Source organism: Amblyomma maculatum, chromosome 2, assembly GCF_055883805.1.
Source record: "Amblyomma maculatum isolate TAMU_Amacu chromosome 2, ASM5588380v1, whole genome shotgun sequence".
Taxonomy (NCBI): Eukaryota; Metazoa; Arthropoda; class Arachnida; order Ixodida; family Ixodidae; genus Amblyomma; species Amblyomma maculatum.
In genome coordinates, this window is record NC_139345.1 from 20,114,190 (window position 1) to 20,356,689 (window position 242,500).

The 242,500-nt window shown below is 46.1% G+C and overlaps 7 protein-coding genes across 12 annotated transcripts; 4 read left to right on the forward strand and 3 right to left on the reverse strand.

Annotated features, from left to right (window-relative positions):
- Positions 1-52,168: 52,168 nt before the first annotated feature.
- LOC146198108 (uncharacterized) lies at positions 52,169-62,434 on the forward strand. Its single transcript, XM_084591855.1, has 3 exons — positions 52,169-52,348; positions 55,463-55,545; positions 60,749-62,434. Exons 1-3 carry the CDS (start codon positions 52,169-52,171, stop codon positions 61,173-61,175), a joined length of 690 nt encoding a protein of 229 aa, XP_084447981.1. The 3' UTR covers positions 61,176-62,434.
- Positions 62,435-72,360: 9,926 nt separating this feature from the next.
- Positions 72,361-73,599, forward strand: trk (trunk). Its single transcript, XM_084591856.1, has one exon. The coding sequence runs from the start codon at positions 72,753-72,755 to the stop codon at positions 73,563-73,565; it is 813 nt and encodes a 270-aa protein (XP_084447982.1). The 5' UTR covers positions 72,361-72,752; the 3' UTR covers positions 73,566-73,599.
- A 972-nt stretch (positions 73,600-74,571) lies between these two features.
- Hsc20 (iron-sulfur cluster co-chaperone protein HscB-like protein, mitochondrial) lies at positions 74,572-77,798 on the reverse strand. 2 transcript variants are annotated; one of them, XM_084593433.1, is made up of 3 exons: positions 77,359-77,798; positions 76,597-76,799; positions 74,572-75,710 (listed from the first exon to the last, which is right to left on the reverse strand). In XM_084593433.1, the coding sequence occupies exons 1-3, from the start codon at positions 77,788-77,790 to the stop codon at positions 75,707-75,709; spliced, it is 639 nt and encodes a 212-aa protein (XP_084449559.1). In that variant the 5' UTR covers positions 77,791-77,798; the 3' UTR covers positions 74,572-75,706. The 2 variants fall into 2 exon arrangements, with proteins under 2 accessions (XP_084449559.1, XP_084449558.1); XM_084593432.1 differs by lacking the exon at positions 74,572-75,710 and having other exon boundaries at positions 75,736-76,799.
- A 74-nt stretch (positions 77,799-77,872) lies between these two features.
- LOC146198111 (osteoclast-stimulating factor 1-like) lies at positions 77,873-112,704 on the forward strand. Of its 3 annotated transcripts, none has more exons than XM_084593436.1 (9): positions 77,873-78,201; positions 78,535-78,581; positions 78,659-78,776; positions 82,742-82,833; positions 84,982-85,101; positions 89,564-89,642; positions 89,722-89,820; positions 103,652-103,719; positions 112,528-112,704. In XM_084593436.1, the coding sequence occupies exons 1-8, from the start codon at positions 78,156-78,158 to the stop codon at positions 103,702-103,704; spliced, it is 654 nt and encodes a 217-aa protein (XP_084449562.1). In that variant the 5' UTR covers positions 77,873-78,155; the 3' UTR covers positions 103,705-103,719; positions 112,528-112,704. The 3 variants fall into 3 exon arrangements, with proteins under 3 accessions (XP_084449562.1, XP_084449561.1, XP_084449560.1); XM_084593435.1 differs by lacking the exon at positions 112,528-112,704 and adding an exon at positions 109,372-109,697; XM_084593434.1 differs by lacking the exon at positions 112,528-112,704 and having other exon boundaries at positions 77,877-78,201; positions 103,652-103,829.
- Positions 109,880-117,762, reverse strand: RpS17 (ribosomal protein S17). Of its 2 annotated transcripts, none has more exons than XM_084593437.1 (5): positions 117,609-117,762; positions 117,198-117,349; positions 116,589-116,694; positions 115,042-115,107; positions 109,880-109,979 (listed from the first exon to the last, which is right to left on the reverse strand). In XM_084593437.1, exons 1-5 carry the CDS (start codon positions 117,609-117,611, stop codon positions 109,911-109,913), a joined length of 396 nt encoding a protein of 131 aa, XP_084449563.1. In that variant the 5' UTR covers positions 117,612-117,762; the 3' UTR covers positions 109,880-109,910. The 2 variants fall into 2 exon arrangements, with proteins under 2 accessions (XP_084449563.1, XP_084449564.1); XM_084593438.1 differs by lacking the exon at positions 117,609-117,762 and adding an exon at positions 117,440-117,580.
- A 147-nt stretch (positions 117,763-117,909) lies between these two features.
- LOC146198113 (uncharacterized) lies at positions 117,910-192,356 on the forward strand. 2 transcript variants are annotated; one of them, XM_084593439.1, is made up of 10 exons: positions 117,910-118,612; positions 149,307-149,537; positions 150,819-150,902; positions 153,210-153,251; positions 156,983-157,035; positions 162,868-162,994; positions 163,732-163,907; positions 177,906-178,062; positions 179,632-179,811; positions 189,859-192,356. In XM_084593439.1, the coding sequence occupies exons 1-10, from the start codon at positions 118,465-118,467 to the stop codon at positions 191,736-191,738; spliced, it is 3,078 nt and encodes a 1,025-aa protein (XP_084449565.1). In that variant the 5' UTR covers positions 117,910-118,464; the 3' UTR covers positions 191,739-192,356. The 2 variants fall into 2 exon arrangements, with proteins under 2 accessions (XP_084449565.1, XP_084449566.1); XM_084593440.1 differs by having other exon boundaries at positions 153,216-153,251.
- A 7,559-nt stretch (positions 192,357-199,915) lies between these two features.
- Positions 199,916-201,099, reverse strand: mRpL44 (mitochondrial ribosomal protein L44). The gene has a single exon (XM_084593441.1). It carries the CDS (start codon positions 201,033-201,035, stop codon positions 200,010-200,012), a length of 1,026 nt encoding a protein of 341 aa, XP_084449567.1. The 5' UTR covers positions 201,036-201,099; the 3' UTR covers positions 199,916-200,009.
- Between the last annotated feature and the right edge of the window lie 41,401 nt (positions 201,100-242,500).

Consider the following 242,500-nt stretch of genomic DNA (forward strand, 5'->3'; position numbering starts at 1 on the left):
AGTATACCAGGTCTAAGCAGTATTAGCGCACTTACTAAGAATTTGATTAACTGCCCAAATCGGATGTATTTTTTTTTCTTTTCTTTTAGCCTTAATGTCAAGCATCATGGGAGAAAGGGATTATCTTTTAGAGAGGTAAAACTGCCTATTAGAAAAAATATCGGTTGAAAAAAGGACCTACTGACGTCGACCGTAGTCGTCCGTCATCGCGTCGTTTTTTTTTTTTTTTTTTTTTTCAGCTATATCTCAATAAACCTTAAAACCCAGGCCATGATAGAAGATGGGGGAAAGATAGGTATAATTTTAGGGCGGTTTTCTGAAAACCTCATAACCTCTAATTCTGCAGAGTAAAAGCTCGGCTAGAGGAAAATACTGCTTTCTACAGAAACGGGTCGAGTCGGTCACGAACTCTGCGCTGATTATACAACGCTAAATTGCACCCGACAAAACTTAATGGCAAAGGGTTGACTAAAATGAGTGAGAAACGTTTGATTTTTGTTGTTACACCAACGTTGAATACCGGAAACTCCCTCGGCGTTATTCAATGACTGACGAGCTTTGCCGCTGTATAGTCAACCCAAACCCCCCCCCCCCCCAGCTCATCTTTCGAAAATAACGCCGCCTCCGGATTTCTTTGAAGCGTGCCCACATTCAGATTTATGCCGCAAAAAGATGATGGCAAAACGAATCAGGGTTTCTTCCAAGCACGGCTGGCTGTTCGATAGTAATCAGCATAGCATGGCAGTTAAGAACATGATGAGTTTACTAAAAGCTGAAACGGTTTACTTCGCGATCTTCTTACCTCGTGTAAAGTGCGCGACATTCTTCTCTCGTCTGTAATTATTTTGAGATTTTCCATTCGTTTTCGATTAGAGACTCGACAAATATGTGAAAGGGTGTTTTTAGCCACGCATTCTCACGTTTGTTTTTTACCTGCGACGACGTCTTCCACGTGCTGGGTTGGAAAAACTGAGGCACTTGGCATGAGTACAAGAGCCAGATGACGAACGGACCTTTTCTATACAGACACGCTCGTTTCGCTTAGTTCTTGACCCCATAGCCCAGCCAGGCCTTTTCAAAAAGTACCTCCACGGACCTACTCACGACGTCAACCAGTCATGTAAACACGTCGTTTGGTAACACGCATCAATTACCGCCTATTGCTCACACCTCAGAAATCCCGTCAAAGATAGCGTTAACATTTAATATAGTTAACGTTCTGCGATATTCCCGGTGATCTTTCAAGATGTTTGTCGGATCCTTAGTGTACGACATCACGAAATAATTGCGTGAGTTAGTGCTGTCGTTGGAAGCATATTACTAGGAGACATGAATAAAACAATCATGACTAAGGTTATACACGGAAGCGAATTATGCATTGGTTCTTACAAAGTGGCAAGAAAGAAGTATCATTACAGGTTGTTTCTGCCCAAAAGTTGATGCAAATGCGTGTTTTGACTTTGACCCGAAATATCTCGAAATGCCTTTTTTTGTTTCTTTTGATTCATGTTAGCGAAAAAAATTGATAGAAGGTCGATGTCGATTTCAGTTTGATGCAGACAAAAATTCAAAGCTATGAAACTTGAACGTATACCTACTCAATAGGCGTTTTTACTGAACCTCGAAAAGTTATGGCTTAAAATAGTTACGAAAACGATTACAACAATGTAAATATTCATTAGAAAACAGTACTTTTCGTTTGGTTAAAAAAAAAAAAAAAAAACGAGAGAATGGGAATTAAGATTAAAGGATTCAGAGTGAGTTTGAGCATTAGGTCCTCGATAAAGGGATCTTAAATAGGCATCAAGATACACATGAAATAATGTGCTTTACCCCGCATCGTCATGTAGCACGCTGCAAACTAAGGGCCCACTTATCCATGTGAAACCAGCGTTACGACATTTATGTACCTTGGAGATAACTGTGTCTTAGCACCGGTGAATGAGAATGAAAAGCAAAAGCAAAGCATAGCAACTGCCGTGATCTTTGGTCGGCATCCGCGCGATAAATTGCTGCATATTAGTGATGAATAAACGTAACGTTAATAAAACGATTTGAACTGAACGTGACTTTTTCGCAGAAATAAGAATTCGACCAATAGAAATGGCAGTTTCCCATGTAGGAGAGCCATATTGGACGACAATGTTGCGATTTGGTGTATATGTTTCAGAGGTACAGACAGAGGCAACTTTTTTGATGTAAAACTGTACGGTGTTGTGAGGCTAGGACAGCGTTTACATGTTATCTAAAACTTGCTTGAATGTGGTTAGATATTAGGGCGGTATAATAGAGACAGTGGACGAAGAGGGTTCGCCTATGAAAAATTTCGGAAGGGTTCATCGTCCGGAAACTACTCAGGCTGTGAAAATCATCGTATTGGTGGGCTTCGAATCAATACGTAGACCACCTGGGGATGTTTAACGCGCACTGATACCGCAAAGCCCACGGGCTCCTTAAGCGCTCGTCTTCATCGAAACGCTTCCTCGGTGGCCGAATTCGAAACCAAGTACTTCAGCTCAGTAGCCGAGCGCCTAACTACTGCTCCATCGCAGCTGGTCTTTAGTCATGCTGTCCCGACGCGAAATGGAAAGGCATGGAAAGATGAGAAAAATACCAAAGGCCTCAACAAAGACAAATCATTTATACGGAAATATGGCCACTGTCAGACATCTTCAGACTTCGACAGACCGTACCAGCAGATGGATTCTTCCACTTTTCAAACGTTTAATGCTTTTAACTTTTCCGTATGGAGTTTCAGAGTAGCAGAATACAACCATTGCACTGGAATGAACGGTAGACGTAGCGTACGCTGTAGCAAAAATTGGGGATAGGCATCTCCATAGGTTCAACGGCTGCTGTGGTCGCTGAGGTGCCGTCATGCGTCATGATATATAAACTGCTACCTCCGGCTGCGATATTTGTGCTTTGACAGCGATGTAGGCTGTCGAAATATCTACAGCAAGTGCATTATTATTATGTTTATATTCTTCATATTTCACTTGCAACTGTGTATCATTTAACTGCCTAGCTTTCTTTACCTGATCAAAACTGTTCACTGACACACTTACTGTAGCTTCATACCGTTTGTTGCGCATAAGTCGGAAGAGTAAAGACAGAATAAACGTCGAACAACAATCTGACATGGATATGATCAAGGTGAGGGATCACCTGTACTGTCTATTCCCACATGGTTTTCCCTCGGCTCAAAGCGAGCTAAGGAATCAGGCTGCAGTCTTCATTTCCAGCAGCAAATGCATATGAGCGACAAAAGTGCATGAAGTCCTCTCAGTATATTTTACCGCTTTCCCATCGAGCTCATCTCATATTTCCTTACTTTCGTTCGTGCTGCTTGGTTTGGTGGCCAGCTAAGCTTACAAATTCCTTTACGCTGTATATGATACGTTGTCCAATAATTTGGGCCACTCAGGATGAGTTTTGTTGCAGTTTCCTATTCTTTACTTCATCGCCAACCATAAGTATACCTTCCACATTGATCGAATCAGTGTTAGCACGATTGGTGCCGTGTTGACATTTCACGATGGCTCCGCATGTGAGCAGACAATCCAGTGACACGTGAGATCGCGCCCTCTTTCAAGGAGTTAACGATGCACTTATAACCAAGACACGACAAAACATGGAACGAGCACATGATGATAGTTGGAGGCCCTCGACTTTGCCCTTGCGTAAGGCAAAAAATTGACGTGAGTAGTGATTCGCGGAAACGAGTTCACGTTATCAGGCACGCAGCAGCGCTTTCTGAAGTTAGGCTTACCAAACATGAGCTTACAGACGAGCCTGATTCGAAATAGGATATCAGAAAATCATACCAAGGACATCACCAAATCGTAGTAGCAAATCCGCACTTGTGCGTGCATGCTGCATCATAAAAACATGAAAATTCCGAATCCGCAAGTCGCTCCAACGTCACTGCGGCCTACGCCTCAGCTTTTCTTACTCTCGCTTCACATTGAAGCATACAGCCATGTAGCCATTGAAGTCGTCATTTTTTTCTTTCATTCCTATAGCCTGCAAGCAAACAGCTTGAAGCTGGAAGTATATGCCGCGTATCTCCCAGTTGTCTCCCGGACGCTTCATTCTCTTCGTCGTTACCTGATAGTGGGAGCGTGAAACGTAATCATGGCAAGAGCAACATGGCCGGCGTAATAGAAGGACCGGCCGTAAAAAGAACGCCCAAAAAGAAAACCGGACTACTGGGACAAACAAGGGTGTTGTTGTAGCTGGGTAATATTACGTACGCCTCACTGATAAAGTGCAGCTTCGTATAATCTAGGTGCCGAGGCGCCAGCCAATCAGAACTCGAGTCCCCAAAATTGCTTGCACAAAAAGAAGTTCGTGCTTGCGAGGAGAATGTCCTGCACTGACGAGCTACGCTGAGATGGACAATGATGATAGCTAAAATTATAACATATGCTAGTCGGTGGCCAATCACAAATTGACTTTGGAAGAAGACATCTTAGCGAACTCGACCGTTGGCTCATTGGCCTCACTGCAGCTTGCCTACTGTTGCGATGAGATGAAGCGTATAGGAGAACGCAATGCGAGTGCTAGAGTTCGTTTCCCGAAGCTCTATTACCATCCTATTTTGTCCCGGTAGCCATTCGATACACTGTATACCTGCCCCGGATAAGAGCTGCGTCGGAGGGAAAAACAGCATTGACTGCGCTGAGCGTAACAAGGACAAACAGAGTCCCTTCGCGCGGCGCTCAGGAGTTTTTCCTTTTCCATGCCGTGAAAAGTACACTCATGCCGACGCAGACTATAAGGTGTCCAGACACGACAGCAGCGGCCAGCGAACATGGTGCGATATTTGCCGAGGCTCACTCGACGCCACAGGTATAAACGGCAGTATAGTATACATTGTTTCATTGCAATCGTGGGGCTTATGTCGTAAGCCGTTAGCAGATAGGGACGCCATGGGCCACCTTCTCACTTGTCATCGCTGACAAGTATAGCTCTGCCTTTGTGTAGAAGGTTATAATTTGTGAGAATGAAACAGAATTAGTTTTTTTTTTTTTATGATATGACATCAGGCACATTATCTATAATATATATATATATATATATATATATATATATATATAAAGATATTGTCTAGCACAGCTTTCGCCCTCACTCGTGATAAAGTTCTACGTGACGCTGGCGGTAACACAGGACGTTCCACGTCCACCGCTATAGTTGAGGGTGGCGCTGGTGACCACTCTCAAGGTTCGTATACAGACAACATTAATACCCTAGAAAGTAGCAGGGGGGACAGCGGCCGATGTAGCTCAGTCGGAAGAGCACCGGACGCGATATTCGGAGGTCGTGGGTTCGGTTCCCACCATCGGCACGTTGTTTTTCTTTCTACTTTGTGTTTATTTATCTTTCCCCTAAACACATTACATTACTAATTTACGTAATTATGAAGTAAAAATTAAAAAAAAAGCAAAGTACAATCCCCAATGGTTTCCTTGGCCTCGCCGACTGTCGGCTTCTTTCCTTCACACACACACACACACACACACACACACACACACACACACACACACACACACACACACACACACACACACACACACACACACACACACACACACACACACATATATATATATATATATATATATATATATATATATATATATATATATATATATATATATATATGTGTGTGTGCAGGACAATAAACGGCAGGACCAGCTTTGGTGTAGAAAATTTAATTCAATCATTACCGCAGGCCTACAGCAAGCAAAGCCGGTTGTTTTCAATTTGCAAGTCAACTATGAAATAGAAATTTGCCAATTTAGGTTAAATGAATTCATTTGCGGCCAGGACTCTGCAGATTCGGGAACAAATATTACTTACTGAAAAAAGAAAACGCACTTTAATATGTTACACCATGACAATATTTACAGAGAAGCATTCTGCGAGATTAACGCCAATGGCCTGAGACACCGTAACTATTCAAGCAATAGTTCAAGCATATACAGCATAGTGGTTGTCATCCTGCTGCACAATGATGGCACGAGGTCTATCGTCGAAAGCGATTCGAAGCAGGGTACAGAGATTAGAGGCATTGTAGACATTTAATATACTCAGACCTAAATGCAGCAATTCGCAAGTTCTTATATTTCTGCAAATTCGGTACATTCTAGCTGTTATGAAACAAACGCTTGCCAAACTCTACACAGACATTCCACAAAATGTTTTGTTAATACTGCGACAAGAAAAAGAAAAAAAAAAGGGGGGGGGGGGGGGGGCTCACTGGTTGCCACTTCTGATTCACACAGCTTGAGGGCATAGGATGAACCGTGCAACTATTCCTTGCCCAAACAGACGATCACCAGGGTGACTGTCTCCATCCGCCATATGAGCAGAAATCAGAAGTGATCTGCTTCACCTGTCATTTAGCCTAGCTGTCCACCTGGCTTCTTAATCGCATGCAGCTCGCACGCGCAATACTGCGTTCACTAACTCTTTTTCAATTTGAGACGTAACAGCCTCTTCACGAAAGAACATCTGTTACTTTACCGATGGACCCATTCTTCTGAACATTAACTACGCCGATATTAAGATAGAAAGCAGCTAGGATTCACAATGCTGAATTCGCAGCGACAGCTCTCGAGATGTTTGTATTTCATGACATAATGAAGCGAAGTCGAAAGCAGTACGCGTATATGTACAATTATAGGGTGTTCTTTTCAGTTTAGCACGCATATATCGCTCTCTGACTAGCGTTCCTTCATCTGCAGCCGGGGGCCTGCTCGCTTCATGGTACAACAGCTGCCCGCTGGCTGCGCGCGCAGTCGGATGGCGAGAGCACAGTGGTGGGATGTGCACGTCACCTAAAGCCGTTCGTATGACGTCGATTGACGTCAAATGAAGAGCATAGGAAGAAGGGCTCATGGCTAAACTTCAAATAAATGTATGCTCTATAACGGCATAATCTGTCCTACAGACAAGTTGGCAGCGTAGCACACCAGAAAGTATGAACTCTGTTCACGCTGGATATGTACATTCTGCTGGCCCTTGGGAAACGCAGCACATTGTAAAAAGGATTACTTCGCTTTGAAAGGCGGAGTAGTAGGGGTCTTAGCATCTGTGCAAAGGCACTCACTACTCTACGCACTGATACTCACTTGTATGCATAATTCTTCCACAAAAGGTGTGCCTACTTACCTGTTGCAGGTATGAAACCTTTTGTGTAAGAATTGTGCACTACACGAGGAGAAGTTGGGGCTCTGTCAGACTATTTCATGATTCAGGAGGAGATACCAACATACTTGAAGAGTCTAAGCCTTCAATTCTATACCGAGACCTCGCAACACGCCTACACCTTCGCTAACCAAGCATGCAAGCCCATTGTTAGGAACTCAGGCGGCTCTGTCTGGTCTCCAAAGCTCCAAACCTTGAGTCGTGGAGGAAGCAGGGGCGCACTACACGCGCATGGTTTTGCGACGCTCCCGCTTAAGGTCTTCCGAGCGAAAATAGAAATGAAAATGCAATTAGAAATCAAATCAGAAAAACAGGGACTTGAACCGCATAGGATGCTGGTCTCCCAAGTGAGAGCAGTAAGACAGAAAGCTTGTAGCGTGGGTGAACCCTTCGCCGAGCTGAGCGAGAAATCTTTTGAGGAATCGTGACCGAGACTCGTGTTCTCTGCATGCGAGGTTCGGCGCCGCACTGCCGTGCGTTGCTGCCTTGCGAGGCAGGTAGTGTCAGATCTAACGTCATCGGGACTCATCTGCTTTTTTATATACGAGCTCTGCGTTTGCAAGTAACGAGCCCAATTTACAGGGTACGGCTTCACTATACGTGCGCTTTGGGCGAAGCGCGAGCCATTCTGGGAGGGCGGTAACAAGCGGATCGCTTTTCACTGCACTCCCACCCACTGTGCTGCCTATTCAAGAGCTACGCGATCGCTTCTAGCACAGATCGAGGAGCAAAAATGACGCCGATACATCGGCTTCTTCTTTTTTTTTTTTTTTACTTACAAAAAACAGGGGATAAACCCGCAAATGTCAGAGGAAGCATGTATTTAAAGCACGTTCTGTGTAAAGGAATTTATTTCGGGTGGCGGAGGAAAAAGCGCACGGACACTGATGAAGAAAGCTCAGAACCGAAGACGTCATCCTTCCGGTGTTTTCTTCTCTATCGTCCACGTGTTTATTTCGCCGTTTCCTGCAAATTATTTTATCAGTTAGAAGGACATTTGACTTTCCGCTTTACTCATTTTCTCGCTTCTCTCGCCTTTGGTTTGTGCTGCCGGAAGCTAAAAAAAAAAAAATGAAACAAGCAGTAACACGGAATAGCTTGCACTACCTGTTTTCAGCTTGTCGGCCTGTCACAGGTTCACGAAAATTTTACAGGGCCTGCAGCTTGAGCGCTCACGTGATGTAGATACAGTCGAACGGACCACTGTTTCCTCTCTCAGTGCAGCGTTATCCACACCAAGTTTCACCCTAAGTAATTGAGCCGGGCAAAAGTGAAGCGTTTACCAGATACTAAGAGTCAGCAATGTAAGTTGAATTTTATTAACAAGTCAGCCATGTGTTTTCAGCTGCACAGCTCAGGAATACCAGATACCTCATTCCATGGTGAGATAACATCCTACAGATGGCTGACACCTATCTTGTCACTGCACTAAATATAAAACGCACCAGTGGTCTGTCCGTTACACTTTGTTACTTCGACATGGCGAGAGGATGGTGTCAGAAAGCTTGATCTGCACAGTCGCACTGTTCACAATTCACAGCCTAAGCGGTGCATTTGTACCAAAGTTTGTCCGTAACTAGGCTGCACGGTTTGCCCTATCGTGGAGCGTTTACGGAACCGTTTATGGAACTCCTCGAGCTTTAATTCGCTTATATAGAAATGAAATTCCTTGTCCCTACCTGTTAAGGCATTTTCTGCCTATGGGGGTACGTTAGAGAGCCTGGTTACTATTGGCAAAGACGAATGAATTGTCACATGGGCAACGTTGGACCACACATACTTTTTCCCGAGACATGCAGTTTTTAATGTGCCCAAGGCCACACATATCAGATATAAAGCATTGTAACAGGACTCTGGAGTGGTTCGAGACAGATTTATTAAGTTAGGCACAGGTTGCGCACAATGAGAGTACAGCTGCGAGATTAGCCTGGTATTAAACGGGCGAAAGACTGCGGAGCAAGTGCGCCCAATACGCTCCGCAAGCGATCCACATGAAGAAATGGAAGACAAGATAGCGGGAAGAGATACTGAGAATATAAACATATAAATAAAGAAAATCAGCTAGTATAAAGCGGCAGGGGTATATATTTAAAGTGTCTTCCGAGGCGCGCAACATTAATTTACTTGTTAATCCCATCTAAATAGTCGAAAACACGAACCCTCTTGAATATATCACACGTGTAGTTGCGTATAAGAGGATTAGGGGTACTCGCCAGCCGCCTCCTCAAGTTGCCTCAAAAAGGAGTGCTTGTTTCGATATTATTTGGACGATAGCAAGCGGCAGTGCATTGAAATTACGTCATGATCGTGGAAGCCGCTTTATCAGGCATCGGACTCACCGAATTTCGACACGCATTTATATGCGTCGTTCAGTCAGTATTGCGCACGTGTATGCGGCTCACCGATTCCCAGAAGCCATTCCAACCCGCATACGAGTTTACACAGTGGGCTTAAGGGCTTTGCCAAGAACCCTATTGTAGAGCGACGCAGGAAATCTGCCTAACGTTCTGATGTAACAGGCATAGTTAACCTCATCGCTGCATGGCGCTTCAATTTTGGTACATGAACGGAGGTGTTCGTAGCATCTGAAGCCTAACTCTAAAGATTATGCCTCTGGTAACGTGGGCGCAAAAATATGTCTCTGGTAACTTAGGCGAACAGTAGCGAAAACTGCGAATTCTCGAGTTGACCCATGAGCACGTCGCACTTAGTTTGTTTCAAAGAAAGAAAGAAAGAAAGAAAGAAAGAAAGAAAGAAAGAAAGAAAGAAAGAAAGAAAGAAAGAAAGAAAGAAAGAAAGAAAGAAAGAAAGAAAGAAAGAAAGAAAGAAAGAAAGAAAGAAAGAAAGAAAGAAAGAAAGAAAGAAAGAAAGAAAGAAAGAAAGAAAGAAAGAAAGAAAGAAAGAAAGAAAGAAAGAAAGAAAGAAAACTTGAAACTCGCTACTGAGCGTATCGCCGTAAGTTCGCAAAGAAGTCTGATGACTTGTTTTTTGAAACCTCACTGCCAGAAAAGCGCACGTGTTCTCAACGTAGTCGGTCGTCTTGTATTTCGCCAACTGCTTGTATTATTTATTTTTTAATATAAACTGGGTAAGTTTACAAAACAGCAGTCTTGTCCCTGAATCAGCCGTGTTTGTAATTTATCTTCGAAGCGTTATTACCTGGCTGGGATAGCGTATACTTATAATTAGCCCACGAAGTTTAAAATGAAATAAGCAACACCAGTATGAGGAGTGGTTTGGGACAAATTCACCTTCGACGTTATCTTAACGCGTACTCTCCCTGGGAGCAGCTGTGTTGAAGATATTGTTCGACGTCATACTTCAGTTACATTTTCATTACTTTTATTTTTAATCTTCCAGATATGGCTTGTTTTCTGAGCCTGGTAAAGAGTGATTTTCTCGAACACAATACATAATAACATTACTTGAATTAACATAGTAACATATTGCGCCACTTGCAAACTCTGGAAACAAGAGCAGAACGAACGTCAGCCAACGCTTAGCATATTCAGCCACTGTGGCAGAGCGTGAATGTCATATCATGTAATTTATTTTGTGAGATTTAAAGAAATCTTTGTTCACAGAGGTATGCAGCCTGCTATACATATCTGTGCGTGTAGCAAAGTTAAATTGCGTGCTCTTGCGCACGGCTCGACACATGAAGAAACTCATTCTCCCTCTAAATATACTTGCCTCCAGCTGGCGTTGCATAGAAGCAGTGCTACAATGCTGATTTGGTCTACTTTGCTGATTGCTTTGAACAGCCGTTGAACTTCTCGGTCAGTCTCGCTGAGCACTATCAGTCTCATTACAGAAGGAGAAGTGAACAGGGAATTTCCGCATTGTTCGGTGAACGTGCGCAAAATGCTAGAAGTAATGCGCCAATGTATGCCTTGCGCCGCGCATCTTTCTATAGAACGTACTCTATCATCTATTCAAGCGAGACCAGTGCGCAAGATTGTGTAATTTTCTTATTAGTTCTTTCCTTGTCACTAGTGCAAATCATCACAGCTGCTTCAAAGCACCACGCGGGATCTTTGATGTTTTCTAATAGCACAACGAAATGCTTTGTCGTTTGTCTGCATGTCGGCGTTTCTGAAGCATTACACCACATTCCTATCCCAAGGTGGGAGTCAGGAGCCGAAAGCTTACCGTAAGCCCTTGTCGGCAGTGAGCTTTGCCTTCCGTATGGCGGTGATAGAAATAAACTCTTTATTATTTTTTAATGCCAAATTTCCAAGAGAGCGCTATTTCTCCCTTTGACAGAAATCTTAATCTTACTCTTTCAGCTAGACTTGCAGAGCCAAACAGTTGAGAAAGAAAGAAATCTTGCTCCATCGTTTCGCTGTCGTCCGAGTCAAGTTGGCAGGCAACTTTGCAACAGTATGAAAAGGTGGAATTCACTCTGCGTGAGTATGATTGGAATTTTTTGGACGCTCGGTGCTTTTGAAAGACAGGAATGTGCATTCTATACCAAAAGATGGACACAGTCGATGAATGGAAAGCTGTTCTTCCAGAGGGCAAGCGTCAGGGCAGCGGGGCGTGATTCCCTCAAAGGCTTCGAAAACCTGAAGTAATGCGGGTCTTGTTGTTCTGATGTGTGTCCATGTGCGACGCCATTAAAACGTGCGATATTTCCTTATTTTGTTTTTATTATACAATGATTGCGACATTACAACTTTCTTTTCTGCACCCCCCCCCCCCCCCCCCTTCAAGAAAAAGATACATATTCTAGCTGAGTAGTCGAGATTGTCTTTTTGCACTGTAGCCAATTATTTTATTTTTCTTGATATTTCACTTATGAGCAGAAAATGAAGTCAGGGCAGGCTAGCACATTTTTATCTTGCAGCACATGCAAAAGAAATGTTCTTTAGTATAGTTCAGATGTCCGTCTGTTGACTGCATAAAAGCTAGTGAGTTGGCGGCATATCCCGTACAATAAACGGTAGTATTCTGGATGTTTTGTTGCAGTGTTCGCACTAGTGGGTTTTGCTAAGGGTGAAATAATGAATTTTTTCTTATGCATTCAGTTTCGCCTCATGGTTTTGGTCAACGATTGCTATCATTAAGAGATATATGTCCGACGAGGAATCCTTATGCGACTAACAGTGAAATCTGCGAGAAGTGTTCTTCAAGCGTTAGGTCATCCGCTCCGTCTGAATAAGATGTGTTTCAAGGACGTTTTCTGGTTGAAGTCGCTCCCGCAGCCAATCTATAGCGCTGTGAGATCCGCGATATGCTTTCGAAGGCTGGCAGCACCAGGGATAAAAATGAACCTGATAAAAATCAGTCAGAACATTTCAACAGAGACATCTGTTGAGCGAATTGCATCACAGTTCGCGACCAAGCTACACGGGGAAAAAATATTTGTTGAAAATCAGGGCGGTGCTCCAGACTAGGGACACAACCGAACAAGTTTTTACTGGCGGTAATGTGTACATCGCGGCACCATCTTCAGAAAAGGGATCATATGCGTCGCTTTTCCGCTTTGCAGTGTGCGTCAGGGCGTTTAGTTTCCTCGTTTAGGACTTTCTTGTCCTGTTTAAACTTCATATAAGGCATTAAATCCACCTCTCCGGCTACAAACCGCTTCGCGTTGTAAACTAGCGGTTCAGTGCCATTACGTGTGTTCGCTCTTCAGCGGCACACACCGGGGTGGCTTAAAGCCGAAGAAATGCCTGGGATCACAAAGCGTCAAGACGCAGGATCAGTTCCCTGCTACAGCAGTCAGCTTGAGACGAAGCCAAAACGCAAAATGCAGCCTTGTTCTGTGCGATGTCAGCGCACGGTAAAAAGCTAATATGAAGAAAACTCAGGTGGTCCAAATCAGTTCGGAACGCTCCACTGCGTCATTATTCATAAATCGTTCTGTACATCATAATGTGAGGCGACAAAAGCGACTCGTGCGAAACGCACACACACGCACGCGCGCACGCGCACACACACACACACACACACACACACACACACACACACACACACACACACACACACACACACACACACACACACACACACACACACACACACACACACACACACACACACACACACACACACACACACACACACACACACACACACACACACACACACACACACACACACACACACACACACACACACACACACACACACACACACACACTTACACACACACACGCACACGCACACGCGCACGCACACACACACACACACACGCACACGCACACGCACACGCACGCACGCACACACCGAATATATTCCACCCGTGATACTACTTTCGTCACGTACAGACACGTAGCCGGTCTTAAGTGTGCCTGCCGCATTTTTTTTTTTTTATAATGCGGCCTCTGCCAGGGAATAAATAGCAGGCGCCGCAGCCAAAGTTTTCTTGCGTTCAAACGTTCCGAGGTTCCTGAAAGCAACACCATGGATCACGTACCCGCATGCTTGAAAGCTAACAAAGACGAGAATGACTAATAATGCAATCATACTCTAGAGCGTGTTCATTTCTGCGTACCTTAATTGGATTGTATTGCCAGCACTCAGCCGGGTTCGTTGAACCAAAAGCTTGAAGCCATACTTTATCAAGGTGCGCGGCGCAACCATAAAGCGAATTTCTCGTCGACACGTTTACGTCAATGGCTGCACGCGATAAATAAGGCAGTTTCTTATAGTCATTCATGAACGCACCGGTGTGTTCATGTTGCGCCCACGCCGCAGTTTCAGTCTTTTTATACAGCCTCATACCGGCACACAGGGCCCTGCTGCACCTTCAGACCTGCCGTACTTTTCACCTGAACAGGCGAGTGCATTGTGCATGTTCGAGACATCACTGTTTATCCCGGCCCTGCTCATTACAAGTACCTCCATCGCTTCAGAAGAAACAAAGGCGCCAGCCGGGCGTGTAAAAATTGCGCGCCGAACGAGTGCAGGCAGCTCCCAGCGTCAAACAGTGATTAACTTCACTGTCGCCGTCAGTGTGCGCCTGAGTTCTTTGTGTACGCGCGCACATTTTTCGCACGCGTTACTCAAGGAACACGTTCGCTGTTGCTCCCGCCCACATCGCGTATCAAGTCGCAAGCACTCGGTATAAGAAAGCGCGCTCAAAAAAAAAATAAAAAGAAATGCTCGCGGGCGTGCCGAAGACAGCGCAGGGATGGACGCGGCAACAGAACACTACCTGAGGTTTTTCTTTTCCCATCCGCCTTCTTTATACGACGGCGACGCATCATCCACGGCGACGGGTGGAAGGGCGCACCTTCCCACGCGAAGAAATGGTCAGGCTGCGCTGTGGTATACCTTTTTGTCGCCGGGTGCAACGCACCGCGGGCGATGGCGGCGTTTACGTGTTATTTGGCCGTAGCACAAAGCGTAGCATCGCTGCGGAATCCTCGGAACGTGCACGCTGTGCGCGATGGTATTCCGGCACCGTACATGCGAGTAGCTTCGTGTAGGCACGACCAAAAAAATACCCGGGCAATGACAACGCTCGCCGGTGGCGTGAGGCGACAGAGGTGGCTTGGGTCGTCAACGTCATGATGACGTGTATTGGCTCCCTGCAGATAGCTATTTGCTCCTTCTCTTGGGTAGATTCGTGAGCTTAGCTCGATTTATTCCTTTCCTGCAGGACTAAGGCGAGAGAACTGGCATAGCAAACACGACTACGACAGAGTGAGGAGGCCTTTAGGAGCAACACCGCTTTATAAGGCGCTCGGGCTCAATGGAGCGCCATGCCGCGCGGATTGTTCGGCGCGCTCTCCGGGAACGGTACCTTCGGAATGCTGCAAAGCGGTAGACACCAGAGCGTTGCTCGGTGGTTCACTGTTATTGTGCGCCGAATTCTGCGCCCATAAAGGCACGCGAGTCATGTCGAGAGGACGCGTAAGCTATCTAAAGATTCGAAAGACGGGCTGGGCAAAACGTCGCTAATGCCCTGCTGTATGGCGACAATCAGAAGCGAATTACAATACTGCGGCCGTTCTTTTTTCTGCATTTGGAAACTCATGACAATAACTAGCTATCTGCAAGAACCATGCGTGTGCTGGGCATTCAAAACACCGCACTGTATGGTCATCACGACGTCAGGCGTCTTTGACTGCATGCCACAAACCGGACCCAGACGCCACTCAGGCGAACCACGGTGAGAATTGAACATAACCTACCGCCATTGTCTTTTTTCTCTCTCTCTCTTTGCAGCAATAAAAAGACGCGACTAGCTTTCGTCTATTGTGATGTTACAGACCACTGTTCTCTGCCGAGCTTAGCAGCAAAGAGGCATGCCGTCACGCAGCAGTGCGGGGAGGCTGGCAGCTGCGCCTTTGTTCTCACAAATATCGACTCTGAGGTGGGCTGTCTGAATTCTCATGCATGCGTAGAATGCTCCTGCCATTGCAACTTTTACTCATTTCTTTTTTTTTTTGGCTACTGTAAATAAACCTCGCTTAGCAGGTCTGCATCATCTGCAATAATTGGGAAGTTAAAAATTGGCTCCTGATTTACCTGACTAAGCTGAATGAGGTTCAGTGTACTCGCACGTTTTGCTCTTGTTTAGCTCTGTTTGCCTTGGATTATCTTTATTTAGCTTTAAGAGAGGGTGCGCTGAACACCTTTTTCCACCGGCTGCACCTGGCGCGAAGCCGTTGTCTCCGTTCTCCTACGTCCTCCTGGGTTCCCTACGTCCTCCTCACCCACAGCGCCATATGTGCTGCTCCCAGGCGTCACCCGAACTAGGGGCTTTTTCGCAAGTGACAGATAAGCTTTTATAGGTTCGACTTGGCATAAGAACGCCAACAGCCCCGTTAAGCGACCAAAGAGAAACATATGCCTCTTCAACGGGCATCGCTTCATTGCAACCCAGAGGAAGTCCAGGCGCCGTGGCCCGGAGATAACAATTTTTTCGCAATGAGACATTTGATGTTAGCGCACTAAAAAGAGTTACACATCTTTATTTATTTATTTTTTATTTAGAACATACTGCAGTCAATATAGACCAAGCAGGGATACATAAGGCTTAGGGTAATGCTAAAGAGTTGTGCGGCATTATTAATGACGTCACTACTGCAGATGTGACTGTTCCTTGCAGAGAACAATATGCCTTTAAGGATATTTCCAGGAGGAGGAGAAGGAGGAGAAAAGGAGGGCGGAAGGCAGGGATGTTAACCAGAAAGAATGAATTCCGGTTGGATGCCCTGCACTGGGGAAGGGGAATGGGAGATTAAAGGGGGAGGGTAGGAGAAGAGGGGAGAAAGTTACAGTCTGTCAATCAGGCTAGTCTCTCTTAAAAAGCGAAGTGCTTGTAAGCTTTGAGCGCAGATGACTTTAGTGGCCATGGTCCCAAGATATTCTTTTCCGTTAAGGGGTGAGCGTCCAGACGATCCAATACAGCACGCAGCGTAAGTCGTTCAGTTGCAAAAACAGGGCAATCACAAAGGAGGTGCTCAATCGTTTCATCAACGCCACATCGTTCACAAGCAGGGCTGTCAGCCATCCCGATCAGGAAGGCGTATTTGTTTGCGAAAGCAACGCCAAGCCATAGGCGGCACTGTAACGTTGTTTCACGACGTGGTCCAAATTCTTCTTCTTCTTCTTCTCCCTCGTTGTAATGGCACATACCCACAGTGGGGGATTGGCCAGAATTCGTTGTAGGTGACATAATATTTTTGATAATGTCGATTTGACTGTATGATATAGATAACCTAATAATTAGGAGCTAGTGCTGCTGAAATAACTTGAAATTTTGAGGCGATGTAATAGAAAGCAATGAAAAAAAAAGGAATAAAATTGTATATTACTAAAAATAATAATAAGAAGAAAATGCAATTTAGACAGATCAGCGCTAACACACAAATCTTCCAGTAGCAATATTATAATTATGAAGTAAGTCACACACCGTTTTTAGGACATACCCTTTCAAGGTTGCACCAAAGGAGAGGAGGACAGGAACTGTAAATGGCAATCCTATGAGAGTAAGAGGTATTTCTAGGTAATTTCTTCTCTGAGTAGCATACCTGTGGCAGGAGAGGATGTAATGTTCAATTGTTTCCACGTCATTACATGACGCACAAAGATTCGACGGCGTGAATCCAGAGCGACATAAATAAAGATTGAGGGAAGGAATTCTACAACGCATGAGCGTCATGGAAACCTCACATTGCCTCGAGGTACAACATCGGACATTCCAATGGAAATTTAAATGGTTAAAATCCGTAGTCGCAAGGAGTGGCTCATGGCTCAAGGAGTTTAACGTTTGAAATAGTTCAAAACGGGATATATTTAGCAAGATAATATTGGGTACAACATCGGCAACAGGCCCACTGAGAGCTGAATTTGCTAAATAATCCGCCATTGTATTAGAAGCGATGCCGCAGTGTCCCGCAACCCACTGAAAACGTACTTCCTGTAAATGTATCGGAAGGAAAAACATCAGGGTTTGTTTCAAAAGACACATTTTCGGACTTTCTAATGCTGCTAAGACTGACAGGCAGTCAGAGAGTATGATTACGTGAGTAACATTACCGGGAACTTTTTGAAGGGCCAAACCAATTGCAAGCAATTCAGCAGTAAATATTGGTGTGTAATCAGGGAGCCGTACAGAAAAACTCCAATCAAGTGCTTGGGAGTAAATCCCTATTGCTGCTTTTTCATTTCGTTGTGAGGCATCTGTGAAAATAGCTACGTGTCGTGGATATTGTAATAGATAATCTTCAAGTTTTCCCTTTATTACCGTGGTAGTCAAGTGTTTTGCATTAGATGGCAACGACCGGTCAAAGCACAGTGTGGAAGTAGCTTGAACATTGCCAACACGTCTTACTGACATAAGCGAAACTGCAATTTTGGACAGCAAGGACTGAGTAAATACAAGTTGTGGTTGCTTATATTGCGGCCAATGATAATCTAGAAACTGAGATTGGTGTGTAATAAAAATGGGAGAAGCCACTCCAGACAGAGATTCCAGTGCTCGTAAAAAGGTTCGCACAGTGAGCAGTTCAAATTGAGAGTTCAAGTCACGTACACGGGCCTCTAAATAGAGGACTGCATTTGAAACTGTTCTTGGCAACCCCAAATATAGTCGTAAAGCGCGCCTCTCCAGTAGCAACAAAGGTCGTAGTTTGTATTTAGGACTGCCCGAGAAAAGAACACAGCCGAACTCCAGAATTGGTCTCAAATAAGTTTTATAGAGAAACAAAAGAGTATCTCTACGCATACCGAATTTCTTATGGCTAATTCGAATCAGGCGACCAAGGGCTCGCTCACCTTTCAGGCAATTACTTTTGATATGAGGCCGCCAGTGTAATTGGGATTGGTATAATACACCCAAGTATTTTAAGGATTCAACCTGTGGGATTTGTGAACCGCAATACGCAAGGGAGATATAAAGAGGGTGTGCCGGTGGGAAAACGAGTACTGAGGATTTCTTCACGTTGAGAATTAATTTTACTTTACCGAGCCAAACTTCAAGTGCATTCAAGTAGGCTTGCAATAGCTGATATAAGGAATGAACATCTCGTGCAGAAGAGAAAAAGGCAATATCATCCGCATACACGTACACCTTTATATTTGGATGAACAGGAATATCTCTCATTAATATATTAAATAGCAATGGAGACAGCTCCGATCCCTGAGGCACGCCTCTAGTTTGGTAATAAGTTTCAGAAGTTATAGAACCTCTCGTGCAGAAAAATTTTCTATTACTTAAGAATTCTTTTAACCATGCAAACATGTAAAAAGGTGACCTAATTTCCTTTATCTTATTCAACAGAATAGAGTGTTCTACACTTTCATATGCTTTGGCGATATCCAAAGTGACCAATGCCGACACTTCTTTCCTCTTCATTGCTAACCTATTTCTACTCTCCAAATCTGTATGAGCCGTCCAAATGAAGCACCCTTGACGAAACCCAATTTGTGCATCATTAAATGCATTCAGGTTCATCACATGGTTTGTGAGGCGCCGGTGAACTATGCGTTCAATAAGTTTCACTAGATTTGAAGTTATAGAGATTGGCCGAATATTATCCAAATCAAAGCCTTTTTCCGGATCTTTGAGGCTTAGCATAATTTTTGCAACTTTCCAGTCTTGAGGTAACCAAGCATTTTCCAGAGAAAAATTGACAATATTCAACACTTCCGAGCTGTGGTCTTGCACTAAAGCTTTCAGCATAGCCACTGTAATACCGTCACACCCAGGAGCTGCAGGTTTCAGAGCAGCCGCTATACAATGCAATTCCGGTGTCTCAACTGCAACAAAATCAGCACGTGGCGTAGGTCGAAGTAACGGAGCCACCATTTGCGCTTGAAAGCGAATAGCAAGACCGTTCGCAATTTGTTCAAGCTTCTCTTTTGCTTCATTGGAAGATAACACCTCTGACTCGGATACATGTGGTGGAGAAGAACTTTGATTGCGTTCCATGAACCTATACAATGCCTTCCGATTAATTGGATTAGAGAGATAAATATTCATATTAGCATTATACTCATCCTTTGCTATACGAATAGTTTTTGAAATGAAGCCGCATAACATTTATAATTTATCCAATTTTGGGGACATTGGTTATGGGAAAGGCTCTTCCACGCAGCTTTTCTACGAAGGAATGCTTTCTCACATTCTTCGTTCCACCATCGGCATGACATTTTGTTAGGGACCGACGATTTCACAGTGAACACTGAACGCTCAGTGGCACCTAGCACAGAAGAGAGCGCTTGTTAAGCACGTTCAGAATGCTGAGATGATGCTATGGAGGAAAAAGAGGAGTTCACAACCTTTTTAAAGAGTTTATGGTTGACAAATTTTTGTTCACAAGTAGTTACTCTAAGGGGAGTAGATTCTATATTAAACGTAACTGGAAAGTGGTCGCTAGATGTACCACAATCCACCGCAGCCCATGATGATCCCCTTAATCCATTTGCTGCTAACGTTAAATCAATTACTGATCTAGAAGCTGCTCGCATGTAGGTTATGCCTGGACTATTACAGCAATGCACATCATTTACAGACATCCAGCTCCAAAGTCGCTGCCCACATATATCTGAACGGCAACCCCAAATAACATGGTGTGAATTAAAATCGCCAGCAATAATCAGTCCGTTGGTTGAACTACGGACACCTGTTGGGAAGTAGACATTTGCAATAGTGAGAGGAGCAGACTGTGTAATTGCGATATCAACTGCAAGCAGTTCGCAGTCTTGTCGTAGAATTTTGTGTGACACCTTCGCCCGATGACACCTTCACCCGGCCGCTAGTGCGATCTGATCTAAAAGTTCTATAATACTTTAGAGAAAATGGCCGATCTGGCAAAAGCCAAGTTTCTTGTAATAAAACTATGTCTGGGTTGAAATTTGAGATAAGATTCTGTAAATCGTGAAACGAAGATGCAATTGAACGACAATTCCACTGTAGTACTTTTTAACCCCGCCATGATTATTGTAGAATCCGGGAGGCTTAACAGCCTCCTTTAAGACATCAATGTTATTCTGAAGATTAGGGGAACCTTTTTTACTTTTAGTGTTAGAATGGGCGGATTTTGAGGGAGTGGAAGAAGCGCGACGCTTTTGGGATGAACATGTCATCTCTACATCCAATGGGTAAACGGTGGACACGTGGGTATCCACAGGACCCTGACCCTGTACTTTCATTGACGAGAAAGGAGCAGGCGTCGTCTGGGTAGAATCTCCCTCAACAGAGGCCCTAGCAACCATAGGAGCATGGCATTCAGCTATACCAGGGTTGCCAGCTTGCAAAGTTGCAATTTCGGTCGAACCAATCTTTGTAGCTATGACCTGTGACACAGCTTCTGTAAACGTGCTTAACATACGCTCGAAGAAACCCTCAAGAGATTTCTCTACAGCTGAGACAACCGACTTTGTCATGCCTGTTTCCACATCTGAAGCTACTGTTTTTGCACAAGCTGCATACGAATTCCTCTTATGGTCTAGCTGTGCATAGGCATCTGCTCTAGAACACTTTTTATGCTGGATAATGTTAAGAACAGTTTGTTCATCTGCGCGTTTTGGGCATGTACCATCATCAGCAGGGTGATCTACGTGACATAGTGCGCAAATTACCACAGCAGAAGTGCACATGTCAGATGAATGGTTGTCTCCACAAAGTCTGCAGCGTGATGCGGATTTGCACGCCTTGTTGCTGTGTCCGAATCGCCAGCAGTTTTTGCACTGCAAAGAGCGAGGCTGCAAGGGATCTACACTGTACACAATGGGCCATACTTTAATCTCTGTTGGACAGTTAGCCCCGGCAAACGTCGCTATCATCGATTCTGTCGGCACTATAGAGCCACCAGCATCCCTGCTGCAACGGAATAGTGATAAGATGCCAATGCCAGCCTCATTAAATTCCTCAATCATTTCTTGCGAAGAAGCCGACGAATCCACGCCGCGTATAATACTTTTTGCACATGCCAGCTGTTCAGGTATAAAAGGATTTACTGGCAGTGATGCAAACGATGTGCATCGAAGCAAGTCCGACACACACTGTATATTCGAGAACTTACATAGGATACCTCTCCTGCCAAACGGACGCACCTGAGAGATTTCTAGGTAGTGGGGGGTGACAGTCTTTAGCTGCTCCTGAATTATTTTTGGATTTTTCAACTTCAGGAATCCATCCCCAATTGGTACGAAAGCCACCGGTATTATACTTATTCCATTTCGTCCGAAAGATTCCAAGTCCAAGCTTTGGGCCGGCAGACTGGCAAACCAAGATGCCGAACCCCCACCTGGGGAAGCTAGAGACATTATAGGCCTAATTGTACATGAATCCTAGGTTCGGTTTAAAATAAATACTGGCCAATCCTAAATTATTCCATTGTCCTTCCATATGCCGGCTCTTTCTCTTTTTCTTCTTCCATTCCAATACTCCTCCCTTCCACCGACGTAGTTCAGGTGTCCATCGAGAAATGAAGTCGTTACTGCGCCTTTCCTTTCCTCAAACCCAATTATAAAACCTATTTTCCTAACTGTGTTGATGAGAATGTTTGCACAGCAGATACTCCGGCTAACAATGAAGCAGCAGAGTGGAGAGCTGGGCCAGTTTGTACATATTGGTAAAGATTAAAGCCAGCGGAAAGACGCAGACAAAGAGAGAAGCGATCATATGCGCTGACAGTGACTTCTTTATATAGAGTGCGCTGTAAATTTGCAGAACCGATTCGCGTGTCAATTCTTAGTTTAGCCGAAATAAACTAACACGAAACATAACCAACGCTATTTACATACTGTTTCATTCGAGAAATACCCATGGTAACCTTGCACCTTTGCAAGATTTCCTTAACAGTTGTGCTAGCACATGTAGACACCATTAATATTTGAGCGCTACACTAGACCATAATTTGAACTTCATGCCGTGCATCGGCAACATACGTTCTGAGGCATGCTTCAGCCTGGCATGCTTTATTAAATTTGAAGTCATGTTTCGCCCTTTCCATATTGAAGCCTCTATTAAGGCGAAGACCTTACTGTAAAAGTTATGTCCGCAAAACTTGTTCGCAAAATCTTTCATCCACATGTGTTATTAAAATGTGGCGCCGAATGTGACGTCAATACCTGGTGATGTCATATCGACTTGAACATTAATAGCAGTGATTAATTATAATAAAATATAATGAGGAGGAAAAGGAGGAGGAGGAGGAAGCAACTTTTCTACGCACTGTTAAGCGACGAGAATAATGATAAATTATAATGATTACCAGTGATAGAAATGAATGATAAGCACAGTGATAACATTTTGGTCCTAAAATTATAATTAGTGATAAGCTATTTAGTGATAGATAATTAGTTGTAAGATTGTGTTGCAATAGCTAATGATACGTAGTTAGTGATAAGTCGTTAGCAAAAACGTCGCGGCAGGGCTAATGCTTTCGCATTCTCCAGTACAATTTCTGCAGTAACCTGTAAGGGTTTTTTTTTTTTTCTATATTCTATTGGCTTATCACTTACCGCTCTGAATCAGGATCATTAGCATTAGAGACATATTTAGATACATTTATTACTAAAGAATAGAGGAGAGCGATAATCCCACGTTAAAATCTGTTAAAATCAAGTCGCCTACTCTTCCGCAGATTGAAACTACTTCCTTTCATGTTGTCGTCGAAAATTATAACCCGCTATATCAGTCTGTAATAAACCAGGAACGCTCAATATACATATCTTTGTTTGTGAAGCCTATTTGTAACATACAAAGGTCGTCAACCAAAACTTGAATTTGCGAGTTACCAGTAGCACCTTCGATGTAATACAAATTCAGTACATGAAACAAAAATATAAACTGCCTTACTAATAGGCCTGGCGATGCGCTCCTATCTTTTAGGAGCTGCGAGGACTAGCAAGAGATAACTCGACATTACCGCTTAATGAGAGCCTTCTTTCACCCAGGACATCGGTCCCTACCTAAGTTTCAAAGAAACAGCGTGAAGCTTGGAGGAAATTTCAAACTGTCACTTTTCCTAGGCCGGGGTTGTACGCTCATACATACCCACACCTTGATTCATCTACATGCAAACACTGCGACCAGCAATACGCTACCACATATTCTAAGGACTTGTCCTCAGGGTCCCCTTGTAGAGAGTTTGTGTCAAGCTCAGCAGTGAGAGGCCGCGTTGCTCAGCAGCCTTGCAAGTCGAGAAAGGCCAAGGTTTGACCACTCAATGTGACTGACGACACCACACCTAGAACCCGTTCTTTGCCTACTGACCGAAAGTCCTTCTAGCCACCATAGCTCGGTGGCTTTCGCGGTCGGTTGCTGATCCTAAGGCCACGGGTTCGATCCTGGCCGCGGCGGCCGCATTTTGGGACAGGCACATGTGTGCTATGCGATGTCAACACACGTTAACGAAGTCCACGTAGTCTATATTAATTCATAACCTTCCATAACGACATCCTTCATAGCCCATATGTCGCTTCAGGACATTAAAACTCGCAGTTAACCATTTCTGCTTATATAAGCAAAGACCACCCATAACTTCGTTTTTTCATTAGGCAGTTTTCCTCTTTCGAAGGGCACTTAAATAGGTTGCACTATCACCACGTTGTAGTTGCATTATTTCTGCCGTTCACTGATTAATGCGTAAGTACTGTGTGGCTATGTAGGCGAGTTTCGCGTGAACCTGACATTGTCGGCGCTGTAAACGAGGAACTAGTTGGTATATCGGAAAGAGACTGGTACCATTGCATAGGGGACCTGAAATGCTTAAACGCGAACGAGCAGGAAAAGGCATTATTTTCATGCACGAATAGTTTTGAATGGTTAGAAAGTGTGCGAAAAGAGGGGTAATCAACCAAATGCAGTCTGAAAAATTCCGAGAGCACTTCAAAATCTGCAGTGCAGAAATGCGAAAGCCTGAGTATTGCTGCTGCACACGATACATTGCTCGCTCCTTGTCAAACGCAACACGCGTTCCGTTGAACGCATCAAATTTCACCGGCGTAATAAAATAATAATAATAATAATAATATAATTGTAAGGCGAGCTCGTTTGCTAGGGCTAGGTCGAGGCTTGCAGGTATATGCGCTGGCTCGAACAGCTGGTGCTCGCGTCTCGTGCCGGCGCGCTGGCGCCAGGTCATCCTCTTCTTTACAATCACCCCCCAAGAGGAGGGGGAGCTATCCTGTCGACTTAAGGGGACAACATTAAGTCTGGGTCGTAGTAGGGTTTTAGCCGAGAAACATGGACGGTCTCACGCCCACGTCGTCGAAGGGCTGGAGAAGGCGTGACGGGCTCAACGATGTAATTGACGGGTGAGGTGCGTTCAAGGACGCGGTAGGGTCCTTGGTATCTCGGCAGTAGCTATGAAAGAAAATCGTCAGCTGTCTCAATAAGTTTACCGGCTGCAAACTTTCTTGATACGAAAGTGTAGCAATACAATTATTCTCCATAAAGCACGCGCACTTTTTTCATATCTGAAGCTTTGATTAGCCAATCCTTATCAGAGCGATGTCGCGGCTTTGATCGAGCCAATCACCACAGGAGAAAATAGTAAAACTAGAACATAACTGAAACATACTGCAATGGCATAGTTTTTCGAGGTCGTCACTAGGGCTAGCGCATATATTCATAGCAGTAACGAAATATAAAAGAACTACAGAGAGAAAATAACAAAAGCGCTTTGTTACAATGAATTTCTTTTTTCATTTCGAACTGAACTGATGCATTGCTAACAGCAAGTTCCAAAAAATTCAGAAATGAAATACCAGGGGCACTCAAGTATGGTACGAACAATAACAATAACATACAACAATGACATATTTCAGAAGTGGGAAAAACAAGTTCAGTTTTTCTTGGTTTGGTAAGAGGACTAGTCAACCAACTTCAACGCTCTTCAGAAGTAGCTGGACACCTTATGAAGGTGCGGTTAGTCTGCATTCCGCAACCTTTTAATAAGGAGTGTAATCTACACGTCAAAAAGATTGTTTGCATATTTATGTCTTAACGGTTTCCCATAACCTCTCAAGCAAAAATCTGAGAAGCATTAAGAGCGCAAGAAGCGAATATAAACGGCTATGTATATAAAACATTGAGAGCCTATATAACTCATAATTCGACGCGTGCGATGACATTTCGCCGTCCGTCATAATCGAATGATCTGTGACAAATGCAAGTTGCTAGAGCGCAAGGCAACTTTCGATATTCATACACCTCGCACTAAATTTGCTTCTGTGATCTGCGTTGGTGTAGGCATTCTCGAGATCTTTACCGTGTTCTAGTGCTCACGAGCTCTATTTCCCATCTGCGAACGCGTGAAGAATAGCAGTGACGGTAATCGACGGTCTCCGTCGTGTCGTCGATCGCTATCTGTTAAAACAACTGCCCCTATTTTCCAAACGAAGGGAGAAAATTGCGCCTTGTTGACAGGGCAAAGAAATTTTTTTGAGACATTTTGATGGAAGCGCAAAGAACAAAAGGGAAACAAATGTGTCCAAACTGTCCGACCATAAAATACACCAGGAGCAAGGAAACCTGTGCGACTGGAAAATAAAGTGAGTCCTCACAGTGAAAGAGCTCGGGTCCTATGAAACTCTCAGCCGCATCAGTTCGAAATAACCCACTTCTCCCTGCCGCGCTCGGTGTCTATGCAACTGTTTTCTTGAAATTTCCTCGGGTCTTCGTTTAATGCTCAGATCTTCAACATTATTAAAATGGCGCCCTGATTCCAAATGGCACTGGAGATGGAATTCATTACAGCTCCAGAATCTCCAATAAAGCAGCACTTGTATTTATTTGTTTATTTATTTGTCATTGGTTACCGAATGCAGCGAAAGGTTCAGCGATGCCAAGAGCGCTCAAAAAAAAATAAATAAATAAACTGCGTCTGGGATGATGAGAAGCAATGAACCACAGTTAATCGTGTTATGTCCATCCCTGGCGTACGGAGTGCAGCTCCACGAAACAGCCTGCTTTCGTCCGCGCTCACCCGTGTCTATCATCTTCATCCAGCAAGTTGGTATCCTCCTGAAGAAAAAAAAAAAAAGAAAGAAAGAGCGCATAAAAATGGAAGGGAAGGTCACTGACTGCAAAAGGAAGCACCTTTGAGGAAACGAGGACAAGGAGGAGAAGGGTAACAGGCGACCACGGGGCTCTACGAGGCGCCACTATTACGACCCACTTATTCTGTGCACTGCTGCTGAGGCTGCAGAGGTCACGAAGGTGTTTACCTGCACAGTCTGCAACACAGTCCGTCTGCTCGCTTAACATCTTGAGAGGTTGAACCCTTCGACGTACGGGAAATAAAGAGCGAGATGATTGAAGCAAAATGATGGAAACAGCTTATAAGCAAAAAAGAAAGAAAAAAAAGATGCGTTTTGATCACTGTATTAATCAGAAGCAAAAGAAAGTTATCGACGATGAGTAGAATTCATGCGGCGGACGAAGCCTTAGGTCATGCCTAGAAAGTTTGGACAAATTTTGAAAAAATGTTTTTGGAGGCAGTTTTTTCACCTATCTTGCAACTGCACCACAGCAATCAACATATCTGCTGATCCGTCCCCAGCAGGCTTGTAGTTTATTGCCATTTATTCTCACCCCCCTCCCCTCACTTTCTTCACTGACCGTCTTAACTATTTGTTGTACGAGCGACTGGCCCGGAAAAGCGGTGATCCCATGTTCGATCCCCGGTCTGTAGCTTTCCTTTGTAGGCTGGCTTTGGGTGGATATCAATGAGTAATCACTTCCTTATTACAAATCCACTCCACCTTGAGGGATTCCCTTAAATATTCGACCAATAGTTAATATTTCCACTTCGAATTATTGGTCAATTCACTCTCTCCCTACGATCTAGTCTGCTGGTCGTCCTGGTTAGCTCAGTTGGTAGAGCGACTGCCACGGAAAGCGGTGGTTCCGGGTTCGATCTCTGGACGAGGACGCATATTTCTTTAACTGCGAAGTTTCTCAGAAAGCTGTGTAGCTTTTCTTTGTAGCCGTATGACTCCGCTTTGGTGGATGTCGATGAGTAATTACTCCCTTAATACAAATCCACTCCACCTTAGGGGATCCCCCTAAATATTCGACCAAAGACAAAAGGAGCGGGTCCTGCCCATGACGTGTTGCATATCACGTAGACTATGCTGTCCTCCTATCCTCTGTATTACAATGACTGGCCGCCATGTTGCCTCCTCTCCACATCCCACTAAGACGCAACACTTACCAGGAGCGGGCGCTACCATTGACATTTTGCGCTCTTTTATTTTCCCTTTCGTTCGCCACATATTTCTGTAATTGGAAGTCGCATATCATCCCTTCCACATTCGACTCAGCGTCATCGCACGAACGAGACGGACAGATATTAGGAAAGTGAGGATAGTAATGGGGCAACGCATTATAAAACTGTCTCAACTAAGCTGCGGCTTAGGGCACTCGCCCAGAGCCGTGATGGCCATCCTTCTCTCTTTCGGCTTGACTTCTACCTTTTACTTGTTTTTCCTCTTTGTTCTCATTCATTCTCTTCTCTTCATTAGATTACCTTGCGCAGTTGAACGGCAAGTAGAACTAGTAGAAGAGGATTAGGTCATGCGACCACTCGAGGTGGGGTCGCACGCAGTAACAGCTCCCGCTATATAAGTGAAGGCTTCTCCATTTCTTAGTTTTTGCAGCGCGTAGCCGGACAAGGAGAAAGACGAAGGAACATGTAAGATGCACAGGCGCTGGACTGCAACTTTATTTTGGTAATCAGCCAGCCATGTCATATGGTTGGCTGATTACCAAAATAAAGTTGCAGTTCAGCGCCTGTGCGTCTTACATGTTCCTCCGTCTATGTCCTTGTCCGGCATGGTTGGCTGATTACCAAAATAAAGTTGCAGTTCAGCGCCTGTGCGCCTTACATGTTCCTTCGTCTTTGTCCTTGTCCGGCTATGCATGCAAAAACTATGGAAAACCAACTAGCCCGACAGCTTGTCCTCTTCTCCATTTCTTTACTGGAGGCAAGTATGCACTGGACTCTTCGTAGTTATGCGAAAACAAAATGCCGTCACTGGCCTACGTCACGAATGACGTATCAGAGTAGCCGGCCACGTTGCTTGGCCTCGTGGGCGAAACATTCCGCTTTAGGTGACGTGGTGCCGATGATTCTGTATAGGCATGGTGAAATTGTATGCGCTTTTTTCAATGACATGAAGCTCTCGAGTAGTGGTGGAATGCAATAATCGATTGAAGGTGACCAACGGCATGTCTTCCTTCAGCTCCGGAATGTGTTTTTGAGCTGTGCAAAAGGCGCAGCGGCAGACGTCATATCTCGATATTGTACCTGACAGTATTCGGGTATTTTTTTTTTTCTGGTGTACTCCTGTGTTCACGTATTTTTGGGGGAACGAACAAGCAGTTATTAGTTTGCATTATTGCTCTTCCAAACGGATCGTGCTCGAATTGAGCTCACGAAGGTCCGGATGACATGCGATCAAGAATTTTAGAGATCCTTGTTCGGCATTGAAATTATTCAACTCAACAGACCATGCTCAAGGAGCTAGCAGCCTCTGTTATGAGACGGTTCCCAAGGGCACGCCACTGGCACGGTCGCTCAAGTACAGCCGCATCCCAAGAAGGAATGGCAATATTGCGCGTTCAAAGGTCGTCGTGTCCAAATGGAAAGTGGTTTTAATGGCATCATTTAAGTGCACATTCAGTATTTGTAGCCCTGCATGAATATTATTACGTGGTACAAAACGCGCTTTGCTACTTTCCACACCGCGGAGGCCGCAGCGCGAAAAATTTATCCTTCCTCGTAACGCAGTTAGGTGACTGAATTACACAACTGGGCGGAAATCATTATTCCCGCACACTCACCAAATATAAAGTATAATATATTTTGTTTGCCTTGCCGACCAAAACACGTACAAACTAAAAATGTATGTACTTGAGGGAGAAATTACCCAGCCAAGCACGGAGCTCGCGCGTACGCTGCTGTTTTCGCTCACAACTACGCACGCTTCGTGAGGCTCAGCATTCGCTTTTGTGTATACATGATGAAACAAAGAGTACCCGGTGTCTGTAATAGGCCTACATTGAACCCCCTTTTACCATGTTTATGTGCTATACATTTCAATCGTTTGATAGGATTTCAGGTCCTCCTCAGCGGGTCATGCCTGTTCTTGTAACAGAAAAATAAGTGCTTGCAGAGACTGTGTGGTCATTTTTCGAATGGGTACGTGTAATCAGGAGTTGCTGCATACTTGTGCCCATTCTGAATAAGGCTAACGCGATCTGAATGGGGTCGACGCTCCTTACATCAGCGACCTGGCCGGAAAGAATGAATAGTGGCTTGATGGGAAAGGCTCATCTTCTACTTTCATCTTGTGTTAGCACTTCTTGAAGCCGTTGGGGTAAGGGCGGATGATGTAGGAAGAAGTACTGCAGTTGAGGGACAGTTCTGCGGGCACCAAACAGACCGCCTAGTATGATATCGCAGGAAGGAAACGCAACGGGGCAGGGGCTCGCACACGGGCTTACATTCGAGGGCAGGATGTGAGCAAGGTCAGCTGCTCAGGTGACGGAGGGCTTGCCAGCGGCAAGCAGGCAGGCAGAAGCTAGCGAGAATGCCAGGCATAGCCTGGAATTGGGCTCCGGTGGTGGGTTGGGAGGCAGGAAGGAGCTCCATAGGGGGCTACAGAAGAGAGGCCAGGCAAGTGGTCTTCAAGAAGTCGACCAGGAGGTTAAATGCCGACAGTAGAAGCAGTCTCAGGAAGAGGAAGTCAGCTTCGGTGTCGGCTTGGAGTCCGAGGCGCAGGTATTCACCCTTCAGCTGACTGCGGGCGGTGGCCAAAGAGGGACACGTGCACAGCAGGCGTGCTAGTGCTACAATTTCGTCCTGCCCGCAGGAGGCTGAAGGGGGCCCGCCCATGCTGCATAACCTGGGGGCAGGCCATGAGCAGCCGGTACCTGCGGCCATTCTTTGCGACCACCGAGCAGACATGCCGATCCATAACCTCCTCTTAAATGAGGCTATGGCTGATCATAAAGAATGGAGGGGATCTCCTTCGGGCACGTCTCTTGGCTCTTAGGGACTCGGGGCTCGAGATGTGCTTCTACTGGCTGAAATCGCATATCGATGTCCCAGGCTACAAGGAGGCGGACAGACTAGCAAAGACAGCCCCTGAGGAGGCACACACCTCCTCCCATGTCACCCCCTTCGACTTCTCTTGGAGAATGCTGAATCAGGCTGTCTCCACACTTCACCCCAACGTAATGCTGGCGTCGGGACCGGACAAGATCCCATGACCTGACCGGATCCGGCTGGAAAGGACGCTTTTGCCCACCAAGCCGGTTTTCCTTCAGCGCGCCTCTCTCCTCACCTGCTTCTCTGAAGTCACACTCCTTTCATTCCTATTTGCAAACAGGAAGAGGTCCATTGTATGCCGTTCATTATAAATGCAGGTATTCATCGAGAAGTGAAACAGAATATGAGCCTTCCTTTCCCCAAAAGTCAAAGATGTATAACACTTTGCGAAACTCTGCAAGTGTCAAAAAAAAAAAAAAAAAAAGCAAGAAGGCGGTGTTAAAAACGCTAGGAAGTTTTAGAATAGTGGGGTGGATAGGGTAATAGCGGGACGACAATGCGCACGCGTGGAGTGCTGCGATAAATAGGCGAGGGGTGCAGTAATTACTCTGGACATGCGCACTCGCGCCTCGCTATTCTCTATTTCCCAAGCCGATAGAGTCCCCCTATCGGTTAGGGGGACGAATTTGATTTTGCAACTCAGCCGAAACTTGTAAGGGGAGGTGTGCATTGTTAGGCGCGGCAATAGGTTGAATGATATCAATCTAAACGTGTCCCGTCCGAGAAAGTCGCTGGACGGCTTTTTTTTTCTTCCTTTATTTTTTATTTTTTTTTTTTTTTTTACAGAACGCCATTTAGGTCTCTCAGGGTGAGAAAGCATTTTGAGCTGCATTATTGAGAAGAAGGCTGCCTTGGCTAGCGTTCTGAACCATCATTAATCAATTATACTTCGTCTCACAAGATATCTGAAGCACTGCGAAAGGCAGAAGAGCCCATGCAATTGTGCTCTTAGTGCCTCTCGCCCCTGTGCACTATAATAGAGAATTGTGCTCCTACTGCTCCCCCGCAAATTGGGGGGGGGGGGGGGGGTGTCCCAGAGGGTCTGCTTTTAAGCAATACCATGTGGCTAATAATGCATTCCCAGGCTTACAAACTTGCTGAATTCAAAATTTTTCGTCCTACCCTCTCCAATGACTAGGACTTCCACGATTGTTAAATAAGCCATGATATATGGTGTAAAAGCAAGCCGTCTGGGCTCTGATCTTTTGACAAAGGCTGTACAAGTAAATTGTAGAGATCAGTGGGACAGAGAAGCGCGCCATCTGTATTAATCGCACAAGAAGTAGTAATGACCTATAATTGTTAATTATGAGAACGTCTCCTGATGGAATTGAAGAAGCAAGAAAATAAAGGAGGAAAGAAATAAAATAAGTTTGTTATAAACACTTAGGTAGGCGACTGTACTAGACATCTACATGTATGCACTTGTGTTCACAATTTTTCTTTTTTAATTGAAGTTGAGAGGTGCGCTCTGCCTTTTTTAGACTTTCTCAATCGGGAAAAGTTCAAGCTTTATTTACTTCAAACCAGGAATAACAACGCACGATAAAGGAAACGTGCTGGACGAACGCTAGCAAACTACTCTAAAATCTTGCTGCAGCTGAATATAGGCAGAAGAAAATGTATTATTATACGAATATGTTTTCTCGTGCAGTGGGTACAGAAACTACAACACTTTGTTTGATAACCTGCAGATATTACGAATTGTTTACTCTTATTTTGTTCTATAGCTGCTTGTTTTGACTGGCGTACCTTGCGAAATTTAAGTCTATTGCCTCCATTTTATGAACGTCTTGTTCTAGTCTGTGCGCCTGACGGCTGTGGTGCACTTTAGACGAAGTATCCTCCGCTTTCGAACGCAACCAAAAAAGCAGCACTCGAAGGTCTGCCAACATTTGCTTCCAATATATCTTCATACTTATTCTTCGCGCCAACGACGGTAACAAGACCCAATGCGGCGGCCAATGGATGAAACGGGGTACCACCACTGTGTATCCAAAATTACTTCGTACCTTTGTTGCCTTCCGCGCAGCTTCAAATCATCCCTCGCAATAACCCTTCAGGGTTACGTCGTTCCGCGAGACCCTTGATTTGCCTCCTGGGCAAGTGACACGTGTATCGGTGGTTCTACCGCCGCTCCCTCACTGGCAAGCTGTAGGATTTTTTTTATTTCCTGGACACTAACAGCGGTCCTCCGCCCTAATGTCGTGTACTCGTCCATACTACAGTGTCATAGGATTGTGCATCCCACACAACGCTTTCGCTGGGTCTACACTCATTCCAAGATCAGATTTAACCAAAATCCGCATCGTCCACGTTAGCCAGCAGGGCGTGTGTACATAACATGATCTTGAGGCTGATTTTCGATCCACTTACAGCCCGATAGCTGTAGTATACGTTTTATGGTGTCAGCTGGAACAAGACAGGAATATGCGAAATTAATGCTGTCACGTTGAAAGCCAGGCTTTCTTTTTTGTTATTGTTGCTGTCTTACTGTCTTGACGTCACTCTTATGAGCAAAGCTTCCTACAGAGTTTCATGTCTGTTCAGCCAAAGCTTTATGAAGAACGATGCCTCATTGATGGCTGAAACAAGAAATATCGTGTGCCATCGAGTGTTGCAAACAAGAGCCTTTTTTTTTTTTTCTCGCATATTTTGAGTTTGAGTGTTTCGTGTCTGCCGAGAAACCACTTGTCAAGTACGTGTGGAGTGACACGCACCTACTGTCAGGAACAGTGTATATCATATTTAAAACATCTTATATGGCAATGCGCATCTTTTTCACAAGGAAGAAACAAAATTACGCATATTCCGCATGACGACATGCTCGCCGTACCACATCAGATACTGCTAAGCACCGCAATACATGTATGCCGTTTTGCCGACTTCCCTTACCTACATTGGTCTAGAGACTAGAGGCTGTTCACCTTGGAGACCTGCTGCGGATATGGGTACGGTCCGGCACAAAAAAAGGGCCACATAATGGGCTGTTGCCGCGCAAGGCGGACTTATTGTTGTCCGATGGCGGAACGAATCACTGCCACATCGGCGCAACTATTTGGGCCATGACCCCTTTTCCCAAGCATTTCACCCCAGAAGAGCCGAGCACCAGGCCGGGGGAAAGCTTGTACCCATTTAAAAACCGGTGGGTAACCGGCGGCACCAGGGATCGAACCCGGTACCTCCCGAATGCGAGGCGGATGCTCTACCACAAGGCCACCGCGCCTAGTGGTTAGGGCGTCCGTCTCGGCTGCGGGAGGTGGTTCGTTCGAAACCCGCCGCCGGACACCCACCGGTAAAAATGGGTACAAGCGTCCCCCGGCCTGGCGCCCGGCTCTCACAGGGGTGTGCGCTTCGAAGAGGCTCCGCAAACCCCGCTGCGCTCCTTCTGGGGCAAAATAGTTTCGAACACTTCAGCCTGCAAAGGTGGTTCGAGTTACCGTGTTTCACGGGGTTCAAAACTGAAAACGAGTCGTGTCCTGCACACGCGAAAACTCAGAAAATGCCTTGTTTCAAGTGCGAAACGCTTTAAGCCAGCGTGTCGAAAGACGTAAAGGTTCACTGTCACTGATGAAGTTCACTTCTCAGAGATCACTGCAGTCCCACGGCAAGTCCGGATTTCCGGCCTGTCTGACTTTGCGAGAAAAAAGGGCCACATAATGGGCTGTTGCCGCGCAAGGCGGACTTATTGTTGTCCGATGGCGGAACGAATCACTGCCACATCGGCACAACTATTTGGATGACCCAGGATGACCCAACACAGGATGACGCAACAGAAGGATGACCCAAATAGTTGCGCCGATGTGGCAGTGATTCGTTCCGCCATCGGACAACAATAAGCCCGCCTTGCGCGGCAACAGCCCATTATGTGGCCCTTTTTTCTTCTTGAACCAACATTTTGGTTCATGGCCCCTTTTCCCAAGCATTTCACCCCAGAAGAGCCGAGCACCAGGCCGGGGGAAATCTTGTACCCATTGGAAACCGGTGGGTACCCGGCGGCACTGGGGATCGAACCCCGTACCTTCCGAATGCGAGGCGGATGCCGTTGCCACCTATGGCAGTGAGAGCGGCCTGCTTCTAGTAGTGTGAGAGAGGTCGACTTACAACGCGCAGATCGGCAGCATATGGCATGCAACGATAAACAACTTGAAGAACCGTGAAGAAGCGAGAAGGTACACTCCCATTCCTTCTAATTCCCTGGTTACCAAAACAGCGGCCGGAAGTCATCCTTTCGGTAAATTCATTCATTCATTCATTCATTCATTCATTCATTCATTCATTCATTCATTCATTCATTCATTCATTCATTCATTGCCGCTTAAATAGTAAATCCGTATTAAAATTATGCAAATTTTATTCTCTATTTCAGGCCAATGCGCCTTTAATTATGTTGAAGTATTGCGAGCTCCGGATCTACAGTTCTCTTATGAGCTTTTTAACTGCCGTTAGCTGCTTTTCTGATTTCTACAAATTTAGTTGTTTTTATCTGCTTGCTTCTTTTTAATCGTGTTTACTTTTGTTAATATTTATTGCTATTGTTGTTTCTTTCATTTTCGTTTTCACTATGGTAATTTTATATTTTAACGTTTTCTTACTGTCTGTGTTGTCCTTTCCCTCAGCGCCCTCCGGTGTCCTTACACGCTAAGTCCGCAGATCCTGTACACGCCCTTCGTTAGGCAAGAAACGCCTTCGAATTGAGAACAGTCCTTTTAATTTACTGTGGCAAAGTACATCCGGCGAGCCCTTTTCTTTACCGGCGTTCAAATAACCGCGGTGAAACTCGATAAAGGAAAATTGACTGCACTTTTGCTCTAACGTAATATTGACACATGCCATCCATAGACGACGAAGATTTCAACGGGCGATTCGGAGAAGACGACGAAGCGAAACGGTGCTCCGCTTTTGTGCTGCCCTGACTGACTGTTGGTGTTCTTCGGTGCCAGAGTGCCAGAGCGCCTTCTGTGTAACGTTACGTTACAAATCTGGTGGAATTGCCGGGTAACGATCCAGTCCTGCATAATCAACCTGCCAATACGGAGCTTACCCCCGTACATCAACGCCTCGGCCGCCGCCTACGTGGAGAGCCTCCTGAATTCGGACCACTTCCGGCCGCTACCAGGACGACGCACCCTCAGACGGCCATAGAACCTGCTGCAATGACATCTGAGAGCAGGCTTCCCACCAACATCCTGTGTCATCAGCCGCGAACACCCCCCTCTTTTCATGGCGACGTGTTCGAGGACGCCGAGGACTGGCTTGAGAACTACGAGCGAGTTGCGCGTTACAACGGGTGGACTGATGAGCGCAAGCTCCACAACGTGTACTTCGCTCTTGAAGAGTCTGCATGGACATGGTTTGAAAACCATGAGGCTTCCTTTCCATCCTGGGCAGCCTTCTGTCGTGATTTGAAAGCCACCTTTCCTAGCGCCGACCGCCGGGAGCGAGCAGAGGTTGCGCTACACTCGCGCAATCAGCGCCAGAACGAGAGTGTGCGTATGTTCTTTAAGGACATGACTCGCCTTTTCAAGCGTGCGGACCCGCAAATGCCTGAAGATAAGAAACTGCGTCACCTGATGCGCGGCGTTAAACAAGAACTTTTCGCGGGACTGGTGCGCAGTCCACCGCGCACTGTGGCGGAGTTTCTCAGCGAGGCAGCTACCATGGAGACAACGCTGCAACACCGAGCCCGTCAGTACAACCGTAACGTGAACGTCATTGGGTCCGACGCACCCCCTGTGCATGTCGGCAGCGACATGGACGCACTAAGAAATCTCATCCGTTCTGTCGTGCGGGAGGAACTGCAAGCGCTCCGGATGCCTTGCAACACAACAGCTTTTCCTTCACTGGCTGAAGTCGTCCGGGACGAGGTGCGTATGGCAGCTCAGCAAGTTGCTGACGTTCCCCAGCAACGCGTTCCCCACCAGACGTTTGACGCGAGGCCCACCTACGCGTCCGTCTTGCGTAGGGCTCCCCCGCCGGACCATAGTATCAACGCCGCAGCTCCAGCAATGGAGCCGCAGGGTCATCGCATGGAGGGACTCGCATGGAGCCGCATGGAGCCTAACTACTCCCCTCCGCCAATCTACCAGCGACCCCGTAAAAGTCAAGTATGGCGGCCCCGGTACCGTCGGCCCCTGTGCTATCATTGCGGGGAAGCCAGTCACCTTTACCGGGCGTGCCCGTACCGCCGCGTCAACATGAGGGGTTTCGCCTCGGAGGAACTCTACCATCGGAATGACGAACGGCCTACTGAGGTTGCAAGTGACCTTGCAGCGCGACAGTATCCCGTCACGTCCGGGTACCAAGAGCGTCGATCGACGTCCCCGACGAGCTACCGTTCGACAAGTCCCCACTCTTCCCGACGCCGCTCCTCTCCCAGCCCTAGCCGGGAAAACTAATACCAGCGGCCTTCGGAGGCAGGGTCGCTGATGTCGGGAAATGTCAAGATCCTCCGTCATCGTCAGGCCGACCCGACGAGATTTCGCTTGTGCCAGGTAGCGACAGCATCCGGCATACTACCTCCGATTTATGTGTAACGATTGATGGAGTGGATGTCACCGCGTTACTCGACACTGGTGCCGATTATTCAGTAATGAGCCGTGGTCTCGCCAGAGAACTGAAGAAAGTTTTGACACATTAGTCCGGCCCGAAAATTCACACGGCGGGAAGTCACTTGATCGAACCTGCAGGCAAGTGCACAGCGCGGGTCGGCATCCGTGGTTTTGTGTATGTCGGAGAATTTATCGTGCTTCCTGAATGTTCGAAAGACTTGATCCTTGGTCTGGACTTCCTGCAGACCAACGGCGCTGTCATTGACCTGAAAGAAGCGCGTGTTTCCTTTTCGACGAAACGAGCCGTGGCGCGCATTGAAAACGAAGATTCGGGTCTGAACGTTTTGCGTATAGTCGGCGATGACGTGAGGGTTCCGGCACGTTCTAGTGTGTTGGTTCTTGTAAAGCATGACTTATTCCACGATTACGAGGGCATCGCGGATGGGCACCTTCCGCTACTACTCGAGAAGGAATTAGCCGTTGCTCGAGGACTCGTACAACTCCAGAACAGCTGTGCTACTGTCCTCCTGACAAATTTTGCTAAGGAGATGCGGCATCTCGGCAAGGACACAGCTGTTGCCGTCCTTCACGATGTTGCTGCCTTGCCTCATTTATGCACCGCCGGAGCGAACCCTAAAGAAGAGGCCGCACCTTGTCATGCTCTGCAAACCGTTAAAATTAACCCCGACTTGAGGCCCGATCAGAGGAATCTTCTCTCGGCTCTTCTGAGCGATTTCGCAGACTGCTTCGCCACAGGCTCTAAGGTCGGTCGTACTCCAGTCGCCAAGCACCGCATCATCACCGATGAGACCACGTTACCGGTATGCCAGCGCCCGTACCGGGTTTCTCCTAAGGAACGTGACGCCATTAAGGCACAAGTGGATGAAATGCTTGCGGACGACGTGATCCAGCCTTCGACGAGCCCATGGGCGTCGCCAGTGGTCCTTGTCAAAAAGAAAGATGGCAGCTTGAGATTCTGTGTCGATTACCGAAAGTTAAATAACGTGACTAAAAAGGACGTCTATCCGCTGCCCAGGATTGATGATGCCCTCGACCGACTACGCGACGCCAGGTACTTTTCCTCATTAGACCTCAAAAGCGGATACTGGCAAATCGAGGTGGATCAGAGAGACCGAGAGAAGACTGCATTTGTGACGCCCGACGGCCTATACGAGTTTAAGGTGCTTCCGTTTGGTCTTTGCTCTGCACCGGCCACGTTCCAACGTATGATGGACACGGTTTTATCAGGTCTGAAGTGGCAGTCGTGCTTGGTGTACTTAGATGATGTCGTTATTTTCTCGCCTACTTTCGAGCAACACTTGGACCGGTTGCGCGTCGTGCTTCAAGCACTCAAAGGCGCGCAACTAACGATCAAGCCTGAGAAATGCCACTTTGCTTTCAAGGAACTACGCTTTCTCGGCCATGTTGTCAGTATACAGGGCGTTCTTCCTGATCCCGAGAAGACTATCGCAGTGTCAAATTTTCCACGCCCCACCGACAAAAAGGCACTTCGACGATTTCTAGGTCTTTGTTCATACTACCGACGCTTCGTCCAAGATTTTTCTAAGATAGCTGAACCACTGACAGCACTAACCAGAGAAGACATACCCTTCCTGTGGGGAGACGATCAAGAACAAGCCTTCCAGGAGCTTAGAAGCCGCCTACAAAGACCCCCAACACTCGCCCATTTCGATGAAGACGCCGCAACCGACGTACATACTGATGCCAGCAACGTTGGCCTCGGCGCGGTACTCATTCAGTGGCAAGGCGGAGTAGAACGGGTTATCGCCTACGCGAGCCGAACACTCTCACGATCGGAGGCGAACTATTCGACAACGGAGAAGGAGTGCCTTGCGGTAATCTGGGCCATCAGCAAGTTTCGACCATATTTGTATGGACGACCCTTCCGTATTGTCAGCGACCATCATTCCTTGTGCTGGCTGGCAAGCCTTAAAGACCCGTCTGGACGCTTAGCTCGTTGGAGCCTCCGTCTTCAAGAGTATGACGTCACTGTTGTCTATAAGTCGGGACATAAACACCAAGATGCGGATTGCCTGTCACGCGCGCCATTGGACTCCACTGCAGTGGAAAACGCCGATGATTTTCCCTTTATTGGGGCCATTACCCAATCCCATATGGCTGACCTTCAACGCAAGGACCCGGAGCTGGCGCCGCTCATCGATTATCTGGAAGGACGCGGTGGTAGAGTACCGCTTGTTTTTCGTCGTGGCTTGCAGTCATACGCTTTACGAAGTGGAGTTCTCTACAAGCGCAATTTTGAAAGATCAAAAGAGACATTTCTACTCGTAGTGCCTACGCACCTGCGGCCCGACATCTTAAGCGCTTGTCACGACGAACCGTCCGCCGGCCACTTGGGAGTTAGTCGTACGCTTGCAAGAATTCGGGAGAAATACTATTGGCCGAAATTATTACCTTCAGTACGGTCTTACGTTAAAACCTGCCGCGATTGTCAACGCCGAAAGACTCCACCCGTGAAACCAGCTGGATTTCTTCAGCCTATCGCTCCACCGAAAACTCCTTTCCAACAAGTGGGGATGGATCTTCTTGGTCCTTTCCCGAAGTCAAGTAATGGAAAGCGTTGGATTGTTGTCGCGACAGACTACTTGACCCGATATGCTGAGACCGCGTCGCTCAGAAATGGAACTGCCACCGAAGTCGCAGAGTTTTTTGTCCACGACATCGTATTGCGTCACGGCGCTCCGGCTGTTATCATTACCGATCGCGGGGCAGCTTTTACGGCCCGCCTGACTAAGGCTGTACTGAACCTTACACACACTAGCCATAGACGGGCCACGGCATACCACCCGCAAACTAATGGCTTGGTGGAACGGCTAAACAGAACTCTGGCCGACATGCTGTCTATGTACGTGGATATACAGCATAAGACCTGGGATCAAATCCTCCCATATGCCACGTTCGCATATAACACGGCACTTCAGGAGACGACGCGGCTGACACCCTTCGAGCTTGTCTTCGGCCGTCGAGTGACCACTCCACTGGATACAATGCTGCCCGTATACACCGACGACGAAGATGAGCTTGACCTGGACATCGCCAGTTTTACCCAGCGTGCGGAAGAAGCGCGGCAGCTAGCAAGGCAGCGCATATACCTACAACAGAAACTAGACGCTGACCGTTACAACAGGGGACGGCGCTTCGCTGCCTACGAGCCTGGAGACTATGTCTGGATTTGGACGCCCGTTCGTCATCGTGGGCTCTCTGAAAAATTGCTGCGCCGGTACTTCGGCCCATATCGTGTCCTCCGCCGCCTCAGCGACGTTACTTACGAAGTTGAATCCGCGACCCAAGATCCCTCAAGCCGCAGACGACGCAAGTTCACTGATGTTGTACACGTCGTCCGGATGAAACCCTATTACGATCGCCCCGCTGACTATTCTTGAGACTGATGGTGCCCCGTTTTGTGTTGTGGTATCCCACACCAACCTAGCATAATATCTGTCAGCTCATCGCATCAAGCAGCATTTGCAGCATCGAGGCGATGCCGCCAGGAAGGGGGGCAATGACACATGCCATCCATAGACGACGAAGATTTCAACGGGCGATTCGGAGAAGACGACGAAGCGAAACGGTGCTCCGCTTTTGTGCTGCCCTGACTGACTGTTGGTGTTCTTCGGTGCCAGAGTGCCAGAGCGCCTTCTGTGTAACGTTACGTTACAATATAGCGCTCTTAATCCTATTTCGGATCAAGGAAGAGTGCGCGATCTGAGCCAAACGGCCGACGCCGCTGCCAGTAACAGCTTGAGAGTGCGCTGGCAGCTTAGTTCCGAACATGGAAAGCAAGCATCGTCGTCTCTGGTAAGTGATGGGCAGGTCATCGAAAGGTGCGAAGCGGTCGATCACTTCGGCGCGGTCAGCGTACACGCTTCGTTCATTCGGAATGCGGCCGGTACCGCCGCGGTACGGTAGCGCAAGACCGCCCCGATTGTCGCGCTGTTTAGTGTGTTTTTTTTTTTTTTCATATTTCGTGGGCTTTGCTTCGATGATGCATTAAGTGAAAAACGCAGGAGGTACGCCGCTGCAGTAGGCAGAATCAGTTGCTTCTGATTGATCCTTTCTACATCTTGATTAAACGAGTTTGGGCCAAGAGAAAATATCACACATTTGTTTTAATCTCTGAATTAACTAGGCAGAGTTATGTGTCACATGACAGTAAAGAAGACTTTGGTTTCACTCACACACGCTGCAACAATTTCTTTTAAAGGGACACTGAGTACGGATACAACTCGGGCTGCATCGACAAGGGTATACCGCATGCATATCGCAAAGGGACCACACTGACCGAGAACAGTTTTCATAATCTAGAACAACCAGAAGCAAGCGTAATGCCTGTGCCGCTATCAAGTAAATGCTGCGCGTCCACACCGATTTTGGCCGTGGTTCCCATTTGCTTGTAAACGGGGAAAATGCGTAATTTTCCGTAAGAGCGTCACAAGTTTTGATCGACAGGCGGGCAGATATTCAAATATAACTTTATCGCCGATAACCACATTCTTTGCTGCAGGATAACAAGCAGCATAGCCAGAAACACAGTCGAATAAATTTTACTGGGAACAATATCTAGATAGCGTCATTCTCAGTGCCCGTTAAAGCCTTGTATGTGCATGATGAACGCTTCTCACAATTCACATTCCTTTTCTGAATGGGGCTGGGGTTCCGCAAGTTATTCCTGTCGCCCCGAGAGAAGTCGAAATGTCTGGAGAATTACAATGTACAATCCAGTCCACAGTGAATTGGCTTTTTTTTTTTTTTCAGCGCCTCCAACCTGAAATTCTTATTTTTTTTTTCTACTGTTATATGTTGGTGATCTGCTAAAAAACGCTCATTAATTCCGGATTTGACGCTGCAATTCACGTTGCAAAACTATAAGTACAGCCGCCCGTCAATCCAGATGCAAATAAATTAGGCTCGTACCGACATCAAGAACCTCCTATGACGAACAATATTTGTCCTGTACACGCTACCTTCCCTACTAAATTTATTAAACAGGTAAAACCTTGATCCTTCTTGCAGCCGAAGCCATCTGATCAAACATGTTTGCCAGCTAGGTGATTTAAAGTACGTACTATAAGCCCCCCATTTCCTTGCCCTTCTTAGTGGTCACTGCTGTTCACGATGTTCATTAATTGTTCTGCCGTTTTACTTACTAGTTTACTGTTTTTGTCACTTCGATATTATATTACTCAATGCTAAGTAGTGCTTGCCCATTAATTCGCACTCGTCATATATTCATTATCTTGCTGTTCTTCTAACTAGTAATAGGTCGAGACCTCTCAAGCAGCTTCTGCTTTTTGTCCCATACACCTTTCTTTCACATGGAACAAATACGGATGGATTGGTTATTGGTCAAGTAGGTTGATTGATTGATTGATTGATTGATTGATTGATTGATTGATTGATTGATTGATTGATTGATTGATTGATTGATTGATTGATTGATTGATTGATTGATTGATTGATTGATTGATTGACACGCCAGTGGTTCTGAAGACAGAGATCGCATGAACTAAAAAAAAAGCATAAAAGGTCCTAGTCAAGTCCTGAATGTGGCGGAGTTAGTCTGACCGTGGCATCATTGCCGCCAACATCATCTATCTTGATATTCTTTTCCAGTTCTCAAGGCGGTGCTTTGTTGTCTCTACAGTCCCTTGTTTCCGCTGTCGCGTTTCAGTGGTTAACCGCACCGCCTCCTTGCGGTTGCCTCAAAGCGAAAACTAGAAAGCAAAAGCGACGACACTGGTGATAGCAATGAACGCCCGCATGTTAGGTATGATTGCTAAGCTAGTTAAAAACTTTATGCAGTCGAAATAAATCGAACCGCCATAGAGCCAACAACGTTCCTCAGGCACGTAATATTATTGACTGTTAACCATTTTCCCACCAGATTATTTTGTTTAAGAAGTCGAAGCCTGAAAGGCCTGCTGCAGACAGTTGTAATCTCTGTTGACGAATCAGGCTTGCTCAACGGTCGCAGAGCAGCGCACGACTCCGAAACATTCTCCGAGACACAATGCGAAGAGGCCGCAGCTTCTGAGCGTCGACAGTGTTTGCTCTTCAGCGGCTCCGTGCGGGCCTAGAATTCGCTCAATGACCGACCAACTACTCGATGTGCACTCGACGTCAGCGTTGCGCAATCACTCCCAGCTGGGCGCCGTGGGAAGGTCGCCTCCAAGGTCGGGACAAACACGGCGCGCCCACGCGCAACGCTTCCCTTGCCCTTCCCTCTGTTTTCAAAACTTACCATGCCATCCTCCCCACCCCTCCCACCGAGCCCACTTTCTATTTCTTTTTTTTTTTTGCTCTTCCCTACGGGGCCTCAGTCATCAACAGTGTATCGGCGCCAGGCCGGTAGCTGTGACCGCTACTCACGCATCCGATCTACAATTATAGCATGCAGCGTCGAAGTATAGCCGCACATGCACTAGTGAGAAATAGCAAGTTCGGGATACTGATAACAATATCGATAACGGTGAAAATCAAAGATATCAGTTGTGGGGTGTAGCTTGCTGCTTTCCGCCCGTAGGTAGAGCAAGAAAACAAAGGCAAGCTTAACGAAAGAAAAACAAGTTTACTGGAACAGTGAAGAGCGAGAACGCATGCCACTGACCGCACTCAGGCTCGCAGGCACAACTCCCCCATCGCGTAATTGCCGTGCCTTTTTATTATGGCATGCTGTGCACTGCGCACCCCTCGTGTGCATCACACAAACAAAGTGTCATCGCGGTTGTGACAAGTGTGTGGGTTGCTACACAGTCCATAGCCGAGTGAAGAGAGATGGAATAGACGTTTTCGGATTCGTGTGGGTTCCTTGGCCACACAGAGGAAGGAACTTAAGAGCTCAATATGTGGCGAAGTGGATGAATGACGTACTTGCTCTAAGAGTGGAGGTATCTGGAGTCGATCGGATTAGTAGAGCGTCTAAAGGAAAGGCTATTGATCAGGTCCTTGTTAATTGCTAGGCGTCGACCAAGAAACCGCAGAGGCTGAAATGATGGCTTTGGTCTTCAAGCGCTTTTGACGACCAATAATGGAATTCCACTCGTCGCTTGACAAATAATGTAATAATGTAAAATTCTGTATTTGTAGCTATTCTGGTTGCCGAATTCAAAAAGAAATGCCCACAAGTATCCTAGTCGATCTGCTTAACAGGCTTTCGAAAGTGATCGTGAAATATTCGTAAATCTGAAACTTTATATATGTATGTATGTGTGTATGTATGTATGTATGTATGTATGTATGTATGTATGTATGTATGTATGTATGTATGTATGTATGTATGTATGTATGTATGTATGTATGTATGTATGTATGTATGTATGTATGTATGTATGTATGTATGTATGTATGTATGTATGTATGTATGTGTGTGTGTGTGCGTGTGCGTGCGTGCGTGCGTGTGCGTGTGCGTGTGTGTGTGTGTGTGTGCGTGCGTGTGCGTGTGCGTGTGTGCGTGTGCATGTGTGTGTGTGTGTGTGCGTGTGTGTGTGCGTGTGTGTGTGTGTGTGTGCGTGTGCGTGTGTGTGTGTGTGCGTGCGCGTGTGTGTGCGCGTGCGTGTGTGCGTGTGTGTGCGCGTGTGTGTGTGTGTGTGTGTGTGTGTGTGCGCGTGTGTGTGCGCGTGTGTGTGTGTGTGTGTGTGTGTGTGTGTGTGTGTGTGTGTGTGTGTGTGTGTGTGTGTGTGTGTGTGTGTGTGTGTGTGTGTGTGTGTGTGTGTGTGTGTGTGTGTGTGTGTGTGTGTGTGTGTGTGTGTGTGTGTGTGTGTGTGTGTGTGTGTGTGTGTGTGTGTGTGTGTGTGTGTGTGTGTGTGTGTGTGTGTGTGTGTGTGTGTGTGTGTGTGTGTGTGTGTGTGTGTGTGTGTGTGTGTGTGTGTGTGTGTGTGTGTGTGTGTGTGTGTGTGTGTGTGTGTGTGTGTGTGTGTGTGTGTGTGTGTGTGTGTGTGTGTGTGTGTGTGTGTGTGTGTGTGTGTGTGTGTGTGTGTGTGTGTGTGTGTGTGTGTGTGTGTGTGTGTGTGTGTGTGTGTGTGTGTGTGTGTGTGTGTGTGTGTGTGTGTGTGTGTGTGTGTGTGTGTGTGTGTGTGTGTGTGTGTGTGTGTGTGTGTGTGTGTGTGTGTGTGTGTGTGTGTGTGTGTGTGTGTGTGTGTGTGTGTGTGTGTGTGTGTGTGTGTGTGTGTGTGTGTGTGTGTGTGTGTGTGTGTGTGTGTGTGTGTGTGTGTGTGTGTGTGTGTGTGTGTGTGTGTGTGTGTGTGTGTGTGTGTGTGTGTGTGTGTGTGTGTGTGTGTGTGTGTGTGTGTGTGTGTGTGTGTGTGTGTGTGTGTGTGTGTGTGTGTGTGTGTGTTCAACGTTTGTTACTCACTTTCCCCAGCAACAAAACACTTAAATGAGTAACTCGTACCAAGCACCCAAGACAAAGGTCCTCGAAATATCTGCTTCTCCTCAAGGCATTTTATCCGAAACACACCCGACTGCTGTTAGCTTGAAGGGGTCGTTACAAGGCGATTAACTCAGGCGCACTTAGATAACCTGATTCGCATATCTCCTTTTTTTTTCCCTGTAGCCGTTTGTAGCATCATGTTGCGAGCCAGTAGCCCTGGGCCCAATCAGGCCTCGTATCTAGTCCTATTTCACCGACGCATTACCAGCACGAGAATTCCAAGTACAAGCAATGCGCCTACAATGCCTTGGGCAGCAGAAGGAAACATGATTCAGCATTCATAGTTTCATTCTGACAACTGGGCAGGGAAGCACTTAACATTAGGAGACAGGTAAAGTATAACAGTGCGGTTCACATGTATACGGAAAACGTGGTAGGTCATGCAACCGCAATTCAACCCCCCGCGGAGAATTCACTAGCCGAAAAAGAAAAAAACATTTGTACAGACTGTTAAGACTGCTTATGTGATAGAATGCGAAAGTGTCACCCTTTGTGTGGCCGCAATCTCGTTGAAAATTTCTCTAAATCCATTGCAGCTATTTCGTATAATCTGAATGCCTGTTTGTTGCACACCGGACCGCCGATATTCGGACCTTGCAGCTACAAAGCAGCGATAGATTCTGAGCTTCAGCGGCCTGGTAGCAAGACATAGTCGAAGCGCAGCCGGACAGAATGGTGGCTAAAGTACTGACCCAATCATGAGCTGGCCTTGGACACGAAGCTGTGCGATATGATGCTGATGTCTACTGCTTGTCTAAGCAGTATAGTTTCGATTTTTGAGTATGCTTCCGACCAGCTAGCGGTCACTGAGAAACGGCTCGATCAGCCAGCCAGTACACTGGCTCGTAGGAATCGCACAACATGGGGACTCAGATATACTCCGCTGCACCGAATTACCGACTCAAGCGCCGAGCAGTCAGCGATTCAGTCGAAGGGGCCATCCTCGAATGAGCTGCACTCGGTCGAGGCTGCGCGGTGGTAACCGTGATGGTTTTGACAGCTCGTGGGAAGTCTCGCGCTGCTTGCGCGCACATTGCTCGCCTTTGTATACTCTGCAAGTCGGCCGGCCTTTCTGTCTGCCAAAGCACGCAGTCAGTGGGTCGCGGCCATTGGGCGTCCACTGATTGAACAACGACATAACTGCGCCACCGCATTGCGGTAGCACAGGTGTGGTCTGCACTTGATTGTCTCCTGCCGACGAGTTCATATACCATCAATACAGAAGAGTTCGTGAAAAGTGGCCACTGAAGTTGCTTGACAAGAAGACTGTTCAATTTGTGAACGGGGGTAGTCAACTTATAAATGACAGCCTTATGAATGACAATTATAACTGCTTACCAAGAAATGAGATTCATGATATTGTTACGTGGCGGCAAGCAAAGAAGACGGCACAACATGGCGACAGGATGAACGATGATTTAATGTCTGGCCTAGTGCGCGGGCCCCTCTCGCGTCACTGCCGATCTTCTTCTTCGCAACACTTCTCGGGGCCACCGAGCGATCGTCCCGATCTGTTCGTTGAAGTCGACGGTGACGTGATAGTGTAGGTGTTCGCCTGTTCTCCTTGTTTTCAGATCCGGGCTGGGGACTGGGCGGCGGTAGTTGGTCGGGTATGGGCAGGAAGGGCTGAGGTGAAGCTGCTTGGCGATGTCCCAAGGCCCTCGGTCGATGGTCCCGGCTTACAGATGGCCTCGATGCTCCAAGGTGACGATGGGGATGACGTACGCCGTACCTCCAACCAAAATGTTACGTGGCGGTAAGCGAAGACGGCACAACATGGCGACAGGATGAACGATAATTTAATGCCTGGCCTAGGGCGATGACTCCTCTCGCGCCACTGCCGATCTTCTTCGCAGCAATATATCCACTGCATCTTATATACGTAGTCGTTAAAGCCCTCCCCCCCCCTCTCGCACGCACGCACGCACGCACGCACGCACGCACGCACGCACGCACGCACGCACGCACGCACACACACACACACACACACACACACACACACACACACACACACACACACACACACACACACACACACACACACACACACACACACACACACACACACACACACACACACACACACACACACACACACACACACACACACACACACACACACACACACACACACACACACACACACACACACACACACACACACACACACACACACACACACACACACACACACACACACACACACACACACACACACACACACACACACACACACACACACACACACACACACACACACACACACACACACACACACACACACACACACACACACACACACACACACACACACACACACACACACACACACACACACACACACACACACACACACACACACACACACACACACACACACACACACACACACACACACACACACACACACACACACACACACACACACACACACACACACACACACACACACACACACACACACACACAGAGAGAGAGACACAAATAGCACTTAGAAAAGTGGACGCAAATGCATTTTTGATTGCTGGCCGCCTCACTTGCCAAAATGAACGAAAACCAACGTTGGTTAACGAATGGTTGGTCTTCATGCAGCTGACACCATCAGCCTTTGCCAAAGAAGCAAACTAAACGTGTGGCTTCATACTCAGGGAAAAAATTAGGTGCCTTTAATTACACCCAAACGATATGTCAACTATGCCCAGACCACAGTAGCAATTGAAACATATAAAGCTGACCATCCGCTATTGGCCACAGTTTTGCTACCGAAATGAAGATAAATTACTTTTTTTAGTAAAGCATTGATTATATAACTTTTCGCTAGAAGCGGCACCACACTGCACGTGCATAGCTTATTATTCTACAACACTGTCACGAGAGCCCTAACAACATCCACCACCAAAGTATTATAGTTTATACTGGCGTTTGCCGAACTTCTGCGTATATCGAAACCTTTAGCTGCCTTGTTGATTTTGTTGCAACTACAAGGTATCGCTATTTCCTGGATTTAATTTTGGCAAAGTGAATAACCAGCATGACTATGATGGTCAAGATATGTGACGTAAATCCCAAAAAAGTTGTACCGATAACACAAGAGAGGTCAACGTGGTTTTCTTTAACACTGCAGTGTGTTGTGTGTGCGGTTGCTGACCTGGTGTGCGTCATCCGCCAAAACCGGTCTTCGTCGCATACTTCTGGCGAGAATGGAAGCCTAGAAAAGCCTTCAAGGAACACGGCACACAGCGTGCTTCCAAATTTGCTTCCCCTCACAATCTTTCACTCTTCCGGCATCGAAATGGCAAGGAGGAAACGTTTAAACAGTGACATTCCTCCTCACATTTTTATCTCAGCAGATCTAACTGCTGAGGCCAAACATCGAAGGCTCAGAACAGCTCGGAGAAAAATAAAAAGCGTTAGAGACAACTCTATCCATCTCTAAACTAACCCAGAAAGAAAACACGATCGATGCATGCACTCTATAGATATCACCTCAAGGCTTGAGCGTAGCGGTAAAGCCTTCAGGCCTCGCCAACATGAGTCGCCTGAAACACGGCTGTAAATCCCCGCGAACACAAACACTGCTGCGATATTTAAAGACGCGCTCTCGCTCTAACTGCCTGAAATGGACGCGGACTTTGCTGCACATCGTACACATTGTTTGCAGAACCATAGGTCGACTGTGTTTCCGTCTTGTTTACAACATGCGCTCTCAACTGTTACTTTTGCGAACGCATTCGATGGAGGCGGTCTCCGAGCAGTGCATACGACGCGGGTGAAAGACCGCGTCCACATTTGTGCGCTGCTCAGCGGTCATGAATATGCATCCAGTAATTCGTCTCGACGCTCGATGATCTTCCTTTAGACTCTCGCTCGAGGGTGGAAACAATGCCGCTGGCGTCAAAAGCCAATGAGTTATACGTTCCTAATATCGCAATTGTGTTCGTCTATATTGATCTAAGAGCTCGCCGTTGCTTTCAAAATTTGGGAGGCTGTTTGACTTGGCCGGGCTTCTTGTTCTTTATAATATACGTCCGCTCCAACCATCATGGCTTAGGTTAAAGCCGAAACTACAAATCATCCAGCACTTGTACTTTCTTTTCGCTGCTGCATGCGCCTAATCGCGCTGCCTCCATCACCGTCTTCCAGAGACTTCGTGTGACAACATCGGGGCGTTTAATTTATTATTTACGCAAGGCTCAGACTTAGACGCTGTAAAACTGTTGCTAGACATCTGCTGCATGCCTCCGAGCCATGTTGGAACCAAAAATACATGACAAATATAGAGTTCAGCAGCAATTCACCGCTATTAGAACTGTGGGCACGATTAAAGTCGCCCGGCTCAGGCTGTATTGAAATTAATAAAGTTGCGTAGTCTTCCTCAAGTGGATAACTGCAAGACACTCTTCAAAGCTGAATATCTTGTGGGCGCTGGTGATCGTACATAAACAAGCTCTGGCGATCCTACAATAAGCTCACAATATCAGTAAAATGACGAGGAAAAAGAGAACATATGACAAATTTATGCAGTCATCCACAGCGCAAGAAATAATAATAATAAAACAAAGTACGTGGCTCCGTGCTTCGCTTGCATGGTTCGTTACGCAAGGAAGGCAGGTAGCACGTCGGCGGCACGTGTCTTCAGCCCCTGTATTTGCATTGACGAAAGGCTGCCAGAAGCCTGAGCTAGCACAGTGGGACTGGAGACTCAGCACGGATCTAACGAACTGGAATTGTCATGTTCCCTCTTGCTCAGTTGACATTTATCGTGGGAAGACCTCATGTTCGGTAAGGCCGACTCTGACTTGGTCATTTTTGTCTCCCTCCATATGCGCAAGCAGAGCACAAACGTTCGCCTGAATGTAAAGCGCGGTCTGTCCAAGAAGCTAGAGCCGTAAAAAAAAAAAAAATGTTTCTGCTAAACTTGATCTCCCACTCCAACATTCCAGTTGTACATGCCAAAAAAAGCGCTCGAACAATTTACGACTTTCGACATTTTGCTGGCGGACTGGAAACTACACGCGCTCAGGTGGCTTTGATGTTTTTTAATTTTTCAGTGCACATAAGACTGCAATGTGTGATGGACGCCTGTGCACTTAAAAGTATCCGATTCATCTAATTCATCTAATGATTCGTCTACGCAGAAGAAAAGTCAACCCATTTGTACGCACAGGTAGTCACAAGTCACCGTATACGTGAATTGGGTATGTGGCGTTGTGTGTGAAGTTCCACTTTGATGTAAAAAAGTGTACATAGGCCAAACAGGGCACTTCCTGAAAGTTCTCCGCATACAAAAAAAAAAAAAAAAAAAAAATACAGGGCACTTCCTGACAGTTCTCCACAACAGCCCTAAAAAGACTAAGACGGAACAAGCACAACACGAGCGTTGACTTTCGGCTGACGATTTACTACGCACGCACGAATTTATACATTTTCCTGCAAATTGAAACGCACAGAAAAAAAAAAACATACAAAGCAAAACTGTGTCATCACAGTCTGTCTGCGTGTGTGTGTGTGTGGACTCCGGAAATTTCCACCACCCGGGGTTCTTTAACGTGCACTGACATCGCACAGCACACGGTCGCCTTGCTTTTGGCCTCCATTGAAAAACGGCCGCCGAGGCCGGGATTCGATCCCGCATCCTCGGGAACAGTAGTCGAGCGCCGTAACCACTGCGCCACCCCGGCGGTTACCTTGTTCGAAAAGGCTAAAGGTCTGTAACAGCATCGCGATCAGTGAACGCGAGAGATCAAGGAAGCGTATTGTATTACAAAAAAAAAAAAAAAAAAATATTTTAACATATTAGCACACCTTCGAACGCGCTATGCGATAAGTTTTTATGTTACTCGTGAGTGTTGCAGAGAGCGGTTTTAGCGTGGCTGTGTTGGTTCCGGGCTTTTGCTTTGCGTGACCTTGTTATGTTCGGGCCCTGTATGTCTTCTGTGTTTCTCGCTCACGCGCCGATCTTTCATATATGTATGTGCTTTCCTTCAAAATAAAGGCCAGTTGCGCGGAAACACTTTTATGTCCACTAATTTTAGTAGTCCTCGTCCGTGTGCGCTGTTTTTTGTTTTGTTTTTTTTAGGCGAAAACATGTCCGCAAAACGTGAAAGCAAATATAGAAGCAAGATTGGAAGCAAACTGTAACGCGCGATATGACGTCACATTAAGATGAAATTGGTAGTCATGAATGCATATGTAATGACAAGTAATATATAAATGCCATGTCATGCCTATAGTCATGTCATGGGAGTCATTACAGTTGTCATAAGTCAGTGAGATCGGAGATCCAGTGTACATGACAATGGAGTCCATGACTTGTGTAAGTCAAAGTCATGGCCATGACTATATAGTGTTGAGAATATACTCTACCGGTTAGTTCGTGTCTGTTTCCACATGGCGTCACCATGCCGACGTGTGCCATAATCGGATGCGGGCAGCAAGCAGAATCAAGTGTTTTGCGCAAGCGGCTAACACCGAGCCGGGCGTTGGATGTCATTTTCTGCCACAGGCTGATCAACCGGCAGTGCGAGCGCACGAAGGAGGAGCTCTCCGAGAAGCACAGAAGCGCTTGGCTGGCACAGGCTGTGCTAAAAGTGTAACGGCGCTTAACGCGAAAAGCAATTTAAACAATCGCGATGGCATGCTGTGCGGTGTCGGAGTGGACCAAGCTTAGCTGCAGCCGGAAGTTCAGAAATTAATTTAAATTACTTTAGGCGTACGCAGTGAACCAAATGCCCTTACATCACATATAGTAATGCATTGGCATCGCATTAACAGGCTCGAATCCCAATAAGTACGCGAAGAGGACAACGAGCGTTAGGAGAACAACTTTTACTATATTTTTGTTGAACTACCAGCCTTCGTCATAACAGGACAATAACAGGACGAGCGCTGCCTCGAGGCAGCGCTCGTCCTGTTATTCTCTGCGCTATTTTCCATTCAATAATGATGTATATTATCCCTAGTGAAAAATCCCGTATCGCATCAGATTTTTACCGGTCCTGTATTATGCTGTATAAATATCATACCCGCGTGCCGAATCTTAAACAGGTTGAAACCAAACAGTCCATGTCCTTTATGAAACTCAATCCGGACGGTCCGGTATTAGCTCCATACCGCGCACACAATTTGCGGTATGCTGCGTCTCAAACCGGACATCCCAGCCTGGTATGGATCTGAAACTGGGTGGGCCGGTCCATTATGTAGCTGATATGCCGGACAGACCATGTCCGGTTTAACTGAAGCCAGACGAACCCGTCATGTATGGAACAGATACCAGGCAGAGTATTTCCGCTTCTCAACTCAAGCCGGGCCAATCGGTGAATTGCTCAACCAGAATAACCATGCCGAAGCACGCCAGCGTGCTAAATAAGCATGAAACCTCACATGTTATGCGTTACAATTTTTCTGTATATGTGGAGTACGCGCTGTTTCCCAAATACCTCCAAGATTTGAAGCCATCGGAGTGTGCGCTAGCAAATCCATATGCGCATCGCGTGTCATTTTCGCATGCTACAGTCGCTGCAGCTCGTCCGATCTTGCAGTGCACCTTCATATCTGCGACTGAAGATCTGCCGCCTTCAATGCGGAAGTGCAAGTAAGAACGTAGCGTTTCGTTAGCGATGAGATATATATATATACGCTCGAGATAAAATGTCGCTGACCATCGAAATATGCACAGATATAGCCGCATATCGGGCGACGCTTCCTGGAGTATTTACGTGTGCAAACACCTAGCCGGAAGTGTACTCATTTACGTTGCTGGTCCGCTGGCAGCACGTGAAACTAAAACATGCAGTGTTACAAGTATTATTGCACCTGATATTTCTGTACGTAACAAAAATTACATGCGTTCGTAGACGATGACAAACACATCAGCACTAGTAAATTACGATATTCTGTGGTTTGCCTGCAAGAAACCAATGCATTATAAAGATGCGGGATATTGGTGACTCCTCGCGATAGTCAGGAAAATGATTCAGCGTATTTAAATGACGATCGATGTACATTAAGAGAAATATAACCACCATAACCTTAAGCCGTCATTAAATAGTGGTCGTAGGGTAGTAGTTTTTCTTACGAGATGTAAAAGGATCATTTTCTACGTGCCGTTTGTCAAGAGCTTTGCCAATGTTCCTGGTGTCAACTGCTTCTCACTTCGCTGGTGGAAGCATGATTACTTTCGTGAAATTGTTCAAGCAACACGGTTCTTATGCACCCGATTTTCAATGGAATATTTAACTAATGTCCCCAGAAATAGGCTCTACAAAGATCTTATTGAAACAGCCTTGCCTGATCTTGTGTACCGATCGTTATACTCTTCTGGTCCGGGGCAAGTGTATTGAAACCTGTCAAAAGAATGCCTCTACAGCCTGCTGTGAAAACATTCGTCATTAAAATGCATAGGGGTTCTGCCTATAAATACATGGATGGCGGAAAAGGAAATATTTGTGTTATGGGGTGTGAACTGTATTTCTGTAATTTCTGTAAAAGGCCGGAGACTGTTGAGCATGTGTTTATAGATTGTTGAGATGGGGCTTGCTTTTGGGATGGACTACCAGCGAACTTCACACAAATATTTCCCTTTAAACTCCTATGGGATTCGGTTCTTAGCTGTCGAAAATGATGACAGTGTTCCTTATGACATGATAATGCTATTAAGCTTGCATAGCGTGTGGAAACACCGAATGGCTGTTCGCCATGCTGATATTCATGTCAGGCCAATCCAACAGTAATTTGGGGAATCTATTACACAGATAATTGATGTTTTGAAAACTCAGTCCTGTGTACTTGAATTTATTTGAAAAAGTGATTAATTGGAAAGTTTTATAATTAAGAGTATTGCATGTAAACCGGTTCATTTTTGCGAAATCGACCAGCATGTGATGGTTGTGAAATAAAGGCAATAAAGACAAATAAAAAGCCGTCATGAAGTATTCAGTACACCACGCTGATATTGACATTCGACCTGTAAGAGTTAGCTTTATTGAGAGTGTCAAATATATGTTGGTGCAGTTTTCAAAGCTCAAAAAGAGTCACGATCATGGCGTTCTGTGTTCGACGATTTGGCTACTCTCAAGTGATTTTAACAACAGCTAAAGTGTGGTTGTCGCTTTTAAGATATGTCTGTTTGTTTTTCTTCTCGGCTGTGGAATTGAGTCGGCGATAAAGAAAAAACAAAAGCCGCCGTGGAGTAGTGGTTAAAGCGTTTATCTGTCGAGCGCTAGGGCCGAAGTTTGAATCTCGGCTTGTGCGCGCGTTTATTTTTTTTTTTTTTCGGTTCTTAACTTCTTTTTTTTTTTTTTTTTTTTTTTTTTTTTTTTTTTTTTTTTTTTTTTACAGCCAGGCATCGCGCCTTTGTCCAGAAACGAGGGCAACCGACCATACATGAAATTCCGGAATCAGAGCTCCACGTCGTGTCATGGCGGTTCAACCTGTACAATAAACCGGTATACCGAATCCGGCAAGGAAAAGACACAGGATATTTTCAGTAGGGATGGTCCTATAGACAGCAACAGATTACGTCAGCGGCCGCTTTACGCGGAGCCTGAAGTGTGGTGGCTCAAGAGAGCGATAATAAAGCCGCCTGGTATTCGCTTCCTTGACTTTGGCGTAGCAAAACGCATTACTATGTGTTCGCGCGCATTATGTACAGCGCCTTTGTTTTTTTGTGTGACCTGTTTTTTCGACGTACGCAGGTGGTGTCGCTGGCGACCTGCCTACTGTTCCGATCCACCGAAGCCCACGGCAGAGCCGCCCCGAAGAAGAACAGGCGCCTTCTGTGAGTCCCTTCGTGCATTCTGTTATTCCCTAGTGGTACAAGCAGAGCATTGTCAGTATATATTTTAAGATCTCTTGCTGAAGTTTAGGCGTCAGCCTAAACTTGATAAGTGTAAAAATATGAGGTGCTCTGATTTCACAATGACAAGCCGAGGGTATTCTCACGAACTCCGCCTTGCGCATTTACTGTACTTATTTCTATTGCCTAACAGCGCGTGACCTAATGGCATGGAATGTCCCCAAAGAGACATTTATAAAACGCTGAATTATGAGGAAGGCTTCTTCATAATGGTTTAAAGCAGAGCTTAGTGGGGCTGGAGCCGAATATTAACGACGGGGCGCCTTTTTCCTTTCTTGGTTCCTTTTTTCCTCCGTCCAGCAAAATTCAAGCCTCATAGAGACATGTGTCAATCATCTGCCTCCAAAATGTATATCTGAAGTAAACCTTCGAAGAGGAACAATGGTTCCCGTTTCCCATAGCTAAGCTAAATGAGACTTAGGTGCGCTGGCACATCTTGGTCTTGCTTTTGTTTACCTTTATCTTCACTTAGCCTTCCGAGCCAGCGAGCCGGTTTTGTCGCGTGCAGCGCACGGAGCACGCATGTGCTTATGAGATTGCTAGCGTTCTTGTCTTTGAAGAAACCTCCTTCGGACTATATACTTATTCTTCGACTGCAAGATTTGCTTTGGTAACGTCGCAATAATAAAAAAAAAAATCCGTATATAGATCGCATGCTACAGGCCAAAACGATGGTCAATGAGCGAGCCACTTTATTTCACAGTACTGATAATACTTTAGCTGTTTTTAAACATATTATATACGACAATATAATTACATAGCGGACTTACTTCGAGATGCACTTCCTACGTTTTCGCTAATGTGGAACACATTCACAATCAATAATTACTCATCATGCAGCCCTTGTCGAATAGGCTAAATCACGTGGTCACGCGAGGTCGCAAAATTACACTACCAGTCAGTCACCAGGAGCGTGGTCACCAGCCATGTCAGATGCCAGCGACACTCTCTACGGCCATAACCGCGATTTTCCACTAAAAAGGCCGATGCTGTCAACGCCAACAACAGCGCCAACTTCGACGTCGCATTTCTGAAAAACGAAGCATTAAAAGTTAACAAACGATTCAAAATCGTGCATTTTGAATTATTACTTACACCTTGAATGACTCTAGCGCTAAGCATTTACTTCGTAATCATGGAATCCTGGCAGTCGCTGAACTCGTTAAATAAATCCTATGCATGTTTTTCTACAAGTTACTAAACGACGAGCTTCCAGTATCACTTATCCCACAAATTTCACTAATGAATGATAAAACGCGATTCGCAAGCTTTGCACAGAAAATAGTGGGTTTCCCAAAGAACAAAAGCTCCTTTCTCTTGCAGCCATGTTTTAACCGACCAAATCCGGTGGCTATGTAATCGAAATAAAAAAAAATAATGTTGTTGTTGTTCATCTAAATTGACGGCACATAACAACAGAGGGAGATCGGCCAAGAATTGAGGTGCAGAGTTATTTGAGGTATTTTTTTTTTAGATGTATAATTACATCGCCAAAAGTAAAATTATTGCTTCAAAGAAAGAAAGAAACTAAAAGATGAAATACCGAAATAAAAAGGAGAAATCATAACGCATGCAGAAGGTAAACACTGAGATATGTAGCTATTGTTTAAAAATTAGAAAGCATATTAGCAAGGCCGACGTTTAGATTCCATTAAAATGTTTTGAATGGTGTTAAAAACAGTTCTGTGGCTGTACCTGAGTATGGTGGCACCAAACAACAATAATATCTGGCTGTTCAAATGAAGTCCAAGCTATTGCAACGTCTTCTCCAAAAAAAGAATGATTTCGCTTCATGAGAAACGCCCATTTTTAAAATCATTTTAAAACATCTTGACCAGGTTCATAGGTACCGCCGAATTCGCTAAATAAATATATATAAAAAAATAAAGAGCACTGCAGAATCTGCATTGGAGTAATGCGAAAGCACGGATGTTGATGTTGGCTGCTTCTAGTTGCTTAATTCACTTCTTGTTTACCCATTTTAGTCTTTGGTACTTTCAAATTGCGCGCCAATCCCCTCGTATGCCCTTTTTCGGCTCTACTTCTGGTCACGTGACGTCACATCTTTGACGTCACATTAATTCACTTGTTTACCCATTTTAGTCTTTGGTACTTTAAAATTGCGCGCCAATCCCTTCCTATGCCCTTTTTCGGCTCTACTTCCGGTTGAGCGACGTCACATTCTTGATGTCACTTTAATTGACTGATTTAATTAACTATTTTTTTTTTTGGTATCTGATACATTCAAATGTGGCGCCAAGCCATTGGCTAATGAGACCATTTTCGCCTTTACTTTTACATTTTACCTCTAGATAATTACCTAATTAACTTACTGGCCTAATTATTTTTCCAGACACAACATTACGTCACCATCTATCGATTGGCACCACTCATTAACCTCTACCACTTCTCAATTACTCACAACTGTTGCGGACACGATTTTGCTGACGCGGTCTACGGACGCGGACAGAAATCTGTGAGCATAGCGAAGTAATGCTTTCGCATTAATAAATAAATAAATAATCGCCACTCTGTCGCGCTGCGCATTGGCTGTCGTCGTCTTCATCAGCTCCCATCAATGCACAACAAATCCAAAAACACAACGCGCTATCGCATTGCCCTCTTAACTTCAGTGGACCGAAAATTTTATTGTGCGCTACAACTTCAAGCAAGGCCCCCCAGTCACCGATTTCGTCTATCTTTGCGTAAAGCGTTACCTTGAAACCCTAGCCTCGAATGAAATGGAAATGAAGCGTGGCGTGCTTGTGCATTTGGCCAACTTCGCTAAACCGGCCGCAATTTTTTAGGCGAAGCGTACTGGGGGGTTCATTGCGCCGGAAAGCTGTCGCCGTACCGAAGTTTGAGAGGGAGCTTTCAAGAGCAAGTGAAAAGTTGCCTGCGCAAATATTTGGGTGGCATCGGCAGCAAGAATGCGGGGGCTACCGGAACTCAATACCTGATACGTATTTGCTAACGCAGATTATGCCTCCGCAAGGACGGTAGAAATAGCGGACAACTTGTATATGAAATATGTAGCGTTGGTCGATTGATTAGGTGGTTAATAGTGTGATTGACTATTTGATTGATTGATTGATTGATTGATTGATTGATTGATTGATTGATTGATTGATTGATTGATTGATTGATTGATTGATTGATTGATTGATTGATTGATTGAAGAGTGTAGACATTGGTGAATAGTGAATGAAACAAGCGTGGCGTAGACGAATACTTTCGTGCGTGTGTCGCTGTGTTTGAACACATGTGAGAGAAACTATGGCTGGTATACTAGCGCGACAGCATCGTCTGACATTGTACAAGATGCGTGTAGCAGTGCGGGGGTTTCGTTTGAGGATGTGTCTTCTCCTGATTGTGGTGCTCGGCGATCAGGGAGACAGATGCCGAGAAGTCAGAGAAGAACACTCGGTATGAGGCAGTCAGATTGTTGAAGCGAAGGTGGGATGCCGAGGTATGGGCATTAGAAGTAAGGTAATCAGTGCGCACGCTGTCGCGTCTACTCTTGAAAGGCGCTCAAACGTCCTATCTTATTATTTTTTTTTTATCTGTGGGTCTTGAGTCGCAGAATATACTCTAGTAATCTGCTGTTTTCTGACCAATGTAACGGATGACCTCTCGTATACCTGGCAATTCGGTTTGCGCGGACAATGTTTTATTCATGGACTTATAGCTGTGGCTGAAGGCGCTGCCAGATACTTCTGCTGCTGAAAGAGGCGTTCGTCACCGATCTGCCGAAAAAAAAAATATTTTGAGTCACCATACGTTGATGAGATTAGTGATAGAGACAATTGCTTTAGTCCAACTACATGCTGCCAAGTGCTACTGTCTTGGTATTCTTGGATTAGCTATACGCACGTAAGGTCATGGAATCATCCAGAATGACACCTCCGCATAGTGCACAGGCATGTAGTTTGCAAGCACCACATTGTGCTCAGCCCTGGAAACCCAACTATAGTTGCGCCAGAACTGACGCTAGGTGATGCATGCTGCACGACGCTGTAGAGAAGTCTGGTCTATACATCTGCATCAACGTCCCAGAGACGCCCCCGCGCAATGCAATACACGCCCGGCAACAAGAGACGACACCCGATCCGGCGTTGGCCACATCAAAATCCATCGGTCACTAGAAAGTCGAAATAACAATACGGGGAAGAGAGCACTTAGAGATTTTGATCACACTTAACTGAAAAAAAAAAAAAAAAATCGAGAAAGGAGGGAAGCGGTCATCATCAGGACAAAAAAAAAATGCAAACCACTTGTGGCTCCTTCGCGGACTTCGAGCAATACGGTGTCATGGTCGCGGAAGGAAGCATGAGCCACAATCTCATGTGATGACACTACCACTCACATGAACAGACACCTTGCAAATTATGCCGAAGGGATATTTTACATGTCTCACGCAGCAACACACAAATATAAAGGAAGGCATCAACAGCATCCCATGCATGCGTCTTAAGCGGCAGTATACACTCATCAAAAGCTCAAAACATGCATGTCTTAGTAGTACTTGTATGGCGTCTCTCATAGCCTGAGTAGCTTTCGGACATTAAACCACACAAGCCAAACCAGTAGTACTTGTGTAATGCTCCGTCGTGGACCCGGTCTTAAGCGCGCCCCCTATTGCGGAACTGTTCTGGCTCTCGAAAGAAAATGTTATCCATATGTTCTTTCCAGATGTAATGGCAGCGCCATTACATTAGGCAAACTACTGGCAGCCTTAGCTTCAGGGCTAACCGGAATCGGTCGCCGTACACGGCAGAGTAGAGCATATAAAGGTGACGGTCAGGCAGGATGAATATGCGAATAGGCTCACCGCGTTGATGCGACTGGCCAGGAAAGTGAGCGCACGTGTCCGCGCATTCGAAGTCACAATAGAAAGAACGACAATAAAGGCTCAATTTCTACTTCCATACTGTCTTTTTCCAAATTCCTTCAGTCATTATTCTCTCCCTAAACTTCCCTCGCTTAAGTAGAGCAAATCGGCAGTTTTTATTAGCCAGCGTTATTACTTCTTGAAGAGGTGTCTCTTCGCCTCTACCATATCGCCTTTCTGTTTTTACTCGTAAGCAAATTAGTTACGAAAGATTTCTTCCTGGCGTGTGCGCAGGGATCTGCCCTTGGAGTGGCCCCGCCCCCGGCGACGCGATCCGATCTCGCCGCCTCCGGGGCCTGAGCCGGGCTACATGCGGTCGGCCGAGTGTTGCCCATCAGTGACAGAGGCCATTCAGCCCCTGGGCGGCGTCTCCATCACAGGCCGCATCCTCGAGCTGTACCGGGAGCCTAACGCCACGCAGCGCTTCTACCAAACCTCGTGCCGGGAGCAGGTCAAAGGCCGGCCCTGCCGCTACGTGCGCACCAAGTACGAAGCCCAGTCACGCTGCGTCCAGACCTACAGCTACATGTACGCACTGGTGCGCGAGTTCCAGTCGGACGGCCCCTGGCGGCTCGATTACATCCGCTACAGAAGCGGGTGCTCCTGCCAGGTGCACCGGTCACGAAGCTACTCGCTCAACATGCTGGGAGGCAGGCCCTGATGAACCCGCTCCTGCCTGGACGACCGGGCGGCTCGTCCCAGTGTAGACCTTTCCCCCGAGGAAAAGCTGTTCGTTCTGGAACTGTGGGAACAGCGCGCGCTGTGACGTGTCGCAAGACTGCAGCGCGCGCCGACAACCATGTAAAAGGTCGTACGCATTGAGTGTCTGCCGTTTGTAATGGAAAGGTCTACACGCTCGGGGATTAGAATTAACCTCAGCTGTTCCACGGACAGTGGACTAGAGGAGGCGATCGCGAATTGACGTCGGGCGCTTGGCGCCATGTCTTCTCCCGCCTTCTGTCCGCGCCAGTTATGAGCTTCGCTGTACTTCTCTAGCTCCCCTAATGTCAGTACCGCCAAGGCGACGCTGACGCTGTTCCACTCCGAGTCAGTCTGTCAACCTGCCCCATTCCCTCCGCCTACCTGGGCTAGCGCCGCAGTGGGGCACATCAAGCTGGCGAACAAATCGCCGAGTGTTCTTGCCCGTGTTAAGCCGGCACTGATGGTCACTTCTATGACTCCGGCTATGTCCGCATGCCTTCGCCCCACAGATACACCTGATGACAAGCGTGTGTCGATGTTCGTGTCTCAACGCCGCACAATAAGGTGCTCCCGCCTGTTTATGCTGTTGAACCACGGACAGGACTCCGGAAGAAGCGTGCCGGTCGGTGCGTGTATACAATCAAAGCGTCGCCTGTGTTCATTGAAAACGACCCCCAAGTGCGCAGCCACAGTCGTTTTCATTCGTCGTTGTGTCGTGTACAGTCGTCGTCATTGTCGAGAAAAAGGTGCACATTCTGCGGCAGCTTAGAAACCTCCGCTGAGAAGCGGATCTGCAAAGTCTAAACACGATGGGCAGCTAGTATTCTTTACCAAGTACAGCAGCCGGAATCGAATGCTTGCTGTTCCTGCGGTAGCCGCAAACACTTCGGTAGCGTTTCGGACGCGGCTGGTATGCCGTGTCAGGATGAATACGTGCTTTTGGCACGGAAGCTGAGCATCTTCACAATGTTTCGCGCTTTCAGCGTATGCATGACCCATGCGATCTCATTCCATTTTGGTCATTGGGGGGTCCAAATTAAGAAGCGACCAATAGCCTCATGCACCCCGATGGCGTCGTGTGGCCAGTGTGACACATGCAATGTCTGTTTTGCCTTGCATGCGCACGTAAAGTCCCGTAATAAAATGGCGAATAATATGCTGGCCGAGGGATCTGGCATGTGGACGTCCGGAACAAAATTTCTGATACAATTCTGTTTAAGTGCCATTTTTATTCTTCTTTTGACCCGCGTGACCAGTATGAACTCAGCGAGCTGCTCAATCGCAACACTCGTGAAAACTCCACACAAACTCTGTATTTCATAAAGATGGTGCATTCTCGATTTTAGCATGGGCAGCTGGTGGCAGAGCGCACGGAAGATTCTGAGTAATGCCAACGACTAAGGCCATGTGTACACCTGCTTACTCCGCAAAATGTGCGAAAAAGAATGGCCGATGGTGAAACGGAGATTCAGGAGTGCTGGGATTCAAGAGCTCTGCCGCAGGAGTCGGAGGAAGCGCGAGCTGCAGACAAGGCAGGTCAGGCCAACGAGTGAAACGCAGACGACAGGTTGTCCCAGATGCACCGCACCGCTTTGTTCAAATGACAAAGGCTCAGTCGCACTCGCATGCAGCTTCATGGGCCAGCTCGCATACACTTCTATTCGTGTGTACCCAACACTGTGATCCTTCCTGCGCGCTTTGACAGTGGCCATGCTTATTTTTCGATGCCTTCCTCCTTTTTGTTAGTACACTATAAGTTAACGAATCTATTTCTTTCGGTAAAGTCATTCCTGCACTATTTATTCCGTACGGTATTCCAAGGGCATGCACAAAAATATTGATTAAAGCGAGTCAATTCTGAAATGAGACGCACTTAACTGGAACAAATATGCGTCTATGAAATAATTAGGAATACGAGAAAAAGAAGAGTGAACCCAGAAAAAAATACGCAAAGCTTTATTTTTGTCATCGACCTGATCAGCTCATGATGGCATTTAGCGAGAGATAAGAAGGTTCATGTGTTTAGAAAATATAAAAATGAAAATACACGTTGACAGAAAGTCCGAATACGGTATTCAGTCTCTTCATCTTTTGAGATTAGGTTATTTCTGAAGGCAAGAGCTCATTCTCTAGCGAAATTCGAGCGCCAACAGAATATAAATTACGTGTGACTTTATGTCACACCTGATTTGAATAACACGTTTTCTGAGGAACTATACGATGCGGTAAAGGCCTCTGCGAATCACTATTCAAAAATATAGGCACCTTTAGCCTCGATGGCGGAAATAAACGCGCAGACTCCTTCGAAGGCAGTTAAAGCCCCACAGCGGGTGGGTTATTTTCATCTTATATCTTTGCACGCAAACTCCTTTCTGTACACGTTAAGCCGGACCGCACACAACGGTAAATGGAAAGAGTGATCTAACTCCGAAATTTCCCACGCACATTTTATCCCGCGCATCGGCTGTTTTTTTAACAGTACGCGCCTAGCATGCAACAAAGCTCAAGACAAACACCCGAAAAACCGCCCTCAAATAGCCGCAGTTCCGCGGATCTGGAGCTCTCCAAACAACGTTCTGACGATTGCGCGTGAAGGGGGAACGAGTGGGACGAACATTGAACAAGAGCAGAGAGGCTCGCATGTTATCCCGCGTGGACAGAGCGAACAGTTGCTGATAACGTGGCAGCAGAAACAAACACAAACACGAAGCTTCAACACGTGCAGAATCAACCGTTCAGTCCGGTACACCACGAACTCGCAGATCCAATAGTGATGCCCCAGCTGATTAGGTTGCAGTTGCTAATACCAAAGTATAGGGCCGCGAGTGGAGAGAACGCACAGCGACCGATGCCCGCGTTGTGCGGATAACGTATTCCTTCGGCAAACCTGCTTATAGTGTTTGCTTTATGCCTAGCCTCATTTCCAGATCTCCGCATATGAATGAGCTTGGCATATTCTCCGCACTGGTGCAGAATACGAAGACAGGGGAGACAGAGACGTAAAGGGCAATGACCTTCCTGATCACATTGACATTGCGTCTGCCAGCTCCCCAACCACGCCGTCAAGATCGGGGAGCTATAGTGAGCATGTCCGTCTCCCCCCTCTGAAAGATTTTCACACGCACATGCGCATCCGTCGCTTTTTCTCGGTGAATTTGTCCTCTTGAATATTGCTGCTGTTTTTGGTCTCCATGTAAGAAGCAATCATTAATGTATTTAATTTTTGCGAGCAGGGCAGTAACGACCAATGAAAAGTTTGTGCTTGAGTGCCATCAAGCGGCATTTTGCATGAAACTGCTTCGAAACTTTGATTGGGACTTTTGTTATGTGCCAGACTCGCTTAAAAAATGCGTGCTGTCGCTGCCGGAAGCAGAGAGAATGGAATGGAAGGATTAAGTGGACCACTGATGCTGTTACCATTTCTGGCGTTACAAAATACACAACTCGGCATGGACCTTAATCGATCGGGCGGCATGCCTAAAATATGAGCTATCTTGTGGCATCATCGAATATAGCAGACGGCGGCGTAGGTCGACCGATAGCGCCATTATTGTGAGATTAGTGGTATGGCCTGCGTTTGAATGTTAACTTTTTTTTTTTCTCTCTGTTAACTTTCAAGTAAAACATCTGCATTTTTCTCTCGTTCGTCGTGGACTGTGAACATGTGTATTAAAGATTACGGGCTGCGAAAATGTCTATTTTTCGATTAAATCGGCGCTTATGTCGTACTTGGCGCGGAAAAAACATACAGAGTGGATTATATTTATTTTATTTCATGTTCCTGCGAAACAGCCTCGATTGAGGCTATGATCGGAAGGGAGCCAGAGGAAATCCAGAAGTTCATCGCCCTTAAAATGATATTTACGGTGAAAGAACTGACACTAAGTTCATTTTTCTCGATTTGACAACAAACATTTAACAGACCAATATATGAGCATGCATATACCTCGCAAATCATGGTGAGAAATCCACCCAATACGTAAAAAAAAAAAAAAAAATCGAGAAAACGAGGGTGACGGGGTAGTGGCCGCGAATATCTAAGGATGCGCGTAAAGATCGATGCCCAAAGCATCTAAACAGCGGAGAGAAAGAAGGAAGAGTTGGTGCGGCAAAAAAAAGAAGGAATAAGACAAATCGCCTGCGTACACATTCGGATGTAGTACTTACTCCACATGATTTAACGAACACATCCAATAATACTGATTTATCTTCCTTCATTTTCAAGTGACAGTTGAGTAAGCGCGGTGTGCCCAGGAGAAACGCAGCAGTGCATGTACTCCGTTCTTAGCGGTCCCCCCATCATGTCCCGGGCTCTCGAAGTGTACTTCCTCACGACCAGCGCATAATGTCGCTTTCTTTCTAAAGCACATAGTGTCAAAAACGAACGTAAAAAGAAAGCACTCGCTGGCTTCCCTCGTTAAAAAATAGGATGACAACTGTAAGAAGCGTCGGTCGAGCTGTTCAATATGTATGTTTCGTGTGTTTACTAAATATGACGCAAATTTTTGCGCGTTACGCGGTGGTGAAGAAACGTATCAGTTGTTGTTTCCTTACACTGGTTGTAATGTCGTTGTCTCTAATGTGTCATTGACGCCTGTTACGTGTTGCCTGCTAGGCTTCTTTGTTTTCTTCCAATGTAACAACACCACATTTACGGCTTTGACAGTGTTGCTGACTCGAGCCAACTTAATGGTTTGTTATTCAATAACCACTGCACAAGACAACTGTTATTCTGCGGACGCATCGCTTCTGAGTACTTCTTGCGGCCTTTTACAAGAATGTGTATGTTAGTGCGTGAGCACGCGTGACCTTGTCTTCCGTGTGGAGTCGCGCGACTGGCATCCTCCTTGATACTGATGATCAGCACCTATATATCCGCCGTAGTAATCGACACCAACATAACAGATAAGCATAAAAACATATCAGTCCTTGAAAAATAGCGCGCGAGCAGGGGTTTACGACGACATTGTCATCCAAAAGTGATGCCCCGGCAGGAACGTACGCAGTGGCGACACAACACTGAGCACAAGCGTACCACACAGAGCTTTACCAAATGGGCGAGAATGGCCATTTTTGCGCTCATCAGATAGATGTCGCCACAATACGAAGCACCGTGCTGTATAGGCCAGACTTTCTTGTAATTTTTGCTCCGAGGTCGCTCATCCTCGTCAACTTCGACGCATCGGCCGCGAAACCCCGGCAGGCGTACTTTAGGGGGTCAAGAGCGCCGCCGCTTCAACCTGGTCATATTTCGCCGCTGCCACCTGTCTTACAAGGCCGACCTCGTACACGGAGCGCAATCCATTGCTCTCTCAGCTCACGTCGTGAGGCGCGGAACGAGCTTCAGCCAGGCCGCTATTTGAACCACGGATCTTCTATGTCCTCTGTCTTCTGTGTTTTACTCACTCAGTGTGTTTCTGCCTGTGACCGAGTGGAGAGAGTGTACTTACCCCATGTGATGGCTGAAATAAAAGACAAAAACATTTCCCCATCAACCCACCTTCCCTCCCAAGTGCAATACAAAATGGTGTCTGGATCATTTTCTCTTCACACTACGTTGTTTTATTTATTTTTTTATTTAAGAAATACTGCAGGCATTTTACATGCCCAAACATGAGAGGTTGATTGATTTTCATTTATGAGAAAAGGTGCCATGAAAACAAAGTGTGTCCGTCAACGTGTCCAGAGGCTGTCGGTAAGTGATATGAACAGATGTGCGTATAAGATGAACAGAGGAGATAAAAGTGGCAATGGGAGCAGCCGCAGATGACTGGTAGTAATGCTGGCGATAAATAATTGTACTATTGATTATTAGAAATGGCAATGGCCAAGACTCGGCAAAATAAATACGGCAAAGAATGACAATTGATTAGAAGCTACTGAGATGAGTACGCTGACGATGACGAAAGCCAACAATGACTCCTTGCATTATGACTAAAGACTCGCTGATTAAAGATGCCTAATGACTAAGCAAAATTAAATCCATGTCACGTGACTAGTGCATGCACCTGCTAACTTCGGTATGGAATGACATCAAACGCCTCATCAACCAATTAACGCTCAGCCATGTCACTTAATCTTATGACGTACCGAGAGGCTGCGACTCTGTAGCGGTTCAAAAATCAAGCGATAGTATTTGCGTGCCTCGACAGGCACGCCTTGCTGTTTTCGCCTGCAAAGAAAGCACATGGCGTAGTGCTCTTACCAGATTGGCCTGCGGCCTCTGAAATCGCTATACATGTCTCACTTTTACGCAATTTTATGTCTTAAATCTCTCACGGCCGATCTCGAGGGGAGAGCGCTAGCTTTCCTGTATACTGGCTGTGGTTCTCTGTCAAGAAAATTTAAGCCATATTTTGCTTTGGTGGAACATCAGTCAGTTAATCTAACTTCACTTCATTTAGGCTTGTTTTAATCTGCATGCTGAACATCGAATCTCATTCATCTCAAAGCTCACTTTTCCTAATACAGCCGCTCAGCATGCATCCAGATAAGTCGGCCTTCAGTCGGTTCAGATGTGGGAGCGATACGGATAGGCACGGGATGTAAGAATTCGTTGCGCGAAGGGGTTGCTGAAAAATTTCGTGAAGTTACATATTGCTGACTTAAAGCCACTGAAAACGTATTTGGTGCAGGCTTCAAGAGATGATGCTAAGGCCATCACGATAACTATACCCTCTCTGACTTCTATCTGTACATGCGCCGGTTTGAACGGCTCCGCAGCGGTCGAGTACCGCCTGAGGAAAACTCGCCCGTTCTCCTGTTGGCGTCCGTCATCGTGTAGAGAAAATCCTAATTGCTCGACAGTGTCATGTGTCACAGCCACATGACAGCACGCGAATTTCGAAAAATCCACAGCGCCCAAGTGGGGTCACACATGGAACAAAAGTATGCAATTGGAATTGAGTCACCGCATAACTAAAACGACTAAAGTTTATAAGGAAATTCATTCGCTTCAAGAAAAATGTCAAGAATTTTCGGTTTCAGGCAGCATTCGAATCCACGAATATTTCGGTTGCGAACAAGAAATGCTACCGACTAGGTCACGCAAGGTACGCTTGTACGGATTCGGATTAAGCATGCATGGTTTATATGTACATATCGTGTGGCCTCTCACATGCAAAATAGCACCTTGTAGGGACATTGACAACAATTTTTTATGTTAGCAGAACCGGATAGTACGATATTTCACGACATTGCTGTCACTTGTCCGGCAGCAAAAGATGCATCTATTATTATTTTTTTTTTTTTCGTAGGTTGAATTCAAGCAGTTCAACCCAACTACGCAGTTGGATAAACTGACGACGTTCATGATGCAATACAGACTCCGTGATTCCTGGCCCGCGGCGAGCGGTGTGGTCTAGCAGCAGCCGAAATGAAAGAATGATAGCTATACCGCCGGCCATTGCGTCGTGCCGTCGTCAACATAGTTTCGCTTGCACCAGCCATGGATCCATGCAGTTTCTGAATCCGACAACGATCGAAGTTCTCGCTGCGACCGCTGGCCTGCACTTCAGCGGCCCCAACCCCACAGATCGTGCGATGGCTTTTGCGGGCTGAAGCGGCCCAGGTAAAGTGTAGGAGAAGGGGGCAGTGGGCTCACTGGCGCACGTTCCCTGATGCCGTTCATGTCAAGTAAGAAAGGTGGCGCCACAAGTGACTTCACAGTAGCTTCTTGTTGGTCCAGCCTACGGCGCTGCGCGGAGGCGCAGTTATGTACGCGTTTCTTTGATTCTTGTACCTACTCGATGGAGCTAGCGGCTGACGGACAATCGGTACATGATCGATCTGCAATGACATTCTTTATTTAGCGTTACTTGAAGGTATAAGACCTTTGCAACGAGGGCCTCCTGGGCGTCACCATATTGCTCGCTGGGCTGTTGTGTGCACCTGACGTCAACACGGTGGAGGCGGCAGCGGAACCCGTTTACAACAGTACAGAGAGGTGGCGTTTCGACAACCTCCTAGCCCGATGCAAAGATCTATACTTGGAATTTACACTTTCACATAAAAGTGCAGCCGAGTGATTACAGAAAAGATGATGACCCTGGCATAAAAATAGGTACGCGCACGAGCGAGGTAAACAGCCAACCTCTTGCCCCAATCTTCACAATTCTACATTGTTGGCAGTCAGCAGTTAATGGCAACTCAAGCATTTAGTGCACAGGTTTTAAAGCTTGCTGGCAAAGCCGAGAGCAGACTTAACGGGTATTACGGTGCCAACCAAGTAAGTTGGAAGTCACCCCAGAAGATGACATGGTGAGGAGTGCCATACAACCTTTGCTTTCCCGGCCTCGGCGGCAGCTTTTCGATGGAGGCGAAAAGCAAGGCGCCCGTGTGCTGTGCGTTGTCAGTGCACGTTAAAGAACCCCAGGTGGTCGAAATTTCCGGAGTCCTCCACTACGGCGTCTCTCATAGCCTGAGTTGCTTTGGGACGTTAAACCCCACAAACCGAACCGAACCGAACAACCTTTGCTTCTAGTCTTCATCACACATCGACGCCCAACATGCCCTGCATTATGAAATATTAACCAATATTAACTGCTGATGACATGCTATGTTGAGACACAAATGCTTGTGCTGGCAAATATGTATTGCTGCCTAGCTGGTTGCATGAAGGTTTCGAGGGTCGCGGTAACGTCATCTTGTATATTTGAGCTGATTTCTAGCAGCTAGGACCGCGGTGCATATTCTTCTCCTATTCTTACCGCAACTCTCCTTTTCTCGGGACTGCAAATAATATATATGGGACACCCTCTATGTGAACATAACGTGTCCTCTTCCCTGATGCGTAGCAATGGTTTTGTAAATACTGAGGCATGCTAAACAAATTTACTTGAAGTCTTGTCACATTCGTTGCATGCGCCTTTTCTGCATTCCACTGAAAAACAAAATTTCATAGAGCAGCAGGACGCTTAGGAAAACCTGATAACAGCACGCGCGCACAGGTTTCAACACGGTCGGCATGGCCAACATAATGGTCAAGCGCTACAGTACAGCGGTTAGCTACAGTGAACTAAGCCTTACAGTGAACTTGACATCAGCACCGCGACGCGGCCACTCGGAGAAACAAAACGACATTTGTGGCGCCACCGATGGCGTGGGCTCGGCTGGGGAGTAAGCCCACTGCTCCCTTCTAGTTATACTTCTAGTGCACTTAGCGCAGGTGCGCGGCGAAACATGATCTTCCGAAGAGCACTTAGCCGTTTCAGCTGCACGTCGAAAACAAAACTATGCAAGCACGCCTTAAAGAGGTTATATTTATAACCTCCTTGGCACGCCTGCCCTGGAACACATTGAGGTAATACACAAACATCATCGAAACTAAAAACAAGGCCGCCTCTGGCGCCGCCAAGCATATTTCTCCTTGCCTTGTCACATTTAGGTTGCCTTTTCGCCGTCGTCTCCACGTTATAAAAACATGTTGTTGGAGACAAAACCTACTACTCGATTCAAACACGCAGCGTAATTTGTCATCCTCCGATATTTATTGCGCGTCACGTGACTCGCAGTTGCGAGCTTCGGCCGTTTCGCTGTGGCGGCGATACCTGTACTTCTATTCTTGCTCTTTTCTACCTCACTAAAAGTGTTTTCAGTAAGAGTGTTCTCTTTGTGATCAGGAATTGGTATTCCATCGATGCAGCCCACTTCACTTTTCTGTTCAGTGTCCCTTTAAGACAGCTAACGAGTATGGGCTTAATAAGAGAGGAGGCAGACCGCCATCGCCTCATACCCTTAAGGTGCAGACCCTAGAAAAATTGACCAAAAAGGACTAGCGCTGTATTCAACTAAAGACGCCCTGGTAAGTGGCCCGAGTTGCACACTGCTTCCGAAACAGCAATTAGTACCTATTCAAATCGCACAATCCACTCTTTGCCTGCCCAAATCCTAGAATCATTAACCCCACCCAGTTGCCTCCCCACTTGCCTATGTAACAATGTATACAGCGAATACCCAGACAACATGGACCCTCACACTCAAGTCTGGGCGAAAAACGTCATGGAGGGGCTTTACTGAAAGCGACCTATACCTTCGTCTCGCAATTCCAGGAATCCAACACATCGCCTCGCTCTATAGAAATTCTTCCGGCCTCGCCCCCCCCCCCCCCTTCCCTTTGCCCCAAGAGAACAAATTTTTTCCCAAAAAGTGACCAGGCTTTGTGGCACAGATTTCAAACATCTACATTCAAGACCCCTTTCCTCCTATCCGTGATAACCGACGGCGAAATCTCTCCTCACTGCCGCCTGTGTCCCAGCACCGCAGCTTTCTGCATTGCCGGAACAAATCAAAGCCCCCCGTCGCAAGGGTCAGAACACCAGAAGCGATGACACATTGCTCTGAGCAGCTTTCAGCCGGAGCTACAGCTTCGGATAGTGGGCTGCGCCCGAGGTGTCACCGAGCGCACACAGCGGACTGAAGGCCAGTCGTCGTTCTGCACAACGTTACTAGAATAATTTCTGCCTGGTTGCGTCAGCCCCCCCCCCCCCCCCCCCCCCCCACACACACACACACATTATTCTCTCATGACAACAAAGTCATTCGCCTATCTGCCTTACACGCTTACATGTCTCTACGACGAAATCGAACTTTATTTTTATTTTTGTACGTAAACCTCGGCGTTTTTTTTTTTTTTTCGATTGTAAATTTCCCTTTTGGGTTAGTTATCTCGACGGAAAAACACACAGATGCAATTTGAAAAAGCATTGCGCAGAACTGAAAAACATTTTGCGGAAAGCAGAGCTAATTAGCGCGTTCTTTGATGCATTCATTTCTGAGAACTATTCAGCTTTGTTGCGTGCTGAACAAAAGCTTTTATTGGCAGTGGAATTGCTCAGCTGCTGGTCAGGGCAGATGCCTCGGTTCTGGCAGTCGAAGCCGTACGCAGCGTTTTTGATGTAGCTGTCTTCGACAGCATTCCACGAGGCATATGTGGTTAAACACGTGGCCCCTGGTCTGGGTTATCGGTATCGAACACTACTGCTGATACGCGGAGGTAGCGAATTCGCCACTGTCAGGTGCACATTTTCATTTACGAAGATATATAGACGACTGCTTTTCTCTGCAACAAAAGTGCAAACATTGGCAAACATTGTTTATGCTAACAGGCTCTTAGCAAGCTGCGCCGGTTTCGTCCGTCACGCCTAACAGAAGCATCCAGTGGCCGTCGTTTCCATCACGATCGGACACCTGCTCCTTCTTAGCAAGGAAAGCGGGAATGCATGCGCAAATCCGATTATCCCGCGTTCTTCTGCAGCTCTGCACCCCAACCTCCCCCAATATTTTGCTGATCTCCCTTCCATTGTACCTGAACAAAAGCTTTTGTGACTCCGGCTAACTCGGTCGCTTCACCCCTTCTCGCAGACACACGCGACAATCTTTGGTTCGCGGAAAACGGTCCCTCCCCCAACCCTCAGACTTGCCTCCACGTGCGCAAAGTCATAAGCCTGTCGCGGAGAGGCGCAGTCAGGGAAGTGTCAGCGTTCACCCGACTTCTGGCCCCCACAAACATCGCCAGTGCTGTCGCCATGAGGATGCCATGTTTCTGCCAGCACGTGTTGTGCTATTTGCCACCGCCCTTTCTTTCCACCTGTCGAGACCAGCGGTGTGTGGCAAGACCGGCTGCGCTCCAGCTACTGTGGAAGAGCTTCGCGATCGACTGGGACCGGCGTACAACCCGCGCTACATGTCCATCGACAAGCCACCTCCGGAGCCAGAGGAGCCGGCGCGCATCTACGCCCGACACACGGACGCCGTTCAGGGCGACGCTCCCCACGCCGAAGATGACACGTCGAACTGGCAACGTGATGAGCGGACGCCTAGTTTTCGTGTAGACCCTGACTTCAAGCAGGACGTATTAGAGGGCGAAAACAACGGCAATTCATCCCTCCGAGCGCAAAGGAATGACAGAAGCACCGACGACGAGATGCCGTCGAAGTTGTGGTGGCTTCGGAAGGCAATCTCTCGCAAAGGCTTCAAAGGCAGCAACGAAGCGTCGACACCACCTTTGCGGCAGCTCAGCGATTCGCGCGGTTCCCGCGGACGACGAGAACACGATGCCAAGAAGCCCTGGGGCTGCGAGTCCCGCATGGAGTGGCAGGACCTGGGCGAGGATCGTTTCCCCAGGTACCTGCGTACTGTGCACTGCAAGGGTGAAGAATGCTGGTTCACGCACTTCCGATGCAAGGGTCGCGCCTTCACCGTCAAGGTGCTGCGGCGCGCGACCGCCAACGAGCCCTGCTCAGGCGGTACCCGCACATCGCCCGAAAATTTGCCAGACGACCTCCGCGAGCACTGGGTCTTCGAAGAGCGCGCTGTCACGTTCTGCTGTGACTGCGTCAGGGCCGACTGAGAATTTCGGCTTTCAGCAACTGACGTGAAGGAAACGCACTGTGCCGATCCATGTGCATACAGTGGCTTCAGTTCGCAACATCAGATGCAGGGCGTCTAAAGGCAAAACAAAAGGCACTGTGTGGTTATGTAGGAGCCTGCGAATACACATATCGGCTGTGATCGGCTCGCTTTTGAGCGATTAAGTGCCGATTTGGTATAGCTGGTGCATGACAGAAATAGCAAAACGATGGAAAAACAGGATGACAGAAATCAAGAAATAAGTGACACACACTGGGTCTGTGTGCTGCAGGAGTTCCCCTTTGGGTACTTATGCTGTGCTTACCTTGACCGCGTAACTTGCTTTTTTTTTCTGTGAAAGGCCAAGCAGATGGTGCAATTAGAACGGATAATTTGAAATGCACTGTAACTTGTTGAGAGAGACAAATTTGCAAATGTTCTCCCTGAAGTGAGTGCTTAAAAATGAAGAGAATCTTACTTCCTGTTTACTGTACCACTTCAGCTAGCAAACTTCTCTAAAATCAGGCTGTACAAATACTGCATTTTTGAATGTGGTCCTGAACTTTCAGCCTTAAAACTCCAAGTAACATTCAATCATTTTGCACTGTGTTATGAAAGTGTGATTGTCACTGGGAACAGCAACTAGGCATGCACTCTAACTTCTCAGAATAAGTAGAAAACAAGCACTCACTAGTATCTTTGTTTTGAAAATGCAAGGTTGACTGAAAGGCTTCAACTGCTGCATGATATTGAATGCAAAAGTTAAACTTTGACCTGAAGTCCCTTAGTGACACTTCAAGTTGCTCTGCATTTAGTCAGGCAGCCTTAGCCATGGCCCCATTCTGAGAAAAAGATATTTCCAGGGCATATGCATGCATGTTCATACAAATGTCAGTTCTCCTGACCAGTGCTTAAAGTCTGTCTCCATCAGAGGGGGGCCCCTAGTGATTCAAGCATGGGTGGAAAGGGAAATGGAGATGAGAAAAAGAAAGGGACAGGTGGCCGGGTTCGCGCATCATTTTTTTTTTTTTTCTGTGCATCAAAGGGGTGAAATTATTGTTCTCTGTCTCAGGATTTAGAAAATATGTTAATGGTTCTTATTAAACATCCCATTGAAATTGCAGAAACAACAGAGAAGAAATGATCGGAAAACTACTGAGAAAAATAAAAGATGGCAGGTTGCTTCGTACTCATACAGTCCATATGCATTCAAGAGCGGGCGTCTCAGATTCCTTTTAAATACTGGTGGGTGGTCTCAGACCCCCGAGACCCCCTCTGAACTTTGGCCCATCATTACAACAAAAAGGAATAATGAATACAAATTTTGAGTTGCCATTGAACAGATTTATGTTCATCACACCTCAGTTTACATGACCAACGGATTTAAAGGTTGCTTCCAACTTATTGCCACAGGCTTTGATACAATCCCTACCACTGCAGACATTGATAACATGCTCCTTTGAAAGGTCTATTCAGAAAAGGTGTTCTAGTTCTAACAGAGGTATACTGCAGCTCAAAAAAGTTACATCTGTTCATAAGTAGCCACAAGTTCTCGAATTAGGCAGGAAAATTTTATTCCCTGGTTGAATTTCAAAAATCACCTCTCGTGAGCAGCTGGTGTTTATTAATAAGTCTAGGCAATACAAGTGCTCATTGCATTCTTGCTGTCTTAATATTACAGCATAAAGTACAAACAGCCGTCTAAAATGTCATCTTAGCAAAACTTTTTTTCTTAAATTGCAGTTGATGTTGTTGAACAATGTGAGCTGTTTAGATTTCCTCATTTGTTTTCAGTTTTTATGCATTGGACAGCGCTTGGTCACTACATGATACACCTCCTTGACACCAGAGAGCATGCCTTGAACTAGAATAAGATGAAGCTTGTGCTATGTGCAGTGGATGCCTAGAAACAATTGAACATCTTATACTTGAGTGTGGCAGTATCCATCCAGATGTCAATACGAACATAGTCACTCTAGCCTAGGCCCTGGTGTTTAGAGGTAACAAAGGAAATGTGAATGATTAAGCAGTAGAGGTTCAGTTCAGTTCAGGCGTTCAGTCGTGTCCGACTCTTCGTGACCCTATGGACCATGTCACGCCACGCTTTCCGGTCTCTCACTATCTTCTTAACATCACATAGCTTCATCTGCAAGCAGCACATAGCAGTAGAGGTTAGCAAGAGGCATTTGGAAGATTGGTGGCTAAATAACAGGGTGGGGATGCAAGTAAACTAAAGCAAAATTAAACAAGGGTATTTAAAGATAACTCAGGTTTAATATTAAAGTTGTTAAAGTTGAAGGGTTGTCTAAATTAAAAAGCATAAAAAAGAAAGGTTGAGCATGGTGATGACCATCATCACCTTGTTTCAAAGGGGACGAACATCTATCCATCCATCCATCACCGAATCTCCTCAAACACCTGTGGGCTTCAAACGTTTTGGAGAGTTGCTTTCACTGCCAAGGCAAGATTCATTGTGGCAAAGGTGCAGCACTTATGCCATGTTGTAGCTGCACATCCATCACGCATCCTTGAACTAAAGGAGCTTGTCCCCAAAGCTTTAGTGATAGCCATTGACAGGTATAAGGCAGGCCAACATCCAGAACACTCATTCACAATACTATGCCTGGCACATTACGGGCACTTTGTATGCTTAATGACTGCAAAATTTAAGATTGGTATTAGTGCTCTTTATAATATTTCGAAAGAAATGCACAAGCATGCTGTGAGCAAACATCATTTTGCAAGAATGTACCAAAAGGCTTATGTAAAAATTGTGTTGCTACAGTTTAAAAAATGACATAGAAATGTATTGGCATTGCCTGTGAACATGCATGCAAGCATGCAAACAAGTGGTGCTAGCTATTTATTTCTCTAAAATGTCCTTGAGCTTTGCTTCTATATTCCTAAGATATTTTAATTTGGCCAACTGAATGCTGGCTTGATCAAGATTGTCCTTTTCAAATGCAGCACTTAGCTGTTCTTCTAATTCTTCTGTTTCACCCTGCAAAGCTTTGAAGCTTTCTTTTGCTGACCTCTGATTACACTGTTCTTCAATAGAAGCCACTTCTTCGTTGAGCTCCATCATGCGCGCCAAGAAATCAGAGTCCAGCACAACAGAGTCAAGGTCTTTGCCATTAAGCTTGAGCAGGTAGTTGGCTCTCTTCTCTGGCTTGGACAGTGTCTGGTAAGCCTGGTTCACCAGTGTTGAAAGGTTGTCAGACAGGGCCTGCTCCTTCTGGATTGAGGTGAACACAACACACAGACAGAAACTTGCTAGTACATATCTGATCACGACCGTCAGCCACTGCTGCAAACAAGATTGCTTCCCTCAATCATTCCAATATGACTGTAATAACGGATAACAAAGCTAACGTTCACTGAAGCTTTCATAGATCGCTTCGTGTCCCTTCAAGCCGTTATGCCTAAGTAACCTCTAATTTAATTACTTTCATTTTGCGCAGCTATACTCCTCAAAGCGCCTTGAAGGGTTCGCCCCTGCACCTTTGGGCAGCCCGAGATGTCAGTATATCAAAAAAAAGTTGCAAATAGGAGACACAGTGCGAGCTTACCCCTAATGAGTCGGGTTCGCATGCAGTAGCAGCTGCGCATAAGGTAAGCAACGAGACTGCCGCAGTTACCTTTGACGTAAAGAACACCAACTATCGTAACATGCATTCGCTGTTTTTTTGCTTGTACTGATAAGTAGGTTGAAAACTTCTGTTCTGTGAATGAAACACAGCGTTACGTGAACGCATACTACCAATTTCTGTGAGAGAAAATGAGAGGCCAAATACCTTAGATTTTGCAGCGAATCTGTCGGGGTGAAGCAAACGTTGCAAGTCTCGGAACTTTCTTTGAAGCTTGCTAGCGTCGATGTTATATTTCTCTTCTTCATTAAAGACCTCGAAGTAATTTAAACGGTGCGACATTTCCTGCGGGGTCTCACATCGGCGACAGACAAACTCTGTTTTTCCAAGAGCTTCTGAGCAGTTCCAGCAAGTGCCACTAGACGATTGACCTGCAAGGCGCACAAGCGGTGGTGGAAACAGCAATGTGCTGTTCGCCAAAAAGCTGTCTTTGCTACATGCATGCAGTGAACATGCTTCACGTGTATTCGACTGCCACACTGACCGAGTTCGGCAAACAATTTTAACACCAGCTAATAAACAAACCCTAAATTGCGCTCCGGAAACTGTGGTTGCAAAATGTTTCAGGGAGGCCGCCATGTTCACGACTGCGGCGGCACTAGCGGATCATTTGCATAATAGAGGAAATTAAAGGAAAAAGGATATGGAACCACATCGGCCGTTGGCGGGCACACAAATAAGTTAGTGTGGTTATAAAAAGTTAGTTGTGTCATTAATTTAGGCAGCTACGTTGTGAAGAAGTAGTCTGTAGCAGAATAAAACAACCAAATCAAAACAAAACACCGCCCACAATCAGTAGCGGAAAAGAGCAAAAAATGAGTAGTGTATCCGCACCAATCTGTTGCTGTAGTATCCGTTTGAGGTAATTCACGATATACCCATTGCCGCAATTATACGTACTACTGTTATTGTTTGTCAACGAAGCCAAAGAGTTCAGTTCAACAATGACCAGCAGACCTTCCAGACCCGCGCCACCGCCGCCTAAACCCGGTAAGTCGGGTGTGATCCTAAACCAACGTTCCGAACGTGCTGTTTTGCTCATAAATTATTGGCGCAAATTCATTCGTAGCAAACTAAACTCGCTGAAGCTATTTAAAAGTGGCTGTTGTGTAAGTTTAATGGTAATGATAGACCGAGTGTATCGCATCGAAAATGTTGTGTCATACTTTCTAACGAGGACACACCCGAGCATGATATCACAGTTAATTGTTACAATGTAAGCATCCGATGCGCTGCAACAAGCACGCGATAGTGACTAAAAACATACCAGCGCGTGGATTTTTTTTTTTTGAAGTTTTATATCTCTTACAATATCTCTTACAGGCAGCGTAAAAGTCTTCCGGGCGCTTTACAAGTACAATGCTCAACAGGTGGGTAAGACACGTTTGACAGTGAAAAAGAAAAATGACTGGTATATATTACTTCCTTACGACGTCCTGTCTTACAGGCAGATGAGCTGTCTTTCGAAGAAGGAGATTTGCTATACGTTTTCGACATGACGTCCGACCCAAACTGGTGGAAAGCAAGATGTGACCGTCGGTCTGGTCTTATTCCGAGCAATTACGGTAAGATGCATACAAACTCATAGCCGCCACTATGTACAGCGAGGCCAGTCGATCGAAAGTGGCATGCCATACAGTGTTTATACAGGAGTCCTGGCAAAAGTACCGAAGCATGACTGTAATGGTTATTTTTTAATGCAGAATATGTTAAAAAAAAGCAATCATTTACTTAATTTAATGGTCGTTCCAATTTGTGCGTGTCAGCACCATGTCAAGAATAGTTCAGTTGCAGCGAAATGCTTATTTTTGCTAGTTTTTAAGTGCTGAAGTGTATATGCCAAAGCCATGGCATTGTTCGTCACGTTGCTACTTAAAAAAAATCTTGTGCACTGATAGGTGTCGGAGCAGGCAACACAGCATGTGCACCCCGAGGTTTTTTTTTACTGTTCTCTGTTGTGTCGTAACCTGCTGTAACCTATTTAAAACTTTTTGGTGCCCATAAACCATCCTGACGTGCTGTGGAATCAAGTCAGGAATATGTATACATGTAGCACTGAAGTAAAATTCCATCATTTGCTTCATTGGTTGTACAAAAAAAAACATTAATATGTTGGGCCAGAACGAAAAGTGTGCATCATTTTGAACAGAAACTCCGATTCTACAGTACCCTGACTCTGACTTTCGTTTCCACATTCAGTAGGACACGACTGCCACCTACATCATACACCTTTTAGAGAGCAAGGTCAGCCTGATCACACATCTCATCCGCTGCATTGCAACCCTCAATCATGGCCTCACAGAAAAGGACACCCTAAAACTCATAGACTAATCTCCCTAGCACCACTTCATAAAAAGTAAATTCACCAAGATAACACTGTGTACATCACAGAACTGCCAAAGCAGCACTCCATTTACATCACTATACTAGTACAGTCTAGCTTCTTCCATTGGGCAGGCACAACTATTTCTAGGAAATCATAGAGCTGCACCTCTCCAGCCAACAACACAGCGTGTGCACAACATCTACAGGCGCTATTATTTTCCGCTAAACTCTTCCATTACTCTTGTAAAAATGACTGTTTTCGGTAGGTCTCAAACAGTTTTTTTTTTCTTTTTTTGCTGCAAAATGTATGGCACATAAAAATGCACAAGATGCACAGAATTAATGGCAATAGAATATACTTTCTTGAAACTTAAAACATTTATTTTAAGACAAATGCTTATTCTCGATATTCGGAAAAAAATCCTCAAACACAAAAAAAGTTAGACAGGAGTGAACGTTTCATATTTACAACATGAAAGTAAAACTCATTACAAGAACATTTATGAATCATGCACAAAGTGTTTGAAATGCCTCCTTGAAAGTTATACCTCAAATGCTTTTTGAGCTAGAAATTTTTTTCTTGTGCTATCAAAAAAGGTTCATGTTAGCCTTTGATCTGATTTTACACTCCGAAAAAAAAAAAAAAAATTTTTTTTACAGGTTCATTTTTTTGTCTTGAAACAAAAGCTTGGTAAGGGTGCTTTCACTTGTAATCAGTATTTACTAAGATAGGTTTTGGAAAAGCCAAAACAATTACAGAAAAAGAAAATATAGCCACCCTAACACTTGTGTTAGGGATGTGCGAATATTGAAACCTTCTAATATGGGTAGTGTGTGAATATAGGACAAAATGAAAAATTTTAAAATTGTAAACATTGTAAACATTGTTTATTTGATTATTTTAGAATTGCACATGGCATTTGCAAACAAAATTTCGCTCGAATTGCGCATAAGTGTATACCCTACTGAAAAACAGTAAGTTGCATACAGGATTCCAGATACTTGTGTATTGTACAGGTACGACCTGCATGAAACCAGTGTCATATCACTGTTGAATACAGTGAACTCTTCTTAATTCGGCCTTCAATGGACCAGAAAACTGTTTGAATGAACCGAAATCAAATTTTCGAATGGGCCTGAAGAAACTCCCAAAGACCGTTTGCATTGCAGTGATTAGCACCTGCACAGTGGTCATCTGCATTTGAGATGAAACCCAAGAGGATTAAATTCTTTTCTGGTTTTATCTTCTGGTTCTTCTAAGTGCTGCACTTTGTGTGCACTGTCGGGAAGGCCTCCGCTACGGTTTGCGATGTAGTAGTAGCAATGGTCCCTCTTCACAAGGTGGCCCTGTCGCATTTTGAGGATGCTGCACTGTCCATGCGATCAAGTATTGTGGTGAAGCGCACAATGTACTTAAACTACATGGTGAATTTGAAAATTTTTGTTGTGTTCAGCAGTCATTGAATATTTAGAAAATTCTAAATATCAGTTTTCTGAATTGAATCGAATAACAGACATGTTCAATTTGTATTCGAAATTCCGATTCATAACGATCTCCTGATATTAATATGAGAGAGTCAGATGCATTGATGAAAACCTGCTCCAGAGAGAGAGCAGAATCGCATGCAACAAGTTTTCCGTGAGTGCGTCCTGCTTCCAAAGTTGACGCCATGCTGGCTACATCCCGCACCACAACTTAACTTCAAGGGCGTTGCTGCGTGACAGAAACAGTAATAGCTCTGCACAAAATAAAAAATATGTCTGAACAACAGACTAGATGGTCCATGAAAGCACTGGTGGCGTTAAATTTGAACTTCGAATCCTTTGATTGAAGCATGGGGGATGGGGTAAGGAAAGAATTGATGGGCTACAATACCCCCTAACGATCACTCCACACTGAAGCATCCATCCCTCCACACCTCCAGAGCCTCCTTCAGCTGAAACTCGTCCCTCAGAATATGAAGTTGAAACAACACAAAGTGTGTCACACATCTCGGCCGGTTATCTCAGTAAACAACATTGGGGTGAATGCCGGGACATGCTCTACACAGATGTCTCACATCAATGCCATATTCACAGACGCACACTGCTTAGCATTCAACACTGCTTCCATAATTCACTAGCGTCACTGAGGCCGAATGCCTGACCTCGCATTTTACATGTCTACTATGAACTCAGCACACTAAGAGGTATGCAGATTCTTAAGTAGCATACCATTACCTCCTCACGGGGACCCTTCCACGTTCCTGTGCTCAAGTACTCCCTCATTACCTAACCCTCCCGATTGCGTCACTATCACATGAGGACCTGGACATCAGGGCGTCCCTGGAAATGAACGCACTAATGCAGTTGCCCAAGAACTGAATTGGGATCAGAACGTTACCTGTGGGGATGCCTTTGTTCTCATGCTTCTTCTACCTACAACCTCATCCCCTCTTCCTGTGAGGCCACTGGTCTGGTCACACAGGCAGTTACGACTGATCGAGTGGGATATGCTGGAGGCAATAGCCAGGGAGCTGCTGGACTAAGCGGGCCTTCCCGGGAGTGCCTGGTTGAATTTCTGTTATAGTTTTACCTCATAGTTTTACCTCCTCTTCCCTTTGAGCTAAGCATAATATTTGACATTCTCTATATCTAGCATACGTGGTCTAATACTGAAAAGGTTCAGGTTTCTGTAGACTTCTGCAAACTGTAGACTTCTGCGAACTCTGTGCATGTATACCTATCACAAACCATTGTTATGCAGTAGACTCGAGGAATATTGCATAGGAGCATTCACACTTAAGCCTGGCACATTGCTAACTTGCTTAAAGAAAAGTAAAAAAGCCAAAGCACGGAGACGCATAACTGACTGTGGTTTGTCAGAATTGCATGTTTCTTAATTTCTTTCAGCATGTGAGCAGTATTTAGACCACGATTAGCTTTGATTTGTTTGAACAGCACGTTGCATTTGGCCTGGTGTTGTACTTCCTAGCTTTATTGTGCTAGGAGAAGAACAGCCATGGAAATACGAACATAGAAGCGTGATTGAAGTGCATTGCATAATTTGTCAGCTATGTACAATTGTTGCATAATTATAGACAAATGAGCGAGGATTCCTTGTATTTACACTGAATAGATGAACACCTGCTCTTTTCGTACTTAATACAGTAAAGTAAAGGAAAGGGACTTCTAATGAATTGACTGTTTACATGTGTGCTTGCAGTTGAAGAAAATGCAGAAGAGGTGCTTCACCCTCTTCATGAATCAGCCAAGCGAGGCAACCTTGAGTTCCTTGAAGAATGTCTCTCCAACAAGGTTATACTTCTAGTTCTTGGCATTTAGTTACTGCTTGTTTCATGCATTATGCCTTCACACTGACGTCCATGAAATACGGTGGCATGTGGAAGGCATGAGCACGAGTTTATTCCCAGTCTTGCATGAAAAACAAATGCAGAAAACCTTTTGTACCCTCAATTATTAATGATCTTTCGGTAACCACAGAGCTGGTATTACTGGGTGCAGTGTTCTTTCTGGACTTGAAGTTTTTTTAATATTATTGAATACAAATTGCTACTTTTGAGTGCGAAGTGGCAGGTGTCCAATTTGTTTTCATCAGTTACACTAGGCCCTGAATGACGGTGTTGTGAACATGCAGGGCGAATTTCTGGCTGTTCACTTTCATTTTATGTCTGCATCCACTCTAAGTGAGCACGAGCAGGGCCTGTCATATGCTTGCCACGATGTCACAAATTACAGTTGAAGTGACATCCACCCGCATGCCATCTAGATTAGAGAGACAACTTCAGACAATATTTGTTCTCAGTAAATATAGATTATTTGGATCTTTGTGTGTAGGCTGATGTTTGTCTTGCAGAAAAATGTTCATTTATTGCTGAGAAAATTGGGTTTAGGAATTTTTGCTGCCACTTGATTCAAATTCTTGTCGTCTACACCAAAAAGAATTCTGGGATTGCTTTTTCAAATGAACGATGGTGTAGCCTAACCTCCAAGATCCATGCACAAGAAAACTGTTGATACGGTGCCATTTACCATTTACCATCAACACCTGTATTTCAATTTTTGGGTTTTTCTAGATTATGAAAGCTTCATTTTCAGTGAAAGTAGTGCTGTGTTGCTAGAATTTTGTGGTCAATACAGGCCTGTTTCAATTTGTCCTCACCGCCCCTTTAACAGCACAACCACGATGGGAAATAAATTAATTACATTTAAGTATATTTTGTGGCCTTTGGTAAGAACCTGCAAGTTGCTGCACCACTGCAAAATGACTGCATGTGTCATGGTTTATGAACATTCATTGAACTGCTACATGCGGACATCGTAATGGGCCACTGTGGTTTACGGACAATATTCCACATATACAGTGTATGTACTCCCCCCCTTTTTTTAACTTATGTCCATTGTCGTCTTGCTGCATTTTAGCCACATTTTCACTCCAGTGAGTGTGAGCCACAGATAGATGCTGAACTAGGTGCACAATTTTACAAAATGGTCAAGGAAATGTTGAAAGTGCAAGTAGTGCTGAAGACATGAATATGAAAGTGCTGAACCTTTTGTACTAGTGCAGAAAGTGCAGTGGGATCACCTAAATTGTTACTGTATTGTGAATAGTGTGTAGGGGGTGCCACATTTCCTGCCCTATATTCATCTCTAATGCCCTCAGTGTGATGTGTATGCCATTGGTCATCGCATGTGCTAATTTTTGGTCATTATCAAAAGCAAGTGCATATGAGCTCCGCCCTCGCTTGGAGTGCATGTTGAATAAAAAGGCTTGTTCAGAAAGTATTGTGAGAAAAGTACTTTTGGCAGATCTGTTAACTAGGCACTAAATACGTATAAAAAGAAAAAGCCTAATTTTTTTTTTTCTGAGCACAAATAAAGTGGCATTGTGGGTGATATGCCGCATACTTTAGATATGTGCACTTAACAATCTAGTGTGCAGCTTACTGATGAAGCACCATTGCAACTTTATAGCAAGACAGACCTGTCTGTTACAACTTATGGCTTCCAGGCGATAATTGATGATTTTTGTTTGAGATCAGCTGCATATTTATTGCTTCAAATTGTAATGAACAGCAAAAGATGCTTTCAATACCAAATCTGCAGAACTCTGCCAAATCAGTTGATGATGATGTTGGGTCTGATTTGTAATATATCTTGGCACCTTTTCATGAGTCCACAGCTGCATCATAAATCTTCTGTGTGTGATGATGAGTTAGCATCAAGTCTGCACCGTGACTATCTGCAGTGCAGGGTAGAGCAGCAATTCCCTGTATTGTACTGTAAGCAATGGCAGTTTCTATTGCTTTCTAGCGGTGCCCATGGTCAAATGGAGATGTTAGGTTAGTTCACTAACAGAATTCATATTGGTGGGGTTCAAAACCCTCACCTGTTGCACATTCTATATTTTTTTACTGGTAGTGCAATTTAGTGCAAACTGTGCAGGTTTCAGTGAACAGCCTTGACAAGGCTGGCTGCACAGCACTGCACTGGGCAGCGCATGGAGGACATGTAGAGTGTGCCCGAATCCTTCTCTCTATAGCAGGTGTCCAGATTGACGTGCAGGTGAGTGCTGCTGTTGTTTGGTGCTCTTTAGATTGCTTATTGCTTGAGGATATGCCTTAAAGGAGCGTCGACATCACAGTTAACTAGCATGTTTTCTTCCTCATAATTTGAGGAGGATAGATGAAATTATGAAGTTTGTGATGATAGGACGCCATAGCTGGCACAAGACAGGGTTAATTGGAGAGATGTCCTGCAGTGGACATAATTTGTCTGATGATGATGGTGCAAGGAGCACCGAATGGCATTCACCTGTGACTGGTGAATAATTTGTAGTTGAATTTATTTTCTTATACCGTTTCTGTTCTAGATTGAACATTCAAATGATGGCAATGATGTCCATGTTTAGTACATGTCACATGGGGCATTAAAGAAGAACTGTGATGTAATAGCAGCCTATTCATATTTTGCTATTCCTACCCTTACTTACTTATGTGATGAATTCAGACATGAAGCAGAAATCGTATCACAAGTTTAGTGTGTTAGTTCTAGGGCAATAATCCATCGTTTGCATGTTTGCCTGAAGTCCCAATGTGACTCGTAGAAATAAATAAAATAGCCCAAACAGCACTGAGCCTTGGTTTCGAACCTGTGACAGCACGAACAGATCATCTTTGCCGGCCTCTGCATAATAGCACTGTGCTATTGCTGCAGCTCATCACCTCTCGTGGTTAACTGCAATCTCTTGCACTGTGCATTGTGTATCATTGTCTTCAGTTTTCATCCATGCACAATAGATCCAGAATATGCCACTATAGCAGTCCAAAACTTTTATACTACACTACCACTAAGGTCTCCAGTCACTAATATTGCTTATCTTTTCATTTATTTATTATTTATTCACATTACTGCTAGTCTCAATAAGATACTGTAGCAGGTGGGTAACCAATACAATATAAAGCTTAAGATAATAAAGACAAATTTCAAGCAGATAAACAGAAAGAGAACTTTGACAATAAGTGAACTACAAGTAGGCAGGTTACAAACACTAACATTAGAGTTCAGAACAGTGGAAAAAAAAAATCAATACATCAGCAGTTGTTCTTGCAAGCAAGCATGCTAGTATCAAAAGTATTTAACAATAGGAGAAAACGCTACAATATTTGCAAAAATGAAGGTAACGGGTCCCAATAGGCAATGCAATCATCGGTAAAAACAACATATCGTGGGATGAGGCAATAAGTACAAGTTGTGCGGTCATCTGGTAGAATGTAGTACTGTGAGCACTTTACTCATTCTTGTTAGATTGTAATCTTGAGGTAAAGGAAGATGGTGAGTTTGCACTGGTAATCGATGGATCGAGTTGATTCCATTCGTTGATCGCTAACGGAAAGAAGAAATGCTTCAGAATGTTGCTTTGACATGGGTATTCAGTCATCGTATGCACATACTTGTGCCTGGTTTGCTGTGACAGTGAGGCGGATGCACATATAGACAAGTGTCATGTTTTGTAAACAAAGGTGGCGCTGCAATCGGCAGCAACATAGGGTGTAGGCAAAAATGCAGCTTGCCTACACAGCGCGAAGTGACGCTGCCTTTGAAACCTGATATGTGTATGCATATTCTGAAGTGTGAGCTTCGCTTGTGCGTAGAAATGGTTTGGTTTATGCCTGGAGAATAGTACAGCACTTTTATGAAAATGAGAAACCACATTGTATAAAAATAACTAATATTCAATACTGTTCAATTCCCGGGCTTATTGCAAACGTATGAGAGGAGGACAACAATATGAATGATTGGATGTGTGTTTTTGGCATGATGACTCATTTGATGGGCTTTCCGCTGCTGCAAGCTCCTTCACTCTAAAGAATGATTATTACCGGCAATTATAGGGACCTAGAAATCATATTTCTAGCTCATTGTACCTGCAACTTAAGTGGCAGAATTTCATCGTACAGTTTTTTGTAACATTCGCCTATAGTGCGCTGCCAACTTGTTTTGTCATGGTCGATGAAAAAGAAAGTTTCACGTTTGTTTTATCGTATTGATGCATCAAGGTCATTTCACAGGTTAATATGTACATGAAAACAAAAATATTCTCATTTTGTTCTCTTTGCTGTGTAGGACAGGTGCATGAGCACAAATGCAACATTCTCGACGATCGCTTGCAGCGAAATTTAAGCGACCTGCTATCTTTTTGTAATATACTTGTAACATTTTTATTTAAATTTACATCATCTTATACTGCTTATTTTGCACCCCTCATAGCAGAATCCATTTTGGGACATTAAACTCTATAAACAGTATATATATACTGTACCATATTTAAATATGTACCATATTTAAATATCCTGATTGATCAGAGCTAGGTTGTACGTGGATATTTAATTCATTTGTCAGACTCCTAATGACCTCAAAAGAAAATTTAATAATCTGAGAAATAACGCTGCGTGACTTCTCCAGGATTCTAACGATGTTTACTTGCTTTCTTGGACCGGTGATGAAGAGTCACTCATTGAAACTCGCGAAAGTGAAAAAGAAAAGCTACTTCACAAGATCGGGCCATTTTGGCAGCATCGCGCTGCAGTGGCCGCTCAAGGCAACTGCAGTTACCTTCGCAGCAACTTTTGCATCCTTTTCTGTACGAACATATACACGGACAGTACTGCAGGTGAATGGGATATCACAGCGCGGCTTTCTTGCTTTCGATTAAGATCATGTGCACACGGAATATTGTGTAAAAACTTCTTATGACTTGATAGTATACACAACAAAACGTGCATAAGCTGCAGGAGTTTGCTATTTCGCTCTTCGTCGCATGGCCTAACAGCTACCACGAAAATTAAGAGTTGCAAACTAACTGATCAAGCTCCAATGCAGAAGTGCAACGCACATTAGTCGCGAAGGCAATCCGCCGCCGAAAGGCCTACTTGTCATGCTCAACGCCGCTGCCGTTTGCTCTTATCTTTATCCGATCACAAGAAACATGTAAAAACAGGTGCCATTTTCTTTTTTGTGCCTCATGGCACAACCAACCACACCACAGCTTGCAGGAATATCAGGAATTATGCTCGAAAACATAGCAAGCGCCCCACATTCAATGCTGACAGCTCGGGCTTTTGCCTACATCCCAAAAGTAACTGCTGTCGCCAGTTCCACCGCATCTCCACTTACGTCACAGGTTGACGCTTGTGAATAAACACATTTATAATATAGTTGTTGTGTAATAACTGGTATGAAATTTCAGGCGAGTTTCTAGATGATAGTGATGGAAGGCCAGATGATGGGGAAAGATCAGTAGGGAGTCACAGGACTTGTATTCATTATGAATGAACCTTAAAGCCTTTCATTGCACTTTCTCAAGCCGAGTGATGTTAGTGATTGATTGCAGGAACCAAACAGTGCTTGCATGTTCTCAAATGTGCTAGTCATTGTTAAATTCACTGTAAAATGAAGACCATTTTGAAGCAGTAGCCTTGAACTAAAAGAGAAATTAAATGTGATACGCTAGTGCACATACCTCGCATTTACCTAACTTAGCTAAATTGGCTGCCACTGTTTTTATGCCTCTTGTGACCTGTACCAAACAGCCATCAGTCGGCTATTGAATGTGGAACTGGAATAGCCTGAAGGAAGAAATTCAGTTGTAAGTTATTTACACGTTGCATGCAAATACCGCAGGGCAATCTATGTATACTCATGTCTTGCATGTCATTACAAAGCAGGAAATGTAAAAAATTGGTTTCTTACATCTTTAGCGAACTTAAAAAACAATGTCTGAATTGTTGTGCCAATCTGTCAGGTCTAAACAAACAAAGTCATTGTACTGGAACACTGGTGATGTCACAGTTGTCTTTAGACCATTGCAGCACGGCTGCACTTGAAGGTTATATTGATGCATGATATGTAGTATTTCTGGTAGATTTCAAAAGTATTTACATTTATATCAGTGTTTATGAGGTATAAGTGTTCTGGCAGCATCCAAGGTAGTAGTGTACGAACTGGCTTTTCAACAAGGCAATCACAGAAATTTTGCTCCGTGGGTGGAATCTGTGTGCAGTGCATGCAAACCTCTGTGATCAAAGTGCACATCACTCGACAACAGCGCTTCTGACCCGGCAGCCTCATAAAATCCTTACCAGGCACTCTGAGCTATTTTTTCTGGCAGGACTGTGCTGGATGTGCGGAATTCTCGAATCAGTCCTCAAATCTGGCAGTTCTTGACAGTACTTGGAAATCAATGTCTGTGGAGAGAATCACAGTGAGAACGGTGCCTTGTACGGTGACAAGTGGATTAAAATGTCTAAATTTGCTAACATGCTTGCTACATCGAACAGATCTGAATGCACTGGCCATGACGCTGTATTTTCAGCCATGTGGCAATCAGTTCATGAAACCTTACTATTGAAATGCTGATATTTGGATAAAACTACATAAGTTTTCACTGTCTAGGAATCATGGAAGTAAATGTAGGCGAAAAAGGTTGTTCTTGATCTGCGTTATGTTGGTCTTTTTTTTTTTGCAGAACAAACTTGGTGACACACCACTCCACTCTGGTGCATGGAAGGGACACAGTGACATTGTCCGCATGCTTCTGAATGCAGGTATGCATTGTTATGGTGCGGCACTTAGACGTAGAGAAGGGGTTTACTTTAAGCCATTTTTCTTATCTGCCATGGTCAGGTGCCAACAAGAATGTCAAGAACAAAGAAGGAAGAACACCACTTGAACTTGCCAGTGATCCTGAGACCATTACCTTGTTGAAGACCTCTCAGAGGACGTGTGAGTTGTTTACGCACTTGCTTTGCCTATTGTTTGTGAACAATATATGTGTAGCAGATTAATGTAGCAATAATATGAACATATAGTATAGGTTGTAGAGAATTTACCAGAACAAAACGACTAGCGTGGCAGGCTTCTCGAACCGAACAGCCCGTGCCATGCATGCGCATCATGCACGCACCGTTCACTTTTATTTTCTCCTTTCGCTGGCTGGGAATGCCGATCTTAGCGCCTCCACTTTACAGCATTGCTGTGCACTACAGGGCCCCCTGCCTAGATGAAATAGCGAAATATACGTGCTAACGGGACAGGGATGGGGGTGCCACGACACCAGGCGGGTCGGCAGATAAGCCAGTAACATCCGAGGGAGGTCCTGGGGATGTGTCTCCATGTATGCGGGTATGAGGCGATCTGAGGAGATGAGCTCTTCTCGACCATTCAGCAGGATAGTCGCCGACTTTGTAGTCTTGTTGAGGACGCAGTATGGGCCATCGTATGGGAGGTAAGAGGTACTTTTACAGCGTCTCGCCATAGAAAAATATGCGTCAAGGGCGCAAGGTCCGGGTGCACGAAAACGTGACAGAATCGAGGCGGGACTGGGCGCAGGTGTTGAATGCAGTCTTGATGGCGTTGAAGATACTGCAATGGCTGGGACAAGGTAGCCGAAGGTATGAACAAGTCTCTGGGAAGCCGCAGGGGTGCACCGAAGACTTTGGTCGCCGAACAGCCAAGGTCACTACAAAGGAAGGCAAATAGGCCAAGAAGCACCATAGGAAGGTGTTCAGCTCAGTGCTCACGATCAAGTCGAGTAGTGAGGACAGTCCTGAGCTGACGATGGAGCCGCTCGACCATGTTATTGGCACAGGGATGGTATACTGTGGTGCGGCAGCGTTTAGTCCTGAGCAGACGGGTGAGGGAAGTGAAGAGGGCGCATTCAAACTGGTGGCCGCAAACCGTAGTAACAATGCTGGGGCAGCCGAAGTGGAAAACTCATGCTGGAACGAAGGCTTTGGAAACTATTTTCGCTGTAATGTCCAGAAAGGGCACTGCTTCGGGCCAACGAGTGAAGCGGTCGATCATCGTCAGAATATACCGGCAACCATTAGAGGGAAATAGCACGGTCCTACCAAGTCCAGATGAACGTGGTCAAAGCGACATCCAGGTGGCAAGAAAGATTGGGGTGGAGTCTTTGTATGGCAGGTCACTTTGGTGGACTGGCAAGCAAGGCACGAGCGTGCCCACTGGTGAACGTCGGTGTTAATGTTTGGCCAGACATACCGCTGTGTAACAAGGCACTGTGTGGCTCTTATGCTGTGATGGCAGATGTCATGAAGTGAATAGAAAATGACACGACGAAAGGCCTCCGGGATGAATGGATGCGATGGAGTCAATGCTATATCGCACCACGTTAATCCAGTCACTTGGAGATGAGGCACGAGCTGCAGACGGAAGGTCGATGACGTATCGCACCACGTTAATCCGGTCACAAGCAGATGAGGTACGAGCTGCAGACGGAGGGGTGATGACATATCGCACCACGTTAATCCAGTCACAAGCAGTTGAGGCACGAGCTGCAGACGGAGAGCACAGGGGTGGTCACGCAGGGCTTAAAGCTTAGGGTCTTCTAGCTGCGCCCGGGCCAGACATCCCCAGTTCACAGCAGATGTAGACACGCCGATGGAGGTAATGCATGAAAATGCATCAGCTACCTCTTTGTCGATGCCTTTGATGTGCTGAATATCTGTTGTGAACTCCGATATGTAGGACAGTTGACGAAGTTCACTGGTAACATACTTGGAATAGTTTGTACGGAGCACATACACCAGAGGGTTATGATCCCTAAGAACATAAAATGGCTGGCCCTCCAAGAAATGGCGGTAATGTTGGATAGTGGAGTAGATGATGAGCAGCTGACGGCCAAATATGCTTAATCGCGTCTCGGCAGGTTGAAGCTTCCGAGAGAAGAAACCCAGTTGGTGCTACTCGGACACTTGGAGTCGATTTTCTGCTGCAGAGCAAGCAGCACCAATGGCCACGCTGGAAGCATCCATCATGATACGAGTGGGCGCGGAAGTCCTAGTGTAGATGGGAAGGATAGAATCGGCGAGGGCTTGTTTTGCAGCCGTGAAAGCAGCCTGAGCTTTGGGAGGCCAGCAAATCGTGGAATAGGAGGAAGCAATGGGAAAAATTCATTAGGCCCAGGAACTCGCAGAGCTTGCGTAGGGTAATGGGTGCTGGGAAGTCTTTAACAACTTGGACGTGCGAAGACAATGGTCGAATTCTCTGCACTGAGATGTGGTGGCACAGGAACTCAAGCTCAAAAGAGCTGAAAACACATCTCTGGGTGTTGAAGACCAAGCCAAATTCTTGGAGGCGTTGAAAGAGTTCCTGTAGGTGACGCTCGTGATCTTGTGGAGTACGACTCACAATGAGGATGTCGTCAATGTAGGCAAACACAGCCGGGAGTCCAGGCGTCACTTCAGCGATGAATCTCTGGAAATTTTGAGGTGCGTTGCATAGCCCAAAGGGCATGCACACATACACACACGGGCCGAAGGGTATAGTGATGGCCGTCTTTGGGATATCAGCCGGCTCAACAGGGATTTGATGTTACATTTTTACAAAGTCCACTTTACTAAACATCTTGCAACCATCCAGATGTTTTTCCTTTTTGCTGAAATCGCTGCACATTTTTATCTTTTTACAGTTCTCTTATGTTGAATTGTTGCTGCCCGACTATTTTTTCCTAGTTTTATATAAAGATTGTTATGGACTAGTTATATACTTCCCTCACATGCCACCATAACCTCATCTGTTATCCTGTTTTTGTTCTACCCTGATTTGCTTCCACATCCACCCCTATGTAATGCCCTATTGGGCCTTTAGGGCATTTCAAATAAATAAATAAATAAATAAATGTCCAGTGAAGTCGAAGGGGATAGCTGTCATGGACCGTGTAAGCATTGAGAGCCCTGTAGTCACCACATGGGCACCAGTCACACAGTTCTGTCTTAGGCACTAGGTGGAGCGGTGAGGCCCAAGTGCTGAACGAAGGGCGAACAACCCCCGCTGGAGCATGTGGTTGAATTCCTATTTAGCAATCTCTAGATGCTCATCGAAGAGGCGGCGCGGACGAGTTGCGAGGGGTGGACCATGCGTGACAATGCGGGGGGTGACAATGCGGGTATACCCAAGCATGGTATACCATGCTTGGGTGGCTGATGGAGATTACAAGGCCTCGTGATCTTCGGGAAAGTCCGCGAGGACTTGGGCATACGGGCATGCTGGGTTCAGCGTGCGGATGCCAGTGGAAGCGACAGCTGATAAAATGCCAGTGATGGAAAGGCATGTCATGCTGTCATGATGGCGACGCATGCTGACGTCCAGATAAAATGCATCAGCAAGTCGGATCCGAGGATGGGTTGATGGATATCGGCGGATATCGGCGACGATGAAGACTCATTGAAATGTGTGCCGCAGGCCGAGGTCCAGAGGGAGGGACCGGAGACCATACGTGACAATGGTGGTTGGGTTGGCCACACGAAGAGTAAGTCCAGGTGACTTGGAAGTATGCTCAGCTTTGGTGGTCGGCAGAACGCTGATTTCAGCACTAGTGTCGAAGGGGAATCGCAGGCCGGAAATGCGGTCCATGATTACGAAAAGGTGGCCAGGGCAAGGGGTGAGGTCATATGCCGCCGCCAGGGATCTCGCAGTACGTTTCTCGACCATTTGCATGGTGCAGTGCATTGGCGGTCGCGGCATTGAAAAGTGTGGTGATACCAGCAAATACGCTGACTGTGAGGACTGGAAGAGCGCAAACTTCTCGGCGAAGACGAACGGCGGCAAGGACTTGAGGAGAACCTGTGCTGGGTATGAGCGGATGTCTGAAGGGCATCGAGAGATGCAGTCAGCTGGTCGGATGACTCTGGCGGATGACCCTGGTGGAGAGGAGAGGGCGTGACGAAAGGAGAAGTCGAGCCATGGACTCCATCAGCTAGCTGGGCGAGGCGGTCGAGGGTCAAGTCTCCCGCAGCAGCCAAGATAAGGCGGGTGGACTGCGACAAGCACTGCCGGAAGAGCCCCCTCAACAGTGCACCGTTTGAGTCGACGTTACTTTCAGCCAGTAGTTGCCACATGCTAGTGAGTAGCTGGGAGGGACGGCGGTCTCCAAGCTCTTCGCAGGTGAGCAGCTGCTGGAGGCATGCATTCGCAGACGCCATGATGCGGTCCAGAATGCACTGCTTAAGTCACTGGTACGGATTATCGGCTAAGGGTTTAAGGATGACATCTGCCACCTCTTGGGCCATCTCGGCAGAAGGTTGAGTAAGTGATGAAACCGAGATGCCTCCGAAGTGACATGGTGCAGATGGAAGATGGCTTCCACTTGGGCGAAATCGATCTGTGGCTGCTTGGGCCAGAATGTGGGCAGGCGGAGCTGGATAGCTGCGACGTCCCGTGGGCACAAGGTAGCGTCAGGCAGGAGGGTGGTAGGTTGCTGGGGCCGGTCATCTCATAGGCTGGAGTCACCACTGTAGAGAATTTACGAGGTCGCAGTGGAGCACCAGAACAAAACGACCAGCGTGGCAGGCTTCTCGAACCGAACAGCCCGTGCCGTGCGTGTGCACCGTGCACGCACTGTCCAGTTTTATTTTACTCTTTTACCAGCTGAGAATGCTGGTCTTAGCGCCTCCGCTTTATAGCGTTACTGTGCGCTACAAGGTGAAACAATTTTATATGCACTTCGTCTTGCCAAGTTCTTTGAGTGATTTACAGGAATAATGAAAACAATTTGAAACTGGCCAGTAATGGTTGATTACTGTATTGTGATCACAAAAGAGGCTACTGTTACTAAATTTAAAGCTTTTTTATTCTGGAGAAGCCTGAAAAAATGAAATAAAGTAACACGCACCACTGGGCATTTTCACATGCAAACTGTGGCGATGTCGAGTGCTTTTTTTGTTCTTGCAAATTTGTGAGACTAGGCCACACCTCCAGTTGCTTCTAACCAGTGATCACAGGTCACTAGATTGAATTGAATTTCTTGGCAATATATGTGCCTCGTGCTGCTCAGTAAGCATCAAAATAAACACAAGTAACCAAACAATCATATTCCAATTGGAATAGAAATTGAATAGGATCGTGCTTAGCATCCCCGTTTGCAAGCAGATTTAAACACATTGTAGCAATATAATTGACCATTTGCGAAAAATTGACCGCCATCTCTTGTACAAAATGGAAAGCTTTGCCTGCACTTTTGGTTGGAAAGGGATTCTCGAACTAACATGCGCAAGGCAGCATTCGGCAGCTCACGTGCACTTTAATTGTTGCTGTAGCGTTGCTGTTTTGCCAGAAACGTGCGTCTGCTGACGAAGATGACATATGAGGAAAATACCTCAATTTCGTTTAAAAAAAAAAAATATGCAGTGCAGTCTTTTTGGGTTGTAGCCTGAAGAATGACGACGTATGGGCAATATGTGCATCTTGCTACCTCAACTGTTTGCCAGGCGCATTGTGGCCGGTGTTTATACTGAATAAAAAAATTGCCACCAAAATTTCCAGCGCAGATGGTAGCTATCTGCTTGGGAGTGACCAAAACAATTCACTTTATGAACATAAATGAGCAGAAAGTAAGTATTTTAATTATTATTTCTCAAATCGCCACACCTAGCGGGCTCCTGTGAAAGCTCTGACAAAACCAGATATCACGTCACATTTACCTGCCTTCCTCATGTCTCCCTAGCCATCCCCATCGCGAGCGGTTGCACCTGTTCATTCTTCCTTTCCCCCATGGCAATAACAAAGTGCATGGATAAACGAGTTTTCTTTTTTTTTTTTTGCTGCTCGTGTTCCTGCGCACAATTCGTGCGCCATCCGTACGCGCCCCCCTCAACCTTCCTCGTATGCAGCATTCCACACTTCGCAGCGTTTTGCACGGCGCGACGCGAGGGAACCGACACTGCGTGTAGCCGGTCAACCAACTTCAGGTGCGGGGGCAGCGGCGGCGAGATCGTTGGGCCATGACGTTGCTGTGGGTAAATGTGATATCACACCTGCCGGCTCACAGCCGGGAGGGCGCTGCCTCTGACCCGGCGGCCGCTCAGCAAATGTAAAATATACTGTCACCCGTTCAAAACTAACCTGAATTATGTGTCTGTACTAGTGTAATCGTGTCTTAAGAATGCAATTGTTGTGCTTTCTCAATATTCTTGGAGATTGGCTCAGTATACCTTTGAAGGAGGGAGGTCATGTCAAAAACTTGAAGATGAATCTTCGTACCACTGATAAGTTTCGGTTAGAGCAGCATGCGCACCATCTACCGCGTTGTTTATGAGACGACGACATGGTTTGCCGTTGATACAGGTCACATCAATTGAACTCACTGTGATTGCATTACGAGGTGAAATATTTTGGTGAAAAACGTGTTTCTTGTGCAGAATGGTGAATGAGAAAATGAATGTGTATTGCATGGGTGCTCATGCGCGGACGAGTGTAACAGTGGAATGGGATGCACTTTTGTAATAGTCGCAGATGTTTATGGCTATGCTTTCTTGATAGGGCAGGAGTTTCTGCTAACAGCACCTTCTGACATTGGCCAAACTTACTGATTAGTAAACGACCTGTTGTACTATCTCAACCACACATGCACTGGTACAAGAGAGCGTTGCATACTGACGAACCGTTTCTTGCGGCTTGTGAGGCTGTACTCTTCCTTGCTCCTGCTGTCGAAATAGCTTACCTTACTGTTGTTGCAATGACGGTGGAAGTTCATACTAGTATATAAAATTCCGTTTTCACCAAATGTGTACATTTGTCGATGCAGAACTCTTATAGAACCAAGATGTGTTCATTTGGCAGCACATGAGAAATGCAGCAAGAGCGCCTGGCCACTTTGAAGAGGGCTAGATGCACACAATTGGCCCCATTAATGGCTGTCTTTCGTGCCTTGTATGTCAGCATTGCCATAAATATAGTACCTACAAGTGGTGCTGTTGCAAGGTGCATGCTTTGCATGGATGGAAACATATTGCATGCAAATGGCTGTCCTGAGACTGTATGCAAAGTGAACAAAACTGCATTTCTTTGCTCCTCATTCAAGGCTCAGTGAAACGTGCCAGCATGTAGCAGGGCTGCTGTTGAATATTGCTGCGAAGGGCACAGGATGCTCTTGCATGGGCGTACTTTATAACACTCACTTTACCAAATTACGTGTCAAAAGCAGACTATACATAGCTTTGCCTCAGGGTGGAGATGGCCCCTTTCCGTAAGTGGTGCAGCTGGAGAGGAAACCATAACAGCTAAAAACTGACTATGGCATCGACAGAAACCATAAACAGCAGAGAAAAAAGCGTGTCTCCGCAGAGGAGGGGCGAAAGAGGACACCTATTGCACTGCTTCGACAGCAGACGACGCATGCTCAGGAACTGGACATGAAATATCCAGACAGCGTTTTTTTCACGTTTCCTACTTCTCTTTCAATTAAATAAGTTTCCTGAGCCACGGGCACATGCACTCGGCAAATGCAAGACAAGCAGATTGCATCATGGCGCACTACAGCACGAATGTATGGCTAGGCATCGCTCAGTTGGGTCATACTTTCCAACCACAACTAAATCACCTACACAGGGTGCTAGTTGTGCCTTTGTCATGCATGCGTGGGAGCTTTTCCACAAATGGTCCATTCCTGTATTTACATTGACAGCAGCACATATTTTGAAAAAGATCAAGATTGTTCCTATGGCAGTGGTCGCTGCTAAGTTGTTGGCGCTAACTAGAAAAGCTGATCTTATGGCTCATTAGCAAGGTATGGTGTAAGTTCGTGGATATTTCCACCTGGTGTAAAATGCTAGCATGACTTGTGTCCTTAGAGAAGGAGGAGAAGAAAAACACTTTCAAGGCCGGTACCTAGGCCCAGTGGAAAAGAGCTCAGGCTTTGCTCAGTCCACGTGTGGTGGTGGCCTGCATGGTTCTATCACTGTGTAACATATGCTTCATAAAATATACTTCAGTATGAGGGTGAAGTGCACTCATTTATGCCTAAAGTTTTGCTGTTAGAAACCCAGTTTAATACACTGCATGCTGACTGAAGTGTATGCTTGCACCATTGTGCATCCATATTCTTCATTCAGTGCCATAGGCACACACAGCTAATTTAGGTTAAAGAACAAACCATAGGTGCCTTATTGCACTTGCCAACTTTTTCATTCATGTACTAAGCATTAGGATACGTGGCTCACAATGTGGTATTCGCCTACGAACGCTGAATAATTTGTAATTCAATATATTCTTGATGTCGTTTCAGTTCATCAACTGGACAATCGTTATGATGCATTAAGAAGTGCAAGGAATAAGAGATAACTACAGTATATTTGCTGATAAATAGTTTTAATTCACTAAAATACTCTATCCAGCCTACATCAAAAGCCAGGATGGCAGTAAATGATGTATCAGCTATTAAATTGCAGTTGTGAAGAATTGTCTGCGATTGTCTGCTCTAGCTCCTTACGCCAGCGAGACCCTGCGCTCTTCAGCGGGACTGACGACACTGACTGCGATGACTGGCTTGCTTCATACGAGCGAGTGAGTTCGTACAATAAGTGGGATGACGCCACGAAGTTAACAAACGTCATCTTTTATTTGACCGGCGTTGCCAACTTGTGGTATTGTAACCATGAAGCCGATATCACAACTAGGGACTCATTCAAGGCTAGTCTTACAAGCGTCGTTGGTCGTCCGGCTGTATGCAAGCTCCACGCCGAACAACGTCCGCAGTATCGATCACAGCGGCTCGGCGAGACATTTAAAAGTTATATTGAAGATGTAATCCACCTGTGCAGTCGCGTAAACGCTCAGATGACCGAGCAACAGAAGATAAAGCACATTCTGAAAGGCATCGAATATCACGCCTTTAAAATGTTAAACTCCCGGGATTTGACTACTGTTTCTCAACTTATCAACCTCTGCCAGAGCTACGATGAGTTGCACAAGCAGCGCATCCTCCCTCGACAGCCTCCCGTGCCTGCAGAGTCACTTTCTGGCTTCTCCGCAGCATCTGAGACCTCCTCGCTGCTGCAGCAGCTCAAGGACTTCATCCGGGAGGAAGTTGCTCGCCGAATATCTCTGCTGCCTACAAACTGCGAGCTGTCCCGCAATTTGGCGCCCCTTCGACATCGCCAACCGCATGGCGGAGGCCCTTCCATCTGCCCCTCCGCCAGCGCCCATGCCTCAGACCGCACCGGCCATGGAGCCCCTCTCATACGTCGACATCCCTGTTGCTCCACCATTGACATGCACCCCCACTCCTGTCGCACCGCTGACGTACGCTGCCCGACCACGGCCACCTAGCTACCCTTTGGTGTACGCTACGCCTCCAGGGCCTGTGCAAGAATTTCTTCAGGCCTTTGGTTCCACCTCGTCCGCTGCACCGCAATCCATGGCGAACCAGTGATAACCGTCCCATCTGTTATTCCTGCGGATTTGCTGGCCATATTTTCTGGTACTGCCGAAATCGCACTCCCGATGATTTTCTACTGCGATGAATGTTAGCTTCCTGGCAGCCGCCCCGAAGTCAGTATGTGGCCGGCGTTCCATCTGCAAGTTCCGTCGCGAATGACTGTACCACCTTTTCTCCTCGCCGCTCAACCTCGCTGCTTCGCCGGTCTCTATCTCCTCTGTGATGGCGTCCCAGTCTTGCGCAAAAGGAAAACTGAATGCCGCAGTTCCTGAGGCGAGAACTGTGCAGCGAGCGAACTGTCAAAGACCTCACGTATCTCGAAAATCTGCTTGAAGTTTTTGTTGACGGCGTTGTAGTACTGGCTCTGGTCGACACCGGCGCTGTCGTTTCTGCCATGGCTGCAAGTCGTTGCCGCTCATTGCGCATAGTGACGACACCGATTTCAGGATTCTCACTATGCACGGCAAATGCCCAGCCTATAGCGGTGTGCACAGCACGAGTCGTCATTTAGGAAGTTGTGTACGCAATAGAGTTCGTCATTTTGCCTTCCTGCTCGCATGATCTTATCTTGGGCTGGGATTTTCTATAGCGTCATAATGCGGTGATAAACTCTGCTCGTGCCGAACTGGAGATTTTTGCGCTAGACAAACTGTCGCCGGACGTTCCTTATCCCAAAGTCGTCGTTGCCGAAGATACTGATCTTCCTGCATGCTCTTTCGTTCTTGTGCCCACCGCTTGTGCTTTTTCCCGCAGTACCAATGTACTTTTCACCCCATCACCTACCTTTCTAAACCGCAAAAGTCTCCTCCTGCCTTATGCCGTACTTTCTATATCAGCTGGTCTCACCGCGCTCTGAATTTCTAATCCGTTCTCATTTCCCGTATCCCTGCATCGCGGTGAATGCCTCGGCACCATCTAGCTCATGGATTCTATTCTCACCGCTCCTGAAACACCCTCTTCGTAGCCCGCTGACTTGGCTGCACTCACACCGCCTGTTCTTGCGCTGAACCAGTCTTCTGCCGACGTTTTTCTCCGCTTCATCGATGTCAGTCTTCCTGGGCCTCAACGCTCTGAACTCCTCTCACTGCTTCATCAGTTCCGCTCTTCATTCGACTCTCATCAGCCTGCTTTGAGCCGCACATCAACTGTTCCCTACCACATTGACACCGGTTCCCATGCTCCTCTGCGCCAGCATCCCTATCGAGTGTCTGCCACCAAGCGCATAGTTATTTAAGCCCAAGTTCATATTTTGCTTCAGAATAGCGTGATTGAGCCGTCTAACAGTCTGTGGTCCTCTCCTGTTGTCCTAGTGAGGAAAAAAGACTGTTCTATACGCTTCTGCATCGACTACCGTTGCCTGAACAAAATCACGAAAAAAGACGTCTACCCCCTTCCGCGTATAGATGATGCATTGGACTGCTGACAAGGTGCTAAACTTTTCTTTGCTCGATTCACGATCTGGCTACTGGCAGGTGCCCATGGCTGCGAAAGATCGCCCTAAAACCACATTTGTCACCCCTGATGGCCTCTTTGAATTTACCATCATGCCTTTCGGTCTCTGTTATGCCCCTGTTACATTTGAGCGTATGATGGATACTATACTGCGTGGCCTGAAGTGGAAGACTTGTCTCTGTTACCTTGACGACATCGTGGTGTTTTCGCCGGACTTTGCGACCCACCTCTCTCGCCTGAAACAGGTCTTGACATGTACTGCGAACGCAGGCCTGAAGCTCAACTTGAAGAAGCGTCGTTTGGCTGTTCGTGAGCTGACCATTTTAGGCCACATGTCCAAGGAGGGTATACGTCCTGATCCCGCCAAACTTCGAGCTGTGACCGAGTTTCCGAAGCCTACTATCATCAAGCAATTAAGAAGTTTTTCGGGCCTGTGTGCATACTTTCGGCATATTATACGAAACTTTGCTTCCATTGTTGCCCCGCTGACTCAGCTCCTCGGCAATACCTCAGATATTTTGCTATGGTTACGAGCATGCGACGACGCCTACAACACATTGCGCCGCCTGCTCACAGACCCGCCCATCCTGCGCCATTTTGACCCTGAGGCGCCCACCAAAGTGCGTGCAGACGCCAGTTGTGTCGGCATCAGCGCTGTGCTTGCTCAGCACCCCTCCGGCTTCAGTGAATACATAGTTGCGTATGCCAGCTGTACTCTCACAAAAGCTGGAGCGAACTACTCTGTAACGGAAAAAGAGTGCTTGGCCATCGTGTGGGCCCTCACAAAGTTTCACCCTTACCTTTACGGCCATTCGTTTGATGTAGTCACGGACCATCATGCCCTCTGCTGGCTTTCATCGCTCAAGGACCCTTCCGGCCGCTTGGCATGGTGGGCTCTTCGTCTACAAGAATATGATATCCGTGTTATTTACCGATCTGGTCGCAAGCATGCAGACGTCGATGTTTTGTTTTGCTCACCACTGCCAGCCGACCTTGCCAGCCTCTCCGTCTTGGACTCTGCGGTATCTTCCCTCGACATCAGTGACATGCCTGCTGAACAACAAAAGGATCCCTGGATCGCATCCCTTATTGACTACCTTTCCAACAATTCAGCGATTACTCCTTCATGCGCTCTTCGCCGTCAAGCTTCCTACTTCCTACTATGAGATTCAGGATCACCTCCTTTACCGGCGCAACTATAACTCTAGTGGACGCAAATGGCTGCTTGTGATCCGGCGCCATCTGCGAACTCAAATATGTACAGCTTTTCACGCCGATCCGCAGTGCGGTCACGCCGGAATTTTCAAGGCGTACACTCGAATTCGTCTTCACTGCTATTGGTGCGGTATGTTCAACTCTGTTCTTAGGTATGTTTGATCGTGCTTGACATGCCAACGCCGCAAACCTGCTTCTCAACGTTCGGCTGGTAAGCTACAGCCTCTCACATGCCCGCTTAGATCCTTCGACCGCATTGGAATTGATCTCTATGGCCCTCTTCCGTGCACAGCTGATGGCAATCACTGGGTCATTGTTGTCGTTGACCACCTGGCGTGATATGCCGAAATCGCCGCGCTCCCAGTTGCAACAGCCCGAGATGTGGCCGGTTTCTTATTGAAGAGCTTCATTCTCCGTCACGATGCTCCTCGTGAATTACTCAGCGACAGAGGCCATGCGCTCTTATCTGACGTCGTTCAAGCCCTGCTCGCTCAGTGCAAAATCATTCACCAGACTTGCACCACCTATCACCCGCAAACAAACGGCCTTACTGAACGATTTAATCGCACCCTCAGTGACATGCTCGCGAAGTACATCGGATCCAACCACACAAACTGGGACATTGTTCTTCCTTATATCACCTATGCTTATAACACTGCAATGCAATCCAGCACGGGTTTCTCTCCATTCTTTTTGCTTTATGGTCGGCATACATCTGCTCCCCTTGATGCTGTCCTCCCCTACAACCCAGACGCATCAGAATGTACCACAGTGACCGAAGCTGAACAGCACGCAGAAGAATGCCGCCAGATTGCACGGACATTCACAACCGACTCTCAATAGCGTCAAAAATATCGCCATGACACCATTCAGAAGAATGCACCACACTTCGAGCCCGGCTCACTGGTGTGGCTATGGGTTCTATCCGGCAGCCCCGGCCTCTCAACAAAACTGATCTCCAAGTATCGTGGGCCCTACCGCGTCGTTGAGCGCACTTCACCAGTGAACTATGTTGTTGAGCCGCTGACGCCATCTTCCGATTTGGGACGTCGTGGCTGTGAAACTGTTCATGTGCAGTGCCTTAAGCCGTTCTACGACCCCATTGTATCTTTGTCTCCTTAAGTCGCCAGGATGGCTCCTTTTTCCCTGGAGGGAATTGTGAAGAATAAGATACACCCCTTCACTGGACGGTGATGAGAAAGAAGCAGTTGTGGAATTGCCCCGCTTCCCCGTTGACCTCGACGCTGTCCTCAATATCCTTCTTCTACACAGTATTTTGTGTGACCTAAAGACTGCTTATGTTCTACAGCCATCATTCAGATTATGAAACCAGGTCATAAAGAACATCAAGAAGTTCAGTTATAATTTAGTGGTCATAAGCATATATCATGTGATCAGCAATGTATCTTGGTGTTTTATTGCAGAATTTGAAAGAAGATGAGACTAAAATTAGGTGTCTATGGTCCTTTCCCATCAACCTCTATCTTGAAGTGGATCATGTTCATTGGTCTGCTCGACTTACATGACAAACAAGGACTATGCTTCTGCTTTAGCAGTGCCACTTGTTACAATTTCATGCTGAAACAAGCTTTTTTTCACACTCTTTGTAGCTGTAATTAGGGGCAACGACGACTCACTCAGTGTGCTCATGGCTTTCATTGGCATGAAAGCCTGTATTGAAAACACTCAATGGTTTCTTTTTGTTTTTTTCAGCTCTCTCTGTGGATCCTGAGGAGTACCTTCAGTCTGACGAAGACTCCAGCTGATGGATAATGCAAAAAGTGTGCAAGTCATGTTTTTAAATACCAGGCTATGCATTAGTACAGTGCATAAAAATTTTATACAGCTAACATGGCATTAAAACTGTTTTTACATTAAGGTTATATATTCATATGTTGTGCGCCGTGAATTTTATTTTGGCTACTATGCCTGTCATTATGATTGGACAGTCGTAAAACTAATCATAATGAGGTTTTATGCTTTCTACAAAAGTTTTGTAATTACAAGCTTTTTAAAAGATGTGTAACAGACGTGGCATGCACCTGGTGGCATGTGATGGAATTCAGTCAACTTACTGGATGTGGCTCAGAAACAGCAGGCACTCTTGTCAAGTTGGGGCCATTGTGGGCTAATGGAATGTAAACGGCGTTCAGTAAAAAGGTGGAGACTGGAACATGGCTTGGAAGGCCTAGACTTGCCACAATGGTGAAGTTTTTATAGTTTTTGCCATAATTGCCATACAGAAATATTGTATATAACCATTGGGGGCACACATATGCACGGTGTACAAGAGTGCGCGCTCACAAAGTAGGGAAAATATAGGACAAAACAAATTATATTTCATGTTGGCTGTTGGTGTTGGCAGAGCTGTAAATTTGTGCGACTGGTTTTCGCGTCCCTAACAGTACCCAAATATGTGTGTGCCCACTCGCTGGGGTTTCTATAATCAAGCCTCGAACACGCCGCAGCTACACTGCCCGATGGCACAAAAGTGCCCTTTCTACGTCATTTCTTGCTGCTAGTAATGGCCACCCATTTTCAGTTTTGGTTCAAAAACCAAAGTTTTTGATGAGCGATTCCTGAAGTACCTGTTTCAGTTATGAAGGCCATATTTTGTTCTTAGTGGCCACGTTTGATCTGCTGTTTACAGAGCAGAAATCTCGTTGCAGTTCGCCTTTGAAACAGCACCGTGTAATGAAAGAATTTTTCTAACTATGCTGACTAGTACTTGATGAACTTGTTAGAGCTGCCTATTTTTGACCTCTCACAAGATTGCCTGCGTGCATGCCGAGTAATATGGCTGTGCTTTTTGCCACTTCCATGACCTGCAACACCATAATTTATTACAGAGTAACGGCTCGAAGCACTGCACTGTGTGAAGTCTACCTTATAAAGGCAGCTTGCTCTGTACCAAATTGAGTCACGTGCAAGCTTGAAGACTGCTATGTGTGAAATTTCGGCTCCAAATTTAGTCACATTTACAGTAACGACGTAATATCTGCAGTGCTCAGTTTTGGCTGTAAATACCTTTCACCAGACTGTCTGCAACTGGTACATAGTTTCAATGAAATTTCTTTACAGTTTTTGTCCTGTCTATCCCATCACCCTGTTTACAAACATAGAAGCTGTGCAGCTGTTGAAGATGGCTGGTGGTGTCAATGCCATTATCTTCTGTGGTTTTCTGTCCAGCTTGAATGATCACTATATTTATCAGGGTATATGAACACATGGCTGAAGGAGAACAGCTCAATCTATAAAGATGTTGCTTCAGCTTTGTCGTCTCTCTCTTTGTTGTCCATCGTTGTCTTTGTCAATGGCATATACCTAACAATATCCTTGAGCACCGATAAGGCTGAGGTTATTGACATTTTCTTGACCTCCACCAACTTTCAATAGCAGTCCACTAAGAGCAAATAAGTAGCACCACTGTGGTGGAAGAAGTCCAGTGCCTAGTTTATCTTATGGACATGTTGGTAGTTCTTTGTCAAGGAGTGGCTCTCGCTGGTTAGCTCATTGATGGCTTTGGCAGACCTCGCAATTAGATATCATTTCCTCAATGTCTTGGTTTAATTCAGGCCAGTAGACTTACATGAGATGATGCCTCGATGGCTCATGTGGAGCTCAGAGAGCACTTCCTCCTGGCGTGTCTGGGGCACGACAAGTCGTTCACCATAACACAGAAAACCATCAGTTGTGTATAGTTCACTCTTGATGGAGTAAGGCTCCACTGCTGGGACAACTTTTGAGGTCTTGTCAGGCCAGCCCTTCTGAATGTATGTGGCTGCACGTTGGTGTGTACTATCAGTAACTGTGCATTTATTTCAGCTAGCTTGGCAGTTGAAGCTTGCGTCAATGTACATGCCAAAACCTTACACTCTTGGTCCGAGGTCTTAATGGTTACTGCTAGATCAGGAGCTCAAGACAGTGCGGCCACAACTGTCAGGTGTTTACCAGGTACCGGTATGGACAAAAGTAAACTGAGCACACTATTTGATTCTAAAATTTTTCACGTGCTGCATAATTGAAACTCGAATTCATGGTATGTGTGAACCTGTAGTAGACGCCAATGCCTTTTTACATGAGCAAATATTGTTTTTCATCTCTAGTGCAATTGATGCGAGTTTAATTATGTCCGCACCTGTATGTACACCAACTTCACAGTGCAGCGCCTGAGCCGAAGTAGTAGGCGCTGTAGTCTGGGAAAGATTTTGTGGAAGTCCTTACATTGAAGACAGATGAGAAGTTTATGATCAATTTCAACCACAATGCTGCGACCATAGATATAATAGTGAAACTGTTCACAGGTAAACACAACAGCTAACAGTTCCTTCTCAATTTGTGCATAGCTTTGCAGATGCATAGGCTACTGGATGTCCATTCTGAAGAAAGACGCTGCCGATCCCATAGGAACTTGCATCTGTGGATATGGTAATAGGCTGTGCCGGGTCAAATTAGTGCAAAACTGTTGCAGTTGTCAGCTTGCTCTTAATCTCGTTGAAAGCATCTGCCATCTTTGGAGTCCAATGCCACAAGATATCAGACTTAAGTAGTTCTCAAAGAGGCTGTGTCTTTGAGAAGTTTGGGAGTTACTTCATGAGGTATGTTGCCATTCCCAGAAAGCAAAGAAGCTCAGCCTTGCTGGTTGGAGCTGGTATAGCTTTGATGGCCTTTACCTAGCTAGTATCAGGGATTATGCCTTGCTTTGCCAGTTGATGTGTGGAAAATGTGCATAGATACGAGCTGCTTTCATCAACTGCTAGCTGCCCAAAATGCACTCCAAAACTGACAACACTGTACACTCACTTAGTCGTGCAAACAGTCCTTCTGGAACCGGATACGATAGTGATGTCGCTTCACTGCTGCATTTAAGTTTATTGGGTCAAGACAGATTCGCACACTTCCATCTTCCTTTGTGGTTATGACAATCGGATGCACCCAGTCTGTTGGTTCTATCACACACTTAATTATGCCATTCTGTTCAATGCATTCGAGTTCGGCTTTGACAGTCCTTTCTAGTGCACTTAGTTCGTGGCGAGAGGCGGCAACTGTAGGTTTTGCGTCTGGCTGGAGGTGCATGCTGTACTCTCCTGCTAGCTTGCCATTGCCTTTGAACACATCAAAAACTCTTGAAGCAGAGCTTCAAGCTTCTCAGAAGCCAGAGGGCATGGCTCTTCCTCTGCTGCGATGTTCCCGACTCTGCACCAAGTTTAGCGTTGTGCATGCAGCTGCTCCAAGTATAAGCTTGAGGCTTTCTTTGACTGGCAAAAATAGTAGAAAACTTTGCTCGTTTTTCACTGAGCAAGAGAGTTCGCATTCATATTCAATGTTGAGTTGCTCACCTAGGTAAGTTGTGACCTTTGCTTTTGTTACTGTCACAGTTGGCTGAGGCTTCCATTTAAACACTAGCTGCTCAGGGAGAACATTCACATCAGATCCAGTGTCCAATTTAAAATCCATGTTCCGGCCATTCACATCAGATGCTTTTGAACAGTTTGACGATGCATTATCTACAATATCCATGGAGAGGCTTCCCAAGAATTCTTGGTCGGAGTCGTCATGCTCTGCGCCAAGCGCCAAACCTTTCTCTGCATTGTTTGTTGCTTCTGGCGGCAAACACTCGCATAGTGTCCCACACGCGTAGCAGGTAGAGCCGTAGTTAAGACATTGTCAGGAATGGTGTATGGTTTCCTGCCGCATGTACGCTGAGGCACTGTTTCTTCAATGAAACGCAGATTGTCCTCTTGGCTGTTGCTTGCCAGCTACTTGTCGATAGTGCTTGCATTTTTTGTTCAGTTGTCCACTTTCATTTCATGTCCATCTGTAGTCGTTGCTGGTGAATACATATGCTGCTTGGGGATTTCCGTCACTCTGCATGTAGCATTTATTTTCTCCAGTGTCGTCTCTCGCGCAACAGCCGTTCTCGTAGTGCTGCGTCACAAATGCTGACGATCCTGTTGCCCAGGATGCGGTCATGCTTCTAGGTCGCACCTTGCTGCTGAAGTTCAGCAATTAACTCGTAGATCGGCTGGTTTGTTTCCGACACATGCTGCTGAAGATGGTTGCTTGCATCGCATTTTTATAAGGAAAGTACCTCTCGTACTTTGCAACTGCTACCACGTTGCTTTTCTGCTCACCTTCGGCTGGCTCAGGAAAACTTAATGTCTTCACGACTTTCCGCGCTGTTGAGCCCATGACATGAAGTAGCAGTGCTCACCTTGTTTCCGACTTAGTGATGTATTCGCATGCTGCTTCATAAAGCTGGTAGGCCACCTTCCAATCCAACCATGCTTCCGTGGGTCAGCTCGAAATGCTTTGGTGGTTGAATGAGGAGGAGTGCCATACTTCATACATTGTCGTGCCAAGTCACTCGGGGCAGAGTGCTACGTCGTGTTACTTTACTTCTGACACCATGATATATCTGGATGACTACAGGTTACGATTATGACAAATGATGCGACAGAGAGCGGACGCCATGGCGAGAGAATGACGACTCTGGCCGACTCCATCGCTACTGATTAAAAAACAATACAAATTTTTTTATATATTGAACTATTTCAGGATCCTCTTAAGAGTTCAGTACATTTAGGTTCAGCTCTGCTGCTATTCCCTTGCTAACACAAGTAAACTAGCTTCACGCACACAGCAGTTGGAAAGCTTAAGAAAATTGCAGGCTCTCATTACAGCATCATGCCAAGCCGATTCAAGAGAGCAAACCTTAACAGTTTCCTAGAATGTGCAGAGTACAAGCTAGCACAAAACTGAACTAAATGCAGTCTACTATCTGACAACCATTATTTCGAGTTTACTGTTGCATTTATCTTAGGTCTTGAAGTCACAATTTTTAATAAAATCAATGGTCTTAAATATTATAAAGAAACAAAATACAAGAACAATGAAATTGGGTGTTGAAGAATCATACTTGACTAAAGTATGTCATGCATGACACCACAAATCTGCATGTGAGTATTGACACGCTAAACCAGTAATGATAGTGTGACACAAAGACACCCTCAAACTTCTACAGAAAATAAAAAATTGGCTGCTGATGGCTTAGTAAAAAGCAATAGCTTCATCTGCAATGGTTACGCTTAGGTTTCGCTTTTAAGTTAGACACATTGCTGCCCAGTTTCTTCAGCACGTCTTTTCTTCTTTGTTTCGTTCTACTTTCTGAGCCTGGCTTACTTCAAAGATGTGCATCTCCATTGGCCGCTGTAGAGTCACTGTCGGAGCCAAGCAGCCCCGTCTAGCTGCGCCGTCCCTGCGACGCTTCTCAAGGCACTAGTGTCTTCTGCACGTCGCCGCTGCACGATTTCATTCCAATGGCGGTCTCTGGCTTCCTTCAGCCGAGCCCAACCTGTCCATCTCTAGCCAGGGCTGCATCGCCATACGCCTTTCTTAAACAACCGCCTCGCCTCCTCTCTGCTCATGCGCAGCTGGCAGAGCGCCGGTGCCGACACGGCCACCGCAGCCACGATAACCGCAAGAAGCGCCAGGCGAGGCAAGGCCCCATCCCAGCTGCGGGTTGCCATGACAACGGCTATGCTCTCCGGCACTGACACAGCTGAGGCACAGCCATGCAACGGCTTGAAATGGGGAAATTTCAATTCATTAGTGCTGAAATGAAACTCCTCACGGTTGACAAAATGTTCTGGTGAACGTTCAGCTAGAGTTAAATGCATGGAAATTCACACACTAAATGCCAGTGCAATCCCTAGCTTGTTTTGCGAAAACTATGTTTCTCTGCATTATGTGAAAAAAAAAAAAAAAATAAATAAATAAAACACTGCTGTTTGCAGCTTCAAATCCTGCTCCTGGCTCTTCCACATGGCAACCAGAAAATGGCTACCACATAACCCCACCCCCTACACCAAGTGGCCCTTCACCAAGTTCACACAAGCAAGGCTAGTGCCATACATTAGCTTGGGCACAAAAGAGACTGTATTGTTTTTGGATATTTATTCCCACATGCAACTCAGTTGCGCTGCCCACCACGGAAAGGCCCCAGAGGTGTTGTCTGCAGGCCGGAGATGCCAGCCATGTCCTGCAAAAACAAATTGAAAATCCAATATTGAGCTCACTGCAATAGCACACAAAACATTTTTAAATACTGCACTGAGAGACATTGTTTATCACCCTCTCACTCCACATGATCATTTTAAACTGTACTGTATGCCAAGACAATGGCATTTTTTTGCCTTACTTTGTCTTTCCATTCTTGTAATGTAACGGAATGTACTGTTTGCAAGTACCACTCACTGCTAGTTATACCTTTTGCTTCTCGACTGGCAATATGCTAAGGAACACCATGTGCAGAGAAGGGTTCGAAGCTAAGTGGTGCACCATGGTGATTGTGCCTTGTTAATAAATCTAACTTGGTTTAAATGCATACAAGTGTATGATTGACGGGGCCCACTTTACAAAAGTTCTTTATTATTAGGGGGGCGGTTCCTCCAGCAAAGTTTGCTTCCTGTGAAGAGCCTGCAGATTTAACGAACAGCTTGGTTTGCTTTACAGAAATTGTCCTAGAGTGTCACTGGCGATGAGGGATGCCCCAATGAAGGGCTATACCGAGATCACATAGCATACAGGTGCCTTGTGTTTCATTTCCATTAAAATGTGGCAGCGGTGAATGGGACTTAGTTGCGTTCCTGGGATCAGCAGTCCAGCACCCTAACCAGTTAGCTACTGAGGCAGGGTAGTCAACGAAGTGTGGCAGAAAGCTGGTGTAACATTAATTGCGTTTCCACCAGTACTGTATTTACTCGCATAATGCTCGCACTTGCGTAATGTCAGCACCCCCCAACACTGGGCATCAAAAATTGGATTTTCCCCCCCTCGCACAATCATCACACTAACAATATTACCACCGCGAGAACTGTCTGCCAGTAGTAACAAGCGCCATCTTTGGAGCGCTACTGAACCTAGCTGGCTTCGTGTGCATGCGCTACCAGGCGACGATAGAGTGCTCAGGTAGACCATCATCATCGGTTATGCTCGTATTTTTTCCCCCTCTTCCACGACACTTGTAGTCGTCGCCATTTTGCGAAGTGTCTCTGCGTCTCATTATTGTTCCTTCGTTCCGTCTGTGCTGCTTGCTTTGTTCCACTGTCTACAGTGCTCTTGGTGCCGCATTGCGGTGGGGCAGTACGCAAGTTATACAGCTGCTTTTAAGCTTCAGAGTACGGGCTACAGCATAGCAACCGCGCTGCCAGCGATTGCAGTGCCGATACAGACTCAGATCGTCTCTTATCAAGAGTAGAACTGTATGGTCTGCTGTGAGCATTATACCACGAAACGCAGGAAGTGATGATAAGGCTGCGTGTGGTAAATAAAGTGCTTTAGCAATTTGTGCTTTTGACGACCCCATACTTTTATAACAAGGGTAAGTTCTGCTTGAAAGTAATATTTTGGTTAAATTTATAATAGCTCACCTAAGAATCCCGATTCGTATCTATATAAATTTGCTTTCAGCACTCCAAAACATTTGCTTGAAAATTTTCCCCGCATAATTATCGCACCCCCCAACTTAAAAAAAGTGCGAGCATTATGCTAGTAAATACGGCATGCCCATAAAGACACTCAGTTACCCCATCTAAGAGAAGTTTAGTTCTGAATTTTTGCAACACCATTGCTGTTGACAAGTGTGAAGAAAATTTCGCACATTAAATGACATACGCAAGAGGATATAATTTTCCAAGAGCCCCCCCCCTCCCCGTACAAACTCGGTTACAGTAAAGTGCGCCTGGAAGCGGTGATAACTTCCCATGAAATGACATCACCACAAGAGCATCACCTAGGATCGTGAGACTTTTCAGAAAAAATAAAAATAAGCGTGTTTATTTTTTTAATGGCTTTAGCACCAGGCTTAGCAGCACTCAGGAGAAGTGAACTTTGTGAAGGCCTTAGAGCCACGAGGAAAAGCATGCAGCACGTAGGGAAAAAAATAAAGCTGTCTGCATACAAACATGGAAAGAAGGCAGCACAGTCCGTTCAGGAAGTAAAAGAGCAGTGACGAATAGGGCAGGGAAGAAACAGCCAAAGATTTGCAGCACGAACGAGCGGCGGCAAGAATTGCGAGGCACGGCATGTGCGGTTTTTGCAGTGCTTGACTGTCGTGCGCATTTCTTATCTACCATTGCCTTTTAAAAGAAAAACAGCAGAAGATAACGCCATGTTCATGCAAGAGTGTGGTTTTCACATGAAATCAAACTCTTATGTTGCCCTCATGTTCAAGAGGTGCTTCCACAATATGGTAACAAAAAAATCTTATAAATGAAAAAAAAAAAAAAAAAAAATTGCACAAAGAGACGATAAAAGAGAGATGGGAGGCATTTTAGAGGTTTTTTTTTTTTTATATTAAACAAGATGGGCTTCGTAAGTCGGCAATTGCCAGACAGCATCTTCAGGACCATGTCATCAACAACTGATACAGTAAAACCTCGTTAATTCGGATCTCATGGGAGTGAAAAAATGTCTGAATTATCTAAATTTCGATTATGAAATAAGCAACAAAAACTGCATGTGAATTTTTTTTTCATGCATACCTTTACTTTGCAAATAAGTCAATAATGCTCGTTTGCTTTTCATAGAGAGCTGGACAATGAGGATCAATTTTCTGACATGGAACAACCATTCCAGGACGACCATGTTGCCAGGAGCATCATAATTAATACTTCTGTCACACTGTCGTTCTCAGCCAATAAACAAAGATTTTCAACCGCGGTTGGAATTGTGACGCTGCTACATTGCAAAACCCGAAGGCTGTTGAAATAATTCTGGTGTCTGGTGCCAAAATATTGCGGCGCCACTATTGTTGCTAAATAAAATATAATTGTTACTTGTAAGTGCAGTTTTTTAGTTGTCATTAAAGGACAACTTTTTTTGTTCTTAATGAAACGCATTGACGTTCATACGGCCGTGCTTTTCATTGTGTTTGCTTTTCTTGGCGGAGCAGGTTAGAGTGGTAGAGAGCACAAAAATAATGTGCCTTAAAGAACAGCGATGCTATAATTAAATTATTACACCTACTAATATTTTACCTGCGCATGTGCACGAGTGTGCGTGGCACTCCACGGGTCAATGCTAGCAACTTTGCGAGAGCTTCAAAGGCCTTTGAAATCTTGATAGAGTTCTGAGTTGTTCCTTTGACTCGATAGACTATGGAGTCAATAGCCATTGAAAACGCCCATATGGCAGCGTTCGAAGGCCTTCGAAATGCCCATGTGACTAAGGTATAAGTCCTCTAAAACCGTGAGAGCCTCTGCAACTTCTCTAGCGGCACGACGCACCTGGGGCTCATCACATGGGCCATGCTTGAGTGAGCTCTCTTCACCAGACGCCTCATCCGCTACATCGAGGGCATTGCTGATTATCTCATCATTGCTTAAATGGCCAGCGACAACAACGTCATCATCGATGGAAGTGTAGTCGGCGAGATTCACTTTGATAAGGACCAGACTGACAAATGGTCGCCTTCCTCTGCTACTGGCGCTGCAGGCTTCAAGCATGGTGCCAGAATGCACAAATCCACAGTGCTTAAAACAATTGGTGACCACATCTGCTGGCATGCCTGCCCATATACGAGCCAGAATATATATGGTACTTAGAAGCGTGATGACCCAGGCCTTCTCCCGATTCATGCAAAGAAAGGTACGCTCCAGCACTTGCTTACAATACTTTTTGTTTTACATATTGGATGAAGCCTTCACCCACAGGTTGAAGCGCGGCGGTAGTGTTATGAGGCGGAAACACAGGCCGGATCGCCTGCAGGTTGGAGACATTAAGGAGCGCGGTTTCGTCTGCATTAAAAACGCCGCTCGGTTCGTAGGCTGCCATGTGTCCTTCAAGCTAGATGTTCTGCCAGCCTTTAACCCCATTTTCGTCCACTACCCCCTTTCACCGCACATGGTTTCGAAAACAAAGCCACGCCTGTCTTCAAAATGTGCAAAACAACCCTCCGAGGCCTTGAATAAATCAATATTAATCCGGAGGGCATAGGCTTCGGCTTGTGTGCAGATCAATGGTCCTCTTAACGGGAGCTTTGCATCACGTGCAACAGCAATCCACCACAACTATGCGTCTTCCAGGGGTGGGTGGGCTGCGGTCCACAAGCGCTTCAGACTCGAGTGAAACTTCTCACCTTCAAAAGCTTCCATTATCTGTGCTTCATTCTTCGTGTCCGCTGATTAGAGTGCTTCTTTTGACGTCGAATTGACGCATCACCAGTTCTCTGGAAGCGCCTTAAGCTTTAAGGATCTTCACTTCTGTCGCTAGGCCCTTAGCAGAGTACTTAGCATGTTTTGCCGGCACTGCCATCATGACAGAAAGCAGTAGCACCGGTAGCACTACCACAGTCTCCAGGCACTACACGTTTCACACGCAGACCAGCACACAGCACCTTGCTCCGACTGCACTATCCAACCATCCAAGCTCTTGTCACCCAAGAAACTGCAGTAGCGAGTGCCACCTTTTGTACATTAGCGAAATGCAGTTACGGGTGGATAGATGATGGCTGTAGCGATGAGCGCTCCTAAAAACTTCAGTCCCCCCCCCCCCCCCCCTTTTTTAAGTGTAGAGCAGCGCTGCCTTTTGAGTAGTTTTCGCCGTTTCCACTCCTTGGGGAATAATGGCCGTAGCTATGCATGCTCCAAAAGCCCTTCCTCTCCCATCACTTGCCTCTTATCGGCATTCGTTGCAGTGCTACATATAATTATAATTGGTTTACAGGAAAGCGGAAGGCGCGGTATCTGTCAGACTTTCTCCGGCAAGTATGAGCTTAAATGGTACACCATGGCTCTTGCCGCCTGGCGTTCCTTGGCGAGCAATAAGTGTGGGATTGCAGATGGCAAGAATGCTAGACAAGGACACATCTCGCGGAATCTCGCAAATATGACATATCTCGTGCACGAGATTTCGTTCTATGAATTTAGAAAAGTGGCATATACACATGCGCAAATCCAACTTGCTATCGCCTCTAAAATTATAGCAAATACAGAGCTACAATTTCAGAAATGTGACTTGCACAACAATGCGCAACACATCTCTAGCTGTTTTTATACCACCAGGGCCAATGCATGTTTCCACACCAAACAAATATGACTCACCAATGCTTTCATCATCTCCATGGTGTCACCGTCCACCTCAATGACATCTTGTTCCAGAGCAGAGACCTGCGCAGGACAAGAAAATGCAAATGCTACCATTCGTTTATGCTACATAATATGACACGCACACCATGTCCACAGCAGTGCTGGAGGTAGTTTTAATGTGCCATTAAGGCATGTTAAAACCACTCGTACAAGCACCACTAAAAAATTGTCAATAATAAACTGCATTGCAGGAAGACTGCGTCATAAAACAGCAAAGGCTCGTTAATTCAGAGGTGCAAACTGCTTGCACAGTTCACCCGGCCAAGCATGTTGCCTATGACATAAAACTGCTACGCAGAAACGGATTCCTCGGTTGGCTTGATCAGTGTGACTCATAGCCACGGCAACAATTCATGCATAAAAGGTACCTCATTTCTCATCCCATATTTTCCATTAATTCTTGGACAATTAAAATGAACAAAGCTGCTGCATGAAACAAAACCATGGCAGACCATGCTGGGAAAACATGCAAGGACACAATTTACTGCAACTTCCCTGAAGGCCTATTTACAGTTTTTGTTGAGAAATTCCTGCAGCAATTAATACCACTTATTTGAATATAGTCAGGTACAGCTAGATGCAATATGATTCTCTCATATTGCATCTAGCTGTACCTGACTATATGTACTTGACCTGGCTGTACCTGACGGAAGCACGTAGCCAAGTTTACTTTGCATGCGCCTTTACGTATGGCACTCATCACCCATTGATGGCAGTGCTTTGCAAAGCGCGGAGGCCACTCGCTCCAGTGTTACCTCTCATATTGCTTCTAGATGTACACTCGGCAAAAATGTAAACTTTCCCATGGCTGTAGAAAAGCACCACGACTATATATCTGCATCCGTAACGATCTAAGGGAGCATTCAGAGACTATAACTGTGCAGCGCAAAAAGCAGCCGCCGCAAATACCCTGCTCTAGTCCTCATGTGCCGGCAGCTATGCCTGCTCCACTACAAGCTGTTTCCGTGTGCGTACCGTGGAAACGGAAAATAGAAACAGTGCCTGTTCACATCTTTTTAGTGCGTTCAGGGCCAAGTGCTTGCTGTGTCGTGGCCTGATGCAATCATGCGCTACAGGGTGCTGCAGCGATGTTTCCTTATCCAGGAAAGTTGAACAGTTTCTGCAGGGCCTACCACTATTTTCACGTGCATACTTGCCACATGAAGTACATGCTGTTTAGAAATGTCACAATATTTGGCCACTGGTTCTGGACAGCAGGAATGTCCATGATTTTCAGATGTTTGTTCTCAAACGAATTAAGTTTACAAGCATTTCAATATCGCTACTTTGTGTTTCTGTGATGCAGGCTTGAAAAGAGCATGCAACCAACATTCTACCTTCAGTTTCCTTCTTGCCAGTTTCAATGCCCTTTTGGTGCAGATGTGGTGCAAAAATGAGCAACTCAATTTTGTACTAGCATGAGGCAAGATTTTCTACTTGGTACACATGACACAGCTGTTTCACTACTGAGCGAGCTAATAACGTAGCAAATAAATACCAACCTCAGGCACATAGTTGTCCCTTCGTTCTCTTTCTTCTTCTTGCAGCTTGATGGAGATGCCACGCACAGGTCCACGCTGGATGCGCTTCATGAGGTGAGTCACGAACCTGCGTTAATGAAAGAAACAAAAATGAGCAGAGGACATAACTGGAAACTGCAGCGCAAGCACGACATCAGCATCACTTCCATCCACTTTTATCGCAGCTATCCAAAACCTAATGCCGAACCTCAGAACAAGTTAGCAGCAAGCACGTTCATATTGCATTGTACAGCTCAAACCTCTCTGGACAGTTCTTGCCAGGTCTGACACACGAATACAAGTAGGACTCACACCATCTCTACTATAAAAACTGGCGCGCGAGTTTCTTGAGCACATATGTGCCATCAAACGCTTCATCCAACACCGGTCAGTATCCTCACAGAGCAATATAAAACGTATGAAGCATAAAACAAGCCTCCAGGTTCATGCGTGCAGCAACAATCTGCTGTTAGAAGAACACGATACAGCAACGTCGAGTGTGGCACTCTTCATAAAAGCCAGCCATGCCAGAACGCAAGTAGACGACTATATACCCGAATTACAATGCAGCGCAGCTAAACAGACACTTACCCGGCGATCTTGTTTTTTAACTTTTTGCTGGGAATCTGAGCGATCTCCTCGCAGATCCGCTTGTTGGTGTGGAAGTCGAGGGTGAGCTTTGTGTAGTACTTCTCGATGATCAGGCGAGACGCCTTTTTCACAGTCTTCGTCCTAACGCGACCCTGTAAAAAAAAGAATGATGGCAATCAACATCGGTCTGCAGAACACTAAAAGCGACAGCTGAACTGCGAGAGCGGCTGCCGAAGGCTCACCATGCCTTGCGTTATAAGCGCGTAATAAAGAACACAACAAAAAAAAAAAACTATTTAGAAGATATTATGAAAGTCTCTAGGCCCGACTGGACGACCATGCAGGTGACATAGAGTTTATTAATTGACACGATTAATGCGGATTACGAAGAAGCAATCATACAATACACACCATAGTGAACGGCGCCGAAGGGGGAAAGGAACAATGTTGCTTGCTTCTGTCGCTTCTGCGGCCGAAAACGATTCGGTCAGATTTAGTCGGCACTGGTCAGCGTGGTCGTCAGCTCGTGAGTAGGCGCAGTACTCTGAAGCTCGAAACTTGACAGTTATAAAGTTTAAAACACATTATACTTTTTTTAATAATTTTAAGTCAATTTACTGGACAGCATTAACAAGATTATTATTCATAACTTTTTTTTTTTTAGATGATAGTGATGATGATGATCTCTCAAAGGTTGGCGCGCCGCCACCCGGTTGAGCTTGAAAGTGAGTTTACTGCTTTCAAAATGGTGGCAATGTTTTCGTCGCAAATTCGAAGCACGACAACCAACTCCAGTATTTTGTTTGCCCGTTGGTTGCGCTCAGAGTGAAGTAAGATCTTTCTAGTCAGCCTTTGCTTCGACGGCTCGGAGCATCGGCTGAAGTGGCGACGCGGCAAACGGAACCCAGCCCCTGGAGTTCCAAACGTAGGATGTTCGAGTGAAGCTGCGGTTCCGTAGCCCCGCGTTTGCGCTTAGGCTTAGCAGGCGCTAAGTGGTCTGTGCACGGATCTCGTGAAAGTATCGTCGTAGCAGCCGGTGACCGAAACGACAGCGCCGAAGCGTGAAGCCCATGGTGCAAAGTATCGACCGTTGATCTGTGCGCCCTCACTGAGACGTTTGTGTGTGCAGCGGTGGCTCGTTTCCCGCTCCGGAGGTGCAAGTGGCTCAAAACTGTGCATCACGTTCGATTTGCAGTGTGTTGCGATGCCTTGATACAGTTACCTTCCCGCATCGACGAAGACAGCAGAGCCCAATACAGCAAGCACCATGTCGATAAATGAGGCAAACCTTGTGAAGAAGCTGACCTCAGTCACCAACACTCAAGACAGCGTGCAGACACTTTCGCTATGGATCATTCATCACCGAGCGCACCACAGAAAGATTGTGGACATCTGGACGAAAGTGTTGAAAAAATGTAAGTGGTATATTCCTGTATTTTTGCTGGGTGGTCACGCACATTTTTCGAACTAGTGTTTTATTAACCGAGTTCACTTTGTTCGAACGGTGAAATGGAAAAAGAAGTTAGGTTGGCGCTCTGCGATTAGTTCAAGCGCGCGAACTCGGTGTGATCGTAAGCTGAAAGAAATTATTATAGCTCAAGATTGTTCTCGAAAAAGACAAATAATAATTTGACTAAATTTATGGGTCTACAGCTATTCTGTCAGCGTGGTGCAAGGTCAGCGCCCCGCATCGGTCGAATATCGTCTGATCAACCACTGTATACAATTTACGCTGCTTGGTGCAAATTGTATTTGGTTGCACGAACAGCTGGATACCTGTAGGAAAGGCTGAGGAGGCGGCACACTAGAGCATGTGGCTGCACCACACATGAGAAGCCGGCCTGTCCGATTATGAACTGCCTTCGTCTCGTTCAGCTTTGCATGGCGAAGCGCTGAAAGAAGTTAGGGATTATTTTGGACCATCGCCCCGCCGCGATGGCTCAGTAGTTACGGCGCTCGACTGCTCAGCCCAAGTACGCGACATCGAATCCTGGCTGCGGCGGCCGCTTTTTGATGGAGGCGAAATGCAAGATGCCCGTGTGCTTTTCGATGACAGTGCAGTGCACGTTAAGGAACTCCAGGTGATCTAAATTTTCGGAGCCCTCCACTACAGCGTCTCTCGTAGACTGTTTCTCTTTGGGACGTTAAACCCCCACAACAATAATAATAATAAAAATAAAAGAGCACTGCAGAATCTACATTGGAGAAATGCTAAAGCACGGATGCTGCTGCTGCTAGTTGCTTCTGGTTGCTTCTAGTAGGTTAATTCACTTCTTGTGCGCCCATTTTAGTCTTTGGTACTTTCAAATCGCGCGCCAATTCCTTCCTATGCCCTTTATCGGCTTTACTTTCGGTTGCGTGACGTCACATCCGCTACCTCACATTAATTCCCTTCTTGTTTATCCTTTAGTCTTTGGTACTTTCAAATTGCGCGCCAATCTTTCCTATGCCCCCCCCCCCCCTTTTTTTTTGCTCTACTTCCGGTTGCGTGACGTCACATCCTTGATGTCATATCCACTACGGCACCCGTTTCTCTTCGCTTTCACTCCCACCTACCTCCCTTCCCTTACGGCGTCATTCAGGTGTCCACTTAAAAAGTGTGGCAGATACTGCGCCTTTCCTGTGAACCGTTTAGTCTAATTAATTAACTTATTGGCCTAATTATTTTTTCTGCAGAAACATTACGTCAGCCTCTATCGATTGACACCACTCATTAACCTCTACCACTTCTCAATTACCCGCAACTGCTGCGGACACGATTCTGCGGACGCGGTCTGCGGACACTGTCTGGGGACAGAAATCTGTGAACATAGCGAAGTAACGCTTTTGCGTTAATAATTGTAATTGGTTCACAGGAAGGGAAAGGCGCTGTATCTGTCACACTTGTTTCTGTGGACACCTGAACCGCGCCCCAGGGGAAGGAGGCTAGAACAGATTAGGGACCAAAAAACTGATTTGTTTATAAAAAGAGAAAGGCGCGGTAACTGTCTCACTTATTTTCTGTGGACACCGCAACCGCGCCGTAAAGAAACGGAGGAAGGTCGGAGTGAAAGTGGAAAGAGAGAAAGAGGAGCCGTAGTGGAGGGCGACGGAGTAATTTCGACCACCTGGAGATCTTTAACATGCCCTGACATCGCACAGCACACGGACGCCTCTTCGTTTCGCCTCCATCGAAACGCAGCCGCCGAGGTCGGGTTCAAACCCGGGTACTCCGGCACAGTAGTCGGGCGTCATACCACTGCACCACCCCGGCGGGGCAGATTAGGGACCACCGCAACGGAGCTGTGCAGGGGAGGGGTAAGTGAAGAGAATATACATAGTGAGGGGGATCGATTCCAAAGGGGAGGCAATGGCTGTAGAAAGAAGGAAAAGAAAATGCACGGGCCTGCCCTGTAGCTGAGCCACCTCCGCTGCCTCGTGCGGGCAGGAGAGAGAGAGAAAGGAGAAAGAAAAAGGAGAGAGAGACGCGCTCTGCAACAGCCGTCGCCCACCACCTAAGCGGTGGCGGGTGCAATGACGACCTACTACAGATACCAATTCGGTGGCAGGCTAGCCCCCGCCGCAAGCAGCGTTGACCTATCGATCCCCCCGTAGGGCCAGAAACAGCCACCCTTCACTACCTCTCCTCGATTTGATTGATTGATTGAATGTCCTTTATTGAATGGGAAGGCTCATGGCCATGGATGGGGAAAAAGGGCAGTAGACAGAATCTTCATTGTTTAAGCCGTCACTCGAATCACATTGCTCTAACCAGGCCACTAAGCGAGCCATTGAATCTTCATTGTTTAAGCCGTCACTCGAATCACATTGCTCTAACCAGGCCACTAAGCGAGCCATACTTGGCAAATATCTGTGTTAGCATCAGTTTCTAGAAGGGAACGGTAGTTCAGGCTGTAGGGTTTGATCTCGGAGCGTCCAGTAGAAAAAGCAGGGCAATCCCAGAGTGGAGATATGCCGCCGCGAGTTAGAGTCGTACAGTGGGGGCACGTAATCATTTTCTCCGTATACTGACTCCAGCGGGCCATAATACGTGGCGTGTAAGCCGCATGGGCGATGAGCTTATTCAAAAAGACTTCTTGACTTCGGGTGAGGTGGGTTTTTCTCGTAAAAGGTGGGTCTGGTGTGGCCACCTGCACGCGATGCTGACTGAGGCTACGAAGACTAGTCCGAGAGTAGTGCATAGGGGCAAGAGAAGGGGTTAGTTGCCTGCCCAAGGTCGAGTAAGGATGAAGCAAGGGGGGTGGGGGAAGTAAATGTGGACATCCCACCTGCCAAGGAAGCCGCGGCGTGTGCCGCCGCATTGATAAATGGAGACATTCGCACTATTTCATCTTTTACTTCCACTTTCCTCTCTTCCCTTGCGACGCAAGTCTGATAAGAAATGTAACAGATACTGCTTCTTTCCTTTCATGTAAACCAATTTACATTTTAAGACATATTGGCAACGGCCGAAGCGTTCGTGTTAGCTGTACTCAGATGTACTGTTGACTTACCGATATATGCTATCTTGCATCATCCACCTGAAGCGCAGTAATAGGTTTAGTTTTGTTTGTAGTGTTTAACACCCCGAAGGAATTAGGAAATTTCGACCACCTGGCAACGTGCACTGACATCGTATAGCATACGGACGCCACTCAGGCGCCTCCATCGAAATGCAACCGCTGGCGGTCGAGTTTGAACCCAGACCACCGGTGGCTGCGAAACACATAGTGGCGTGCGCCGTAATAATGTAAATTGGTTTGTAGGAAAGGAAAGGCGCAATGCTATGTCACACTTTTCGGTGGACACCCGACCTGCCTCATAGGAAGATGGGACTAAAAGATAAGAGGAAGTTGGTTGGTTTGGTTGGCTTGTGGGGTTTGTTCCAAAGTGACTCAGGCTATGAGAGACGCCGTAGTGGAGGACTCCGTAAATTTCGACTACCAGGGGTTCTTTAACGTGCACTGACATCGCACAGCACACGGGCGCCTTGCTTTTCGATGGAGGCGAAAAGCAAAGCCGGGATTCGATCCCGCATCCTTGGGAACAGTAGTCGAGCGCCGTAACCACTGCTCAACCCCGGCGGGGTAGATGAGAGGAAGTGGTGCCGTAGCGGAGAGCTCTGGAGTAATTTCGACCACCTGGGGATTTTTAACGTGTGCACCGACATCGAACAGCACACGACTGAAAAGCGGCCGCTGTGGTCTAGTTCGTACCCGGGTACTCTTGTTCAGTAATCGAACATCTTAACCACTGAACCACCGCGGAAGGCACAAAGCAAGGAACATTTCGCATTTTTGGACCAGTGTTAGGAAATCGACGGTCGCACTCGCAAAAGGTTCTGTTGAGGCCTGACTTTATAAGCAAATCGCAGCTTTCTTTTTTTGCTCCTGATGATGGCAACACGTTACTTGGGTCTTCGACGACGTTATCCTGATTCTACGTGGTGGTGTAATTGTATGATAAGAACTGCAGCAAAAAGCGTGGAGAAATGGAAAAGCTTTTATTTCTAGATAGTCCTTGGAACGAATTGAGATTGTCACTTGGAAGAAATGTGTGAAAAAACGTTATGATCATTAAGGACCAGACATATGACCAACGTCTTCATATACATTACTCCCATCCAGCATAAAAATAAGTTAAATTGGTTCACAGGAAGGGAGAGGCGCAGTAACTGTCACACTTGCTCTGTGGACACCGAACCGCGCCGTAAGGGAAGGGAGGAAGGTGGGAATGAAAGTGGAAAGAGAGAAAGAGGAGCCGTAGTGGATGGCTACGGAGTAATTTCGACCACCTGGGGATCTTTAACGTGCGCTGACATCGCACAGCACACGGACGCCACTTCGTTTCGCCTCCATCGAAACGCAGCCGCCGCGGTCGGGTTCGAACCCGGGAGCTTCGGCACAGTGGTCGGGCGTCTTACCACTGCACCACCCCGGCGGGGCCCATCCAGCATGCGCCTTCATTGGTTTTGGTGACTTGGCCTCTCCGGCCTGCTAACTGCGTGGTTATGTCTGCGATCTCGGCAGCACTAGCAGCTGAGCTTCGGGCTTCCCGACTATTTTTGTCTTCCTGATTAATCTTATAATGGGCTGGCAGTTCTACCTGCTGTGGTGTCCGTTGAATTGAGGAGCAAGCTGCAGGCGTGTGTTCCGACTGCAATCCACCGCCGAACAAACGTCTCAAGATTTCTTCCCGTCGAACTAAGCACGCCGGCAAACAAAGGCGTGTGTCTTTCACGTCGAGCAGGGGATTATTTTGGTGCGATGACTGCAACGTTGGTGTTTGCTGTGGCGCTCGCTAGGCAGTAGCCGTCGATGAACGCTGGCTACGGCGTAAAACTATAATCCTAGTGCATGAGCACTGAGCAGCACTCCACTGCTGCCCACAGGGTGACACGTTCTGCGCGGCGTCTCATGCTGCTTTTTAAATAGTGCTGCTTCTAAGTTCCTTTTTTTTTTTTTTTTAATTGCTGTATATGGCACCTTTTTTTTGAAGTTTGTGTCCGAGCGAGACACACACTTCGAATCTGACGGGGGCGCTGTCTTTTTTTTTTTGATGAGTTGTTTATTGCGTCAATGCGTAAATGGATTAAGAAATAAAAGGTGGTTAAAAACTCGAAGAGGGAGCTGTGAGAACGCCCCAGCGGCCGCCAGGTGCCAAATTCTTAATGGCTTCAGCGCCCTTGTTACCGACATGTCTCGGTACGCTGCTGGCATGATGCCTATGCCTGCTTACGTTTGAAAATAATTTAAGTCAACTTAATGTGATAGATCCGCCAGCATGTGATGCGGTATTTGTCGCCGTAACCGTTTTAGTTTGCTAGTTGAGGGTCGGACCCAGTCTTTGATCCCTGGTGCCCATGTTGATGATCTCGTGGTATTTCCCTTAAGACCGGGTGGATGTCTGTCTAAAACGAGTCCTACCAAAATGTTACCAAATGGTCGAACAGCATAAAAAAAAAAAAGGACCAAAACGTAGCAGAACGGACCAGCGACATAAAAAAAAATGAAAACTGTGTGTGTGTAAGCGGTGCTCGGAGTGTTTTGACCCATTAGTTATACCCACGCACCAGGGTCCACCGGCACACTGTCTAAAGGGCACTCTTTCCCGCCTGCCTGGATAGTATTATTTACGAGAGCGAGTGAGTTCAGGTGGCGGACTTAATCCTGGTCCTTCGTTCAAGCAAGTGGCTCGGGCAATTTTAGCTGCGCTATACTTTGACGCCTACCTTTGTTTACGTTGAACATCTTCGTTATGCGCTGATTGCTCTTAAATATTTTAAGCTGAGAATGGGGAGCTCTGCGGACTAAAGAGTCGCAATGCTTAGCTTCCTGCTTCTTGCAGCCGCATCGAAATCCACTGGTTTGATTGATTGTCGGGAAGAAGGGGGGTTAGGCACAGAGGATGAACGTTTAGAACTCCCATCTAAAATTGTTCTTCACTCGAGTTGCTTTGCTATCGGCTGTCGCCCTTGTGGTCCAATGTGTAGCGACATTTGCAGAGTAGTGGATGGCTTCGCCGCCATGTTAACAGTATGAACTGCGCGAAATAACCGCGCATTTGTTCACTTAGCTAGGAGTGTCCGTTGCATTGCACCTATTCATATCATTTCACATTAGCTAGAGTATATCAAACGCATTTGGCGCTGTGCATGTGGCGCCTAAGTTTCCAATTTCTCTAGGGCCGCGCTCGTGTCGCTGCAGTTTTCACTGTCGCAAGAAGAGGAATGTTCGGGTCTATAGCCACGTCCTTTGAGGGCCATTTACTTCCGCGGCAGAATGTTTCTGACGCATGAAGTAAGGAATGGATCTTGATCTGGACACTGACCTCAGTGACCGCCATGCCTGACAAAAAGTAGCAAAAAATAAAAAAAAAAGTCATGGCGAAAATATACACGTTTTTCAAATCCGCCGTTTTGGCACCGTGGGAGCTGCGCCTGGCGGTCCATCATGGTGTCTGCTTGATGTCTCATGCAAAAGCGTTTGCGGCAGTAAAGTTCCTACGGGCATATCAATCAGTTTCGTTTCTCGAATCTACGAGCCCGGCAACGTACAGTAGGCGCCGTATTCGAGCCTGCAGAAGTCTCATTGACAAGTGTGAGAAAGGTCAAGAGCCAAGCGGCAAATGTCCCTCAAGGAAGGCAGCCTTTATTCCCCAGCCTGTGGCGTCGTGGTTAATCTCCTTGCACCTGGTGACATTATGTATCGCAGGGGGCTGCAAAGGGCTAGAGGATTAACTGATTAGCCGGGATGTTATGACAATCAATCGATGCGTCTGGTGGGAGGGCCTCTTTTGAGGTGAGTTGCTGGGCTAGTTGGTTTTCAGACATTCTAGACATGCATTGCTGGCAGACAAAGGACGAACAGAGAAGACAGCTGGCACCTGTCACTTAGTTCTTGAATTGTATTCTGATTTCTATTTTGTGGCCTTGCTGATGTATATGGGTATCGCGTGCACTGAAGGCGCAAACGAAAATGCATTTATCAGTCAACGCCCGAAGTCCAAGGCAAACACACATCCTGGCGCAGATTATACAACAATCACACCATAAACCTGCTCACTTCACTTTCATACCTTTTAGGCCCTGTCAAAGGGATTAATAACAAAGGAAGTACATAATTCTACAAAAAAAAAATACAGATATTATCGTTATTCAATTACACTTGTGATGCAGTCAAGGAAGGTAGATGAGCAGGTGATGCCAGCGAGCTCTCGGGGAAGGTCGTTAAATTCACTATCAAGTCACTGTTACAGATCTATCACAAACCGATCAATAGCTCGATCGTGTTGGTCGATTTTAATTGGCGGACATATTGACTAGTAGGAGCGGGGCTGATTGACAGGTTTGTGACAGTTGTTGAGAGGTGATCAAGATGTGATATTTACTTAATTCATCCCCGGGACCGTTTCCTCGAGGAAGGGAACTGTCTATCATGCTGTGTCATTCTTCTCTCTTCGTCTCTTCTGGCCCCCAAGTGTTTTTGGCGTTTATCTGACCTACTGAAGGCTACGCTTTAACACCCTTAGTTGACCGGCCAGTTTTTTCGTCGCCGCAGCATTCCTTGCCTTGTCGGATGGAAAGAAGGCTCCTTGCATTCATGCATTCCCCGCCTATTTTGTAAATAATAAACCCACCCGTAACAATGTAGTAATCGACGGACAAGAAGCTATCCTGTCACAACTTAGAATTGCGGAGCAAAAATGAGATATATCTGGATTTTGGTTAGTTTACAAGATTCAACATTAGGTCATCATCTGACAGGTATAAATCATGTCTCTCCTTGTTGCGATGGCGCAGTGGCCATTGCGATCGACTACTGAGCCGAGTTCGATTCCGCCCACGGCGGGCGAGCTTCAGTGGAGGCCGTACTCATGGCGTCATGTACTTGCGATGTCAGTGCACGCTGAAGAACCTAAAAATAAGATGGTTGATATTACTTTGAGCCCTTTAGTACGGCGTCCCTCGTATGGCCTGATTGGTTTTGGGACTGTCAGCCTCATAAACCAAACCAAGCCAATGTGGCGCGCGGGGCTTCGCCAACATTGCCACAAAAGCGCAGTTTCCAACGCACAGCGCAAGGCCAAAGAGGCATAAACACCTTCTCCTTGCTCTTTCTGATCTTTTCATTTTTTTTTTTTCACGAATCGAATCTAAGCGCGGGAAAACGCAAGCAAAAAACGGTATAATCCTGGCTGTGCGAGCAATAACTGGTAGATAAAAATTGTGGTGGTTTAAGCCTGGCTTGAACCTATAATAGTAATACGAGCGAAAGCTTCGCTAAGCATGGTTATATGCACAATTTGAACTTGGGGGACGCTTGAGCTTGTTGTTGCCACTGAAGGAAGAAGGAAAACAAAAATGCACGGGCCTGCTACTGGTTCTGTATCTGAGCCACCTCCGCTGCCTCGTGCGGGTGGGACAGGTAGGTCACTGCCGCTTGCGGCGGGAGCTAGCCTGTTCGAATTTTTACCTGTTGTAGGCCGTCATTGCACCCGCCACCTCTTTGGTGGTGGACGACGGCTGTTGTTGCGAGTAGCAGGCCAGCACATTTTCTTTTCCTTCTTCCACAATAACAACAACGGACGGAAGAGAAAATGGAGATGAAAAATAACGGCGAAGAAAGACGCGCGTCGCAACAGCCGTCGTCCACCACCGAAACGGTAGCGGGTGCAATGACGGCCTACCTTCGGTTTGATAGTGGCCTCGAATCTCCTGTAACGCCGCCTTTTCAGTCCATGATTATTTTTTTTCATATTATTTCTTAAGAATTATTTCTTTAGTAATAGATAATTGGTTCACAGGAATGGAAAGGCGTACTACACCGTAAGGAAGGGGATGAAGGTAGGAGTAAAAGGGAAAAGAGGAGCCGTGGTGGAGGGCTACGGAGGAATTTCGACCACCTGGGAATATTTAGCGCTTACTGACATTGTTGTGACTGTAGGAAGTAGGAAAATAAAGGTCGCAACAGCCGTCCTCCGCCCTGCACTGACATCGCACAGCACTATAGAACTATACACAGCCACCTCTTCGTTTCGCCTTCCATCGAAACGCCGCCACCGGCGGTCGGGATACATTAATTCTTTCTTAATAATGGTTTACTGAAAAGGAAAGGCGCGGTATCTGTTACACTTGTTCTGTGGACACTTGAACTGAGCCTCCATTTGTCTTTGGGAGGGTCGCAGGCTAATTAATGCCTTGTATCCAGAGTGAGCAGCAGCGGTGCAGTCCAAGCCTAACAAGAACGCTGCTAAGAGTATTCGAGGAAGTGAGGAGTCTCGCACCTCCTCCTTCGACCCCCTGGATAAAAACTCATTACTGTCGCATGTTGACTCTAATCCCAGTGACGTAGCAGTCGATTAAGCCCGGCTGGAGTGGGCCGAGAAATGTTATTCGCAAGATTTTCGGAATCCGCGTGAAGGCAAGCGTGAACTGAAGCTGAACTCTCTCGTTGGACTGCTGAATTGCTGCTGCTGAACAAACGAAATGCACAGCGGCTGCATGCTCACAACCCCGCTTAGCTGACGAGATGCGCAACTGAATTCGCAACGTCGTCGTCGTAGGTGTGCATGAACTTCGGCCTTGTGGCCATTACCACAGTTAAAACGCGCGAGAGTTGGCGGACAGGGACTCCATCACTATTTCTTGAGCAAGCAGGCAAGGCTTCTTCGATCTTATTTTTATTTATTTATTACCGTCTCTAGTCCCCGTTGGTGGATGAACGCTGCTAAACCATTCTCATCCGAGGAGGCAGTTGCATCTCGCGTGAAGTGCAGGAATGAAAAGGGGAAAAAGGGGGGGGGGGGGGGGGGGGGGGGGGGGCACATGTGGCGTGTTTCCGTTGTTCGTCGGTTTCTTGCTGGTCTTTTCTGCACATACGATCTGTGCTTCCAATTGTTTCTCATAGCTGCGATAGCGGCCTCCGTTGATTCCCGCTGCTGCAGTCATCTTTTCTGTTGTTCCTGTCGTCACACGACGAGGCTGTTCGTCAGGCAACCTGGGTTAGCCTCCGTGCTAACCCGACAAGAATAGCCATGGCAGAAAGTCACCAGCTTTTTGAGCCGTTCTCGGCCATTTTCTGCTGACTGGCGCGCCGCCGTGCCGCCGTTAGTCTCCGCGACCACGCTTGCACGCCGATTTGCTTGCTAAAGAATATTGCCTGTACAGCGCGTGTCGTCATTGAAGGTCTTTTATACAGTGTAGAGTTCGTAGTTTTGTCGTCTTGTTCTCACGATGTGATCCTTGGATGGGACTTCTTGTCTAAAAATAACGCCGTGATCGATTGCGCCCGAGCTGAAGTGGAATTTTCTGCACTGTGCGACGTACTGCACGACAACCGTTCAGTGTGTCCTCAAAAGCTCACCATCGCTGAAGATGTCGACGTAGCTCCAGAAGCCTGTGCCCTTGCGCCTCTTTCGTGTCCTGCCGTGTCAGCCGTTAGTGTTCTATTTACGCCGTCTGCATCCTTCATCCACCGCAAGCACCTGCCGCTGCCGTCTGCTGTTCTCGATGTTCACGGTGGCTTCACGAAGCTACTCATCTACAATCCGTCTCCGCGCCCGATTACTTTACTACGTGGGGAATCTCCCGGTTCTATTGAACCAGCCCACCTTCTCTCTGACCTGGATGCCTCCGAGACCAACCGTGGTAACTACATCGATGATCTGCAGTCCGATCCGACGCCTGATTCGTTGCCAGACGACTTCCGAACCGCCATCGATGACGCCCTTCCTTCCGCCTACCGGACGCAGCTTGTGGCCCTTTTACAGACGTTTCGCTCCGCGTTCGACGCCGCCTCTCGGCCGCACTTCCACAGTCGCGCATCACATTCAGACCGGCTCTAACACGCCTTTTCGACAGCGCCCCTATCGTGTGTCAGCGGCAGAGCGTCGCGTGATCAATGAGCAAGTTGAGGACATGCTAAAACGTGGTGTGATCCGTCCATCTCAAAGCCCCTGGTCTTCACCAGTGATGCTAGTAAAGAAGAAAGATGGCTCAGTTCGCTTTTGTGTTGATTACCGGCGCCTGAACAAAATTACCCACAAGGGGTATTTTTATTTTTGCAGCACACGATCCTGAAAGTATGTACGCTTACTTGCGTTGTCATCCAGTTAGAATCGTAGGATTTCGTTCGACATCCACGTTAATTGTATTCGCGCTCAGCACGGTGTCGAGGTAATGCCGTTTCGGCAATCTACAGCGGATAAAACGCTTTGGACAATTACAAGCATTACATGTAATTCCATTTCCACTGCGCTTTTCATCCTTCTTTCCAGCCTTAACACCGTGGCCTTAACCAACCTCGCACATGAGGCTGCGTTTTCGCCGCTTGGTGGTGCTCCAGTCAAATTAAATAATAATAGATTCACAGGAAGGGAAATGCGCAGTATCTGTCACACTTGTTTCTTTGGACACCTGAACCGCGCCGAACGGGAAGGGAGGGAGGTGGGAGTGAAAGTGGAAAGAGTAAAAGAGGAGCCGTAGTGGAGGGCTACGGAGTAATTTCGACCACCTGGGGATCTTTAACGTGCACTGAAATCGCACAGCACACGGACGCCTCTTCGTCCAAAGCCAACATGGATTTCCAGAGGATCACAACTTATTGAGAAGTGAGCAGAGGAGCTCGCCTTTACTTTTCGAGGATTTACAGATTCAGAAGTGGTGCGAATTCTGTGCTACCCGACTGAGAAGCGGACCACGTTGCCTGATTACTTTTGGCAAAGACTGTTCACTAACCGCGAATTTGCGCTCACTTAGACCTTCAGTGTTTCTGCGTCGTTGGCGGTCAAAAAACAAAAAGGCGATCCGACTCGGGCCCGTCTCATGATAATTGGTTCAAAGAAAAAGAAAAGCGCAGTATCTGTCGCACTAGTTCAGTGGACACCTGAACTGCTCCGTAAGGGAAGGGAGGAAGGCGGGAGTAAAAGCGGAAAGAGAAAGTAATGCCGGTAGTGGAGAGCTTTGGGGTAACTGCGACCATCTGGGGATCTTTAACGTGCACTGACATCGCACAGCACACGGACGCCACTTCGTTTCACCTGCATCGAAACGCAGCCGCCGGCGGTTGGGATCGAACCCGGGTACATCGACACAGTAGTCGGGCATCTTACCACTGAACCACCGCGGTGGGGCTCACACGACGGCGTAGTACGTGTTCACCCTTCGCTGAAAACTTGATCCGACGCCATCAAGCGGACTTGCCGGACCGAGAAGGAAAGGAGCTTTTGTCCGCGCGCACCCTCTGGCTTACTTCCCCCCTCTATTAAACTTCCCCCCTACAAGCTATTTGCAGCATTGCGAAAGGCAGGGGTGGTGAGGGCGACAGTAGGAGCACAATTGTCTATTATAGTGCGCCAGGGCGACTGGCATGCAAGAGCACAATTAGTGTGCGCATAATCCTAAATGGGGCAGGATCGGGCCTCACAGTAGTGACGAGGGAGCACGTAAATACGTGGTTTCGGACCGGCGTTCTTTCTTGTGAATTGGCCTCAACTGGGTTCAGATATGCCAGAACTGCTTGGTGTAGTAACATCATCAAGAAATCTCCACCCTGTAGCCCTGGCCGCTTAGCCATAAAAAGTTGTCTGGGCGGCGTTTCGATGGAGGCGAAACAAGAGGCGTCCGTGTTCTGTGCGATGTCAGCGCACGTTAAAGATACCCAGGTGGTCGAAATTACTCCGTAGCCCTCCACTACTACTCCTCTTTCTCCTCGAATATATCATCACGTGAAAGGCAACTGCAGTTGACTATAAATAGGATTGACTATAAATAGGATTGCATCATGGGCAGAAAAAAATGGATTTCAGCTTTCTCCACAAAAACGAGGCTTACAAACTGAACCAACCTTACGCCTAAATGACACCATATTACCTTTAAAGAATGAGTGCAATTCCTGGGAGTAGCCTTTGACAGGAAACTGATATTCCTACAGCACATAAATAATCTAAAGAAGAAGGCTTCTCAAGCTCTAAACATACTGAAAGTGCTGTCACGAAAGCACTGGGGCTTCGACAGAACCTGCCTTATGCGCATCTATCACTATGTAGTACGCTCTTCCTTAGGTTACGTTTGCGAGGTGTACGGGTCAGCAAGACCGTCCTACCTAAAACGTTTTGACCCAGTGCAAAACCTCGGCCTGCGACTCTCGACAGGTGCGTACAGAACATTTCTCCATGTCGAAACCAATGAAACACTACTCGAAGACAGAAGGACAGTGCTTATTTGTACTTACGTGCTAAAAATTAGATCCCTACCAAAACGTCTGTGTTACCCAGTTGTCACAAAATGCCCATCTAGAACACTGTTTAACAACAAGCCCCATGTTATAAAGCCACTAATCCTCCGTTACGAACAGAAATGCGAAGAAATGAATATATTTATTGCACTTCCAAATATTGCCTGCTGCCCGGAACCCTTACCCCCTTGGTACAGTTTGCCTTTATGTGGCAGAAGCACTTTCCACTAGTTTATAAAGAACGCACCCCACTGCACCCAAGCTTACTAATAGGAGAAAAGTCGTTCATTGATATTTCCCACGTTTCTTCATTCCTTAAAGAAGGAAAGCTTTTAAACCAACTGTCATCATCATCATCATCATCATCAGCCTGATTATACCCACTGCAGGGCGAAGGCCTCTCCCATATCTCTCCACTTAACCCGGTTCTGTGCTAGCTGCATCCACTTGACCCCTGCGAACTTCTTAATCTCATCCGCCCACCTAACTTTCTGCCGCCCCCTGCTACGCTTTCCTTCCCTTGGAATCCAGTTTGTTACCCTCAGCGACCATCGGTTATCCTCTCTTCGCACTACATGTCCTGCCCATGTCCATTTCTTCTTCTTAATTTCCACTAGAATGTCGTTAACTTGCGTTATTTCTCTGACCCACTCTGCACGCTTTCTATCTCTTAATGTTACCCCTACCATTTTTCGTTCCATAGCCCTCTGGGTTGTCCTCAACTTAAGTAGAACTCTCTTGGTTAGCCTCCACGTTTCAGCCCCATAGGTGAGTACAGGCAAGATGCAACTGTTGTATACTTTCCTCTTGAGCGATACCGGTAAGCTGCTAGTCATAATCTGCGAGTGCTTGCCAAATGCGCTCCATCCCAATCTTATTCTTCTTGTTATTTCCTTTTCATGGTCCGGATCTGCGGTTACTACCTGTCCTAAGTAGTTATATTCGCCTACTACTTCCAGTATTTCGCTACCTAATGTAAACTCCTGTTCCTTCCCGAGGCTGTTGAACATTACCTTAGTCTTCTGCATATTGATTTTCAAGCCTACCTTTCTACTTTTCCTGTCTAGGTCATCAATCATTATTTGCAGTTCATCTCCCGAGTTGCTTAGCAAGGCAATGTCATCAGCAAATCGCAGATTACTGAGGTATTCTCCATCTACCCTTATCCCTAACTGCTCCCATTCCAAGTCTCTGAATACTTCCTCTAAACAAGCTGTGAATAGTACTGGGGAGATTGTGTCTCCTTGCCTAACACCTTTCTTTATGGGAATTTTGTTACTTTCTTTATGCAGAACTATGGTTGCTGTGCAGCCACTATATATATCTTCCAGCACTTTCACGTACGGCTCGTCTACCCCCTGATTTCGCAACGCCTGCATCACCGCCGAGGTTTCAACTGAGTCAAATGCTTTTTCGTAATCAATGAATGCTATGTATAAGGGCTGATTATATTCCGAGCATTTTTCTATCACCTGATTGATGGCATGTATATGATCGATAGTAGAGTACCGTTTCCGAAACCCTGCTTGATCCTTTGCTTGATTGCAGTCTAAGGTTGTCCTGACATTTCTGTGACATTTCTTAACTTTAATTTCAAACCTTGTTCTTGGCGCATGATGGCCTGAGTCGCCTATGTGCCATAAAACAACTTTCACTCCCACCTTCCTCCCTTCTCTTACGGCGTGGTTAAGGTGTCCACGGATACAAGTGTGACATAGTATACTGCAACTTTCCCTTCCTTTGAATCAATTTAATATTTAACTGCGCCGACTCCACCGACCCGACCCATTTCCGGCCGCTCGCTTCGTCGCATCTCCACGGCCGCCAATTGTCGTTCCCTTCGTTCCAGGTCATCTCGGTCTTCACATTTCCACAGATCATGTTGTCGCGGCATGTCCGAACCACGGGAACGCAGTGGGATACAAAGAAGGGATTGGAATGCATCTGGCAGAAGGCTGAGAGTCACAAGCGACAGCTTGCTGTTATCCCCCAGGATATTGCGGTCCTTGTGCCTAGACTATCCCACTGTACAAATGAATAATAATAATAATAATAATAATAATAATAATAATAATAATAATAATAATAATAATAATAATAATAATAATAATAATAATAATAATAATAATAATAATAATTCATGTAGTGGCCCTCTGAATCCTTGGAAGGCTGGAGTGGCAGCGCCCGGCAGCAGTTAACACATTTGGCATGCTCTGTCGCAAAACTCCGAGGTCAAAAGTCTAGCCTCGGCATTTGAAGCCGAAACCGAAACAGGTGAGAAAAGCATCGCCCCGCCGGGGTGGTGCAGTGGTAAGACGCCCGACTACTGTGCCGGAGTTCCCGGGATCGAAGCCCGGCCTCGGCGGCAGCGTTTTGATGGAGGCGAAACGAAGTGGCGTCCGTGTGCTGTGCGATGTCAGCGCACGTTAAAGATCCCCAGGTGGTCGAAATTACTCCGTAGCCCTCTACTACGGCCCCCCTTTCTCTCTATCCACTTTCACTCCCACCTTCATCCCTTCCCTTACGGCGCGGTTCAGGTGTCCACAGAGCAAGTGTGACAGATACTGCGCCTTTCCCTTCCTATGAACCAACCAACCAACCAAGAAAAGCATCAGTTATAAATTGTTTAGCGGTCGTAGGCGAATACCACGTTATGGTCCATGTTCATTAATATCTTACGTATCATTAACGAGTATACAAATGGAACCAAATTTTTGGCTGTATTTTGGGCCGTACAACCGAAGTCGACTTTGTAGGCATCTCTAATGAGAACGTTCCCACTTCTCGTGCAAGCTGGCCTTTAAAACGGGATGACCGTGCTTGAAAGCCGTCGGACGTCGATTAATGCGAGTGACGATACAAGGCAAGATGAATTCTTCGGGCACCTTCCAGTTTTCACACGTACACAGCCCCACCAGAGAGTGACTGTTCCGACACTGCGCGAGGTAAACCGAGATTCGCGCTTGATCAGACTGCTGATCTTGTAACAGATTTTTTTTTTTTCTGGTCCTTGGAGCAGGTGCTGCGCTAATTAGAGACGGAAAAATAAGACGAATGCATAGCGTCTTCTTAGTAGTAGTAGTAGTAGTAGTAGTAGTAGTAGTAATAGTAGTAGTAGTAGTAGTAGTAGTGCGTGGCTATTTGACTGAAAATAACAACTTAAGTAAAACGATTTTTGCTGGCCCGGTGTCTGCTACCGCAGTCAACGGAAGCACCTGAACTGGGGTGGCGGAAATAAAGGGACACCGAGAGAACAGTTAGGGGAGAACAAATAGGGAAGGATGGGAGAAAAGACAGGGTGGAGGTATATATATAAGTCCACGAGTTCAGCGCCCGCCTGCGGTTGTGTGCTGCAGTCAACCCTCTGCGGGCGGTCGATAGCGCCTTTAACGCCCCTTTTTCATTCCACGTCGCAAACACCCGAGTAAGCCATACGCGCTACAACTCGTCCACTAGGTCCACTTCCTCTACACTATGCAGAGCGCCTTTCGGCTTGAAATAACAGTGGTGCATGTTTGTTTTATTGAATTGTATTCTGAAATGGCCTCGTCAGAACAACATTCTCGCCAATTTTTGCTTCATTCAGCTTTATGTGAATGTGAGGTGCGTGGAATTCCCTCGCGGTCATGTGGTTGTGACGTCATGATCCTTTTGGCTGGTCTGGAGTTTTTCTGACCGCCGCAGGATGACGGCGACGCTGAGTTTCTAGCAGAACGACTCCATGCGCTATCTTTCAAAACACCACGATGATTCCTTATCTCAGTTGCCTGGAAGAGTCGCGGTACATTTTGTCTAGCATATGTTCTGCGGCACACTAGAGAAGTGAGGGCAGTTTTGGAACCACGACCCACGTGGTGATGGCGCGACATAACTTGAGGGCGAAATCTGTGCGATGTTTTCGCTGCTCTACTCTGCTTCTATTTTTTTTTTTTCTCGCTCCATAATTGGCTCAGGCGACTAAATTGAGATGGAAAGTTGAACGAACGGCTTTAGGCTCAGTGCTGATGCCGTGCTGCTACATGTTCTTTTGAAGTTTTCGATCCAAATCGAGGAGGTGCCGCTACTATTCTTGCGTCCAGTACATATTCAAATGCTGACCAACAAGACTGTTTAGTTTTGCGTATTTTGGAAAATTACGCTGCAATATTTTGATCAAAAGTATTAAAAAAAAATACTTCAAGACTCAACTGGAAAAAAAAGAGGGGGGAGGGGGGGGGGGGGCAGTGGCGCAGCATGTTGGCTACCAGGGTACAGTCCTACAGGTGGATGGATGGATGGAATAAGCGTCCCCTTTGAAACGGGGTGGTAGCAGTAGCTATCATGCTCATTTTTCTCCATATATCTTAATTATTGATTTAAAATGGTTAACTAAACCATCATTCTATTTATTAAATTTTTGTTCCCACAATACTAACATTACAGGTATCCAATACAGGTATGCAGGTGCATACAGCGCTACCTGACATATAGCAGGCCTGAGCGCTCGTCTATCCAGAATGGGTGGGGACTTGTAGCGGCGTTGTGTGTCAATCATGCGCTTGGATATACGCATCCACTGTCGCTGGTCTCTCCAGTCGGCGTCGTGGTCGTAAAGAACGAGACAGGATTGCCAGAATCGTTATCCAGGCCGCTTTACCTGTCAAATCTGGAGAAAGCACTCAGGGCGCTAGATTTTTCTGATACGCGCTCGACAGAACACATCACTTTTTCCGCGAAATTCGTAGTCTGTATTCACAATTTGGAATCGAGAGGCGCGCGCACTTGCAGCTGCAGGCATTATACCTTTCGTTTCCAGGTTGCGGGGAAGTCTTCGAGCGGATGCAGCGGCTCTTCAGGCTTTTATACCTGGCATTGCTTTGTGCGTGGGAGGTTTTCCAAGACTGCCGGGAGGGCAGGTGTAAACGCTCAAACCTATCCGTTCGGTCCAGGTTGTTACGAAGCTTGCGCTCTGCCCCAGCCCGAAGCTTGTGTCGGGAGCGGTTTTAAAAAGCCAGCAATTGTGGGGAAAGGCGTTTCGATCGACACTACATGATGCGGGAACAAAATAATCTAACAGACACTGGAGCGATTGAAAACAGGAGCTTACTCACTGACCTATGATCTACAGGAAAGAACTTGCCTTTGGCACATGCTGAATTTTTCTAGCTAGTTGGAGCATATTGAAATTGCCCAAACGGGAAAGACCACGGCAGAGCGCACTTGCATGGAAAAAAAAAAAAAAAAAAAAATTGTGGTTGCATTTCTTATTCATGTAAAAAGAACTTCACTGGCCGGGGCCACCTCCGCTTAATTCTAACCAAAGCCGTGCTTCTGACGAACGGTGCGAGGCATCGCGCAGCTGATTGCTATCTAGGTCGCAACTTTCCCGCGTTCGAAGCTTGTGTGATAAGATATCGTGGTTAATGGCAGTCATCGAAACCCCGTGGAGCAGGCATCGAAGTCTCCCGCACAGTATATGCGTAGCGTGGCCTACGAAAGCTGCAGGTTTCGTCATTGTTCCCCCTCTGGCGATTTACGGCGCTTCGTTGGAAAGCTGCGGCGCGGAGGAGCGGCCGCATTGGGATTGACGAAAATGGATGCAGAGTCGCCAAGTGTGGCAGGAGCTAAGGGAGGAGAGAGAATGGTGAAAAGCAATATTCCCAGCTGCACCATCGCACATGCACCATCGCCGCGCAATCGCGGGAGCTATGGGCCGAGGCATTAATAATATTTTCTTTGCTGTTTGGAGCATTTTAGAGACGTGTGCTTCGCCACTGCGATTAGGTCGCTAACATCGCGGCGATGCACAAGAAATATGCATCATAATTCTTGTGGACAGCATTCAGTATTCTGTTCTATCCCGCTGGTGCAACATTAAGTGGAAACGAAAGTCCGGCCATTGACCGTCCCTTTCGCATTGTTGCCTTCGTGTCAACGAAAAAGGTAGAGAAGTTATCGACGCATGCGAAAGCGCGAATGTCAAGTGCCATAGTAAATACAAGTGTTTGCAGAAGAGCATTGGCGAATAAAGACCACATTCTGCTCTTTCCAAGTTTCGCCTTTGTAAAAGAACCAAGTACAACAGCTGCATTCCCTCCGACAACTGGCGCTGACTCCTATGAAGCAGCTGGTTCCTTTTCTTGTTATGCCGCTGCAGGATGTAAAATTAAGGAATGTGAGGCTCGAAGACAAAGGCTTGCAACTTTTATGTATATTGCGTCTGTTTGTCGTAACCGATTTTTTGTTTTGTTTAGTTTTGCAACAGTTAACTGAAATTGCAGAAATGGCTTTGTGTAAGGCAGCTTATAAGCAGGTGCAACATGTATATAGGCCCTGTGCCTGTGATATATTTTCACTCATATTTGTAGCCCTTTTTCTCAGTATCTGCTAGGGTTAGAGTTTTCGCATTGGTATCGTTGTGACCAGTTCTTCTGGTGCTTTTCACTGTTGCAGAGTTCTAGTTTTATAGCATTTTCATCTTTCTTGTAGTTTATTTATCGGACTTGTGCACTTTTTAGGCTTTACTGAGGAGTAAGCTTTCTGTAGAGCAAATTTTTCGTAGGGAATATTCTGTCCACAGTTCTGCTGCAGTAGACTTACCTGGTTGTTTATTAAACAAAATGGGTAAAAATAATGCCTTTAGCCTTTGGGATTTCTGATGTTAAAAAGGACAACTATAGCAAAAATTCTCGTTTGAAATTATTTATGTTCATTTATAGTGAGGAAATTAGTTTTAATCAGTTTAAGGTGCAGCGGTGGCGTGGCGGTAGAACATCCGCCTCGCATGCAAGAGGACCGGGGTTCAAATCCTGGTGCCGCGCAATTCTCCACTGGATAAAAAAAAAAATAATAAATCCACGTGTCGATGGAATTGCATAAACAGGTTTGGGGTGCGACCTGATGCCAGTGAACACCTCCGGCAACGCACTCCCTCACCAGAACAGGAGTTGGCCACCCTGGTGCAGTAATTGGCCACAACCTCCTATGATAAGCTCCATAAAACCCCGGCCCTCAGTCGCCAGCGGCTGCGGAACAACTGACCACGGTGGCGGTCAGACCTGTGACGCAGCAGGGGGTGCTAAGAAAGCCTGGCTCCGCTGGACAGGCCGCCATTAGAAACTGACCCTGGCAACGTTTAATTCTAGAACCCTAGCTAGTGAAGCTAGTTTAGCAGTGCTGTTAGAGGAACTAGAGGGCATGAAATGGGATGTCATAGGGCTTAGTGAGGTTAGGAGGCCGATTGAGGCATATACTGTACTGAAGGATGGGCGTGTACTGTGTTATCGAGGTTTACCAGAGAGGCGACAACTAGGAGTAGGTTTCCTTGTCAATAAGTATACAATAGCGGGTAATATAGATGAATTCTATAGTAATAATGAGAGGGTTGCAGGCATTGTAATTAGGCTTAATAAGCGGTATAAACTGAAGGTTGTACAGGCCTATGCACCTACATGTAGTTATGATGACCAGGCAGTTGAAAGCTTCTATGAAGATGTAGAATCGGCAATGCGAAAAGTAGAGACGCAGTATACTGTACTAATGGGCGACTTCAACGCCAAGGTAGGGAAAAAACAGGCAGGAGAAAAGGCAGTAGGTGACTATGGCATTGGTTCTAGGAATAGCAGGGGGGAGTTACTAGTTGAGTTTGCAGAGTGCAGTAACTTACAAATCATGAATACCTTCTTCAGCAAACAGAAGAACCGGAAATGGACATGGAAAAGTCCTAACGGAGAGACCAAAAATGAAATCGACTTCATAATGTGCTCAACCCCCGCCATTATGCAAGATGTAGAGGTAATCGGGAAAGTGCGATGCAGTGACCACAGGATGGTGAGGTCCCGAATTAGCCTAAATCTGAAGAAGGAACGCAACAGATTAGTAAGAAAGAAACCCATCAACGAATTAGCGGTGAGGGGGAGGGCAGAAGAGTTCCGGATCTCGCTACAGAATAGGTATTCAGCTCTAACTGAGGATGGTGACATTACCCTAGAGGCAAGGAACAATAATTTCAGAGATATTACTGAGTGCGCGGTAGAAGTAGGCGGTAGGAGTTAGAGAGGATACCGATAAGCTGTCTAAGGAGACGAAAGATTTGATTAAGAAACGCCAGAGTATGAAAGCTTCCAATCCAACAGACCAGATCGAATTGGCCGAGATATCAAAGCTAATCAATAAGCGCAAGGTGGCCGATATAAGGAAGTATAACATGGAGAAAATTGAGCATGCTGTAAAGAACGGGGGAAGCCTTAAAGCGGTAAAGAAGAAATTATACATAGGCAAAAACCAGATGTATGCGATAAGGGACAAGGCGGGCAACGTAATCACTAATATGGACAAGATAGTCAAAGTAGTCAGGACCGTAATGAGATTGGCGGTAGGGAAAAACAGTCAGACGTTCCACCAGTGACGAAGGACGAGGTCAAGAAAGCACTAGAAACTATGAAAAGGGGGAAATCAGCTGGAGAGGATCAAATAACTACAGATTTGCTCAAGGACGGGGGGGGATATCGGGCTAGAAAAACTGGCCACCCTGTATACGCAGTGCCTGGTGTCATCGACGGTACCGGAACCATGGAAGAATGCAAACATTATCCTCATTCACAAGAAAGGGGACTCTAAGGACCTTAAAAATTACAGAGCAATCAGCTTACTGTCTGTTACCTATAAGGTATTTACTAAGGTAATCGCTAATAGAATCAGGACAACCTTAGACTGCAATCAAGCAAAGGATCAAGCAGGGTTTCGGAAACGGCACTCTACTATCGATCATATCCATACCATCAGTCAGGTGATAGAAAAATACTCGGAATATAACCCGCCCTTATACATAGCATTCATTGATTACGAAAAAGCATTTGACTCAGTTAAAACCTCGGCGGTGATGCAGGCATTGCAAATCAGGGGGTAGAGGAGCCGTGCGTGAAAGTGCTGGAAGATACATATAGTGGCTGCACAGCAACCATAGTTCTGCATAAAGAAACAAAATTCCCATACAGAAAGGTGTTAGGCAAGGATACACAATCTCCCCAGTACTATTCACAGCTTGCTTAGAGGAGGTATTCAGAGACTTGGAATGGGAGCAGTTAGGGATAAGGGTAAATAAAGAATACCTCAGTAATCTGCGATTTGCTGATGACATTGCCTTGCTAAGCAACTCGGGGGATGAACTGCAAATAACGATTGATGACCTAGACAGAAAAAGTAAAAAGGTAGGCTTGAAAATCAATATGCAGAAGACTAAGGTAATGTTCAACAGCCTCAGGAAGGAACAGCAGTTTACATTAGGTAGCGAAATACTGGAAGTAGTAGGCGAATATGTCTAACTTAGGATAGGTAGTAACCGCAGATCCGGACCATGAAAAGGAAGTAACAAGAAGAATAAGATTGGGATGGAGCGCATTTGGCAAGCACTCGCAGATTATGACTAGCAGCTTACCGGTATCGCTCAAGAGGAAAGTATACAACAGTTGCATCTTGCCTGTATTCACTTATGGGGCTGAAACGTGGAGGCTAACCAAGAGAGTTCTACTTAAGTTGAGGACAACCCAGAGGGCTATGGTACGAAAAATGGTAGGGGTAACATTAAGAGATAGAAAGCGTGCAGAGTGGGTCAGAGAAATAACTCAAGTTACCGACATTCTAGTGGAAATTAAGAAGAAGAAATGGACATGGGCAGGACATGTAGTGTGAAGAGAGGATAACCGATGGTCGCTGAGGGTAACAAACTGGATTCCAAGGGAAGGAAAGCATAGTAGGGGGCGGCAGAAAGTTAGGTGGGCGGATGAGATTAAGAAGTTCGCAGGGGTCAAGTGGATGCAGCTAGCATAGAACCGGGTTAAGTGGAGAAATATGGGAGAGGCCTTCACCCTGCAGTGGGTATAATCAGGCTGCTGATGATGATGATCATTACAAAACCACTTTTATTAAACTGCCTTTATCCATGCCTTCAATAACCACCAGTCAGGTAGTCAGCAGTAAAAAATTTGCTTCCTTGATAGTCTCCGAGCTTTCCGGGCCTCTTTTGTTATCAGATATGTAGCCGTTTCTGCAACATATCACCACCGCTCAGCCTCACACGGCTGTTTAACTGTCTAGCATCCTGGAGAGCTGGAGAAATACTCAATGCTTTAAAAATTGGCTTGGACAGTGTTGTCATGCGAAAAGCAAGTGCACCATTCGTCGTTATTTCTAATGTCTGAAGGTCAAGACGCATATATGTATTGTGGCTCGCATGAGCACTATATAGATGTCCCTTTCGAAACAGTTGTACAGGGAATGAAGCCTGCCAAGCGAAATAGGCACGCACCTGAGCCGCGAAGGTGGCGAAATTACGTCTTCTGCATGGTGTGATTTGTTTCTCTCTCCCAGCAAGAGAGAAGTGGAGGCTCATCAAGGAAGCTCCATGTGTAGGCTACCAGAGACAATGCTCCCGCGTTTCTCTTTAAAGCGACAGTCTACTGTTGGTGGTGGCTGTGAAAATATAGGCATATTCTACTAGATCTGACCACTTTGGGGCTGTAATGAGGCAGAAATCGCACTTTAGGCAAAATTTATATTGTAATTTGGTCTTGAAAGTCAGGTTTGGGCAGATGATGGCACTCTGCTATGTCCTGTTGTTGCAGCCAACATAGTGCATTCCTGCAGTGGGTGAATATATATTTCATGACTATGCCAGAGCATCATTAAGACAGTAATGTAGGTGTTCTGTGTGACTATTTTATTTAAATCTACCTTAGTTATCTCATTTATAGTTTTAACAAAATCTGTGCATATTGGTTAGTGTAATCTTCAGTGCTACCACTGCAAACCAGCTAAACGGCGCGGCAGTCGTCATGTCCATAAAGCTGCATAGTGTTACTATAACTACATATCATGTACACAAAGTCAGCGTTTTCAGACTCCGTTTATCATTGTTGAAATGAAACTACCACACTGAAAAATTCAGTTTGAAACGGTGGCTCTGAGTTCCTCAGTACCATAGCCAGGTATGTTGGTCTTCCAAGCCTACAGGAAGCAGTTTTGCGAATTTGTCCATAGAGAGTTATTAAGTTTATAGAATAGAGGGAGCCACTACCGTGATCGCCAGTGCGCACGCGCTAATTAGTCCCGACGTTACAGGCATGCACGCCATCCAGCATGTGGCTCCATCTGGCGACCTCAAGGCGGTCTGAGCATGCGCAGTGGAATGCGTGTTAGCGGTTCATGGTAGCCGAATAAGGATTGTGTAATGCTGCAACTCTCTCTTATGTTCCAAGCTCTGCAGAAAAGCCGCCCTTCTTATGACAGGAGGCACGATTAAAGCACTGATGGGGGCATTCTACACTGATTTTTTTTTGCCCTCAAATCATGACGGATCAGAATTTTTTTTTTCTTTAGTTCATATCCACTGTCGCATGAGTGCAGCAGCATTCTTTCGAAGGAAAACACTATGCCTAAAAACTAAAAACTAAAAAAAATGAAAAGTTCTGCCCGTGGTGTCCTTTAAGTTTAGAAATTAACACCCGACTCCTTGCATCCCGACTCCTTGCATCTTGGTGCAAATCATCAGCGTTTATGGTGTGCCTCGGTACTGTCGTTGCCTATTGTAAATTACCAAATATGCTGTGATGACTGCAGCTTTCCAGTAACGATAATATCTTGCGCTATGCTTAGCTTGTACTGCTTGCCACCAGTCATACTGCCATTACTAGAGAGCACGGGTAGCACGTAGCTTTTCAGGGAAGCCTGCGTATGCAAAGCATCACTGCTGTATCTGTGAAGCCAGCTGCAGCACAAGTATTTCACATGTTTGACGGCAGCGTAGATAATGTGTTGGCCACACCGCGATTAGTTAGGGTTGTGACTGGTGTGATGAAAACAGTCGCGCAACTCTAACTTCAGTTCCATGCTGCTGCTTCATTTGTGTCATATGTATGTACTTTCTCTTTCCCTGCATGCTGAGACCAATTCGATGTTAACACATTGCGCGCATATGTAACTAGCCTCACGACTACATTCGAGGAATATCAAGAACAGCTGAAAAATATGCTGTCCAAGTAATCCAAGCTCTTCAATTTAGTTGTCGACAGCCTAAACATCCAAATGTGGCGAAATAACCTGGTATTTAAGGGTTTCCCTGAGGAATCCCCAGAAAAACAACAAGTCATAGAAAAGCATATCAGGGAATTTATAAAAACGCATTTTGACATTGAGGCGAGTGAAATCGAACGCACTCGCAAGAAAGGCTGGTACGCCACTGACCAAGGACGGCCCATTATTGTCAAATTCCTCAGCTTCAACGACGAAACCAGTGTTCTGGAAAACACATTCATACTGAAAGATCTGGTCTCCTCTCGAATTTGGATTGATTAAGACTTTTCACCAAGCATCCAATTTGTTAGAAAGAAGCTTCGAGACTTTGCACGCACTAAATGCTTGGATGGAGAAAAGTTCAAATTGTATTTCGATAAAGTTATAGTCAACAACAAATTCAACACTTTCGATTTATTGGCTAATCAAGTGATCTGCCTTCCGGAACGGGCTAAGCATACTGTGCCTTTGTCTGCGGTGCCATCGTCTGTTGTGTCTTTGCCCATAGCGGATTCACAAGATGTGGCCTCAACCGATGTGGCTTTAACCACAGGGCCCTTGCCTGATTCTTAATGTTGCTGTACACGTTCAGAAAAAAATTTATCTTTATTAGCATCCAATTTTCACAGTCTCTATCACAAACAAGATCTGCTCTGTGCATTCACTGAATTCTGTGCCACTGTCCTATCACGAGGCACAGAAACTTGGCTGTCCTCTGATGCAGAAAACAATGAACTTTGTTTTTCAGAAAACTTTTATTTAGGAACGACAGGTCACTGTCACGAGAAAGGGGAGTGTTAATCACAGTAAAAAAAAAACGAGCCTTCATGCTTCCATTATTGACATGTGTTACAATTTCGAAGTTTTGTGGATAAGGTTGCAATTATCTGCTTCAGTTGTTGCTGTTTAGGTGTCTGCCGTCCGCTAGACTCTGACGCAGCCTTTTCAGAGAATATACATAATTCACTGGTTAGGTTACAAAACAAACATTGCGACTCTCCTATTATTTTGGCTAGTGATTTTAATTACCCTGCAATCAAATAGCGGGCACGTTGACTGATCGGCAACACAAAGAAGCATGAGTACCAAGAATTTCTAAATATACTTGATTTGTTTTATTTGAGCCAAATGGTTACTGTTCCAACACGTGGCGATTCTTTATTAGGTCTTGTCCTCGTCATCTTTTTCTTCAGGGTTTCTGCAGTCATTTTGTTACCGCACCACAAATGAAAACCGGTGCATCATCAAAACGAAGCTCTCAACTGAAGGATGTGCATGTTTCAGAAATCTCAATCACTACATCCACTCAGAACTCGTGGTTCACATCCTGTGTGAAACGCTGCATTAATAGAAAAAATGTCGCTACTTAAAGACAAAGCTGACCGACTCTTATCATGATTGGCAGGGCTATAAAAGACAGTCCCAAGGATGTAAACTTGAAATCAAAGTAGCAGAAAAGTTTTAAAATGGTGACATATCTGCTTATTAATAAATGACTAAAAAATTCTGTAAAGTGATCAGTTGAAAGCATTTGTCTAATGCCCTACAAATTAATAAAGATGACAGTGTCCTCTTAGCATCAGAGGTGGCAGCTGAATTCAATTTATATTTTGCTTTTGTATTCATAAACGAGAATCCACTGCCTTTCAGTTCAAAATGCGACTCCCTGAGCTCCATTATGGATGACAGTATTATCACCTCCTAAACATCTGCCATCAATCGTCTTGCTCCTAACTCGATGCCAGAGCCTGACGGTATTTGTGCAAAATTATTTAAGATGACAACACCTATCATATGTAATATTTTAGTCGCCTTGTTTCACCAATCTCTTGATACAGCTCATATACCCGATGAGTGGAAATTGACTAGAGTTTTTCAATTTTTAAATCTGGTAACTCTTTCCAGCTTTCTAACTACAGGCCAATTTTACTCGCAATCATACCTTGCAAGCTCTTTGAATATATTATATCATCAGCAAGTATGAAGTACTTAACATGGTAAAAGTGCTTTTTGCTCAACCAGCACGGTTTCCACAGTGATCGATCCTGTGAAACATAGTCGTTTAATATGGTAACTGGCCTTCATCTAGCAGTGCATGCTTTGTTACCAGTTGATGCCAAATTCATTGATGTTTCAAAATCCTTTGATGAAGTCCCACATAAATGTTTAATATTAATATCAGTGGCAACATTGTTCAGTGGATTGCACATTTCCCAACTGGCAATTATCAGTCTGTTACCATAGATGATGTCAGTTCCTCTCTAGCTCATGTAAAATATGGTATGCCACAAGGTTCAGTGCTTTAGCCTGTTCTATTTATCATACATGTTAGTGACATTCGCAATAGCCTTTCCTCTGCTATACGATTATTTGCTGATGATTGTGTTATATACAGGGCGATAAATGAATCATCGGACACAGTCTCTATACTCAGACCTTAATGGAATAGCCTAGTGGTGCGAACGTTGGCAGATGGAAATTAGCATTGCCAATACAAAATCTATGAGATTTACCACTAATTTAAATGCAAGAGACGAGGAATATTCAGTGAACAGCTTAACTATTGAAACTGTCAGCATACATAAATACTTTGGCATCCACATATCAAGCAACCTAACATGGCAATATCACACTAACACACTCATTAGCAAGACATTTAGGTCACTCGGTTTCATTATACACAATCTACACCAGTCTATGCACCTAGTAGACTTCTGGCGTACAAAACACTAGAAAATAGAATATGCTTCATTAATCTGGAATCCTCATTAGATGTATTTAATTAATAAATTAGAACCTGCAAAATAAAGCTGGCCAGGTAATCAGTATGAATTTTGCACAAACATCTACTGTTACCGGAATTAAAAAATCCCTCAACCTACGTTCTTTGACAAAATGGAGACTGCTTTCTCTTTTGTCATGTTTTCATTGATATTATCATGCACCATCGTCATTTTCTGCCGTCCATATCAAGCCTGCTCATCACATTTTTGCATGCCTCGACCACAAGTTTAAGGCTCAGCCAATATTTGCTCATACTAACCTGCTTCGTTATTCACCGCTTGCTATTTGTGAATAGAACGAACTCCCAGTACACATTGCTACGATTAACAGTCATGATGAATTTGTTCACAAACTGAAGTCTTCTTTTTTTTTTTTTTTTTTTTTGAAATTGTAATCCTGTTTCGCATTGCTCGTTTCGTGTACTCATAATTGTTTTTATTCATATATTCTATCCCCCCCCCCCCCAAAAGCTTTTTGAGGTCTTTAGGGTATGTGAATAAATCAATTTTTCAGCAGTCCAGATAAAAGTAAGTCGTTTCGGCGTCTCTCTCACTCAATGGAAAGATGCGTAGGCCTTTTCACAAAGTGATCGAAGGGTGCTGCCATACTTGAGGCTGGGCTGCACTTATGGCACAGGGAAAAGCTGTGGATCCCCCCCACTTTAAACACACACTTTTCAGCAAAGTCGTACCAGTTTCTCCGAGGGTCGTGAAAAGATCTGTAGGTTGCTTTTTTTGTTTGTTTGTTCGCCATGCATGTTATAGAACTCCGCTGCACCCACATGGTATAATGGTGGCCGAGGTTGGTGCAAGAAAAGGAAATACATACTCGCTTTTTAACTTATGGTGCTCCTGATGAAGCGTGCATGAGTCAGGGGATTCAGATGGGAGAAAAAGTTTTGGTTTATTAAGTTTAACGTCCCAAAGCGGCTCTGGCTATGAAGTACGCCAATAGTGGAAGGCTCTGGAAATTTTGACCGCATGAATTCCTTTCATGTACACTGACATGACACAGTACACACAGTACATCAGAACCCTGCCTTTTGCCTGCATCGAAAATCTGCTGCCGCAGTTAAAATTGAATGCAGGATCAGGAGTCGAATGCTGAAACCACTACTATTCCTGAAAATTGAGTGTTTGGCCACACTGTGGTAAAAATAGAGCTCATAGATTTTAGCTCAGCCAGGCTTCTGTGTTGCCTCAGAGTTGTAAACTTCAGTGTGGCATAGGTTCACGAACCGGTTATTTGTTTGATATTCCATATGTCCTATCTGTCTCGCTGCTGTGACCACATGTGCTGACCTCACTGCTGCTGTTGCTGTGCGGTCCCAAGTAGTAGTTGGAAGCTGTCCTGGGTGCTTATTTTTTTTCCTTTTTGTATTGCGAAAAAAGCATGTGGCTCAGTCAAAACCTTGGAAGTCATAAAGCATTGCAAAATTAGGGTGCAGATGAGCGATATGTGAAAGTACTGGAAGACATCTACTGTGGCTGCACAGCAACCATAGTTCTGCCCAAGGAAAGTAATGAAATTCCCGTAACGAAAGGTGTTAGGCAAGGAGACATGAGCTTCCCAGTACTATTTACAGCTTGCTTAGAGGAAGTATTCAGAGACTTTGAACGGGAACAGTTAGTGATAAGGGTTGATGCAGAATAGCTCAGTAATCAGCGCTTCGCTGATGACATTGCCTTGCTAAGTAACTCGGGGGAAGAACTGCAACGAATGATTGATGACCTAGACAGGAAAAGCAGAAAGGAAGGCTTGAAAGTCAATATGCAGAAGACTAAGGTAATGTTCAACAGCCTCGGGAAGGAACAGCAGTTTACGTTAGGTAGCGAAACACTGGAAGTAGTAGGCGAATATGTCTACTTAGGACAGGTAGTAACCGCAGATCCGGACTATGCAAATAACGAGGAGAATAAGATTGGGATGGAGTGCATTTGGAAAATACTTGCAGATTATGATTAGCAGCTTACTGGTATTGCTCAAGAGGAAAGCATATAACAGTTGCATCTTACCGGTACCCACCTATGGGGTTGAAACACGGAGGTTAATGAAAAGGGTTTTACTCAAGTTGAGGACTACGCAGAGAGCTACAGAACGAAGAAGGGTAAGGGTAACATTAAGAGATAGGAAACGTGCAGAGTGGGTCAGAGAAATAACTGCAGTTACTGACATTCCAGTGGAAATCAAGAAGAAGAAATGGGCATGGGCAGGACATGTAGTGCGAAGAGAGGATAACCGATGGTCGCTCAGGGTAACAAACTGGATTCCAAGGGAAGGAAAACATAGCAGGGTTCAGCAGAGAGTCAGGTTAGCAGATATGGTGAAGAGGTTCGCAGGAGTCAAGTGGATGCAGCCAGCACAGGACTGGGTTAATTGGAGGAATATGGGAGAGGTGTTCACCCTGCAGTGGGTATAGTCTGGCTGATGAATGATGTCCTGAATGCTTGTTTGGTCAAGGGAAGCATCCTTTTCAGTGTTCAGTGCCTGCTCTCACACGAGCAGGCTGTGCGATAGCTCTTTTGCTGACTGGACACTTCCTGGTGCTCTTGCTTGTGCGCAGCAAAACCTGTCCACCGGCTGACTATGCTGTACCTGGCCAACGATGTGCTTCAGAATGGCCGCCGGAAAGGAGTTCAGCAGTTCGTGGAGTCGTTTGGTGATGTCCTACCTGAGCACACACCGCTTTTTCGAGACGAGCGCATTGCCAAACAGGTGGACAGGGTGTTTACCATATGGGCTGAGCGCTCGGTTTTTTCTGCTGACTTCACAGCAAACCTCAAAGACATCCTGCGTAAGTTGACCAGACATTCATTGCAAGTGTTTGATTGGGGGTTTGGTGAGCGGCACATGGGGCGGCATCTGTCTGCTTGTTGCTACTGTAGTCCTAAATGCCACTTAATCATGTCTTTTATTACCTCTTCTTTTGGAATACTTTCTGCCCATTTACATTTATAGTGTTGTGTCAAATTTTACTGCCTGTAGTGAGCCTGTATAGAGGCATAAGATGGTATGCCTAGGTAAAGAAGGGATTAAACTATGCCTGGTCTAAGCATAGACTAGTTGCCATGGCTCTACTCAGCTGGGTTTACTGTGTGGAATTTGCCCACATTGCTCTTCCTGCTTACCTGTGACGAGCCTCACTTGCCTAGAGGTGCAATTAGGACTGGTTTCTGCATTTTTAAATGTACCTACTGCTTTGTTTTGGGAGCCGTTATTAGTGTCTGCAGAGTCATGCCTTATGTGATTCTAATGTTTGCTACCTATTTTGGTTGATGCAGCAGAAACTGAGTGTTGGATGGAAGCTAAGAGTCTCTTTTTTTTTTTTTTCTTACTGTTTCATGAGAGAATTGATATCAGCATCAGGCCTTCTCAAGTAGTTCAGAAGGGTAACGGCAACAATTTAGCTTCTTATGTCTTTTTCATTGTTGGGAATGGGTAATGTAATGTTGTTGTCCTACCTAACTGGTGAAAATTGTTGTTGAGTCATTTGTAGGCCCTCTATAAAAGGTTTCTCCTCCAAGGTGGTTTCACTTCCCCTTTGCGATAAATCAGCACTCTGCTTGATTTTAGTGTGAAGTGGTTTCAGTGTTGGTTATAGAATTCACCACTTAGCTTCGGTTGCCACCAATTTTATGCTCAGCATGACATGATTGTGCAGTTATTTCAGCTTTAATCATGGCAAATTTTAGTGCCCAGCATGACTGAATCCAGTGCGCTGCACTGTTTTTCGCCTTGCAGTTTCATCAAATCAAGTACACAGCATGTTTTGTTGCTACATTTAATTTTCCGTGAACCTAGTGCTTAGTGCAAATTACGGTTACAGTAGGTCAATCTGCCTATGTGTGAAGTTAGCAACACCTGTGTTGTGTCAGTTGTTCAGTATAGACATTCAACATTGATGATTTTTTGTTTGTGGATTTTCTGTAGGGACCCATGATCAGCAGTCATGTTTGCATTGATGTAAAAGGGAAAAGAAAAGTCCTGATTTTTTATAAGTCACTTTAATATTAGCAGCTGTACTTGAGTCAAACTTGATGCGTGTGATTTAATTTACACCTGAACTTCCTTGCAGATAATTCCGATAATCACTCTGCTTCAAAACACTCTGGTTCCCATCATTCTAAATCAAAGCACCAGCACCACTCCTCTAGTGAAGGTGAGTAGGCGCATAGTTACGTCTGTTGGCTGGAGCTGTCAGAACCTGTAGTGCTAGTGACAGTGCTGCTGTTACAAGAGCCCCAGCTCTGCAATTACGCTCCCTTTCATAATAGAATTGTAATTGGTTTAACTGCTGTTAAAAGAAAAGTAGCTACCAGGTCTTCATACTTGTTGGAAGAGTGACTAACCTTTGTGCTGTTAGAAGAGGGAAAAGAGCCCTCTTCTGGCAAGGGTACAGTGGCATGTTAAAGGCAAGCATCTCTCTCTTAGCTTCGGATGTTCTGTGTTCCAGCTAACTTTAGCCAAGGGTTAACAAATAAAACATTTGAAGTAGGGCAGGGAAACTACCTTTATACAGCTGCCAACCATCTGGTGCACCATAGGTAATACTTTGTTTTGCAATTAATGAATTAGTAATTAAGATAATTTTGCTAATTTACTAACTATTCCCTTCAGACAATAAATGTGATTTGCAAAGTTGGAGAGCACCTTCTGAAAACCCCATTCCATTTATTTCCGGTACAGAAAGTGTCACATGTATCTTTTTTTCCAAGCTCTAAAGAAAGCCCGCGAAATACAAAGAAAATATCACGTGACTGGCGCATTCGCGCGCCACGATTGTGGTGCTCTCACAAGCACTGAACACTGAGTGAACGAAATCAACTGTGGCCGTGACTCGACAGCCCAGTTTAGCGGTAGGCTGATATGTTGGCAATGGTTGCAGCAAGCGCGGTGAGCTCGCAGCAACTTGCACCGTCACATGCACCGACTGCCTGAAGCAAACAAAGAAACTATTGCAGACATACCGGCCTGCCGCTGCAATGGCCCCCGTGGAGCCACGGCCACAGCTGGTTTTGCTCACTCAAACTACGGTTGAGAGCTGAATGTGCCAGTCACACGATATTTTTGTATTTCGTGGGCTTTCTTTAGAGCTTGAAAAAAAAAATATACGCCAGGCTTTCTTTATCAGAATTAAATGGAATGGGGGTTTCAGTAGGTTCTCTACAACTTTGCAAATCACATTTTTGTCTAAGTGAAATAGTCAGTAAATTAGAAAAAAATATCTTAATTACTAATTAGTTAATTGCAAATAAAATTGCCTGTGGTGCACCAGATGGCTGGCAGCTTTATAAGAGTGGTTTCTCTGGCCTACCTCAAAATGTATTATTTTTTTACTTCAATAGCAGCGCAGGTAGAAAGAAGGGACAGGATAGAGCACAAAAGAATAGAGTGCGGCCGTCGGTTGTTGACCCAGCAGGATTTATGATTTTTAGATGGTTGGAATTAGGCTCTTGGTGTTATGCTGTAGCATCATGACAAGTGTTGTTTTCCCTTTGCTCTTTTCCCTCTTTTTTCTCTCATGTCACTCTTGCTGGTGTGTGTGTGTGTATGTATGTGTGTGTGTATATATATATATATATATATATATATATATATATATATATATATATATATATATATATATATATATATATATATATATATATATATATATATATATATATATATATATATATATATATATATATACATATATATATGTGGCATGTTTCGTGAAATAAACAGTTGGAAGCAGCGCCCGGTCCCTTCTTTCTACGTGTGCTGTTACTGAAGTCTTTTATCGAACTAGACCAACAAGCACCAGTCTTATTTCTTAACCCTTGGCTAAAGTTAGCTTGGGCACCCTGCATATCATTTTGATGTTGAGACTGCCAGAAGCATGCTAGCAAACTTATCACTTCAGCCAGTAGGCTGAGTCTTGTAGCTGCACTGCAAGAAAGTTGTCCCTAGCAATCATTGACCATGTGTAAAGGTACTTGCATGTTTGGTGTTGAATCCGGGCTCATGTTTGTCTTAAAGATGTCACCAGATCCTGCAGTTACAACTGCTTGATATATGTTAATTTTCAAGGGGTCTCTGAGGGCTAATTGATGCTGGCTTTTTTTTTGTAGATGACGGTATTCTAGTAACAAAGACAGTTCTCTCACTGAGAATGGAGGCAAGGCCAAAAAATTAAATGCAGGTATTTCCATGATCAACCAGTTAAACTGTGGTGTGCTGACACAGTTTTCTTGACGCAGGTCTCTTAGGCCAGGCTACTGCGCCATTTATTCAGAAATGGTTATCGTGGAGTCTTTTATGGTTTATACATCGTCGGTTAGAATTCGGGCTGTAGAACCGATATTTAATGAGAACAAGAATAGATTGAGTGGTCCTCAGTGTTCTTTAAATAGTGGTGCATGTGCTGAGCAGCCATTGCAAGGAATTGCCATTTCTAACACTTCTTTTTATCTTGTGTTTGAAGCTGCAGATGGAGAGAAATTAAGCAAGGATGCAAACAAGAAAGGTAAGGTGTTTTGTATGCATAGAGAATAGTATTCTGAACCAGCATGAGAAGGGGAAAATGTGTGAAAGTTGCTTTGTGGTGCAGAAGAGTAGGGCGTGAGTTTGTTAAACTAATGACAGCTGCATTTATGGGGAGCAGGAGTAGAGTAATAACTAACTTTCATCACACTTCTCCTCAAAGTTATTTCGTGCTGCAGTGCCCTGCCTCTGGTACTTTTGTAATTTGTAACCTCTAATGACTCAGTTTTGCTTTGAAATGTTTCTGTTTAGCTAGAAAAATGCAGAACAACTTTTAGGCGATTTGTTGCCATGGTGGGCTTATTGTATGTTTGCCGCAAAAGTGACAAGTAATATGCAAAGAAATGAATTTATCGAGTAAATTCTGTATACTGTGTAACATGATACTCTTTAGACGAACCGCATCATCTCATGTCGTGTGGAAGCTCGTTAAGCATTTATTATTGCTGTAAAGGTGAACCTTGCATTTTGTGGAAATAAATGATAGTTGATACTTTCATCTTAGCATCTTGAAGTGGTGCCGGTTCTGACAGTTGGCTGGCAAGTGTCCTGTGCTGTCCTGGCGAATATCGGTATTAGACGTTACTAATGCTAGTTCTCTCCTTTCCTTTTTCTTAAGCTCTGTTTGTGGGGAAAATGATGAAATGTGTTTTTTTCTTGATCGGGTCTGTTCTGTAAACTATGTCTGTTTGTGATGGAGACTAAAATGGCATGCAGCTACTGTACTTTCTGGTGTAAAATTTGCACCGCTGTGCAAGATGCACTTGGTTTTTCAGTAAATGCTATAAAAATGCTCAGATGATCCATTCATCAGAAGGCCCAACAAAAACACATGCATATGGTAGCTGCTGCTTGCAGAGGTTTTTTAAGCTGCAGCTAGCATGCCTCCTTCCTGTAATCTGCCATTCTTTGTTGGCTTCATTGACTGGGGTGCACTTGCTGCTTTGCACAAGCGTCGGATAATGTTCTTGCTCGTTTCGAACTCAGTTCTGTGGTGAATTTTACATCACAGCTTCTTACTCGCAGGTGATGTCATGTTGAGTAAGAGCAACAGTGAACATAAACCCAAAACTTCGTGATGCCGAGATCAAAACTTTCAAGAACACATCAGGATTGGCTAGATTGCGTACAGCGGTAGTGGTGTTCAATCTGGTTGTGGCGAGATTTTGTGATTGTTCCCATAACGTTAACTTTTTTTTTTTGTTCTGACTCACTGATTCTCTTTTCAAACATAGTTTTCGTGTGTGCAAAAGATTTCATTGAGGACATTTTTTTTTTTTTCGCCATATAAAGTTGCACCCTTCTATACGCTGCAGGGATGTAAAATTCTGGGGGAAAAAAAAAAAACAACCAACTTCTGCACGGGAAATATGGTAAATAGTTTGGCTCTTTTTTTTCTGTCACAAGATGGTTAACAACGACTTTCTACATAACTATTCTTCCTAGCTGGGGTATGAAAACATAGTCCTTTTAGGTTTTAATAATTTGTGCAGGGCTAATACTATTGCTTTACGGTTGTGAGCATAGACCCACAAAAGCTTAGTGCCTACTGTGCCAGTGGACAAAGTGCCTTTAGAGCTGTGCATACTTGCTGTACAGTAATATTTTTTACATCTACTGTTTACAAAGAGTGGTCATGCTTTGGTTGCTGGGCATTTCTTAATCGGTATGTTCAGGACTTCCTTCAGTAAATATGAACCTGGAAGTCGTTAGGGAATCTTAGAATGGTGAGTGAAAAGCCTAGAAGACATGGACAAGAGATGAAACGTACAAGCAAATGCTTTCTGACGCACACTCTACTAAGGTTTATTCCTAGTACATCGGGCTCTTGTTAGAACTTGTCCGTGTCCTCTCTTGCATATGTCGTCCGTGCTTTGTGTTCGATACAAACTGCGAAATAGTCCAGACCCACACTTTACAAGAATCTTGGAATGTCTGGGAGATTTCAGCTTTCAGCTTCCTATTTTTTATTTTTTTATTACAGTATGTTATGTGTTTGCAGTGTAGTTGCAGCAGGAGGTCGAAAAGTTGAAACTGCAAAGAGTGGCTCTATGGCTACAAGAACAGAGCACAGTAAACCAGCGTGTGCACAGTAATTCGAGGTGCAAAAGAGAGGAAGCAAAGAAGCAACACAAACAAATGTGCAGTAATAGGTTGTGCTATAGTATGGCAAAGGACAATATCATATTAAATGTCTAAGGATTTAAACGTGGTGTTTTCATATTTTTCTCTGCTCACACAATGGTATTTGTGATATCAGTGAAGTGTGCAACTTACTCCAAATGGAGATAGCAAAGGAAAAAGCTTTCTACTTACCATAATTAATTCATGCATTTATTAGCAAGAAATTATTCAACAAAGCAAAATGCATCAGGCTATTTATTAGTAATTATACTTTCGTGGAAGAAGTTAGCACAGATATATTTATGAGCAACCTTAAACTGGAATCCAGCACTAGAAATTTGTGTAGTTTTTCAACAGGTAGGATTTAAAGTGTCTAAAACAATTAATTCAAATGTGATAAAAATTTCTCGAAAAATTATTTCATTTCAGAGAAGCACTCTTGCTAGCAAAATGGAACTGTATTGAGGGGAAGGGGTTTGGGGTAAACAAGGTTAACGACTGGGCACGTTGGTATTAGTTCATACTTAACCAGCCAAAAGACGAGACACAGCAAAGACGACAGGACCCAGCCTTGTCCTGTCCTTCTCTTTGCTGTGTCTCGTCTTTTGGCTGGTTAAGTTTGGGGTCAGTCCTGCAGGGCATATATCCAAACAGTTATTGCTCATTTATATCAATTTGGCAAGGTTGGAGGTACTTGCATCACATTCAACCCTGTTAGCATAGCAAAACTCTGCCTTGCCGCAACAAGATTTTTTTGACTGGACTCTGCTCTTAAAGGCCCACTGCCCACCCTCCGGTCGAAAATATTTTCTCCCTCAGTGACTGTGAGACCTCACCCCCAAAACGCAAGGCCGCAAAATGTTTTTGAAAAAAGTAACTAATAACGCAGTTACAGCCACTGCAATCACCCGATTCTGTCGTGTTTCTCTCCTTCCGTTCTTTCGCAAAGGTTTTTAACTCTCCTGCCCGGTCGTCTAGCCTCCGCAAGACAAATTCCCCTTCCTCCTCCGCATTTGGCGGGAGGCGAGGTGTGGCACTCCACATGCGCGAAAGAAAAAAGAGTCGGGCGAGGGAGTGCGCGCCGCTGGATTCAGTCCAACCGGGGCGGGGGAAAAGCGCGCTGCGAGCGATAGACACCCATCCTTCACCCTCAGACAGTGAGACGGTACAATGGATGTCATTTTCGACTACGACGTCATCCTTGCGGCTCTTAGAGAAAGGAGGAAGCTGGTTTCCCGACGGGGTGGATGAGAGAGCTTTGATTTGTATTTTTGCTGCTTTTCGGCACGTGTATTGCTGTAGTATTTTGCACAGACTATCTCCGGTACCTGATCGAAACACTGGGCTCCTTTGCTTAAAAGGTCCTTCCTTGGACAGTGGCCCTTTAAGACGTCCTGCAACTTTTGTAACATTTCTTTGAAATGACAGGCGGGGTAGAGCCTTGGAGTTATATATCCCCTGAAGCAGCGGTAAAAAAAATTGTGATTGGACTTTTGAGATGAGAAGTCAAGTTTTCTTTTACATGTATTCATTGAAAGCTGGTGGTATTAAGATATTAGTTAGGTTAATTGTCCATGTTGTTGCTTACAGAGAGCGGCAAACCAACCGATCCTGAAGTTGAGAAGATCATCTTGGAGTTCAAGGTGTGTGTGACATTTGTCAGATTGGGCTTCTTTGCCTTTTGTGTTTGAGACCAACGTGACCATTATGCTCAAGCATTTGTCAGCAGGGACACAAAAGATATGTGAAAACGACTGTGGCTGGTTTGGCGAGTGCTGTTGCAAAGAACACTCGTGAATAGGAATTCCTTGGCCAACTGACACGTCACTTGCATCTTGGTTTGTCAGCATTTGCCTGGACTGCGTTTCATGACACATTGTAGTCTTTGGTCCTTACCAAAAATCTCTTGGAAAACTGCCAGTATGGCTTTTCGGCTGTGGACTGGTGTTTCACTTCTGAACATGAAGTCAAGATGCAGGCAGAAGACATACACACACATGCACTGAAATTGTGGTGTTCGTTAAGATCACAGGGTGGTATAAAAGCTTCCACTGTGACAGCCTCTTTACCCAGGTGAGGCTCTGGCTTATGTTAAGGCAAACGACTGGGGGTAAAGCGTAAGACACTTAGACTTGCATCTCTGAGGAGTGCTCTAGCTTTAAATGCATGTCATATTTATGTTTACTTATCATTTGCCCTTTATTCTACATTGCCTATCCCAACATTAATTTATGAGGCTAGCCTCTAGCCTTTTCTTCATTGAAGTCTCTGTCTCTCTTGGCATGTTAATGTCCATTTATCTAGAAAAGTAAGTGCATTTTCCAGAGAGAAGTCTAAATTTTACTTGTATGCTTGCTGGAAATGTTGCTTGATAACCTGGAAATATTTCAGGCTTCACTAATTAGTCCTTTTTTTTTTTATTATGTCTTTATTTCTGCTTACAGTAGGCGTTTACCTTGCGGCAGAACTAAGTTGCTTCATGGATGTAGGGGTGGGGGAGCGGTTAAGGGGGGGGGGGGGGGGTGAGGGTATGGGTGGGGTGGGGGGGGGGTGGGGGGGTGAAGGTTGGGATAGATATGAGGGACCGGTGTCCACTTCTTCCTCGAGGTAGGGTCGTCCCGAGGTCGGCTCCGCAAAGTAATGGCCTGGTCCTTCTTCTTCCTTGAAGTAAGAAAGAAAAGTTCGCCAGAGCCGGGTTGCGTCTGATAGCCCGATGTGCGATGGGGGATCGACCCATGCCTGCAGGGTTGCAGGTCGAAGCCCGCCCAGGGACTTGAGTGCTCTCTCCCGTACTGCGTCAAAAGTAGGGCAGCTCCACAGGAGATGTTCGGCCGTGCCTCTGGCCGGGCATGTCGGACACTGAGGAGAAGGGTATACCTGCGGGTTTATGAAGTGCAGCTTCGCGGGTAACAGAAGCTGACCAGTTTGGGCTCGGCGAAGGAGTACTGCCTCCACTCTCCGGAATGAGCTATCGGGGCGGCGATATAGTTGCTCAGGGTTGGCCAAGTGCAGGAGTATTTTTCGACGATAGCGTTGTGCTCGATGCCATGTCTCCGCCCTATCCATATGAGGCGACGACGGATGCGTAACGTCCTCAAGGGGCCACGAAGCGGAAACGAATGTGGATCCAGGCAAAGGTGCGGAAAGAGCTGCTGCGCGCGCTGCCTGGTGTGCCTTTTCGTTTCCAGTGATTCCTTCGTGTGCAGGAATCCATTTGATAATTAAGGTGTAGCCCTCCTCTCTCAGGCGACGGGCTTGTGTTCGAATAGTGTTCAGAATGGCATAGTCTGCTCCCCCTGCGCGGCATGCAGTGTACGCTGCTTGTGAATCTGTGTAAACATGGTAGGTGCACGGAGCCCGATCCTGTCTTGCTACTATTCGAGTAATGGCAAGTTGTATGGCAATGAGTTCGAGATTGGTAACAGTGTGTTCCTCGGAAAGCCGTTGAACTACCAAGGTATCTGACACAGAGTCGTGACAAGCTATAGCTGCGCAGTGTTGAAACTGAGCGGCGTCTGTGTATAGTTGGATAGCTCCTTCCTGGGCTAGCTTGTGTGACATCTTCCTATGACGTTTGGCGGCAGCTTTGCGCCTTTGAGGATTAGCCGAACTCATATTCTTTGGTAATGGTATACCATCTACTAAGTCAATCAACTCCCATGGTGGGGCGGCGGACGAAAGTGGCTCTAAATTGTCAACGTTGTAGCCTAATGCCTGCAGGATCTGTCGGCCAGCCGCCGTTGTGGAGAGACAGACTCGCTGGGCTTGCGATTGCTGCTCTGCCAGATCCTGAAGGGCATTAATATTGCTGCATGCGTGTAGGTTCACTACTGGGCAGTACTGTGGCAGACCAGTAACTAAGCGCATCGCCTTGCGATTGATTCGCTCAAGCTGAAGGCGTTGGGTCGCGTTAAGTCGCATGTACGGATATGCGTACAGGATTTTCGATGTTATGAGTGCTAATGCCATCTGACGGAGCCCCACCTCCTTGATTCCCCACCTCCTTGATTCCCCATCCACGCGCAGAGACACGGCGCATTAGGTGTAAAGCCTGATGACAGCTAAGCATCGTGTTATGAAGCCAGCTTTTGGCTCCTCCATCCTCGTCAATAAGCATGCCTAGTATACGGATTGTTGGTTTCCGGCAAATAACCGAGTGCCCTAAATGAAGAGAGATAAGTTTGCGTTCTGCCTCGGCTCGTACCCGCGGGCCGTTTATGACAACCATGTACTCGGTTTTTTCCGGAGAGGTTTTCATTCCCCACTTCTCGATGTATTCATGGACGGCATTGAGGCCTGTCTGTAGCGCTTGTTCTTGCTCTGCAGGGGACCCTGAATTGGTCCACAGCGTTATACCGTCCGCATACACGGCGAAATTGAGACCGGGTATCAACGACAGCATTGGCGGGAGACCTGACATAGCTATATTGAAGAGAGCCGGTGATAAGACAGCGCCTTGGGGGACACCTGTTTGGTTGCGTTGCCAACCACCCTGAGTATCTCCAACCATTACTGAAAAGGTTCTTTCTGCAAGAAAGGCTTTTACGAAGCGGTAGAGGTTGCCGCCTATCCCCACTTCCTGGAGCCGGCGAAGTATGGTCGAGTGGGGCACGGAATCAAACGCTTTTTTGACGTCGACCCCAACAACCACTCGGAGCTGTGCGCTGCTAGGGTATGCGAGAACGTCGTTATGAAGCCTTCTGAGGATATCTTGGGCGCAGAGCCCTCGACGAAAACCTACTTGCATAGGAGAGAGGACGTTGTACTTGTCTAAGTACCATTCAAGTCTTCTTAGAGCCATACGTTCCATGACCTTACAAAGGTTGGACGTCAGCGATATCGGCCTGAGGTCTTGTAATGTTCGACTTGGCTTGCCAGGTTTTGGAATTGGTATTACCACTGACTTCTTCCAAGCAAGAGGAAGATCACCGTCGGCCCAGTATTTGTTCATCTCTTTCAGCAGGGCAAGTTTGTGTGACTTGGGAAGATTCAGAAGTGTTGAGTAGCTTATACCGTCCGGTCCTGGGGTGCTATTCTGATTGGAGTCATAAAGTGCTGCCTCCAGTTCGTCTAATGTGAAGGGAACATCGTATTCGTTTAATGTACCTGATAAGGGGTTCGCAGGCAAGGCATCCGCATTTTCAGGTTGAGGAAAAAATACCTTCCCTGCTTGTATAGCTAACTCTGCCGGGGAGACGTTCAATTTTTTTAAGGGCCATACTTTGGGCAGGGGAAATCGGCTTCTTGCGTCCAAGGATAGCTCGAAATATGTGCCAGGCCTTCGACAAGTTAACTTTTTCATTGAGTGAGTGGCACAGCCGCTGCCAGCCTTGGAGAGCGAGGTGCAAAGTATACTTCTCAGTATCCTTGGTAGTGGCGGCCTGACTTAGCGGGAATATATTTTCGGCCATGTGCATGGTATTGTCTGTCACGGCACTCGTGCTGTCATATATATGCCTCTTCCCAGTTCTTTTTAGTTAGTGGTTGCTGTGGACGAATCGAAGTATACTTATGTTGCTAGATTACTGAATTTTAATGGGAGAAACTTTACTTTCAATGAAACCTTAACCTTTGTTGCCCATAAAATGAAATACAGGTTTTGCCATCACTGGCCAGCTTCGCAGTTAAACTGTGTGCGTCAACTCAGGTTTTTTTTTAAAGTAAACCAGAAGTTAGGCTACAGCACTGTTCACTTGGAAGCAGGGATCATGGAGCTATTTTTGGTGTGGAATCGGTAGGTTTGAATTGAGGACAGGGAAAGACTTCTGATGTAATTTCTCAGTCATAAATGCAAGCTCAGCAACCTTTGACTGCAGTGAACAGAGCAGAGAATGGATCTTTACATAGAGTGAAGCTTGGCATTGTCATCAGTGTCTGTTAAAGTAGCTTTTTACTGCATTAGGAGGCATATTATGTATTGCACCAGCACCTAAGTATGGCTGTATTCTCACTGCACAACAGACTGCACGAAGGCAGTTTGCACAAGTTGTTTAATAGAGAAGACATTTTTTTTACTGGACCCTTGCAGTAGTCATAATACTTGGAAACCAATCGTTATATATATTTAAGGCATGTGGCATTAATACACTAAAGGCCTGCACATCAGTATGCACTCTAAGAGGCGTCCCTAATGTGCATATGTTTTTGCCAAACTGGAGCAGGTATGAGCACTGCAGACACACCATATTCCAAAGGTGGATCTGCCCAGTGCCTAAATTTTCCTAGTCACACAGTGTCAATTCATTTAGTTGATTTATTTCCTTTCGTTTTTACGCAGTTGTAAAATCCTGGCATGATTATAACAGGAAATTTGTGGCTGCATGAAGTCTGCAGGGTTAAGGTGATTGCAGCTTTCATGGGACAAGGTCAATTAAAGTGATATGGGAGAAGCCTTTGATCTGTGCTAGACATAGTTAGTCTGCTCATGATGATTGTCATTATGATAATGATGATATTGCCTAGCTCTGTTTCAGTCTTGATTAGCTTATTTAAGCAGCCAACATAGGTTATCACTTACATACCTGAAGCAAATAGACAAGCAAGGTGTGGTGTGCAGGGCAGACTGCATAATGTGTTGGTTTTTCTCTCTTTGAATGCATATGCACTCGAAGAGCAGGATAGAACTGCATTGAGTGGCCGATGCATGATACACATTTCAGTGTGGTGTAGTATGTCATCCATCTTGTCCGGCACGTTATGAAATTTGCTGCTTTTGCTTGCACAAATACTGAGATGAAGGATGAAGAGAGGAGAACATGATGATTGAGTAATGCTACTGCCAACTGTTATATCAGATATGAAGCAAAGAATATGTAGAGGAAAATATGGGCATGCATAGGGAGATTGGGGCAGATTAAAGGGGCTTTATTTATGGGCAAAAAAATTTAGAAAATCACATTCACCATGGTAAGCCTGCAAAGAAGTGCCTCTCACACATTGGTTAAGCACTCTGCTATTGAGCTGGATTGCTGGCATGTGAACCTGCCCTTGGTAAGTTTAGATGGACGTAACAAACAAAAGGCCCATGTGCTGTATGATGTCAGTGCACTTCAAAGAAATCTGTAACCCTACAGTAGGGTGTCCCTCATAGCGTGAGTCATTTTAGAACATTAAACCTGAAATACCACTGCTAAGTTATAAAATTAAACCCTGTATTGTAGTATAAAAATGCCAAGAACCGAGAAAAGTAAGCCTTATGCGTGTGTGGGCGGGGGAGGGAGGGGAGGGGGAGGATTTTGATTTACTCACAGTGCTATTCTGATTTGATCATGAGAACTTGTAATGCCCAAGCGAAGTTTACTGGTGCGCTCCATTTCCCGCACAAAGAACGTGAAAGTGAACCGGTGTGTATTTTAACTATAAATTTTCACGCAAAGGTCTTCTGTTGCTTGCTAGTTGTTAGTCAGTTTTTTATTGCTTTTCTATATTTTTGGTCTTAAATCTCATGTTTATGATGTTCATGATTGTATTTTCAGCCTGAGAAGGCCATTGACAAGATCAAGAAAATGAAAAAGGTTGAAATTGAGACCAGCACCAAGTTGACAAACTTGACAAGTCGTAACATGGATGTCTCAAGCTCAGAAGTTCTGCGGAAATTTAAAGGTGTGTAGTACTGGAAGCAAAAGCCTTTCTAACTGCAATAGATGTGTAGTGGTAATTCTTACACATTCATAATTGGCGCCTTGATTTCATATGTTGCATAAATATTTTTTTGTTTGAATCAAATTTTTGACTTTTGGATACAATGCCATTTCTCGAATACTGTTCAGTTCTCAAATAAGAACCTTGTGTACATACAATAATCAACAACGACTTACAGAAAAGTCATGCAACAGTTAGGAAGAGTCATACCAACAAGGACAAATAACTTAAATAAGAATGAACAAACAACTGAAGAGTACATATTACAGACAAATATGTTTTATGTGTTACAAAGAGCCAAGCATTTTCTTTAATACAGTTTTGGATGTAGCTGAGAATATCTCGCACTGCAAATCATTAAAAATTTTCGGCACATAAACACTTTCCAGAAAAGAAGCATTATGTTGCTCTTTTTGGCAGATTTAGCAAACATATGAATAATACACCTATTTGTAATGTTGTGAATTTGAGAGCCTTTGAGCTCTGTTGTGATGCATTTTCAGCTGAGTGTGCCAACTTTTTCTGTCTGTTGCTCGGCTTTACGGGAAGCTCAGAAGACCAAAGCCAGAGTGGTGACATCTTGCAGTGGCAGTCTGTAGTGGAGACTTGGCTAATTAGATTGCACAGATGGCGTCCTCTGTTTTGCTAAGAAGGTTGTTGTCATTCTGGAGTGACGTGCCCTTTGATGTTGCAAGCAGATCGCAGCCATGGCCAGCAGTTCCAGAAAGACTTTGACGAAGCAACGCGGTGCCTGGAGGAGTACATCAAAGCACTGGAAAAGGAGGTGTCCGAGCGGTCTGAACTGATCAAGGTGCTGGAAGATGCCAAGGTTTACTATGACAGCCAGAATGGGGAGGCCCGCGTTGTGGCTTCAGTGAGTAGTAGAGCCTGCACTCAGTTGACTTAGTTTGCCCTGCAGGATGCTGCGAGAATACTTGAGAGTGTTCTTTGTTTTGCCGCAGGTGCACGGTGTTTATAATAGAACAGATAGCTGGGCGAGTTTATTTCTGTTAAGCGTATTTTGTTGTCATGCGTCTGTTACAGCACTTAGAGTGCGATGCTACATTCCAGTCGAGGAGCGCCATTGCTCATCAGCTCTTCATGTCTCGTGTGCCCAGGTTTGGTCTGCTCATGTGTTAGGACATGCGCTGTTGATGAGTGGAAATCACAGTTTGTCGAAATTTTGGCATGCGATGCCAGGTTTCACTTTTCAACAATAGAGCTTTCATTCCTTGAAGAAGATTTCACAGAGTTACAAAAAAATTTCATATCGAAAACAAATAAAATGTGTAGGCAGAAGCAGAGGAAATGCATTTGCTTATACAAGTTGAACCTCGCTGCAACGAAACTGACGTGGCGCATTAAAAATTTTGTTGAAGCACGAAACCAGCCCAAACACATTGTCAGACTGGGCTACACAGTCGAAAAACACCATTTATTTACGAAGGTGTCGATCAGCTGCTTCCGCTTTTTTTTTTTTTACATGAACGCCGTGTTGCAGTTTTCATGCTCAGTGAACAATTCCATCGCAATGTAATCGTCTTAGGCAACAATAAAACTGCGGATCACACCAGATGTGTCCCTCGCAGATGGAGGTGCTATAAGATATTAATTCATTACGGTTCGGGGGCACCGACTCAGAAAAAAATGGCAGCTTACATCTGTGCCTTGTCTCAAGGCAGGTAGCCCAATCTTCATCACCACTAAGCAATGAAGGTCTTCATGGGATCTATGATGGGTAGATCAGTAGAGGCACATGTCAATTCGAGCGAAAGTTTGTAGTGAAGCAAAGCAGTTCATTTGTTTCTATGTCATTTGTGATTAGAGCAGTTCCACTTTTAGGGCCAACTGCGGAAGTTTTTGAGCATTTTGAGTTTATAATCACATCATCCTCCACTACGGCGTCTCTCATAGCCTGAGTCGCCTTGGGAAGTTGAACCCCACAACCAAACCAAACATTCCTTAGATTTTTTTGTTTCCAGTATAAAAGAAAAAAAAACTTCTCAAAACATCAAGTGGAAGTGTTTTAAAAGAGCAAAAGTAAGGAAACTGAAACTGAAAGCAGGTTTCAGTGAACCTGTTGTCATGTCATGACAGACCAACCTATGACGTCCCAGATAAGGCCACAAAACCTATCATTTGCATGTTGATTAGCTGTACTGGTGACTGTTACTGATAATTGGTGTCGCTGTTTGTCTGAAATGACCAAAAGCAAGCTCAAACTTTCGTCCTACCGCTAATGTGGAGGTAATATAGATGGTTGTGCATCCAGTGATGTCACATACCGAAGTTTGTGCATAAAAATCTTCCCAATTGATGCCACAAAATGTGAAATTCTGCAGTTAATTTTGACTGCTACAAAGCATCGCACCATTGCAAAATTTGGTACAAATGATCAGAGAGCTGAGGAGAATGTACTGTGAAAGTTCCATTAAAATCCAAGGAGGTCAAAGAAACTGTAATAGCCCTTTAAACATCAGTTACATTAACGCAACAAAAATAAGTGGTTCATCTTGAGATATGTATATTTTCACCATGCCCATTGTTCAAAAAGAAGTTTGAGTCATAAAATGTTTGCTCCCAGGCAAAACTGTCCATTATTCAACTCATCTATTTTGGCACAAATACACTGTATAGCACCACCAAGTATGAAGATTTTGATATGCTGTTTTGTAATTTTTTTGCCTTCTTAGCGCCTATTAGTATTGTAAGGTAACGCGAAGGTCGGACTTGGGGAATCAGGCTTTATTACAGACCTGAAGCCTTGGTCGCACACTGCAGCCAAACACACTCCGCGATGACGATGGGTATCTACAAGAGGGAGCAGGATGAAGATGAAGCAGCACGTTCAGCAGTGTGGAAGATGAAGCGCCACACAGTGCTCACACTATTTCGCCCGCGCAGTTCAAGCGGCCAGCCTGGCCGCAATTAGTCCGCAGGAATGCGCCGAACAAAAGGTTTCATACGTGAAACGTGGACAACTTCAGTGCCACGGTAACGACAGTCCGGAGGAGGGTAAACAGGGGAGACGCGATAGTTGACCGGGGAGGTTTTTGCAAGAACTGTGTAAGGACCAATGTAACGGTGCTGTAACTTGTCACAAAGGCCAGGAGTGCGTAATGGGGTCCAAAGTAACACCTCGTCGCCGGGACGGAACGAAACTTGGCGATGGGTTGCATCATAGCGGTACTTGCGGTCTTCCTGGCTAGCTTCCGTGTTGACGCGAGCAAGCCGGCGTGATTTGGCCACTCGGGAAAGGAACTGGTCAGGAAGAGAGGATGAGGAACTGGCATGTGTAGAAAGAAAAGAGGCGTCAAGAAAGGTAGCGGGAGAACGGCCGTAAACGAGGAAAAACGGGGTGTAACCTGTGGTCCGCTGTACAGCCGTATTGTAGGCGAACGTAACAAAAGGAAGTATTACGTCCCAGTTTCGGTGGTCCTGGTCGACATACATAGACAACATGTCAGAAAGCGTGCGGTGGAACCGCTCAGTCAACCCATTGGTCTGCGGGTGATAGCTGGAGGTCAATTTGTGATGTGTGGTTGAGGCTTCAATAACTTCGGCTACAATCTTCGACAGAAATGTCCGACCACGATCGCTGAGAAGCACTTGAGGGGCCCCATGGCGCAGTACGAGCGATTCCAAAAAGAAGGTCGCGACCTCATGTGCTGAGCCATTAGGCAGGGAAGCGGTCTCAGCGTAGCGTGTTAGGTGGTCGACGGCGGTGACGATCCAGCGATTACCTCGTGCGGACAATGGAAGTGGCCCGTATAAGTCTATGCCAACAACGGCAAAAGGAGTAGCAGGGCAAGGTAGCGGCTGTAGTAGGCCAGCAGGAGGAGAAGTGGGCCGTTTGCGGCGCTGACATGGCAGACAAGAGGCGACGTATTTTGCCACACTTGAGGCGAGGCCTGGCCAGAAGAAACGGGCTTTCACGCGGTGGTAAGTTTTATGAAAGCCTAAGTGACCGGCTGTAGCATCATCGTGGAAAGCCGCCAGGATACGGGTGCGAAGCGCTCTCGGAATAACGGGGACCCAACGGGTGCCTTCGGAGCAATAAATATAACGGGAGAGCACGCCGTTGTCAAGTTTGAACTTTTGGAGTTGCCTGCGCATCCTAGCGGTAGGAGGGTGAGAAGCACCGGTGAGAAGGTTGATTAGGGAAATACAGTAGGGATCTGCTCGCTGGTTTGAAATAATGGCGTAGCGATCTGGAGCAGCGGCAAGAGTAGCACAGGTTAAGGTTGGGGCTCTGGACGACATTGGGACGTCGAGGGTGCACGCAGGAAGGCTCGAGGAAGCACTAGGTGGCGATTCTGATAGCGGGCAGCGGGAAAGAGCATCGGCATCTCGATGTTTGCGTCGCGATTTGAATATGACATCAAAGTGGTACTCCTGCAAACGCAGAATCCAACGGCCCAGGCGTCCAGTCAAATTTTTGAGGGTTGATAACCAGCACAGAGCGTGGTGATCGGTAACGATCGTGAAATGGCGGCCGTAGAGGTAGGGGCGGAATTTCTGAACTGCCCAAACGACGGCTAGGCACTCTTGCTCAGTGATGGTGTAGTTGCGTTCCGCTAGTGTTAGAGTTCGACTGGCAAACGCAATTACCTTTTCCCGAGAAGCGGTATCACGTTGCAGAAGTATGGCGCCGATACCGAGGCTGCTGGCATCGGTGTGAAGAATGGGGGCAGCAGTGTCGTCGAAGTGAGCGAGAACAGGGTCCGAAGTGAGGGCATTCTTTAGGGTTTGGAAAGCTTTTCCGCATTCTTCGGACCAATTGAAAGTAGTACGGTCTGTAAGGAGGCGGTGGAGCGGTGCAGCAATGGTAGCGAAATTTCGAATGAAACGGCGAAAGTACGAAGACAGGCCAAGGAAACTGCGTAGTTCCTTAGTCCGCTGAGGGCGTGCAAAGTTCAAAACTGCAGCAAGCTTGTCAGGGTCGGGTCGAATGCCATCGCGGCTGACGAGGTGGCCCAGGATCTTGATTTCTTTCTTGGCGAAATTACACTTTTTTGTGTTCAGCTGGAGACCGACGGATGCCAGGCACGTTAATACTTGATCAAGGCGGCATAAATGATCAGAAAAAGTCGCAGAGAAAATAACTATGTCGTCCAGGTAGCACAAGCATGTTTTCCGCTTAAGTCCTCTAAGAACAGTGTCAATCATGCGCTCAAACGTAGCGGGGGCATTACAAAGTCCAAAAGGCATGACATTGAATTCGTAAAGCCCATCGGGAGTAGCGAATGCTGTTTTTTCTTTGTCGGCTTCGTGCATCGGTATCTGCCAGTAACCGGAACGCAAATCCAAAGTGGAGAAATATTCGGCGCCCTGAAGACAGTCGAGGGAGTCGTCAATTCGTGGCATAGGGTAAACATCTTTTCGAGTGACTTTGTTAAGTGCGCGGTAATCAACGCAAAAACGCACGGACCCATCCTTTTTTTTGACCAAGACGACCGGAGATGACCAGGGGCTAGCTGATGGCCGAATAATGTCTCGCCGGAGCATATCATTCACATTATCTTCTATGATTTTACGTTCTGATAAGGAAACACGGTAAGGGCGGCGGCTAACAATAGAAGTACCTTCTGTAATAATGCGGTGCTGTGCAGAAGACGTTCGGCCCAAGGTCGGAGAAGTGACATCAAAGGAGGCTTGGTGTTTTCGAAGTAATTCCTGCAAAGCTTGGCGGTGAGTCGCAGGAAGGTCAGGATTGATGGTGCCAAAGAGAACACAGAGAGAAGCATCGGAAGAAGCTGCTGGTGAGGAAGAGGGGGCGGTAAGGGTGGTGAGGGACACCGGGTGAATGTCCAGGACACAAGGAAAACATGTCCCTTTAGTCAGCACAATGGGCTCTGGGGAAGTGTTCGAAGCAGCGACAAGCGCTGTGCCATGCTCAAACCGAACAAGACTTGGTGGTAGCGCGATTCCGCGGGTCAGATGGCGATCAGAAGGCACGATTAGCACATCTCCGTTATCAATGTCAGCAGAAGTAAGCGCGACAAGTTGTTCGCATCCAGGGGGCAACACTGAGTTAGTAGCGGCAAGCAGGCGATAACGGGGCTCGGGATGTTCAGAAGACGGATCGCTCTCGTTCATGTAAATGATCCTGTCGCGACACGAAATGCTGGCTGATGCGGCAGACAGAAAATCCCAGCCTAAAATAATTGGGTGAGCGCACGGTGACATCACGGCAAATTGTACATGGTGGCGGACACCGTCAACAAAAACTCGCACAGTACACTTAGCAGAAGGCCGAATTATTGCACCATTAGCTCCACGGAGTTCAGGTCCATCATAAGGCGTTTTCACTTTTCGCAAGCGGGAGCACAAGTCAGTGTGTATCACAGAAACAGCGGCGCCCGTGTCAACCAAAGCTTCAACAGATAATCCTTCAACCCGCACTAAAATAATATTCCAGGGACGTTCCGGAGGATTTTTGGGATGGCCGAAGAGTGCAGTTTTCCCTCCTAAAACTGCAGTGGTCAGTTTTCCGACAGGCGGGGGGTCGTCAGAGAAGCTTGACGGAGAGGCGAGGCTGAGCGGCGAAAAGGCGAAAGAGAACGGCGTCTTGAAGGCCTGTAACCAGCAGGCGGAGCGGGGCTTTCTGGCGGGGGTGATGAACGTCGGGGATAATCGGGGAATGAACGGTGGTTAGAGCCGGAAAAGCGAGGAGGGTAGTCTGCTTCAAATGATTCGTAGCCGCGGCGTTCATTCTGGAGCCTGCGACGACAGAAGCGGGAAATATGGCCTCGGTACCCGCAGTAATAACACACAGGGCGGGCTGGGCGCCAGTTGGGGTAGTATGTCGGCGCTGCGGCAGGTGGTGCCAATGCAGCGACATGAGCAGTGGTAGGCGCCGGTGGCGTAGGCGCTCCAACTGCGGGCGGCAAGGACGTGATCTGGGCGTACGTTGGCACCTGACAAATGGTAGGAGCGACCGATGTTGGCGGGGAATAGGTCATTGAGGCCAGCTCTTCTTTAACAATGCTACGCAGGCCGGCACTTGAATTATGTGGCTCAGATGCAGGGCGGCACAAATTACCTTGAGCCGAGAGCTCTTCACGAATTAATTCGCGAATAAGCACACGGAGGTCAGCTTCGGCAGTGAAACCAAATGAAGTGGGATCAGGCTGCAGGCGTATTGACTGTAGTTCGTCAAGGCGTTGACAAGTGGATATGATGGCATCGATTGTGGTAGGGTTCTGCACGGCCAGGGCGTTGTAGGCGAGTGGCCCAATACCTTTAAGGACGTGCCGAACCCGCTCGGCCTCTGGCATTGTGTCATTGATGCGCCGACAAAGTGAAAGTACATCTTCTATATAAGAGGTGTAGGTCTCATTAGGCCGCTGAAGTCGGGCTTCTAGCTTCTTCTTGGCGGACTCCGTGCGAACAGTAGGAGCGCAGAAAATCTGGCGTAACTTTTGTTTAAAGGTAGCCCAGTCCGGAATCGTCGACTCATGATTTAGAAACCACGTTTTGGCCACATCCGTCAAATAAAAGGACACATTAATTAATTTAAGAGAATCGTCCCATCGGTTGAAAGCACTGACCCGGTCGTAGCTGTCGAGCCAGTCATCAGCGTCGTCGCCGCGGAGACCGGCGAACATCTGCGGGTCGCGCTGACGGCTACTGACAGTCCAAGTGGCAAGGGGAGCTGGAGTCGAGTTGGTAGCAGCCGGAATAGCGGAGTGGCCCTCTTGTGTCATGACGATGGTGGTCGGGGTCAAACGGCGGCCAGAACGAAGCTCCAGGTGGATGCAGGTGACGAAGCAGCGGGGAAATCAAGGCGCACCTCCACCACGTGTAAGGTAACGCGAAGGTCGGACTTGGGGAATCAGGCTTTATTACAGACCTGAAGCCTTGGTCGCACACTGCAGCCAAACACACTCCGCGATGACGATGGGTATCTACAAGAGGGAGCAGGATGAAGATGAAGCAGCACGTTCAGCAGTGTGGAAGATGAAGCGCCACACAGTGCTCACAGTATTTCAGATTTAGCTCTTCTGTGGTCTGCAGTAAAGCAGATTTCAAAGCTGATTTCCGGCATGATATTCGGTTCACATTTAGGCGTAGCTTCTCTTGAAGTTTTGTAGCTTAGCATGTCCAACGGTTGATGTTTTTCTTAGGCAAAAATGTGGCGGACATAAATGAGGCATAACTGTAAGTTGCCAAGATAATGGATTTGCATGACTGAATGTGCAAATAAAAAGTGGAACAAATGATAAGACATGCAGCTAAAGCGTGTAAAACAAATGCTTTGCTGAGCTTGCTAAGAAATACGCATTCATGTGCCTTTGTAACATTTTCGGGATTAGGCCATAACATGAATTTAAACAAACTAGCAACTATTTTGCGTAAACTCTTGCTCACATAGTATTATATTGTATCAGTTCAGTTCAGTTCAGTCGTTCAGTCGTGTCCGACTCTTCGTGACCCTATGGACCATGTCACGCCACGCTTTCCGGTCTCTCACTATCTTCCTAACATCACATAACTTCATCTGCAGTGCTTTGAGGATGCCATCTAACCATTGCGTTCGCTGCCTACCCCTTCTCCGGCGACCCTCAACCTTTCCCAACATCAAATCTTTCTCCAGCGACCCCTCTCTTCTCATCAGATGACCAAAGTAGCTGAGCTTTAACTTTAGAATTTGACCCTCCAATGAGCAGTCAGGGTTTATGGTCGACAATATCGACTGATTTGATCTTCTGGCCGTCGAAGGAACTCTCAAGATTCTCCGCCAGCACCACAATTCAAATGCGTCAATTCTTCGGCGGTCAGCCTTCTTCACAGTCCAACTCTCGCATCCATACATCACAACTGGAAATACCGTAGCACGAGTTATACGGATCTTGGTTGGCAGACTAATGTCTCTGTTCTTTATTAGGCGGTCAAGGCTAACCATTGCTCTCTTTCCCAGAAGCAGGCGTCTCCTAATTTCATGGCTGCAGTCTCCTTCCGAGGTAATCTTGGAGCCCAAGAACAGAGAGTCTGTCACAGCTTCCACTTCTTGTCCATTGATGCTCCAGGACTTGATAGGGCAAGACGCCATGATCTTTGTCTTTTTAATGTTCAGTTTAAGCCCATACTTCTCACTCTCTTCTTGTACGCGCATCAGAAGTCTCTTGAGTTCCACTTCACTTTCTGCCATTAAAGTGGTATCATCCGCATATCTAAGGTTGTTGATACGTTTTCCAGCAATCTTCACTCCAACTGAAGACTCGTCCAGATCGGCCTTCCTCATGATGCACTCTGCATATAGGTTAAATAGGCAGGGCAGCAGTATGCAGCCTTGCCTCACTCCTTTCTCAATCGGAAACCAATCAGTAAGACCATGTCCAGTTGTGACTGTGGCCTCTTGCCCTTCATACAGGTTCTAGAGGAGACAGATGAGGTGAATTGGAACTCCCATCTCTTGGAGAGCTTGCCACAATCTGCTGTGATCTACGCAGTCAAACGCTTTCGCATAATCAATAAAGCAGAAGTAGATGGGTTTCTGGAACTCTCTTGCTTTTTCCATGATCCAGCGAAGGTTGGCAATTTGGTCTCTAGTTCCTCTGCCCTTGCGAAACCCAGCTTGCACGTCCGGAAGCTCCCGATCCACATTCTGCTGCAGCCTACCTTGGAGGATTTTCAACATCACCTTGCTAGCATGCGAAATAAGCGCGATCGTGTGGTAGTTGGAACAATCTTTGGCACAGCTGGAGTGAAGATTGCTGGAAAATGTATCAACAACCTTAGATATGCGGATGATACCACTTTAATGGTAGAAAGTGAAGTGGAACTCAAGAGGCTTCTGATGCGCGTACAAGAAGAGAGTGAGAAGTTTGGGCTTAAATTGAACATTAAAAAGACAAAGATCATGGCGTCTTGCCCTATCAAGTCCTGGAGCATCAATGGACAAGAAGTGGAAGCTGTGACAGATTTTCTGTTCTTGGGCTCCAAGATTACCTCGGAAGGATACTGCAGTCATGAAATTAGGAGGTGCCTGCTTCTGGGAAAGAGAGCAATGGTTAGCCTTGACCGCCTAGTAAAGAGCACAGACATCAGTTCGCCAACCAAGATCCGTATAACTCGTGCTATGGTCTTTCTATTTGTGATGTATGGATTCGAGAGTTGGACTGTGAAAAAGGCTGACCGCCGAAGAATTGAGGCGTTTGAATTGTGGTGCTGGCGAAGACTCTTGAGAGTTCCTTGGACTGCCAGAAGATCAAATCAGTCGATATTGTCGACCATAAACCCTTACTGCTCATTGGAGGGTCAAATTCTAAAGTTAAAGCTCAGCTACTTTGGTCATCTGATGAAAAGAGAGGAGTCGCTGGAGAAAGATTTGATATTGGGAAAGGTTGAGGGTCGCCGGAGAAGGGGTAGGCAGCGAACGCGATGGTTAGATGGCATCCTCGAGGCACTGCAGATGAAGTTATGTGATGTTAGGAAGATAGTGAGAGACCGGAAAGCGTGGCGTGACATGGTCCATAGGGTCATGAAGAGTCGGACACGACTGAACGACTGAACTGAACTGAACTTCTTTGAAATGGGGATGTAAACTGACCTCCTCCAATCCTGTGGCCATTGCAGGGTTGTCCAAATCTTCTGACATAATGTATGCAGAATGTTAACAGCGTCATGGTTGAGGTTTTGGAGCAACTCAGCTGGAATGCCATCAATTCCGCTAGCTTTGTTTTTAGCAAGGCTGGCTAAGGCCCATTCAGATTTACTCTTCAGGATGCCTGGCTCAAGATCAGTAATCACAACCGTCTTATGTTGGGTTTGCACATTCGGGTCCTTCTTGTACAGTTCTTCTGTGTATTCCTGCCACCTCTTCTTTATCTCTGAGGCTTCAGTGAGGTCCTTGCCTCGTTTGTCCTTTATCACGCCCAGCTTAGCACAGAAGCTTCCTTTGATATCTTTGATTGTCTTATACAGAGCTCTTGTGTTCCTTAATTGGCTGTTGTCCTCATCTGCTTGGCACTGTATGTTCAGGAAGGCATTCTTATCTCTCCTTGCTATTTTTTGAAAATCCGCATTGAGAACCTTGTATCTTTCTCTTTCCCCCATAACTTTTTCCATCCTCCTTTCCTCAGCTATTTGCAAAGCCTCTTCAGATAACCAGTTTGCTTTCTTGCATTTCTTTTGCTTTGGAACTACCTTAGTAGCAACTTCTTGTATTATATATCACGAACATCAGTCCACATCTCTTCGGGCTCTCTGTCTTCTAGATCTAATTCTTGAAATCGATTCCTCACTTCCACATCATATTCTAATGGAATTTGATCCAGATCATACCTGAAAGGCCTTCTAGTTTTCTGCGTTTTCCTCAATCGAAGTTTAATTTTGGCAATAAGAAGCTGATGATCGGTGCCACAATCTGCCCCAGGCCTTGTTTTTACTGCTTGTATAGCGCTTCTCCATCTCTGCCGGCAAAGAATATAATCTATCTGATTCCTGTACAGACCGTCTGGTGAAGTCCATGTGTACAGGGGCGCCTCTTGTGCTGTTGAAAATGAGTATTCGCTATGGTCAGGTTGTTTTCTTGACAAAACTCTACTAGCCTCTGCCCAGCTTCATTTGGCTCGCCAAGACCGAACTTGCCTATAATTCCGGATATTTCTTCACTCCCGACCTTAACATTTTAGTCTCCTATGAGAAAAACGACGTCTGATGATGGGGTGCGGTCTAAAAGGCATTGTAGGTCCGCATAAAATCTCTCAATGTCGGCTTCTTCAGCAGTAGTGGTCGGTGCATAGACTTGGATAACTGTTATGTTGAAAGGGTGACCTTGGATCCGAAGTGAAATCATTTGGTCGTTTTTGGGGTTGTACCCTAGCACTGCTTTGCCCATTCTTCTGTTTACTATGAGAGCGACCCCATTCCTTCTCTTGGATTCGTGCCCACAATAAAAGACTTAATGGTCGCCGGAGTTAAATTCTCCCATTCCGGTCCACTTGAGCTCGCTGATACCCAAGATATCAATGTTCAATCTGTCCATTTCTCACTTGACGACATCCAGTTTACCTTGCGTCATAGATCTTACATTCCGTGTTGCTATGTGATATATCTCCTTGCAACATCGGACTTTCTGGTCGCTTCCCGACACATCCACAACTGAGCGTCCTTTTGGCTTTAGCCCAGCCGCTTCATTCGTCCTGGAGCTACTAGGAATCGCCCTTTGTTCATTCCCAGTAACATGTGGGACGCCTTGCAACCTGGGGGGCTCATCTTCCAGCGCCATATCATTAATGGTATTTTGACTGGCCATAGGGTTTTCTTGGCTGGAAATACTGGAGTGGGTTGCCATTACCTTCTCCAGTGAATCACATTTTGTCAGAACTCTCTGCCGTGACCTGTCTATCTTGGGTGGCCCTACACAGCAGAGCTCACGACTTCATCGAGTTTCGCAAGCCCCTCCGCCACGACAAGGCAGTGATCCATGAAGTTCAGTTCAGTTCAGTCGTTCAGTCATGTCCGACTCTTCGTGACCCTATGGACCATTTCACGCCACGCTTTCCGGTCTCTCACTATCTTCCTAACATCCATGAAGACTGGTTCTCAAATATTTCTTGGGTGGATGTTGGGCAGTAGTTAATATTTTTTGGTTTCCAAAGCTCATCCTATTAAGTTGGCACTCTCTTTGATGGAGCCAAATGTACCAAGGATGCATAATGCAAAAAAAAAAAAAAAAAAGTTGTTTTTGGTTTCTTTATTTAATGGAGTGGATTCCGAGGTGCAGTAAACAGGTGGTCATTGAGTCGGGGGCAGATGAGGTTAGAAACTTAGCAGAAATAAGATGCCCACATTTAGCACAAGACAGGATAAATTGAAGACCAGTGGTCAAGACCTTTGTGCAGCAGTTGTGTGTAGAATGGGCTGATGATGATAAAATGCTCATTGACGTGTTGCATGGATACAGTGGAAAAATGAAATGGGTAACTTTTCCTGATTTCTTTATTTGGTAACATCAAGAAGCAGCCCACTTTATGTTTGTAGTTGCACAAAGCATTCCTTGTGGTCAAAGTATACCATATTTACTAACCTATAACCCGCACCCCTAACTTTGAACTTTGCGAAAAAAATGAAGAATCTCCTCGCACATATCCTGCATGTTTATTTGGAAAAAGAAACAAAGAAATGACCACTAGAAAGATGCAACGGCACACTCAATAATCGTTTCATTTTCAAAACATTTATTCAAACGACTGCCTCAACGTCACTGGTTATCAGATTCTCAATCGTCACCTCTCTTATTGCTATCATTCGAGGTTTCATCGCCACTCTCAAAGACAAAGACATAGTCGTCCTCGGAACCATCCAAGCTGTTACTGATGGCATATTTTTTGAAGTTCTTACGCACCAAGTCTGTTGGTATCACTTTGCACGCATCCACGATTCACTGGCAGAGCAGTGGAACATCGGGCCTTCGCATGCGTCCCGTTGGTGTGGGGTGTAAAGGCTGTTGGCTTGTTCAGGCGCACGTCCAGTGACTGTAGCATGGACGTCATGCCGCCAGGTATCACAACGAGGTCGGTGCCGGTCTCAGCGAAGTGAGCCTTCACCACATCAGTTCAGTGGCCTCGGAAGGAATTTAACACGAGCGTCGAGCGACGTGGCAGCAATGTACCTGGTCTTTGTTCACAGATTACTCTGATTCAGTCGCCGACTAGGTCACTGTTTGTCCAGGAATTGTCTTTCACATGCATGATTCCTTAGGGCAGTTATGCTAGGTAGCATCTTGTGCTTGAATGTTACATACAGGCGCAGTTTTGTTTTGTCAGCCAAAGCACGCAACATCAATGGGCCGCGCAGCTTGGCATTTCCGCTGGTCAGCACAGTGAGTAATTTGGAAACCTTTTTTTTTTTTTCATAGTCATGTCCATCGGCATCTCACAGTACACTGGGGTCTGATCGGTATTTCCTACCTGAGGCAGCAAATAGCTGTGCTCCTTCCAAAGTCCGATGACATATCATTGAAAGCTCTACAATTTTTTCTCGTAAGCATCATGCTGGCACATTTTTGTTTGCCATTGCATCGAAAATCCATGTCTTGTCATGAAGCGCTGAAGCCATCCATGGCTTGGACGAAACTCGCATGGAATGTTCATTCTCTGGGCCAGCTTCAGGGCTTTCATTTGAGCCATCTCTGTCGAAACAGCTTGGCTACGACTCCTCTGCTCCTCAATAAACTTGGCAAGCTACGTCTCGAGGTGAGGGTACAAGCTAGTCTTTGGACCTGGAAATGCTCGCCTGTCCCGGTTCGTGGTTTCAAAACTCTCTTTTTTCTTCATCCAGTTGCAAATGCACACCTCGCTGACGTCATGTTGTTTTGCTGCAGCTCTGTTGCCGCTTTCTTCGGCAATGGCTTTCGCTGTGAAATACTGCCACTGAGTCGCACTCATGGCCTCAAAACAAAGCAAACGGTGCAAGCTGGGTTGACTGGGTGCTGAAGCAGCATCTGACAAAAAGCCCAACAACCACTGGCTGAACAGAGCGTGACCAAGGACGTGGAGAATAAACAGACTAGGCTGTGGACGTGGACTTGGCTATGCCTTTAGTTGGCTCTTTATCAGCTTGACAAGTGTCGAAAAGGGGAATGGCAGACTACACGGGGAGCCTGCGCATTGCCGTGTAGCCGACCACAGCTCTTAACCCCCCCCCTCAGAAAAAAATTCGCAGATAACCTGCGGGGTATACACGAGTAAATACGGTACTTCTGACTCACTCTCCTGAATCCAGGCTGCAACCAGCATCAATGCAGCTGTAATCCCTCTAAACATTTGTAGGCGATATTCACTGCTTCAGGTAGTTCCCAGTGATCTTTAGACAAAACAACTTAGGGGGTGAACTTGCCTGACTCCTCGCTTGTTTTGTACAGGCGTACAAGAATTTTGGCAATCGAGTGAAGGGGCTTAAGAAGAAGCTGGAGACCAAAGTAAAGGCGCTGCCAAGCCCAGTGCCTTCACCGACACCTGATGCTCCATCACCGACCAACTCGGATGATGGCTTGCAGCTGCCTGCAATACAGGATGCAGGTCTGTGCAAAAACTGTCCCCAGAGTTTGTTGCTGCAAAGAATTTCTTTGTGCATGCCCGTGGCTTATGTGTGCCTGTGGCTCATGCAGAGATGTGAGCTTACAGTCCGCTTTATAGGGGCAAGGGGGTGCACAGTGGAGTCTCGACAAAGAATGGCATGTGTCGGTCACATGCACATGAGTTTTGTGCTACCCTAAGGTGCGCGAATGAGTTAGTCTGGTCTCTCAGAGATGCCTTCAACATGACAGGCTCATCTGGAACACAGCTGCCAAGTGACTGTTTGGCTATCAGCTTTTGCAGGTCATAAGGCAAAGAATGGGTCAGGGTGAGAGATTCATTAAACAAAAACATTTATACAGCAGAGAGACTATTATTCAGAGCAGTTATGCTTGTCACATCAGAGCACTTGCAGAGAGCAAGTTCGCAGTGCCAACAATGCACAGAGACAAACAAAAATGTAAATAGTTCACTGGGCACTTCGACAGGCTGACAACTGGCAAATAACGGGGGTTCCAAATAGGGGCACCTGCTTTCTTGCTGGAGCACTAGCTAGGTAAGGGTAGCATAGATATTGGGAATCTTGCAGTATGCTTAGCTGTTCTTTCAAAAAACTGAATCAGTTATTGTATTCATTCAGTATTCATTTGAGGCAAGTACTTGTGCTTAACCACGCGAAAAAGTGGCGGAGAAGTGCAGGGAGGCGTGCATCTAAGTCAAGACTGTGAGTGCAAGAAAATGATGGTCCTTTTTGCAGTGAAGACCTGCATGAAAACATTTTACAGTGCCGGCTTTCTGATCAGGGTCACTAATATAAGTAGCGTTTTTTTCTCTCATCTAATATCAACTGCTGAGGAACATAAAGATTGTTATCGCCTTCTTCAAAGTTTGGTTTCCAGCAATATTGCAGCTACAAGTGCCAACACCTATGGAGTGTTTCCCTTTGTCGTGGTGGTGCTTACCTTTTACCTTACCTTTTTTGTCATCTTCGTCTTTCTGGCCCTCCGTGCTGCAAATGCAGTGCAGTTCCTGTCACGGCATGTTCACTTTTGCGTCTGGGCTTTGCGCCATGACATGCACTTGTGGACGATGGTACCAAACCGTGCAGCTGTCGATGGCAGAGTTCTGGGTGCAACCACCGTACCGTGTGTGCAACACGTGCCAACATCCAGTGTGGTGCGATGGTGTGGCGGTGTCTGAGTGAACACAAAATTGTGAGGCTCTTTCCTCCAGTAGTTTGAAAACGCATAGAACACCAAGCAGGCCAATTAATGAAATATAACGTTACTCTGATTGCTTTGTTTGTTTGTATGTTTGCTCAGTAGTATTCAGCGTGTAAAAATATGGTACACATGTGCAGTAATGCCTGTTTATTAGCACTTAAAGCTGATATAATTAACGTGTCCCGCTATTGCATAATGGGTTAAAGAACCCCAAGTGGTCAAAATTACTCGAGCCCTCCACTATGGCATCACTCGTAACAAATGTCGATTTGTGATGTTAAACCCACATTCTAGTGTGCCGTCGTGTTACTTGCGATGTGTGGTGTTGTCCATTTTCTTTTCTATCTAGCCCCTGCTGCAGAGGTGCCGCTGGCAGGGAACGGTGCAGCGGCTGATTCACCGGGCTCGGCACCCTCACCCGAAGGCTCGCCTGTGGGGCTCAGTCCAGTTGTCCCAGAAACAGGAGACTCTACAACGACCAGCAATGCAACGGGCAATGCGGCAGCACTCAGCAGCTTCATGTCCCAAAGTGAGGAGATTGATCTTCGTCTTTTCTTGCAGTACTTCATTGTTGTTTATGTTCTCGGACTTCATTGTATTGTTGCTGAATGGGTGCTCAAAGACCATGATTATAATCGGGGCTTCAGTTGGCGTGGGTGCACTTGGTAGCCATCAGTGGACATCTGGACGTAGTCAGTCTAGACGCAGTCAGAGCGATCATTGGAACATAGTTGTCGGCAAGGGCTGCACATATCATATGCAGCAGCAATGCAGGCCTGCTTTCTTGCCACTTGTGAGATGACATCATGCGAATTAATGCTAGGGGATACACTACCTTTAATCGCAGGACTTGTTAGAGGTAGCAGAGTTTGCTGTGGTGAACACTTGGAGCAATTGCAGAAAGAAAACGAGGTTTAACTCCTTTTGATTGGATGTAAACATGCAAAAGCACTGTTTGGCATTGTTTGGCATGGTTTTGCTTGGTGGTTTATCATTGAGACACTGGCACAGAGTTTGGCAGAGTGTGCTTTTCACGAAATTAAATTTGGTTGGTTTTGCAGAAAGGAAAGGCGCATTGTCTGTCTCGCTTCTCGATGGACACCCCTTAGAGCACCCAGAAATGTGGTGCAACAAACACAATCACGTGAATAGAAAACACAACAGAGGCGCACGCTACCACCTGTAATATGAAACTGAACACGCACTTCCTCTTCACCACTCAGCTACAACATCCTCTTCTACATCCAAGTACATCTTTGCACACCTCTTCTTTGCCAAGCAGATAACAGCACGATCACTCCAGTACAGCAGTAACATCTTCTTTGCACACCTCCTTTTTGCCAAGCAGTTACTAGCACAATCGTCCCAGTACAACACTAACATCATCCAATCATGATAGTCACAAATTCCACCGCAGAGACACACACTAGAAAAAGCCACAACACATCTGCGGTTACCACATATAACGTTCACATTCACTCCTCATCATGTAGGCCAACCTTCTGAAACATCCTCAGTAAGACAATACCATCCAAAGCACCACTAATTAACCTTTACGTAGCCACAAAACTCTGTTGTCTGGGCCACTAGACGCCATATCTCCTTTAATCTTTTTTCCTCAACCCAGGCACGGTACAATGCATAGCTTCTAGCATGAATCCAGTCTTTAAAGATCCGAATTTGCCTCTATAAGTCTGATTTGAAAATTCGGCAGACCCTCTTAACATGACCAACAGACGCCTTGATGACACCGAAAAAAACCGCCCACTTCTGTAGGAACCAGTCAGTACGTAAGCACAAAGAAAGGGATCTTGCCTGGCATGTTTAAGAAGTGATACGAGCAGTGAGCGCATGTACTTAAGCATACAGTTGAATCCCGCCACAACGAATACCGCCACAACAAAATTTCCGCGACAACGAATAATTTTTTATTCCCCGCGAGTATCCTATAAGAATTAATGGCCTAAATTTCTCTGCACAACGAACCATTTTTGCAGAGCGTTTCCGCTTCAACGAAATTTTCGCGTTCAAAATCGAAACCGAAACTAGTTTTATTGGCGAGAAGTCCAAGTCAAATCCAAAGCCACATTAAGCATGAAATCACGTGATTGCAGTTCCGCCATTTTGGCTTTGTGTCGTGGTCGCGTTGTTCACTCGCTGCCTTTCTCTTCGACAACGACGAGTTTTCATCCGCAGGACACGATGGCAACGCAAGTGAAAAAACGCAAAACTCTTTCCCTTGAGCAAAAAGCTCAAATAATCGCCCAAGCAGAAAGCGGAAGGAAGAAAGCGGCAATTGCTGAAGACTTCGGAATTCCTGCAAGTTCGCTGTCAACGATTCTAGGCAATAAGGACAGCGTGAGAATGGCACTTGCTTCAGGCACATCCTCGAAGCACAAAAAGGTGACGCGGCCCCTCCATGAAGAGTTGGACAAAGCAGTGCATGCGTGGTTTGTGGAAGCACGAGCCAGCAACGTCCCCCTGTCCGGAAGCATCGTCCAGCAGAAAGCCTTGAACTATGCATGCCTACTTGGCATTGATGATTTTAAAGCCAGCATTGGCTGGCTAAACCGTTTCAAGGCCCGCCATAACATCGTTCGAAAAGTGTTGTGTGGCGAGTCAATGTCAGCAGACGTGGACGGAGCAGCTGCTTGGAAGGCGAGTAACATGGCCGGAATTTTAAGCAACTTCGCGCCTGCAGACATTTACAACGCCGACGAGACCGGGCTATTCTACGAGATGTTGCCGGCTAGGACGCTCGACTTCAAGGGGCAGCGCTGTCACGGCGGCAAACACAGCAAAAAACGCATCACAGTGCTGCTTTGCACAAACATGGATGGCTCGGACAAGCGTCCGCCGTTAGTCATAGGCAAAAGTGCCAAGCCGCGCTGTTTTAAGGGAACTCGTAGCCTACCTGTGCAGTACAAGGCGAACAACAAGTCATGGATGACCCGCGCTATTTTCACCGAGTGGATGATGGCATTCGACCGCGACATGAAGCGGCAGGGCCGTAAAGTTTGCTTGCTTTTGGACAATTGTTCAGCGCATCACTCCGACGAAGTCAAGCTCACTAACACGGAGCTGAGGTTTTTCCCTCCCAATTGCACGTCTGTCTTACAGCCTCTCGATCAGGGCGTGATTCTTAGCCTGAAGCGCGCTTACCGCGGGAGGTTAATTCAGCGGCTGCTTTTTAACACTGAAACCGGCCGAGACACGAAGGTGGACTTGTACGTGGCACTGCAGATTATGTCTGCTGCCTGGAGCACACTGGGGCGCTCAGTAATTGTGAACTGTTTCAGGCACGCCGGATTTGCCGAAGGTCGACCCGTACACTCTGCTGGCCTAACACCAGGCGTTACAGACGACGACGAAGAGGCGTCACCGGCTCCGGGGATCGCGGCCGCCTGGAAAACGCTGGGAGAAATAGGAACCGTGCCGCCTAATCTCGAGCTCGACGAATACATTGGCGCTGACGCTTGTGTTGTTGTTCACGAAGATGTGAGTGATGAGCAGATCATAAAAGCTGCCCGGAATGATAAGGACTCTTCCGATGAAGAAGACGACGACGTACAGGAAGCGTCGGCTGCGGCAACCGCCGTACAGGTGATGGACGCTTTTGATGTCATCAGGAATTTCGTTGCTGTCCGAGACGACGATGTTGCAATGGGTTTGCTGACCGAGTGCGAAAATCGCGTGACGGCGTTGCTCGCCGTGAAGCGTAAGCAAACCAAGCTTACAGATTTTTGGCATTAAACGCCTTTGCTGCTGCTTGGGCAATTCTTTCTGCGTTTCACGTCAAATTTTTGCGATAACGAAGTTCCGCGAGAACGAATTTTTTTTCGTGCACCGTGAATTTCGTTATAGCGGGATTCAACTGTAGGTAGGATCAAAACACAAAACAGGGCCCACGGTACAAGAAAGGTATCTCAGAATAACAGCTTTAGGGGCTATAATAAACTCAAGTCTTTCCATCAACTGAGGAGGATTACTCAATAAAAGAAATTTCTTTCCTGCGTAAAGACAGCGAGGCTTCACTAACACATATGCCATCTTTCTTCTGAGTTCAAAACTCCTCTAAAATTTTGCGGACTTATCCTGTCCCGACTATTTTCTAAAATCTTAAGCCTACTAAACAACAACTCACACTTGCACTTCTGACAATGCAGGGGTAAATTTGACCCCTTCCCATTCTCTATGGACTTCTCATGTTCCCTTGTTCTATCATTAATACATCTTCAGTCTGGCCTATATATACTTTTCTGCATGTCAATGGAATCTCGTAAACCACACCCACCACACAGCCTATGAACCTCTTTACATGCGTCTTATCACATTTTGCCTTCTTTCTCCTCCCTATTCTGGCACACAAACCGCCCAGTTTTTTTGGCGCAGAAAACACTGGCACCTCATACCTGCCTCCCACCTTCTTCGGTCAATGCGCCACTCTGTGAATATAAGGAATTACTTGTGGGCGTTTATTTTTCAACTTAGCTGCAACCCTTCTTTTGCCTTTCATTTTCTGAAGCAGAGTCTCTGCGAACCCACAAATTACCGTACCCGAGAATCCGGCCATCTGAAGCCTTTGTATTTGGTTACCGTATTTGCTCGAATCTAAGCCGGCCGCGATTGCAAGCCGACCCCCCAAAACTCTCGAAACCGAAAAAAAAAAAAAAAAAAAAAACACCTCGAATGCAAGCCTATAGAAAGAGACCACCCAGGACTAGAAAGACATTTATTCAATCAAATGAAGGCCAACTGATCACTCGTCTTCCTCGCTGGAGGCTTCCTTATCACTGTCTTTCTCCCACAGCGCGCTGTCCTCAGTACCATCCAGGGCGTTTGAAATGCAGCATTTACGGAATGACCGCACGATCATCTCCGCGGGAGTATCTTCCCGCTTCTGCAACCCATTTGGCCACTTGACTTAGCGATGCGCGTTTAATGCGACCTGTCGGAGTAAGTTCGTGATCTTGTTCTGTCAGCCAATCAGTGTAGTACTTGCGCACCCTAGATTTGAAGGGTTTGTTGATGGCAACATCGAGCGGCTGCAGCTGACTGGTCATGCCGCCAGGTATTACAGCTACATCTGTCCCACCTCGTGAGAGTGCAGCCTTCACGCCGTCCGTCAAGTGTCCGCTGTACGAGTCTAAGACCAGGAGGGAGTCCCGATACAACAATGCCCCTGGTCAACGTTGCCACACGAGTCTAATCCATTCTTTGACCATTGCCGCGGTCATCCATCCGTTTTCGTGCACACGAACGATGACGTTTTTTGGGAACACTTCTTTCGCTGGAAGAGTCTTCCGCTTGAAGATGATGTACGGTGGCATCTTCCGTCCATCGGCAGTACAGCAAAGCATTACGGTTTAACGTTGCTTCTCGTAGCCCGTAGTATGCATTTTTACTTCTTTTGACCCCTTCTCGGCCACTGTGTACGCCATGGGCATATCGAAGTAAACTGGGGTCTGGTCGGCATTTCCAATTTGCCCAAGTGCGTACCCCTTTTCAAGCCTCTTCTTTATGATGTACCGTTGAAAAGAAATTAATTTCTCTTCAAAATCTCCGGGAAACTTCTGGCACACTGACGTTCGTCGCCGTTGGCTGAAACCAAACCGCTTCATAAACCTTTGAAGCCAGCCTCTGCTTGCCTTGAACGTAGTGCGCGGGATGCCTCATGCTTTCGCGACCTCCCTTGCCTTCGCCTGAATAACTTCTGTAGTTACAGGAAGTGCTCCGGCCCTCTGCTTCTTAACAAACTTGGCGACTTCTTCTTCCACCACGTGGTGACGGCCTCTGCGGGGTCCGGAAAATGCCATTCGGGTTGCAGCGCAGTTGAACAACTGGTCGCGATGTTTTCGCCAGCGGCGGATATTTGTTTCGTCCACGCCGTACTCTCGCTGCGCTTGAAGGTTGGACGAGCTTTCCGCCGCAAGCACAACTTTCCGCCTGAAAGCAGCGGTATAATGACACCGCTTATTTGTAGGCGCCATCGCGTCGGGAAACGAAGTTCACGAATCGAAAAAACCACACGGAGAGTCCACGGACATGCTAGCAATTGCAGTAGGCCTACCCACAGGCCAACGCTAGTCACCTGCGCAATACCGCGATGGCGATGGCGATTGTGCAGCCACATCCTCGAATCTAAGCCGACACCTCAGTTTCGTATTCGGAATTTCAGTAAAAACTATTGGCTTAGATTGGAATAAATACGGTATTAAAGCTATCCTCAACCATATGTTCACATGACTTTATCAGGCTGACTCCAAACAAAGAGGAGCAATCGCTCTTTTAACCGTTTTTGAATGGGCTGACCCATATGGAAGTAGCTCTTTTTTAGCCCGGGGAGAATACTTCCAACACGCCTCCCCATCACAAATTTTTGTTTAAACCTAGGAACTGCAGGTAGCTCATGGGTAAAAGCAGTCCTTTCCCTTGTAGCCTAAAAATTGAAAGGACACTTTCCACACTTTGCATCAATGCAGAGCCCTTATCCAAAATCACTAAGAAATCATTAGCATAACTAAAAATTTTAATATCTGAACCATTAAGGGGGGACACTGGTCTTAGAGCTATTTTCATTATTTTAAAGCCAATCCTGATAAAATCATACCCTCTTGTTCAGATTTTTATGCTGATTTCAAAAATGTAACTTGTTTTTCTCTATGTCAGTTAATTCCCGAGATAATAATATTAATTATTCATTTAATTAGTACTTCCGCGCAAAAAAAACGCCTCTATAAAACATCATTTTTAATGCATGGCGGTACAGTACAATGACCAAAGAGTGCAATGATCAAAGCAGTTTTTCCATTTTACCCTTATTAGCAATTTTGCTGCACTTTGAAAGTTGTCCTTCAAGACGTGCCTATCATGCTTCAATTAACTTGGCAAAATAAAAAATTTTTGAAGCTTGAATAAAGAATTCTGTTTCGATCATTGCATTCACTGCACCTTCAGCTTTATGTAGAAAAAGGAATTACATCTCTATCTGTCCTAGATGCAGAGATATCGACGAACTAAACCAGCCAAGTGTCCAAAATTTGAGTTTTGAGAAAATGGGAAAAAACAAACTAGGCACAATTTATTCAAAATTTCGAAAAGATATATGCATATTTACACTTGCAGACAGCTAATATGCACCAGGCATGTAATCTGACTGCTTGGGCTGACTAGAATGCCGCTTTTTCAGTGCCCGATGCATGTTTTCCGCAGAGGCACGCTTGCGTACTGATTCGGCTGTTCGGCGCCTGTCCTTCTCAGCCATCCTCCTGATATTCTGGACGCCAGGGTTCATATTTAGCTCACTCAGTATTTTTGAGCATGCTTGTAGGTTTCCTGCATTGAAGCGGACAACAGCCTCTGCAACAGCTGCTTGAACGGAGAACAGTGACGCATGGCGCTCCTTTGGTGCGAGTGACCATATTAGGGAGTGCAAGCTTTCATTACTGTTCTGGGTTTTTCCCTGCTGGCACCGCTCCAGCAGCTTTGGGTCTGCCAAACGCTCATAAATAGGCAAAAGTGCTTTGCACACATGTGGTGGCAAACTGTATCTGTGCTTGGGAGCAGGCTCTCCCTTGGCTGCAGCAGCATTCTGGCGGCACCACGAGTTTGCGCCTGTCGGGCAGAGGGTGTGATTTGACACGGTATCATTGGAGGTTACGTGATGATAGGTAGCCATCACTGCCTTATGCATTGCCCCAACATCTCCAGCATGGGACTTCAGGGCCCAGCTGTAATACGATGTCAACTTGGTGACAAGGTCGCCTGTCAGCTTTCCTTTGCCACTCAAGCTCTCTTTTGCATCACCTTTATGCTTGGCAATTGCATTGCGTAGGGCCGTTCCCATCCGCTTCTGCACATGGTTTGTGCAATCTTCTTTGCTGATTTCGATGTAGCCGTACACAGCTGATTCTTGCAATGCAAGAAATGTGCGGCTATCGCCGTCTGAGAGCATGGTCGTGTACCTAAGGCCATGTTTCTCCAGTGACCTTTCGAACAAAACAAGTCCGGCCTAAACTTCCATTTCACCGGACTTTTTGTCCGTGTTCTTTTGGCACAAGTGGCTTTCTTTCCACGCCTCATAGGACGGGTCACCTTCTTTGGGCCCACGCTCACACCCAGCACAAAAGTTACTGAAAACTACATAGTCAAGTACCAGTCCAGTAAAAAGTTCTACTACGGCGCCGACACCGATGTGGGATGAATGACCCCGGGTCATCCATGAACCATCGAAAGAGACAGAAATGTTCCCGGGGTTGTCAAGGTTCAACTCGTTATAGAGTTGCCGAACAGAACGGGCGCTGTCTTTCAACACTCCTTCGGCTGCGCGTGTTGCTGCGGGCGTCAGCTTACTCTTTACGTAGTCCTGCCACGTTTTCGTGTGCAGGCCACGATGAGATATGTTCATCGCCGCAAACACATCATTCAGCGCCGTTTGCCTATGTCCGGTACTTTGCATCGCGCGTGCAGCAAGGATATTCACGGCAAACGGATTTATCTTCTGGCTGCCTTGCACGCGCGGCGAACTCCATGCCGATGAAATGTCCCCGCAAATCACGCACGCGAGAGAGAGTTTAACGGCTAGACCATATTCACGATTTCCTTTTGAAATATGGACATCCCCGCCACACACTTTACATTTCACAGCAGACAACAGTTCGTTCAGCGACTCCAAACTCACAACAGTGAACGTCGTATCGTCCGCACGGCAACCGCCGGTCGCGTCAAGAAGACGGGCGTCAGAAGTGGCGATGAAATCCGCTTTCCTCTTCGTCGCTGCGGTTGAACCCAGCTCCTGCAGCATTCCTTCGGCTTTTCTTTTCTTTTCAATCAAGTCCGAAGGCTGCAGCATCGTCGTGTCGTGGCGGACGCGTCCGCTGGGCGTAGGCGCCGCCGAGCTCGCTAGGCCTATTTCGGCCGCGGGGACTTCTTGACTTGCCGCTGGCTCCTGCACATCCTCGGAGCTTTCGGGTGCCGCAGGACGGTTCCGAAAGTTGTCGCCGCGCGCACTCTTCTTCTTTTTGCCGAATTTGTGGCGCGAGCGGAATTTACTGAGAGCATCGTCTCGCCTCGGTCTCGACTCAGAACAAAATGGCGTCTCGGACGCTTTCAACGGCTGCTGGCCCGCCGCAAGCAGACGACGTGCGATAGAATCAGCCAATCGGATGGCTCAGTTGCAGTCACGTGCGCTCAGCAGCGAATCAGATGCCGCGTTTTCGTTTTTCTTTGTGGTTATTTTTCTCAGTGGCCATTGAGGGCAGACAAGCGCTAGCGGCGGGAAATTGAAACCCAGAAAGCGCTCTTTCAAACGAGCCTAACATGGCCGAGATCGGTCCGGCGGAACGGCAGTTGCGCGCAACGAAAAATGTGCCGTTTTATCGTCTGCTGCTGCGCAAATTCAGCCCGCGCGATGATTTCAATTCGTTATTATGCTGAAAATACTGACTTCTGGAAGAAGAAAATTGGTGAACTTGTAGATTAATAGCCACAGATTCCAAAAATGCCATTTTCAGAAAATCGGTTTTTTGGTCATTTTTTGGTCCCAAAGACCCGTGTCCCCCCTTAAGGGATGCACAATGCACAAGCTTCGTTTTTGTCACCTTTGTTTTTGTCTGGGCCTTGGATTGAAGGCTGAGGCCAAGTTGCGAGTCAGCGTTTGCCCTGTAGCTTCCTTTTATCTTGTCTTGTGTCTTCCTGTTCATGCTGTTTTTATTAACAATAGATGTTTACCAACTCGCCCAACAAAGTATTTTCATGTAACAAACGCATTGCCCATTGCAGCTTTTCTTTTCTGGGGCGGCATGAAAAGTTTTGTGTTTACAATATTTTTGCTTGTATAAGCTGCCTCTATATATAACCTGCATTCATAGTTTTGACCCACCATAGGGGAAGAAAGAAATACCCGACAAGTATGATACTCAGTAATGCGAAATTTGAGCTCAGCTCTGCATTGCAATATGCTGAGGGGAACAGTTTTGGAAAGACCTGTTTCTGTATACTTGCATTTAGAGCTTACTCTGCATTTTCTCACGTAATCATCCTTCAGCCAACACTCAAACCTTTTCCTATTCTTGATTGTCATAAGGTAGGCACCGGCATGACACCTGAGGGCTCTGCTATCGTGTTTCTTTGACCTCGCCTTGAGTGGCGCGTGGGTGACCTGGGTGCGTTTTTCTTCTGCGCAGTCATACTTCACTGTGGACAATTTGCACATTCCTTAAGCTCTGCCTTTAAGGGTACTATTATGATTCAACCCTCTTTGGATTTATGTTTGCGCTAATTTACTCTGCTGCTAGCTTAATGCTAGCTGCTTGCACCCAATGATTGATGCCAGGATTCACCTATAGATAGGCAACGGTCATTAATATTTGTTGTGTGCTTTCGCTGAAACGTTACAAGGAGGGGTGACAACTAAATGCACGTGCAGAAGAAAGTTGCCAGCAGGGTAAATGACTCTGAAGAGTAGTCTTGTGCTATGTCTCGTGTCCTTTTAAAAGCTTAGGCGATTTCTATGTCTTGTGGCTAGTACCAAACGTTAGTGATTCTCATGCAGAACACTTCTTTGCTTCTTTAACAGGCCCAACTGTGCTGTCATCATGGCTGGATGCTTTCAACCAAGAGTTCCAGGAAAACAGGGCTGTGCTTCCAGCAGTGAACGCAGCCTCACTGGCTGCTGCCATTCCTGGACCCAGCACACTAGAGAGTCGACTCTCGAACCTTATGCAAACAATGGGTAACATACCCGGAGGTCTGTTCTCATCCACTAGTTCTGCTAGCAACACACCCAAACGGGCTGACTCTCCTCCGTATGCTTCAGCAGCCCTTAGGCCAGGTGCTACACAATCAGAAGCGCACAGTGGTAATACACCTCTCAAGGACGAGAACAGTGGACAGGGAACACCTGTACTTGATGAGAACTCTGCAAGGAAGGCTGCGTCGCTTCTGGACTCGGACATGCGTGTTCACGCCATGAAACCCATAACTATGCAAGGTTCTCCAGAGCCAAAGGTGAGTGCTGCTTTTGGCTCCAAAATACCGAGCCTCGCAAGCCCCAAGACATGGGCACAGGCATCTCCTAAAGCAAGCTGGGTGCAGGCGTCTCCAAAGGCAAGCTGGGCTCAGGCATCTCCAAAAGCAGGCGGCCCTGTAGCAGCGGTGCAGTCACCATTGAATGCACCTGCCTTGGCCCCTCCACCTCTCCCGCCGGCATTGCAGGCTTATCTCGAGCCAATTCAAACAGTGACAGGGGCAGTTCACCGAAGTGGTGCGGCAGTTCCCAAAGGAAGGTCGGAAACACCGCCCTCACCATCTGCAGATTACCTGATCCCCGTTTCCGAGAACTTCGACGTGACGGATATGGAGCTGGACGATGATGGCTCTGGTGACGAAGAACACACGGATGGTATGCATCGCAAGAAGCTTGCCAGCAATCTCATCACTCTAGTCCAGCCACAGGTGAGCCCTGCTGAAACAGCAGCGCCTGCAACCACTGCCCGTGCAGAGAGAAATGACGACACCAAGCCGCACTTGGACCTGCCTGTTTCCCAGCCTGCTGTTACTACAGCGCCTGCGCTGAAACTCACGCCTCCACTGGCTAGTCAAGGAGACATAAGGCGCCTGCACGACTCCCCTGATGTTGCAAAGCAAGACCTCATCTCAGATTTCCGAGAGACATCATCAGAGTCTCACCTTCGTGAACCATCCGACTTCACCACAAGGGAGTCATCAGAGTTTAATCTTCACGACTCTGATGATTTCACTGCTGATTTCACTTCACGAAAATCGTCCGACTTTCGTTTCCGTGAGACTTCTGACTACACGACACGAGAACGCTCAGAATTTCGAGTGCGTGAATCATCGTCCGAATTCCGAGTGCAAGAATCTTCTGAATTCCGAGTGCGAGAATCACCATCTGAATTCCGCGTGCGAGAGTCACCGTCATCTGACTACAGGATAAACGAGTCATCATCATCAGAATTTCACATCCGAGACTCATCTTCAGAATTCCGAGTTCAGGATTCCCCACCCTCATCCGAATTTAATGTGCATGACTCCTTCTCCTCAGACATCCATGTGGCACCTGCAAAAATAGAGACAGTCCAGATGCGTTCGTCACTGGACAGATCTCCGCCAGCAAGCCTCGTGGATGGTCGAGGCATGTGGGAGCGAGGCGATTACTACTCTTCTCGAGAGCCTCATCATCAGCATCACCAGCAGCAGCAGCAGCAGCAGCAACAGCAACAGCAGCAACAAACAATGAGCAATGGTGGCAACCGAATGCATGGCCGGGGCAGTGGTTACTACGGTTACGAAATGCGTGGCAGGCCTATGGACCGCTTTCAAGAAGGGTATGGTGCATACGAGTCTGACTGGCATGCAAGCAGGCCTCCTAGTCCGCGATATCGGCACTACGGTGGGCAGGCACGGAGTGCACCTTATTTCCAGCCGAGGTACTGAGCAGCACGTGCTGTGCTTGGTGTTTGATGCTGTTCACATCATCGTCGTGTTTATTTGGCTTGATGTACATAGCATGCAGAATGTGGAGGATGGGCAGTCCTGCACGTCAAGCCGGTGGCAGCAGCAGCATTATCGACTCCCTGGTGATGAACTTTTATGCTCTGCAATGCAGTGTTTCGAGCCGCTGCAGAAAACACGCACTCAGCTGTCTGCAAAAGAGAGGCCTAGTGTTTGGTGCGATTATGCATTTGGCACTCAAACTGCCCATGCCTACATTAAAGTTTACGGCATGTAAATGTGAAGAGCCTCACGAGCAAGCCTTGCTATATAATGGGGAACATTTCCCATTTCCACAGCAGCTGCACTTCTTTTTCAGAGAGATGTGTGGTTTACCAAGGATGCATTCATCTACAAGGCGACATACTACCGACGTGCTACACAGCTTCAGGCTGGCCATCTGCTGCTGCATTCGTCACCACTTTCACATCATAGTTGTGCAGTGAAGTTGCATACAGAGTACAATTTGAAGTTCAGCAACTACGATGGCAAGGGGTGTGGGGGGGGGAGCCAAGGATGCAGTTTGTGTCCAGAAGATGAATACAGTGTTTTTTTTCCGTTTTTGTCAGTGGTCTTTCTTGACTGCAAAGTAGTCCACTGGATAGTATCCGCAACATGCACTGCATTGATCATGGGCCTTTAGGTCACATGGTCTGAATTTCAGCTGGGGGGGTCTCGGTTCTGGCAGTCTTAAAGCCATAGGTAGCGTAAGAGGGTTCTAGAACAGCTTTCGCCCTCGCTCTTGATCGCGTTCTACGTGACTCTGGCGGTAACACAGGACGTTCCACGTCCAACGCTATGGTTCAGGGCGGCGCTGGTGAACACACTCAAGATTTGTATACAGACAACATTAATACCCAAGAAAGTAGCAGGTGGGACAGCTGCCGATGTAGCTCAGTTGGAAGAGCACCGGACGCGATATTCGGAGGTCGTGGGTTCGGTCCCCACCATCGGCACATTGTTTTTCCTTCTACTTTGTGTTTACCTTTCCCCTAAATAGATTACATTACTAATTTATGTGATTACCGAAGTAAAAATTTAAAAAAGAAAAAAAGACAAAGTACAATCCCCAATGCTTTCCTCGGCCTCGAAGACTGTTGGCTTCTTTCCTTCAGCTGTATAGTTGGGCACTTATGGAAGCCTCAAGGTGATAAGTTCCTGAATTTTGTGAAAAGGGGATTTTCCCATATTGCAGAGATCCTAAAGGGACAGTCTGTTGACGTTTTCAACAATTTTTTTTCTTGTGTCATTCATAAGCTCCATCCCCAAATTAACAAATACCCGACTGTGCAGCTGACAAGCAAACCAGAACATTTTTTTCAAGACAGTCTTGTTCTCTTGTAGTGCATAACGTCTGCAAACGCCGACATTGTGGACACAATACGTATACACTTAGTATAGCGACTCTATCCAAGTTTAGGAACACAACTGCTGCGTCACCTAGGTCGCTTGCAGAGTGTGCCATTACCTAAGATGCATAAGATTTGCTAAAACTGTAATTGAGTACTAAGCCTTAAATAGAATTAAAAAAATAAAAAACTAAATAAACACGGTGACATCTCCCACAAATGCTAACGCTCATTTTTGCCTGTAGCAGTGCTGCCGATGCGTAGCAGAATATTTGAATATGTGATTTTTGTTTCGAAAGCGTTTTACGAATGAATCAAGTAAATTAATAATTATATGTGACTGTAACTTAGGAAATGGAGGCTCCTTTAAGTTGGTATCACCTCAAATAACACTGGCCTAGTACTAAAATGTAACATATATTCAGTTCAAGAGCTCCAGCCACCTATACCATATTAACCAGAATGAAAGGGCACAATGTGACGCCACCATCTGCTGCAACCTAACATTCTTGGCTAATTTAAATTAAATTCCTGCCTAAACCGTGAGTTCTGCGATCGTTAGTGCAATTATCCGGTGAGGTCTCTTATAATATGCCAATATTTTTATACTCACCTTCGGCAATAGAATGTCACATTTAATGATTGGCTGAAAAACAAACCGTGTTCCCATTTTTGGCTACATTTTGCCACCACAATATCGTGCAACAGCTAGTGTGAAGGTGCTTTAACCAATATTTATGTGATTTCAATGATGATTATAATTACGCAAACATCTAGTTGCATCTGATAGCAGTAATGTGCAGCAGTGCATGACAGAGTGAATGCATTATCCTTTCCAGAGTAATTTAGTAGCCACTAAAGTGAAAGCAGAAAACAGCATGCTGACTCTTGTACTGCTCAGAAAAGCAGTCATATAAAAGGCTGTCCCAATAAAGTTTTTGTTTTTAGGATGGTAGGTAGGGTAAATCAAACAAAAATTCAATTTTTCTGATTTCCTTACCAAACACTACTGCACAATATGAAGAGCAAACTCAGGAGCACTCCAATTCATTTAAAAATGGCATCAAATGCTATGCACCCTTGCATTTAAAAATGTATATGCAGGTGTTTGTTTACAAGTTTTTATTTTTCTTTTTGCACATGTTTTCATAAGAAGTATACTTAAGCCAGGGTGGCTGTTTACAGGTTTTCATTATCTCTTTGCATGTGTTTTCATAAGAAGCATGCTTAGCCCAGCCGGGGTGGCACAGTGGTTAGGGCACTCGACTATTTCCCAAGGATGCGGGATTGAAACCCGGCCTTTGCAGCCACTTTTCGATGGAGGCAAAAAGCTAGATGCTTGTGTGCTGTGCAATTTCAGTGCACGTTAAAGAACCCAGGTGGGCGAAATTTTCGGAGCTCTCCACATCGATGCCTCTTATAGACCAATGCCGTGATTACTAACAAAGGGGGCGCGGCAGCCTACTGGGGGTGAAAAGTAGGGTTAGCGCCCACAGGAATGCATAGAACCGAAAGATTTCAAACCAGTTTTCTCATTTCACGGGGCATCTGTGATGTTATTCGGCACAGAGCAACCATGAACACCCTAGAACAGATAGTGAAAGTATGAAATCTCATTACTGGGGTGAAGTATTTTTAAAACACCGCAAAACGTATGAGAGTGCAAGATGGAAGGGCGACCCATAGAAACACCTGTAAACGCAACTTACCGGAACATTTTTCTCGTTTTGCAGAGCACCAGAAGTGGTGGCCGGTCGTTAAACGTTGGTCAGTGCTTTGAAGAAGTGTGTGACAAAGTATGCTGCGTCACTGCGGAGCCACTCCACCTTTAAAACTCTTACAAAAATCTATGTTATGAATCCGGACACCTCCAAAATATCATACGAATCGCGCAGTTTTGTTTACAGTTCTGCTATACTGCCGCATGGAGTAAATTAGCTTGATAATACTGTTGCTCAAATGATACATCCTCGACAGAATTACGTTTAAAAAATAAATGCCAAACCCCATACGACAATATATGGACCGAACGTGAATCGCGCATTGCAGCTGACGACGGCGCAACAGGCGATACCCGCCGCCTCCAGCTCTGGAGCGTCTGTTAGCGACGGCGTCGGCGGTGCATGGTCATCTGCAACTGTGCGCGGTCAGTTTATCATGTTGTGAACGGTCCCGCAAGTCGTCAGACTTGCATTACTTGCAAGAGAATGTAGTGTGTCATGCAACATGATGTCGGGGCATCGTAGAAGACATTCACCAAAAAATGAGAAGGGTTCATCGCTCCTGAACCGAGCAAAATGTTGCGGTAAGTTGTGTTTACATGTGTTTATATGGGATCGGCCTCTCAACTAGCACCCTCATATGTTTCGCGATGTTTTAATAATACTTCGCCTCGGTAATGAGATTTCACACGTCCACGAGCTGTTCTAGGACGTTCATAGTTGCTCTGTACTGAATAGTGACATCGCAGATGACCCGTGAAATTAGAAAACTGCTTTGGAATATTTCGCTTCCATGTATTCCTATGGGCGCTAAGCCTACTTTTCACCCCCAGTCAGCTCACGCTGGCGATAGGAGTGCCACCGCATCCTGCTTGCGTCACAGATTGGTGTTGGTCTATAGCCTGAGTCGCTTTGGGACGTTAAACCCCAAAACCAAACCAAAGCATGCTTAGGACTGTAAAATTCATTGAGTTGCTGATTTTATTTAGTAATGATGAATCCATTAGGGGTGCTTTTATAAAGCACTGAAGGTTTTACTTTGCTGATCTAGGTTTTTTCAGTGTGCTGTTAATTTTCAAACTTATAGCTCATTATTGGGCTGCAGCCTGGAAAAAATGGTAACAAAGTGGGCGAGGACGGTAAACTTCTGTGGCAAAACAACTTGCAGAGTAAAATACAAGCGAGGAGCCAGATCATAAGCTGCCCCAGGGGAGAGTCGTCATGGTGAGGTACAACTGTAGCCTTGGCAAGTACAATCTTGAGGCGTATTCTTACAAAAACAAACTCCAAAATGCAGTTCTAAAAGTAAAGAAGCATGCGTTTCATGGTTTGTTTTTGACTAACTTTTTTATGAGTGTGTTCATGATGGTACACACAATACCTATGAATCGGTGAAACGGCCAAACTGTTGCCACTGCCCTGAAGCAGTTTTAGGGGCTGGCTCCGTGAAAAGTACCACCTGTAGTGCTGTTTCTTGGTACAGTATTCAGAATGAAGCATTAAATGCTTTGAAAACATTATGAACCACAACAGGTGTATGTTTCAAAATTTCTCCTACCACTCTAATCATTCTGAAGGCTAAGCTCCACAGCTGCTCAGACAGTAGGGAACAATTGGAGAAAAAAAAATACCTTGAAAGGTTTCAGGCAAGGTGCCAAGAAAGCATGAAAATGTTTATATTTTCCTCATGCCTATTAAGCTCTTGCCATAAATATGGAAACATAAAACCAGTTTTCTCAGTGACATTCCTGAGACTTGAATGTCAACTCTAATTTACAGTCATGGAAAAATTTTGTGAGATGTAAATTCACTGAAAACAATTCCTGCATTGCATTGTTAGCTGGACACTTCATATTTGTTCCACTAAACCAGAAGCAGCTTGCATAAGCCCTTGTGGGTCAATGTTTTTCATTTGCCTCCTTTGTGTGAACTGTGACGTAGGGAGAGAAAGGGAGGTGGGAGTGAAAGTGGAAAGAGAGAGAGAGGAGCTGTAGTGGAGGGCTATGGAGTAATTTTGACCACCTGGAGATCTTTAACGTGCATTGCATCATACAGCACATGGATACCTCTTCGCTTTGCCTGCATCGAAATGCAGCTGATGGCAGTCGTGATATGAAGAAATAAACTGTTACGTGAACCCGTGGTGTTTTTGTCCTCGACTACCTTTTCGTAGAAAGTGCTAATCCCATTGCTCTGAAATTTTGGTGTCCGTTTACTTCACAACTCCTTTCAGTTTATTTTGGCAAATATATTCTTGGAAAATGAATTGCTGGCTTTTTTCAGTGATGTATTGTGGCAGTACTTGGCAGCGAAAAGTCACCTTCTTGGCGCTTTTGTCAACATGACCTAGTTTATTTACCAGCAGTTAGTGTCCAGATATAGTACTTGGCTTAATGTTTGTAGATAAACTTTAGACCGGGAGCTACCTCCAGCTGCCGGAGCAGAGGTGTGTCTGTAGACGTCACATGTGATTCAATGTGAGCAGGCATTGCAGCTGTACCCGCTTGGAACCTTGCCGCTGTGTAACACATGACTAGGCGAGGTTATAACAGCTGCTTCACCAGTGCTTTCAGCATCACCACGGATGAGGCATGCGTCAGTCTGAGTGCGTCATAACTTGTATAATTAGGCTTAACTGGGATAAACCTCCACAATTTATATCACCATCAAGAAAGCATAACAAGGTTGTATGATATAGATAGGCCGTGTATTTTCCAATGTTTATTTTTCTAAACTTCGGAGGATACTTTTTGGTGTTTGTATACAATTTTAAAATTTAGGTTTTTCGGCTAGATCTATGGTGCAAACTAAAATACGGCGATCATTGGTGAAAAAATTCTCAAGGCCAAACGATTGTAGAAGCAAATAGGCAAAAATTTATTGACCTTGGAGCAAACGCTATTAGAGTTGATTTTGTTAAACACAAGGATACTTGGACTGTCATCAGCCATGACATCACACAATTTTGAGAATGCTCGCTCAACATTAGTGCTTGTCAAAGGAAAACCTAAAATGCCCAAAATACTTGGGCTAAAACTGGCCAGTCAAATGCATGCTGTTTCCAAAACAAAGATAACAATGCTCACCATCTACTAGTGATAACAGGGGAACTTGAGCTTTTTCATATTGCACTCCTAGCTGGCCTCTTATTATTACTTTCATGAATGATGCGGGAGTTTCGTCCGGGAATGAATACTTTCAGTTGAAAAACAAGCCTTGGGAGAAGCTGACCAACAGATATTCGCAAATGGTTCATTGCTACAGCAATGGAGATGCTGCTGGGTGCATTCCTATGGCCAATGCAGCAGAGCCTCGAGCGAGACCGCCCCTTGGACTCTTGAGTGCCTGCTAGCCTGGTTCTCTGCTTTGAAAAGAATGAAACTGGAAGTTTTCCGTAAAGAATAGGCCAGCATGAACATACCAAAAAGCAATGTTTTTCGGTTTTAACAGATTTCATATTTTTTTTTTTACCAGCAGATGTTTATCTCTGTTTTCCAGTTAAAACCAGAAGGTACACAGCCTAGGAACAGACTCACAAAACCCAAAGCGGAAGTTTTATTTTCAAGAACTAAGTTTGCATGTGTACCTTCAGGTACCTTGGGTTTGAAGCACCACGTGGTGTGCATGTTAACTCTGCTCCATGCACAATTTTGTATCAGTGTCCTGCATGCAGCTGATAAACCTAACTGCTCTAAGCTGAGAAGTAGCTAGCAAATGGTGATAAGCTAGGAGGTGGTGAGATAGTGATGCTTTCCGGTCTGCAGAGTAGTGTAGGCTAATGAAGCAATGCCTGGCGTTGCACGGTTGTGCTGCTTATCCAGCAATGCTCATGTTGTATTATGCCTCTAGCTTCTCTATTTATTCTCAACTTTGACTGTAACTTGTACTTAACAGCTATCTGGCTATGCCTTGCCAGCCAAAAACACTGACCCTTTTTACTTTGTTACCCTTTGTACCCTTCGTTAAACTGAATATTAAAAGCTTAATTTAGCACATTTTGTATGGTATTTAACAGCTTAGATGGAAAAGTTCAAACTTATAGTTAAAAGGGTGAAAATATGATTTCAAGTTCTGTTACGATTACAAATGAATATTTTTTTATGTACTGCTCAAGTAGACAGCAACTTCTTTTAGAAGTCCAGTGAAGGCTGCTAACATATGGAATTCACATGCAAAGTTGGTCGTATGATTTTCTGTGGCACAGATGGGCTATATTTTGTTCTACAACCCGTCCTAATTTTTGGCAGTCACATCAACAGGCAAAACAATGCTGCAGCAAACAAACTGCATGGCCTCAAAGCCATAAGCATTACTAATAGAGAAAAATTCAAATAGTTTTTGAGGCATAAAGTTGAAACCATTACGCTACCATGCCGTTAATTTTCCTGAATTTCAGGCTGATGTGGCACGCAGTGATGTTTAAATTTTGAGCACAGTCTCTACGGCAGTGCCATACGAAGAAAGTAAAACTCCTCTGCCAAAGACATGGTTCCCTGTTTTTTCAAAAGCAGAACTGTTCAGAGAATTTAAGCTGTTTTCTTCCTTGTGAACAGATGTTGCTGCTTTTGGTTCCGCTTTAAAAGGCATTTTTTTTTTTTGGCTCGGCGATACCCGCAGAAAGTATGGTACAAATTTTAGTGTAAACTAGCTGATGGTGTGGCTTGTACATATCTCCTTGAGCAGAGTAACATTTGGCGTGCGCGTAGTTCAGGTCGTAATGAACTGTTGTGACGGTCCAGTGTGACTGTATGACTTTATAAAGTGCTGAAGCAGGAAGCATTCTATGTGACCATGTTTGCCGTGATTTGCAAGTATTTCCATGCATTCTAACCACTTGCAATTTGTTAAAAAGTTTGAGTATGCCACAGAATTTAGAAACTGCCAGAAACATGCGGTTGGGCATTCACACAGCCCTGAAGCACCATTACTTGCTGGCCTCCTGGTACTATGTTGCAGCTCCCATATGCTGGAGCTGTGCCAAGCTGCTTGGTAACTTACTGGTTCCTGTATGTATTTAAGGTAATAGAAATGCATTCTGAACAGCCATCACTAAAGAGCAAAGTATTTCTAACATTTATTTCACGAACTACCGCAACATATGACACCAAGCACGTATGTACACGATCAGCTCTAGCACGGTAGCATCATGGCGTTGCCGTTGTTGAACAGCTTTGCGGCGCGGCTTCAGCAGCTAGCAATTTGGGTAGTTTCCCGCCCAGCGGCAAAGCATTAGTGTTTTGCGACAGTCCGAAAAAACGGCGCAGCGCATCTCGCGCCGCCATTTCGTGGGCGATGGGCAAGGTTTCGCCAACACTGTAACCAAGCAACTGCCTATCGGAATAAAGGCCGACGCAAAAACTTGCTTCAAGGGTGTTCCTTCCAGACTCCCACAGTAAACGTGGCTCTGCTGGTGGCCTACCAGTCTCTTCAAGCACGACGGCTAGTCTCTCGAAAGGATCCGGTATCTCCCACAACTCGCACACGTCCTTGCCCACAAGCTGTGTCAGCACGAAGTCTCGTACGAACAGTTGAGCTCTTTCTAGGCCAGAGTCCTTCAGCAGCCCACCTATCAACGCCATGAGCACGTTGGCCAGCGTTTTCTCCACGGGAGGAAAGTCTGCACACATTATTAAATCCGAAGTGCCGATGCTGCTAGAAACCTGCGAAAGAGTAGCATCCGACAACAAATACCGTTTCACTGCCTCGACGCCGTCCGAAGGAAGGCCGGGAAACGCATGCGTAAGGTAGTCTTGAACGTATCTGCCACAGAGATCACTGCCAGCAGCCGAAAGCTGCGTGTTAGGCGCTAGGCCTATGTCGCCACTGAAATCATCGCCCCCCGAGTGCATCCCCAAGTCTTCCCGCTGCTTCTTCTCGCGGTCCACATAAGATTCTTCCACGAATGCTGTGCGCAGTGTGGTATCGGACCAGCTCTCGCCGAGGCGTCTAGCAAAGGCATAAATTTCAGCGTCGTAGTTCCACTCCAGCTTGACGGAGCGGTGCCGTAACGGCTCTGGGCCTACTTTTTTCCGACGAGCCTTCATCTCCTTGAGCACCGCTGGAAGTGATCGTTTGTACCCACATGCTTGAACAACCCTAGGCACAGCATGCACCCGGAGAAGCGGCAAAGTTGTAACAGTCCTCAGTACACAACGTGCAAAGCACTCCATTTCTGCATGAAGCAGCTTCGCTTCGACTGGCTCGCTTTGTGCCTTGGCTACGGCAGATGTGGGTGATGGTGATGATGACGGCAGTCCCCTTTTTATAATGCCTAGAATATACTAGCTTCTAGAGCCTCTTCGGTGATTGATTTATTTTCATCTTTCATTCGCGCCATTTGCTCCTGCACGCTGGTCAGTTTCTTTTTTGTCCTTCTCAGGTTGCGGGAGACGTTCTGGCGTTTATTTTTCTCGCTGCTGGTCCTTTCCTGCTTTTTCAACCTGCGCATTTTGTTTTGAGCAAGCACTCGCTGGTATTTGCATTGAGCACAAGAACTTCCTTCAGCTTCCGTTGTTAACAAGCACCTTGCCGCAAAATACATCTTCCTGTACTGGACATATTTGCTTGACACTGGCTTTATTCCACTCCCGCAGCACAGTACCATCGCAGAAACTTTCTGAACCAGCAGTTCTGCCTCGCTGCACAATGTAAGCACCTCCTTGCTGTGCTCCCTTCCTCGTAAGTACACAGTGGCTAAAACAGTCCCCCCTTCAGGCAAGGCCTTGTTAAACGTAACCATTCTTTCAATGAACAAAATTCCGAAATTGTTTGCTTCGGCTTCGCACAAAGCATAGGACAAATTTACACCGGACGCACTCGGGACTTTCATCCATGCAATCGGGATGAATATATTACTGAATGGGTGGCCACTCTCGGCTGATGGCAGCTGTACAGCTTTGCTGTCACTTTGCGACGGTGACTCTTTTTCTAAATTGATCGGCGGGGTTCATACCGGCAGCGGCATCGTCAGAACAGGCAGAACATTCAATATCACCTGTTGCACTGCTATCGGTAACATCGAACGACTCGGATTTGTTTCGCCGCCTTTTTGTAGTAGGCTCCTGCAAGCAAAGGTTCCTCACCTTTCTCTTCAGTGCTTTTTTGGGCACTAGATGCTTGGGATATTGATCAAACAATGTTGGCACGGCATAAGGCGTTAGGCGGGGTTTGTCTCGGGCGATCTCGTTCACCACGCCGTTCACAGTCACTTTGAAAGAACGTTCAATGTATTGCTCTTCAAAATGCTTCTCGCACACCGCGGATGCTGATGTCAACCGCCTGTCCTCTCGTTTTATCAGTCTCTCCCACTCAAGCAGTCGCGCAGCGTCGGTGGGCGCAGTAAACAAAGAAACATGCTCCTTATTCGAACGATACCCACTTGTACAGAACGGGACAAAACACGTTCTTTCCTTGCACTGTCTCTTTGGTTTGGACATGTTGTGTCGATAGCACTTCACTAAGTGGCACCAAACATTAACGCTGTGCCTCGGTGAAGAGCAGATACGGACTCAAGGCAGGCAATAACGGGCGCACAGTAGCAACAGCTTTCAAACAAGTGGCTTTACGATGCGAGAGATCCGCGTCGTCTGCTGTGGCAGCAGGATGATGATGATGATGATTTGAGGCTGCACCCTTTGTAACGGGTGGACACTAAACTGCGTCCCAGCCAAAAAGGAAAGAAAAAAAAAAGAAAAGAGAGAGAAAAAAAAGGAAGAGTTAACGGTGGACGAGTGTCCACCACATGCGAAGACGGGATTTTGTGACTGACGTAGCACTGTCACTGTTGCCACTGTTGTCGCCACGTTCACTGCACTCCGCTGCTGTAAATCCAAGTGCTAGGGGTAGCGTGGTGCCCACTCTCGGCTTGGGCGACAACTTTGTGCATCTGAGGACTACGTGCTCCGTCGATTCTTCTTCGATCCCGCAGGCTCTGCACAGCGCCGCTTGAACTTCCGGGGCGGTGTCGAAGTGGCGGCGGTACACCAGTGTGCGAAGCGCTCCCGCTCGTGCTTCAAACTTCAAACAGGAGTGCGTTACTGGTGTTGTTGTCTTACAGCGTTTCAGCGGAGATCGCTCTTTTGTGTGCGCTGTATAGCGCCAGAGCACGACCGTCGTGCGCCAGAGTCGTCTTTTTTTGGGCAGCAGCACTCCACTGCGCGTTCTCTGCCTGCTGTATGAGGGTGCGTATGGTGGTCTTGGGCAAGGCGGTCTGGTCCTGGGTGTCCGTCTGCGCGCTGTACTTCCGTCGTATAGTCTGCACACAAGCACACCATTTTGTCCGAATGCCAGCAATGTGTATATACCGGAACAGCCTCCTCGCCCATCTGTTATTGTCCATGGTGCTGAGTCTGGTCTCGTACCCAATTTTGCTTTGGGCTTCGCGGGCCTCGAACTTTGACCAGCCCATGTCCCCCTGGATGGCCTCCACAGCAACGCGACCGTGGCAACCGATCCCCAGTCGTCCCACTTCGCGTTGTCCGCGTTCCAGCCATTCCCTCGTTTGGGCAGATATGCACAAAGTGGCGTTTGCGAAGGTCAGCCCAGGCACATGTACAGCCTTCCACAAATCGCGCACCATCATATAGGGGGTATTCACGTGACGTCACAGCTGACGTCAGTATGCAGTCGATGCCATATTTGTGTCCTGTTCGGACTAGTACTAGTACGGGGCGGCGGTTAGCTTAGCTGTTCGTGCGCGTCCGTTTGCTCTGCCACTCTGCCTCATGCCAGCCCCGTTGTTATGAAAATTCAATCGGTATTATGAGTGATAGTTTGATTTATCAGCAAAGTGTGCGCGATGCGGACAGAGACCTGTACGAAACAAAACTTTGGTACCTACCCGTGTGCAGTCGATATGCGCAACTGCACGGTAAGCGTCGGCCTGTGCCCACGCATAGATATGTGCGACATTCATGAATTCCTTGTCCTACGGACGAGCTTCGTCACAAGAAACCAATCGCAAGCCTACTGACCACTCGAAGAATGCAACTACGTTACAAGTGGCAGGGTTAAGAGCCGCGGTTGAAGCAGACGAACTCGCTCTTTGTGTAATTACGTGCGTGCCGTCCAACGTTTATACCAACTAAACCGCTGAGTTTTTGTAGCTGATATTTGCATAGAAATGGCATTTGGTAGTCGGTATCTTTTATACAAAGCTTTTTTGATGTACTTGCCTCAATCGATCAGAAGAAGTCGGATGTTTGCATCGTCTGTGGCGGTAATGAAGCAAAAGAAACCGCTGCCACAGGCCACAGCGATGACACCGGTGGCGCCACCTCGTTGCCTAGCGGGCTCGAAATAACTTTTTGCAACAAAACTGTTGAAATACAGCGCAGTTTTGGCTAAGCTAAACTTGATTTGTTATTAGAGATAAATAAGTTTGCAAAGTTCTTCAAACCTTCTGCAAACAACTCTGCCCGCTTACGTTCCTTCGCCGAATCTGCATGCGGTCTGCTTTGATTAGCAGACGACACAGACGATGCGAACATCCGACTTCTTCTGATCGAATGAGGCAAGTACGACAAACACAAAGTTTAGCGAGCCGTCTTTGAAGGATTTTATTGCAGCAAAACACGGCGAGGTGTTGGCGGCGCGCCGCATGCATGCGCATGACTAGAAGCGATACCGCGCTGCTCTTTTAACGGGAACGTGTCTTCCGAGTGCGTGAAGAACAGTCGTGCACGAATAGTGACAAGAGCTGGCAGTTGGGGCACATGCGGAAGATTCCAGTCCAGCCCATTTTGGCATACATTTCTCATATTCCATGATATTTGTGCGGTTGAGCCGTGCCAGCCATACGTGACGTCGCATCTCGGTGAGGTATCTCGTTTGGGTGGAATTGTTCGTGTGTACTTCCGGAACCTTAAAATGCCGAGGTCGTTCGCGCAGCTCTTCAGCTTCCTTTGTTTACACTGTGCACGCGTTTCTTACAGTCTACGATAGCTCAATAAACAACATATTGCTGCGGATGCCACTGATAGTAGAACCGCACGACAGCACTTGATACGTACGTTCGCCCCATTCGTTCCGTGGACACAAAAATGGCCGACTGCGCCTCAATTACCCACAATGCACCGCGCACAGCGCGTCAGTGAATACCCCCTATATCGATTGCACCCCCAAAGGCATTGTCGTCTGAGGATATGGCACGCACGAGTTGAGGTCATTTTCAAATGTTTTTCCTGCGCCGCGTACAGGGCACCTTGTGTGTTGAGGAGCACTCCAAGGCAACGGTACTCCACGGCGCGCGGTATGGGGTCTCCACAGGGCAGCAGCACCGTAGAGGTGTCTTCGGGCGAGCCCGAAAAACGCAGCACAGCTGACTTGAGAGGATTGACATTCAGCCCCAGTGTAGATAGGTGGTCAGCACATATGGTCACCAGGGTCTGCAGTTGCGCCTCGTTCTCGGCTAGTAGCACGAGGTCGTCCGCATACGCTAGCCCTGGCAGCGTCCTTGTCTCCGGGAGACCTGCCCATGAGAAGGAGAGCCGAAAGCCTGTGCCCGACGCGATAAGCAGCCGTTCCATCTCGGAAGTGTACAGCATGTACAGGAATGGGGACAGGGGACATCCTTGCTTCAGGCCACTTCGGACGACGACTGGCTCTGAGCTGCAGTCGTTGAGGCTGGCCACCACGGTATTGCCGGTGTATAGGCGGCTCAGCAAATCAGTCCACTCCCGTGGCATGTCGATTGTCCTCATGCGGCGTAGCAGGGGCTCATGTGGGACGCTATCATACGCCTTTGCGACGTCCAAGAAGCAGCCGACGAGACCGCGCAGTTGTTGACGTGCGATCTCGATGCACTGGGTCAAGGTGAAGATGTTGTCCTCTAGCCGTCGGCCCTGTCGGAAACCAGCCTGCAGTTCCGTGAGGTGGCCGTGTGCTTCGGCCCAGGAGACCATCCATTTCTTGATAATGTGTGTAAAAACCCGGTACAGCACGGTAGTCACTGTGATTGGCCTGTAGTCCCGGAGAAGGCCTCGGTCACCTCCTCTCTTAGGGACAAGGCACACGCGCCCCTTAGACCAATCACTGGGCACAGGGTCACCCGATATGAGGCCTGTGTATATTGCGGCCAGTTGTTCTCGTGCCTGCGTGTCTAGACATTTGACCAAGCCTGCTGGAATGCCGTCAAGGCCTCGTGCGGTTTGCGCCCCGATGTGTGCAATGGCCTGCTCTAATGCTCGCGGCGTCACCTGCCTCCTATTGATGATGATGATGATGATGATGATGCGTTGTGGCTGCACCCTTTGTATCGGGTGGGCTCAGTAATGTGCCCTAGCCGGGTGAAATAGAAAAACTGAGAAAGAGAGAGAGAAATGAGAAGGGATAGGGTAGAGCTGCTATGAACACCATCAGCGTCTAGCTATTGTCCACCACATACGAAGCCGGGCTTTCGTCGTCCGGATGGCGCCACTGTGCTGTCCGCGTTCGGCCGATTCAAAACCCAGTGCGCGCGGTAGCGTGGTGTCCTCTGCCGGCTGGGGCGATAGTTTCGCGCAACGGAGAATGATGTGCTCCGCCGTCTCGTCTGCGCTCCCACATGCCCTGCAAATCGCCGCCTGCGCTTCTGGGGAGGTGTCGAAGTGACGGCGGTAGGTCAAAGTGCGGAGTGCCCCCGCCCGTGCTTCGAACAGGAGCGTGCTACCGACGTTGTTGTCGTAGAGCGGCTCCGTCGATACTGCGTCTTTGTGCTCTAGGTACAGCGTTAGTGTCGTCTTCTTCTGTGCTGAGGCATTCCACATGGTGTTCTCCGCTTGGTGTACTTGCGTCCGTACGGCAGTTTTGTACTCAGCGGCCTCCGCTGTACCGTTCGACCAGAAGCCGTATTTCCGGCGCAGGGACTGTACACGGGTACACCATCGCGTGCGGATGCCCTTTAGGTGTACATAGCGGAACACCTTCCGTGCCCAGCGGATGTCCTTCATGGTGCGTAGGCGCGCCTCATATGAGATTTTGCTGTGAGCTTCGCGGGCTTCAAAGGTCGACCATCCCATGTCGCCCTGGATCGCCTCAACAGCAACTCGACCGTGACAGCCAAGCGCTATCGGGCCCACTTCGCGCTGTCCGCGCTCGAGCCAATCTCTTGTGGGGGCAGAGAGGCACACGATGGCGTTGGCAAAGGTCAGGCCTGGCACATGCACCCCCTTCCACAGGTCACGCACCAACACATATCGGTTGCAGCCCCACAGGCATTGTCGGCGTAGGATGCTGGTTGCACGGGTGGATTTCAGCTTTAGGTGTTTTTCATGCGCTACGTATATGTCACCTTCCGTGCACAGCTGTACTCCCAGGTACCGATATTGGGTTGCTTGCGGTATGTTGTCTCCGTTGGGCAGTAGTACTGCAGGGTTGGCGTCGGATGGGCCCGAGAACCGGAGCACAGCTGATTTGGTGGGGTTGAAAGACAGTCCTAGTGTAGCTAGATGTTCTGCACACACTGTTAACAGCCGCTGCAGCTGCGCCTCGGTTTCAGCCAACAACACAATATCGTCCGCAAATGCCAGTGCTGGCAACGTCCACATTTCCGGGAGACCTGCCCACAGAAAGGGGAGTGGGAAGCCTATACCACACTCGAGTAGCAATTGTTCTACTTCTGACGTGTACAGCATGTACATGAGTGGGGATATGGGGCATCCCTGCTTTAGGCCCCGTCGGACAGCGACTGGTTGCGATGTGCTGCCATGAAGGCTGGCCACCACTGTGTTGTCTGTGTATAGGCGTGCCAGCAGGTTAGTCCACTCCTGCGGCATACCCAACTCCTTCATTCGACGTAGCAAAGGTTCATGGGGCACACTGTCGTATGCCTTTGCCACGTCTAGGAAGCATCCAACAAGTCCCCGTGATTCCTGCCGTGCGATTTCGATGCACTGGGTCAGGGTGAATAGGTTATCGTCCAGTCGTCGGCCGTGTCGAAATCCGGACTGTAGTTCAGTGAGGTGACCCTGTGTTTCAGCCCAGCCGACCATCCATTTCTTCAGGACGTGGGCGAAGATGCGGTACAGCACACTTGTCACTGTGATCGGCCTGTGGTCTCGCAGAAGGCCTCGGTCGCCTCCCTTCTTTGGCACGAGTGACACTCGCCCTTGAAGCCAATCGGCGGGTATGGCGTCACCTGCGATAATGCCAGTATAGATTCTGGCGAGTTGGTCTCGTGCCTGTGTTTCCAGACATTTGATCAAGCCCGCGGGAATGTGGTCGAGGCCTTGTGCCGTGTGTGCCCCAATATGAGCAATAGCCCGTGTCAAGGCTTGTGGTGTCACCTGCCATGACACCTCCATCGAGGCACTGACGGGTTCAGGGCTCTTCGCTGTGCGGTTATCGCATGGCTCATATGTCGGCTGGTCATAGGCCCTTTCCAGGTGGCGCGTCAGCAGTTGGGAAAGGTCCGTAGCTGGCAATCCAGTAGCCTCATCCCTGATGTCATACTGTGGTGGCTTGCGGTCGAGCGTTTGCACATACTTCCAAAACCGCCGGCTACTGTCGTGACCCGCATTCGTGATTGCTTGCAGTTGCCGATGATTGCACTGTGCGATTTTTCTTTGCACAACTTCTTGCATATAGTGCTTGCAGCGGAGATATTCTTCCCATGCTGGGCGGCAATCTTCGGCTGGGTAGAGTTTGAGCTGCTTACGGTGTGCCCTGTTCGCGGATCGCCTCGCTCCCAGTGCCTGTTTCACCTCTTGGTCCCACCACGGCTTCCTTTGCGTGCCGCCCCTCGAGCTGGTGCGCACCTCGTGCTGGCGCATGATGCGTTTCAGCTCGGCGACATACGCATCGTACGTTGTGGCTTGTGTGCGCATCTCACTCAGTTCGAATTGTTTGGCCACAGCTTCGTATGATGTTGTGGGCAGGTATCGACGGGCTGGGTCGCGGTGTTCTGTACGTCTTCTGTGCCAAGAGGAGGATGAGAATGATAGACGGATACGGTTGTGGTCGCTCCCTAGGCTGAAGTGTCCATCTTCGTCGATATGGACCTGCGTTACGTGCGCTGCCAGTTTCGGGGACATTAGAGCATAGTCTATTGTGGTGTGGCTGTTGCGAGCGCACCAGGTGAATTCACCTTGACAGTCAGCTCTAAGGTTGGCTATTTCCAGGCCCAGCTCCCGCGCACATCCCATCAGTAGCTCACCATTCCGGTCCTGGTATCCGTCGGTGGGCTGTATATGTCCGTTGAAGTCTCCCAGCAAGAGTACTTCGTGTTGTGGGGCCCATCGCTTGACATCTTCGATAATGCACTCCAGGACACGGTCATTAGCTTCGTGTCGCCCATGCGCAACCGTAAGGTACACGACGCCTACAAGCACAGGGATGCCGACAATGCTTCCGGATACCCAGATATGTTCATCACAGACCCCCGCCATTTGCACCCATGTGGAGTTTTTTCGCCACAGCACACCCACACCACCACCTTTGCGGTTTGCACCAGAGCGGTTGCGTCCTGCCCAGTTCCATTCCGGATGAATCGGAGGTTCTTCTAGGTCCGGCGAAGCAGCGCCCGCTGTCGTCCGCAATTGGCTTTCATCAGATACGCAACCATCCTCTCCCATAGCGGAGCCTATGCACTCGTCACACTAGCCAGTATATTCTAAGCACTATACCCTTTTTAACGGGTCGCCTCCGCCTGTCCGTTGCGGGGGCGACACACACACACACACACACACACACACACACACACACACACACACACACACACACACACACACACACACACACACACACACACACACACACACACACACGCACACGCACACGCACACGCACACGCACACGCACACACACGCACACACGCACACACGCACACACAATTGCCTAGTTCACTCTGGTGCGTTCACAGTCGGAATGCTCTTTTGTTGCACCGCCCCATTCCGCTTCCAGTACCACCTCCGCGATGAAAAATAGTGCCTGTTCTTAACGAGAGGAAATAATAGTTATTTTGTCTGTAAGCTTAATACATCTTACATTTGCCGTCAACTTCATAAAGAGCACCTTTTTTAGGGAGAAAAAGTCGGATTCGGTGAATTTGTGTTTTTTTTATGTAGTTTTCGTTCGTGTCGCTATAGTGCCTAAGTATATTCTACCTTGCCAGCTATATATATATATATATATATATATATATATATATATATATATATATATATATATATATATATATATATATATATATATATATATATATATATTTAGTTACGAAGAAGATCGCAGCGGTGCGAGAGGAGTCCTCGCGCTAGCCCAACCATTAAATCATCGTTACCCTATCGCATGTTGGGCTGTCCTCTTCTCGCTTGTCACCACGTAACATTTTTGGTGGAGGTGCGGGGAACGTCATCCCTATCCTCGCCTTGGAGCATCGACGCCATCTGTAAGCCGGGACTATCGACCGAGGGCCGAGAGACATCGCTGAGCAGCTTCGCCCCAGCCCTTCCAGCCCAGACCCGACCAACGACCACCGCTCAGACCCCAGCCCAGATCTGAAGACAAGGAGAACAGACAGACCAACCAGAACCAAGACGAAGGACCCGAAAGACTCAAATGACCCGAATGAACCGAAGGAAACGAACACTCAACCCCCGCCTAAGCCGCCCGACGCGACCTCGAGGCATCTGTCCCATGGATGCTTTGATGGCGGATGGTTGAAGAGCTCCAGGGGAGGCGGATCACTCACGCATCAGACATCGTGGTGGCAAGCAAGTCATTCACTCCTGTCTTTCCTTGAACATCCTCACCGTCACGTCACCATTAACTTCAAGCGAACCGATTGGGACGATCGCTCGGTGGCCCCGGGAAGTGTTACGAAGAAAAAGATCGGCAGTGGCGCTAGAGGAGTCCTCGCGCTAGGCCAACTATTAAATCATCATTCACCCTATCGCCATGTTGTGCTGTCCTCTTCTCGCTTGTCACCACGTAACAATATATAAAAAATCTATGGCAGAAATTATTCACAGCACTTTTTGCACTTTATCATGAATGCACGTACACACTATATAGAAGGTGAGACTAAATTCTTTCTTGGATTCTTAACCTGCTGAGTCACGTTGCTCCTCTTGGCCAGAAATATTGTGTAAAAATGCATCCGCATTTCTAAATAAAACCTTTTAACTTGCACTGTAAACTCTCGAAAGAGCAGGCTACATTTTATTCGCGGTAGCTGGTCCACAATCTAACAGAACAGATTTCCAAAAATTTTTTCTGTCGTTTGTCGCTCTACCACGATGTCAGTAGTTCAGTAACGTAGGTTGTAGGATGTTTGAGTGCTCCAGGAACAATTAGCGCTCTCGTCATTATCTTCAGCTAGAAGATAATGACACATTTATATATATTAAGTAATATTTAGTACTTTCTGCTCCATTATGAGCATAAATATGCCAAAATGCTGTCTCTGCAGTCACCTTCTGCTATCTTAATTTTGCCAGTGTGGGGACTATAAACATCCTAGAAGTCCTTTAACGTGGGCTCGCCGTCTGTCACAGGCACCTCGAAGTTTAAGGCTGCTTCTTCAAAGCGAGAGTACGGATTCACTTCCTTTTTCTTCCCTCGCTGTATACCTGCCTGTATGGCAGTTGTCGCTTCTTTGTAAGCGGCCTCGATAGGTATGAAGGCATCTGGTTAGGGAAAACCTTCGGTACGCATCCTTCAGTGAAGCTCCATCTATCCCTCCTGATTTTTACTTCTTTACCCTTAACAACACGAGTGTACGCCTTCAGGCATTACGACACTCGCTAAGAGCGAATTTTCAGCGTAACTGTTGATGCTTTCGAATTTTCTGCATGTGCGCATCAGTCTTGACTTCATTACCTCAAAAAATCGTCTAAATCCTTCACACTAGTCGCTGAATCTCGATGTGTACAACGGTAACCATTTTTTTTAGTCTTTTTTAAACATAATTTGTTTTCTACCAAAAGAAGTGCTGCAAAAAAAAATATTATAAACATATCCAGAAAGACGCATATCGTGCATTCTTACTTCGAACAAAAATAGGGTTCTCAGTTACCATTAACGTCTAAGGGAAGCCCTGCGAATAATCAGCATTTAGAAAGCTTTGGGAAGTATCAAAAGCGCTGACCAAACGCGCTCGTGGGTGAGGAGCAATCTGTTGAGGAACAGGGAAGTCGCTGGTCATTGGTTATAATCAGACAACCTGTATGTGAAAGCCTCATCGTCTTTCATTGATGCGTGTGGTTGGTCTATGCCGCATATTTAGATGTGATGGGACGTCACTGCAGAGAGAGTGAACCGGTTGAGTAACAATAACTGGCGCAAGATCAAGAAGCAGCATGCGCTGGCGTTTAGGACGAGCTCTGCAGGGTCGTTTGGCTGCTGCTCCTTGGTTGTCGTGAGATCAATGCAGCAATGAGCAGGCAAAGTGAATGTGACTTCAGTTCAAACGGGACGGCCGAAATGAGAGGAGAGGAGAAAGAACATTTATTTCCGCCGAATATGGTGCAGCAGCCACCTACGAGTCCGCACGCAGGCGTCCGGGGAGGCAGTCTGTCACACCGCGGCCAGAGGACACCCGGCCTCGTCTAGGAGAAGAGGTCTTCAGCCTCGGCCGCCAGGCGGACGGCGAATCGCTGTGTTTTTTCGTCGGAGCTTCTTAGCGTGGTCTCCCATTCATCGCTAGTTTTAATCGCGTTGCGCCCTGGGGCACGAACGCATCTCCATATTATATGATCTCATGTTGCCACGTGGCCGCAAAATTTACAAATTTCGGTTTCTGCACCGTCCCTCTTCCGCCCTCTGGCACCCGTCCAACTCCTCCACAGGGGCGAAAAGAAATTTCGAGCTTGGAGTCTTCTCCAGTCGTACGATTCCTTTTTACTCAGGGATCTAACCGGTGGCGGATATATCCTCCGGTCTTTCTTCAAGTTGTCGGTTACATCCCTAAAGGTACCTATACATTCTTTGGTTTTAGATGTTGTGGAGGCGTCCGCAGCACCCTGAGGTAGCGAGGAGCGGGCGAGCATGTGGGCAGCCTCGTTGCCGGCGAGACCGGCGTGTGCTGGGGTCCAGATTATGGTCACGCTTTCGGCGAGAGACGACTCGTTCAGAAGTTTTGCAGCACGATTGCTGACTCTACCCTTGCTAAAATTTCTAACCGCCGCTTTGCTATCGCTGATGACGTGTTTCACGCCTGGTCGTGCAATGGCAATGGCTATTGCAATCTCCTCCGCCTCTACCGGCGGTAGATCTCGATTTCTTTCTATTCCTATGGCGATCCCAGTGTCCAATAGGGCGACCGAGGTTACGTCGCCTTCTTTCCCGATCGCTGCATCGGTGTAGGCGACCGATCCCGGCGGGAGTTTGTCCAATTTGTTAGCGAGGTGCTTAGCTCTGCTTTTCCTCCTCCCCTCGTCGTGTACGGGGTGCATGTTCTTCGGTATGGGCGAGACGTATAGATGCTTTCTGATTTCTCGATCTATGCTTTCTCTGACACTTTCGCCTTCCCCGGGCGCTAGTAGGTTTACCCAATCGAGGATTTGCCTACCCGCCGCCGTTCCTGCGAGTCGCTCTCTCTGGGACAGCCTGACCGCCGCAGCCAGCTCTTTCCACTCATTATGCAACCCCATTTTCTCTAGAATGTCGTTAGAAGTAGTTATGGGGAGTCCTAGAGCGCACTTCGTGCATCTCCTAATTATGGTGTTTAATTTGTGTTCTTCGGTCTTGTTGATATTTAGGAATGGAGTCGCGTAGCACATTCTGCTCGTGACAAAAGCTTGTACGAGTCTGAGTCTACTAGCCTCCGTGAGACCACTCCTTCTGTTGGACGTCTTCTTGAATACTCTGACTACGAGCTCCGCCTGATCTTTTAATTTCTTAATCAGGCTTTTGTTACTACCCCTGCGGTTGATAATCATACCTAATATTCTAATTTCATCTACTTTCCGGACTTCGTTTCCGTTGACTTTAATTTTGATATCTGGAGTTATCTTCCCACTACTGCTGGTCATTACCAGGAGCTCCGATTTTTCTGGCGAACAGCATAGACCTACGTCCTCTGCGTGATAGCTGATTATATTTGCTGCCTCTTGGAGCCTGGATGTGATGTATGAGTCGTTCCCTTCGCACATCCAGACGGTCACATCGTCCGCGTAGATGCTTAGTTTTAAGTCATCGAGATGGCCAAGCTTACTGGGGAGCTTCCTCATTACGATATTAAAAAGGAAAGGTGAGAGCACAGCCCCCTGCGGAGTGCCTCTGTTACCCAGCGGGAACTCCTCCGAACATAAGCCCTGAAAGCTGATGATCGCCGTCCTGTCTCGCAGAAATGATCTGTAGGTTCTTTCGCCTACTCTAAGCTCAGCGAGCCCGTCGAGAATGGCGTCGTGACTGACGTTGTCAAAAGCTTTCTTAAGGTCTAAGCCTAGAATAGCTTTCGTATTTTTTTTCCTGAAGTCTCTGACAACATCGTTATGTAGTCTGAGCATGGTATCTTGTGTACAAAGGCCGGGCCTGAATCCGACCAATTCAGCCGGCCACGCATCATTCTCTTCGGTGTATTTGGTTAGCCTCCTCTGAATAACTTTCTCAAGTAGTTTGCCTACGCAGGATGTTAGTGATATTGGGCGGAGATTCTCCAAGCCCGGTGGTTTTCCCTGCTTGTGGATTAGGGTGATCTTAGCCCTCTTCCACTCTTGGGGTACTTGACCACTCTCCCACACCTGATTTAAATATTTGGTTAGGGCATTGATCGATTCGTCGTCCAGATTTGCGAGCATCTTGTTATTAACGAGGTCCGGCCCGGGGGCCGAGCGTCTTTTTAGGCCGTGCAGCTCCGCTCTGACTTCTGCCACTGTTATGGACGCGTCAAGCTCGCTGTTCACCGGTCCGTTGTAATCTCTGTAATGCGCTGTGGCGGAGGGAGCTACGTACATGGACTTGAGCTTGTCAATGAGCTGTTTGTCCGTACCCTTAAAGTTATACCTCGCCTTGACCTGTTCTATATTGGCGACCGTTTTGGACTTAGTCGGGTCTATCAGGAACCTGAGCAGTTGCCACGTCTTGGCCCCATTCATAGTGCCCTCCATCTCGTCGCATTTGTTATCCCAACGTTGCGACTCGAGTTTCCGGGCGTATTTTTCTATTTCGGCGTTGTGTCTGGCTATCTCTCTCCTGAGATTGCGGTTCCACTTTTGCTTTTTGAGCTTCTTCGTTAGCTCTTCTTTCTGTTTGAACATGCCGAATAGCCTGCTATCCATCGCCTCAGGCAGAGCTTCGCCTTTAATTTCTTCGGTGGCCTCGTTGACATGGGTAATTAATTGGGCGGCCCAATTTTGAATGCACTCTATATCTCCAATTTCTTCCCGTTTTCTGATCTGTCTGAATTTATCCCAATCCACTTGGGTTTCCGTCCGACACACAGCGCGCTTAACGCTCACTTTCCTACTTAGTTCTACCTCTAGCACGTAGTGGTCGCTACCTAGATCCTGATGCTTGTTCGTCCACTTGACTATGCCAGTTCTATGGCAGAGAGTCAAGTCCGGGTTTGTGTCCGCTGACACACTGTTGCCCACCCTCGTCGGGCATCTAATGTCGTTAGCGATGTAGAGGTTTGACTCAGTGATATCTTCCAACAGCGTTTGACCCTTCGGGCTGCTGGTCGTGTAACCCCATTCTCGATGTCTGGCATTAAAATCGCCGGCTATTATTAGTGGGTTCTTACCTGCCAGGCTAATCGCTCTCTTAAATATCGGGCCAAACCTCGCCTTCGTGCACTTCGGGGAGCTGTACACATTGAGTAGAAATATGCTGCCTCTGTTCTTTTTACCGGTCAGGATTTCCACAAAGACCGTTTCGGTCTCCCTGTTACCTACTTCGTGCTGGACGACGGCGACGTTGTTTTTGACGTACGTCACGACCTGTGTTTTACTTCCCTTCCCGCTATCGTAGCTTTTGTACCCCGAAAGCTTCCATACACCTCGCGTTTCCTGCAGAGCCATTGCCAAAGGCTGTGTGTTCTGGCTGGCTACGTACTGTTGCAAGAGCCATCGCTTCATTGACAACGACCGGCAATTCCATTGCCAAATTTTAGACGTTTTGGGATCCATTATGATTTTGATATTGTATACCCGATGCGTTGCAAAGGGCTTGAAGCATCTTTTCTAGCACTCCAAATCTCGCCTCAAGTTTCTTATTCAGGTTCAATTCGAAGTCTATGATTTCATCCTTGACTAATTTTCTAAAAGCCATGTGCTTTCTGGCCTGTCCAATTACACTAGTGTCGTCTGATTTACGTTTCGCGGGTCTAGCCTGATCGATATTCATTTCATCTGAGTCGACACTGTCCCTGCCACAATTGCTCTCGCTTGCCCCACCGGGGCTCCGTATGACGGGGCGGCCTGAGCATCGGAGGTGCCGGTGCAGGTGTAGCTTTTGCCTCTTTTAACTCTTTAATTACCTCGACTAGGGATTTGAGGGTTTCTTTAATCTCTTTGATGTCTTCTTTAATGATTCTGATTTCCTTGCTATGCTCGGCTTGAGTCTGTTGTAATTCCGAAAGTTCCAAGTTTTTTTCTTTGGAGACCCCGCTAGCGAAGCTGACCGACTTACCGCCTGCGTTAACTTCTTCATTCGTCTTTGCTTGTCTGGCCGGCGTCTCCCCGGGCTTCGGCCAGTGGTTCTTGTCGTCCTTGGGTGGCGGTGGTTGTGGCGGCCCCCTGTTCTTGCTCTTGGATCTGGGCTCATCTCTGGTGACGGATGCGCTGGAGTCTTTCGCACGGCCCGTTGTGCCCGCGGCGTCGTCTCTTCCTCTCGATCTGCCCCGGGTTTTCGTTGGCTCTTGCTGCTTGTTTTGAGCCTGGGTGGCTTCTTTCTCTGCTTGTCGGACTTTGAGAATGTGCGGGGTCCGGTACATGCTTCTGCAGCGGTTGTGCCCCAGGGGGTGGCAGCCGCCGCACAGTAGGCATTGCGGCTCGCAATTTTGTTCGTGCCCCTCCGGTGGATTAAGCATTCTGCACCCTCGGCATCGAGGGCTGGTGGGGTCCGGGCAGACCTCCGACCGATGTCCTAGGTTGCCGCATGCGTAGCACACATCGAATTTCTTTTTGTAGAGGTTGCACCGGTATAGCAATCCGTTGAACCACACCTCTCGCGGGACTTCTTGGTCTTCGAAAATGATGAGCACGGTTTTAGATTTTTTCCCGAGCCTCCTCGCTCCAATGTAGCCAGGGTTATCTCTGAGTCCCTGCCGAATTTCCTCCTCCGTGACGTCCAGCGGAACGTCGTATATGACGCCCTTGCCGCCCTCCGGCATGGCCGCGTGAGCAGTTGCGTCTATCTCAACTGGCCCGATTTTTATGGTCGTAATTTGCTCGTACCGCTTTGCCCTGCCGAGCTCCGGGGTCATAATTAGTAGGGACTGATTCTTCGGGTTGGCGATGAATCTGTCTTCCCCGTTCAGGTTGAGGCCTGCAGCCGTAACCAGGACCTGGCGCAGCTTCGGTCCCGCTTTCCTTGTCAGCTGATCGGCGCCGCCGTGCGGTCGCAGCACTACGCGGAACATCTCCTTCGGTATTTTCGATCTGACCGTGCCTACGGATCTCTCGGCGAGTGACCTTCCTATCGCTTTTTGTCGCGATTTGGCGGCCTCGGTCCCTTCGCTCCCCTTCACGGGTGCCTCCTTCTTCGCTTGGGACGCTGCGTCGCATTCCTTCACATATCTGCCTCCTTGTCGGCGGAACCATGAATTTTGTTCTAAGGCCTCAACCGCCTCCATATTTCCGTCCTTACTAGTGTCAGAGTTCGGCTGGTAGCTCTGATTTTCCTCGCCCTGCCAGTCCATGCCGTCCACGCTCCGAGGGTCTTCCCTCGAGGGCGGCTAGGCCGGACGCTAGGCTCGGACGCTAGGCTTAACTTGGCGGCGTTGTTGCTACGAACTTCAAAGTATCGTAAAGACCAAATTGGTGGTCCCACCTTTTAGAGAGTTGGTTCCACTTGATCCTCGGGACTTCCGAAAATCGGTCCGAAGTGAAATTTTGAAACACCCGCTCTCCACTAGTGGCGACGCCTTACCCGCAACCGATGGCCTAGTCTCGTCTTATTCCTGCAGATGGCGGCGCTTGTCCAGCCTAGGATTCACCAGCGTGCATACACCACGCATACACATCGCAAGCATATAGACGTTTTCGCACATCACCTCCATGGAAATATTGAGGGAAATTACAAGTACTTTCGACAGCGCGATTCTAGAAGAAATCGGAGAGGGTTGAGCAGAAAAGCGTGCGTGCGTGTGTGCCTTTGAATAAAAAGAAAATTCTGCTGCCCCAAAAGGGATATGGCACAGCAGCTTCGAATCTGAATGCTACAAATTGCCCACATTCAGTGATGTCAGTTCAGTCGTGTCCGACTCTTCGTGACCCTATGGACCATGTCACGCCACGCTTCCCGGTCTCTCACTATCTTCCTAACATCACATAACTTCATCTGCAGTGCCTCGAGGATGCCATCTAACCATCGCGTTCGCTGTCTACCCCTTCTCAGGCGACCCTCAACATTTCCCGACATCAAATCTTTCTCCAGCGACTCCTCTCTTCTCATCAGATGACCAAAGTAGCTGAGGTTTAACTTTAGAATTTGACCCTCCAAAGAGCAGTCAGTGTTTATGGTCGACAATATCGACTGATTTGATCTTCTGGCAGTCCAAGGAACTCTCAAGAGTCTTCGCCAGTACCACAATTCAAACGCGTCAATTCTTCGGCGGTCAGCCTTTTTCACAGTCCAACTCTCGCATCCATACTTCACAACTGGAAAGACCATAGCACGAGTTATACGGATCTTGGTTGGCAGACTAATGTCTCTGCTCTTTACTAGGCGGTCAAGGCTAACCATTGTTCTCTTTCCCAGAAGCAGGCGTCTCCTAATTTCATGACTGCAGTATCCTTCCGAGGTAATCTTGGAGCCCAAGAACAGAAAATCTGTCACAGCTTCCACTTCTTGTCCATTGATGCTCCAGGACTTGATAGGGCAAGACGCCATGATGTTTGTCTTTTTAATGTTCAGTTTAAGCCCAAACTTCTCACTCTCTTCTTGTACGCGCATCAGAAGTCTCTTGAGTTCCACTTCACTTTCTGCCATTAAAGTGGTATCATCCGCATATCTAAGGTTGTTGATGCGTTTTCCAGCAATCTTCACTCCAGCTGAAGACTCGTCCAGACCGGCCTTCCTCATGATGCACTCTGCATGTAGGTTAAATAGGCAGGGCGACAGTATGCAGCCTTGCCTCACTCCTTTCTCAATCGGAAACCAATCAGTAAGACCATGCCCAGTTGTGACTGTGGCCTCTTGTTCTTCATACAGGTTCCTGAGGAAACATATGAGGTGAATTGTAACTCCCATCTCTTGGAGAGCTTGCCACAATCTGCTGTGATCTACGCAGTCAAACGCTTTCGCATAATCAATAAAGCAGAAGTAGATGGGTTTCTGGAACTCTCTTGCTTTTTCCACGATCCAGCGAAGGTTGGCAATTTGGTCTCCAGTTCCTCTGCCCTTGCGAAATCCAGCTTGCACGTCCGGAAGCTCCCGATCCACATACTGCTGCAGCCTTCCTTGGAGGATTTTCAACATCACCTTGCTAGCATGCGAAATAAGCGCGATCGTGTGGTAGTTGGAACAATCTTTGGCACTGCCTTTCTTTGGAATGGGGATGTAAACTGACCTCCTCCAATCCTGTGGCCACTGAAGGGTTGTCCAAATCTTCTGACATAATGTATGCAGAATGTTAACAGCGTCATGGTTGAGGTTTTGAAGCAACTCAGCTGGAATGCCATCAATTCCGCTAGCTTTGTTCTTAGCAAGGCTGGCTAAGGCCCATTCAACTTCACTCTTCAGGATGCCCGGCTCGAGATCAGTAATCACAACCGTCTTATGTTGGGTTTGCACATTCGGGTCCTTCTTGTACAGTTCTTCTGTGTATTCCTGCCACCTCTTCTTTATCTCTGAGGCTTCGGTGAGGTCCTTGCCTCGTTTGTCCTTTATCACGCCCAGCTTAGCACAGAAGCTTCCTTTGATATCTTTGATCGTCTTATACAGAGCTCTTGTGTTCCTTAATTGGCTGTTGTCCTCAACTGCTTGGCACTGTATGTTCAGGAAGGCATTCTTATCTCTCCTTGCTATTTTCTGAAAATCCGCATTGTGAACCTTGTATCTTTCTCTTTCCCCCATAACTTTTGCCATCCTCCTTTCCTCAGCTATTTGCAAAGCCTCTTCAGATAATCAGTTTGCTTTCTTGTATTTCTTTGCTTTGGAACTACCTTAGTAGCAACTTCTTGTATTATATCACGAACATCAGTCCACATCTCTTCGGGCTCTCTGTCTTCTAGATCGATTCTTGAAATCGATTCCTCACTTCCACAGCATATTCTAATGGAATTTGATCCAGATCATACCTGAAAGGCCTTCTAGTTTTCTGCGTTTTCCTCAATCGAAGCTTAATTTTGGCAACAAGAAGCTGATGATCGGTGCCACAATCGGCCCCAGGCCTTGTTTTTACTGCTTGTATAGCGCTTCTCCATCTCTGCCGGCAAAGAATATAATCGATCTGATTCCTGAACAGGATGGCCGGTGAAGTCCATGTGTACAGGCGCCTCTTGTGTTGTTGAAAATGAGTATTCGCTATGGTCAGGTTGTTTTCTTGACAAAACTCTACTAACCTCTGCCCAGCTTCATTTGGTTCGCCAAGACCGAACTTGCCTATAATTCCGGATATTTCTTCACTCCCGACCTTAGCATTCCAGTCTCCTATGAGAAAAACGACGTCTGATGATGGGGTGCGGTCTAAAAGGCATTGTAGGTCCGCATAAAATCTCTCAACGTCAGCTTCTTCAGCAGTAGTGGTCGGTGCATAGACTTGGATAACTGTTATGTTGAAAGGGTGACCTTGGATCCGAAGTGAAATCATTCGGTCGTTTTTGGGGTCGTACCCTAGCACTGCTTTGCCACTTCTTCTGTTTACTATGAGAGCGACCCCATTCCTTCTCTTGGATTCGTGCCCACAATAAAAGACATAATGGTCGCCGGAGTTAAATTATCCTATTCCGGTCCACTTGAGCTCGCTGATACCCAAGATATCAATGTTCAATCTGTCCATTTCTCGCTTGACGACATCCAGATTACCTTGCGTCATAGATCTTACATTCCATGTTGCTATGTGATATATCTCCTTACAACATCGGACTTTCCGGTCGCTTCCCGACACATCCACAGCTGAGCGCCCTTTTGGTTTTAGCCCAGCCGCTTCATTCGTCCTGGAGCTACTAGAAATTGCCCTTTGTTCATCCCCAGTAACATGTGGGACGCCTTCCAACTTGGGGGGCTCATCTTCCGGCGCCATACCTTTAATGATATTGTGACTGGCCAAAGGGTTTTCTTGGCAGGAAATACTGGAGTGCGTTGCCATTACCTTCTCCAGTGAATCACATTTTACAGAACTCTCTGCCGTGACCTGTCTATCTTGGGTGGCCCTACACAGCAGAGCTCACGACTTCATCGAGTTTCGCAAGTCTCTCCGCCACGACAAGGCAGTGATCCAAGAAGGGGATTCAATGATGAGTTTTCTCAAAAAAGTAGAGACGCCAAAGTTTTGCATAAAGTTTTGTTTTTATTTGGGGCCGCGAATAATTGTGCACACGTGCATTAGTGACAACATCGAACTCACGTACGCGAGCTGAAACATTTATAATAGAACGTTTTCTTGTGTGGATTCGGTTTCAAGAGCCGGACGACATCTGGGGCGTAAAGGGGATATTTAAGATTACGTGCATTGCGTGAAAACTGCTATATTGAGTCCAGCTATTGGACAGGCCTCCGCCCTTTTATTCACAGAAGCTCTTACGAAATCCGGCTTTCGCAAGAATTTCTGCGAATAAAAAGATGGAGCAGTTTTGATACACCTCACTTGGATCCCATAATCACTCATACAGCCATCTTTTGGCGCTTGATACCGAAACAAAACATCATGAAGGAATATATTTTCTTCAAATCAGTTACCGCTTGTTGATGTCCATGTTTTATAATAATTCATTGTTAGAAGTAACACGAACCTAATTTACAATATGCCCGAGTGTGTTTTGTTGGCGCCCCTCTTTCATTTTGGATTCCACTAACTTTTAAAGTTAAAGTTTTTATGTTTGTAGTATGTAAGAGAAATGCGCAACAACTTCAACAGGACACAGGAAGAAACACACAAAACAGTTGCGCATTTCTCTTATATACTATGCAGAACCAACTAGCCCGACAACACGCTCTCCTGAACTGTAAGTTTGTAGATTTATGAGAATCTGATTAAAAAAAAAAAATGACAAGACGATCATGAAATCCGATGCGAGAAAGCGGTGATCAAAGATGCATTTAAGGTTACACACGCGGCAGGATTTTTCTGGAAGTCGAACTTGCATGGCTGTCCTGGAAGGTGATGATGCTATGTCGAGGTGGCTAGAGGGTGGCGATGGGTCGGTGGATAGGGGTTGAGTGTAGGTGGTAATCCTTAGGCGCAGCTGGCTTCTCCAGATCTTTGAACTTTTTCACCGTCTCTTTTACAGTTAGCCCACAGCCGTATATGCACATGTTCTCTGGATTTCGCGTGTAGTGATAGTGCGCAACCTAACCAATATTCAGGTGGTCCCAGTGGCAAAAGAAGACTACGGAAAGAGCAAGAATGCGCAGTCGGAGAGGACTCCCCATGGGATTCATTCAGAGGGTCGCTTCGTGGCGAGAGCGGCTGCAGCAAGATGGCAGGATTGCGTAAATTGAAGATGGCTACATTGCGAGGAGGATTGGTTAGAGCGTAATAATGCGCAACTGAATGTGGTTGCTACGGTTAGTACGGGCAAAAAATTGGGTGACACTTCTGCGACTCCTTTACTAATCTTTGTACACATATATGATCTTTTGTCCTCGCTTATCAGTAAGCTCATGATTATCTCACACATACTGTTATCTATTATCTCCCCTGTTATCTCCCCTATCATCTCCCCTATTTCCTCACACACTGTTCAGTATGAAGCCGCAAGCTACCATAATATCTGAAAGGCGCACCAATCCGTCGCCTCCTGCCGTTAGGCATGCTCAGTGCATTACAGGAGCTCACTGAGGCCCACCTAATGGCTCAGTACGAGCGCCTATCGAAAACGCCTGCAGGAAGGGAGAACCTTTTTTCTGGGCCCAGGATACAATATAAAGGTGTTTCTTCTGCACCGAAGGCCGAAGTGCCACACACATATCGCAGACAGATGCAGATCAACCCCACCTCCAGGAGTATGCTACCACAAAGGTCGACTGGCTAAGCGATCCGAGGCCCTTTATCGGAGCTTTCGCCATGACAAAGACATTCTGTACGCTGAAAGGCGGACTATAATATCCCGTTTGATCGGCGTCAAACTGTCTTTACTTTGCGGTAGTCGTTCGCTTCGGCGTCATGCAGACTGGCGCATCAGTTCATACATCGTTAGCGGAAGTGGCAGATGAGGCAGCAATCACGCTGGTTTTGCATCTTCCCCTCACGTCGATACCTAATTGGTCCTCAGCGAGTCGAAGTAAGCAATACGTGACTTCGCAAAAGGTCTTACTGACCTCTTCAGCCAACAGAATCTCACATCCAACGCCTACTCGAGTCGTTCTCGAATTGTCAGGACTCCTAACGCATGTTGTCTCTCTGAGGGGATAGCTCACACCACATCCCAAGCTTTAGCAAGCCAAGCGGGAGCCTTGGGTCTGCACAGTCCTCATCCCTCTCCGCTAGCAACATGACCTTTTGGTTTAGGGACGCATGCATACATACCATGCGATCACTTAACACTTTAGGGTGTATTAGAAAAAAAAAAACGCCCACCAGCTCACAAATACCTCGAGCGAAGTCCACGCGTAATTTCGCGGTTACTCCAGCATGTATGGCAATTACAAACACATTTCGCATCTCCAGTCTGTGCTGTATTGGTTTTCTCCTACGGAGCAAACTTTATCTGTGCCGGTCCTATAGCATGCTCCCGCTTGTCAAATCGTTAGTAATGAAGAGCAATGGGAGACAGCACCGCCCAATCCTGGCCCTGACTCCTCGGCTGTACAGACAAGGAAGCTGGAGCTTGGTCGGACCTTTTCGCACTGACTTCGACTCTCATACCATCTTCTCTGTCCTGCCTTTATTGGCAGCGGAATTCCCGGCCAACGTCCCATTCACCCAAATATCGGTGGTAGACGCAAGCTCTGCCTTTAAAGGAATAACGCGATCTCGTTGTTCGGTCCAGTCGGGAGCTCCCCTTGAGGACCATCGCGTATATTCTCTTTCCTTCTAGATTAATCTCTTACCATTAGTTTATGCCTCAGTTTTTCACACATATTAGTTAGCATAAAGTCGTAAGCTACCTAGTTATGTGAAAGACCACTCGTGTCTCTAATGTCGCGCTTTTCGCTCTTGCGAAACCATCCCCGTGATCTAAGATCAACCTGCCCTGCTCATCGCCCAAAGGTGCTGGAAGTCTTAATTTAAATGTCACAGTCATATGAATGTAGAAGCCCGAGTTGGCAGCTCCTGTCATGTTATATATGGTCTTGTGACGACGCACAATAGTCTTACCAATCGTTACGTGGCCATGCCACCTGCCTATTTTGTTTATTTATTTATTTATCTGATCATACTGCAGACCCAGTGAAGGGTCCTGGCAGGAGGGGCAACAATTCCAAAAGAAAATAGAAAAGCATAAAGTGCAATAACATGAACATAAAATTTACACAAATACAAGCAAGACAGCAAATCAATGCACGGCCTTTTCTAAGGAATCAAGGTCCTGAAGGGATGATAATGGCAGGTTATTCCATTCGGTTATGGTGCGCGGGAAAAAAGAAAATTTGAAAATGTTAGTTCTGGCAAAGTAAGGTGTTAGTGATCGGTGTGCGTATTTCTTGTTGCCCTAGACGATGCCGGTTTAAGATACAAATCAGGAGCCATTGATAATTTATTATTTTTTAGTAGAAAGAGGAATTTTAGCCTGTGTATTCTGCGCCGAGATTCAAGGGACTGTATGTTATGTTTAAGCATTAGGGTAGATGGTGAGTCAGTGTTGCGATATTTAGAAAATATAAACCGAACAGCCTTGCGTTGAATTCTTTCGAAAACATTAATGTTAGTTTTAGTGTGTGGATCCCAAACAGTGCACGCGTACTCAAGTTTAGGTCTAATCATGGTGTTATATGCTAGCTGTTTGACGTCGGAAGGAGCTTGTTTTAACTTATGTCTTAGAAAACAAAGGTTACGGAAAGAAGATGAGCATACAGTGTCAATATGTTTGTTCCAGCTAAGTTTATTCGTTAGTGTTACACCGAGGTATCTGTAATCTTCGACTTCTGAAAGGTTCCGGGTGGGAAGACTGTATGAAAAAGAATGGCGGTTCTTTTTGTTCGTAATCCGCATAAATACTGTCTTGTCAGCATTTAATTCCATTCCCCATTTATTACACCATTCGCTAATACTATATAAGTTAGAATTAAGTAAAATCTGGTCACCTGGAACATTAATTTCATTATACAAAGCACAATCATCGGCAAACAATCTAATTTGAACAGGGTGAGTAATGACGTCGGTAATATCATTAATATAGATAAGAAAGAGTAGTGGCCCAAGGACACTGCCCTGCGGGACACCGGATGTTACTGGAAGTTGGCTGGAACAGTGACCATCGATACTGACATATTGAAATCGGTCGGATAAATAAGCTGGAACCCAGTTAATAATAAATGAAGGGAGACCAATTGTTTCTAGTTTATGGATAAGTTTACTGTGCGGAACTAAATCAAAGGCTTTCTTAAAATCTAGAAATATGACGTCTACTTGGTCGGAATGGTCAAGAACCTGAGCAAAATCGTGAATGACAGATGTAAGTTGGGTGACTGTGGAAAAGCCTTTCCGAAATCCATGCTGGAATGGCGATAATATGTTGTTGTCGTCAAGAAAGGTTTTTATGTAATTAGCTATAATATGTTCAAGAAGTTTGCAGCATGAAGAGGTCAACGATATGGGGCGATAATTATTAAACAATGCGGCATCACCTTCCTTATGTATGGGTACTACACGGGCAACCCTCCAGTCAGAAGGCAGACTTGAAGAGAAGCTCGAAAAATGATCGTAAGAAAGTGAGAAAGCATTTCAGCATAACGATGTAAAAAAGAATTAGGTAAATTATCAGGGCCAGGACTTGCTTTTGTTTTAAGATTCAACAACATTGCAAACACACCAGGTTGAGACACAAGATCATGTATGGGCTGTGAACAAGAAACAGGAGTTACAAAATTATCTGCAGGTGTGGAAAACACGCTGCGAAAATGTAAATTAAACTTTTCAGCAATATCTGTCTTGTTGCTGAGTAGCGCCCCCTCGTGCCTCATCGAAGGTAGGGATTTCTTCTGTTTGCTGAGAAAATTCCAGAATTTCTGAGGGGCATTATGTATAAACTTCGGCAGAATAGTTTGAAAGTAATGGCGCTTGGCCGCTGCTACTGCTTTAGTCAAAGAAACCTGCTTCATTTCGATGGTGCTGCGGGGAACACGTGCTCTTCTTAAGCGTTTGAGTCTTCTTTTTTGATGCAAGATATCCCGCGTAATCCAGGGATTAGATTTGCCAGTTCTCTTTATTCTTGATGGAATAAATTGATTGATACAATGTGTGGCCATGTGTTTAAATTTAGACCACAGAACAGACGGGTCATTTCCTTCAAAGCTGCTAAGACACAGATCTAAATAATCTAGCACGCTCTCATCCCTGGCACGCGAGAAATCTTTTACAAGTACGCTTTTAAACTGTCCGGCAAGTTTATCAGCAACAAAATCGCAAGTAAAATACACCATCTTATGATCAGACAATCCTTGATGGATCGAAACAGTAAATATTTCAAGAGAACGGCTCACAAAAATCAAGTCAAGAACGGAATTAGATGAACCATGAATACGTGTAGCTTGTCCTACTATTTGTTTTAAATTGTTGCGCAGCATGATATCAAACAAATGGCCAGAATGTGCGCAGTGACGTGAGACAGCAGAAGATAGATCCCAATTGATACCGGGTAAGTTAAAATCACCAACGAGAAATATGTTATTTTGTTTGAAGGATGACATGTGTTCCGACAAATCGCGTAAGAACTTAAGAGGAGAATCTGGAGCATGGTAAACCGCGACTAGAAGGATGGAACGGCCCCGAAAAAGTACCAAGCGAGATGCTTTCGTGATCATCGATTTGTCGAGTAAAAGACGTGCCGGAGCCATAACTGGGATTGTTCACTCACATCACCGACAAGGAGAAGGCGACGGAGACGACACAGCCAAAGCCGAAATTTCTACAGAACGATGACTTTACAGTTATCGGTTTAAAAGTTCGTTGAAGGCACATAGATTTCTTCTAAGTAAGCTAAGGCGAAAACCTCATTGGCCGCCTTTTCACTTATTTGCTTCTTTTTTTAGCTCTTTTTTTTCCCTTTTGGTTATTTTCTAAGGCAAAATCCTTTAATGGATCATCTTTGTCCGTCCGTCGGCAAAGCCTGTCACACTATAGCTGTCAATGATTCTGATGACGTCATCAGAAAAATGAAAATCGTTTCTCCACCAGGAATCCGACCTCCATCCCTCGGATCCCCAGTCGAGCACTATTACCAACTGCGTCACGCCCGGGATCGTGAAACGCGCATCATAATTTTCCTTGTCTACCGCGAAGAAGACAGTAGCGTGACATTGAAGCTTAAATTAGTGATAATGACAATGTTGACAATAGCAATGATAATGGTGGTTCATTTAGCTGATAATGATAATGAGAGCAAACGTGATGCACAGTGTGCAGCAGCAACGCTCAAGCTTTAGCATTTTTGCAGTGTAGATTCCACAGTGCTCTAGAATGTTTTTCTCTACTTCCACGTCTTTTGCACAATTTTCACCTATTTTGCATAATTTCGATGTCCGCGACTGTTTTGACATCTGCACACTATATCGACGTCCTTGGTTTTTTTGCCGTTTCATTGACATCTGGCTTTAAACAGTTACCCAAATAAACCACACCAAGGAAGTTTTTTGGGCATACAGACGCATTTTTTCATCATCTACTTCATACAACTATCATTTTACTCATCAATCAATTCATTTCGCGACAGTGATGATGTGACACACACCTAGGATGCACAATTTCTGTCCACACTCATGGACCTATAAAGGCTTTCGTCTTAAAATTTGGGTCACATAAGCTTCGCCTTGGTGTTAATAGTCCTTGCGGCGTCTTCCCATCACTTTGCTACTGGCCTATTTAGAGGTGCCTCTGTCAGATCACACATACTCATTTGCATACAGCGGTAGCACACCACATTTTGTGCGACGCCATCGACGCAGATTAAAGGTTCGCTTTGACGATGTGCCTGCGTGGCATATCGGTGCCTTAGTCAGAACTGAAGCGTCTCGGTAGGTTAGATTCTCATTTAACACTCGCGTCTCAAAGGAGAAACACGAACTCATACCTCCGGTGATGTCATATATCCTTGTGACGTCATATAACCCGCCTACCAATCATTGTCCGGCCATATGCCACAGAACCGGATACGCCGACTATGCAAGATTTTATGCAGCACAAGGTCTTTACCACCATCGCGTTAAAACGAGATCTCGCTGAAAGCCTAGGTCATCTCGTTATACATGTACTCAATTTCCATTCCAGCCAGTTGTTCTCTGCGTCGAGGAGGAGAGAAGTGCTGTAGCCACTTTGCCGAATATAACGCGCCGAGTCAAATACACACTTTTGCGCAGCAGAATAAGCTAGCTGCGGCTTCTCCCGTTTCGCTCAGGGAAAACACCACTTCCTGCTCTTTTTCTCGCTATGCTGCGCTGAGCCGTACCGCACTACTTACCAGAGCGCCAAAAGGTAGACGCGTCCAACTTATTTGCAAAGGGAGCGAGAGTGTCTAAAAAGGCGGCCTCAAGTTTCCTTACCCCATTTTGTAGGTCAGCCTGCAAAGCTCTAAGCACGAGCAAACACTGCAGACGAGCGGAGAATGGCGAATATGTTTGAAGACGACCATCAGCAAATCAGGAGGACGGAGACGACCAGTCAAAGAACAGACAACCGCAAGTGCGAGAAACGAAGCGTGCACGAGGGAGGAGTCGCGCAGATTCCTTCGTCCATCAGAGCTTTTTTTTTTTTTTTTTTTTTTCGAACAAAACCTTAGTCGAAACTAAATGAGGCGGCTTATGTGTAAGGCAATCCGGTAGTGGTTCTTTCCCGCGTTCAGTGAGTTGATCTGAATGGCGAAGGGGCGCTATGCTGAGTAAGAAATCCGCGCAGCTCTGTTTATAATGCCCGATAGAGAAGACAGAAAGAGAGGAGAGAAACGGCCACATAACGAAAGAATGACACCTTTTCATGGGACCGCAGGCGGCCTGCTTCTCACAAGCTTCACTTGCGCGTTTTTTTTTTTTATTTTTTTCCCTTCTTGATTCTGGTCACGTAGATGTCGCCACTAAGACTGTGATTTCCCTTGCTCGTGCGAAAAGGAAGAGGAATCGAAACCTTTCCTTTCTGTCGCTTCTCGAGCCCCCTTTACAGTTCTTTGATTTAACTTGATTACGGTACCTTCGTGGAGACGCATACTGGCTATTGGCTACTTTCTGTTGGTGCTGCTTTTCTTATACCTACGGAGACAACGGCAAAACCAGCTCGGCATCCACGTATCATCCACGTAGACATTGCTTGAGGTTTCATTTTTTTTTTTCAGGAACATAGGCGAGGAGAAAGTGAAAGTGTACTAGGAAATCGTCACAATCAGTCATCCAGGAACGCATGAGATACCCACAGTAATAGCATATCAGCTATAAATAACAAAATATAAACACTTTTAAAGACAAAGCACTGTTAGGGCCGGGAAGACACCTAAATTTTTCTAATGCGCTAAATATTCTGTTTAAACATATCACAACGAGGACTGTATCCACGCCGTTAGAGAGTTTTTTCAGAAATCAGATCCATATGTATAGGCCCTGACGTGGTCAGTTTGGTAGCGTCTTCTACTTTCTACATCTCTCGGCTGTCCTTGTATGACTTCGTCCCTATCGTGAATTTGGATTACAGCTGTTTGCAGCGTGTTCTGAACGCTCGGGGAGTTAATTACCTGCTGCTTTCACTACATTATATTTCCTAATTTGGGCTATATTTGCTCTGTGGACTCAGCTGCTTGTTGTTTGCTCTGCTCGGTCCTGTTCCGTATGCGTTTGGGACCCATAATATCCTTTTTTTTCTGCGTGCATGTGTGTGACATATGGGGTGCAACGATGGTGTTTCCATGGCAATTCTCGAGCAGATTTCTGGACCTCTTTACGGTGGTCTGTTGCTGTAAACTAGACAAAGGTAACGGAGGTCGGAGTAGACAATAGGCCACATGCGTTCAGAAGAGCCATTCCCGAGGCCTGGCCGATATCCCTGCAAGCTTTGACCTCACTCCATTTTTGTCCCGTGTGCACGAAACCTCGCTTCATAGGCCAGGTCTCTTTGCTTCGTTCGGTCAATGCTCACGAATACGGTCAGTAGGGTCTCCCTTCTTTCTCTCGCTTCTTTCATATCCCATCATCTTCCTCCTCATAGCCTGCATGAGCATAACTGACTTTTCTGCACTGTGGGCGCGCCTGGCAGAAGCCACAGAAGGTTGAGAGAATGTAAAGAAAGAGACATAAAAATAATAGTTTAAGGCGCAAAAAGCAGACAAACACAAAAGGTAAGTGACAGGTAAGTGACTCGTCCTGTCACTTACCTTTTGAGTTTGTCTGCTTTTTGCGCCTTAAACTATTTTAAATATGAACCAAAACCAACTAGCCCAGCAGCAAGTGCTTTTAGACATAAAAAGATGCGGTGAGCGCTCTTCGCACGTGTCCAGAAAAACTGGCCGCTCCCAGCGAAAACTGCTTTTCGCGAATTTGTTGTCGATGTGCAGCGGCGAGTGTCTGTGACAAGGGACCTGGTCAAATGTGTCATAAAAATAAACATTGCATCGACTTAAATGCCGGCGTTCAGTAACAAAAAAAAAAGGGGGGGCGTGATTTGAATGTCGCATGAGTATACCTTTCGAAATTCGTGTTGTTGTTTGGATGCTATAATCGTTAAAATAGTTCATAATATTAGTGTAACCAAAAGGTTTCACGAGTTTATATACTGAGCTTGTTATGCTCATCGACCTATAGTTAAGAGGATCAGAGTGGTCGCCAGCTTTGAATATGGGTATCACTTTAGCTATGCGTCAATTGTTAGGGATGGATTCAGACGTTAAAGATTGAGAAAAGAGAGCATTACTTGATAAATGCTCACTGAGGAGATTTTAAGTACCTTATCCACGTTTTCAGAACTTCAAGTTAGTTCAAGACTATTCAGGAGCGGCTTACTTCCCATGTCATTAATAATCAGTGGAGCCATATAAGGATCAAGAAAAGAATCTATAGCTCCAAATTAGTTTAACAATATTCAGAAGTGATTTATTTTCTACGTCATTAATAATCATTCACGGCATGGAAACATAAAAAAGCGAATTTAGCTTAGGAGCTCAGCAAATATGGGAAGAATTGAAGAAACGCGTTTAACCGCTGAGAACAGCGCTGGTTTCTCGCCGTAACGATCCTTAACGGCGCCATTAGTTGAACACTGCAGCAGTTTCCTTTAATTCTCAATTGAGTGCCATAATCTATATACGAACGAGAAAAGAGAAAGCAAGGGGGACAATTCAATGCTGCAGTCACCAAAGCGTTGACATTGGAATAATGGTCTTTTTGGAGGGGCTAAAGTTACGTGTTCAGGCGTTCGGCCCGCCACCTCCGAGCTGTTTTTATAACGCGAGGTGGCGTGTTAGTCGACCACGTCGTTCTTCTCTTTTCTTTTCCTCGGTGGCGATGAGTTTGCCTTTTTATTTTTCCGTTACATTAAACAAAGGCTCGGCCACACCCTTCAGGCGCACAGCGGGTCAAACGGCGTTCGCATAACGGCATTATATTTTTGTCTAGCAGATTTTTTGTTTATATCAACTATACTCTTTTATTTTCCTGTATTCTTTCTCCCGCGATGAAGGTCCAGAATCCTGTAGTCATCCGCAAAATGTAAGATCAGAACTCGATGCTTGCGTGCTTTGAAAACCAGCTTAGTTCGTCGCGGATGTAAAAGTCGCGAGTTAAAGCAAAGAAACAAAGAAAGAGAAATGCAAAGTCTTTCTAATTTTTTTCTTTGTATTTTTTCATTCTAGTTTGTCGGCTTTATTTTTCTCCGCTGGTGTCGACAGGATTGCGTTCTTCCGCTGTCTAATCACGCTTGCACGTAAATCGAATCTCGGAGCCCGTGTCGCACGCTCCGCCAGCCTTTGTGATAGATCGCGACAGCTCTTTTTTTCGCTTACGTTTTTTTCTTTGAAGACTCCTAGCTGCCTTTGTTCTATAGCGTGTGACCCAATCTCTAGTTTTACATCATTCGTAACATAATCTTTCAGATTTGAGAATCCGACTTGACTTTCACCGAGGTCGAGGGCGCGTATATGTTGCCATCTAGCGGGGCCCTCGCTTCTTATGCTGACGTCGGTTTGTAATGTGATTTCATTTTGAAATCATTTATTATTTTTTTTTTCACTATCTTTTACCTTCTCTCCGCCTCCCCACTGTTCTCACTTGCTATTTTTGCTTACAGGGAAGACGCGTCTACTAAAAGTAGACGAGCCTTGCTGAGCGCTGCAATAAATAGTATGAAACGTTAATTTTCTAGCGTTTTCTGGCAAACGACGGAAATTTACAGATAGAAAAAGACACTCAGTGGCATGGAGGTCTCCTGTATAGGCGAAATACATCTCCGTTGCATTTACGACAATAATGTGTGTCTGTGTGCTCTGTGTGTGTTTGTGCGTGTGTGTGCGTGCATTTCTGCGCAAACAATTTTGCTGCACTGCCATTGCAGGAATTACATGAACAGCAGAAATAAGATTCCGCTTTGAAACGGCACTGAAGATTGCTAGTATATGATAACTGCGACGTAGTAGTGAAATGAGGTGGCCTAGTTTGGTGAAAGTAGGAACACCATGGTGGAGAGAGAGAGGAGGGAGGGGGGGGGGGGGGGCGCTTCAGTGAAAGCGGGATATGTTTGCCTGACAATGAGCCCATCATGCTACTCTTGATGAGTGCCATCCCTGTTGTGAAATGAAAAGCTAAAGTTAAGTACTATTGTGAAGCGTAGGTTCTTTTTTATATTTTATACGCTGCTTTCCCTCACTATACATCAAAAATCCCCATAGTGCCACATATTTAGTCACATGTCTGAATAAAAATTATGCTTGAGGGGTCAGTACGGGCTCGCTTTTACATTAGTTATGTCTGTGTGTGCATGCAATAACAAAACTTAAAACAGAGATATACTATTAAACAGAGAAACAAATTACGCCCAGACGCACTGGGACAGAAAAGCGTTTATTGCCGCTCGCACCGACGAATTTATTACCATACAGTGCCTGCGCAGCGTCCGCTGGACAACGTGTGTGTGAGTCTACCTCGTGGCAAAGAGCAGATTCAGTTATTACCTGCCTATGAAATAGGGCAATAATTGCCAGTACGGCGTTTACAGCACAGTGTACGGTTTCTATCATTAAGAAAAAAACTCTTGTATAAAGCTTGTAGTTTCATTCCACCATGCCTATTTCAGCCTCCGGAAGAGGCACAGATAGATGGTCATATAGAGACATTCTGGTCGACCTTTTCGAGAGCAGTGTGCGTCCGTTCTTGGCTTACGTCCAGCGGAAAGGCGCTATTAGGCAGCTTTGGAAAAGGGACGGCGCACCTAACCATACCATGTGCTGTTTCGGCGTCAACGTCCTGCACATGCTCACTGGTGTCCCGCTTTCCCCGTGATCCTCTATAAGCGATAGGAGTCACCACAATTTTGGATTCACCATCGCTTCTCCTCCCTATGCGTACGCATGTATCTTGCAGAATATTGATGAACATGCCTGCAGCAGAGGTAAGAAATATTTTGTGAAGTCAATGTATTGCGTACCGGACAAATGCATCTTGATGTTCTATGATGGACAAACGTGCATAACCATTTCGAACATACGCACACACTCTCTCTTGACACGTATCTATATTTCTATTGCAGTTTATTCGTACAGCCGTGGTTTTGTATTAAAAACACAGAAAAAAAAAAACGTCAACGCTTAGTTTCGACTAAGATAAGCTTCGTGTGACATCGTTATCCCTCCATTAATCTCTGCCTTTCCCTGCTATAGCAGGCAGGGTTCACGTTAGCAATGGTCTTTCTATCCACCTTTTTTTGCACTAAACGTTGGTTTCTTTTAGAAGCTCGTAGCCACGCTTCGCTGGACTTAAAATTGCTTGCATAAAAATCATTTAATATATAAATATATGCATCTCAAGTCTTGAGCCCTAACTTATTGAACCTAATAAATTCTCTATAGTCAGATACAGCTCAAGAATGCTGCCAGCTTCGATCGACTCTCATGACGCCGCAGTGAAATCACAAGTGAATAGCAGACGCGGTCGTTAAAATGACATCAACAGCAGCGTCATGACAATCTCGGTCGACGCTATTGGCTGGAGAGCCTCCGTTGTGAGACATGGCCCGCTGCATTCCTGAGCTGTATAATAACTCTAGAGCTAGAACATAATTGAGTCATTACATTTATATTTTTATAATTGTTGTTAGCGCCAAACGCAAACTTATTATATGCCGCATTGTGCTTATCATCAGCAATTCTATGTCAGCTGTGTTCTGAATGTGTGCTATAGAAAGTCGAGCCTTCCGCATTGAGTATGCGGATTTGTGTACGAATAAAATGTTTATCAATTTCAAACAACAAATTGGCTGGTCAGCAAAGAAATCCTTTTACGGTACGGGATGCGGGATTTAACAACCGGAAGCTCCACTTGGGTTTTGAGAGGCGCAGTAATGAAGCGCTACAGACTAGTTGGACCAGTTGGGGTTCCTGAAAGCGCGCTTGACTCGCACAGAACACAGGCGTTTTCACATTTCGCCTCCATCGAGGAGCTATATGCCACTGGGCCACAGCAGTGGGACTTGTGTGAAGGGCCATCACGGCGCTGCACTTAACGGCGCATCCCATTCAAAGCAGAATAAACCCACAGACGTAACTGCGCCTGCCACTCGTTTTCATTCCAGCTTCAGCCTTGGTTAGGTTTCAGCCTGACGTGCAAAGCAGAAAGAGTTGTTTGAGAAACGGTAAAAGAAAGACACGGAACCGACAATTCAGCATTGTTTAGCTGATAATTCAGTTTCGCTACAGCTCCCTGCCCGACGATTTCAGATCGGTCCCCAAAGCGGCCACCCGAACGTACGCAAGAAGGCGGCCACCAAGCGATCAGGAGGGAAGGAGGGGGACTGAGAGAACAGTTCACTTGTTTCTCGGTTGTATGTATCCAAAGCCGGAATAACAATGATGAGTGCTCGAATAAAAAATATATGCAGATAAATAAGAGGGCCCCGACAACACCCCACCCCACCCCACCCCACCCCACCCCACCCCAACCTGGAGGGGAAGTTTGTTAACATAGATTTGGCACATGGCTATTCCCTCAGCGATGATAATGGAAACTGACCATTGAGGCAGATGATAATGTCTCCGATGTAGCTAGGAATAGTGGTATACTATGATCGTCGATTCCTGTGGGAAACATAAAATACGTTTCAGCCGTTTAGCTCCTGTTGCTGATGCTGCGGCCGCGTGGCATGAAAAGACCCTCAACTGCGGTGTATCACGTGTCATTCGTAATCATCACCTCATGTAACCACATATACCGTGACTGCTACCACCAAGACACAAAACATCAAGTTCTAGCCGAATGCGACAGCGTCAACGGGCTCCTTATGGTTCCGCGCGAAACAAGCCCAACGACTAAGAACTTGTAGGCTGCACTGTTCAACGATCGATGACCATGAGATCCTCTGTACGGCTGGTCTACAGGGCCTGATTGACAATAGAAGTTAATGAATTCTTGGACTAAGAAATCGACCAGTCATCCTTACGAACGCCTTAATAAACATCTGCCTGCAAGTCATTAATGCTAACAGGCAAGTCATTAATGCTAAACAAAGGCTAACGTACTTAGATGCATTAGACCGGAACAGTAGAAAAGAGTGTGCTTGCTTAATTAAAATGCGCAGCCACGTGAAAACACCTTCGGGCCCGTTGGTTGGTATTTTGCTAGGCCATTCTAATCTCTCTTGCCAGAGCGGGCTTATACCGGCTTAAATATATCTTACGAGGCTTTGACTTTAGTTTCGAATAAAGGAGCCTTAGCGCCTAATCTTTTTTTCCCCCTAGCTCGCTGGTCAACGTAAGGTTAAGGGCCCTTCTCTGTTGTCTCGGTACTTAGAGCAATATTGGTGCGGATTCCACGTGCTAGATTGGACACAGTGCGCCAACACGGCTGCCTCATTATCGACGGAGTCTTGTGTATACCAGGCTTTTAATCGTTAGTTTCGCTCTTTGTACTTCACGTACCACTAAATAGAGGTCATATGGTGTGTCCTCCCGAGCGCAAGAAGCAGTGTCGTTTCCTGCTGAGCTTGGGTACAGCTGCGTCAACTTTCGTAGGGTGAGCTCTTACAAATACCGTGAGGTCGGGAAGAAGTTATTGCGAACAATTTGTCTGTTTTGCGCATTGCGTGAATTCTTAATGCTTCGAGCATTCTTAGCCCTCATATCAACTCAACCGCGCATTATGATTAGTCAGCAGGATACGGTATGTATAATGATCGTAGTTTTTATTCCAGCTCACTATTCCTGCATAAGTATTTACAACAAGTTGGGAAACAGGATTGTTTTGGCGGAGACGGTCATTTTATGTTCCGGTCCGCACCATTCTGGATGAGGTTGCTATCTGGCGATGCCTTCCTAGTTTGCCGTTTCGACACCAGGAGTGCATTGTCACGGGGCGCCCGCGTGCAGTGGTTCTGGACGTAGAGAATGAGGTCTCTTACCTTTACTCACGACAGCGTGTTCAGGTAGGAATAAAGATATTTTGTAACTTTTCTTTTCTTTATTGCTGGCACGTAGCAGGGGTTCCTCTGCGGCGACTATGAATTTTACACTGCGTGTCATGGCTGCGGACGAAAGCATCTTCGTCAGCCAGCAGTAACTACAGCTTGTGCACATGCGCGGTGCATCCATCCGCTTCCCTTATTCTTGTCAGGTCGCGCGATGGTTCTGGCGTAGTGGCAAGTCTGACACATCATCTGCTTCTTTCTATTTCTTTTCTTACCTTCTTCCGATCCAATAGCACTGAAACCATCTGAGATGCGTCGTCCAAATACACTGAATATAGCAAAGTCAGGTCTAAATAAAAACTTCTGGGTCCGGCTACGCTTATGCAAATGGTCTTAAAAGTCGCAAATAAAACAAGCCACGTGCGAAGTCGAAATAAGATTATTTGAGGGAAAAGCCAAAATAATATTGGTATCACACATCAACGCTCATGACATATTCAGCAGCTGGCATGTTGATGTACCCTGATATACTGTTTAGCGTGGAAAATCCTATTCGTTTCCTTTTCGTCCAATAAAGAGGAAAAACTTTCGTTTTCAGAGGATATGTTTGCTCTTTTTATATGGATAAATTTTGTCTAGTCTGTTCAGAGTCACTTCAGCTTCCTAACAACCACGGCTTTTTTCGCAGTGCGGAAATTTCGGTACTAAGCAAAACTATACAAACTGAAATTCATGCAGAAGGTGGAAGGCATAAAGACATAAGCAGAAGACAAACACAAGCACACCTCGGTTTCGCAAACCCACACCCTCTTTGAAGACCTTTTTATAGCCAGATCGATGATATCATGCCTGCGCAGACGAGAATTTCATCATTCGTTGGGAAAGGAAGCGGGGCTCTAACTAAGATTTTAGCTTGGTTATAAGGGATCATACTCCAACTACAACCCTTCCTTTTTCGCTTCTTTTCCACATGTAAACTTTTTGCTCCTCTGGGGAAGAATAAACGCGTGTCAATAAAGCCGATGGCACGCTTCATGCCCGATGTTAGTATTCTTCATAAAACTGCAATTACTCGATTTTTTTTCACAGGAGGAAAATAAAGGCGTTTTAATAACGCCGATGTTTCTCTTCGTGCCTGCTGCTAATCCTTCGTCAAACTGCAATAACTCTGGTTTGTAATGAAGATGAAGTTAGGGTCGCCCCTGCGTCCACTGCTTGGAACGCGGAGCCTGAACAAGGGCTCCATGCACGGCTTCAGGATTTTCTTTGGGCTGTTCTCGCAGAAAAGAAAAGGATTGCAGGTAGTAAAAACAATTTTGTTTCGCCAAGACGAAAACAATTGGAGGCTAAAAGTTTGTGAACGAAGGTGTGTGAGAAAATACTTTAAGGAAGGAAGGCCAGAATAACTGGAAAGAAGAATTAGAGCTTGAAATCAGCTCCTGACATTTGAGAAACTTTGCACGCACGGATAAGTACGTACAATTTGCAACACTGCAGATAATTACGAACATTGTTTAAATAGTGACATTGTAGATCGTAATAATCTTACGAATACATCAGCAAAAAGATCGAATAGTAATGAAGGAAGAAAGAGTAAGAAGACTTGAAGGAAGGTTTGAACTTTCCTCTCAGTTTATTCTACAGTGTTTGCTTGCTTTACCCTTTTCTATCTACAGAACACGCAATCGGGCAGAAGCGAAAGACGGAGTGCACGACTGAGGATTGGCATTGGAAGCGGTAATTAGGGTGAAAAATTTCCGCATGCTTCTTGGTTCGCAACGACGCGCATATGACTTGATTTGCATAGAGGCGTTTATGAACAAAAGGGCATAGCTACGCGCAGAATTAGGCCTCCGCCGATTAAAAATAACACGTCCTGAAACCGGGAAGAAGGATGCTTACTACATTGGAAATAAAGAAAAAAAGGAAAGACAGGATTAAAACTGGAATGAAGGAAGCCTTCATATAAAAGTAAAGATAACGCGGCATGCATAAAGCGCAGGCCTCATTGGTAGTCATTATTCCTGCATTTAAATCAGTGTATTCACAATAATGACCCGCAACTGCGTCGCTGTTATAAGTTCCCTAATTATTCGCATACTTATACAATACGCTGAAGTACAGAGAGCTAGAAGCTGCGCGTCTTCTTTACACTTATTGGACAACGCATTGAGAGATTGCGTGGTCGTAAGAAAGCACGTTGCCGATAGTGAAGGCAAAATATTTTTGATTAATAAAAATAAGTACATAACCGAGGACTGGTTAGCGATCACTTTGCTGTTGCTGTGGGCTCGTTATTACTCGCAGGTCTTCCGCAGAAAAGTGTTCAAAGTGAAAGACGTAAGTGCTCACTGCGTAAAATAAGCAGTAGGATTGCATTACTCATCAGCATTTCTACAAGATAGACTTGAAAGAACTGAATTAGAAGTCTCGTGCGTCGCTTCAGTGCAATGCTTCTATCACCTCCTATTTCACTGGTATAATTACATTTTTTTTTTTTTTTTTTTTTTTTTACAGAAAAAAGATCTTCAATTTTTCCCTTGGGTTCTCTGATCCATCTTATTTAGTGTTTTCTTTGTACTCGCAAGAATCTTCACTCCATTGGTCGACTTTATGTTTTGCATCTTTTAAATCACTGGACCAGCAATAAAAGACGCCAGAGAAGTTTACAGATTCGTAAAAGGTTTCTCTTCTCAGTACGGAGAGCAAGCGAAGCGGGGTTGACGACCTGAATGCATAGTTCATAAATTGAAGAGCGCACTCCAAGGGACGACTGAGAGAGTATGTGGCAGAGTGTGCCGGAGACTTGTGAAGGCGTTACCATTGTTCTTTATTCGAAATCCATTTCGGGTTCGGACAGGGTTTTTTCCGCGGGGACATCTCAGGCGCCAGTGACGCTTAAGGTTCGATTTCTCGGCCGTCCACATCAATGCCCGGCAAATCTACTCGGATGAAACTCAGCCGTCCATTTCTCGTTCCCCCCCCCCCCCCCCCCCCCCTGCTTTCCTCCCTCATCGATCGTGGAAAGCCTAGAAGTTGCGACTTTTGCTGTAGCGCTGCAAACAAAAGTGTAAACGAAGCACAAAACTTGAAAAGCTGAAATATCGTTCAAAAGATAAGAGCAATATGAAAGCGTTCGAAAACAAATCCTGGAGGCACTGCCCTTCGGTGCTGCAGTGACTCTGAGAACGGATTGAGCGCACTTGAAGTGGAAGCCTGAGACGATGTGGGCACAGATCGACGAAAATAAAAAGATGCCGGGAGAAATAGATATTAAAACAATACGTATTTCTATTAACGACATGGTTGTGAAATTCTTTCGCCAAATTTCTTGTTCGTTGCAGCTCCCCCCCCCCCCCCCCCCGCACGCCCACAAACACACATCCTTTTAAACCCATTTTTTTCTCCCTCCTTTCTCAGAAGGGAATAGTTGGAACGCTTTTCGCTTTTCCCAGAAGATGTCGGGGAACAGATTTTTTCTTTCGTGCCTTGTTTGAGACTCCTTGTACCGGTTTTGAAGCTTGGGAATTCACTTGCCGCGTTCAGACTTTCATCTGGCGATCATCTACTGCTTCCGATGTCGCTCTGTGCGAAGTGTCGCACCTCGCGGCCTTCTTTTGACGGAGCCAGTCTGGCCGCTTATTTATGGAAGCGACTCTGTATCTGCCGTGTCGCAATGGTCTTCTGTTTCGTCTTCGCATGGCAGATCAGGCAGGCTAACCAACGAGGTTAAGGTAGCTATTTTAAAAATAGTGGAGAGAGAATAAATAAGTTAACAAACAAACAAGCAAGCAAGCAAGCAAGCAAGCAAACAAACAAACAAACAAACAAACAAACAAACAAACAAACAAACAAACAAACAAGCAAACAAACAAACAAACAAACAAACAAGCAAACAAACAAACAAACAAACAAACAAACAAACAAACAAACAAACAAACAAACAAACAAACAAACAAACAAACAAACAAAACAAACAAACAAAACAAACAAACAAACAAACAAACAAACAAACAAACAAACAAACAAACAAACAAACAAAGAGACAAACAAACAAACAAACAAACAAACAAACAAGCAAACGAACAAACAAACAAACAAACAAACAAACAAACAAACAAACAAACAAACAAACAAACAAACAAACAAACAAACAAACAAACATGAATAGGAAAACAGATTTATGCACAAATAACAAACAAAAACAAGCAAACGAGCAAACAAACGAATAAAATATAGCGAACTAGATAATAGACTTAGAACGGCACTAATGATGCCACTTATTTTTCTGAATTCATGTTTCTGCGGTCTACTTCTCTGACTTCGCGAATTATAGGGTTGTGTGAAAGCCGCCAAAGCAGTTCTGCAACCCATTATATGTATACTCCGCTTAACAGGCGCTTTTTCCTTCGCGTATTTTTACATCTACTGACTCTTCCGCTTGCATCAGGGCGCCTGAAATGGCAATCAGGATTTGTTGCGACCGTTAAATGTTACAGTTAATGAACCACGGGAAATCATGCAGAGGGCGCGAACAGGGCGCTGTGAACAATATCGAAATGCGCCGGAGAGAGCTATGGCATAGCGCACTCCGATACCTTGGCAGCGGGTTTCCGGCAGAAGCATCAAGCATGGGAGAGTAAGAGAGCTTCTTTTTAGTAGAAGATATTAAAGAATATGCAGCGGCGCATAATAAATTTATTGGCTCTAATATCGTCATCTTTATGTTGAAGAAGTGAGTGGCCTCACAGTACGCTGCATTCTTTGCACTCTAAATGCAACTGCGAAGCTCACACAATGCAATTGATTGAACCGTCGTTGTGCCGTGCGAGAATACTCCTGCAAAACGTGCTGCAATCTTTATATTTGGTTCTCCAAGGACGTAATGTTGCTAACGCGAAGATTCGCACGTTGGCAACATTAAGTGTATTTCATAGCATTCAAATTCAGTCATCATCATCTTTGTCAGAATACCCTTCACCAAGTACCTTAACGTAATGATGCAAACCTCAGCCCTTCAAATTGTACGAGAGCGTCTGCTGCACGCTGCAAGTCTCTTTCCAGAGTCTTGGTGCGCCTGCACAGCACCCTAACGAGAAAAGTCTCAATAAACAGGTGCAAACTGTATACGTTCGCAGAACACCGAACACATAAGAGGTTCTCGAACAAGGTGCATCATGTTGTGAATGCTATGATACGTAGAATAAAAGAAGTATTTTGGCAGCCATTATTGTCAGTGTATCTAAGTAAATAGTATTTTCTGCACTCTTACGAATATGAATCCTTTTTACCACTTTATTTAAGATGAAGGTGGCTGCTATAAAGGACCGCCTTATCCATCTCTTTTAGAAGGATGTTCGTCCGTAGTGATTTCTAAAGGCGAAAATTCCGAATTAGATGTAAGAACAGTCAGTTAAACACTGCGCTTTGTCTCGTGTGCAGTATAGCATTGAGAAGGGAACCGCATTTAGCCTTTAGGCCACAAAGATTAATTGATCCAGTATTGCGGGTGTATATATGGGCAGGTTTCTCCTTTACAAATTAAGAATTTGAGTCTGCAAGCCAGCAATATGTTTGCACGGAGAAAGCGTTTTTGTACACATCGATGCGGGACGTGAAGTTCCTTAGAACATTTTGATTACTTTTTCAATCGTT

What these genes read in the sequence shown, in the direction of transcription:
- Hsc20 (XM_084593432.1), bottom strand. Translation starts at nt 77,790, where the DNA reads ATGGCGGCCTCCCTGAAACATTTTGCAACCACAGTTTCCGGAGCGCAA. An exon ending in GATTCGCTGCAAAATCTAAG is followed by an intron (nt 76,800 to 77,358) that starts GTATTTGGCCTC and finishes ACCTCAATCCAG; the next exon opens with AAGGAGCAGGCCCTGTCTGA.
- trk (XM_084591856.1), top strand. Translation starts at nt 72,753, where the DNA reads ATGTTTCTGCCAGCACGTGTTGTGCTATTTGCCACCGCCCTTTCTTTC.
- LOC146198111 (XM_084593436.1), top strand. Translation starts at nt 78,156, where the DNA reads ATGACCAGCAGACCTTCCAGACCCGCGCCACCGCCGCCTAAACCCG. An exon ending in ACAAGTACAATGCTCAACAG is followed by an intron (nt 78,582 to 78,658) that starts GTGGGTAAGACA and finishes CCTGTCTTACAG; the next exon opens with GCAGATGAGCTGTCTTTCGA. An exon ending in GTGTCCAGATTGACGTGCAG is followed by an intron (nt 85,102 to 89,563) that starts GTGAGTGCTGCT and finishes TTTTTTTTGCAG; the next exon opens with AACAAACTTGGTGACACACC.
- LOC146198108 (XM_084591855.1), top strand. Translation starts at nt 52,169, where the DNA reads ATGCCGACGTGTGCCATAATCGGATGCGGGCAGCAAGCAGAATCAAGT. An exon ending in GCGCTTGGCTGGCACAGGCT is followed by an intron (nt 52,349 to 55,462) that starts GTGCTAAAAGTG and finishes CGACGTACGCAG; the next exon opens with GTGGTGTCGCTGGCGACCTG. An exon ending in AAGAAGAACAGGCGCCTTCT is followed by an intron (nt 55,546 to 60,748) that starts GTGAGTCCCTTC and finishes GCGTGTGCGCAG; the next exon opens with GGATCTGCCCTTGGAGTGGC.
- RpS17 (XM_084593437.1), bottom strand. An exon ending in TTAAAAAACAAGATCGCCGG is followed by an intron (nt 116,695 to 117,197) that starts GTAAGTGTCTGT and finishes TCATTAACGCAG; the next exon opens with GTTCGTGACTCACCTCATGA. An exon ending in TGGAGATGATGAAAGCATTG is followed by an intron (nt 109,980 to 115,041) that starts GTGAGTCATATT and finishes TTGTTTTTGCAG; the next exon opens with GACATGGCTGGCATCTCCGG.
- mRpL44 (XM_084593441.1), bottom strand. Translation starts at nt 201,035, where the DNA reads ATGGAGTGCTTTGCACGTTGTGTACTGAGGACTGTTACAACTTTGCCG.
- LOC146198113 (XM_084593439.1), top strand. Translation starts at nt 118,465, where the DNA reads ATGTCGATAAATGAGGCAAACCTTGTGAAGAAGCTGACCTCAGTCACC. An exon ending in GACGAAAGTGTTGAAAAAAT is followed by an intron (nt 118,613 to 149,306) that starts GTAAGTGGTATA and finishes GCTTGTGCGCAG; the next exon opens with CAAAACCTGTCCACCGGCTG. An exon ending in AGATCATCTTGGAGTTCAAG is followed by an intron (nt 157,036 to 162,867) that starts GTGTGTGTGACA and finishes TTGTATTTTCAG; the next exon opens with CCTGAGAAGGCCATTGACAA.